The sequence below is a fragment of the Candoia aspera genome, chromosome 6 (genome assembly GCF_035149785.1).
Source record: "Candoia aspera isolate rCanAsp1 chromosome 6, rCanAsp1.hap2, whole genome shotgun sequence".
Lineage (NCBI taxonomy): Eukaryota > Metazoa > Chordata > Lepidosauria > Squamata > Boidae > Candoia > Candoia aspera.
Window position 1 is genome coordinate 61,011,811 of NC_086158.1, and position 288,358 is coordinate 61,300,168.

At 38.2% G+C, this 288,358-nt stretch overlaps 1 protein-coding gene and 1 pseudogene across 18 annotated transcripts; both read right to left on the reverse strand.

Moving 5' to 3' along the window:
- Nucleotides 1-4,010: 4,010 nt before the first annotated feature.
- LOC134500478 (uncharacterized) lies at nucleotides 4,011-7,204 on the reverse strand (annotated as a pseudogene).
- A 68,883-nt stretch (nucleotides 7,205-76,087) lies between these two features.
- Nucleotides 76,088-227,358, reverse strand: FGFR2 (fibroblast growth factor receptor 2). 18 transcript variants are annotated; one of them, XM_063307255.1, is made up of 18 exons: nucleotides 227,265-227,358; nucleotides 181,804-182,063; nucleotides 162,048-162,314; nucleotides 160,380-160,454; nucleotides 152,283-152,452; nucleotides 137,427-137,550; nucleotides 114,327-114,517; nucleotides 113,251-113,404; nucleotides 106,948-107,151; nucleotides 99,798-99,948; nucleotides 98,232-98,353; nucleotides 96,236-96,346; nucleotides 94,723-94,913; nucleotides 88,031-88,153; nucleotides 86,404-86,474; nucleotides 83,914-84,051; nucleotides 80,170-80,275; nucleotides 76,088-77,193 (listed from the first exon to the last, which is right to left on the reverse strand). In XM_063307255.1, the coding sequence occupies exons 2-18, from the start codon at nucleotides 181,976-181,978 to the stop codon at nucleotides 77,029-77,031; spliced, it is 2,538 nt and encodes an 845-aa protein (XP_063163325.1). In that variant the 5' UTR covers nucleotides 181,979-182,063; nucleotides 227,265-227,358; the 3' UTR covers nucleotides 76,088-77,028. The 18 variants fall into 18 exon arrangements, with proteins under 18 accessions (XP_063163325.1, XP_063163338.1, XP_063163339.1 ...); XM_063307268.1 differs by lacking the exons at nucleotides 113,251-113,404; nucleotides 227,265-227,358 and adding exons at nucleotides 111,341-111,485; nucleotides 190,739-191,289 and having other exon boundaries at nucleotides 152,283-152,449; nucleotides 162,048-162,311; XM_063307269.1 differs by lacking the exon at nucleotides 227,265-227,358 and adding an exon at nucleotides 190,739-191,289 and having other exon boundaries at nucleotides 113,260-113,404; nucleotides 152,283-152,449; nucleotides 162,048-162,311.
- Nucleotides 227,359-288,358: the final 61,000 nt, after the last annotated feature.

Below are 288,358 nucleotides of genomic sequence, written 5' to 3' on the forward strand. Positions count from 1 at the left end.
GCCACATAATGAGAAGACAGGACACCCTGGAGAAGATGCTGATGCTAGGGAGAGTGGAAGGCAAAAGGAAGAGGGGCCGACCAAGGGCAAGATGGATGGATGATATTCTAGAGGTGATGGATTTGTCCCTGGGGGAGCTGGTGGTGTTGACTGACAGGAAGCTCTGGCGTGGGCTGGTCCATGAAGTCACAAAGAGTCGAAAGCGACTAAACGAATAAACAACAAAACCTATATATTTACTAAGAGGGAAAACTCATATTGGACTGAAAGGTATTTACTTCTGAATAGGCATATGTATGGTTCTGTCACATTTTCTTTCACCCCCTGCCATGCTGCTATGCAATATCCCAGACTAGGGATACCAGACTAAGGTATCCATCTCCAACCCAGTTCTCAGGTCGAAATTAGATTTCATTCCTGTGCTTATTTTATTTAAACATAACATGTGGAGCAAAGGGGGTTCTTCTGATGCTAAGGAGAGGTTTCAAATAACAAATGAGGCAGGTGTGTGGGGATAATTGGATCAGTACCATACTATGGGAGAAAAGAGGAAGTCTTTTATGTGTAGGGCAATCCCAATCCTGATTTCTATCCTAAACTAACCTTGTTATTTACTTTTTGAAAAAAAAAGTAAGTGAAATGTTTCATCAATTTCTCCTGTGTATATTGTTGCTTCATTGTATCATTTAGAAAAAGCAGTGGAAGGAGGCTGGTGGGTATGGTCTAGATTTTGGCCTTCTGGCAACTGCTATATGCATCTTATCCCTTCCCCAACACCCATGTATGAAGGAGGAAACATCAGGAATGTCTTCTTCTGCGTTCTTTTATCTACATTGTTTGTATCTATATCAAATTGCTTTTCATTCTTCTAAATGCAGTTTAAAATGTATGTGTAACTTTACTGTTACCGTGCATTACAAGTGCAATGTCTGCAAAACATCCACTGATTTTTCCTATTATTGTTATTATTCTCTAGGTTTCGGCACCAGTGTGTCTGTGCTTAATGTTATATCTGTTTGCCAGATTTGAAAATGACTTAAAGTGATTACTGCATTTTGCATTGTGTCTGCAAGAAATTAATTGGTCTTATGGAACTGCTGAAGAAAGTAAGTGCAAATGACTACAGTATATGGATATATATTGTACATACATATGTACATACCCATCAAGATTTTCCCTTTTGGGAAAAGCTTGTATATGTGGAACAGAGGGGCGGGGGAAGGGAATGGCAAGCCAAAGAAATAAAAGGCTTGAGGTAATAGAACGAAAAAAAACCTAATTGACAGCAACATTATCAATTATACTTTTCCATATCTTTCCACCCATACAAACTATTCTTCCTTCTACCACCTCCATCACTTCAGACACTGCCATTTGTTGCTTAAATGTCTTACCTCTATGTCTGAGAATCTCATTAATCCCATGGAATGACCATTTTCTCGGTTATCTCATTCTTTTTAACCTATCCACTCTTCAGATATTTGTTTTGCAGTTTGATCCTCATTCATTCCCTCTGCAAAGCCAAACCATTTCAACAGACTTCTTTCATACTGGTTACTTATTTTTGCATTCAGTCCGCATTCTTTTATCACCCATTTATTCTTGACTCTAACCTTTGTTGTTTTACCATGTATATTTCTTTAGTATCCCAGTCCCACTGCACTATTTCTACGTTTTTCGTCAGTTCTCACTTCCATGTACAAACATGGGAAGTAGTATCTTTTTATACTGTTTATATTTTGTGCTTGATTTTACTGTAAACTGCCCAGAGTCCCTCTTTTGGGGGAGATGGGCGGTGGCTAAATTTGAGCAATAAATAAATACTGATTTATTGTGACAATCATTCACTTCTCACAACAGATCACATACTGCCAAATATCTTTCTACCAAAATTTTCACATTTTCACCTTTATCCATTAATTTCTCAACTTGAGAAAACATTCTGCCAAGGTACAAAAATTAATCTACTATTTCTAGGTTTGTATATCATTTTTTGGCTAGATAGATATTACTTGCAACGATTCACTCCATTTTTCCTTTCAAACACAGCTAGTTTGATCTTTAATGCATTCATTTTCAGATCCTAACATTTGCTGCAATCGTTCAGGTTCTCATGGTATTATATGCATACACAAGTACTGTACATACACATGTACACACACACGTGTGTGTGTGTCACCAGCCAAAAAACAATTTTACCACAAACATTCCTTGTGCATTTAGCCATAAATGCATTAAATAACCAACCATGGCATCACATATTCTTGCCTTTTTCTGTTGTGAGGTGCTGACATACCCCCTGCCCAGTGTCGAACCATTCTCGAAACATTGCATTTATTGTCAAGTGTGTTTTACTTCCAACATATGCCACTGTTACTGCATTCAGAAATCAGTTAGGTCTATCTTTGCACAAAACATTCTATAACCCACTCATTTTATGATATGTTTTCAGTAAACCAACAAATGTACCATTAAAATGCTCATAAATTTCTCAGTGACCAATTAATAGGAAAAAGCTCATCTACATATTCCTTGTATAAAACCACACTGCACTTCTCAACTTTTTCACAGCCAGATCTTGTATCCTTTCAGTCAGAATTTTGTGAACACCTTCTTGGACACATTCAACAAACAAATCTGAATGCTGTAGTTTTTGCATTCAGTATTGCTATCCGTTACTTTGTAAAAGGGAATAGTAACAATGTTCTTCCAATAACAGGCATAGATGCAGTCTTCATAGATGTTAAACCTACTCCATTAGAAAACCATACATCTCTCTCTCTCTCTCTCTCTCCCTGGTCCATGCTATGTGGCATATTGGCCAGTAAGAGTTCTCCAGCTCTTTCGGTCTTGGGCAAGTGTTTCGGCATCCTTCCATGTGATATGCAATGCCTTCAGGTCTTGTATCAGTGTTCTTCGCCATGTTATTCAAGGGTATCCTTGTTGTTATTGAGCATCAGGAGGAATCCAACTCATTGCCACTTTAGGGATCTGGTTGTTCTCCGTGCAGAAGATGTGACCAGCCAGTTGAAGTCTTCTACATGCGATGATGTTATGAAGTTTACATGACACATGTAAGCACCTCCTCATTAGTGATGTGATCAAAATATCAGATCTTTAGAATTCAGCAGAGGCATCTCTGTTGGAAGACGTCAAGCCTCTTGCTGATGCCTTCCAAGTCTCGCTGGCATAAATAGCTGTCGGGATCACAATAGAAGTGAACACATGCAGCTTAATCTTCAGCAATATGGACGGCAAGGACCAGAACCTATTCATCCTCCAAAAAACAGCTGTCGCTTTCCCAGTGTGGCACTTAACATCCACCTCTGCATCTCCATTCTGGGTGATCACACTACCCAGACAAGTGAACCTCTCCACTTCCTCTAACTGCTGCAGTCCGAGTACAATTTCCCATACTGGGGCCGTGGAGCTCCTCTGCATGATCTTCAATTTCTCAGTGCTTATCCTGAGGCCAACTTTATTTGCCTCATCATCCAAGACAGTTGTGGCATGTTATAGTTTCAGCTCATCTTCCTCAAGCAAGATGATATCGTCGGCGAAATCCAAGTCACCAAGGTAACTTTGGTCAGTCCAATGGATGCCTGTCCCAGTGTGCACTTCAACTCGCCACATGACATAATCAAGGGCCACAAGGAAGAGGAGTGGGAACAAGATACCACCTTGTCTGACCCTGGCGGTAATCTCAAAAAAGTCCATACAGCCATTCTCAGTCTTAACACAGCAGCTTGATCGTTGGTACAAGTTCTTAAAGATGGCAACAAAGACTGCTGGCACACCATATAAACACAAGATCTGCCAAAGGGACTCTTGATGGACACTATCAAAAGCCTTTTTAAACTTGACAAAGTTAATGGCTAACAGGTGCCAATACTCGATACACTATTCTACGGTATTTCTTAAGGTAAAGATTTGCTCGTTGCAGGACCTTCCACAATGGAATCCAGCTTGTTCCTCTCTCGGGTGTTGATCAGTGGCATTTCATAGTTATCTTAAGAGGACTGCACAAAGTGCCTTCCTGGGTACTGAGAGAAGGGTGATGCCCCACCAGTTGGTACATTCAGAGATGTTACCTTTCTTGGGGACTTTAACAATAGTGCCTCTTCGCCAGTTTTCTGGAACTGCACCACTGGTACTGCACCACTTTGCCAACACTTATTGAACAGCTTTGTCAGCTCGTTCACCATAGCCTGACCGCCATACTTTAGGATCTCTGCACATATCTTTTCCAAGCCATCTGCCTTGTTGTTTTTAAGGCTTCTGATTGCAATTTTGACTTCAATAGTAATCCCACCAGTGTCCACCTGGATCTCTTGTTGAACATTCTCTTCATTGAAATGATATGTATTGGTCAGATCTGGTTGATTGAGGGTCTCCTGGAAGTATTTGACCCATCGTCTGTTTTGCTCTTCCTGCGTGACCAAAAGCTTCCCTTTCTTATCCTTGATCAGGACACTGATGCTCTTCCTCATTCCAGTCAATTCCTTAATGATGCAATAAAGAGTCTTGGAGTCATTTTGGTTAGCCGCTTCTTGTGCTTCAGCACTTTTCCATTCCAGCTATTCTTTCTTATCTTTCCTGCAGTTTTTCTTCACCAGCCAGTCAAGTTCTATATCTCTCTGGCTCATTTCTTCCACTTCATCCGCATCTTTGGCTTGATCCCATTTTAGCTTTAAGACTTTCCTTTCATTGACCAGCTTCCATGATCTATCTTGGATCCACTGTTTCTTCCATTGGCCATGACGTCTCTCTATGGTGTTTTGGGCACATTCTGTGATGATGTCTCTAAGGTTGTTCCAGAGATTTTCCACACCGGTCATGTCCTCAAGAAGGCCAAAGCAACTGCATAGTTCCTGAGCAAAGGAATCAGCAACTGTAGGATTCTTAAGTTTCTCCGTTGTAAATGGTCTTTTTGGTATGAACTTCCTTGGGTTTTGAAGCTTTAACTTAATTTCTGCCCTGGCTAGGTAATTGTCCAATCCTATATCCACCCTTTTGTAAGCCCTTGCATCACCCAGTGATGACTTCCATTTCTGACTGATGCAAACAAAATCGATCTCATTAAAAGTGTGACCATCTGGTGACCACCAGGTTGCCTTATGTATATGTCAATGTCAAAAGTATGTATTACCAATGCACAATCCGTTGTGTTCACAAAAAGACACTAGTCATTCACCGTTGTTGCTGAGGTGAGCTGACCACACATATATACGGTATTAATAGTTCTCCAGTTACAGCATCTATATTCTTGTGATTGTGGGAAGTTACACAAATACCAGGTTACAATGCAAACATAAAAACCAAAATATAAAATATAAAAAACCCAGTGATAAAGCAGAAATAAGATCCCAAATGAATTCTTCTAAAACATGCCATCACACAATCACTGGGGCTGAAAGCATGCTGAAACAAAACAGCTTTAATTGGTTTCTGAAAGGTTAACAAATTTGAGGTTTTATATATCTCTAGGGAAAGAGAAGGCCTGCCATCTAATCCACCTCCATGTACTTCTCACAGGTATGTCCTTGGCAGACCCTCTCTAGATTATCAGGTTGGATGGGCAGTTCAGTTCTTCTTTTTTAAAAAGACTTTATTAAAGTTTCAAAATACAGATAAAATATGAAGTACAGAAAAGCTTGAAGAAAGAACTAAAAGAAAAAAGACACACTAAAAAAGTGCAGACATACTTTGAAATACAAAGAAAGCACTTTCTGACCTCCTTCAACCGAGATATGAATACAAATATATAATATCTTAATCTCTTACTCTAAATTAAGTCTTAATAAACATTACTTCTATAAACAATAACAGTTTGTACAGCAAAACCCAAAATCAAAACTTCATTTTTTCATATACTTCATGCACTTCTCACCAGCGTATCCTTAGCAGGCTCACTCTAGATGACCAGATCCGATGGGTGGTTCAGTTCTGTAAGGCACTGAATGATATAGTGTAGTGCTGCACTGTAACAGTTGCATAACATGTATAACTTTTCATCAATCTTCACTTGGATATTAACATTTGCAGTATTTCAATTCCACTCATTCACATATCACTATAATTCCCATAGGGGTCTCTAAAATACTTCCAGCACTCCTGCACTTCCATTTCTTCCCTACTTTTTAATTCCACTCACTCTGGCTCAGTCTTTAGTCATTTCTACCCACTTCCAAAACATCTTTTAAAAAAAAAAAATCCATCCAAGAAAACTCCACATTTTCTTGTCCTTTTTTTAATCTTAACCTTTTCTTGCTATTTTTACTACATTCTTTGCAATTATTCTTCTCTCTGTAAACATTATGCAATATCTTTTTCTCATCCTCATTCTTTGCAGCAATAATTTCTCTTACATACATTTTTTTCTCATTCACATAATTGTTGTTATTCTACCAAGAATAATTTTTCATACTCCCCATTAGCGTAACTCTCCACAATTCCATGAAACTTTGTAACATAATCCTTTTTACACTGATCCAAGCAGTTTCTACATCCACTTTCTATTTATGCCATTGAAGATGAATCTGTCTTCTAATATTTTTCTTATACAACTTGCACTTTCTGTTCCTGCTGTCATTCTATTTCACTCTAGTTTCTTTACTTTTTTCCCTTTTCTTCCAAGTCCACTTTTTCACAAGATCCACTGCTGACACTTCCAAGAAATGTATAGTATAGCTTATTATTGATTAGCCAATAGGCCATATCAAAATACAGAATATAAAACATAGAACATTAATAAGATCATATATAAAAACAGAATAAAAAACAATTAGATAAGAAAAGGAATAAAAATGCAATTCATATTTGTGGATCACCCCTACAGTTTACCCCAATCAAGCTCATATATGCAGATCTCAACTGAACTCTTTTATTCAAATAAAGGGCCACATTATATGTAATTTTTGAATTCTGACCATACATGAAATATGCTGTTTTAATATAAGGATTCCAGAGTTGCTTGTTTGTGAGATGGGTGGCTATATAAACATGATAAATAATTTATTTATTTATTTATATGTATATAAAAATGTGATAAATAAGTGCACATATTTCCCCATTAACACATTTCCACATCATTTTCATTTTTTTCAACATCATGCAGCTGTTAAAGAAAGCTGTATCAACAGAAATTATTTGTGCCAGGCTCCCCAATTAAATGCTCACAGAACATCTTCTCACCCGCATCCATCTTCCAGCAACCCTGTCAACTTGCGAGTTGACCGGCAGGGAGGGGGAGCATGGTTGGAGTGGGAATCATCTTGTCTGGGCTAGCTGCTCCCTGCCCCTAGCATCATCTAGCAAGAACTGTTACAGCAAGATGCTGGCACGAGAAGGAGGGGCATATACCTAAGAGGGCAGCTGGGGGGAATTTGAAGTTACTGTGATTTTAAAATGTAGGAACATGTGGGAAATTCCATTCACAACTCTTTCTCTGTACTGAATGCTTTGCTTCATTAAATAGATTTATAAGCAAAAGTTTATGAGTCGTAATTGAGTGATGCTTGAGTGTTCCAGTCATCACAGTTTGCCTCATCTTTGAAAAGCTGACATTTAATCTTTGACAACAAATTACCTCTTAATATTCCCCCCCTCCAAATCACTCAATAAACAGAATAGATTCAGCAGATGCAGTATTTCAAATTCACAACTTATATGCATTTTAAAATGCCTTTAGTGTGTGGCTTCTCTCCAGAGCTAAATTTGTGATTATAACTGAACTGCAGTACGTATGTATTATGTGTGTGTGTGTGTGTGTGCGCAGTATATCCTGCCTATTCTAATGTAGATGAATAGACTATTAGCAGCAATAAAACAGAGATGTACTAATCTCAAAGCTCTAGCAAAGCAATTCATAACTCTGGAAAATCGGGACACCTTAACATTGGTACTTTATCAAGTTGGATTACAATGTCTTCAACAATAGCAAGCACCCTTTTCAGCATTTTTGATCAGGACATGAAGAAAAGGCCATGACTTCTTATTCTATTTAGCTGCATTCATGATTTTGTCTAATGCCTTTCTTTAGCTCTCTTAACTAGCAGCAATTCCCCCTAGTTAATAACATAAACTAGTTAGTCCTTACACATTTCTGACTTCATTTTTTAACAGAGGAGATGAGATACTGGGAGTTCTACAGCCTTCTCCAACCTTCAGCATTCCAAATGTTTAAAATACAGACCCCAGTAAGCATTTGAAAGGCCATGCTGGCTGGAGAAGATAGACATATTTTTCAACGTTCTGTAGCTGAATGGGCTTCTATATATGTAAAGACGCATTTCCATTTTTAGTTTTAACTTTTCTTTGCTTCATCTCTAAACTGACAAACTCTTAAAATATAGTATTGTGTCAAAACACTAACAAAGTATTTCTGGCTGAACTTTCTAACAAAAGCTCACTCCTGACTATTTCTACCCTTGATAATCATTTCAATTCCCATTAATCTTAATGAATATATATGGCATGTAGATCTGGCCACTAAATGTACTTGAGGAAATCCATTTTCATTTAATGTTTACTGAACAGCATTTATTATAAAGTATTACAAAATTAATTCCTCTTCTGAAACCTCTTTTAAACGTTAACCTTCAACTAATTATTAATGGTGGACCATAGAACCTGGGGAAATGAGTTTTATAACAAAACCTTAATGTTGGCTGTGCAGTCAGTGCCACAATATTCAAAAAGGGAATCTAATCTAGAGGGAGGTATTCCATTTTCAGTGATATTTCTGCCTGCTTTCCACTTTCTCCAACTTTTGGATTATGACAGCATTAAAGATGCTGCACTAGATCAGTATAAATTTAGCCTTTGACACAGTTAGCTTCTCTCTGTAGATAGACTAATTAGACACAGGGCATCAACCTAGCTGGCAATTCACTTTACTGTTGTTGAGGATCTGCATCAGGGAAGAATTTTTTGAGGTTGCTCAACCAAGCAGATTTCATTCATCATAAAGAAAAAAGGAAAAGGAAAGGAAAGGAAAAGTAATTGATTGTTCACTCATATTCTTGAGACAACCATATCCTTCTCAAAACAAGAATAGCAGGAAAAACTACTTTAGGAGTCTTTGGAAACTTTTTTTTTAGTTAAAAGGACATTTAATTGGTTGATTGTTCTTTGTTATTAAGATATTATTATGTATTATTTTTCCATGGCCCTCTAGGAAGTTCAGAAAGCAGGAGAACCTGCACAGTAACAGAAAATGGCATGAAAGCAATTTAAATAAAATTAAATAAAGCTTCCTTTACCCTGGGCCACCTTCTGACTTTAATGATTAAGATAATTGCATAATTCCTGCTTCTGAAATTCTCATCTCAAGAAACAAGAAAGCAAGAAACCAGGAGACTGAGAGTTCTAGTCCCGCCTTGGGCATGAAAGCTGGCTGGATGACCTTGAGCCAGTCACTCCCTCTCAGCCCAACCCACCTCACAGGGTTGTTGTTGTGGGGAAAATAGGAGGAAGAAGGAGTATTCGGTATGTTCACCACCTCGAGTTATTTATAAAAAATAAAGGCAGGATAGAAAATAAATACAATACAATACAATACAATAAAAATAAATCAAAGTAGAAACTTTAGAAATTATTCCAGAATTGGAACTGTGCATTTTCCTATTGCATTCAATTCTCAGAAGTGTATTTTGCCTTCCTGCCTTCCAAGTACTTTGCTAATTTGCATTAATGGAACACTACAAGGAAGATGTTAAAGTTGTATAAAGTTATGCATTATGTGGAGAAGGTAGATGGGGACTTCTCCTTCTCTTCTAATGCTAAAGCTCAAATGATGCAACAGAGGGACAAAACACAGAAAGAAAGAAAGAAAGAAAGAAAGAGAAAGAAAGAAAGAAAGAAAGAAAGAAAAGAGAAAGAAGGAAAGAAGCACTTCTTTACATGGTACGTGGCTGAACTGTGAAGCTCACTGTCGGAGGATGAAAAAAAAAACCCAGGAATTATCCACACACAGACACACACAGACACACACACACACTGGCATTGTGATCCTTTTAGGTAGGTAACTTGTATTTCCAATAGATAAAGTGGCCTTGGCTTAACAAACTATACACACAGTACGTAGTCCTACACTGACAATTCCAAAGGGAGTTTTTTAGAGTCTTTTATCTATTTCACTTCCTCCCTCCCTGACTCACACAACTTCTCTCAATCCTTTTATCTCTGGGGTGGCTCACGGCGTGGGTTTGCAGGAATGGAAAGAGGGAAGAATAACCCTTCCCTGGACTTCTTGTATTCCAGCACCTTTGTCAGGTTATCCTCAGTGACATCTCCTGAAAGCTGCAGTTCTGTCCACCAGCTCAGCAGGTCTTTCCCTCGATCTTGCTCATTTCTGCTCGGCCTTCTATTGCAGATTCTTTCTCTACCAATTCCTTGATACCCACAGCATCTCCAGGCCATGTCATAGCATAACAGCTTCAGGAATGCCAGACAGCCTCTCCCTCCACCGCTTAACACTTCTGCCTTTTATACTGTGCATTTTCATCTTTGGTGCAAATGTGCAAATGTGCCTGCATCCAGATGTTTTAATCAGGTACAAAGCTTCTGCTTGTCTAAATGACACTGAGCCTGGTTTTGGCACAGGAAGAAATAATTAACCTTGAGACCATTATATCTTCCCAAATTCCTCAGGCAACTCCCCAGCCCAGGATATCGCGATCATGTACAGCTTCGGTAGTTTCAAAAGGATATTAGACAAACTGAAGGAGAATACTATTAATGGCAAAAGGAACTATGGCTGAAGAAACCTACTAAGTGGCACTGCTGCCTTGTTTGTTCATATCTGAGCCAAACCTAAAATCAAAACCACCTTTACCAACGATGCCTTCCCTAAAACTAGGTCGTCTTCTTTTTAAAAAAATTAAAATGCAGGATGAGCAAACAAGTTACACAAGATATTTGAAAAATAAGCCCACCTTTCCAAACAGTACAATCATAGCCTTGGGCCCCCACATTAATACCTCAATGTTCATTCAAAAGGGTGTTTAAATTAAGAAGTTGCTGGCTTCTTACTAAAAATAAAATAAATTGGTGAGATTTCCCCCTTTCTAGCCAACTAGCACACGCCTTACTCAAGCATCTGCCTGCAGCAGTGAATTTTTATAAAAACTGCCAGGAACATGTTAATGGATATAGTAGAAGAAATAAATGATCTGCCACTGCAGAAGATAAAAAGTGGGGGTGGGGATTGACTTTCTAAAGTCATCACTGAAATGCCTTTTGGAAGGGGGTTTCTCTGTCCGATCCTCAACCTTCCCAGCCCCTTCTTTCTTCTCCTGAGCCCATCCTGTCCTCTAAAACAATTGTACCATTCAAATTAATGCGTACATAAATATGCACATAATTCAGAGAACTCTTGCTCATGAATATGTTCAGCAATGCTTTCTTTCTGTGCCAGCATGTATTCTAGTCAGGTATATTGTTTTTTATTTATTTGGAATAACAACGAACAGAACCAATAATGTGAGTCATTGAAAGAGAATTCTCAGAGAAAAACAAATATCTGCTTCTTAATTACTGTGTTCTAGTCATTTTTTTTTTACGTTTGTATTATTAATTGCATTACTGTTTCATAAACATCTACAAAACATGACCATGCAGGTGGTTTCATTGTTGTGTAACTATGATAAATTTCATTGTTGTGTAACTATGAATGTGCTAATTATTGAACCAATGTACTAATTTCTCAGATAAGCAGTTTTCTTTAAGAACTTACAAAGAAGAATAGAGCCATACATGGAGAAAGAAATGAAGTTTTAGAAAAGGCAGAAAGATATGGGATCAGAAAGTTAACAGAAGATGATGGTGGAGAGCAGGAGAATACTAGAATGAGGGAGGCTATTGCTTTATTGATTACAGGAAGGTCTTGGGTTGTGCAGATCATGTCAGAATGTGGAATATACTGTAAGTAAGTAAAAGGTGTGTCAGAACACCTGATTTTACTTCTGAGGTACCTTTGTAAGAAGTCACTTCAAGACTTGGAACAGTGTGATTCAATCAATGATGCCTGTTGTCCTCATGCCTGTTTAACTTATGTGGTAACAATACAGTATATCAAAGAGATGATAGCTGAACTGAAAAAAATAGGAGGCCGAACTACTAACAACTGAGATACTTAGGTGACACTACTTTGTTAGCTGGTGAGGATAAGCTCATTGTTAAGGTAAAAATATAGTATTGTTGATCTCAAGAATAGAAAAAAGTTGTGCATGCCCAGAGTATATAAATTGAGGATAACTCCACAGGGAACAAGGGTCAATAGTGTATGTGTGAAATGGAGAATCTGTGTGAAGTGTATGTATGAAACAGAGAACTTTTTTTTATCCTGCTCCCTGCAGGATAATATGATTGCAGTTCTTAGCTGAGATCCATCTGGGATGTCCTAGATATGGAATAAGGGTGAGTTTTTAACAGCAACCTGGCAATTCTGATACATAAAATGGAATTTTAAAGAGAAAGTTTCTAGAAATGAACTCTTCTTTTCAACAAGGACACATGTGAGTTTGAAGGCCAAATATTCTTACTCTGTTCATGTCACAGTCCCTGGTGCACCAATTAATTTGAACTGGGATTTGGATCTTTTAAAAAGGTACAGTTCATTTCAGTACTTGTATCAGTAACAAACTGCTGTCTGATCAATCATGACATCTCAGCTTTGATTAATGGCTTAAACTGAAACTGCAGATCAAAACAGAGTCTTTGATTTATTTAGATGAATTTAAATAGAATGTGGATTCTTTCCAGATACTTTTTTTCATTCAGATAACTACTGAACAAAAATATATCAGTGATATATTTAAGATAGTAATATTATCCATTTTTGCTAAGATTTCCTTTTAATTAGCAATTAAAGCTGAAAGATCTATTGGTGAATGCCCAGACAGCTATATGAGATAACAAAGAGTATTTCCTGTTTGAGTAATGTATAAGTAAGCAGGCTTGCTTAGCATACAAAGTGAATTTAGATTAGTAAAATCATATTGAAATTTTCCAGTGTTGAAATACATTAGAACCTACCCATCTGGAGTTTCATAAGAAATGGCCAATTTTAGACAAAGGGAAGCACTAATTAAGGACTTAGATTTATGTACATGAGGCTTCTGGGGAAGAAATGGCGAACTGAAGACAGGTCTGCTAAAAGTGGAGCCAACGACAATGGCAGAATGAAGAGACGGCAAGTAGCTGGCTCTTCATAATTCCTCTCCAGACAAGGAGAGGACTTGAGATCGCCCACAAGTGCTCCAGACAGTTGCTCCTCACAAGGAGACTGCAAAACAGTGGTCTCCAGTGCATTTAGAACTCTGAGAGGTGAGGGAATAGCCATCATGCTCAAACTGCAGTTAGCACCTTTAAAAGGGCACTGGATTTGCATACTTCCTTTTCTTAACACTTTTGGAAATGGCTTGTTAACTGCTTTTCAGCTATTAGGAACTTTTGGATTGACAGATTTTACAGCACTGAGTGAGTTTCCTTCAATCCTTAGCAAAAGAAGTTTTAAATACAAGTTTAAGGATTTTTTTTCTGGAATAAACAGCAAATGGGTGATTAAAACTTTGATTTTAGAGAGTTACAGATGGACCAATGGTCCAAATAAATTTGAAATAAGATTTTGGAATTAATTATAAAGAATCTTTCCCATGCTTTTGTTGTGAATTCTTTAAAAAAACATAATAAGATAAGACTTTAAAAATTGGACACTGGAGGGAACTAGACAGAACTAATGATTACAATTAAAGGAGAAGAACACTCAAACTTGACATGAATACAGAATGAAGCAAAATATTTTAACACTGGACCTACTGAAGGATATTTTTGAACAATGGATCCAGAAGTTAATTTTAAGAGTGCCTGCCTCTATAGATAGACTGTGTTTAAAAGATGTTATGGAAGAGAAACAAGTATTACCTGACATGATTGAGACTGATCTGAAAGTGGATTTAAAAATGACAGGCTACAAGAATGACATGGAAAAAGATGTTACACTGGACATACAAAAAAACCCAGCTGATGTCTTAATAATCAAAAGGGATATACAAATAACAAACCAATAGAGTGACCTGGATAATTTTCCTATATTGGATTTACAAAAGAGGCTTGTTAAAGCTTTGAAGAATTTTGTGAGAAGGTATAAAGAAAAAATGAAAAGAAATCAAGTTCTAGGACATTGTTCAAAGGGATTAAAGATCAAGATTGCTAGAAGTAAAAGGAAGGAATATAAAGTTGGTGTATATGAACAATGTTAACATAGATTAGCTGTTATCTCTGATACCTCTTAATGGACTTTTGCTGACATCAGGACTAAAATGATGAGGTTTTATGGATTTGTTTATAGATAAGAGATGGGATATGGGAAGAAGAGATCATTTGTTGTATTTTAAGAGAAGGTGATAAGTTACTAAAATTGTTTATACTTGCTGTGATGAAGCAGAAGGTCACTTCTTTATATATCTCTTTTCTTTTTCTTTACTATATTCTTATATTTCCTTTTTTATTTTTCTTTCTAAGTTTTTTATTTTTTCCTGCACCTTCTATTTTTTCTTTATATTCTTTTTTTTTTAGTTTGTATTTGTTTTTATTGTTGTAAATTGTAAACTTTAATAAAATTACTATAAAAAAGATTATGCACTTTAAAGAAAGTCATATCTAGCCATAGTGTGGCACAATATGGTAACTCTGGACTACAAAGGTATCTGATTTCATCTTGTTTTTCTAGACGCAATTTATACTCACAGGAAGGAAATTAAGAATATATGAGCTTATCTAATCATTGAGAAACAAAATGCTCTTTTCTTATTTGTTCCTTTCTTGCAATTGCAAAGAACAATACATAGGAAAAGCCCACATCCTCCATTCACACCAGCAGGCAAAATAATATGTTTTTTTCTAATGTTACCTGTTGGGAAAGTAATTGGGTTTTCCATTTTTAAAATGTATGGTCTCTCCTCCCCACAGGAGAGAGAGAGAGAGAAGAGAAGTTTAGGTTGTGGAAATGATAACTGTACTCAGGTATGTTATCCAGCTCCTGTTTTCTCATCTTATATTTGAAAGCATGGCATCTATCCAGCTCCACCTGTACTTCTTCCTCTCCTGGAAGAGACTCAATGTGTACAAGCCATGAATTGGGAATTCTTGCCTGCCTTCCATGTTCTCTCTTGTGTTGGCCTTAAGGGTGAAATCCTCAGTAAGAAAGAATGCACTGCTGGAAGGGGTTAGAATGGGAAAGGCATTTCTTTCTCTCTACATTCAGCTAGCGGAGGAGAAAAAGATGCTGGCTAAAGAGTCAGGACAAGGAGGGAGGAGGCAAGTCATACCTCATCCAAACCCCACCCAGGTTAAGGAGATGACCATGATGCCCTCAGTGCTCACAATGTTAAATCAGACTAAAGGTAGTTCTAAGTCATTTTGAAAATATTAGCCTGGTTCACACATAATGTAGTTTGTTTGTTTGGCTTGGGCCTTAGTATAGTATGAACCCAGCCACTATGTTTGTAAATTATGATTTAATGTGTTGTATGAAGCAAACCAGTTATGGTTAGATGATTATAGCACAGTGTATGAACCAGTCACTCTAATCCAAAAGAAATCCAAAAAGTCATTCTTTTTGTGATTTTGATGTAGCGTAGAAAAATCCAGCCTAATGTCAGCTCAGTTGAGTCATGGCTATTTCAGTTATTTACATCTCAGAAAAAAAATAACTGCTCCAAGCCCCTTATGATTGTTCCACATTTCTAACTTGGAAACTTAAAAAAAGTCTAAATAGCTTCTTTATATCTGCCCTGATGGAACTGTATTTTATTACCTTATTTACTAAGTAACCTTCTTCATGACAGGTTTTGTACCAGAAGAAAAAAAGCAGGGAGCTCTAAAGTTTAAACATATGTTTCGGTAGATATGATGTCTGTTCTAATTTTGTACTTTGCATAGATTTAGAGGTGAGTAGGAATAAACTGATTGCCAGGGCTTGCTCCTTCCTTTCCTTTCCTTTCCTTTCCTTTCCTTTCTCTACTTCCCTCTAATGTACACAATATTCTGCTCCTAACTGATGAAAACAGGAAGCTTGATTCCATGACAAATTCAAAACTTGCAAGACAGGAAAAAAAAGTCCATTTAGCAGGTTAAAGTTTTTTTTGCTGAAAAGGTTTCCCTTCTATTCTCATTGACTTGCTGCAAATATATTCAGCATATCATGTGAAAAATTCTCTATAAATACTAATATCCACCCCCCCCCTTTTTTTTTTTTTTGGCCATTTCAGATAGAGCTGCCTGGCTTCTCTGGAGCATGTGGAGAAATCTGATGAATGTTACAGTTGTTTTGCAGACAGGAAGTGATTGCATTATTAACACTATCCAGAAGTGAGCAGTGATAAACCTTGGCGTGGCTACAGACAGAAAAGCTGGGCAGAATGACACAGTCCTGTAGAATATATTTGCAGCTCAAGAAAACCCACATGAAATTAAAAAGCACCCTGACCAAATAAACTTTATCTTTACAGACTAAGAATACATTTGAGACCACATGTGCATGGACACATATACATACTGTACATATGATATGGCAAAGCAATGAAATGAAATATTTCTGCTGAATACATTTTTACTTGGAGTTTAATCTGTCCTAATAAGATGAGTTGCAGCTACCATCTTGAATTTATCTTAAGAGAATTTCCTGCTGTTATTATCTCAAGATTCTGACAATTTAATTGAATACAACATAAAAGTAAAACAAAAGGGGGTAGCTTTTTATGCGTTCTTTGACTTTCACATGAAATGTGATAGGATACATTATTTTCTATATGTTTCTCCTGGTGCTCAGTGTGTAAAATGAATAATTTGTAAACTGCCCAGAGTCCCCTGACAGGAGGAGATGGGCGGGGATAAATTAGATAAATAAAATATAAATAAATAAATAAATAAATACCAACATCCCATTTTATAATTTAAAGAAGTATTTGGTTGATGAAATTCTCTTGTTTTGCTTCACTGAGGTGACCCACCTATTATCTCCAACTAAATGGATGCAGAGGGAGATAAAACGGTTTAATCTATTTAATCTATTACTAAATACTAAATTAGGAGTTCTGATTTTTGGAAGGAACTTTAGAATAATAAATTTTTGTTTACTGATTTTGTTAATGCATGTAAGAACTTAAATTCTCACTGCCTGAAAAGATATTTTCCCCAAATGGGGTCAGCAGAGTCAGAATATTTGATTTGGCATTTTCAATCTTTTACTTCTTAAATTTAGCCCAGGCTTCGATAATCAACATCAGGAGATGTCATTAACTTTCTTCCATACTCCTCACTCAGCAAGTTTCCTAGCCATAAGCAGCCTTAAGTGATCTTAAGCATTAGCTTAGCTTAGGTAACCCAGACAATTTTAGTAAGAAAACAAGATAATTGTTATAATATGTATGAAATGTGTTACTGGTGGAACCTGTGCACATTTATTTGGAAAAAAGGCTCAGTAGGAACAAGGGGACTCCAATATACAGATTTTTTTTTTAAAAAACCTGCAATTGAAACTTCTTGCTGGTCAACATAAATAGGGTGTGTGTGTGCGTGTCTACAAAACTTGCATTTGTGTGTACTGTACATTTCTTGTTGGCTTACTCATACAAAACAAATATACTTTGTGCAACTTGGGTGCTGACTATATAATATCTCTATACAAGACTGTGACACTTATAGGTCTGTCCCAGGACTGAGGTCTAAATCAGATGAGAAGTGGCAAAAGTAGGACCAACTTGCCATGTTTTCTGTTTACTTGTTATCTTTAACCTTCAGTGTTAATAAAGCACCAGTAGTTGCTCTTTTGTAGTAAGCTCTTGCAAATGTAACATTTGAAGGCAACTCCTTATTGTATTGAGAAACGTGGGTGGGTGGGGGTTGATTTTGGAAAAATATTTCCAATGCACACATTTGGAAAAAAGTTAAAGTTTTCTTAATCAGGCACTTAGCTTTTGGAATTTCAGTTTGAAGAATTTTTGGTTTTTTAACATGTTAATAATTATGGACAGGCTGCAGGGCAAATCCCAAAACTAAGTGGCTATGGAGAAGGAAGATTTGTAAGGCTTCCATGCTTCCAAGGAGTTAAACCAGGAATCATAATGTTATAAAAGAAAGAAAGCAGTACAGTAGCACATAGTTTAATATTTATAAAATCCATACATTTTCATAAAGAGTCCTAATAAGCCTGCTTTCTAGGCCAGTCTAAGTCCCATTGAATACACTGATTCAATGAGAGATTTTGTTCTGAAAGAATATGGATAGAATTTTCTTTCATTAAGTTATGAAACATCAAAATTTAAGAACAGGTCTTTGTAAGACCTTATGCCAAGGAGATGAAATTTCAGGAAAACACACACTAGATTGAAAGTAGGTAAGCCTGAGTTAGCTGTCCAGGAACTAGAAGCAGACAGCACGCAAGTGTTCCCTTATAAGCCTCTTAATCTTACTGAAATCAATCAAATTATATCAACCTCCAAAGAAAGTACACACTAAGAATATTGACATCTGCAAGGAGAAACTTTTGAGGCAAATTATGTTGGATGTACTGTACATGAAACTCCTGGTAACACATTGTCCATCTCAGGTGAAACTAAAAGATAGTTGTACATATAAAAGCTTCCCCCCATCAGGTGTCTATTTTTGTGGACATTCTGTGGAAACCAACATCATTTGAGTAACACCAGTGGAGAATAAAATCTCTTGACATATAACTTGCTGTGAGTTTTCTATGTCACAGAACTGCAGGAGGATAGATGCTAGCAGGAATAAAGTCCAGTTAGTGTTTGTCCTTTCCATTAAAAAAGTCTGAGTAGGAAGTTACCAAAGAGTTCATATTAGGGAATCGTCTTTATGGCCAAACACGCTGTGCTCTTTGGTCATTCCAGATGTGCTGCTGCAGAGGAAAGTCTTGTATTGCTGACAAAGCAAATAGAGAGAGCCCCCAGCTACCTTACACCTTTTCAAAAGCAATCCCATTAAAAAAGCCATTAAACAGACCAGACATAAATCTGCCAAAGCAACAATCCAAAGAGAATTGGAGTCTCACCAATCTGTACATCCTTCACAAAAGAGGAGAATTTGAGTGAAGAGAGAACTTCTATTTCCTGGACACCTAAAAAAAGTTCAAGGCAATTTAAAGAGTTGAATTATTTTTATAAATACTATAGATATTTAGTGGGATTTAGGCTTGTCCACTACTCATTTTAGTAGGTCTGTTCTGAACATGGGTTTATGACTAAGTTTGTAATCAACTACTGCTATCCATTCACTTATTAGTTATTATTTCAATCTACAGTCATCATGCAGGTAATTCTCACTTAATGTCCACTCATTCGCTGACCATTCAAAGTTACAATGATGCCAAATGAGGGGGACTTACAACAGTTCCTCGTAGTTGTGGCCGTTGCAGTGTCCCCATGGTCATATAATTGTGATTTGGGCACTTTGCAACTGGCTCACAATTACGATGGCGCAGTGTCCCTTGGTAACGTGATCATCATTTGAGACCTTCACTGCTGGTTTCCATCAAGCAAAGTCAATGGGGAAGCCGACAGGAGGTCGATTTAAGGGACTGGATTTAGTAGATAGGGTCCCGGAAGAACTATGGACAGAAGTTCACAACATTGTTCAGGAGGCGGCAACAAAATACATCCCAAAGAAAGAGAAAACCAAGAAGGCAAAATGGCTGTCTGCTGAGACACTAGAAGTAGCCCAAGAAAGAAGGAAAGCAAAAGGCAACAGTGATAGGGGGAGATATGCCCAATTCAATGCAAAATTCCAGAGGTTAGCCAGAACAGATAAGGAATTATTTTTAAACAAGCAATGCGCGGAAGTGGAAGAAGACAATAGAATAGGAAGGACAAGAGACCTCTTCCAGAAAATTAGAAACATCAGAGGTAAATTCCAGGCCAAAATGGGTATGATCAAAAACAAAGATGGCAAGGACCTAACAGAAGAAGAAGAGATCAAGAAAAGGTGGCAAGAATATATGGAAGACCTGTATAGGAAGGATAAAAATATCAGGGATAGCTTTGACAGTGTGGTCAGTGAGCTAGGTAGACTTCAGCAATCCATGGAGTGAGAATTGCCAGATGTACAAGCTGGGTTTAGAAAAGGCAGAGGAACTAGGGACCAAATTGCCAATATCCGATGGATAATGGAAAAGGCCAGGGAGTTTCAGAAAAACATCTATTTCTGTTTTATTGACTATTCTAAAGCCTTTGACTGTGTGGACCATAACAAATTGTGGCAAGTTCTTAGTGGTATGGGGATACCAAGTCATCCTGTATGCCTCCTGAAGAATCTGTATAATGACCACGTAGCAACAGTAAGAACAGACCACGGAACAATGAACTGGTTTAAGATTGGGAAAGGAGTATGGCAGGGCTGTATACTCTCACCCTACCTATTCAACTTGTATGCAGAACACATCATGTGACATGCTGGGCTTGAGGAATCCAAGGCTGGAGTTAAAATCGCTGGAAGAAACATTAACAATCTCAGATATGCAGATGATACCACTTTGATGGCTGAATGCGAAGCGGAACTGAGGAGCCTTATGATGAAGGTGAAAGAAGAAAGTGCAAAAGCTGGCTTGCAGCTAAACCTCAAAAAAAAGATTATGGCAATAATCATTATTATTGATTGATAACTGGCAAATAGAGGGAGAAAATGTAGAGGCAGTGAAAGACTTTGTATTTCTAGGTGGAAAGATTACTGCAGATGCTGACTGCAGTCAGGAAATCAGAAGACGCTTAATCCTTGGGAGAAGAGCAATGACAAACCTCGATAAAATAGTTAAGAGCAGAGAAATCACACTGACAACAAAGCTCCGCATAGTGAAAGCAATGGTATTCCCGGTGGTAACATATGGCTGCGAGAGCTGGACCATAAGGAAGGCTGAGAGAGGGAAGATCGATGCTTTTGAACTGTGGTGTTGGAGGAAAATTCTGAGAGTGCCTTGGACTGCAAGAAGATCAAACCAGTCCATCCTCCAGGAAATCAAGCCAGACTGCTCACTTGAGGGAATGATATTAAAGGCAAAACTGAAATACTTTGGCCACATCATGAGAAGACAGGACACCCTGGAGAAGATGCTGATGCTAGGGAGAGTGGAGGGCAAAAGGAAGAGGGGCCGACCAAGGGCAAGGTGGGTGGATGATATTCTAGAGGTGATGGATTCGTCCCTGGGGGAGCTGGGGGTGTTGACAACCGACAGGAAGCTCTGGCGTGGGCTGGTCCATGAAGTCACGAAGAGTCGGAAGCGACTAAACGAACAAACAACAACAACCATTTGAATTAGATAATTAGAAACTTAGAGTTTATTCCATTGGCCCCAAATGTATTGGTTGCCCTGAACTGATATACATTCATGAAGCACAATCATGTTAAGGTGGCTTGGAGATAAATTTCTTAAGTTTTATTCTGCGCTCCAGTCTAAAGTATGGAACAAGCTTTCCTACTGCTGATGTTGGACCATATAGATTTCCTGAACTTATGTTAATTCTCTATTCCTTAATAAATAAGTTGCTATCAGTGATGTAAACTTCCATGACCAATACTCAGAGATGAAGCAATACTTCCCTTGTGAAAGATTACAAATTCAATTTCCAGTATCTCCACATTTGATGTGAAAGACTTTGCCTGTAACATCAAAAGGTAGAAACAACTGGATAGGTGCACAAATACTCTTTTCTAGAGGTTTTCCAAATGGAGTTCATTCCTAGTATTTGGGTGCGTAAGATGCCCCCCCTCCACCCCATGTGTTTTCGTTACGATGTCATTAGAATGAATCCGCTTTTCTTGCAAATATTTGCTCATGTACCATTATGGGCACATTCCACTGCCTTGCACTTCAAAGGTCCATCTTTTTTTAAGTTGGAAACTCTAGATACTATGTCTTCCAATACCTGCAAACTCCAGACACCTGTATTTTCTGTTCCTTTTGTGAAGGGAGATGTTTATTTAGTCACAGACCCAAAGGAATCTGAAGAAGTGGGACAAGACACTCAATTACCGATCACTCTGAAAAATGAAAAGACATGGATTGGATGATAGTTCTTTGCAGTCATGTATTGGGATAGCATCATGGGAAAAGGAGCATGTCCTGATTGGCTGTTGGTTCTCTATAAGCTCCAGATTCTCAAATGTATTGATATGACCATGCCCAGAACATCTTACCATCTGAATAGATTTGCTGTTAGTCCAAAATAGTCCCTATCAGCCTTGGCTGCATTTTAAATTGGTCAGAAAAGGTTTGGGAGATGGGAGAAAGGTGGTAGCGTAACAGTTGGAGAACCAGAAGTTCTTCATCTGTATGTAAGAAAAATTACCTTGCTGGCTGAGATGATAGCAGAAGACGCCTTCCAAATCCAATGCTGTGAAATATATGCAAGATGGCTATTGAGTCTGCCAAGGCCACAGAGGTTTAGAGTGCTGGTATTGTTGCTGTTATTATTTTAAATTTGTACACCACCTTTCAACAACTCTTGATGGTGTACAAATTTAATAAATAACACTGTTATTTAACACCACCAGACAGTTTTAAGTAGAGGTGGTAAATACCTTGCTTTGCCTTCCTTCACAACAACACACAAAGAAATTAATGTCCATATGTTTGCTCTTCATGTTCAATGGCTGGTAGTTCAGAAAGCTAAAACTAGACCTGAGATGGAGTTTCAGAATTTAAAACACTTTTTAGGCTCTGAACAATAAAAGGTCTACAGCATGAGGGTGTTTGCTTCCTTTTGTGTTTGTTGCGTAAGCTAGAAAAACCCAACCTGTCAGGCTAAATGAAGGTCTTCTATTGTCCTGGGGAAACATTCTTTTGCTGCTTTCCGGCTTAAAGAAAGCCTTATATAGATTTCATTAAAGCACGCACTGTAAGAAAAACTGGATTCATAAAACAAATTGGAGGAGCCCTGGTGCAATGACTACAGCATGAAATTAAAGCCTACATTAGATAATATTTTATTTCAAACTACAGTCACCCATTGTGAACATTTGACAGCCCAGCACTTCACATTCTGTGCACCATTACAGCAATAACTGGACTGCAGTTCACTTGGCTGGGACGCTATAGGGAAGGATTTCCAATTTTACCTAACCCCAGCCTGTCCCCAGATCTTGCATTATACTGTTCCATCATAATATTTATCTTGATTTGCATACCTGCTTTATTTCCTTTCTGTGGAGTTCCTCATGCACTAAATTTTATTGTCACAGGAAATGCTTTAGAAAAATGCTCAGCCTGTCTTTTAGAACCAGAATGGTTCCTGTATCAATAAGTCACTACTAGCTCTTTAAAAACAAGGGCATTCATAATACTACCGCTGAAAAAATAAGAGGTTCCAGAGCAGATCAAAGGAGAAAGTAGCTGTCTGTAAAAGGGACTCCTGTGGATGCCTTCTGTCAATTTGCTTCACAGAAATAATTCTCACCAGAGCATTTGTAGAAGGTATCATGCAGAAGCAAGTGAATGAACACATGGCAGGACCTTGAAACAAGGTGAATAACTATACCAGGGATGAAAACCCCAAGTCCACAGGCTACGCTGAACCAGATATTTAGTGATACCCAAAACACAGACACCAGAATCCACATTTCTAAATGGTAACAGTTTTTTTTTTTTCTAAAAGGATGTTTGAAGCATTTCTTTACTCTCTACAGCAGCCTTTTTTCATCTTTTTGACCCTGGAGGAACCCTTGAAATTTTTTTCAGGTCTCGGGGAACCCCTGCACATTCAAGCTCAAATATAGGCCAGAAGTTACAAAACTATTATATTCATTTCATGGGTAGGCCTGTATATATTCATTAACAGTGTTCTTAAACTTATTTCTTTAATGTGAAGTTGCCCAAAGTTGAAATAAATCGAGATCTCCCAGGGAAGCCCTAGTGACATCTCACGGAACCCTAGGGTGCCACAGAACCCTGGTTGAGAAACTCTGGTCTACAGAGAAACCCTGTGCACCTGAGAAGTCAAAATGTGTATGTCTGGAGGCTTGCTCTCACTCCTTCTGAGAAAGAAAACTGCTATAGACTTCACTTGAAGGTTTTTTGGCCACATTTTTTCTTCATTCTCTCTCTCTCTTCTACCTTCATCTTACTTGATGAAAAATTCTTGGAAAATTGAACACTTGCAGCAATTCTGTAAACCATTATTAGTTGGCCTAATAAAAACATTGCCAGTACAGGTACTATTGCTTTGCATTTATTTTGCACATCTGTGTGGAATGCTCTTTCTATAAAAGAAGTAGAATTTCCATGATTCAGCTGTTTGATAATTGGTTCATCTTCTTTGCAAGACCCTTGAGATTTGTTTTTGCTTCTAAAGGAAAAGCAATTTAGAAATATTGAAATAAATAAATAAGCCTATAAGGACTTGGATAGCTGCTTATTTTCAAGCTATAGTGCTGGACTTCATGAGCCTCAAGGTGTAAGCAAATTGAAACCGATTTTATTCAATTGGTTCTGTTGAAGCATCTTGCCTTCTTATGTTAAATGACACACTACATGACAAAGTGCTGCCACTTGAAGCATATATTTTTACAATGAGTGCCCTGACTGCTAAAGAAGAAGGTAAGACAAGATTATATGAATAGTATGGCCTGAATTCACCTAGCACTGCCTTTTGCTTGGCAATTCCCTTCTCAATTTGTATGACCTAAAATAGAATAATCTGTAGGCTGTGATCAGCATATACTGTGCTGCACTGCTAAAAAAGCCTCTGCTATTTCAACAAACTTCGATCAAGACCTTCAGGATGAAACATTTGAAGAGGATATTTCCTTAGTCTGATCTTCTCCAGAAGTATTGTAGCACACTTTCTACCCTGTCCTGGATTCTAGCTAGGATTGAATGGCGCTGCAGTCCACAATACAAGAGCACAAGTTGAGAAAAACTCCTGAAACAGCATAATATGACCTTAAAGGCAACCTGTAAAAAATAATAATCCAGTGAGTTCTTGCTTTTGGAGACTTTGGAAAATTCTGCTCAGTTTCTCTCTCATATCCAGGATTAGCAAAAGCAAAATAATATTTATTTATTTATTTAATTTTATTTCTATAGCCGCCCATCTCAGCGAGTGACTCTGGGCGGCTTACAACGATAAAACCATAAAACAATTAAAACAACTACAATTAAAACAGTTAAAATATAAAATAAATACAAAATAAATATACATGGCTGCCAAGTGAGCAATGCATGGATATTAATACAGTCAAGAGACGGGACCATCCATACGCTCGAGGCCCCAGGCCCGGGCACAAAGCCAGGTCTTCACGGCCTTACAAAAGGCCAACAGGGTTGGGGACATCCTAATTTCTAGAGGGAGGATGTTCCAGAGGGCAGGCACTACGGAGGAGAAGGCACGCCTTCTAGTTCCCGCCAGCCGACCCTCCCTGGCTGACGGGACCCGCAGCATGCCCAACCTACTAGATCAAATTGGACAGGCAGAAACAACTGGGAGAAGGTGGTCCCTTAGGTAACCCGGCCCCAAGCCATGGAGGGCTTTAAAGGTGACAACCAGCACCTTGAATTGCACCTGGAAGCACACTGGCAACCAATGCAGCTCATGTAGCAGTGGTGTTACATGTGTTGAGTACCGAACACCATTTACTATCCATGCAGCTGCATTCTGCTTCCGAATGCTTCTTCAAGGGCAGTTGAAGCTTCCGAATGCTCTTCAAGGGCAGCCCCATGTAGAGTGCATTACAATAGTCTAGACGGGAGGTCACGAGGGCATGAGTGACTGTGAGCAAAGCCTCTCGGTCTAGGAATGGGTGCAGCTGGCGCACAACCCTAAGGTGTACAAAGGCCCTCCTAGCCACGGCTGCCACCTGCTCTTCGAGAAGGAGCCGTGAGTCCATGAGGACCCCCAGATTGTACATCGGGTCCATTGGGGCAGTGCAACCCCATCCAAGACCAGAGGTGTAAAAACCTTAGCACCGGGAGGTCCACAAACCCAAAGCCACTCAGTCTTGCTTGGGTTGAGTCGAAGTCCATTGCATCCCATCCAGGCCCTCACAGCTTCCAGGCACTCGGTCAGGACATCCATGGCATCACTCAGGCAATCTGGGGTAGAGATATAAAGCTGAGTATCATCAGCATATTGATGGTATCTTACCCCAAACCATCGGATCACCTCGCCCAACTGTCTCATGTAGATGTTAAATAGGAGAGGGGAGAGAACCGAGCCCTGAGGCACCCCACAAAGTAGGGGGAGTGGGCTGGACTTCCCCCCCCCATCAACACCAACTGGAACCAACCCCGGAGGAAGGAGGAGAACCAGCACAATACTGTGCCACCCACCCCCAACTCCCGAAGCCAGTCCAGAAGGATACCATGATTGATGGTATCAAAGGCCGCTGAGAGGTCAAGAAGAGCAAGGATGGTCACACTGCCCCCATCCTGCTCCCACCAGAGGTCATCTAAGAGTACAATCAATGCTGTCTCAGTCCCGTCACCTGGCCTGAACCCTGACTGAAAAGGGTCCGACAATCCGCTTCATCCAGCTGCCATGCGACCGCTCTCTCCACAACCTTTCCCAAAAAGGGGAGGTTGGAGACTGGACGAAAACTGTCCAGGCTGGCTGGGTCAAGCGATGGCCCCTTGAGGAGAGGATGCACCACTGCCTCCTTAAGAGCCAGCCAGAGCACCCCCTCTCTCAAGGACGAATTAACCACCGCCCAGACCCAATCACGTGCCTCCTCCCAGGCAGCCTTGACCAACCAGGAAGGGCACGGATCTATCTTGTTGCAGTGCAGCAATAGTGTTTTGTGAATAAACCTTGTTAAACACTGAAGAAATTGGCCATTCCGGTGTTACGGTAAAGTAAGCCATAAAGCATTTTGACATGGTTTAAGGCAAGCAGAATGGTCTGTGTGAATCTGCAGTTGTTCAAAATTAGGGCAGGAGATTAGGAAATGGAAAACTTTGCAGACTGAGAAGTCACTGTCTCCTCTGGCTTCAGTCAATTAGGCTTTCAAAGTTGCTGTTGTCAGGTATCTTACAATCTCTCTGATTTTGATTTTTTTTTTTTAAGAGATAACATACAGATGATCTCTGTTGCTCTCACATGTCTGGAAAGTCCACATTGGTTGCAGCACCTAGAGAGGCCTCTTTGTGGATATGGCATTTACCAAGCTGGAAAATTTGCTTCTCCATGTGGTCAGAAGAGGAAAGGAACCAATCTTTTAAGATTCGCCCAAGTGCTTCCTTTTAAAATGATGTTTCCCTGCAGAAAAGATTTTCAGTGTGGGCAAAAGGCCTCCCAACCACCTCCATCACACATAAGCAATTCCAAACAACCTTGAACTTTATTTTTCAAAAGGGTGCCACAGTGAAAGATCTTTCACTCCTATTCCAGTGACATGAGCTTATGCCTCATGCAAACTCTGGTTTCAGTGTCTCTAAGTATTTGTCTTTAGCTAACCACAAAGACTCATGGAATTCCTGTAGTTTTCCATGTTCCTAGAGTTCAATGTGCTTTCAATTATTTTTCTGGCAGAGTTGAAGAAAGGGGTTTTTGACAGTCTAAGGTCCTTAAGTCAGGAACATATAAATGTGTCTTTTAGAATGATACAAATGCATCCTCGTTCTTACTGACAGCTTGTAGTCATTTTTAAAACAAAGGGCCAGGCCCTTCTTCTGAGAGCAATGCCCCTTATTCTGGTACGCTCACTCAATATTCCTGAGCTCCTGCCTCCATCTCCCATGGAGGGAGTCAAAATGAGTTAAAATGGGACTAAATCTTTATTTGTTCTTGAGCCGTGAGATGTAAGACAAAGAGGTCATACAACAATGAGATAAGTCACAGCATGGGTTAGTGGTATTCTCACGGACTCCAATTAAAATGAACAACAAGCCCATTAAAAACAGTATCAGGAAGAACAATTAAAATGTATGTAAGTTATTATGAGAATTATGATAAAAGATTAAAGGCTGTTTCTTTCAGAACATATTTATTATTTATTTTTCGAATTTCTATCACCACCCATCTCCCCCCAAAAGGGGGACTCTGGTATTGTATAAATAATTGGGAGGGGGGGACTAAGGTACTGTATAAATAATACTTTGTATACTCTACCCTTGGGCTCCTATTAAATTTGGTATTTGAAACTTTTATGTCTAGCTTTTAGCCAGCCTTTATGTCATAGATATCTCCCAATGCACCGACAGATAAATCCAGCATAAAGGCTGTGTATGCACCACCATCTAACCCCAAATCCTTTGATAAACGTGCTGGCCTTGGAACCCTGAGGACAGGCAGGGACTGCCATGAACCAATCAATTCTCCCTCCAGCTGACCGATAAGAGAATTCAAAACTGTCATTCTGAACTTCCATAGCTCCTGGAGTTAAAAATAAATACAGTAAGGAAAAACCTTGCCCTCACTCCATACAAAAGAAAAATGACAATTCAGCCTTCCAAATGCACCCACATAATGGAGACGGGCAAGCCTTGAGCTCCATACATGGTACAAGAGGGCCTGTGAAGGAGGAGATCCAAAGGAGTGCCAGTGTGCTGAGGATGAAGACTTTCTGTATATATCCCCTTTTTTGAGAATAAGGCTGGGAACAGCATCCATACATTATGTGCTTTGGTGACAAGCTACCACAAACTCTCTCTACAACCTTAATTTCTTGGATTCTGACCCAAGTACTGTAGAACAAGCAGCCTTTGTGTGAAACCCGCCTTAGTTCTTTGAGTAATCACATTAAAAAAGAAAAACCCACAACTTCATTAAATAAATCCAATCCTTCTACTAACTCCCATTTTCCCTTTTCAGCCTCTTTCACTTCCCTTCTTATTTTGTCCTGCCCCCTCGAAAAGAGGACTTCAGTATCCACTTTAGTGAGAAAAGCAGGATCTCTATGCAAACACTGAAAGTAAAGAATATCTTAGAAATAAAAGGCACCATGGTTGGTTTGCAATCTTACGCTCAGTGAAGAATCAGAGCAGCTGACGTAAGGGGGTTCCGAGGCTTAATACCAAAAGAAGGAACTGAAAAGTGGATTAAAAAATAATCTAATTGTGTGGATTATTATGCTTCCAAATATAAGGGAAGAGCTTGGGAAATTGCTTTCAGGTATCGTGTTTACTAAAATTACTTTCCTGTATCATGTTTGCTGAAATGCACAGTTATTATCACCTACCAGAGGTAACTGGAGATAGACTGAGGAGGCTGTAACATTAGAATTATTGATGGAACAGTGAGTTAAACGCAGGTTGCCATACAGAGTATAGATGTGTTTTGACTCACAGGTGCATGCAGACACCCATCCTGCAGACTGATTATACTGTTAACTGCAGAATGTTGGATAGGTTTGCCTTAAGTATCAAGATTAAAGTAGTTTATTAAGCATCAAAACAATAAATCAATGCCATATCAATTTTATCTTCCATTTCAGGGGTTTCTAGTCAATTCCCATTTCCATTCCAAAGAAAACTCCAATAGTACCGGTTCAATTTTCTAAGCTGTATTTTACTCCTCTGTAAAGAACAAAAAGTATTTAACTCACACATCTTCTAAGCCAAATTAGGGAGCATTTTAATTATCACTATGATTTTCCTCCAAGAAGAAGAACAAAAAACCATGTAATAATACCGTATCTTGCAGGTATTTTTCATTATGCATTCCTAATGTAACCTCCTTAATCAAAGATGCTGCTCTATGATACAAATACAGAATTTTGGATCAAATGTGTTGAAAAATAATTGGTCCTAAGCCTTACAAACCTTCCCTAATAAAACCAGCAAGTTACTGTACTTCATCGCTACAGCCAAACTAGAAATATCAAAGTGATTTAAAACTATAGTTTAAAGTACTTTTTGAAGCTTATTATAATTTTATATTTTGTGACTTTTTGGCATTACAAAATGCCAAATCCTGTATTACAAGATCAGACAAAATTAACTGAACCCAACACAGCTGCTTTGCCTACTTGGAACTCCCCCCCTCCCTCCCAAAAAAAAAAAAGCATTATTTTCACCATATCCAGACCATTATCACCAATTTAGGCTTAACTATCATTGTACATTTTTTAGTGTTGACATTGTGTGACTCAGTTTGGCCCAACACAGAACTGCTACCACGTTATGGGGATGGCCAGCCACTCAATCTCCAGCCACTGTTGAATACGTTCTGATATTGTGTGTGATTGCAAAAATACAAATTCCTTGATTCCAAGGGATACTTGTGAACATGCTCAGATCTGCCATTTGAACTCTGGAATTGGTTGAGCCAGCCAGCCTACCAACTGGATAATCAAGCTCTCTCTCCTGTACATGATCACAGTTTCTCTTTGCAACAGTAAGGGGATGATTGCAAGGAAGAAAGGGGAATAGCAATGGCGAGGATGGGCTCTGTCTGCAGTTTTCTTTTGCCTAATCAAAATAAAGGTACAAAATTATTTATTTATTGAATTTGTACCCTGCTGCAATATCATGATGCTTGGCAACCTACTTCCAAGCATGTGGCAAGAACTACAGTGTGACCAGACCACAGTTTGGGTTCCTATGGTGAAACATAGGCATTTATCAACAGCAACAAAGGGACAAGCTGTTCCCACCCTTCATCAGCCCACATCATGAAACTTCTGGCCATCCTAACTGGGACAGTCTCCCATTACATGCTCTATGGCTGGGACAAAATGAGCTGCGTCACCCTCTCCTACTTATGCAGACAAACTACAGAGCAGTTTGTAGGTCACAAGCACTCCAGGGCAAGTGGCTAAGAGAGGTAGAAGAGTCTAATTCAATGCTTTAGGAAATAGGAGTTGAAACACAAAGATTATTTGGGCTTCAGCCCCAACTACAGTCCCAGCTATTCCAACACTGCAGCATAATATATGAGATATGAAAAGAAAACAAATCAGCAAGACATTAATGGTAACATTAAAACCACACAACCTAAAGAGGAAATAAAAATAAAAAACAAAGTGACAACCACATACCCCAGACAGTAAAAAATAAAAAGTAAGAGGTGGTAGAGTTAGCAAAAATTGCTGGAATGATCTCCGGAAAAGCTCGGTTTTGAATAACCTACTGAAAACCACAAGGAAGGAGCTAGCCTGATCTCCAGGTGGAGACCATTCCCTGCCACCAGCACTGCCCCGAGAAGCAGTGCTTTCTTTGTTTGGCTCCTGTCATGAGCACTGATGGTGAGCAGGAGGGGGCCTCTATTCAGGGGGGAAAATGCATGGGTAGTACTGAGGAGTTAAGCAGCCATTCAAAGAGACACAGATCAGACCCACCTTGACTTTTGGGGTTTATCTGTCTGGGTTTTTCCCACGCTTCTTCAGTTTGTTAGGATTTTCTGTCTAATGTAGCAGTAATAAAACACTAGAGACCTATTCCTTGTCTCAGCGTGGTTCCTGGCTGTTAGGACAGCTCCCCTGACCTCTGGATGGGTGGGACCATGAGGAATCTCTGCCCCGATGTTCCAGCAGGTCAGGCCCATGCAGGTCAGAGGAGGCAGCCCAGCAGGTATCCAGGTAACAAGCCATAAATGGCTTTATAGGTTAAAGCCAGCACTTAAACCCAGAACTGCAACTGAAACCAGTGCAGGGCCCTCAGTAAGGCTTTTACATGCTCTCACCATCGCAAGCTCATTAACACAGGAGCTATGGCTTTCTGGACCAGTTGCCCAGCCACAGACACTACAATCAATAAAACAGCTGCCACCAGACAAAAAATGACCATAATCATGGAATCCGTCTTAGATTAATTCAGGCCTTAGAAACAGAAATGTAAGAAATAGAAATGTAAGTGCCGGTTACACTGATACTGGTTTACACTGAGGAGGCTCTTTGTTCTGCTGCTAAGTATAACTGGGACAAGAGGACAAGACAGAATATTTGTTATTCATTAGCTGTTACCTCTTTTCTTTTAAAGAAAGGGACAAATAAATTATTTATACCACTATTCTAACCAAAACTTTGCCACATATATTGTACCACTACTAGAAGTAGTACTACTACTACTGCTCCATATCTATCTATCCATTCATCCAATCTATCTACCTATCCATCCATCCATCCTAAGGTGGTGAACATACCGAATCCTTCTGCCTCCTGTTTTCCCCACGACAACAGCAACAGCCACCTTCTGAGGAGGTTTGGGCTGACAGAAAGGGACTGACCAAAAGTGACCCAGCCAGCTTTCATGCCTATGCAAGTAGAATAGTGGAAGGTAAGTTGCAACCCACAGCTGCTTCATTCTAATGGCTGCAAACTACCCAAATAGGTTTTCCGTGATGAGGGAACTTAAAGAAACGGGACAGACTGTTACTGTTTCTCAACTAACTTTGAAAAAGATTGGGCACAAGCCTCTGAAACAAAGGTGGCATCATTGCTTCTGATAAGAAACTGTGCCTCTTCCATGCAATATATTATGTTTCAATTTGCTAGGCAATCATTCCACCCTATCAGTTAATTCAGATACTTTCTTAAAGGAATATTCACTGGCATTTCAAAGTTGAAAGACTGTTTAATCATTCATGTTCCAATTTGGAAGCTGGATCACCTATATCCAATGTACCTAATGGAGCGGTTGAAGCCACTGAAATTATAAATGTGCCTCAGAGAGAAACCTGAGCCAAGCAAAGGATATGATGCTAGTAGATAAGAAATAAAACCATTCTTGATTTCAAGTATATCTTGGGTAAAAATTATGTCTTACTGGCCTTTTACATTTCTTGGAGAGTATTAATATGGATGTGGAAAGAGGTGGTTCATGACAGATTTGATAAAATTTAGATAGCCTTAGACAAAATCTGTCTTCAGGGTTGTTGCAGCAAACTGGACAATGGGGGATAACAGGTAAGGAGGGAAGACTGGTTAAAGAGCAGAAAACAGACCCTTGGAATAAATAGGTGGGGCTTGCACTGGAGAGTTGCACACAGTGGTCCATCCCAAGGAACTGTCCTGAGTTGCGAGTTGGAGACACAAGTTATGCGTGTTAATTAAAACAACAAGCCACAGAAAAGAGCTTTAAAATAATATTTCTAAACTGTGGAAACGTAGGTCAGCATCAACAAATGTAACTGATGCACAGTGAGGTAAACACCTCAGCACCACGTATGTGTTGATGGGGGCTACACAGTTGATGGTCAATCAGGAAAAAGAGAATAAGGGTTGGACTAAAGAAAACATTAACTTTAAAAAAAAATTAAAAGTGCAAAGTTCATTCAACCCTTACATTCGCCACTGAACATCTTTTCTGTTGCTGCACAGGCTGGATGAAGCAAGCTTTCCAACCTTCTCTCTATGTGGCTCAATCCTTCCCTTTCCCTTTCCCATATCTTTAAGTTGCAAGTTAGGCACTTCGCTACTGTGTTTCTACGTAGCTGATGTATCCAGTTCCTCCCTGCTACATAATTCCAAAGAGAGAGAGGAACAAAAGAACAACCTGTCCTGTATTGCTTTGGTGATTGTAGCATCAAAGCCATAATGGAAAAGAAGGAAGGAAGGAAGGAAGGAAGGAAGGAAGGAAGGAAGGAAGGAAGGAAGGAAGGAAGGAAGGAAGGAAGGAAGGAAGGAAGGAAGGATGGAAGGAAGGTCTGCGTTGATGAAAATAATGTAGGAAGGGAGTGTCTGAAGACATCCATGTGTGCAAATATCTGGGAAAGCAAGGGAAAGGCACAGGGACTAGTAAGAAGGAAACATGCCCTAAAAGGCAAAGGCAGGCATTGGGAGACTGATCCAGACAGATCCAGACAGTGAGGCTTGCCTTCCTTGCATGGATAGGAAGGACAAGAAGCAAGGAACATCAGTCAGGTCTTGAGGTGACCATAATCCAGAGGAGACATGATAGAGGTGTACAAAATGTGAATTCTGCAAAGAAATTGGTTCTAAATTCTGATACTAGAACCCAGGTCATCTGATGTGATGACTATATGGGAGGAGATTCAGGATAAATATATATCAACACATAAGGAATTATGCAATAAAAACCATGAACTTGTGTAACTTTCAAAAACTGACTAGATAAATTTATGGAAAATAAAGCTCTGAATATATATTAATTATAACGGCTAAATATTGCAACACTGTAGGCAATGAACCTTCAGCAAAGGATCGTTACCTTGTCGTGGTGCTGGAGCTTGAGCACCTCAATGATGCCATGAGCTAAACCGTGAAGGGCCACCCAAGATGGGAAGGTCATGACAGAGAGGTCAGACTAAATGCGATCCCTGGGGAAGGTAATGGCAACTCACCCCAGTATTCTTGCCGTGAAAACTCAATGGATCAGTACAACCAGAGATATGTCAGTATACCATCGGAAGATGAGACCCCCAGGTCGGAAGATGGTCAAAATGCTACTGGGGAGGAACAGAGGAGGAGTTCAACTAGCTCCAGACGTGATGACGCAGTTAGCTCAAAGCTGAAAGGATGGCTAGTGGCTGACGGTGCTGGTGGTGAACGGCAAATCCGATGTTCTAAGGATCAACACACCATTGGAACCTGGAATGTAAGATCTATGAGCCAGGGCAAATTGGATGTGGTTATTGGTGAGATGTCAAGATTAAAGATAGACATTCTGGGCGTCAGTGAACTGAAATGGACTGGAATGGGCCACTTCACATCAAATGACCACCAGATCTACTACTGTGGACAAGAGGACCACAGAAGAAATGGAATAGCCTTCATAATTAATAGTAAAGTGGCTAAAGCAGTGCTTGGATACAATCCAAAAAACGATAGAATTAACTCAATTTGAATTCAGGGCAAGCCATCTAACATCACAGTGATCCAAATATACGCCCCAACCACAGATGCTCCAGAAGTTGAAGTAGAGCAGTTCTATGAGGATCTGCAGCACCTACTGGACAACACGCCTAAAAGAGATGTTATTTTCATCACGGGAGACTGGAAAGCTAAGGTAGGCAGTCAAATGACACCTGGAATTACAGGTAAGCATGGCCTGGGTGAACAAAATGAAGCAGGACATAGGCTGATAGAATTTTGCCAAGACAACTCAATGTGCATAACAAACGCTCTCTTCCAGCAACCTAAGAGACAGCTTTAAACATGGACTTCCCCAGATGGACAACACCGAAACCAGATTGACTACATCCTTTGCAGCCAAAGGTGGGGGACATCTATACAGTCGGTAAAATCAAGACGTGGAGCTGACTGTAGTTCCGATCACGAACTACTTCTTGCACAATTTAGGATCAGACTAAGGAGATTAGGGAAGACCCACAGATCAGCTAGATATGAGCTCATTAATATTCCTAAGGAATATGCAGTGGAGGTGAAGAATAGATTTAAGGGACTGGACTTAGTAGATAGGGTCCCAGAAGAACTATGGAGAGAAGTCTGCAACATTGTCCAAGAGGCGGCAACAAAATACATCCCAAAGAAAGAGAAAACCAAGAAGGCAAAATGGCTGTCTGCTGAGACACTAGAAGTAGCCCAAGAAAGAAGGAAAGCAAAAGGCAACAGTGATAGGGGGAGATATGCCCAATTAAATGCAAAATTCCAGAGGTTAGCCAGAAGAGATAAGGAATTATTTTTAAACAAGCAATGCACGGAAGTGGAAGAAGACAATAGAATAGGTAGGACAAGAGACCTCTTCCAGAAAATTAGAAACATCGGAGGTAAATTCCAGGAAAAAATGGGTATGATCAAAAATAAAGATGGCAAGGACCTAACAGAAGAAGAAGAGATCAAGAAAAGGTGGCAAGAATATACGGAAGACCTGTATAGGAAGGATAACAATATCAGGGATAGCTTTGACGGTGTGGTCAGTGAGCTAGAGCCAGACATCCTGAAGAGTGAGGTTGAATGGGCCTTAAGAAGCATTGCTAATAACAAGGCAGCAGGAGATGATGGCATCCCAGCTGAACTGTTCAAAATCTTGTGAGATGATGCTGTCAAGGTAATGCATGCTATATGCCAGCAAATTTGGAAAACACAAGAATCGCCATCAGATTGGAAAAAATCAACTTATATCCCCATACCAAAAAAGGGAAACACTAAAGAATGTTCAAACTATCAAACAGTGGCACTCATTTCACATGCCAGTAAGGTAATGCTCAAGATCCTGCAAGGTAGACTTCAGCAATTCATGGAGCGAGAATTGCCAAATGTACAAGCTGGGTTAGAAAAGGCAGAGGAACTAGGGACCAAATTGCCAATATCCGATGGATAATGGAAAAAGCCAGGGAGTTTCAGAAAAACATCTATTTCTGTTTTATTGACTATTCTAAAGCCTTTGACTGTGTGGACCATAACAAATTGTGGCAAGTTCTTAGTGGTATGGGAATATCAAGTCATCTTGTCTGCCTCCTGAAGAATCTGTATAATGACCAAGCAGCAACAGTAAGAACAGACCACGGAACAACGGACTGGTTTAAGATTGGGAAAGGAGTACAGCAGGGCGGTATACTCTCACCCTACCTATTCAACTTGTATGCAGAACACATCATGCGAGGCTGGGCTTGAGGAATCCAAGGCTGGGGTTAAAATCACTGGAAGAAACATTAACAATCTCAGATATGCAGATGATACCACTTTGATGGCTGAAAGCGAAGAGGAACTGAGGAGCCTTATGATGAAGGTGAAAGAAGAAAGTGCAAGAGCTGGCTTGCAGCTAAACCTCAAAAAAACCAAGATTATGGCAACCAGCTTGATTGATAACTGGCAAATAGAGGGAGAAAATGTAGAAGCAGTGAAAGACTTTGTATTTCTAGGTGCGAAGATTACTGCAGATGCTGACTGCAGTCAGGAAATCAGAAGACGCTTAATCCTTGGGAGAAGAGCAATGACAAATCTCGATAAAATAATTAAGAGCAGAGACATCACACTGACAACAAAGGTCTGCATAGTTAAAGCAATGGTATTCCCCATAGTAACATATGGCTGTGAGAGCTGGACCATAAGGAAGGCTGAGAAAACGAAGATCGATGCTTTTGAACTGTGGTGTTGGAGGAAAATTCTGAGTGCCTTGGACTGCAAGAAGATCGAACCAGTCCATCCAGGAAATAAAGCCAGACTGCTCACTTGAGGGAATGATATTAAAGGCAAAACTGAAATACTTTGGGCACACAATGAGAAGACAGGACACCCTGGAGAAGATGCTGATGCTAGGGAGAGTGGAGAGCAAAAGGAAGAGGGCCTGACCAAGGGCAAGGTGGATGGATGGTATTCTAGAGGTGACGGACTCGTCCCTGGGGGAGCTGGGGGAGTTGACGACCGACAGGAAGCTCTGGTGTGGGCTGGTCCATGAGGTCATGAAGAGTCGGAAGCGACTAAACAAATAAACAACAACAAGACAATGAACACCAACTTCTAGGGGACCATAATTGGGACAATGTTATTTTGTTCATGCCCTGCTTATGGGCTTCCCCTAAACAACTGGTTGGCTACTCTGGAAAGAGAATGTTAGACTAGATCTGCCTTTGGGTAATCTAGCAAGTGGAGTCCTTGGTGCTCTCTGGCCTTGGCTGTTTGCTTGCAGACATTTCATTACCAGACTAGGGAACATCATCAGTGCTAGTGAGTGTGGGGTTTGCTCCCTGTTTTTATACAGTAGCTTGCCCTGCCAGTTTTTTTTTGGGGGGGGGGGCTGTTCTCCTTCATAGTTCCCTAATTAAAATATAGTTTTATGCTTGATTGTTTTCCTGGTGTTAATCCCTGTTTATCTGGGTGTTGGCTGCTGGAGAGGATGTGTTCTGGTCTTTTTGTTTCCTTCTTAGCTTTTTTTATTGTCTCTTTTGAATGGTGTATAAATATGGTTTATTTCTATGGGTCTATTGATGGCTGATTTGTCTGAATGCCAGGCTTTCAGGAATTCCCTAGTGTTTTTGGATTTAGCTTTGTCCAGGATGCTCAGTTTCTCAGTTGAAGCTATGGTTGCGTCTGTCCTCGTGTTGTGAGATGAAGGAGTTTTCATTCTGTCTTCTGACTGTTAATTGGTATTCATGGATGTGCTCTGTTAGTCTTCTGCCTGTCTGTCCTACATAGTGGCTGTTACAGTCCTTACACTGTAGAAAACAATACTCTGATCAAGGAACTACCAAGGAGAAAGCCACCACCCCCACACACCAACACTGGCAGGGCAAGCTACTGTATATAAACAGGAAGCAAACCCCACACTCACTCACACTGATGTTTCCTAGTTGGGTAATGAAACATATGCAAGTATACAACCAAGCTCAGAGAGCACCAAAGACTCCACAATTCATCCCTGAACTACAGATATTCTCTTCTATTGGAATCTAGCAAATCTTAACAGCTACTGAGGTTATAGAGCTGTCTGTTAGCCTGGAAGTTGAAAGTTGGAGAAGACACTTCATTGCTGAGTGAAGTTCCATGCTTCACTGGTTACCACTGAGTCTTTTTGTATGATGCACTGAAATTAATTACACTGCCTGTACAGGGAATTAAACTTGAAAAATAATTTAAAAGACATGTTCTGGAACACAGCGAAGAACTAAGCATCCAGAAATAAGAGACAAAGAAAGAGACTGCTTGGGTGGGGAGCTGTGTTGAACAAAACTTCAGAATCCTGGAATATTAACAAAGAATTAAAGATGTGAGACATCAAGCCAGAATGAACTTTTTAAAAGAGAGAATTCTTCAATAGAGCTATGCAGTACTGCACATTCAAAGGCCGGATGGTGCTTCAGAATACAAGGGGTGCTCACATAGCACCTGTAGAAATTCCTCAAAGCAGATCTTTCTTTACTAGGCATCTTTCAGCTGCTCTCTGCAATTGCAGTACGATCCAAGGAAAAGTTGTGTTTCATTTAAGGAAACAGTTCCTTGAACCATGCATGCACCTTATGAAAGGGAATGGCTAGCCACTTTAAGCTAGTAGAAGAAAAAAATATATAATGGGAGCAATGGGCACTCAAACCCGACTGCTTTCTAGACCAAGCAGGATGTCTACCTGGCATTCTCAGATGAAAATGACACTGAGAAAGAAATGATAGGAAAAAAATCACTTGCTAATTTTACCTGTTTTGGATAAAATTAACATGTGAACTTTCTCCATCATTTCTTTCTCAATATAATTCTCCTCTGAGAACACCACTAGACATCTTACTTAGTCAAGAAATAATATTAAAGTCCCTTAAGGTATATTTGTAATTCTGGTATTCGTCAGTTCTGCATGCCAACCTACAAAAGTAGAATCACACCACAGATCAGGAATATCGGATACTATCTTATAACTAGTGAGATTGTTTAGCCATATTGCTCAATACTGTCCGTACTGACTCCTGTGTAGTTATAACTTCCTGTTAGGTGATGAGTTCGTTTGTTGTGTAACAAACCCATTGCTACTACTTGAAATCCAGGTACAACCCAGGTAATCTGGCAATGGAGGACTGTTATTGAGCAAAGAAAATTGAAGTAAATATCTGGTAAAAATGAATCCACAATGATTCAGTGATTTTTTTTTTTAAGTCAGAAAAAGTCCTACTGATTCTTAGAACAGTAGTAGTGAAAAGCCTTTCATAATGAAAACTATTCAAAATGACAACAGCAGAAAGCAGCTCTCCAGCATATGTATAAACATAATAGTTTAGTTTGGGGTTTGGGAATTTTTGCTCCTCCGACCCTGATATTTTCAAACAGCATGCCCCCTGCCAAGATGTTACATTTTTTCCTCTTTTTAAAATAAGCAGTGAGGGCAATGGCATGATGAACAAATTTCATTTCTTCTGCGCAGTTTTTTCCATCTTTAATAGAGCCTCCAGCAGGCCAGATGGCACCAGCACAATTGCTAGTAAGTCAATACATCTGGCCACATTCCTGAAATGACAAATCTGATGGATAGAGCTCCAGCTCCTATACAAAGCCTCTTTTCAGCATGGTCTCCCTGGTACACGCCTGCTCAAAGCAAAACTGAATGTATGAAAAATAAAAGCGAGGCTATTTCATCAGCCAGTGCTAGCATTTCATTTATTCTTGTTGTTATTCTTACTACAGTTCTGTTTTGCGGTACAGATTAGTCGACGCTAAATGCAAAAATCTACAAATTACCCCAAACTGGGCCTTATAATAGGGATTGCTTTCATTCACTAAAAAGGACTTGGAAATCATCTGTGAAAATGCAGGGAGCAGGGAGAAATCCATTTTGCCTTTCAACCTTGATGATTTTCACCACACAGATTATGAATTACACATCCTATGACCATATGGGGACCAATCTTTCAGGCAGTTATAGGATGTTATGCTGGTAAGCATTAGACGAATGCCTGCAGAGGCATGAAGAATCCATTGATTCATAAGCATCATTTGCAATTTTACTGTATGTGACTTGTATTAGTAAAAAGGTTGGCACTAACAGTAATTGTCCTGGATTTTGAGAATTGCCTTCACCCATAAGAATCTTTCTAACCCTTAATACAGGCCTTGGAGGACTTGCTTTTTGACCATTTGCTACAGAAAATATATTGTGGGCAGGCCCTTTTCATTATTAGTGCATCCACAAGGAGGCAAGGGTACACATGAAATCATAATGCAAACTGTGCCCCTTCTGTAAGTGTACCATGACATCACATGGACATCACATGCAGAGCTTGCATTGTGACATCACAAGCACATCACAACCGATTTTAATACATTCCTCTGGCTGGGTCTTCTTTTTAATGGGACTGTGAACTGACTATGAACATCTCATGTTTATCTAGCTTATGGTAAGAGAGAACTGCTTTATGCCGTAATAAAGTTACTATTGGCCTTATGCTGTATTATTATTGTTGCATTTTTATATAAACTTTATAATAAGATTTCATTGTTTAAATAAATGTTTATCTGTTGCAAGTTATTTCGAATGCATCTGATGTAGAAAAGCCGTATCTATACAGACACGCACAGCATGATAACACCCTCACGTTCTTTCCATTTTTAAGATCCTAGAAGAAATGCTTCACATTTTACTCCCCATGATCCCAAGAGAGCATTTGCTACATGGTGAATTCCCTTTACGAATATGCAAATAAAGTTTATTAGAGAGAAGCAGCATTTTGTCATGACAGAGATTTCTCCACTTAATGAAATGTCAATATACAGGTCCACTGAAACCCAAACAGTACATTTCAAGAATAACAGAATTTCCACAAGAATACTTCAAAGCTAAAGAGTAGTGGTCATCCTTCCAAACAAAGCATTTTTTCCACCATGTTTATTACCTAAGAATGTATTTGGGGCTTATATTTCACTTTGCAGCATGCCAATTTCCTCTTTCCCAATTTCCCATTTATTTACTTTTTTATTAGATTTTTAAAAAATCAACTTGGATAAAAAGCATGGCAGATACCAAGGGAAGTATCCAGGAGCCTGTTGATATCCTTGGCTCCAAGCTGCCTAACTCCAATCCAGTCCAAGAAGACACTGCCAATTGTGCTCATTTTGGTTGAACAACAATCCTGCAAACTTACAAATGCTGGCCATTTTAAATAAAATGCAGAGATTGAAACCCACTAACAAAAACACAAGTATACTATCCACCTGTAATTTGGTCTGTTGGTGCTAGACACTCTCCATTTTTTAAATCTTAGGCCAGTAACAAAAAATGTAAGTGGCAATTTACTAACAATTGGTAAGTCACAAAATGGTAAAAGTGCCTTTTCACAATAAGTGAAATAAATAATGTACACATACAATAGTTGTGTACATACCCACACACATACACACAGTTAGGTACTTGAATAGATAATTGTAAGATTTTAAGTAGAAAAAAAATGTGCTCTTGAATTTACAGTAGATCCGAAGAATGGTTTTATTCCAGAATATTTCTCTGGATTGAATTATTGCCAAACTGAGACACAACCCTTGCCACTTTAGTGTTAATCTATCAAATTAATAATCTCTCCGAATACAAACCAATATCCTGCATATGCCTTAAAATAAAGGGAAAAGAGAGTTCTTGAAAATACATAAAAATATTAAGAACCAGCTCTTGAATGCTTTAGTAACATGGTTATCAAGTAACACATCAGGGAGATGAGTAGTGAAAACACAAATGAGTCCAATCTGATTCTTCTCAGTTTCCTGCTTGTCCAGTCTTAAACCTTTGACCTGCTTGCAACTTTTTAATCAATGAAATTTCAGTCTGTGATATAACATTTTTGGGCACTCAGTATGGTCCATACTGAGAATTTTTCTGCTTACCTCTAGCTGTTATCCCACTCACTTCATTACTCTTGGCAACTAAGGGAATACTGTAGTCTGAAAACCCAAACAACTAATGTGGCTCAGTGAGAAGAGGATGGTGCTTAGAAGCAATAGTGACAGTTGCATTGGCTGCTCCATATTATACAGTTAGCTAGGAGTTCAACAATATAGCTGAAAAGCAATGCAGGAAACTCTCTAAATAAATTCAGGAATGCACACAATTCCTGGGTTGGGACCACTTTAATCAGTCCCACACCTTTGCAGAATTTTATAGACATCAGCCTAGGAGTGACCAGGGAGTGATCTATCTGTGATAAGAGAGTCACATAGGACTTCTCCACCTTCAGGTCACCAGTTCTTAGTTTTCTAAGTTCAGCATGTGGTCTGCTGCATTTCTGAGGTCAAAGACTAGCTGAGACAGGTCTGTGGAGGATGCAAAATCCTGAGCTGCTCCTAATAGTGCAACTTCAAAGCTTTTAAATGCTGGAATCATAACAAGGCAGTTGGATGTTTACAACTGATGTTCTTAAGTATCATGAGTGGAGTGTGAGTGAGAAGACTGGAGATCAGATCAGAGATCCAGAGTTGTTTGGAGGATTGGGTACTAATTAAATACCAGTCTTTGCATTTTCCTGTTGGCTCTCTGCAAAGTTCATGATGATCTCTCCATGTTCTCAGTGTTTTAAGTGTGGAGGAAATAACAATGCTTTCAAGTTGTTCTCGGATTGATTTGGAGGGATCAGGGACTGGAAAGAGTGGTGATGTGGGAATGTTCCTGGATATACCTTTCTTGATTTCACAAAAGATAAAGAACATAAATATTTAAAATAATGGCAAAAATAGCAAGAATGGATATATAGAGACCTTGGAGAATAAATCCAGTTCTAAATTTGTATTCCCTAACACAGGAAAAAAGTGAAGGTGATAACAACAAATGTAAGATCAGCAGATCCTTGTTGTACAGGGAGGGGTGGGTCTATAGAGTGAAAGACTGGACGTTTCAGACGTGGTCCTAGAAACCGTCTGTGTTTTAGATCTTAGTCAGTCTTCTGCTGCTGCTGCCATCATTCATCTTCTAGGGAGATGGCTTTACTTGTTGCCCTCCACCTTATATTACCCCAATACTGATTGGTATTGGTAATTCGTAAAATTGGTAATTCCTTTTTTTTTTTTTAATTGTTGGAAATGTAATAAACAGGTTGAGCCATTGTTCCATATCAGTGGCAATGTTGCAAACCCCAGCAATTTTGGGAAAAAAATGATTTATAATGGAATGAAACAACTCCTAAAAATGGATTTTTCTTCCATCCTGCCATCTTTCTATTAATTATCACCAGATCTTACATTTCCACAAAGTACACCAAGTTAGTTTTGTATATGAAAAAAAGCTACATAAACATTTCATTCTCAGATAATCTGTCAAATAAGGGCAAATTTCTTATTGATTAGATAGAAATTACTGGCTTTTTTCCACTTCATGACTCATACTGGTCTGATTACTATCATTGATACTTGTATATTAGTTTGATTTTATCAATGATCTACAGTTCTAAAATGATTTATGATGTTTCACTATGTGAAACTGATGTTGCACTGAATATTTTATTCAGTTTATTCAATTTTATCCAGTATTATGATACTTGTAAATCTCTTGACCATATGGTGTGGATTTATGTTTCTCCTTGTTTTTGTTTGGGTGTGTGTTTCTTTTCTTTTAAAAAAAAGTTTAATTAAAACAAACAGAATTCAAGGGAAAAAATCCAGGATCCAGACAAAGCAGTGTGTATTCTATTTATACATTTTCTCCTAAAGGGCTGTGCATATACTTTTTTCTTTTCTTAAAACCGCTGCACACAGCATTAAAAAAAGGAAGAAAGAAACCAAACCAACTGAAAGCAATACCATTTTGGAAAAGGATCAGCTTCCTCTTATGCCGCCCCCCTTCCCCACAACCCCACTCCCACTTAAAGAAGCATTACTATAAGACTGTGCCAGAAAGCCAAGCAGACAGAATTTGGATCCAGTCAAGCACTTCCCTGGAAAAATCTGTTCAGACCACATGCATTTCAACAGTTAATTGACCTCAACTAAGAACACCAGGGTTTTGTCAGTAAGGAACAGATGCATATTCCTATTTATTTCATTTGCTTGTTTGCTGAATGAGCTATGTGCTGGATTTCCATTCCACTCCTAGAAAAAGATGGGAAGAAGATGGGTGACTCGATATGTCTGTCTGCTCCTTGTTTCTTCCTGTTCATAAAGAAAGTGCCATGTGTGATGACATGTCTACCTACACTGAGAATTATACTAAAAGCTTAGAACCACCCAAGGTCCAATGCCAGTAATATAATAGTGTCTTCATGCAAGGGAAAGCTTGTTTGTCTTTTTCTGTAGCTTTCTTGTAGGAAGATAGAACAGGAGGGAGAAAATGGTGATTCTGTGTGGATTTTTGTCACTTGGTTTTTCTACCAGTTTCTCAAATTCTGGCATGAGATATATCAAGAAATAAGGTCTTTATAGAACTCACTTCCATAAGTCCCCTTTTCGGACACATACAGTGTTTTATAACCACAAAACATGGCTGTCATGACTGTCCTAGTGGATCATTTTCTACAAAATCTAGGAGGTATGATGAAGTTTGGTAACCATCTCCCCCCAACACATAGTTAGAACAAAATTCCATACACCTAGTCATTTTTTAATGTTTGGTGACATTCCATTTCTATTTATAGGAGGGTCATGTCCACGTCACCCCCCAAAATAAAAGGAAATGGATCAACCTACTCAAAGAACAAAAGACCACATGGGTTCACATATGTATTTGCATATACTAAGTTATATAGTTAGATGCATATTTAGACATATTTAGTTTAAGTAAAGATAGAGAAATATTTCAACTTATCATAATGGGGATGTCTATGGCAGATGACCTCTAATTCAATGCAAATGGGGAAATTCAAGGTTCGTTACCTTCCTTTGTTAGAATTCCTTTGTTAAGCCTTAAAGCAGATTTGCAATGAATAATCTTTCACATTAAAAGAACATCCTCTGTAAAGTAGTCCTGGACAGACAAACTGCTGCCCTCCATAAACTATATTGTTTATATTCCAAACCATATTTGCTGAATGGGATCTTTCCAAAGAAATCATTTTATCTGGGGTTCCCATTCAAAATGAATTTGCCCTCTCAAAATTATTTCTGAAATACAGGTAAATACACAAACCCCTATCTTGCCTTCCTTGACACTTTATAAGTCACTGCTGTCACCCAATTCCCTGCACAGAAATACATAAGCAAGTCTAACAGATGTTACACTCCTTGAGGCTGCCCTTGGACAATGTCAGAGTAACAATTTAACATCTGCACAGCTATGACAGGCTGCGGATGGCGTGAAGGCACCATCATGGAGACATGGCCGAAAAACAATATTGCTATGGTATTTGCAGCAACCATAATGATGCCAAAATGACAAAGCCACCCACACTTATCTGCATCTGATGCAAATACACATGTGAAGAGACTTGTGTAATGATATCATCACACAAGTGTCATCACTCACTCTCATCCTACATACCATTTTTGCACCTATGAGCATGTTTATACTTTGATTAAGTGCAAGGGGAGAAAGCCCCGTGTATGAAATTGTATTTCCTGTATACTAAAGAGAATCTTGGTTTCTTCTAAGTGGTTTTAAACCATGAGGCATATTAAAAATAGATATTAGTCATAAAGAAGAAGTTCTTGCTTTCCAGAAAGTATAAATCATAATAATGCATAGGGTGCTTTGTATAACATGGGTGGGCAGAAGGTAGCTATGCATTTATTTGCATTTATTGCTTGATTTGCAATAAATCAACAATAGCAGCAACAAAATCCCACCCTCCCCAATAATATTATGAAAATGAATTTTGCAGAAGAAATTAAGAGTTCCATTTAATCTGCTACTTATACATTATTCTGAGCTGGGAGTTCTTGTATTCCAAATGCATTACTTCTAAACTGGGCTCTAGATTATGAATTTTGGAAGTAAAATAAAGCAAAACAGATCCCACAAAGCTAAAAATCTGTTCACCCTGATCTACTGCACATCGAATAATGTTTGTTTTCTTTCCCCTAAATAGTTTTCATCCTTTCATTCTTTCCTTGGTCCAGTTCTCAGACAAGTGACTTTTTGCACCCCACAGCCAGGGTTCAAAAGAGATATTTGACAGTTGCTTGTTTTTGGTGTGGGGGTGGACAAGCCCCAGTTACACAGATGTAACAGCCAATCCTATGATTTTGAATCGTGGCTACCAGGGTTTCTCATTCACAACTGCAGAGATAAAGCACCGTCTTGCTGATTTTAAAGGCTTTGGTTTATTTGTAATGGGTGTAACTGCCCTTAGAAAGACATTCATCAAATAAAGGCAACACATAACTTTCCCATTACCTAGGTACGGCTTGAAACCAGCACTATGCAGTTTGTAATAACAAAAAAGCTACAACTCCACTTGCAATCTGGCTCTCCTGCCCATTAAAGCTGAATCTGAATATAATGTACGCTGCTACTCCAGCATTTATTATGTACCATTCAGTTTTCCATGTAAGCTGATAAATGGTCTTTGCAGCACATGGCAAGAAAAACCTGAAAAGAGTGAATATGTTGCCTTAAGAGAGTTTTGTGCTTCAAGATAAGCCAAGTAGCAAACAAAGAGCACTTTAGAACTGGCTGGCTTACCTGCTGTCTGAGATTTCCAGCACTTGAATGAGAAAATGACTGTGGATATTTATAACAAATGTCTTTCTTGATTTATCTCAGTAACATGCAGGGCTCTAACTGATTTTGGTCAGACAGCAGGACTAGAAGGCTAGCAAATTCTTTAGAATTTGTGCTGATCAGAATAAAGTTAATGGAAGGCAAAGCCAATAACGCTTAACTACCATTCAGTTAGATTTAGATAGGAAAAAGCATCCTCAGTTAAAGCGCTTGCAATTAAAATGACCATAAGATGGAAAATCTGAATTATCAGATCAAAACTATAGTTCTGTATCTCGTTATATATGAAGCAAAATGTATAGTATACAAGGCTCTAGCAAGCGTGCTGAACAACACCTCTCAGCATCCCTTGTCATTTTGGTTGTGCTTGCAAGATGTTATAATACATTAACATCGAGATGGATGCAGATTCCTTAACCTTCGGTATAGGACTGTAGGAAAACAAATAATCAATTTAAGTATGACAATTACAATCTTTTTCAGTTTCAAGGTACTTAATTTGTCAAAGATAGCAAAACAGTACTCTAATCTGTATGAGTTTAGATGAGTCATTTTGCCTATAACTTTCTCTTCTAGGCCTAGCAGCAATTTTGATGAGACTAGGAGACTGGACGGCAGTTCTGGTCCTAGGGTAAGGAGATAACTTTTATTGTCCATTATGTTTCCACAAGTAAAACCATGGATGGATGAATGGATGGATGGAATCTACTTATGGAGGTGAATGCAATCTCCTTTTTATTTTAATAATCCTGAAAGAAAGCCACTAATCAGATTAATCTGACATGCCTAAGGTTGTCCTGCTTCTCTCTTTGAGTCAAATAATAAACAAACAAACAAACAAATTTGGTTTTGCCCCCAATTCTAGAGGTTACAAAATTCTGTTAAATATCTTAAGAATGTAAGAGAGTAGTTCAACAGTCATGTGATTTTAACACACCAGGAGGTTTTGAATGAGCATTTACTGAGAAATACTCTTTAAAGCACAAATAAGAAAACCTGATGTCCACATATTTGAGAAAAGTCCATCTAGGGTAGGTAATTGCTTGAAGGGAGGGTTGGATTTCAGAGCATGTAAAGAGTCACTTGCATGGAATCTGGTCTGAAATGAAGTATTCTGGGTTTCCTGTTTGGATGCTACTAATAACCTCACATGAAAAGGTATACAAATCTTTTTCAAAGTAAATTAAAATAAAATAAAATAAAATACTGACGTGATGCTTTGCCAATTTATAGAAAACTGTTTAATAAAAGTAGTTTTCTGATAGAAAAATACTGCTCTTTTATCTAATTTATCTTTCAACTGTGAATGGGTCAAACAGTCAATCAAAAATGTATTTGTTCTGATTCAAGCAACTTCATGGAAATCGCTTACCGCTAGGGCATATTAGTGTACAGCATATCATATCAGCATATCATTTCAGTGTAAGATAGGTCCATTAAGTAAACATTAATTGACAAATGCACCTAGATTAATATAATATTGTCTTCTCAAACTTTTAAAGATAGTTTTTAAACCAAAAGCTGTATCTTAAAGGGTTCTTCATAGGCATATATTGAGGATAAGTGCTTTGGGGCTACAGATAGTCTTGAAGCTAAAGAGATTAGTCTACCAGCCAATCTCCAGAAATCTGATCCTTTTAATAAATATTTGGAAAATGTTTAGAGGTAGCTGTAGCACAGGGCACTATTTAGCAACAAGCGCCCCTGTGCAGAGAAGAGATATATGAAAACTGGAAGAATAATTCATTTCAAAAGTGCTGAAGAAGCACACAGGAAAATTAAATTAGTTAGACTTCCATCAGTTATGGGATAAAAATCTATGGAACTATTTTAATAAAATGAAATGAGAGAGACCATGAGGAAAAATTGATTAGATAAAACTAGCAAGACTTCTAAAATGGAATGTCATGCTTCAGAAGGTTAGTGGAATTCATGGATGGGGTCCAGTGCTATGGGAAAGGACCCTAAGTATAGCATTTTGCAGTTCAATACATCAGTTTACCATTAGGTTTCTGAAGTGTATGCAGTATAAAAAATGAGTAGGTGATATGAGACCTCAATTATAAGCCACCTCAAAATATGCTACATTTGAGTCTTCTAATTTTGACTTAATACCAAGGTCAAGATTATGCAAATCCAACCTTGATTCACACTGCTAATTATATAAAGAGAAGCTAAGGCTCTGAAAAGGTTGCATGTGAAAAATCAGCATTGAAAGCAGGTGGCATAGTCTTTCATACAATCTGCCACAATCTGAGTCTGCAACCAGAATCAAGTGGCCTAAACAGTTTGTTAAATAAATATTGTTCAGACCTAAAATCAGATTACCAGTAGTGGCTGTGATCAAATGGATGTTTCTTGGGTGTTTTAGACTGATTCAGGAATCTCTGAAGTTACTTAGAACATTTTTTTAATCCATGAAATCGTGTCCAAGTCTTGGAGACTGCCTGGACAAGTCCCTGCAGTTTTCTTGGCAAGATTTCAGAAGTGGTTTGCCATTGCCTCCTTCCCAGAGCTGATTCTCTATTCATATTTCTGAAGGGAATAACTTGTATAATGACAGTACAGAGTATAGGAAGAAGGACACATAGAGCATTTAGAAAAGCCCAGGTGGAATAGTGCAATTTATAGTCATGTGCTGAAGAGAGAGGGTAGCAAAACCAGAACAGGAAACCAATCATGTTTTAACATGACTGGTACATATAAAAAGCAAGACAAATGTAGTGTAGTGTAGATGTAATAGAGGACAGGATAGGGATTGGCCATTGGTTTCATGCTGAAACTGTTTTCTCCTGGCTCAAGGATGGGTGGATTGGACTTGAATTCAGTAATGGGGAAAGGCTGGTGGTCATCTGAAGTGACATCCGAAACACTGTCAAGAATAGGAAATCTACCAGCATTTATATTACCTTGATTACTTTGTTGACGTTTGTTACATTTGGAACCTCCCACTGTGGTGGTAGTAGATTTTTACATTCATCTTTCCAAGCTGTTGCCCTCCTGATGCCTTCAACTCTAATAATACCTAGCTAACTAACCATAAATGGAGTTGTAGATAGGGGAAGGCTGGTTTACAGTGATTCCAACCTGTTGTATTTATACATTTTCCTTACTCAATCCCACATATTTTCTTTGAAAGAAAACCAAGAAAAAATATAACATACAAAGTACCTAAGCCTCATTTTCCTCCTGCCCGTCCTTCTTTCAACTACAGACTGAGTTGCTAAATGCAGCCACATCCATGCTGGAGCGATGATCATGCCAAATGTCCTGCATCAAAGAAGCAGAAATTTTTACTTTTCAGTCTAGCCAAGAATTTCTATGTATGACAAGTATTGGAATTAGAGCTACAGAGCAAAATAGCTTATTGTCAAACTATCTACCAAGACAAACATAGATTAATACCCTGGAAAGCTGAAAGTATAAACAAGCAGCATTTCAAGTAGTGTTTTACGGATGAAGAAAGTTGTGCTGTGGTCAGTGGAGATTTACTTGCAGTAAGTGTGAAAATAATAAACAAGCAGCCACATCAGCAAAAAGGTCTCTTACTCTATGATAAATATATCTGAGCCTTCAATCAATGGTTCAGCTTAAATACTGACACATTATAATATACTTCTGGCAGATATTGTTTGGTAGCATTAAATATTAGATTAATACTTACTCAGTTGGATACAGACCCCCACAGTCTCTGAATAGCATCCCCATTCCTGGAGTAGGCATGGAATCAAAATGGCCTTTCTCTTGCCAGTGTGAACAAAATTATTTTAAATATACACACATAGAACACCTTATATAACATATGAACTATGTTGATATTTGCATCCACAACATCTTTTAATTCTGGGTACTACTGAAAGTGACATTTCAAACTATTTGACAGCATTGAATTGGAAGGAGAAAGGGGATTTTTACTCTAGAATGACTAGTAGGATAATGAAAACTGTTTGGAAAAGGATATATCTGTTGTGCCAGACTTAATGCTCTCCTGTTGTACAATTCCCAGAATTCCTCCTTTGGTTAGGTTGGTTAGGAATTGTACAGTTGCAGCCCCTTCACATTTTGAAGGTGCTGAAGTGGAAATAAAGCTACTCTAGACACTAGGAAACAAATCAGCAAATGACAAATTAATTAAAGTCATTGGTTTCCATCTTAAATAATTTCTTGGTGGAAATAACATTATATTATGTTAAGACAATTTTGCTTAATATTTATTTATGTATTTATTCATTTATTTAATTTATATTCCACTGGAATCTAATGATTGTCAGCAGCTAATATAGTATATCGGTGTTTCTGAACCTTGGCAGCTTGAAGATGTGTAGACTTCAACTCCCAGAATTCCCCAACCAGCTGGGAGTTGAAGTCCACACATCTTCAAGCTGCCAAGGTTCAGAAACACTGATGTCTAATATAACAAAAATGAAACCATACGCAGTGTGATGAGACTGACAACAAATAACATCAGAAACCCCCCAACTAAAGAAAACACAAACAAGTGAAAAACAAAAATAAAGAAGTAAAAGATGGAACAGCAGTGCTTCAATTTAAGTGAACATCCTCTGTAATAAATCCATTCTAACATTTTCCTGAGAATCAACAGGAAGGACACTAGTTCTACCTCCACTGGGAGGCTATTTCAAAACTTCAGTGTGACCACAAAACAGTACTGCCATCTAGTCTCACCCCCACTTACCTCCCAGAGCTATACTACAAGCAGCTGCTTCCTACAAGATCTAGTGGGATGGGCTGGTTGGAGCAGATATTCCTGCAAGTACCACCAGGTGCTAGCCATGAAGGGGTCAACACCAGCACCTTAAATTGTAACCAGAAACTAATTGGCAACCAGTGCAGGGTCCACAAAAATCAGTGTTATGTGCCTCCATTGCTGGCAGCCAGTAAGTACATGGGCAGCTACATTCTGGGTAAGCTGTACTTTCCAAGTAGACCTTAAGGACAGCTCCCTTGTAAAGCACACTGCTGTTGTCCATTAAGGTGGTAAAGAGATTACTAGTTTTAGGTTCTGCTCCTAAATATATATTCTTCTATGAATCCATCCAACAAAAATGAACCAAAAAATGAGTTTTTCCCCAAAGTCTAAGAGTAAACAAAAAAAAATTTTTTTTTTCATTTTACCATCCTAACTGACACATTCACAGCACAATTCTGCAAGCTTCCCTTGGGTTTAATAAGATGACTATCAGGTAAATAAATATAAGGTTACAGGATTAACTACAAGTAGTCAAAGACAGCCTTTGTATAGGACAAGAAGATACAATTACATCCAGGTTTTTCAAAACTACTCCGACCATCTCCATATATTTTCACTGCAATGTAAGCAGAGCACCTAGGTGGAGATAATTCCTTCTCAACTGCAGCCAGTCAAATTCTAAGCATGAAAATAAACAAGTTCTAGTAATGGGCTGGGGCCTTGCTCTTCATCTCCTCCAAATTATTTGGGCTTTTTCAAGCAATTGAAAATGATGCTTGAAATCTCTCATGCCTGAGACACGTGCTCCCTTTTCCTATCTTCAATTTTTCTTTGATTTGAATTTAAAAAATGGTTGATAGGATAATGGTTAAAAACTTTCTCCCTGTCATTTGTGCTCCAAATAGATTCATAATCGCTTAGAGAAGTATTTCAATTGTTATGCTTCCTCCCAGCTCCCCACCACCCTATGTTTGCAAGACTTCTAGTCTAGACTCCTACTTTGGCCCAAATGTAAGATTTAGACTTGCAGTCACTTTGGTTTTATTTCAGTGTTAGTATTCAGTTATCTTCACATATCAAATGTTTACTCCACTGAACATTTAATCTCAAAGCTCATTAGCTCAGCAATAGTTAAAAGTGAACACTTACATTATTTTTAACAAGAAGGGGATTTATTTCATGCAGTCTCCATGATCCAGTCATAATAAAATATATCTGGACATTCAAAAAGATTCACTCATGCAGCTATTTCATGATATCATTGCCATCATAACATTTTTTTTTTCAATATTTATAGCCTCCTTGCTAGAAGGATCTCAGGGTATATTACAATTTATAAACTACACCAGATAAAACACTAGAATAATATATATATATACATTATTTTAAATATTAAGATGGCGATAACGTAATACAATAACAAACAGATTCTTACAAGGGACAAAACGTTCGCCATGTCAAACTTCACCTTGCACCAACAAGCAAAGAAGTTGGTACCAGTCTGATGTTCCAAAGCTAGGATGCCACAGCAGAGAAGGCACTTTCACAAACCATTGACTGAATGTTCTTTTTCTTTTCAAATCCACTGAATGGATATTTATATGAAAGAAAACATTCAGTACAGGTAGTCTGGACTGAATGACCCTCGTTCAGCAACCATCCAAGGTTCTTATGACTGTTTGAAGACTTATGACCATTCCTCATAGCTGCAGCTGCTGCAACGTCCCTGCGATCCCATGATTGCCATTTGCAACCTTCACTGCTGGTTTCTGACAACCAGAGTCAATGGGGAAACTGGTAGGAGGTCGCAAATGGTAATCGTGGGATGCTGCGACTGTGCGGGATTCACCTAATGACAGCAACTGGGACTTCCACAACTGCCATTGTAAGTTGGCGCAGTCATGTGACATCATGCTTTATGATGTCACATTGCTTAACAATGGCGTTGCCGGTCCCAATTACCATAGTTAAGCGAGAACTACCTGTGCTATCATCATGCAACACTCCTGTGAAGTCAGAAGAGCCTGATATCATCATCATCATCATCATCATCATCATCTAGAACAATCCAACATTTATACTATGCGAAGCTCTGCAGTTTAAGTTTATAAACAGCTACACTACTTTAAATCTACTGAGCGTTCTGCATATGTTACAGACAGACCTTCATTTTTCCACTAAGTTACCTACACAGTGGTTCAATCAGAATAAAATAACTCTATTAGAATCAGCATAACAACACAATTATAACACAACTTCACATGACATTCAATTATTTTAAGCTAAGTATGAGGAATCATGCTTTATTTTTTGTACTGTATTGTTTTAATGGGTAGGAGTTTTGTTTTTGTACGTATTGTTCACTGCCCAGAGTTATGCACTTGAGATGGGCAGCTGTACAAATTTTCTAAATATTATTAATATTAAATACTAATAGATTTCTGGAGTCCAACTCCAGTTGGTTCCAAGTACCATAGTTAATGGACTCAGATTATGGGGATTATAGCAGTTACTATCAAAACATTCAGAGAATCAAAGGCTCATCACTCCTAATTGAAGCCGATGGCTCAATACACATGTTAAACATTCAACCCCAAGAGGAAACCTTAGAAAAAAACATGTTAAGTCTTCCTGAAAGTCAGCATTTTCCAATGGTCTACAAGCAAACTTTGTAGGGACATATGATTAGGTGGAACTGTCCACTTCGCTATAATTGCCATTAACTGGAAGCTAATTCCCCAGGCAATACTGATTCACAGTAAACAATTAGAATGATTGATTTACTGATTGATAATGTGCAATCAAGTCTGTCAATTCCTAAAATCAGCATAGATAGATTTTCTCCAGGGAGTCCATCCACTTTGCTGTTGGTTATCTTCTTCTTCTCTTTCCTTCCACCTTTCCCATCATTAGAGTCTTCTCCAACTGTAGGTCTTCAGATAATGTATCCGAAGTAGGATAATTTATTCAAATAAGAACTCTGGGTTGATAAGTTTGATGATTCCTTTGTTTCTTTTCTTGGTTATCTATGGTATTCTCCGATGTCTTCTTCAAGACCAAAGTTGAAAAGTGTCAATATTCTTCCGATCCAACTTCAAAGACCAACTTTTGCTTCCACAGAGTATTGCAGGGAATACTATTGCTTGCACTATTCTCATCTTTGTAGATATAGACACATCATGGCATCTTAATATCTTTTCCAAAGCATTAATGGCTGTTCTACCAAGTATTTATTGACTTCTTGTTCCTTTATTTTTGATGGTTAATCCTCATCAGAAGATATCCACCATTTCAGTATCTTCATTGTCTGGCTCCTATACATGTTTTCATTAATTTGGTCCTCTTTATCTTTAATTTTGAGAACCAGTTTGGTTAAGGCATCAGGCTAGAAACTGGGAGACCATGAGTTCTAGTCAGGCCTTAGGCACAAAACCAGCTGGGTGACCTTGGGCCAGTCATTTCCTCAGCCCTAGGAAGGAGGCAATGGCAATCCACTTCTAAAAAACCTGCCAAGAAAACTGCAGGGACTTGTCCAGGCAGTCTCCAAGAATTGGGCACAATTGAATGGATTTTTTAAAAAAATCTTTAAATTTAGTCCTAGTTTTTACTGTGCGCTTTGACTTTATTACTAGAGTTTGCAGGTCCTTTGCATTTTCAGCTATCAGAGTAGTGTCATCAGCATGGTGCAGGTTATCTTCCTCTGGTTTTAAAACCATGCTCATCATTTGCCAATCTAGCTTCCCTTAATGTACAGGGTATACCAAAAGTCAGGCCCCTTAAACAATTTATTATATAAATTACATTAGATGTTCAAATTGGTTGCCATTTTCTTCTAAAGACTCCCTTACTCATTTGATGCATGACATTTCAACATTCCTAAGTACAGTAATATTTTATTGGGAAAAAAAACCCATATCGTTATTGGCCTATGGGACTGACCTTTGGTATACCCCGTACATTCAGCATAAAAACTGAATAAATAAGAGGAGAGTATACAGCCTTGTCTAATTCCTTTGCCAACCTGGAGCCCATACTGTGGCTTCCTGTGGCTACATAGGATTCATATGAGAACAATGAGATGTTCTGGGATTCCCATTTTAATAAGCATTTTTCCACAGTTTGACATATCGATACAATCAAAGCCTTTCTACAATCAGTGAAGCATAGACTGACTTCTTTCTAGTATTTTGTGGATTTCTCAATTATCCAGCATGCATCAGCAATGATGTCTCGTGTTCCTCATTCTTTTCTAAAGCCAACTTTAATATCTCGCATCTTCCTTTCCATGTAGGGCTCTAATCTGCATTGGATGAACCTAAGCATTATTTTGCTAGCATGTGAAATTATGGATATTATGCAATCGTTGGCACACACTCTGTTAAATTTCCAACAGAGAGAGGAGAGAGGAGAGAGGAGAGAGAGAGATTGGAATGTAGATTGGCCACTGTGTCATTTTCCAGATTCGCTGGCATAACTTGGTGGGAAACTTCACTGAGTCTTCTTCTGTGGCTTGCCATATTTCTGTGGGTATTCCATCCATTCCTGTAGCCTTCCAACTTGGTAAGAACTGGAATGCTGATCTAACTATTTGGCTATTTGGATCATCTAATCCAACCTCTAGTCTTTCTTTAGTAATTGGTTTTTACTGTCAAATTACTCTGTGAGGTTTATTCTAGTATTAGGAGGCTTTTCCAACCTGTGATTAGTCTCTGCCTTTCTATAATTTAAAACTATTATTCTGAGTCCTGTACTCTGGAACTATGCAGAACACAGTTCTTGTTCTTCTCCTCAGTGACACGCTTTCAGGTAATTGAAGATTACCTATCATATCCTCTTTCAAACAACTTTTCCCATAATTAAAGATGCCTTATTCATTCATTTTCCTCCAGGAGTGTCTGCAGGGTAAGGTCAAGGTGGTGGCCATGATGGTGAAATTGAAGCTTTGCCTGTTTTTACATGCATTGCACATGCAAAGCAAATAAAAAAACAAGCAGATCTTGCCTTTTTTTACTTTTTTTAACCCTGAGGTCACCCCTGGTTTCCCTCATAAGCCATTTTCCAGTATCTGGGTCATGCTTATTGCTGGTCTCTGCACCTCCTCAGTTTCCCTGATTTTGTCTTCAGATAAGAAGCTAACCAATGCAGAATAGAAGAACTGCACAATATAGTAGAAGTATCACTTTGTATGATTTCTAAACTATATTTCTACTGATGCACCTTAAAACTGCATTTGCCTGTGTAATATCCATGTCATACTGCTGACTCATAGAAAAGTTATAACTGAAAATTAATAGCAGTTTCTATGAGAGTTAAACTTCTCAAATTTTTTTGCTTTCCCATCACATTATTTTTCCCTGCTTTTCCCTATATTGTTTTTTGCTCAATCAATGACTGAAATTATTTCCAGTAAGGTAGCTTTGTTGGTCTATTGCAGGAAAAATAATGTAGAACTTTGTGGCATCCTGAAGACAAACAAATTTATTATTGCATAAATGTGTCGGACTACAATCCCTTGATCATATGTCCATAATGTTATCCAGAAAAAATGTATACAAACTTTTTAAATCATCATCAACAAATGAAAACATGCATGTCTTCTAAACTGGGCCAATGTCTTTGATATGTGTCTGTACATTCCTCAAGTGGATTAGAGCTATTCCACATTCCTGAACAGATACTGATATAATTAGGCTGCCATACATATTTACTTTATAAATGCATCTGAATTTGCTATTAGTTTAGATAAAGAAATTGACTACTTCCACTATTCTTAGTAGAACTTAACCACTAAGATCGCAGTCCCACCTCTACTTACTGGTGACTAAGTTTATTGGTTTTAAACAGATATACTTTGACAAGTGTAATTAAAATAAGATAATATCCCTATATTGTGACATGGGAAGGAAGACTGTACAATTTTTTGTTCTCAATTTTAAACTTAGGATTTCCAGGCCCTTTGGCTACCATATCAGCCTCAACATGTCATTAAATAGAAAGGGAACTGAGAAGGAACCAGCTTACCTTTTTCCCCCTAAATTTCTCCTAGAAATGCCACAGAAATCTACTTGAGTCATATCATAAGCAAGCTTTCAAAATACAGGCTTTTTTCTACCTTGCTCACTATCTGGGTCAGAGAAGAATTCATGGCATGCATTCTTCTGCAGCTCCCATAGCACCCTATTTCTTTTTTATGGTATCTGTCAGCTTGGAGACTCAGATATTCTCTGCTGAAGACTGTTTACCAGCTGCCACTGATACAATAGGCACACATCAGAAGAACTGAGAGTAGAGGACCTTAACTTCACCTCTCCAGTGCTATGATTGCTCTACTTCCTGCTGCCATGTCAGAAGGAGGAAATTTTATTGATATAGGCATGTATGTATGCATGCATGAACACATGCAAGCAAGTGTCTGAGAACCACAGGAAGGAGCAATAGAGTAATTTTCAGTCTAGCTTTTCCTTGGGTGGGTGGAGGGGTTATGGGGAGTTACAAATTGCATATGTCAAACTTCCCAGGTTTAATTTATGAATAACCAATTAAATTTGTAAGCTAAACTGAAATCCTTCCAATTCTCCAGAGGCATAAGTGCCAATGAAGCCACTTGGGATTGTGGCTGCATGAAAAGCCAACTTAAAATACTACATGTGGGGTCTCAGCTTTCTCCCAGCTCATAACAGTTTCTTAGTTGCCAAAATAATATTTTATCTGTAAGTTTATATGCTTGCTTAGGAATGTTGAAACATCTCTAGTCATCTAAAAATAAAACCTTTTTCTTCATTGGTATGTGTATGTGTAGTCAAATAATGTTCAACTCCTGGGACACATACTGATGGCATACAATTTTATGTTGGTAATAATTCACTAAGTCTTTAAGGACCAGGAATCTTGATGATGGATTGTAAGCAGATTGCCCAAATTTATAGAACTAGTGTGGTAGCAATAATAATATCTGGCCTTGGTGTGATAAACTGAGCATTCAAAGAATGTCAGATTATTTCCCAGTAATCTTCAAGGTTGCAGAAGGGAAAGGTGGACAATATGCAGCAATAGAAAAGTTGGTACTTTTTTAATTAGTTCAGTTACTGAAGAAATATGGATATATTTTAATTACAGAGACTTTTATATGAAGAGAAACAATTTTCCAAACATCCTCAGAAATGAAGGTGTGGATATCTTAGTGAGGAATGCCAGTCTGGGATTAACGGACATGAGGTTTTGCCAAGTTTATAAAGGGATAATTAGAATCTCTTGACATGTTTGACTCTTTTCAAATGTGACAACTTAATATAGGTTATTAATGGCTCCCAAGTAGTGTTTACAGTGCCTGCAGTTATAGGAGCTGCAACAGAGAAATCATAATTTTTAGGGGCAGGGAACAGGGAACTTGGATGGGAGAAAAACTATGGGTGGTACTCAGAAACAAAACCAGGCTCATTCCCTTCCAAACTCCTACAAAGCCCTTTTGCCTCTGAGTAGTCTGTTTTTATTGACTACTTTAATAGGTATTATATCTACAATGGTGCACCGGGCATAGCTGCCTGGAAATCATTATGTTAAGGAAGCTATCAAGCAAAAATACAGTTGGTAGTGTGAAGAAAAAGCCATGCTTGCTTCTGATATTTGGCTGTTTAAAACTTTCTGTGAAAATCAAATGTCGAATGGAATGCTATATATGCTTCTTTGAAAGTAACTCTCACTTGGTCAGTATGCTTCAGTATCAGTGTGCAATGGACTGCAGTATCAAATTTTCAATTACGTTGTCCATGGTTCACCCAATATTAAGAGCAATGGAGATCTCAGTACTATATGTCTACATAAAATCAAGTCTGCAGAGATTAAAATGAAGAAGCTGGAAGAAGCTGGATGTTATGGTGAAAAATAAGAATGTGGATAAGGAATTGAGATATGGAAATCAATACTCTTGCAAAGAAAATTGGGATGGGACTAGCCAGCTGGTTTGCTACCAATGAAACACTTTTATGAGAAGTAAAAATTATTAGTAAAATTTACAACCAGCCTTGAGCTTAATGGCTGCCCCTTGTTTCCTGATGAAAGCCAACAGTTTAGATAATTTTAAGTGAAGGAGTAGAGGAGTGTTTCTCAACCCTGGCAACTGGCTGGGGAATTCCGAGAGTTGAAGTCCATACATCTTAAAATTGCCAAGGTTGAGAAACACTGGAGTAGAGAATATATGGTGAGATGGATAATAAACTAATGATTATCTATGTTTACTAAACATGATCACTCTGACTAAAATGGGCTTTGGGTTTGACCAGCAAGATTCTGTTTATAATCTGTCAAAAGAGAGAATTAAGCAGGAGGGAAGGAAAGTTGCTTTCTGCAGCCTTCATCTAAATCAAACCTTTTCTTTACAGAAAAGGGAGTGACTGGGAAAAGAGAATCAGTTTCCTTGGGAACCAGAGTCAAAAAGTTTACACTGAGTGACATATTAGATTATTCTTCCTTCCTTTAACAGATACTGTGCTGTGATTAAATAAATGAACATTTTATAGGATTATTTCATTTATATGGTTGCAAACTACTGCAAAACATGTTACTACTAAAAATTATGTAGACTAGAGGTTTAAGGGTCACATGCTGTGAGAGTCAATTACAAGTGTTTAGAATGTTGGTCAGGTCAATTTGTAAACACCTCAGTTCATGGCATATATTACATGTGAACATTTTTAAGCACAAAGATTTTGGTTATGAAACTTCATTTCCTGTTGGGGTGCTGTTCAACATGCATGGCTAATTTTTAGATTTACACAGAAATGTACTATGAAATACAAGACCATGAAATTTGGTCATCATGTAATCTGAATATTTTTTTGCAAATGACAGATCTTAGCAGACAAAAATAAGACTATGAATGTCATAATACACTCTTCTGCTGAAACCCAACAATTGTCCTCTTTTTCTACCAAATGTCACCCAAAATAGGCATTAAGAATATGTCTGAAATAGAGACAGATGCCAAGCACATTGCCACCGGATCAAGATAAGTGATCTTTTCATAGCCCAACCCACAATACTACAACCATCACTTGCTTGTGAATCATTGCAAGTCATTGTAAACTTTTATTGATGCAATAAGATGCTTAATGTCTACTGGCACTATGACAGAGAAGCATAATGAAACATGAATTTTGCATTACTACCCACGCTTTTTCGTATAAAACTTTTGTATACCATTGGGTCTGCCTTTTTCTTTCATCTTGCTTGTAAGAGAGATAATTAATGGCTTTTGATAATTAAATCAACATCTCAGTCAAAAGAAACCAGTTAAATCTGAATTATACTATATCCTTAAAATTTCACTTTATGTTTTCATAGTTCTGTAAAATTAGTTTCTTTCACGTGTTTGCTGAATTTCCATACTTTGTTCTCCAGTGTTTGCAGGAAAAGAAGACCAAGATGTTAATGTTTTTGTTCCAAATATTTTTCTTGTGGAGTATTCAAGATGTCACAGCATTGAAAAGGAATATAGTCTTCTGCATGAACAGGACAATATGGATAAAAGAGAGGTCAAACTGATTGGTAAATCAATATTTTTCTGTCCTGTTAAAATTTCCAATGTCTTATTTTACTTCCTGTCCCATCTTCAGAACCCCACCTCCTTCAACTGCTGACAATTCTGTCTCCGAAAGAAAGTTTATGGCTTCACCATGGACCCAATGGCTTCACCTCAGAACATGGGGCTCCCATACAAAGCTCAGAGCTCTGTTCCAAGATAGGAAAGTCACGGGACTCAGTATAAAGATACTTGCCTTATCCCAAACAACCAGATTTCCAAGCTTGCAGACTCTTGCTTTTATTCTTGTCCAACCTCTGTACTACAGCTTTATGAAGTCTTTAAATCAAATCCACTTCCCAAATTACACTACAGAGTTGTTTATTCGGTGTGTTATCTCAGTCTTCCCCAACTTGGTACACTCCACATATGTTGTTATTGTTGGAAGTTCTGGCAAATCCAGCATGCCTCATTAACATGTAAATTGAGTTTTCCCATAATGCAACTCAGAGGAAGCTGTTTGTTGCCACTCCCACTTCCTCTTTCTCTCTTTTTTTCCCCCTTTCTCCACCGAGGGAGAGGCAGCATGGATGCTGCTCTCGTCATCCGGGCCATGTGCTCGGGCCTTGATGAGGGATTCTGCCCCTTTCTTTCACACACCTCTTGGCAGCTGTAGGGCTGAGAGTTTAGGGCAAACTATGTAATTATTGTAGAAAGAAAAGAAGAACAAAGGAACTTCATCTCTCCCACCAAGATGGATGTTACAGAACAACAAAGAATAAAGTCAATAAGCTTCTTTTTACTTCTTAACTTAATATGTCTAAGCATGTGATTCTTTATGCTTGGGAGGGCTGAGTGTGTAAAAGCCATAATCTGTCTTTCTCTGGCATGCTCATTGAAGCTATCTAAGATAATTTTCTTTTTCTGTGCCAGCTTCTAAGCTGTGTTATAAGCTCTGCTTCATTTCAGTGGTTCTAGCAGGCCACTGAATTGGCTTCAATTATTTACTCAGCCAAGTCTGAAAATAATTGGCAAAAAAAGTTATTTCCCACATTCATTGGCACACCTGAAGGCAGACCAGTTTGTTCATAATTCTGGAAAAAGGAAAACTTTAAAAAAAAATCCTACAGATGTACCTGCATTAAAAAGCCATTGTTCCATGGTTCTCTACAGGACTATGCCAATCCCAATCCTTTTAGAGACAGCTAGATTTAAACCTTAGCTCACCAAAGATTCAGATACTGAATCCTTCCCTGCCAGTTTTGTGTTATGTCAGTTACGGAAAAATTATTCAGAGGCCTAACTGCCCCTCAGTGTCATTGAAACAAGAAATGGCATACCAGCTTCAGTTCCACCTCTCAGCCAATCATCTCCTTGGGTGATGTTTTCATAGGGGTTGATGAGCAATTACAATTAACATACTGCTCTTGTCTGAGGCTAAACCACACTAAAAAGTGACTTTAGCCAAAATATGTGTGGTATGGGTCATCTTCACAGATGGACATTTATTGTGGTCATAAAACAAAGAGGATGAACATCCAGGAAGATGAGCTTCAATTTCATCCATAAATGCTTTAGTTGGAAAAATGCAATTTGTTCATATAATAAATTAAGATGCTTTCAAAACTGAACAGCTGCAAAAAGAATACATTTTCTTTTGATGCTGTTCTTAGGGTTCCTATTTCTACAACTTAGCCATAACTGGAGATAACTTCCCAAGTGTGGGATCTCCCTGCCTGATCCCTGATCATAACTCTTTAATAGAAAATAGAATCATACAAGCTTAGTGGGAGAGAAGGGATGAATCCAGTTCCTTATTATGTTTCCTGATCACCTAGCCAATGCCAGTTGTTTAAAAAGGATTATGTATGCAGCACCCATTCTGAGAACATTAAATTTATCAGGTTTTCTCATTCGGACCGGGAGCACTCATTTTGCTAAGCCCTAATTGGTTTCATTTGGTGCAGTATGTTGCATAAACCCAGGCTCTGTAGCATGTAAATCATGGTTTATGATGTATCTTTTAGGTAAATCCAGCCAAGTGATAAACAAATGCACTAAGTAAAGCCAGCTACAGAGACAATCTGTTTAAACAGTACTATATACACCAGTCTTCATTAACCTGACGCCCTCAAGATGTGAAGGACTGGAAGTTCTGGGATCTGAACTTTAGCAGATAAAAGCTGATATACACTGACTAGTACAGCATCACAGACGATTACCTTTCCCAGCACTGTTTGTGTCTTTGATCTGATTAACTGGAGATACTAGTGGCTGAGTTGAAGACCTTTATTTGCTGCACCACTGAGGTGTTGTTGCACTGTTAGGTTGGGGTGAATCTATGTCTATAATTCTTAAAAGCAGAGATATGCAATGGCTGGAGTACATCTATATTGTATTATAGTACTGTAACAAACTAATGTAAATAAATAGTATGATCTATAATGATATAAATGTTACAAAGTTATTTTTTTACAATATTTGCATGCCTCTGAAGACGTTGCCTAGCCTGGCAATGAAACGTCTGCAAGAAAAAAACAAGGCTCAGAGAGCACCAAGGACTCCTCAGTTCAACCCTGAACTACAAATACTCGTTTCGATTGGTACCGCATGTCTCTATTTCCCAAAGTCTCATTCCTGAAGTTATAAATGATGTGATTTGAAATTTCTTTACTTGAATAGGTTTACATTCTTCTATATCTCTCTCAAGAACACAACACAAATTAAAACCTATGCTTTTAAGGATCAAGAGACATAATGAGTAGAAGTGAACTTGTAAAATGAGAGCCAGTTTGCTGCAGTGGTTAAGGCACAAGGTAGAAACCGGGAGACCATGAGTTCCAGTCCTGCCTTGGGCACAAAGCCGGCTGGGGGACCTTGGGCCAGTCACTTTCTCTCAGCCCTAGGAAGGAGGCAATGGCAAACCACTTCTGAAAAACCTTGCCAAGAAAACCTGTCCAGGCAGTTGCCAGGAGTCAAAAGCTGATTCAAAGTGTGCGCATACACACACACACAAACAACTTGTAAAAGCAATTGTTTTTCTTCTGAGGCAGAGTCATTATTAGGGCTAGATCATTAGGCAAGATTCTATAACCCCAGAGGTGCTTAAATGTAGGTGCTACAAACACACACAGACACACACACTCATATTTAATAGGAATGTGCAGTGCTGCAGATTTGAAAGCAAAAAAGGTGAATTTGGGGAATGTGAGACCATAAATGCTCTGTCTGCAATTTAAACCAAATGCACCCAGCACAGTCTGAAGTATTTTTTGCTTTGAATCCAACCCTGCATAGCCCTAATGTTTAATATTCAGGTCTTCCTGTCTCTCACTGTGAGATTCTCTGTCTGTTTTTGTATGCAGCAGTATCTCTTTTTTTCTTTGTCCTTTAAAAATATTTCTAAGCAGTCAGGCATGCTATGAAGGAAACTGCATCTTCATATCTCTAGTTGATCTCAAAGCAGTCAACAAAGCATCCAAAGATTCTTGGGGAAATTAAGATGCTGGATGCAACTACAATTTTGCCCTACAGCATGCACATCCTTTTCTAAAAGTTTGAAGGGAAAGGAAGAGAAAGGACAGTTTTGCAAGCAAGAATAAGGAAGGGACTGAAAAATGCAAAGAAGATGGAGAGAAAAGAGAATGTAAGAGAAGATCAGAGAAAGAATTTGGAAGAACTAGCACAGGGAGAAAAAGAGACGATTGAAATGGGATGCGGATGGAGAATCCAGGAGTGTGTACAGTATTCTTAATTTTCAGGAGCATTACATTGTGTGAAGGTTTCTTCATTTAAAGTGCTTTTACACCATATATCACAGTTTATTTCTCATGGTGTCATACAACTTGAAAATAAATTTTATAAATTTTAAAATAGACAAAGTATATTGAGTAATTAAAATATTAAAACATATTGGAAAAAGTGAGAACATATTAAAATCAGTTTAATGTGGGTAGTGGAACAGTATGTCAAGATAAATCAACATATTAACATATGGCTAAACAGGTATAAGACTGAAAAGGGCTTTATGTCTAAGATGCTTTATCTTCAGAGGCAGGGTGTTCACAGTAGACACCACCACAGAAAAAGATATATTTCAAGCTGAAGTCAAAAGGTGCTCTCTTGATGACAGAGATTGGCAAAGTTCTATGTGGAAAGTGTCCTCATAGCTATTCTGGTTCCACATTGTTTAAAGAGGATATAAGGTAATACCAAAACCTTAAAGATGACCCAATAACAAATCAACCAATGCAGTTCTTTCAACCATAGTGTTATATGTCAATGGCTAGCCCAGTGTTTTTCAAACTTGGCAACTTTAAAATGTTGCCTAGTATTCTAGGAGTTGAAGTTCACATATCTTAAAGTTGCTAGATTTGAAAAACACTGGGCTAGACAAACAGTGAATTGCAGTAATAGGTACTAAACATGGTTTACCACAAATAAACTACCCTTATCCAGGAATGGCCAAATCTAGCATAATGATGGTTTTTTAAGCATCCCTAGCCAAAGCACAAGTTCTTTCACAATGAAAATAGCAGCATCCAAGACTGATAAACTACTGGTTTTCTACTCCTGGGAACCACCTCTGCCTTGCAATGAACTGCAAATTAAGAGAACCCTAGCAGTTATAAACAGTAGCAGCAATTTTATGGGTAATGCATTTGCCTTTAAAATATTTCTCATGACTCAGAAGATAGAGCTGTGAGCTCAGTCTTTAAAAGAAAAGCTATCACCACTTGGTTTCAGTTTATTCACAGACATACTGAAGAGTGCTTTCTTACAGACATCAACATACTTTCCAAGTCAAATAAGTGTCCCAGTAGGGAACTGTAGTAATGTTTATTGATTGGTGTGGTTAAATAACTTGGCCTAAATTAACAGCTGGTTCATGGACAGAGTTTGCAAGGTCAGAATTGAGGTTGGGTTGGGCTAGATGGGTACAGAAGCAAGACAGATGATGTACAAGAAAAATGATACAATAGAGGCTTGTAGTTTGATCCTGGTCAAAACAAGTAACAAATTAGGGAGCCAAAGCAGCACACACTGTTGGAGTTCAGGTCAAGAAATCAAAATCATGAAGTTGATCTTTTTAGTGGATGAATAATGGGCAGCTGTGCGAGAAAGCAGAATCTGGGTGGAACAGATGATGAACATCCTGGTAAGAGGCAAGGCTGGGGCAGTTGAGATTTACTTGTCCTTGTGGACAATAGAAGATTACCAGATCACTCCAGAGACTACTCACATTTTGACCAAATATAACAGTTCAAAGCAGAAAACGAGTGAACGCTTTTCAGCCTCTGAAAGGAGAGTAGGTTTTACCAAAAAGTGTGACAGTAAAAATCAAAATAAGTTACATACAAATGACTCCCAGGAAGAGGAAAATAAAAAGAATGATATATGTGGAGTCCTTGATGCTCTCTGAGCCTTGTTTTCTTGCAGACGTTTCATTACCAGACTAGGCAACATTTTCAGTGCGAAGAGGGAGTGGGCCTTGCTCTCTGTTCATATACCACAGTTTGTCCAGTTTGTGTTGGTGGGGGTGTTGTTCTCTCCTTGGGAGTTCCTTGATTGGGCTGTTGTTTTCTGCTTGGTTGGTTGACTGAGTTAACAGTTCCTTGATTAAGGTATATTCTGCTTTTTGTTCATCTGGCATTAATCCTGGTGTTAATCTTTTCATATCTGGGTGTTGATGGCTGATGAAGAGGTGTCCTGGTCTTTTGGCTTTTCTATTGTCTCTTCTGAATGGTATGTAAATGTTGTTTACCTCTATGTGTCTGTTGATGGCTGCTTTGTCTGAGTGCCAGGCTTCCAGGAATTCTCTGGCGTTTTTGGATTTGGCTTGGTTTAAGATGCTCATAGTTTCCCAGTTGAAAGTATGGTTAAGTCTGTCCATGTGTGGTGAGATTAAGGAGTTTCATCATGTCTTCTGACTGCCAGTTGGTGTTTGTGGATGCGTTCTGCTAGTCTTCTGCCTGTCTGTCCTACATAGTGGCTGCTACAATCCTTACACTGTATGTTGTAGTTAACTCCTGTTATCTAAGGACTGTCCTAACTTTCTTGCCTTCTGTCTGATATTTCTCCTAGTGCCATATTTGCCTCCTTTAGGAGATTGACTTGGTTAATCCATTTGAAGCAAAAACCTGCAAAAACAGTTTTCCCCAGTTTCACTGAGTCTGGCATGTTTTTAAAAGTCATCGGCATCCAGAGCATGTTAACATCAGTTGTGTCCATCTGTAACTTCTTTCCTGCATTGATCCACCATCTTGATTCATGCTATTGTTTTAGCAGCAAATCTACTTTCAGCATTTTTCACACCCAGAGCTGAGGCAGATGTTTGCTTCAATCTTATTTCATTCCCCAGTTCTTTCAAAAAGACTTGAGCAATGCAAGGACAGGTGTGTTGGGGAGAATAGATCGGAATCAAGATTGGAGTGAAGTATCCACTTGAGTGAAAATAATAATAATAATGGCTTTCCTTTCTGGTACTGAATTTGTCTTTCTAAATTATATTACAACTATGGAGACTTACCTTTTTTTAAGTAAATAAACAAAGAATATTTTTTGCTACCAGGAGTCTCTGGGCCAGTTCTTTGGCAGGCAGATGTTTGATATCCCTCCTTTACTTCAGAAGTCAGACAAAAATAGTTAGCTATTCCTTTGCCAAACACTCACAGTGAGAGAGAGAGAGAGACTTCCACAGATAAAAATAGCTGTTGCAATCACAAGCATAAAAGACATGTTTGGGGGGGGGAAAAGAGAGAGAGGAGATATTGAGAAAGAGCAAAATTATTTACATAGATAATCATGTGGCACTGCAGAACCTGTAAAATATCATCTTAGAATTACTTAAAGGAAATATGTCTATTTCTCAGCAGAATATTTTATTAACTGCTGCTTCATAAAAACAAAACCTTCAGTATCAGATCTACCGCTGAACAGAAGACAATGGAACGTGTCGAGCGACCAATAGCGCCTGGGATCAGGATAGGGCTTATTGGCATTCCAGACTGATATAGGCATGCTCTCTGCCTTCAAGTCTCTGGTCAGCCTGTCTGCTGCCATTCTATTGCCTCCCAAAACAGCTGTGCTGCTTATCTATCAAAATAGCACACTCAAGCTAGAGTGCTCAGCTGAAATGATTATACGAGCTATAACTCTATGGCCCTTATGAGTTTAGTGCAAGTCTTACATATCAAAATGTTGGAATGACGGGGCCAATATTTCCACACATTGCCTACCAAATAGAGCTTGGAGGAACCTGAACATCATCATGTTGCCTGTATAAAGAAAAGAAAGGAGAGAGAGATCCCCAGTTGAAGTGCTGCTTCTGACTCAGCTCCTTTTGAGACTCTGGTCTATGTTTATTTCTGAAATGCTATTCAGCTTGGATTATACTAGTGTGTAGGAAGCAGAGTTCCAGAAGAAGCCAATAGTATTAGAGAGCCCTTCCTCGTGGCTATCTTAATGTGCTGATGTAAATTGTTCTGCCCAATACTCGAATACTAATCTGCCTTAATAACGAGGCCCCTGAATGGTGTCATCCTTCCTGTTTTGATACTGAACAACTTTAGGAGAATAATTGGCAGTTTTCATGGCTTTGTTTCCTGATGGTGGCTGTAGGTGGGTGTCTGGGACAAAGGCTTTAGCCATTTTTCAAGTTGTCTAAGGGGTGGGTTACTAGTGTAGAAATTATTCATGTAAGTAACCTGTCACTTGAGCTACCACTGAACATAGGTCTACTGATACCCTGGAAGACCACTAATCTTGTATCCAAAATTAGTCTGGCTGACAAGTTGGTGAAGCTGACAAGATGGATAAAGTGAGATGAAACACTTCTGGGAAATCAAACAATCTGCCTCTCACTGCATCCTCTGCCTATCTACTGTGTCTATGTCCCTGAGACTTGTCATGTACAACATGTATAACTTAGCCAATTTTACCCCAGCTCCCTTATATCCTAAATTAATAAATGTTCAAGGGAATGTCAATGCTGACAGTAAGTGGCCGTGGCTGGTAACCCCCCAAAGTAGTAGGCAAAATTCTCCTCCCTCCCCCCATCATAGAAACAGTAGAAAGTAGGACTGTATGAAGGCCCTTGTCAGCAGAAGCAAACTTGTAATTCCTCATTTGAGATAGGACCAGCAACAAATAGTTCTTTTTCTGAGTTGAAATTGACTGGACCACCAGTTTTTTATATCTAGATATAAAAGCACCAGTCAGACATTACACAAGCAGATGTCTCTCAGGGAACCAGGTGTCTAGTCTCTTCAGCAGCCCAAGCCAAAATAGCCATGAAAGGTAATGTCAGCAACTGGACAGATGTGTTTGGAAAATAGCTATTAAAAAGATCCTACTCCCTGATTGCACCATCACCAATAAAACATTACAGATCATTCATATGGCAAGGCTTGTGTCAGAAGAAGAGGGAAAGCACTACTTTAAAACTAGAACATCAAAATATGACTTGAAGCTGCCTCTGCAGTGAGCTGGAGGTGAATTGAAGGTGACATCATGAAGATATGTCCTCTGAAAACAGAGTAGCATCTTCATGATGCAGTTAGCAGAATATGAGGATGAATTTAAAATCCCAGAGACAGACTTATCCCATTCTTGCATTAGTGCCAGGGCTGGCAGGTGTTTTTGCCAACAAATGGTGATGTGCAGAAGGTGGGGGGAGGCAGTAAAGCTAGATGAATCAGTCAGTCACTTTGCTTATCATGCATTGCACATGCCAAATCAGGTCAGCACCATTTGGAAGTGAGTTAGAACAGCTACAATGAAGACAGAGTAAACATTTGTGGGGGTGGGGGGGCAAATTTCATGCCACTGTGGTTTTCTACCAATTCAAATATGGTGGATAACACTTTAGCACAGCAGGAAGGGAAGTCCCTTAGCCTAATACTGTAGCCATGTCATCACACCAGCAACTAATACCATTCATGTGTAATTCAAATATGATTATTTAGTAAATATTATAGACTTTTCTTGCACATCATGGATAGCAATTTTTAGTGAGTGCCAATATTGCACAAACAACACCACCCCATGTAAAAACATGTTTATGCCTACTTAAATATATATTCCATGAGTAGACAAACCTTTGGAGCTTGAAAGCACATTTAGAATTTTTAGAGCACAAGGTAGAATAGCTGCCATGTGGGAGACGTGCCTAGTCATAAAATACTTTGCTCTGCAGCATGCCAAACAGATTTGCCTGTTGACAGCAGCCTTCCTGTCCCTAATCTGGTATGAACAATTCCTTATACGATTGTGTTTAGATCCTTGCTCACCAGGTCTGAGTGTGCCTTGGCATACACCAGTATGCAAGGGTTTTGAAGTTCAAAAGAACACAGCCAGTATTCATATAGTGGAAAAATTGGAACTTGGTAGATTCTTCTGGAACTTTTCTTCTTCAGTTTTATTGCACACATTTGGGTCACCCAGAGAAGACTTTTCATGCAATTAGATAGTGGCTCCACCTACCTGAGTCAGAGAAAGGAATTGCCCTTTGAGAATTGCTATGCCAGCAGCTAACAAAAACATTTTGCATTAGAAATTATTTGTATACAATAACACTACAGTACCTGTTGCTTTTCAATAGGATTCTTGTTCATGGTCCAGCAACTAGCATAATGCAAGTTTCAGTGTAGATTTGAAAAGTACATGTTGATAGGTCTGGCCTTATTTTCCTTTTCCAGGATCCCCCATATTACAAAAGAGTCTATATAGTTCTACAAAGATCAAAGTTGCAGGACCATCCCTGCCATCCAGCAGAAAGTTAAACAACTTGGCATGCATGGTAGATTAATAGTAACTAACTACAGACCCTCTCTTCTCACTATTGAGACTTCACAGAAGTTAGTTTCCAAGCAACTAGGCAAATAGCTCCAAAGCCTTGAATTCCAAGTTCACTTCTTAGTTCATCACCAATTCTGAAAAACATTTTCTGAAGACATTACAATCAGCAGGCATGGGAAGAAAGAAGTGGGGCCATGCCTACTCTTCCACTTGCATGTAATTTATGAATTTATTTAAAAGACCTCCACTTGCTTTTCTGTCAAAGGGCATCCAAGAGGATAAGGATTTATAGGCTTAAAGCCACCATGCAACTAAAACACTTATAGTCCAAAAACTGAGCCATCAGATATATCTTGGATTAAACCATCAAAGGCAATAGATTTTTTTTTAAAAAATGCCAATGAGATGAATTTAGGTGGCAAGGAAATTCCAATTTTGTGAGCTCCCATTCCTATTCCCTCATGGATCCCAACCTAATTCCAAAGACATTCCATCATCTCTGAGAGAAATCTACAGTTGGACAAACCAACCCATATGCAATTTGGTCACTAAATGAAATCCTTTTCATAAATAGGGTAAGCATAACAAGGCTGATCTAGGCAAAATAGAGATGGAGGTTGATGTTTTATTCTTTCAAGAGATGTAACCAAAATTTTCCTCTGACTTGCCCTTATAGCTGAATTCTAAGATAATAGCTGTAAATGGTTTTCATTATAGAACCTAATGAATGGACTACACTGTCTACATTCATTACCCTTGAAAGAGAACTTGGTCTCCACCATCTAGAACAGGGTTTCTCAACGTTGGCAGTTTGAAGATGTGTGGACTTCAACTCCCAGAATTCCCTAGCCAGCCATGCTGGCTGGGAAATTCTGGGAGTTGAAATCCACACATCTTCAAACTGCCAATGTTGAGAAACACTGATCAAGAACCTAAATGATACTGCCACACATAGTGTGAAGCTACCTTTCATGGAGAATAAGATGTCTTGCCTGTTTCCAATGGGGATGCCTCACAGAAAGAGTATCTGTTCTTCTAAATTTGGCTTAACTGCATCAGCTTCTTATTTCCTTCTCAAAATGCTAGAATTTATCATTCAGAGTTAAATGCCTTCATACTTTTCTAATCCCACAATAGTTTGGGAGAAATATGATTATTCTCTGATCCATTTCTCATTTATGGTGGGGATATTTGAGTATTGACTTACTATTATTTAGAAGTGAATTAAAATCAAGCCTTTTCAGTAAAGCATCCTGTTGCTGGTTACAAGAAAGTTATTTCTGGATCTCATTTTACTGCTGGAATTTTGTGGAAAACTTCCTAGCTGACCATTAGTATAAATACTTTTATGAAGTGGCTTTTATATTTAGTTATTGGTTTTAAAATGGTTTCATTGTTATTGAAGCTGCTCACCACCTGAAATTCCACTAACTGACAGAAAACTTGCAGTGCATAAATTAGGAAGAAATCCATAAAGAGATGGCTGGTACCAAAATCTGTTTTATGCCAAATATAAAGCCATGTGTACGTTGCTGCTCAAAAAAGGTGGTTGGGTTGCTTTGTTTTGCCCTGGTAAACAACAACATATTCACCCTTTCCCCCAAGACAAATAAATTTGAAGAAAGGGAAGGGAAGGGGAGAAAGAATGCTAGGGTCAGCTCCACAATGAGACAGTGCAATCTGCTTTCCTTGGGCACCGGTTCTGGAATACATTTTTTTTTCTCGATTGCCAAATATTTCATGATTTTTAACCATCATGGGGGAGAAATATTATTTTTTGCCTTAAGGCATTTTTGAGTCTTGGGCCGTTATTGAAAGAAGCTCAAACTTAGAAGAATATTCCAAAGTCCCTTTTAAGAAAATAAATAATAACTCTTCTCTTTGCATTTCAGCTTTTGCAATATCACCCACCATCTCTTCTTTCTTCAGCTTTATCCAAGAGCTGCAGTAATGGTCATAGTTCAGTCATACCAAATTTCTCTGTTGCTTTATATAGCTTTCTAAGAGCTCCACATTCAAAACTTATCAAACCAATGATCAATTGCCCTCCCCTACTTTCTTCAGTTGCAGCACATTTGTGCCAGCTATATAGAGCAGGCCTGGCCAAATCCTGCATTAGAGACATTCTGTGTTTTCTAAAGTAAGCAGAGGTGACTCTGGACATCAATTTTGTGAATGACTTGGCTGGTCACTGAGTAAAGAAACAGGCTGGAAACAAACAAACAAGCTACATGTCCCTGTCTTTGTTTCTCAAGGATATAACTTTTTGAAGTTTTGCCATCAAAGCTAACTGTAAATGTCGTCAGTCCAGACAGTTTATGTGTAATTAAGCACAGAAAAGGGCTAATACAAACAATTATAGACACCACTAATGAAAGATACCTCAGCAAATTTGTTCCTTGGAAGCAATTAAAAAAAAGGCTGTGGGACGAAAAGTTGTTTTTTGCCAGTTACATATTGTTTGTTAAATTTATAGTGGCTTTTCACCAAGATGTCAAAGTGGCATACAGTACCTAATACCCTCTCATCCAATCCCCATCAAATACTGGTAAGATATGAGAGGGAGAGACAGGTCCAAAGTCACCCCAATTTGAGCAGGGATTGAATCTACCAGGCCAGCACCATAGTCACTGCCCCATACTGTCAGGCTTCACCAGATCAATACTGGAAATACTGTAGAAGGCTCAGAGACAGGGATTCAAGGATACAACTCTTGATATGATTGTTTTATTACAGATACCAGAAAACCCATTAGAAAGAAGAAAAATAGTTGAATTGTTTACATGTTTGTTCTTCTTTGTTCCATTTTTCTTCTCCCTTTCTTGCTAGTAAAGGGTTTTTCCCCCCTCTCTCTCCTAAACCCAGAAATAGTGCAGGGTGTTCCCACCATTGCCTTTTCCTTGCTAATTGTGGCTATGTATAAACTACCCTAGTTATAAGGTGGCTTTTGGGGCAGGCAAGTTACCTGGGAAAGCAAGCAGTGCTCTAAAAATACATCTCCCAACCACATCTGTTCTCAAGACAAGATAATGCTAGACCATCTGACAGCTTTGAGTACATTTACTCCAGGATAAGTGCAGTCATCTAAGAGGTTGGCATTGAGCTTACATTCCCAAATGCAATATTTACTTTCTAGTTTATACATCTCTGTGGCAACAGTCTGTGGAAGGAGTACTATACTTACTGAATATAGATCTAAAATATTAAACTATGCCAGAAAGAAATGTCTAGACAAGATAGTCCATCTTGGTCACTGGCTTCTCCAGAACTTAAATGTGGTTCTTGGCAACTTGAAGTCTTTCTGTAAGATTTCGCCCTCCCTTTTAATGCCACTGCATTCTCCAAAAGTAGGGGCATCTGTGAAAAACCCTTCCAGCTCTTTCATGACCTATTAATCTAAAATAATAATAGCCATTTCTGGAGTAACATGGTGTCAAATATCACATCACATAACACTTGAGACAGTGTTGTATTATTTTGATATACTATGCCCAAGAAAGCTTGGGTTTTGCCAGTTCCTTTGCTTACCATTAACATTCTTTTATTGCATTTATTTCCATGACCAATTCATTTCCTCCTTGTGCAAAGGTCACCAAAAAATCTTGCCAACAACCAACATTGTCTAATGTGGCCATTTTTTCACATGCTAATCCTTTACCCAGTAATTATCTTTTAAAAGAAACACAGGTAACAAAATATAGCCTACCTACTGTAACTGTGTTATTTCAGGAGTAGACATATTTTGGAAGAAGCAGATTCCCCCTTTCCCTTAAATTTTCTTTAAACAGCATAAATTCCTGTCATGTAGTCCCAGAATAAATAGTATGTGTGATGGAATTTTAAGATTGTGATGGTGGTTAGTAAGTGTTCTACCCAAGCAAAGGTTTAGAATCATTACAAGAATCCCAAATTTAGCCACTGTGTAGCAAGCCACTGGATCACCTTGGTGATAACTATCATTTGTTAATGATAGTTAACTAGAATTATCTAGATACCACTAGATAATTCTCCCCAGCTTGCTTAATTTTTTGTTTGTTGTTCGTTTCCTAGTACAATAATAGAAATTTAACCAAAACATAAACCACATTCTAATGGTGGATTTCTTTGGAAAAGATTTTGATATAATTGTGCTATGGGAGAAGCTAGAGTTGGAGAGAGATGTTCAGGAAACAAAAGACACGCATGCAGGTGTTCTATGCATCTCAACCAAGTCAGAATGAACACAATGTTCAGTGTGCAGATACTGGAGGGTTACCTATTTGGTTAGAAAGCACTAATCACACATCTTGAGGTTGGAGAACTTTGAAATGCAAGAAAAGATGGTGATGCCCAGTGCAGATATCTACCAGACACCATAAATGGACTTGCTGATACAAACTAATATGGAGTTTATTCATTTTCTGATCATATAAAACAATTCCATTATGTAGAAACTTTGAAATCACTCTGTAAGACACATTTTTTTTTTCAAAAAAAGTAAGGTGAATGAAATTTATCTTGTTAACATTAATATCTGTGGAAAGCTTCTAATTGTCGGTACAAAAGAAAATAACAAAGTTTAATGTTTTTTATCCGCCTCCTTCCCTTGTTAAATAAGTCAATTTGAATTGCATTCATATTGCATGGTTATACCAGTGTGAAAGTGCATCAGTAATATTTCTGGCCAGATACCAGTGTTTAAGACTGGATTAGTGGAATTATTTGTAATGATTTGTAATAAGCAAATATAAAGTAACCCTCCAGAAAGATAGTCCAATGAAGTTCTACAATTGCCATTTGTGACTGTCTCAATTTTGTCACTTTAATGTAACAATATGTGAAGATCTTAAAAAAAAAACAGTGCTACATCAAAATAGCCAGGAAGCACTGCTAGACATGTAGTAGTTCCTAGTCAAATGCATGATTGGGGACATTTAAAAAATTGTAGCACAGTTTAGGCAAGTTCGAATACATGCTTACTTTAGGGACCTCTGAAATTTGTTCAGGGCCTCTGAATTTGAGTTTATCCCACTGAGCAGTTCTATAGAAATAAATTGGGAAAGCGTGAGAAAGATGCTTTTCTAAATGGCTATGCTACTGCCTTGTTGTTTAGGAGTTGTAATGTATAACAACAGAAAGGTAGATAGTAAGAAAAGATACTTGGTTGATAAAGGACACATTTTTTTATTTATGAGAGTTTTGGTTTCAGTTAAAGCAACAGCCTCTCATTCAACTTTTAAAACCCAAGTTAATCAAAACTTTAATTTCCAGAATTAGTTATATACTGTAAATATTTCTCTCTTTTTTTTAAAAAAATTGACAACTAGTAACTTTTGAGCAATATATCTACTAGTTCTTTGTGCTGTCTGCATAGAAATGCCATTTAAATTACAACATAACACAACCTTATAAAAGATTAATTGTTTTGTACATTACCAATTAATTAATAAATTAATGAGATACCATTTTCCCTGAAAGTAAAGTATTTTTCACCTTTGGATTTGGATGATGATTTAAAAAAAGAAGAGGAAGAGGGAAAGAAAAGTCTTATGCATGAAAAGTAGTTACAAATAGCTGTTTCTTTTTCAAAAAATGAAAGACTAATTTCCTTGAAGTGGGAGATCCATTTTTAAATCAATACAAAAAATAGTTCATTGTAAATATATAATATATATTTATACATATTTGATTATATTTACATACATCCAGCACTTATATATTGCATTTGTGCTCTGTAAGTGTGTGTCAACATATATTTTCTCAAAATATTACAAAATAAACAAAGAAGGCTGGTCTGACGTTTGCCTCAAGTCCAACTTGTCCATTGAGTGTGGAAAGCCTGTTTTGGCTTCAGGGCCAGAGACCTAACTTGCTAATTGGTGCCCATCTATGGCCCATAAAAATTCTTCTCTTCATAATATTGACTGATGTTCCAAGCTACTATATTTTCCATAATCGGAACACTTTTTCCAATTTTGGTTTCTCTTTTGGTCCCTATATTTCTTATGTACACGAAAATCTTGCATGTCTGAGGCAAGAGGCTCTTTTTCACATGGCAGGTAGATACCCTGGTTTCATTCCTTTGTGGAATGACAGAAGTTCTTTTCATGTTTTAATGCTTCCATTTATATGTTGATATTTAGGAAGGCAAGGTTCATAAGACATTGGATCAGAAGAAAAAACAGAATCATCCCCTGAAGAACAGGAACTCCTTGTGTCTGGGTAGCTAGGTGAATACTGTTCTAGTGGTCCACTGAGGTCTAGGTATTCCTGAAAGGCAAAGTACACAAGCAAGTCAATCCTCCATTGCTTTAAGATGATCCTATGCTTCATATACATTTAACAGACATACACAGAGTAAAAACAAAACAGATTGAGACCATTCAGATGAATTACTTTTCACAAGGGTCTGTTCTTTACAATGTACGTCTCCTTTATGAAAATTACTAGATGACCTTGAGCTACTTATTATCTCATGGCTTAAACTGGTAGGGACTACCTAAACTTATTCAAAGCTGCTTGAGCCCAAAAGGTCAGCTACATGAGCTCTGCACGAGTGTTCACCATTGAGTTCAACTTATCTGGGAAGAAGAAAAGACAGAGCATTTTCAGAGATCTTTCTGTGCAGAATTCCATCCTACAAAATGTCCAGTAAACTGTCACACTAGTTAATTTTAAATGAGCTTTATTGTTCTGAAATGATTTTCAAGCTATTCTTAGATAGATGGTATATTAGATGGTTTTAATTTTATGTTGATTTTAAAAATATATATAACAGAGAATTGTCTTGTGTGGGCTTTGGCCCTTATAAGCCTTTGATAAATACATTAATAAATAAACAATGCACTGCCCTCACAGGAATAGTGTGAAGGTGACAGAAGGGCAGGAAAGGAAGACCTTCTGCTCTGCTCTCAATCCCTATTGGAAGAATGGGATAAAAATGAAATAACAACTTCTTATAAAACCAAACATTTTCAGGGAGATACGAAAAAGGAAAGCCAAAACAACAACGAAAGGACTTCTGAGGCAGATGTATCAGTTCCAACATCAACTTCAACCACACTACTTGAAACATATACACTAGCCACATCAAAAAGAAACTTTTTGCAATGATAAAAAACAAATTTTCACCCTACAGAGAACTACTTTTGTCCAACACATGGAAATGATTTGCAGAAGGAAAGATCATTTCATTCAACTAAACTGACTGTTTTATAATGCCTTGACATTTCATTGAGGGTAAACTAAAGTGTGCCGTACAATGCACTATTTTTCTTATTTATTTTTTGCTGCATGAATAATTGTGGGACCCAATCAACTGAGCCATTCTTTTAAGCAAGTGTCAATGAAATCAGCCAGAACCATGCAAGGAATTGAGAGTGCCCCTGGGCACTCTCTCTAAAAAACATTCTTTTTAATTGGATCCAAGGTTACCTGCTGCTGAACAGGGCCCACTGCATTTCTATGACAACGAAAAGAGCCACTGGATCAACTGAATTGAAAGACAGGTTAAAACATTTCTAGAAATAACAGTTCTGGCAGGAATATAAAGTTCTTTTTCTCCTTGAATTGCTTCTTCTCTTTCAACTTCTGCAGAACAGCTGTTTTCATTTAAATCCAATCTTTTCATTTGCTAAACCATGTTTCAATTCTAAGATGAGAAAAATCAATTGAATAAAGCTAGGTTTTTAAACACATTTACTGACTACCATTAAAAAAGGGGCAAAATGGTTAAGATGGTAATGATAAATTCACTGTAAAATAAACAGGAGCAAAATATGCAGCAAAAATTAGTTTGTCGTGAACTTCTGATTTAATGTTACTTCCATATCTCATAACCACTTTTTTCATGTCTGGTGTCTGTTATCTCCATGCTATCCAGAGACAATATGAATCTCATCCGAATATGCAGGGTTAAACTGTGGCGCCTCTGCCATCAATGGCAAATCTCTCGTTGACTTCAAAGAAGTAATAATTTCCTCATATAAATTGGAATGACAGCTTTTAGGAATAAGATGGAGCAGGACGCTTTTGGCACAAATGGAAGGAGGAAGCTATTAGAAAGAAGATTGCATCCATGTGATTCAAGCAGATTTAACAGATTCATATGGTCATTACAGGGCTATGACCAATTTATGCAATAACTCTTATGCAGTTCCTACATTTGAAGTAGTCACTGGCATGGGCCCACATATTTAATTTTCCCTGTCACATTCTAGAATATCTCTCCCTTGTTAGTATCCAAGTGTACCCTACTTTCAAAGTAAACAGCAACGAAAGGTTCCTTTGGAAGAAACCATGTTTCAAATTAAATGTAAGTTTCAGAAGTCTATTCTGGCCACAACGCATCCCTCCCTATCTTTTCCCAACTAAAATTCTGGTGCTATATTCAGACTCCTATGTATATTATGTACAAGTACCAAGATTCTAATGTATCATCCTGTGTTAGCATAACTAAAGAAGCAGAGCAGAACTAAGATTAGGTTTTATTCTCGATTATTTGTGTATGTGTGTGTATGTAGATGTGTGCATGCATGTGCATGTGCATACATGTATGGGGAAGTGGTTTAGCGAACACACAGTGATGTGTCAGGTCCTTTCTAGGTGTTGATAATATTCCAATGTTAGGAGATCCAGTTGCAATAGAAGCATAACCAGTCAATTATCATTATTATTACCTGCCCGCAACCCTTTGTATTGCTTAGGGAGGGATTCTGCAAAAGTATTTATCTATTTGACTTCTGCAAAGCTTAAAAGATGCACTACAATATGAAAGTCTTCCTTTAACTCTTCATAAATGCATTATGTGACCAATATAATAGACATTGCAACTAATCTTATTGGGACCATGAAAGATAATGTATTGACACTTTACACAAATCTGTTCTGTCTGTCGTGTTTCCAACCCTGCTGTTTCCCATTTGGGTAATAATCAAATTAAATTAGTAAACTTGGGGAGAAGATACAAATAAGCCTTTAATTATTTATCATTCCACCCCAAAATACATTTCTTGGCCAACTATCTTACACTTTGTTGGTTACTTTATTCTATCAGATCCCAAAGGAATTACATGTGCACAGATTTTCTTTGATTTGTTGTCTATGTCCAAATGTGCCAGAAGGAAAATGCAGCATATAGATTTTCCTTATTACACTGGTTGCCAGTGAACTATTGTATGAGGATTATCTCAACACCTCTTACTGTCGTTTCCTACTTCATGTTTAAGAAGCAATTGGTTTACTTACCTCATTAGTTGTAAGGGTGAGAATCCGATCTAAGTCTTCCACTAGCTGTTTAAAAGTAGGTCTCTGTGAAGGCACTGCATGCCAGCACTCTCTCATCATCATGTAGCTGTGGAAACCAGCATTTTGTTACGTTAATTAATGTATCTATGGCATTCAAGTTACATATTCAGATTATCTCACTGCTGTTCAGCAAAAAATCAGGATGTATTCACATTTTACATATCAGAAGTATTTTGCTGTTTAAGAAAATGTGCCTGTGGTCCAGAGGATTGGAGAAGAATTTGGTACTGGGCAAATAAATTCTGCACTTTTAAATTCTGTTCTTAAGCAATTTGGTGAATTTGCTATAGAAATTCTTTCAACAGAAAATAAATTGTGGACAACTCTCATAGGTGGGATGTGGTGTTTTTGTACTTCAGCACCCTGACTTTTCACCCTTTAAACACAAGGGAAAAGAAGTGTTTACTTCTTTTCACCCTTTAGACACACGGGAAAAGCAGTGAAGTCTTCCCATCAGGCTTATGTTGATTTTAACTGATATGAGGTCATCCTGCCCTTCAGAAAATGTTGCATAATTTGAAAAACTCATCCTCCTAACTTCTCTGCCCATAAATTTGATGGAGAATTTTGAAAAGTCATGTGTGCCCAGCTCCAGGTGGATTATCCTAGTTCTCATTCCATTCCTGTATTTGTCCCTATTGGTGTCATTATTAGACTTTACAAGAGAATCAGAACAACGGTTTATTTGGGAAAGATGGTCGTCCAGATGTTGTTGAATTACAAGTCCCATCATATCTGACTCTTGGCTACAGCAGCTGGAGCTTTGGGAATTGGATCCCACCCAGTTGTCAAAATCCTACTTTGTCTACTTTGCCTAAATAAACATTTTGCAAAAATATCTAAAAGCCTTCAGGCTTGGAAGAAGTGAGCCTTGTTGAACATATTATACAAGTCTTCATTACTTTACTGTACTGTTTAAGGCCTATGTCCTAAAAAGAAAGTATAAAAATAAGTGACACTATCAATACTGTCCCCATCAATTCCACTCCCAAAGCTACGTATTAGCAGAGGGGGACTGGAGCAGTAAATCACCTAACTATGTTCTCTGCTCTCCATGTGTGATCACTACTTCCACTCTCTAGATAAATTAAGGTAAATTAAATGGGCATGGAATATCCCATTAATGGCATTCAGCTGGAGCTAATCCTAATGCTGCTCTAAAAAGAAAAGGCTATTCTAATTGTCTGGAAATCTGTCCAGATTGAACTGTAATTCCATATATGAGTAGAAGATAGAAAGCTTATTGCTGATTATATGAGAAATCTGTGAACCATATGCTATGATTGCAGAGGTTCAAGGAAAGCAATCTGAAGGGGTATAAGGCAGCCATGTGAGTTGGGTAAAAGCTTTAAATGCTTTTAAAATCCTTTCTGGTCCTAAATAATTATTTAAACAAAATAAACTCTTGCCTAATTCAAGCTAGATAATGATTTCTTTTTTTCTAAAAATACATTGCTTTCGTATACTGGGAAATCTCAGTTGAGTAGGCATTAATGCAATGGACCTCAGATGCAACAGATAATGCCTCCAGTGCATTTAAATGTTTTATCTCATTTGAGTAAAGACATCATTTCTACAAATGACTTAAACTAGCACAAATGGTGTCACTGAGGGTGATACATTCTCAAATTGAAAGGCAATTAGAAAGAAAGGATAGCCCTCCTCCCAAATGATGTGTTAAATCAATACTTCACTCTATTAAAAAGCCAGAGAAAGAAAGCCACAAAAGAAAGCAACAAAACCCTACTATATTACATATAGTTAAAATAATTCAGATGTGTTTTTATATCAAAGGGTATTTTGACTTCAATTTCTCTGCTGAACACATGCAGCCAAGTTAAACACATATTCACTCGCTCACATACATGCACACTATAGACACAATTCGAAAGTCATTTTGTGAACCCTCTGATATCTTGGTAGAGGCTTGGCTTCGTTTTCGGCAATGCTGTATTGCATTGCTGGCTGGGGAATTCTGGGAGTTGAAGTTCACACAGCTTAAGTTGCCACAGTTGAGAAACACTGCTCTATTGTATTTCCTGCATTAATGGCTGAAATGCATATTAGGAAGCCATTTGGATGGAAGTACAATTTCTCTGACAGTTTTCTGGTGATGATCAGAGTACGCCAAGACTCCACGCTGTCGCTGCTCCTATTTATATTAGTCATGGATACCACCACAAGAGACCTGCAGCGAAATGCACCCTGGACCATACTCTACGCTGATGATGTCATGCTTGCTTATACCACTAGGAATGAACTGCAGTGGCAAGTACAGGCACGGAATGACCGCCTTAGCCATTTTGGACTCCACCTGAACATAAAGAAAGCTGAGTACCTAGAGACTGTAGCCACCCATGGGACGCTCCAAATAAATGGAGAAAACTTAAAGAAGGTGGATATCTTTCAGTACTTTGGCTCCCATCTCCAAGGTGACGGTGGCATCAGCAGTGATGTGCAAGCGAGACCTGGCTGCACTGGCAAGAACTCACCGGTGTGCTTTGTGACAAACAAATACCAACCCATCTCAAATCTAAGATCTATAAGACAACTGTTCGCCCTGTGGCACTGTATGGAACCGAGTGCTGGGCAGCAACAAAGGGAATAGAGAGCCGCCTCCATGTTATGGAAATGTGTGTGCTCCATTGGATATTGGGCATCGATCACGTCACAAATGATGCTATCCAACAACAACTAGGTGTGTCATTAATTACAGAGAAGATGAGAGAAAGCCGGCTTCGTTGGTATGGACATGTCCTTAGAACAGAAACTTCCACTGTCGCCAAAATAGTTTACCATCTTAAAATTGACGGCCAGCAGCCACGTGGGGGACCAAAACAGAGATGGCAAGACACCATCAATAAGGATATGCAAATTGAGGGTCTGTGCCCTGAGGATGCGGACGATTGGGCAAAGTGGCATTTCAGGATCCGAAAAGCAGACCCCACAATAATGGGAAAATGAGAAGAAGAAGAAGAAGAAGAAGAAGAAGAAGAAGAAGAAGAAGAAGAAGAAGAAGAAGAAGAAGAAGAAGAAGAAGAAGAAGAAGAAGAAGAAGAAGAAGAAGAAGAAGAAGAAGAAGAAGAAGAAGCAGCAGCAGCAGCAGCAGCAGCAGCAGCAGCTGCCACTGCTTGGATGGAAGTACTGTCATGAGTAAGGATGGCGAGCAGGGGGCTCCCGTCCAGACTGTCAAGCGCATGCGTAGCACTGAGGAACTGTTCAGCCATTCAAAGAGACACAGATCGGGACCGCCTTAACCCTTGGGGGTTATATGTCTGGGTTTTTCCCACGCTTCTTCAGTTTGTTAGGATTCTTGTTAAGTACTAGTAATAAATATTAGAGACCAGTTCATTGTCTCAGTGTGTTTCCTGGTAGTTAGGACAAGTACAATTTCAACTGTTTTTCACATGAAGAGCTGACAATCCCAGTTTGAGAATTCTAAATAAATATTTTTAAAGTCATGATGAAGTAGAGTTATTAATACTTTATATCAACTTATGCCAGTTAAGTTTTAAAACTATTGGGGTAATTGCAAAAAAAAATGTGCATTGTGTCCTAATAAGCCGTAATTTGTGTTCATGTGACATATACTTAGGAAATAAACAGGAAAAAAATGAAATAAACAACAAATGCATTCTCTTCATGTTAATACATCCAATCTAGCTATGTCCAAAGAGCTCTTACAGTTCATTGGTGCAATTAGCAGGTTTATCCATTCTGTGTCCTTCTTTAAGCAACTTGAAAAGCTCTTCCACTGGAATTCCTGGGTATGGTGATCCACCTAAAGTGAAGATCTCCCACATTAGGACACCAAATGACCATCTGAAGAATTTAAAAAAGGGAATAGAATGTGTCTGAAACAGATCATTTAGAATCTTATCCTTTAATTACATCTTTACATATTGCAGTACATCCTGAGCAGCAAACCAAATTTAAAAATAAATTGAAGCACAATAAAATGCAGAACACATAAATAGAGTGTTTAAGTTCATAAAATAATACACTAAGTAGTCCAACCTAAGCAATAGATATGTATGCCTAAATCCTATGAAATTCCTTATAGTTGAAAATTGAAGATTTAGGATTAAAAAGCACCACAGGAATGGTCTTATTGAGATTGGTTCAGATATAAATAAACTGTTTAGAATCTAGCCAGAATGTGAGATGTTCTCCTGTCTAAATGAGAAGAGTGTAAGACACAAAAAAGTTTTCTCTTGACCTGGAATCTCTATAATTATAACCCAAATTATAGAATTATAACTCGAATATTCCATTCTTGGGTAAGATTGTTGAGAAAGAAGTGGCCTTCCAGCTCCAGATGCATTTGGATAGAATTGATAATTGGGTTCCATTTCAGCTGGGGCTTCTTCTGTGGTATGGTACTGAAATTATTTTGATCACCTTCATGGATTTCCCTATTCCTTGATGGCATTCAGTATTATCAACTATGGTATCCTTCTGGATAGTCTTGAGTGCACTTTTTATTTCATAGTTTTGGCATGGATGCCATCACTATGTTGATGACACCCAGCTCTATTGCTCCCTACCATCTTATACAATTGGTATCCTTGAACATTATCTAAACTTAGTAACAGGATAGATGTGGGAGAACAAGCTGAAGTTAAATTCAGAAAGAGCAGGTTTGCAGATTGAAAGTGCTCCTTGATTTCTAACTGTCACTGGATTTCAGGTGTCAGCTATGGTGAGGAACGTGTTTACCCAAGTACAGCTAATGTACCAACTACAGCTCTTTCTGAGCTGGTTGGGCCAGAGCATCAGGTAACTATATCTTGATAACAAGCTAATTCAACTACTGCAATGTGCTCTACATGAGGCTACCCCTGAAAAATACCTGGAAATTGCAACTGGTAAAAAATGCTGTGGCCAGAATGCTCTCCAGTGCAAGGATAAGGGTCACATCATGTCTGTACTGGCTGCCAGTTGTCTCCTAGACAGAATTTAAGGCATTGGCGGTGAACATTAAAGTTCAGATGGCCTAGGGGCTTGGTTATCTGCAGGATTACTATGAATTTTCCAAGTTGCTTAATGAGCAGGATAGCCCTTTTGGAAGATGCCCCCACTGCCAGAAGCTCAAACATCTGCAACATGGGAGAAGGCCTTCTCCAGTAGAATTCTAATGCTATGGGACACTCTCCCATATGTTTTGCCTTTTCCTCTTCCAGTATTTAGGAAAAGGGCAAATATATACATATACATATATTTACAAGGCTTTTAATTGTTAACTGATTTTAATAATACTGATTTTAACACCATTGATTTATTGTCATGGTTTAAATTTTGTATGTTTTGTTGTTGTTGTTGTAAGTTGTCATGAATGTTTCTATAAACAGAAAGGTAAGCTATAAACTTAATAATAAGTTTTAAAAATGTAATCATGCTGAAAAAGAATGAGAGGTTATATGGACCAGATACTTATGTTATTGCTTTTTCCTTCCAAAGGGGTTCATATTTCTTTTGACAATCCTTAGAGAAACATAGTGAACAGATTATTTTCTGACAAACGTCCTCTTGGGCTGCTCAGTTCAAGGCATAGGAAGTCCAAAATTACTTGGCTCAGAATATGCTACAAGTCAAGCAACTTAAAACAATGATTGGGCACTGTGTATTTGTAAAAAGTTGTTCAGTAGAAGAAAACTTCTGCACCTATGAGAGGAAGCCAGATCATTCATGTGCTCTGAAGTTAGCCAGATTAGTAACAGAGCACATTTCTACAGCCATTTTCCTCTCTTCTTTTTCTTACTGGGAAATGAAACAGCAGTCAAGAGTTTCAGAAAAGCCAGGAAACAGAAACTTAGTTAGAATAATATTGCTGAAAGAAAGAGTCCACGCATCAGGAATGAAATTGAAAATATTCTTTGTTTTCTTTGGCTTTTCAGTCTAATGCGGTAAGAAAAAAAGCCTTTTCTTATTCATTAAAGGGTAAAAAAAAAAAACCCTCACTAGATTCTCCCCACAGGTTTTTTGCAGAATAAATATGCCCAACTTATTCTACAGTAATTTCCAGGATGGATCAAAGGTTGAAAGGAAAAGTTATATGAGATATATTTAAATCAGTTGAATATGTATTTTATTACATGTAATTCTGTTTCATTGGAGGAAGCTGTAAATTCATTTGAAGAAAATAAAGAAAGGTTACAAGGTAAAATTACTTACACATCACTTTGATGTGTGTAAACTCTATCAAACAGAGCTTCTGGTGCCATCCACTTTACAGGCAGTCGACCCTGGGCATTAAATAAGGAAAGAAGGATTAACAAATGGATTAACAAATACAATGATTCATGGTGAATGTTGACAGTTTGGCAAAGATTAATTTAAACTACACTAGAAAGAAGGCAGTTGTCCAAGCAACTTAATGTGCACAACGTAAGAAAATAAAGTCTCTCTTTGCTGGATCTTTTGGCTCATTCATAGAATTCAGGTATGAAGCAGGCAAAAGAGCTTCATATTCATCATATATAATCCATCAGCAGCTGCAAAGGATCTGCATCTTTCCTGGGTTTGCACTGTATACATGAGTAGGCTCAGGAATATACTCTTTTGAGTTCAGGAGGCGTTATGGAGGTGATGACCAAATGCCAGGAACCAGGACAGCTCCTTTATGCTGCTGATGACAGGTAGAGAGAAAGTGCTTATGCTGGGTCCAAAGAACCTTTGCCAGCTTTGGATCTGAACACTGCACACCTTTAGCTATGATTATTAATTTCTACGGACCTGGAATTTAACACTAAAACATCCAGGGTTGAAAAGAAGGGAAGATAAAAGAATCTTTTATTATCTATTCTCCAAGATACTAATCTCTCCAAAGAATTCATATAATCCAGAAGCATTCTATTTTACCATATATCCAGGAATAAGAAAACTCGTATGTAGGCATTTGCAAATGGAAGAACCTTCCCTAGTCTCAAAGATTCAAAAAATCTTCCAATCCCAGATGACCCCAGTTATAGCCAAGGGCACTCAGTACAGCAGTAGAGCTGAAGACAGTTTGAGGGTGGATAACCACCTGTTCAACTGTGTTTTCAGTGCCCTTATGGAAAAAGATGAGATACAAATATAGTAAAGATAAACAAGTGTTTATATCTTAGCAAGAGGCAAAATGTAATGATTCTGACTATCCATTCAGGGGTTTCTAGAAAAATGCAGTAATATTCTAATGTCATTCATATAGACAGTTTTCATACTGTCAACCTCTTTATCCTTATGAATGTAGCTTTAATCAAACATACCTTAAAAAATCCTATAAGCTGCTGTCTGTGGTAAAGACTTACAACATAAATGAAGGGCTTTTGTACTTCAGGAGATTGACAAGTATGTCACCAAGGTTTCATGAAGCCCAACTAATGTAAAACATTTATAGAACTAAAATCAAATGTCATCAATTACATAAAGTATGTGCCCCACAAAATCACCCCTTGATTACAAAGTGGCATAGGCATATATGCGGGTGTGAGTCCACAACTCCCTCCCTCTCATACAGACCCACAAACTAACCATGAAATAATGTTCTACGTGTTTTCATAGACACCATAAAAAGGAACAACTAAAACTTATCCTTTACAAAGCATCATATCACATGTACTCTCTCAGGCTATGTAAGCAGATAACCTTCCTTTCCTAGTAAAAAGGAGTTAAGAACCCTTACACACTTGCCTATTATTTTCATTCTTTGATTAAAAGTTAGGCTGCTGTACAAAAAGTCCATTAAGAATGCATTTGCCATACTTAAATGCACTGAAAAAAGATAGTGGATCAAGTGATAAGACTGCCATTCACTTACATTAGTAGTCTTTTTATAATAATCTATATTGTTGATGTCTCTAGCTAATCCAAAGTCAGCTATTTTCATGACATTATTTTCTGTAACCAAAACATTCCTTGCTGCTAAATCTCGATGGATGCACTGAAAAAGAAAACAATAAAATAGGATACAAAGAAATGAGAAACCCATTAACGTGATTCTCAGTTAAAAAAAATTGATATTGCTTGAAACAGATACTTACATGAGACATTTACTTCAATGTCAAAAAGCACCTCAGGTAATTAAAATACAATATATTTCCCATGGTCCAAAGGGTTTGAGGACCCACCAATCCACATGCACCAATATTTCCCCTTTGCCCAACCCCACCCATAAAGCATAAGGATTCTCTTGCCCTTGTGATGGAGCAAAATAGAGTACCTAGAAAAATAGATAAACATCAGCTAACTTTAATGAAGAATTTGAAAAGAAAGTTATGCTGGGAAAAGAGGAAGACCCTTAGAAAATTCTGATTTAACAGATTGATAGAAAAATAAAATTAAACCTGGAATAATAAAATTAAAGATATCCTGATGTTTATTACTGGGTTCGCTATAAACATTCAAGAGATAATTTAAAGTGTAGGAACATTCAGAAACTATGTTTACATCTGAGTTACCCATTTTTATTCATTCTTTATATTTTTTCCTTGTGATTATTCTAATTTTATATTTGCAAGAATTGGTTTAAGATTTTGACAATCATGGATCAAAGTTCTCCCAATACTCTGACACATGATTGGAAAGCAAATGGGTAATAAATACTTCATTCTACAAATGTCTGCTGTTTGGCTAACAGAACCACACAATTATGTCTGCTTGGATTCTTTTTAATGTCTAAATGTTAAATCTAAATAAATATAACATGGTGTTTATAATTTCTTATTTGAAAATAGTTATCTGGGTGATGAAAAGCCATTCTTGCCCTAATTTCTTTTTCTCTACTACATGTGGAACTATATCTTATGTAACTTAATACTTATTGGAATGGAAATTAGAGTTTTTTAAATATAAAAATAAGCAAGGAACCAAATGTTAGCCAACTGAAATATGGGGAGACTTTTTTTTTTAAAAAAAAGCAGTATTAATAGGGTATCAAAAACATATGAATTCAGTCTTAATTTTGCCAGGGACCCAGAGTACTCTGTATTATTTAGCTTGCAGTCTTTGGCCTTTTAAAATTAAGCTCTTTAAAAAATTAACTATATTCTAACTTACTATTTTTAAACATTATGTTTTGCATTTTCAAGTTTCCAGACCATGGTGAGCTATTCATCTGCCTCCCTACTCCCTACCCTCCCTAGGGCTAGTGTTGAGCATAAAACAATGAATACTTAATAAAGTATCTTTGGAATAATACAGCAAGAGCTGAATTCAGGATCAAGAAGCAGAAATATATACCCATTTGGCCAAGGGTGGGGAATAATGTAGAGAATGGTCGAATATCTACTACCAGTGATTGTCTGAATTGGGTGTCAGAGGCTGAACACACTTACTCTTACGTCAATAAAGCTGTTGTCAGTTGAAATTCAACTGCAAACCATGCTATTACTGAAATAAGCAGTTAAAAAAAAAGAGTACATAAACTTATCTGATCTAACTGCCAGACTGAGGCAAACCTTTCTATAATTAAACCATATCTTCCAGAGGACAATCATTTTAAAGCTTCCCAATAAAGAATTTATATCCTTAAAAGTACCCAAGTCACGTATGTCAAATGCTCTGAAGACAGTTTTCTTAAAAACCAACCTAAATTCTTTTGCTTCATAAAACCTGTTGATTTTATCTTCTGCCACTGAAACACAGCACTATTTGTACATGGTGATATAAAATAATTAGTTTCTGTTGTTGTAATAGGAGCATTAAAAAAAACCTTAAGGACTCCAATCAAACTCTTCCTTCAGCAGGGAAATCTCCTGGAAAATTAATTTGACATTTGTTGCTCGATTTTGTACTGCAAAAAAGCCATTCCTTCAATTGAATCAAATGTTCAAAATTGTCCATTAAACTGTACCCAAGACATCTACTGAAATAGTTCCCCTCATACTGTCATTGGACAATAGTATGTGCTTGATGCATTAGTTTCTCAGTGATCTTGACTGAGCAAAGTTTCAGTTTTAATCTGATTGATATATAGTTTTTGTAGAAATCTGCAAAAATAAATCAACAACTTTAAATATTTTAAAAATGTAAACCTGTTATAAAATGTTCAAATATAGCTTATTTGTATCTCCCAAAGATACCAGGTATGGTTACTGTACTTATTTACAGACATTTGACGGGGAGGGAGGAAACACAATTTGAAAAAAAGATTTTGCAATCCCACTCTATTATTTTAGTAATCATAATAACAGCATTTCAGAATGGTCACCAACCCCAAACTGTTTTTTCCTTAACACCAGCAACTTTTTGAAAATATCGAATTGGCCTTTGTTGATTTCAAAAGGAAGTTGCGCCTGTGGATAGAAACCACAGTTCAACCTAACCCTAACCCTAATTTCTGTCATAAGAAATAAAACACAAAAGCGGAAAAATACTGACGTTCTCCTGGATTTTTGCCACGATACCCTAATTCTTAAGACATGAATACATGTGCTTATTCATGCCAGCATCTTAAACCATTATTCTTTGTAATCTTATATTATATCCATGTGACTCAGACGTGGCTTTAGTGAGTTTTAAAAAGGAGTAAAATTTAATAAACTGTATTTTCAGAAATAAAGCCCTGTATTAAATTTCCAGTGACAACAAAATTAATATTAGACACTATCTTCATATTATTGAATTCCAGAAAAGTAATTATGTTAATCTGATACAAGACTGTTTTGTTCAAGAGACTGTACCTAGTTACTCAATTATTTTCTGGATTGATATATGCTATACTAAGAAATGCAGGAAATCTGACTGCAAGAGGAGAAACTATATCCAAGCCATCTACCCCTGCCCACTTTATTGAACCAGTTACCTGCACAAAAGAACCTAACGGAGCAGTACATGTGTTGACTGTCTAAGGAAAGATAGTGGAAAATTGTATGGAATGGCAAGTCAAAAGAACCCTAGTCTGAATCTTACTACTGCCATTACCTTTCAGTATCAGTTCTACATAAATACTATGCGAATAGTCATTATATACAATATAGCATAGAGATTTGACAGTGAAGATACTGAAGTGGTGGATAGCTTCTGCCTTTTAGGATCAACCATCAACTTTAAAGGAACAAGCAGTCAAGAAATATGCCACAGATTAGAGCAGCCATGAAGGCCTTGGAAAAAATATTCAAATGCTGTGATCTCTCTATACCTACAAAGATCAGAATCATGCAAGCCATGGTATTCCCTATGGGGATGGAATACTCTATGGAAGCAGAAGTTGGACTCTGAAGAACCAGGATAGGAAGAGTATTGATGCCTTTGAACTTCGGTGTTGGAGAAGAGTCCTGAGAATACCGTGGACAGTCAAGAAAACAAACCAATAGATCATCGAACAAATCAACCCAGAGTCCTCACTCGAGGTACAAATGACCAGGTTCAAATAATCCTACTTCGGACACATTATGCGAAGACCCAGCTCTCTGGAAAAGGTTCTAATGCTGGGAAAGGTGGAAGGAAAGAGAAGAAGAGGATGACCAGCAGCAAGGTGGATGGACTCAGTTATGGTGGCAATGAATGCACCACCGGGAGACATGAAAGAAAGGTTAGGGATAGATCATCATGGAGAAAACCTATGTGGTTGCTAGGAGATGAAAACAACTTGATGGCACATAATCAATCAATCAGTCAATAGCATAGAGATAAGATTTTTTTAGACAATTAAATGGAATGCCTGGAATACTGGAAAGCAAGAGATAAATGTTGATCCTGCTGTTTCTATGATTACTACTTAAAATAATAATGGGATACAACCCCTTTCTGTGCATATGTCTCCAGAACTGAGAGGCAAAATGATGTTCTCAAGACACCCCTACTTCTACTATATTTCTTATACTTTCCTGAATTTTTCATATTCATATTCATATTCACATCTTAGTTCATTTATAGGATAGTAGTCTTTAACCTTTCAAAGGTAGATAATCTAATGCCTCAGAATTGAAATTAATGTTTATATAATATTTATTACATGATAGGTTATAAGTTCCTAGCAAATTCTAAAAGTAAATTAAAATTCTTTTTAAAAGAATGTATTAAGTCTGAAAAACTTTTAATATATAATAATTTTATTAAACACAGCTAAATTAAATATAATTCCATGCTGGAAAGTGACGCAGTCACTCAAATATATTATTTTTCCTGTAAAACTGGACATGTGGGTTGAATTTATTATGAATGCTGACAATGTTTTGCTGAATTTTCTCGAAGTAGATTCCTTCTTGCCATCCTTACTGATCAACTTAGCAAGACTCCTTAACTGGCTATGATTAACTTCACAAAAGTATCTATGTATGTCTACTGGAAACTTGTATTTCTTTACAAGAACTGGATGGGGTCTGTAAATCATTAGAGAAATGGTACAAAATAAAACACTGTCTCATATGATACAGTCTTGTGATACAGTGGTTCCCTTTTAGCTAAAAGTTATTTTATCTATTAATATTGTTTTGTAAGACTCATTAGCTTTTGTAGAGTCTTCTTTTTAATCACATACCAATAATTTTGAAATTAACGGGGAGAGTGGAAATGGGTATAGTTTTATTTCATGATCGCAAAAGAAAAAAATATTCTAAAAGATCTAAGGCAATTATAAAATGTTCTGAAGAAACAATTTCTCTTTCTATATCCAAACAAGCATTTTACCACCAGAAATCTTGAAATGGAGGCCTATTTAAACATCTGGACTCCATATACTAGCTTGTACTTAATTTCCCTTTTTTTTTTTTACGATTCAATAAACTAACTTAAACATTAATAATTTAATTGAATAACTCATGACTATACAGTATATATATGTAAAAATAAATTTGTTTACTACATGACAGATATATGTTTTTGTTCTTTTCTTTTCTTTGTTGCGTACAAATAAATAAATAAATAAATAAATAAATAGAAGTTTTAAAAATGTTCTTTATTGCCAACCAATTATTATCCTTGGCAATTCTCATTCTTCTTCAATTTACATGGCTAACAATTACCAAAACAACAGTTTAGTTCCGTATTACAATATTCTCTTTAAAAACACGTGGCCTCTTATTTTGATCCATTTCTTTAGAAGGAAAATGGACATGTTGTTTGACAAAAAGTATGCTTATTTCCTTTCATCCCCCATATGCAATTTTAACAAACAGATATGATAACAGCTTTTCTGCATCAAGCCGCAGTTCACCTAATTGTGGAGTTCTAACTGTTCACATATCAAATAGATATAATTTGTATCACTACGTAATGTGCTTGAGCCTTAAAACAGAGATGAATGGCATCCTCTTTCATATTACTAATTGGCAGAACATTATGGTCTTAAGTCAATGAGGCAAGTTCCAAAATTAGTTTTTGTTGACTGCCTGGCTAAGCAATTATCCTTAAAATCCCCAAGTTCGTCTGGTGATAACTTTTCCTTTTTCTTGTTCCCAGCTTCAAATAAGCATAACGTACAATTTGTCTACTCACACACATGTATTTGTTATTGAATTAGGAAACACTAATCTTTTTCATTTTCCTTATTGCTCCCCAGATATGCAATCATATACCTTGCAGTTATGAAGGCATTTTTGCTTGCTTTCTGCCACTGTTATTTATAAATTTTATTGTATTGGGCTGATTTATCCTGTGGCCCAGGATGTAAGGACAGTGGCTTGCAAGCTGAGTTCCTCTCCTATAATTTATTTATTTAGTGGATTTATATGGCTGCCCATCTCATGTGCATCTATAAACAGAGTGTCTTGTGCTGACAAGTGGACAAATAAGATTTTCACCAGATTTTGGTACTCTTTGCAGTGAGTTACTTATTCTCTTTTCCCTGTATAAGTAAATACAGAGGAAGAGGTGATTGACCAAAGCTGCATCTTTCATGGCTGATAATGCAAGTATTTAGGCTTCCATTTCTGGGAAAGGAATGTATTAAGGTGTAAGGCTAGAAACTGGGAATGTGAGTTCTAGTCCTGCCTTAGGCACAAAGCCAGCTGGGTGCCCTTGGGCCAGTCACTCTCTCTCAGCCCTAGGAAGGGGGCAATGGCAAACCACTTCTGAAATCTTGCCAAGAAAACTGCAGGGACTTGTCCAGGCAGTGGCCAGGACACAACACTGACTCAAAGGTGGGGTGTGTGTGTGTGTGGATATTCCAGTCTGCCAGAAAAGTAGGCATGCTTTTTAATAGTACTGGATTGCTGAATGTCCAAAAGTAATAGAATGAACAAATACACAGAGATCTTAATGTATGGATTACCTGACCACTCTTTCATTCTCATTTTGGAGATTTATCATGATTACATGCTATGACTATGTTCACACAGACCTATTACAACTGAGTAAATGTAAATAATTATGTAAAAAAACTTTTTTACACAAATACTTATGTAAAAAAGCAGGGATTGTGTAAGACAGAGCTGCGACTCCTTTGTATCATATGCTGATCTCATTCTTTAAATCTGTAAGTGTTCTTTCGCAATGGAAAAAACCATCCTTACGTGACAGTATGAAACTGCAATGAAAAGCTTTTTTTTTTTTTAAACAGCACTGGCTTACCTTTTGTGATGCTAAATATTCCATTCCTCTTGCCAACTGGTATGTACATGAGACTAAATCTTTGAATGTCATCTGTTCTTCAGGGACCCGGTTGATATCGAATGAATATTCCATTCCTGGTGGTCGCCGGGCTCGCAAGTACTCTCGCAAATTCCCTTTGGAAGCGTATTCAACAAGTACATAGAGAGGCCCTTCAAAATAAGCAAACGCATAGCATGAGGAATATTGTTGCAATTCATACTCAGAACATCAATTCAACATAGCTGTAATACAACCGCCCCCAACATACACACAAAAGGTAGGCCAGTTCTATTTAAAAAATGCTTTTCAGTGCACGGCTTCACTGCATAGATCATTATATAGATATACATCGTGAAAGATACACAGGGTGACATCTACTATTCCATTTATCATTAGAATTCAGATCTTACTGAAAAATTATGGGAAAATGTAATCCTTGCATTTTCTTCTCATAGAAACTCAGGAGAGGTTAAGATAATGGAAAAGGAACCTAAAAAAAAAAAAAGCAAAGCTATTCCTTTGCATCTCTCTCTCTTCATTAAAGGGAGCCCTTTTGCAAATATCCACCCTAGTTGTATAGTTTGGTATTTCACATAAGTACTGCACTTACTTTCCTGCAAGTTTCCCACAGTCTCCGGAAAACTAGAATAAGGAAATCCAACAATGGAATGAATGCAATTATTAATCTCCCCAACCTTTGGATTGGAGGGAATTACAGTGTCAAGACAGGGAAAGAGGGGTGGAGACATTTAATAATATGCCCAGTACTGTATTACAATTAGGCACCAGAGTTAATGACATAGAAAGTGACATCTAAGTCCAAGCACATTATTTCCAAGGTTTGTTTTATTTTTTAAGTGAGGTATAGTGTGGCATGGGTCCAGGTTACTTGAGGGACCATCTCATCCCCATTACATAGACCCATCGCACCCAGTCAGGCAGAGAAGGCATGTTATGGATCCCAGCCATGAAAGAATGTCATTTGGTGGGGCCCAGGAAGAGAGCCTTTTTTGCCGTTGACCCCGCCCTATCGAACATTCTCCTCTCAGAGGTGAGACAAGTCCCCACTTCCCTGGCCTTCCGGAAAGGAGTGAAGATCTGGCTCTGCCAGCTGGCGTGGAGTATGAGGAACAGCAACAACCCTGGGGTTGGTTAGCACCCTGAAGATGCTCTCATAAATTAAGGTATTTTTAAACACCTCTGCTTGTATTGTACTTTTATGTAAGAATATTGTTTTATTGTAATTTAATGATTATTTATTCTTGTTTTTATTGTAAACTGCCCAGAGTCACTTCCTGAGTGAGATGGATGGTGACCAAATTCGAAGTATAAATTAAATAAATAAATAAATAAATATTCATCTGACCCTCTCCACTGCCGCTTGCATTGCAATTTTCATTTAGCCTGTGCAGAATGAAAAACTGCTGCATGTTACACTATTAAATTATATTATTTCAGCACCTTTAGATTGCAATGTCAAAATGACACTCACCATCCTGAGTGCATGCCCCAAGAAGATTGATGATATTTTTATGTTTCCCAATCATTTTCATCATCTCCATCTCAGACACCAGGTCAGACAAATCCTTCTCTGTAGCATCGTCTATGCAAGACAGAACAAGTTCCACGCAGTTTTAAACAATGTGCTAGCTCAACTCACTTTTTCATTAATTGATATATTGAACAGATTATCCAACTAGTAAAATGGCGTATCTAGGCCAAATCCTGAAGATGTTTTTTTACTCCCTGCATTAATTAATGCTGGTCATCCTCTTAGATGAGCTAAAAGTACTTTGATCCCTTCCCAAGGAAATCAGAGCATGTCTATGATATATTCTTCCTCCTTTGGTTTCTTTTTGCTACAGAGATCCAGGAGGGAAATCCAAACAATCTTTCTGATCTGTCGTACCATATGAGAGTGACCAAGTATGAATTTAGATTACAAGTATCTGTATGTATGTGTATGCATGTGAGTGCATGTTAATGTATATACATGCATAAGTAGGATAACACTTAAATCAGTTTCTACAAGCTACTGAGTATGGGTTATATTAAATCTGAATAACTTTTTAAAAAGCTTCCTTGACTTTTTAAAACTCTCCTTTACTGTATATCTTATTTATACATCTAATCAGAAGTAAACCCAACTGGGATTGGTGAAACTGTGGGTAAAATTGTAATCTTGGTGTTATAAAAGAAATGTAACAGATGTTATTAGCAATAAATACATTTGATGATCTTCCATTTTTTTCCGTGTTCAAAGATTTGTATAATTATATACTGCACATGCACACAGACACACACACACATACACAACTTTCTAAGACTTGTGCTTTATCACATCAGAATCATCCTAATGTCTTTTTATACAGGCTTTTTTTTTTAATTATCACCCCACTACTCCTCTTATTTGAGCAAAGGCTATGTATGGGATTATCATCCATGCTTGTGTATGAGTGCCACTAATCAGTAAAGATTATCATCATATATTAAGATGAAGGTCTCAGGATCCCTCACCACCACATTTTTATGTATTGCCTTTATAAACTTTTGCTCTTTCTTGGTTTGTTTCAAAAAGTGTTGGATCATGTCCAAAAATGTATTTCCTAATGCATTTATGCTATGGATCCCTTAGATGAACGTTCAATAAACCAGCAACAGCATATATAATCCCCCATAGAGAAAACCAAGGAAAGAGGATTGTTCAGCCATGTAAGTTTTTGCCTTGTTTGTAATTTTTTTGTTTACAAAAATTTTCTAAATTTGTGCCTTCGAGTCAGTCTTAACTCCTGGTGACTGCCTAGACTGGTCCCTGCAGTTTTCTTGGCAGCATTTTTCAGAAGTGGTTTGCCACTGCCTCCTTCTTAGGGCTGATAGAGTGACTAGCCCAACTGGCTTTGTGCTTAAGGAAGGACTAGCTCTCAGGGTCTCCTGGTTTCTAGCCCAGTTCCTTGACTGCTACACCAAACTGGCTCTCTTTGTAAATATCCACTGCTAACGTTAAATACACTGCCAAAAAAGAGCCTTGTGTGGCACAGAATAGTAGGCGGCAGTATTGCAACCAAAACTCTCCCCACGACCCGAGTTCAATCCCAGTGGAAGCTGGATTCTTTCTCAGGTACACGGCTCAGGTGGACTCAGCCTTCCATCCTTCCGAGGTCAGTAAAATGAGTACCCAGCTTGCTGGGGAAGGTGACAACTGGGGAAGGCAATGGCAAACCACGCCGCTATAGTCTGCCAAGAAAACGTCATGAAAGCAGTGTACCTCCAAAGGGTCAGACATGAAAGGTCCTTGGTGCTTGCACAGGGGACTTTTCACCTTTCACACCAAAGTTAAATACACTGCCAAATAAACTGGTTTACAAGGAAAACTGCTGAAGCCCAAGGTGAACTAAATGAACTTTGGCTTTCTACAGTTAGTGAGTTCAGAGGCCACAAAAGAAACATTATTTGCAGAACTTGCCACTTGATTCTTTCCCCCATGTTACCTTTCAACATTTTCACTGCAACAGTAACTGCTTCTTTTGGCTTGTCTTTGTCAATGCCCATTGCTTCTGCCATGACAACTTGACCAAAGCATCCTTCCCCAAGAGGCTTCCCTAGCGTCAACCTGGGGATGTAAATCAGGGATTAGCATAGAGCATCTGATGAACAGTTGAAATTGGTGAAATTCAAGAGCTAAACATAAAAGAACCTTTCAGCAAATCATTTTGACTTGGGCATTTCTTACAAAGAACTAACAAGGGTATTAAAATACATTCAGAAGTTTGGGCACGCTCCTCCATTCAACTTTTGAAGTAGGGATACTGTGTGTAATTAATACTTACTGGCAAAACTTTCTCACATACTTGGAAGAACTGAAACAAGATTTTAAAGCTTGCTTGAATTCTGAGAAATGTCAACATGATTCTGTTATTTTAAAAATGCAGAATGTTTTGTCCCAAGCTCAGGAATATAACTCTGGTTATGGAATGTTTTGCTACAAGTTCAGAATACATTAAATGGCTATTCTGAGCTTGCAAGATATTTAATATTCTCATGGAACAGACAACAATACCTACAATCATTGTTAATGCACAATATTTTCTTTCATATAAAATTAAGTGGCCATGGCATAATGCCACAATTAAATGGTAAATATTCTTTAAAAAGAGACTTTTAACTGAAAAAAGCTTTTAATTTAATCATGTTAACATTAATAAATACTTTAATATATCTGTTATGAAAATGCCTGCTACTCTGACAATAGACAGACTAAAGAGTTGTATGCTTAGCTGAGATCATGCTGTGTTTGCTCTGAAACCAAAATTGAATTTAAGATCTTGGCAGAAAGCAAACATTTGCATTGGAAAATGACTAATTTATGTGTTCTTCTGCTTCTTGCATGAGTTTAAACAATGTTGTCTTTGTGTGCCTACAGCCCCCCAATCTAATAAACTTCTGTTAAAGAGCTTCTTTCATTACAAACCTGGTCCACCCACATTTATGCTGAATGCTGTTTTTAAGTGTTTAATGCTTTAAGATTTTCCGCATTAATGTTTCCCCTCAGGGAAGGGGCTGACAGAGTTATACATACAACCCCCACTGTTGACTAGAATCTTGCAGGTGGCAAGTGAAATGTATGGCACTAGCTTTCATCCACATAATTAAGAATATTTCCATAAATACACATAAAATATTTTAAAAAACTGTTCAGAGATAAAGTTTAAAAACAAGTTGTTTGAAGTTTTCAGAAAATAAGGTAGGTTCTAAAAGATGGATTGCATACATCAAGAAGGTATAACTTCAAGAAGATTGAGGGCCAACCGGGGTTTGGTATAACTTTGAGGTGTTCAAAAGTACCAGGAGCTCAGGACCACATTTTCAGCACCCATAATATACAACAGAAAAAAGGGGGACAGTCCCTGTATACCAAGGCCTGTTTATTGGCCTGCTTTGTTATAGCATCAGTAAATAAAATTCTTCTGAATGAAGGATGTTAAAACTGAAAGACTCCTAAAAGAGTAGTGAAGATCACCTTCTTCCATAATTACTGGTGCCAAGTTTTCACTTACTTATCTCTTGGGAACTCCCATTTTGGGTCTTCTGGTAGTTCATATTCTGAAACTCCTGCCAACATGGGAGCATCAGCATTGGAAGAAAGACGGGTAGTTATTCTCACCAATGGTGTGTTAGAATTCATAGAAGAGCTTGATTCTGCAGATACCTGTTATTTGAATACAAGATGCAAAAAGAAGATGTAATGTGGGCCCAGCTATTGCAAACTGGTACAAGAGAGCAAGACAGCCAGATCATAAGTACCCTTCAGTTTCTCAAATGTCAGTTGATTCACTACTCACGATTGTAATGTTCTGGTAGGAATCTTCTTACTATTAAAACAGTTCTGTTAATTAACTTCATATTAAACTAATCACAGATCCAGACTTTTCATACTGAACTCCCAATAGATATATTATTTACTAACCATAACAATCTTTCTTTCCTACTCTCCCAAAACTTATTTTTTAAAAGGTGCTCTGATTATCCTCCTCCTCCTCCCCTGTTTTTTTTTTAAGAAAATAAAGTACAACAGACTGGCTTTTCTATTCATTCATACAGTTTTAGAATCCTATTCAGACTTATTAAATTTGAACAGGAGACTTGTCAGTACTTTATAACAAAAAGAAAAGTAACACAAAAATTTCTTACAGTGCCAGTATAAGCACTTCTAGAGCACTATTCCACAATAATATGATATGGATCACAGATTAATTTCTCAAACAGGAATGTGCATGTAAGACAATTCCTAGTGTAATATTATTATTTTTCAATAATTGAAAAATGAACACTAACTGTCCTAAAACTATAAAAAGTTACTTTTTCTATTGCTTTCCTATGAATAAAAGCATTATAGTCATCATTATGCCTGAGATCATCATACTATTCTCAATAGACATGAAATGTATGAGATGTTTTCTTGTTCGTTGTTGCAACATAAAAGATTCAGGAACATCCCAGATCTAAAATCAAAGGAAAAAAATGGGTGGTGTGGGGAGGGAAACATTTTATTAAGGTATCTCTGTTAAATTCATTCATTTCCATATTGTAAGGTTTAAGTTGTTAATTATTGCTTCAATTATGTTTGGATGTAACTTCAGTTGAATCATCTATTGCTATTGTGATTATATGCACACGTATCCACTTACTTGTTCAGTCTTTCTCCCATACATATAAAAATAGAGTGGGATACAGTTCAGGAAAAAAAAATACCCTGATTATTCAATACTAAACACTCAACAAAAGCCAAACAAAGGAAGTTGTTTTCATAAACACTGTTGGAATGTGACCAAGCAATGTTGCCATCCAAAATATGGGAATACCATTCCATGCAACATAATCTGAGGAACATTCTGGAATGACAGATGTAAAGTTTCATGCAGTGTTTTTAATTTATCATCTGATAAGAATGTTAGATAAAAAGATTATTATTCCTAATTCAAAGTAAAAATTAGCATTCATTTGCAAGCTGTTTTAACTATTAGTTATAGTTTATAAACATGTAATACAGTTTGAAACCTTTCTCCAAATATTGTAATGATAGATGAAGATGTTAAAAATGTGTTATATATTTTAGTTCTCAGAGCAGAGATAGGCAGTGTATAACCTGGAAGAAACAATGTGCCCACAAATATCTCTTTTGGTGTCCCAGCTTCCTTATTCCAGCTGACATGATACTAAGCAAAACTAGAACAGGCTGCTAAAAAAAGCAGTGGTTTCCAGTATGATCCTTCTTTACAAGAATGCCTCTGGACCTCATAGAAATCCCATAGGACTTCTCAGAATATGAAAAAAGAGTAGCTGTAGGTCAGGGAAACCTCACCTGATGGTTTGTGTTTTAATATCCATAACAAATTGTTACACTATCATCACACAAATTTAAGTGTGTAAATCACTGTGATCACGTCACCATGCATGTATCATGTGTCCCTGCTTGCCTGCTGCAAATGCCATGGTTTCTGGGCTGGTTATGTCCACCATGACAGCCATTTTATTGGGTGGGGGGGAAGCAAGCAGTTCCTCCATGGCAGCTGTTTAGCAAGATTTCTTGGATATCCAAATTTTTAACATTTCTTGCCATTTTTAATTATTCTAGCATTTTACCACGTGCAAAACAAATTTAGCCTAAGGTCGTATGAGAAATGAGAGAAGGGAACTTGACATAAAATACAGTTTTTGTCATTACTAAACAATCAAAATGAGAAAATAAAGATAGAATTCTTTTAATATGAATCCAAACCTGCCAAAAAGTTATGATCACATTAATTTGGCCCAAATTATACCAGTGCTATCCTCAGTGAGAGAACAGTAGTTCAGACTACTATAGAAAAGCATTTAGATTTTAAAAAGTATTTTCCCAAAGCCACTCATTATTTTTAACAACACAGAACTATGATTGTTTCCAAAGTTAGCTTATGTATGTTAGAAAATGATCTGAGGGTTGTCCATTTTATCAAATAGTTAACAATGTACCAATAATACTCAACTCAAAAGTTTTGTTTCTTTTAAGACAAAATGTGATCCGTGGCTTTACACAGAAAAGCATGCTTAAAGCTGCTTAAAACTATATTATACATAATGATGTTCTAGGAAAAGGGGGAGACACTTTGTTAATCACTTTTTATATAAGGGAGTGGGAGATCAAATCCAGTCTGTTTTGTTCATGTAGTATCTGCATAATCAATTAAACTTTTTATTTAAATAAATACACAGGACTTATAAAAAAGATGAATTTCCTCTACAGGAATTATTAATTGTGTGTGAGAGTGTGTGCATGCATGTGATAGATGATAGGTAGATAGATAGATAGATAGATAGATAGATAGATAGATAGATAGATAGATAGATAGATAGATGGATGGATGGATGGATGGATGGATGGATGGATGGATGGATGAAATAAACAAGCTAATCTCACAGATAAATGTATCCTTGATGATTTATGGAGTAAAATAAACTATTATAGAAGCTAAAGGACTATTAAAGCCTACAGTATCTCTACAAGTTGGTCCAGAGTCCAAGGAAGCCTTTCAAGTCTAGTTCATGCTTGGCTTTCAGAAAGAAATGTAGTTTTACTTTTAGACAAATTATTCTTTATTCTGTTAGAGCATTTTGTTTAGAAATAGGGCTTCCTTCTCTTCTTTTCTTATATTTTATGTATGCATCTATTCTGCACATGATTATCTTTTCTCCAAAATGCTGTCAACCATTTTTTTTAATTGTAACTTTCCTGATAATTGCTCCATCTGGTGAATGTAAAAAACATCTGATCCAATGATATGACACATTGTTTTTGGCTTGAAACATGGTTTAGAAAAAGGGATATAGCTTTAATAAAAGATTAGTAAAAGCCATTTTCTATAGCAAAACCTTGGTGAAGGTTATCACCTGCAGTTTGTGTTAGGGTAGAATTGTTATTAGCAAATTGATTTAGATTTGTTGGTTTCCTAATCACTGTCAACCTGGCAATTCTTCTAACCAGCATGAAAGAAATAGCAAATATAATCTTTGAATGTACTCTAATTTATGAACTATTATTAATGGGGGGAAATCATGAACATTCCTGTTCTCCCAGTTTAACTTTATTAGAGCACTTCATTGAAGTGATATAGAAACCTGAAAAAGAAAAGATTTCAAGAAAACGTTTGAAGGTGCCTATGAAATCTTACTTATTTGGATGATTGATTTATTGCATCATATATTCAGCAAGGTAATGTCTCCGAAACCGTATCACAAACAATGGCTGATATACTAATTCTGACGACTTAGCCTGAGAAACCTGTAATGTTAAAAGTGATTTCCTATGTAAGGTACTATTTCACATAAGCCCCAATTTGTCCAGCAGGAATTGTTTTTGACGAAGAACTTAACTCTAAAAATGTGGGAATGTCATCACTGTATCACCAAGACTTCCAAATGTCCTCTAAACCAGCTGATTCCTAAATTCATATTCAAAAGTATGATTCTTTCTACAAATGCTATGAACACCAAGAAGACAGTATACTGCATTTACCTGTTTCAGTTTCTATTTAGCTGAACTAATAAACAAAAGTTTATTACTAAATCTTTTCAAGATTTTTTTAAAATTAAGTTTAAGAATAAAAGTAAGTGGTAGACGGTGATCATCACAGGATATTCTGTGAATAGAAACAATAAAGCCTTATTCAACTAATCCGGTAACATATGATTGTAAAACAAAATATTCTCTGGATTTTTTTTTCCCAAACTACTTTGGATTTAGGGGAAAAAGTAGAAAAACCTAACCTTAAATATATAGAAATTACACAGTAACTTTTAGGACTAGAAGAAACTATTATGTATGTTATCTTGGTGTCCACAAATCATAATTTCTTTGACTTATGCACTTGGGTGGGCAGTTGGGGAAATAATATTAATATAACATTTATTGAACTATGAAAATTAAAAAAAATATTTGCAGTGGATACAGTTTTGAAAATCAGAATATGATTATGGGCCATCAAGTCATTGTCAACTCTACTACAGCTTTAAAAAAATGGTGCAATGTACTAAGTGCTCCAAGAACTCCTAGCTGATACACCAGAAAATTACATACCTATCAGGAGTTATTTTCTTGTATAAATAAAAACTGAAATACCATCTGCTCAGTAAAACAAGCATGTAGAAAATTTATTTCCTAAACTTGCAACACAAACTGTTTTAAATGTCAATTAGACATACTGTGTGGACTCCAATGCACAAGTGTATGAGAAATGATGAAAGCAAAGCATTCTATTGCAAAAGAAAAGGTAACTGATGAAACAGCATTTAACAAATCAATAGTCTGGAATAGCTGCTGTCTGGGAAATATTAACCTTATGATGAACCATGGCCTAACTACTGATTGATGTCTCGTACTCTATACCAATAGTATTTTCTCTGTTACCTAGGTCAGGCCATCGAGATCCTTTTGTTCAAGTCCAGTCTAATGATTTCCTTTCATTCAGGGTCTGATTCAGATCACTGTTCTTAACATAAAGTTAAGGAACGTTCTGTTTAGCTGAGAGCAAGACGTTCAAGTTTTCACATATGTTTTTGCATATATACACAAACATGTAGAGTATAAAGGTAGACACACATACATTTTGGAATACCAAATGTGTATACTAGATATGGGCCTTCCAGTAAGGTGATTAAATAATATTTGACAGATAAGTACAAAGATACAATTCAAGATAATGTTCTTGCTACCCTCTCAATAATTCCACACTTTGTACACTTGTTTCCTCTCTTCTGTTTGCTCCCCTTCTTTTGATGCTTTTTGATGACCTATGCATTTTTTAAATACATCATAACCTAAAGAAAAACTTGCATATGACATTGCAAGTCATAAATCCAACTACTAGATATAACTGTATTTAATTCTGAAGGTTGTATTTTTAACAAACCAATCACATCTTCTACTTCAGGGTGGGAATGGGAGAAGAAATTTGGGGCCAAACACAATGTATGACCAATTCCATCATCATCTGTCAATCATGAAGGAAGAGGTGGCAGTGTGACATATAGGATATTTATTTTTTATTTATTTATTTATTCTTTCTTTATTTTCTTTTATACCCTGTCTTTATTATTTTTATAAATAACTCAAGGTGGGGAACATACCAACTATTCCTTCCTCCTCCTATTTTCCCCACAACAGCAACCCTGTGAAGTGAGTTGGGCTGAGAGAGAGTAACTGGCCCAAGGTTGGCCCACCCAGCTGGACTTCATGCCCAAGGCGGGACTAGAACTCTCAGTCTCCTGGTTTCTAGCCCGTTGCCTTAACCACTAGACCACTCGACCACAGCACCAAGGAAGATACTAATAGTTGCAATTATATTGAATATGTATTCATTTAAAACAATGCATGAATGAAGAGGTCCTGGTTATTAAAAGGCACCATAATCCTTGTGCAGAAATTTTAAAATTTAAAAGTAAGCTCCATGTATACAAAGAGATAACACTTTCAATAAAAATATTTTAAAATATTTGTATTAATTTTTTTTAAATTTCATGTTGTTTCAATGGCATGATGATGGTCATGTAAATGAGAATTTGATGGATAGCACATCGGAAATTGATTTAGGTAATCATAATCTACAGTAACACAGATATTTAGCTTTTATAAAGTTTCTGATCAGCTCTCTAAAACCTTCATATTTCCACGGATGAGTTAATGCTATTTCTGTATGAATAAATTGTAAATGATGCATATCTCCAAAATACCTAACAAACTTATGAAAAGTCTTTGAGTATCATGAACATGACACGATCTGGAGCTTCAAAAATGCCATTTATAGCAATTTAACATAAAATAGCATTAGAAGCTATATCAATTCATGTATCACTGGACTTTCCATTTCTTTTTAAAGATTCTTGTCTATAAGCACACACACACACACTTTCATAACTGCAAATTTCCCAACTCTCTTGACAGTGTTACTCAAACATAAGGGAAAAAAAAACATTTGCAGTGGGCAGAAATCACCTTCTACCACGTGGGACATACTGCTGTACTGATATGCTTTAGCAAAGCACAATTATTGTTGTTCAGATGAAGGCTCTGGCCTCTGTCTGCACTCTAATGCCTATTGAATTCACACCCAAAGAAAGGGATCTAGATTTTTGCTGATTTTCCTCTCCCATTGTGCTAAACCTTTTCCATTTACTGTAGCTCACTAAGTATTTCTTTTTTGCACTAGAAGCTTAATCTCTCTTTCTCAACATCACCCATTTCTATCCTGACATTAAATAATTTACAACACATTGAAAATTAGTTCTCTATTTGAATTTGTGAGCTCAAAATGGGTTTCAGAAAATTGTTCACTTCCTCAGTGTGATCTTTGATCACAGTTTAAACATAGTAACTTTCCTCTACATTTATACCCTGAAAAGTGTCTCAGAACTTATGAAGAGAGTTGTCCTATTACCCTGAATCATGACAGACACACAGACAATCTGTCTGTGTGTCCTAAAACATTTTTTGTGGGTCAAATCTTTGGAGTCAGGGAGCAGTGAATTAAAAAAAAAAAACACTTGAATTTATAGGACTACTGTTTTCAGCCATTAGATACTCCCTGAATCTGACTTGGAAGTGTCCCAAAGGATCAGCTGGCTTGATTTATTAAGGGAAGGGTATTAGGTTTTTTTTAACTCTTTATCTACTTTCTGTTACCTGTCTGCGCAAAGGAATGCGCTTTGTCAATTTGTGCACAGCGGGTTGACTGCTGAAGTCTGACTTCTTGGTTGTAGATCTCAGGCGCCACACGATGACAGCCACCACCATAAAGACAATTATAAAGACTCCTGAGCAGTAAATGCCTATCTCCACGTAGTCTGGGTATGTTGGGTATGGTCTTTCTTCGATTGGAGCTACAGTGCAAGTGTGAAGGGGGAACAGGCAGGACAAAGAATTAGGAGGCAGCAAAAGAACAAGCTGAATAGTAAAGAGCATGTAAATAAATGGACCTTAAGAACTACTGCATCATTTCCACAGTGTGGACCCAACTTAACTGATGGGATATTTCAACATATCAGTGCTTAGCACATCCAATATTTCAGAATGTGGCTGAAGCTGCTTTTTGACTAAATAAGCCTTTCAAGATAACTTCTGAATATGATCAGTGTGGGGTTATTAGACAGCCCTATTTATCTTTGAAATTAAGACTACATATTATTGGAATTGTGCCTGTGATCACCTTTTCTTCTTACTCTATTTTTCCTTTTTTAGCCAAGCTCCTTGAGATAGGAAAACAGGCACATAATTCACTCCAGATGAATCAATATTTATCCCAATCTCCCAGTATTTGGCCTGCAGCAAATGACAGGTTTAGTAAAATAATTTTAAGGAACGTTGTATGTTACCCTGTGGGCCACCTGAACACACAACGAAAGCCAAACAAGGACTGAAAGCTAGCTGAAAAGCAAGGCTTATGAGAGAGCAAAGCATAACAAAGATTAGGCATCAACTAGCTTGGATGAAACATCCCTATACTTCTACTGAGAGTTGACAGGAACTACATTTCAAGTATCTGAATTAAGTATTCTCATTCATTTAGTCACAATACTGCCAGGCTATATTAAATGTCAAACATTCATCAGTTTTATCCATCTACGCATATGGGAGTAAGTCCAGTGAACAAAGTGACTAAATGAATGAATATTTCTAAGAAATAAGCATAGGATCATGGCTTTTAAAGTCAGAAGGAACTGAGCATATAACTTTGAGATCCTTTGAAAACTATAGCTGGTAAAGCATTGCCATGAAAATCCAGTGTCTCATAGCAATGTTAGTACATCTTGATGGCATTTAACTGGATGTTAAGAAACACCTAAAACTCAGTCTTGTATCCAAACATTTTGGCAGAGCAACACATGAAATCTAATGGGGCCAAAGTAGAGGGTCTTTATAGGGCCAAAGTGGAGCAAATTATTATTTTTTAAAAACATACATTTTCACACCATGGCTTCTGCCTTCCATAAGTGTTACAAGGACTATCTATTGCCCTAGCTGAATAATGGTTATAGTCTACCCTGAAAATGGTAGCATAACTATACAGATCCATTTGCTCCAGTAACAAATGCAAGACGTTTTAAAGCTTTTAAATTTGTAATGATTGACAGTTTCAAGAATGATTTCAGCACTTCCCTCCAATTAGCTTACAATCTTTGAATTATGCCTAGATAAAAACTAGTTTCAGCATTAAAACATTCATATACCTAAATATGCAAGTATATAAGTAAACTTAACAATGGGAGAAAAGCACTTAGGGCACTAGCTTTATTTTGCACAGATCAAAAACTTTTAATAAATTATGAGAAAACTAAAGCTTTAGTTTTTGCCCAACACCACTATAAGGTTCACAAATGACAAATAAATGGGACTCCAATTGAACAGGTGTGCACCTATAAATACCTTGGAGTGCAGTTTCATGCTTCCTTATCCTGGAACGCTCATTTCTGTACTGGGCAAGTGTTGCACAGCGTACTGCATCAGTTATTATAAAATTCTACCATTCCAAAGGAGCTCATTATATTCCTGCAGCTTGCAAGGTCTTTCAAGCTAAGGTAGTCCCTCAGCTTCTCTATGGCTCTCAGATCTGCTCCCTTGCTAAGCTCAATTCTATTGAAACTATCCAGAATAAGTTTATTAGAGCCATACTGATGGTACCAAAAAGTATCAAAAATGCCATCCTGCGGGTAGAAATAGGTATAGTTTCATTGGATGCCAGAGCATGGTTCCTTCTTCTTACCTTCTGGCTAAAGTTAATTTTGTTGCCTATAGGTTTAGCCCCATTAATATTTAGAGATCATTTTAAGTCATCTTGGCTAAAAAAAGCCTTAGACAAAATTAAATTGTTGGGCTTCTCCATGGAAAGTCTGGGCTCATTAGGATTTGATAATGCTAGAACCACCCTGAAACAACTAATCTGGGATATAGATCTCCAAACAAATTTAAGTAAGGTGCCACACCCCAATATCTGTCATTTTCTTCCAGAAGGGTTCATTCCAGCTTCTTTTCTATCATCTATCAAAATTTTGAAATTTCATAAAGCTTTCACTTTAGCCAGGCTGGACGCACTGCCCTCAGCAGTCCTTTTTGGATGTTTTAAGGGTACTCCTATGCACCTTTGACTATGTCTATGTGGTGACGGCTCAGTAAAAACCCTAAGCCATATGTTGTTCCCTATATAAGGATTCTCGACAGATCCTTATATATCCATTATTGAAGAAATTTCCAGGCAGGGAGAGTGACTACTGTGTAATGTTACTTCTCTCAGACAAGGACCCAAAAATATCCTCCCAGGTTGCCCAGTTTTGTGCTACCATCTGCACAAATATGCCACACCATCACTTAGATTTTGAATTTATTAACATAGTATTTAATCTCAATTCATTTTAATATTTTCATTCTTAATTAATTTTGGATTGTAGTATATTAATTGCTTTTGTTTATATATGTATGTATGTATGTATGTATTAATGTAAGATTGTTACTATTATATAGTTTTATTGTGTCTGGCCTTAGGGCTGTAATAAATGTGATGAACAGTGGGAGACTGCTTATATCAGATCTTGAACGGTATCTAGTCCATAAATGGCATGAAACAATGGCAATACTAGTTTATCGGTACTCCCTGCCAATGTTTATTTTGTAGATCAGCCTTTTCCAAACAGGTATCCTGAGATATGTTGAATAGCATCTTTCAATATTCCCACTGGCTATACTGTCTGGGGATGACCAATTTTATATCCAATTCATAGGAAAAGTTCTTTGAGGTAGTATAATGATTTGCTATTATTCAGCTTTGCATGTTTAAAATAAATAAATTCCTGACAACCAATATTTCTTAGCCTGCAGTAAAAGTTTCGTTTATAGTTTTTTCTTTTGTTTTACTTGCAACTGTGAGAAAACACTGTTAGAAATATCAGTTTATGTTATATGCACCTAAGTGTTTTATTTCAGTATTAAAATAATAATAATTCTGCAACTATAACTGGTTGGTATGAAAGCAATGCACATTAGAAGCTATTCTTTCATATCATCTTATGTTAATACTCATTCATAAATTGATCAGGAAGTGGTGCTTGAGCAGTTGCAAATATGGAGGTAACTTGGCAAGCAGAAGCAACAGCCACTTTAAACCGTGACCACCTGTTTAGTGATGGATGCACGTTGGAGCCTCAAAAGTTAATAAGTAAATAAGATAGCAATGTGGGCTTCTCTTACATTAAGGGGAAAGAAAGAACCTGGAAACCTTGCAAACAATTGATAGCAATTTACAGCGTAAGTGTAAACTATATGCTTTAGCAATGCAGGCATGCAGGAACCTTTATATAAAACTTTAAACAGACACACACGCACAAACACACAGAGCAGCAAATTATAAACAGTGCAGGTTTCAGCAACTGTAATGTAGGGTTCTGTAATAATAATGTAAGGTAATATGTTAAAGTGTTATGAAGCAAGAAGTTTTCATTAGTCTAGATGTCCATAATTATATTTTCTAACCAACATTTTCAGCTAACAAAGCAAATTAATGTGCATTTCTGTTCAGAACAGAAGCAACATCATTGCAAGCAAGACAAGAGACATTTTGCAAACAAGCAAATTAGTAGCCCATTTGCTTGGAGCATGCAGCATTTAAAGAGTACACCAAGTCAATTGTAAAGTTATGGAAACACCGCTTCTGTATTCACGCTTCCACACAGCAAATTCTGATGGATACAAATCCCAATTTGTTGTGGTTGAGGGCTTTCCAAAAAATGCTCCTTTTAACTCCCCCTCCTACCTGCTTTTAAAATATAAACTTCCCAGGGGAACATAAACTCCTGGAAAAGTTTATGATTGTTTTTAAAGTATTCTGGAAAGTCTTTTTTTTTTAATGGAAACAAGAGTAAAATAGTTAGAAATATTCAAATGAAGTCCAAAACCACCATGGTCCATATTTTAACACTGCAGTGCAGTGTTCACTGTTGAGACAGAAGCTGTGCTAATTTGGTAGCAATCAACAAGGAAGCAGGGAGGGGAAGAAAACCATGGGAAGATAGCAGTATATACCTGGCAGGACGGTCAACCATGCAGAGTGAAAGGATATCCCAATAGAATTACCCGCCAAGCATGTATACTCCCCAGCATCCTCAAAAGTTACATTCCGTATATAGAGAACCTCAATCTCTTTGTCCGTAGTGTTAACACCGGCAGCCTAGGAAAAAAATGGAGGCAAGAGAAAAGCTAGACATTTTAGGAATTCTTGTGGATGGGAAATGGGACCACGGGAACTTGGCACTTCCGAAGAAGCAATTTTGCACCGCCGTGGGGAGGTCCCATCCACAAATCCTCAACCAAAAGGCAATTACCAACAGATCCCAGCGCACCTCAGAGAGGAATAAATCATGGATACCCTTCACCAAACCTACACTCACCGCCTAATATGCATGCAATCAAACAACATGGAAAAATTCGACCACAAATTGTTTGAGTTTTTAAAAATGGTATCACGGCACAGAAACAAAGTGCACAAAAGAATAAAAAAAAAGACTTTTCTTCAAAGTAAGGAGGAATATCAGAAACATAGAGGGAAGAGTTGAAAACTAAGACATAAAACTACCAAAAGGAGGTACTGTATGTTCATTATACTCTGGATATAGGCCAAAGAGCTTTTTTTAAAAAAGCCCTCTGGCAAAAATCATTAAATGCTATGCTAGTAGATAAGAGAACAGACCACCACTGCCTCGAATAATCATGAGAAGCCAATCTAAGACTGATTGTTTGGTGGGACTACACTTCATCTATTATGATGGTAAAAGTGTACAAATCAGCACCCTCTAAGATGATCATACTGGTATGGATAGCAAGTACAGTGAGATACAATGCCATAGTACTTACTAAGGCTACTCTATTGTCAATAGCATAACATGTCTCCATGTTACAGTGTAAACAATAGGATTGTTTAAAGGCCAAAATAAGGAATCCCAAATTAAACAATCTTCTAACATAGTCAGCATAGTAGCTTTACTGTTCTATTGTACACATGGCATAAACAATGAAATTAACAATAGAAGATTCATGCCCAGTGACCATTCGAACAGAATGCTTTTACATAGCTACCATGCCTGTCACTTGATTAACAAGAGCCACATGATATTGTATAGCTTAAGTATTTGCATAGTTCAGGTAGCTAAATAACATGATAATGAAGGATACAGTCAGCAGTGGATTTCCAGGAGAATAACCTATACTGCATTGAATCTACATGGATTCAAATTCAGTCTGATACCTTGGGGAAAAAGTCTAATATATGTTGTCCTCATAATTATTCTTTAGTCCTTAAGTCTATCCCAAGTACTAGTTGTGACTAATAGCATAGGTGACCATAGTTTCTTGGAAAAAATGAAGGATAAACCTCAAAAAGGGAAGTTCATAAGGATAAAAAAAATTGTTTATGTTTATAACTTTGCTTTACAAAGGAAAATTCAAGAGCAAAACTAAGAAAATAGATAAGTAAATTAAATCTAATGGACAGCTTCTTGAAATAGAGGACCACCCTTTATAATAAAGGATGTATGGTCCCTATAAGTATAGGGGTGTGCTAGATACATAGTTGAAGAAGGAAAAGTCAGAGTGGTCAGGTTGGAATCCTTCAGAGTATGCGAAGAACAAACATATATGAACAAATATATATGAATGCTTCAAAGTAAAACACAAAATACAAAAAGGTTCAAAAACAGATGATTAAAAAGACATATCTCCTATCTCCTCCAATGGGAGGAGATGGGTGGGGATAAATTTAATAAATAAATAAATATACTATTTGTGGGAATTTTTCCATGGCTACTGGAGTAAAACCAGTTGCATCTTCAAGACAGGATTATAAATACACCAAGGTCACAGAGTTATCCTACAAGCTGCCTGCAGAATCCCAAAGCACCAATTTTTCCAGCTTCTACATCCAGCTTTCTTTAACTTACATTTTTTACCTTTATCTGGCTGAACCATAAGCCAGGCAGACTGGTTGGCCTCCCCTATATAATTGGAGACCTTACAAATATATTCTCCAGCATCCTCCTCTGTCACATTGTACAGTTTCAGCACTTCAGCATTGGAACTATTTATCCCCGAATGCTAGAACAGACCAATAACACAGGAGAACAATGTAACTGCTACCCCAAATGTAGATACCACCATGGTCCCGCCACCAAAATACCGAAGATGTCTTCCAATTAGCATATTAGTACATAAATATTGTACTTATTTTATTTAAAAAAAGTGGAATGGGAAAGCTCCTGAGTAGACAAAATGAAAAGAAGTAATAGTTCAGTAGTGCCAAGTCCTTAGATTCCTGGCTCTGTTACTTCATAGGAGAACAATACTTTAAAATGAGCTTCTTCTTTGTAAGGAAATCAGTGGCTGCCAGCTTTAAAGTTCATTGCCCACTGGACATTTCACAACAGGGTGGTGAAAAATTGACATCCCAGCATCTCTGATGTTCAGCACTGCCAACATTCTTTGGCAGCAAATATGACCACTTCAGAAGGCCACTTAATGTTCCCCTAGCCCTTAATATTAAAAGCAGAGTATGTTTTCTCTTTATTTACCTTGTACATTTTTTGCAAACTATAAATCACAAGTAATATTAAGATAACGATATGGCAATTCTCTTAATAAGTAATGATTATCTGAAAAATAAACAATTTTGCCGGTGAATAAAGGCATTTCTAGAGGATAAATCACCAAACAAATGTTTTTGTTTCTGTCAAGAATGGACAATATTGTGAGTCACCAGATGACGTCAGATTGTAACTCCCATAAGTCTCAGCTAGCATGACCCAATGGTGAGAAATAATGGGAATTGTATTCCAGCAACATTTGTGGAAGCCATGTGTTGCCCAGACTCAGAATATTGCGGCATATTTATGCACAGGCAAAATAAAAAAGTTCTAGGTCATTAAAATGAATTTGATCCCTTGGCTCCATTTCACAATATTTTTAACATTTGTAAAGTAATTCCTTATTGCCTAAAAGAAATGAGTAATAATAAACTTACCTTTAAAACTTCAAAATATGGTGATCCATCTGGCCCGTATTTACTTCCATTCTTTTCCACGTGTTTTATCCACTGGATATGAGGCTGAGCATCGCTGTAGACTTTGCAGACAAACTCTGCATCACTCCCAACTACTGCAGAAATATTGGCTGGTAGACCAGCTTGCAGGATAGGCCTGTGTGGTGATCGTTCTATCAGGAAGCCAAGATGGGGAGTGGGCGAGAGAGACAAAAGAAAGAAACAAGCATACAAAGATGCAGAACTGATCAGTGTTGCCAAGAAAACTCTTAGTGAACATGAGCCAACTTTGGGCTGACTTAACACCGAAACCAAACTACAGAACAAAAGCTATACTTCCAAGAAGGTACTTGACAATTACAATTGGACTACTATTGAAACACTACCCTTAAAGGAGCAAAGAAAGAAGTTTCACAACACAAGGAACTATGGAACAAAGGTTTACAGAAAAATTCATCAAGTACAACTTCTTTTTAGTGACTGAGACTTGACTTAATATCCTTTACTAAATGATAATGTATCTACCACTTATTAAATAAAAATAGAAGAGTTTTAATCACATTTTAATATGCATTAAGTAGTACTTAACCTATCTAATGTTCTAAATTTGAAATCAGTGCAGACGTTGCTACTGACAAACCCTTTGAGATAAATGCATATTGATACAACATAAAATATATTTACAAAAAGATGTGTAGCTCATGTGGAAGGATGGATGGATGAAAAGAAGGAAGGAGATTCAAAATGACTATTATTAAGAATAATTAAAAAAACATATACATAAGCCAGCAGAAAAATGCTGACTAATGTTAACAAATTTATGGTAAATATGATGGTAATATGGCCATCAAGATTCCTGCTGAATACACAATAAATAAGTATAGCATTGTTTCAAAGCTATCATGGTAAAACAAAATTGTCTTTATAGCCCATGACAGTTTTCCTCAATCTGGGGTATTCCAGGTGGCTATATTTCAGAATTCTGCATGTTTCAGTTCCCAAGATCCAAAAGATGTCAGGTTAGGGAAACTTTTTCTTATTTTCTTTTCTTTTTCATTATATAGTTATATATACAATGATAATAAAAGGAAAAATAGTTAAATGAAGCAAAATTTAACAAGTATTAAAATACCAAAAAGTAGAAATTCATGTTTCAGTTCCCAAGATCTAAAAGATGTCAGGTTAGGGAAACCTTTTCTAAAAATAAATAAATATTCTCCAATTAGATCACTTTCACAAGAAAGCTGGAGCAAAAGAAGCCAATCACATGCTCCTAACTTATTGTACGGTCTTCTAAGTCATGGCTGAATGCTATTATTCCAAGAAGCAATTATTCTTATTATTACTTCTTTGCAGTATTATCAGGCCAACATATGTTTTTGCAAATCTCAAAACACATGACATCATCCTGTGGTTTGGAGCTACAAAGACTTGGTACCCAGTGTAACAGGAATAGATTATTCACACCCATCTTCTAGTGTCACAACATGATATATATTGGTGTTCTTCCAAGATACTTATTTGGGAGAACACCAAACTAGATTTTTGAATCTATACACTTCTTTCTCTCTCTCTCTTTTTTAAATCACGGACTATAATCTCAAATCACACATTATGCATAATTCTACCATACGATTATTGTAATAAATTGGTAATTTACAGTGTTTGTAATTAATCACATACTGCATCATGTCATGTACAATACCCCTTTTCCCAAAACATTGCAAAAATATTTGTGTCTTCTTGTTTGCCTTTTTAAATTTTAATATTTTGTGAGTTTCAATATAAATATCAGTTTACTGCAGTTAGGTGCAAATTAATCATTTCCAAAATATTCTTGAAGTACCTAATTCTTTACGTATCCAAACAAATCAGTCATGTCATATTTTATCTTGTCTTTTTACATATACTTATTAGTATATATTTCTTAAAATGATTTATTCTTCTCCATCAACTTGAAATATTTTATCCTACTTCTACTGTAGTAAAATTTATAATTGTTTTAAAGCTGTTGAAAATGGAAATGCATTCAGAGGTTAAAAGCCAATGTTTCCTATTGGTCATACTAAAGCTAGGATGAATCTCAGATATGATACTAACGTTTATAGCTTATAGTTTTAAGACTGTAGTTACAGTCTCATAAGAAACATATTTATTTATTGAGAGGTCTTTTATACCACCATCTGTTCTGTGAACTTTTCTTTCGCCCCTCGGTAGGACCCTTTTGTCCTCTCTGTAACATTTTTGAGGGGCCTTATGATGGAAGGGGCAGGAAAATCTATTTCTACTCAACTAGTTGCACATGCCTGAATAGAGAACCCTTTCATTGCTTTTACAAACTCTTAAAAATATTTTAGGCAACATCAGACTTGAAAAGAAGCCTATATTTTGTGGTGGTGGTGGTTGTTTTCCTTGGGGATTAGTGGAGCAACTGTATATTGATGTTGAATTGAAGGTAAACTCTTTCACAGCCTCTCTGGTTTCCATTAAGGATTTCATCCTTCATCTACCATCCTGCACTGATTTTCCCTCCACTCACCTCCATGTACTTCCTGGTTTGCAGTAGCTACCTGGCTTTCAGTTAAATAGCACACTAGATTATAGAAACAAGAGAATCATGATGTAACTTTAGAGTGAAAGACCAATTTATTATAATTATACTTTTAACTGTTGTAAAGAAGATTGGAAGCCACTTCCTTATATCTTTTTTCTTTCTTTTCTATTTTTCTGCTACTTTTTTTCTTCTTGCACTTTTATTTTTTCTTTCTTTTTTCCTTTTTGTCTTTTCTTTTTCACTCTATTTTAGTTTGCATTAGTCTTATTCTTATTATTCTATATAATAAAATTATATATAGATACACACACACACACAGACAAACACATAAAACATTAGATTATAGTCAAATAAACATGCCAGAACTTTTATTTGGGACGGAAGGGGTACAGTCATAATAAATATGTCCTTTTAATGGGGAGCCCTTTCTTCATTGGGAAGGAAAATGATTCCACATAGATCGTAATCCTCTAGATACTGGGCAGGCTATAACACATAAGTCTACCAAGGATGTTTTATAATGGAAATAATTATATCTTTTCAACTTTGGATTGAGGGGTGCAGCTCATAAGATAAAGATGAAGTTATAACAGTCACCTTAGTCCTGTTCACAGTCAAAGACCCCTGCTTAGCTTCTCTCAGATTTGATTTATGGGATAGGCTGTCTGTGTGAAAACGTAAAGATTTAATTTTTTAATGGTACACGTATTTAACAGAAAAATTTAAATAGTGTCCAAATGCCAAATGTTATACAATCTCTAAAGAAAAATGCTCAAAAGTAGAATCCAGAGGGCAATAGCAAATTACACTGCTGCCAAACAATGAAATCTTTCATATACTTGGCCCATCACGAATGCCTCCCGGGAATGTATTTGCTGATACATCAATGGCACTGTAGCACAAAGCAGCTGTCTTCTTTAACTTGGGGCATTTGCAGGACTTGTTTTTAAATGATTTCACAGCTATATGTGGAATTGTGTTTATGCCTTAACTCCGTGGAAGCAGAATTTCATGCAAGGCACTGACTACTTTGAGAATCTCCATTACAAATTAAGCTCCGTTCTTGCCCTCAAGGATTCAAAGGCAAATTTTAAAGCCTATAAACAATGAGTGTGAAATTTCAGATGCAACTGGAGAGAAGACAGGAGCAGGGAATGGGAAGACACGAATGGGCTAATCATGCTTTTTCTTATGTAATTTATTAATGCATTTTGTATCTGCTGGCTTTCAGTAGGTATTTGCAGAACACATTGCATTTGTTTAGGGAAAGGAGAAGGAATGTTAAAATATGCAGCACAAAACATTCCATATTTATTTGCAATACTTCTATCTTTCTCATTTTAAACATGTATATCCTGCCTATTAGGATGATGTCTTCACAAGGGAGGTTCAATAATATCCATAGAATCCCATGGGGAAAAAAAGAAACAGATAAAAGCAAAATCACTTAAGTATGAGAGAGATCAAACCAGAGACCAGTCAGGAAAGTCTAATAATAAACAATTACAGGTAGCCTTCATTTAGCAACCACAATTGGGACTGGCAACTTGATCATTAAGTAAACCAGTCACTAAGTGAAACCACAACTGTGCTTATGATCTTACTTCAGCTTTCCTTTGCTTTACAGACCCATGGAGATCATAAATGCAAGGATTGGTCATAAAGTTATTTTTTCATCATTGTCATAACTGTGAACAGTCACTAAATGAGGAAGTCACTAAACGAGGACTATCTGTACATCCAAAACAGGAGTTAAATCCCACAATTCCTCTATGAAATGATGTGTCAGAAGAGCTCCTGGATCTACTTCCACCATCACACGTTTCAAAATCAAGGCTTTGAATAAATACCAGAAATGAAATGGCATCCTTCCAAATTTTGTACATATGATTCATGTTTTACCTTTCTAATGTTCTGCCTCATCAGCTGTTCGAATGGTTGGTATAAAAACAAAGTGCAAATTGTGGGTTAAGGTATATATTACTATTTTTACAGTGGTGGAGATAATGTATAAAATTTCCCACCTTTTACTAAATAAGCTCCAATTTCGTAACTCTTATCCTTCTTTGAGTAGAAAAACAACAAGCCTGGCCTTCCTTTAAAGGGGCCCTTGCACCACCTTCCCAAAAATATTACACAAAATGAAACCTTGGAAAATATTATTTAAACTGTTCTTAGAAAGTCAGTAGGCCTCATGTTTCATTTACCCACATCAGGGTTTGATTTTCTTAGTGACGTATTTCTTGCCCTTAAATGAAGAAGAAAAATAAAGAAAGCGGAGAAAAAAAGAATTCTCTCATATCTTAAGAACACCCTCCCCAGCTTTTCTACTAAGTTTGACACAGTTTTATTGCACTGAAAAGTATTTAATTTGTAGCTAAATATTCTAATGCAACTGAAATATGAGAGCTGATCTGATGCTGAGTTCTTTGAATCTAAAGTGTATCAATCCCAGAACTATTTACATAAATAAAGCACTGGGTGTGCATGGCTAAAAGTAAACACAAAGCTTTGTTGGTTTTAGAAATGTTTTGCATAAAAATAGTTAGGCTTTTCCAAATATTCATCTAATCAGACCAAACAGTAAACCTTAGACTAGATTTAAAGCTCACATGTCACAACAGAAGAAGTGTCAGTCTTTCTACATAATGTTCCCAGAGGTTTACTTAGCTATCATGCAGCAGTGAGAGCATGTGACCAATCTGCACTTATACAGCTTGTCTAAAAAAGTGTATTCAGGATGTCTGGTCCATTCCTCTGCTGTTACCAGAGAGATTCTGACGATTCTCAACACGCCTATGAAAGCATGAAGACCATCACAGAAGTATACATACTGGGGCGGGCCCCTGATGGCATACTTCTTGGCCACATACAACCTAGCAAGGTATTTAGGATAGATTAGAAGAAGACTACACAAAGCGACAGAGAATTTCTCAACATGTAAAGGGACCCTTTCAAGGCAAGGACTCCACACACACAGAAGAACTCTGTCCACATACATCAGTCTGCAGTATGCATACAGCATCTTCTCACACATTCCAAAAAGATAGCAAGGTTCTGTGGTTGTACACTGGTATGCCAGGCAACCCACTTCACACATTCTTTCAATGTGTAAAGATGGTGTCTTAACCTGTCTCCACATAAGTGTCTTTCACTCCTTGGGTTTCCCTGAGTTTTGGAAAGTTTTCACACAAATGCAACACATTCCTGATTTTAGTGCAAAAAAGCCTGCACTGTATACTACTAGTGTGCTATACAACTAGTCTTGCCTATCACTGTAGCACATTTTCTCTTTCATGTGATACACTATAGACTTGACTAGTTACCCGTGGTTAACATTTTTGTCTTTTGTCTGTGTGCATGATCTGTTTTGCATAAAATATGTCAGCATCATCTCTTGTAATAAGGAAAATGGCTGTTTTGTTTTGTTTGAAAAAGGGTAACAGCAAATTCAATCTACAAATTACTTACTGCAAGTACATTAATAAAAGTATTAATAAAAATACCATACCTCTGCTAATTACACTATGGTTAAAATCCAGAATTCAATTATTAATTCCGGGGGTTGTATGTGTATGAGAACTGGTACGCATAAAAAAATCAGTGATATAGTGATAACAGTCAATAGTCTCTGTCCAAGTAAGGGAGATGATAGTTTCTCAGTGCTGGAAAATCTCTATTATATGTCTGGGAATCAAGTTTTACATTTTCTTTTATGAATTACTGGATGTTCCTGACCACCACAACAGCTGCATATGAACATCTTTCTAACATCTCTCAATGCCCCCATCCTAAGATCAGCCATAGGCTTAAACCTTTGTTTTAGCCGGTAGCGGTGCATATTTGCCAATAATCCAAAGTTCTCAGGCTGCTTGTATCCTTGTGTATCATCAACACACAGAAATTATGTGTGTATTATGTTAAAATAAATTCAAACGAACAAATGAAATAGTAACATAATTCATCACAATGTACTTGCTCAATGATATGAAGAGACAATGTTGATTTTCAAGTAGTTTTGGAAGCAAACAAGTGCAAGCAATATGTCCATACTAATTGATGTTTGGGGCTGTTTCATGAAATGAATAAAAAATCAGTAAGACTGGCTTTAATTTTACATAGCATAAATCTGAAATATCTCCAACACAAATATAACTAATGAACTTTGGCTTTATTCTGCACAAAAACAAATAATGCAGTGGGGTAAAACTTAAATAATCATTTTATCAAGATTCTAAGATCCATATCATGAGTTTGAGCATAAGATAAAAGTGGTATATTCGCCATATAATCAGTTTACACCCTTAAAACACATTAGCTGTCCTTCTTATGCAGGAAAGTAGGAGTTACATTCTTACTAGATTGCAAACTAAGGGGCAGTTCCAGTCTTTTTTTTAATGGGTTTTAAGAATCTTGTCAAGATTAGGCATGCCATATCTCGGCTGGGAACATCCGGATATCTTCTAGACGGCAGCAAAGAATTACCAAAGTTACTGCAACCATATCTGGTATGCCTAGTCAAGATACTGTGAAAAGTCTGAGATCTTTTGCTACAGAACTACTTAAGAGAAAATACCAAAGGCAACAACTGTTAGCATTTGAAGTCACATATGTCAATTTACTGTAGGGCCTTCTTATAGCCTAACAGAAAAAGAAGAAATTGAGATACTGTATACAGTATACAGTATACAGACGGACTCTTTGCATTGGTTATTCTCATATTTTGAAGGGAAGAAACACTGGACAAGGATTGACAGAGTAGTTATTTATTTGCAGCAGGAGCTTCCCCCAGAAGAAGGAGAGGCTACTAGCTCCCTACCCTATGACTTCTGGCATATGACTTCTTCAACAAGGGGATAACACTTTGTCTAATCTTTGACAATTAATTGAACTTTCTGTCTACATTACTTTAAAAGTACATTAAATATAGTGAGTAGAGTCAACCATGGCATTAAATCATGGTTTGCTTTAACCATACATAATTAAATAAGTTGCAATGGCATGGTTCAAACAAAAGCCAAAACCATAATGATTTGGTTTATTCAAAGAAAAAAAAAAAATCAGAAAGACTCTGGTAGCACCTTTTTCAACTAACAATTTTTAGTTTAGCTGTAGCTCACTTCATCAGCTGATTTACTCAAAATGCTATGCTAAACAAATTATATTCTGATTTACAGCAATATGTGAATTATTCTGTTAGTTATCTAGTGAAAAAATATGGTTCCCACATAGTAAAGATTAACAGCTTTTATACCAATAAGTACTTGGTATACTTGACAACAGAAGATAATAAAAACAAATTTTCAAGTAATCCCAACAGTCTGGTAATAACAACAATACATTTCTCATGCTCATGGGTAGGAATGGTAATATGTGGCCCTTCAGTTATTATTCTGTTACCTTGGCCAAGCTGATTTGGTAGCTGAATTCAAGAATATCAGGAGGACACAACCTGTTTTAAAGCATAATCTGGTCTTTAATCTGTATTTTTGACTGGCCACCTATTAGGACAATTCCAGCACGAACACTTTCTCTGTCTGGTTTTTCCATGAGGTTAAGAGCTGCACATTTCCTAAAAACGTGGAATTATTTTGGCTAAATAGTTATAGTCAAATATAATTCATTACTCAAGATCCTTTCCAGTTAGCAAATGGGTTCATGAGCAAATAGAATGTACATTATTAGAAAAATAATGGTTATAACACAAAATGAGGTATTACAATCAACTGTAAAATACTTCTTTAGAATAATTAGAAGAACTAAAGGAATCAGAACAATTTAAAACAGTATGTATGCAACAAAACATTTACAATTTCTGTTCCTTCATCTATTCTTCAGCATCAAAGTAACCTCATCTATAACAACAATGTCAGCATTGTTTAATCATTAAAGAAATTAGCTGGCAAGTTCAGCTCATACTTCTGTCTCTGTTTCCATCACTTATCTAATCCTTAGCATTCAGGTATCTGTATCTTTACAAAATTCTCAGGTATGTTAACTATGGCCTTCATTATTATCGTTAAATCTACCAGATTGTTTTTAATGTTTTATTTTCAGCAACCATTGTCCCAGACCCATCCACAATTCAAACTTTATATGTTTGAATCTAGTGGAACATATATCCAGGACTGACAATTCTCATTTTGAAGCACAGAGTAAGGCAATATACCCAAGTCAGGGATGGCCATTTTTAATAAAATAATTCTTGCAGTCCCCTATGATACAATCTTCATGGATGGCCAAACGCTATAGCTTCAGTTTAACATTTATGAAAATTTATTGTGAGGAGCTGATTGACAGCAATCTTGATATATTTCAGAAAGTTCATGAAATAGCACTTCAATCAAATGTACATCAAATATACTACATCAGGACTCACTCTATCTGCAAAGCTTTTAATAATGACGTAATTCCAGGTTGGTAAAACAAGGCAGGAGGGGAGTGTTAGATACAGCTTCCACTTCGCCATTCTAGTCCAAGACCATTATGAAAGAGGGCAAGTGAAAGTAGATGTTTCTACTAAACCTAATTCTGGATTTAAAGTTTGTCCATTTATGATCTCAACATCTTTTATTAAAAGACACAGTGAATTGGCCATTAGATTCAGTTGCTTAGCCTATATGTAATTTTGTCACAGCTGGGGCAGTTTAAGATAGCCATGATGGTTATTTTATAAGGATATTGTTGGGCAAGGCAACCTTTTGGGGCTAGGATCACATTTAGAATTTTAAGAGCAGGTGATGGATGCAGATACAGAATGGCTGCAATGCAAAACTTCTTATTCATAAAAATGGCTTCCAAAGTGGGCATATCCAATGACAAATTGGATGCTTTCTAACATCCCAATGGGATCTTTCTGGGCACAAACACCTGTCACAAATAAACTACAGGGTAGAAAGATGGTGTGGTTTTCAGCATGCCATTTCTAAAATTAAAATTAAAATCAACATTTTAAAAAAGTCAGGCAGATTTCTGCAGGTACTAAATGAGGTATCTGTGGGCATATTGCTATCTGTAGGTACCATGATGCCTGTCCCAATTTTTGACCATCACTGTTCTAGGTGTGCAAGCAAGGAGGTTTTTTGTTCCTGTTCCATATTTCACATGATGCGCAGTAAAATTTATTTTTAAATAAGAAAAGTATAGCATAGGAGGACAGCCCATAACACACGCTGGTCATACAGACAAGCAAGAGCCATGCCAGTACTGTTTAAAGCACCTAAGGTTTTCAGAAATCAAATGTGCTATATGATCTCTTTATGGATACTTTTCACGTATTCATTGTTTTTATCTGGTGATATCTGTCTAGTAATAGTTTTCCACAAATGCAAAATATGCTGCAACTTTTACTCTCCAAATTTTCAGAAACAAGGAGAAAAGTCATATTAGATGGGAGTCATACTAGAAAAGGGACCATGTTTGGGAATACTGACCTACTATGTCACCAAGCCAGAGCAGTATCCAGAAACCAGCAGAAATATATGAAGTATGCATGAGAGTATTCCCACCAAAAGGGTATAACTGGATTTTTAATAACTCAGATTCCTTTAAAGACAAATTATGTAGTAAACAAAACCTAAGATTCCCCACCATTGTTATGCTGCAATGGTATGCATTTCATCAGCTTCCTGGAGAAAAATGTGTCTCTGCTGAAAAGAGGTTGTAATGTCTATACTATTAATCTTCAAGTTAACCAATATGATCCCTAATATGGCACAGGCAAAGCCAAAGCTTTAGAACTTCTGAAGGGAAAAAAACATCTCTTGGGTGAGGAAAATACAAAACAAAACAATGAATGGTGTGACTTAAGGATTTTAAAAAAAAACCTTTGGATTGAAAAAGGATAAAACAGAACTAGTCTGGAATGTAAAATGAAAAACCGAATTTCTCCCAGATGAAGCTGGAGCTTGGGAAGAAAAGTAAGCTTCTCCTGGCAATATCACAACCTGCTTGTTTTGAAGCTCCAAAACAGTTGGGAAAGTCAAGGGATGAACATCATGCAAGTTGGGAAACTGAGCCCAAAGAGAGCCTAGGCTTCGCATGGTATCATTGAACCAGCTTGCTAAAATGCCAGGTCTGTTAGAATTAAAGGAAGAAAGATTGTGCCATGTGTCTAGCACTAACTGAAATCATAGCCTGAAATATATTTTTGGTTTCATATAGCTGGCATATACAGGTAGTCCTCAGTTAATGATGGTAATTGGGACTTGTAATTCTGTTGCTAAGTGACACAGTTGTAAAGTGCAACATCATGTGACTGGCCAATTTATGACAGCAGTTCTAGCAGCTCCAGTTGCAAACATTAGATGAATCCCGTGCAGTCGTTAGGCATGACAACATGTGATCACCATTTGTGACCTCCTGCCAGCTTCCCCATTGACTTTGCTTGTTGGAAGCCGGCAGTGAAGGTTGCAAATGGCAATCACATGACCACGGAGCTCTGCAATCAACATAATTGCGATTGCCAAGCACCTGAGTCATGATCACATGACCAGAGGCACGCTGTGCCAACCATGACTTCGGGGACCAGCTGTAAGTCTCCTCATTCAGCACCATTGTAACTTCGAATGGTCACTGAACAAATAGCCATTAACTGAGGACTACCTGTATTCCAGGCTTGATACATGAACATTTATTCTCTAGAGCTTTAATCTATATTAAAACATCTAAAACAAACTAAATGAGTACAAGGCAATGATATACATGACTTGAAGAGTTCAAGTATCAAAGGATCCACAAAGTAGTATGGTATAGCATTTTGTTATTACTACATAGTTATTACTACAAGAAGAACACAAAAAATTGTTTTACACTAAATTAGTTAGTAAATCCACCTAATTCTTGTTTGCTAGGCATTGTCTGAGTCTGTTCCCCAAGGTTTCAAACAAATCTCAGTCCTACCTAATCACCAAGAGACACTAGAAGTTGAACCTGGATTCAAAGCATGTACTCTCCCACTAAATTTTGTTACTTCTTTGAAGTGTGATGTCAATAAGTTCTAATATCAGTGTATCAGGATATTCTTTTGTTATGTCAACATTTTTACAATAATAAAAAACCTGGAAAATTTGCAGCTTCTCCCCATATGCTTAGCTTTGCACACAACTGTTCTTAATCCCTAAATTAGACATTTTAAAATGTTCTCAGCTTCCAAGAAAAGGTCATAAAGTAACAATACACTGGAAAGGGTAAATGAGTACTGAAGCCCTGTTCAGACCTTTGCATATTCACTTCAGAATGCAAGCAGGGAGCAGCCCTTGCCATTCCAAGATGTGTTGGTGATATTAAGCAAAAAGTTGGCCTTACAGCTGATTGCCAGCTCTGTTCATAGTGGCTGCTGTGTTGGCTAGAACTCTGCAGCAGGTAATTGTGCTGTGATCATCTCTTCGCTTAAGTCATCAGTGCAATCAGATGTGAGAGGCCATTCACCTCTCCTCACATGACAGACTGGGCATGCAAAAGAAATCTGAACAAGGCTACAGGGATCTTTCCTTCTGCGCAAAAAGCAAGGGCATTTCTATGCATGAGGATATGCGCCAATTCAAAAACAGCTCCAGACCTCTGTGATTTCACAATATTGGCTGAGTTTGGCAGGCTGGATAGTTTCTGCTTCAGTTGCAGCGTAACCCAAATTGCACAGATACGTTGTTATTGTTAACAACAAAGCCCTGCAAAGCTTGTCAGGGAATTTTTGCCTCACTTGTGAGTGGAGTAAGGCAGGAAGGAACTCTGGGATGGAAATTGCAGCTGCATGGAAGTGCCCATATAATGAGTTATTTTTCCTAAAAAGTGTGCATTTTGTTTAGAAGAAGAATCTAAAACTCATGGTTTATAGGCTGACAGGCAGGCAGGAAGTATTCCAGGAGAGGAGGAGCAGGATGGCCCAATGCAGCAGGTTCCCTAGCAGTATCCCCGAGGTCTTGCTCTTAGCACCCACAAGCTCCTTGTGCCTAGCAGTGAGAACACCAACCTACTCTGCAGGCAGGAGCAACAGGGAGGCACAGCTTAGGCAGGGAAGATGGGTCAGGAAGTTGAGGCTGCCAGAAGGGAGGGAGGAGCAGCCAGTGAGAATGGTTAGAGACTTTTGTATCAATTTATGAAATGGCATCAGCGTTGTGTTCCTCAGGTTAATGAACAAGTCCTCATGAAGTAATTATGACAATTTGAGTTTCAGAATCCTGATTCAAAGCTTATCTCTCTTTTTCCCCTGTTCAGTCAAAACTACAGCTTACAACCATGGTTGAAAGCTTTGGGGAAAGTACCTGGTTTCAAAACTGATGTCATGAACCTTCAAGGTCTCAGGGGGACTGGAATGATGGCTTGCTGTCAGGTAGCTTTACCCCATTACAAATGCCCAGGTTTTTGTACAGAAAATATGATGAGAATGCTTGCAAATTATATTCATTTTCTTTGTAATCTTTATCTCCAGAGACCTTTGGCTTCCAGGATCAGCAGCGAGTTGGACAGGACACTGAGCAAACAGGCTCTTGTTAGCCATATGATGTGAGAATGACTTGTGTCCTCAGTGTGGTCTCTGTGTTCTGAAGTCAGCACGAGTTAGGACAACCAGCATGACTCTCAAAAAGATTGGAAACAGGGCAGTGTGAAAGTGCCCTAAGTCTTTATATAGTTGGTTACGTATGCAAAATGCATCAATATATATTTTTGGTGAACTCTGGATTTATGGATTTAGAAAAAGAAGGGGTAAGGAGGAGATACTGCACATGTAAGAAATGGGAAGTTAGAAGAACAGAGCAAATATGCAAGACACTAGAGGGCAAGAACTAAATAGGAGACTCTGTGATCCAAAAGTGTAATCTAAACATGTCAAATCAATATTCCTCCACCAAATGACAACACCTGGATTCCCCACATTCATTTTGGATAAACCTTTGATAAAGTATGGCAGGCAGCACAGCCACAGCCTCTACCTTCAAATTATTTGTGTCCATTTTCTCTCTCTCTCTCTCTTTGAGCTTGTTATGTGTGTTGCCAAAAGCCAATGCCAGGTGTGAAACCCTTAGTCAGGCTTTGAAAGAAAGAACATTTCCTTGTCCTCTTTTACCCAAATACCTAGAGGCGAGCGCCAATGTGGATGGATGGATGGATGGATGGATGGATGGATGGATGGATAGATAGATAGAAAGATGCATGGATACCTGCCAGATTGCCAGCCCACCCCCCTGTCTCAGCGTGCCCAACCATCAAGTAAGTTAAGTATGCCAGGCTTATTCTTGTTTCTGTAAAGAGTTAGTCAACAACAGCAAATCACCCTGCCAGAACTCAAGTCTCAACAGGCTAGCCTGTATATAACTCTCACTTTAATTTAACCAAAGCTGCTTTTACATTTTGGATCAACAAAGATACACTTCTATACTACAACCAATATTTCTTTTTAAAATTTAAAACACAAGTCAGATCAAATTACATTAGCATTTTGTGAAAGACAAAAGCCCCAAATTAATATAATGAGTAATAGAAATCTAAACAATAAACAGGATCAGGGGAAGGGTTTACTGTAAAGAAACCAGGCAATTAATACCAGGAAGGGTATTAGAGGAAAAAAGTAGTTTCATTTCAAAAATTCCTAAGTAGAAATGCACATCTAATTATTAAGGCTGCACATGGTTGAACACCAGTTTGGAAGAAATGTTTCGGGCCCACACAAATGCAAACAGAGTTTGTCCCTGGCATTCATTAAATGGAACTCATTTTTTTCTGTGCAAGACTGAAAAAAAGGCTGGTGGAGCTTTAACACTTGTAGCAGCATCTTTCTTTCAGGCTTGCATGGAAACCTTAAAAAACTGAGCAGCTTTAAAAAAAATAGCATGGAAATGTTGTATTTGTACGAAGTTCAAAGCACTTCTTGCAAATTGTTTTTGAAGTATGTGCACTTCTACCGGGTAGGTATCTTAAATTAACATGATCCTGCTCCATTCACTCATTTCCACAGAACAGAAACACTACAGTTTTATTTTAAGGATATATTACATTTCCCCCCCAAATAAGTGTTTCCATCTAAGTTGAAAACCAGCTTGTGTTTTGGAAACTCAATGTTCAGCAGCCAATGCTGCAGGCTTCCTCTTCTGCTCCCCGCTGTTCAATATTCAACTCACCAGAATCTCCTGTTCTACCCTGAGCTGGCTCCAGTTCTTTTTTATCTTCTCTTCACCAGATTCTCTGCTTTTTTCTTGCTAAACTAGGATTACCAGATAGCTGAACAGGCAAAAGGAAGACACAGAGAACTGGAAAGGAGGACAAATGGAAGGAAAAGGAGGATATACTCACTAACTTTCTTTGGAATCCCTGACAAGAATTACAGCAAAAAACTGCAAAACAAAATGTACTTAGGCCTATATGTATACGAAATTACCTTTTCCAGCATCAGAAAGACTGGTTTTTCGATTGCAATATTTTTCTAACAAATCTTTATTTTCAAGAACATATGCTAGCAATAATATAGAATCGATGACAACACATTTCTCAAATTTCACCACAGAAACTTATAATGGGTCGTGTTAGAGACTACTGTGATCACAGACTTGAAGTGGCTGGATTGAAGCCAATTGCTCGAATTAGGAATAAATAATGTAAATCTAAGCTGTTGAGTATGTCGATGGACAGGGAAAGAAAGAAGCAAACAATTTACAAGGTCATAATACACAAAAGTTTGAATGACTACTGTTGTGAAAACAGTCCAAAAAGAAAAACAAAAAACAAAACCCAAGACACTCAAAAAGCCAGACAACGTTTGCTTTTAAGGCTATGCCTGGTAGATGGAGGACAGGTCCTCCTTCTGCCTGAGGTCTGGTAACCCTATGCTAAATCTAGAACAACTGGGCTTGTTCTCAGTAAAGGCAGTCCCACTTGTGTTCAGGGTAAACTTCTGGGAATGGATTTGAGGTGTGTCCTTTACCCTTCTATATTTTTGAGGTTACGTATTTTTCTCCATTCCCTTGATAGCTTTCTGCTGTCTTCATTGTGGCATGCCTATCCCTACTCTCTCTTGTTACTTAATGGACCACATTTACAAGTAGGCCCTATCAATTTCCCATGCTATAGCATTCCTTTAGAAAGAGCTAACAAGCCCAATATTACAGTTAGTCAGTAAGCTCATTTCACAGTTTACAGGGCCCTGTCCGAGTCCTGATTGGTATGTCAAGATTTTACAAAATATTGGAAAAATCAGTAACAGAAGTATTCTTCCTCCCTCCCTCTGGTCCTCCAGATGCTGCTGAGCTAGCATGGCCAAGGATAAAAAATGCTGGACTTGAAGTTTAGCAACACCTACAGGGGGTACAGATTACCCACTTGCTTATTTAGAAAGGACCCTGACTTCTTGTCACTTAAAAGAGCTGGCAATATCATGCAAAGGACATAATTGGAGCAATAGCCCTGAACCCTCATTTGGAATGTCCCTAAGATGTTAAGTTTTGTTAATTCCTGGGAAAAAGGAAATGAAACTCTGAGGCTTTGGAGAAAGAAGTCTGCTGATATATATAAGAAGGCATAGGATAATGTCTCTCACAAGCCATTAAATGATCTGTTTTTAGAGTACACTGGGGTAATTTATCCTTATAATCTCCCCTCTTGTGTGCCAAACTATCCTTCCTTTGTTTCTGGTGAAATTATCTTGCCATATCTTCAAAATGATGTTCATAGTTTTCTCCCACGGTCGAATAAGAACCTAACTTCCAACTTTTGTCCAGCCATTGTAACAAACTATGGTTAGTAAGGAGTGTGGGAAGTAATTAGCTCATAACTGACCTTTTAGGATGTTCCTAACAGATAAACTGTAGACAGTTTATAAAGACTAATCTGAGCTATAGAGTACCTAATCAAAACAAATAACTGAACTATTCTTATAGACTCAATTTCCTGAATTATTTCCACTTCGACAACATTCTGAACCAGGCAATGTTTCATGTGACATACATAAAGTGGGGGTTGGAAGGGAATGTAATGAAGTAAAATGAATGTATGTGTTTACCGGATCTGATAATATGTGCCATAGTCAACAAAGAAACAGTATCATAAGGATAATTCTTTATATCTTTTCGGTAAAGCTCTAGTTGCAATAAATACCATCAAGCAAGTTTGTCATGCAGGTTAGGAACAAGAAGACATTTATATAGTCCAATTTTTTGTTTAGATTTTTTTATCCCACCTTTATTATTTTTATAAATAACTCAAGGTGGGGAACATACCTAATATTTCTTCCTCCTATTTTCACAACAACAACCCTGTAAGGTAAACTGGGTTGAGAGAGAGTGAATGGCCCAAAGTCACCCAGCTGGCTTTCATGCCTAAGGCAGGACTAGAATTCACGGTCTCCTGGTTTCTAGCCTGGTGCCTTAACCACTAGACCAAACTGGCTCTTTGGTCAAAGAGCAAGAAAGAAAGAAAAACTTTCTTTCTTTGGGAGAAAGAATTCTTTCCATAAACCAGGAATCATGTTTTTATTACAATAGTCTTTTCTTTCAAAAATGCATAAATTATTTAACAAATTCCCCAGCTGATTATTTTAGTTTCACCTCTTATGGTACTGCTTTAACAAATGCATTAGAATGTTTGTATCCATATTTAAATATACCATGTAGATCTACACTGATTTTTTTTCAAAATCCCAGGGCAAAGAATTGTTTGGGCCTCTCTCAAGATTGGGCAGCCTTTTTGTCCCCAAAGATAACATTTGTCAGGCCAGGGACCACATAGCTAGTTGATGTTAAATTGACTCACATTAACAAACTCCTTAATGTTTAAATATACATTTCCACATAGCACTCTCTTCAGTCTACATACAGTAATGCAGCAGGAATGTCTATTGCAGAGAAAACCTTAAAATTTTGCATGCAACAAATTGGCCATTGTGGCCTACACGACTCTATAAAAATCAGGCAATGCTGATCTGAATGGGATACAAAAAGGCCAAATGAAAGTGGAAACTGAATCAATTTTTCCAATATGCAAAGCAAGCTGACATGCAAACTTTGGCATGTCATAACTTCCAAACTACAGCCCCATCTTGAAAGTTAAATTGGTGCCAAGAATATTAGCTGAACGACAAATATATGAAACATGAAATGAACTGGTAAAGGTAAATAAGAAGCAAATGTGAGCAATACTCTGGATATCTAATATATCAAACCAAGACAAACTTTTTAAAAAAGCCTTCTTCCAAAAGTAAAGTTTGGTACCTCCAGGTGTTTTGGATCAACTCCCACAATGCTTAGCAAACACTGCAAGCACTGAAGCCCAACACTTAACTTCAGGCTAGTGAAAGCTTTTTTAAACAAAATATTTTTTTCTGACTGGAAATGATGATGACTGTCAACAACACAGTTTTGTTTAGTGAGAACCAGACATTTTCAACAGGGATCAACCTCTACTCTTGAGATAGCCAGAATAGAAAGAATTAACACCTACATATCTCTAAATGTTTTTAAATGCCAGCACAGCTCCAAGTGAAACATACTCCATTACAACCTTGTAGGTACCAAGGCTTATATAGAAAAGGAACCAAGATGCTGGACTACTTTTTTCCCCCTAAATTACATTGCATGCATTAGCTAAAATTTGCTTCATATTTCTCTTTGATCCATAGCCACAATGAGGGATCACCACAAATTTGTTGGATTTTTAATTGCTAAGCAAATTCAGTTGATTTATATCTCTCAAACTAATGTGCACATTGGAATACAGCTCTGTGGAAGAGTTTTTACCACAAGGAATTCTACCTGTTGATCTATACCAGAAATTGCTTTTTAAATATTTGCCTTCTTTTAAAAAGAAATTAAGAGCTATTTTGAGCTCCCAGCAGCACCTGCCACACAAGTTGAAGACCAAGGCCCAAGCCAAAAGTTTGTAACAGGAAATGATGCTATTCCATTACATTGTATCAGATAATGCCCCACATCTGATGGGAAAAAAGGATGGCTGTATCATTTGTTAGTAAACTCACTACTCATAAAGTACATTGATGCCAGTTAGGTTGTTACCTCTGTTCTCAGCAATATTTACTGCAGTTTCAACTTTGTATGGCTTTTCCAAATCACTGACAAACTATTAAATATTAAACGAGGAGGGAGTCATCTTGTATTCAAAATATTTACCTCACTGAACTCTTTTACCGTGTTTCTGCCCCCTTCCCCAAGCTAGGAGCCAAAGAACTCCACCCCAGCCAAATATTCACCCGCTCCACTTGAAAAAACCGACTATCTTCATTTAATCACAAACAGGAAAATGCCCAAAACTAAAAATCATTAAAATTTCCATCTGAAGATTGCTTGTTTCACTAAGAATGTTCTGCTTTTATTCCAATTGTGAGTTTAATCTTTTTTCCCTGCCTCCATGCTTGGAGCAAACAATTATATTATCATGTATTTGCTTCATTTCCAGACCTTAACTGCCAACTGAGAATATTTAATGCATGTACTTCTAATGAAACTTTCTGTTAACTATTGGTACACACATAGGATGAAAGAGTGAGGCTTTCAAAAGTTACTACAGGCAAGTTTTTAAAGTCTACTGGCAACTTAGCATTTGGTCACTCTCTGGCAAGAGAATGTCTGGAAGAATTTCAAGTTCTCTGATATTGTAGGAGATTTCACTGCAGCATGCCAGTGAAGTGAGAAATATTAGGATAATGCATTGCCATATTTGAACACTGTTATTTACTATTAATATCAAAGAGGTTAGTTCTAAAAAGCAGCTAATTCATTGGAAAAAGAGACAAAACAAAGTAAGAAACAGCACTGTTCAGCCGACAAGTTGTTGAATATTTTGAACAGAAACAAAGCCAAAAACGTATGAGAGGCATCAAAAACTGAGTGGGCATCATTTGATGCTCATCTGCCAGTCATTATAAATAAGTAAAAAGGCATGTAGAGGGAAGATGAAAGTGTATCTAAATGATACCAACAGTATAAGCTTTATGCTAAACCACCCAACATAGATCACCAGCCCACAAACTAGTGGGTTACTGAGATAAACTTTTACAGATTTAATTAAGTTTTCTGTTCATTTCGAAATATAAAGTTTTTGAAGATTTTGAAATAGATGCTAGCTACTCTGCTTTCACTGCATTTTGGCATAATGTTCAATAATTTCTCCCTCTTTTTCCTTCCAAAGTTATGCCAAAAACCACCAAATGACCAGTTGTATATCTCTCTCTTCCTGGAAGAGCTTAGGCTACAGTATTGTATATGCAGTATACTGCCAAATAATAATTATGATTTCAACCACACATTGCATGCAGGTCTGTGGTGAATTAGGGTAGAACAATTAGCAGCATGGGCTTTACATTAAGCTAGAATCCTGAGTGAAAAGGAACGCTTTCCCATAGATTATTACAGAGAAGAAGGACACATCTACAGGTATCCAAGTATGGTTTTCATTTCATAATCTTTAAAAGAGTATTTGCAAGGCCAAGGCCAACCCCTAGTATTGGTTAGCCTTTATTGCTGACCGTAGGCCAAATTCTGAGTAATATATAATCACCACACAGCAACCCATAATTACATTGTTGGTTGTGTAGTATGCATGAAGGAAAACTCACACAGCAAACCTCTACACACTTTTTCCTGAATCTATCTCCTAACCACCATCTAAGTATGTACTTACTGTGTTTAGCTAATTTATGTAACAGTAAATCAATCCTATTCTATGCCAATCTGGACTGAATGTAGTTAACAGTAGATACACTGTTGGGATAACAGTAGGAAAGCTATTTTTTAAAAAAATCCCTAGGCCAATGGATGTTTACAGTGGGAAGGAAGAGATCTAGACATTAGAGAATGTGGGGTTTGTTAAGTTATATTTTATCTCTTCTACACTCAGTGTAACTCTATATAGTGAAAACATCTGACTAAAAGATTCTGATTTTAGCATGTTCCAGGTAGTGCTGGATTGCTGGGGCTAAGTGCCATTTTAATTTCTCATAATACTCATGACTATAACATCTTTCCAGAGTGTTATGGTAACATTAAGGATAACTAGATTCACCCAGCTAGCACTGATCATAAGAAAGGTCAGGAAAAATAATAAAGTATGAACAGTGATGTCCTAGGGGAGCCTGGACAGATGCATATTGGTTCCTGGTACTTAAGGTGGCACAGAATTCATATAAGTCAGTGTTTTTTGAACTTGGCCACTTTTTAAGATGTGTGGACTTCAACTCCCAGAATTCCCTGGCCAGTATGCTGACTGGGGAATTCTGGGAGCTGAAGTCCATACATCTTAAAGTGGCCAAGTTTGAAAAACACTGATATAATTGAAGCTAATCAGAAGTGATATGTCTAGTTTTGCAAGCTAGAAATTGTAGGGTAGACTGCCCACATTATGATGGCTATCGCTGTTCTCTCTTAATCTGTTCCTGATTTCAAATGCTGTGACATTTCTAGAAATAAAGCACATCATAATTTCAGTTTGTTCCAATATGTATTCAGATCAAACTTCTAACATTTGATTGCCACCATGAAATAAATAAAGGACAAAAATAACACTGTAGCCTTCAAAAAACATCCAAGGTTTGCAGATGAAATTTTATATTAAGTGCATTTCTGGATGAGGTGAAGAAGGGAAGGGGAAAGAGCAACAACACAGGCTCCATGATGCCAGCTTCACACACAGCGACCACTAATCGTGATGGAAAATATTGGTCTTGCTGTTTACTTTTATGATTTTCTATTAAAGTAGCAGACATAGCAATAAATGACATCACTCTCATTACCATTCCATTCATTCACTCAATTCACTAATATTTTCTGCCAGGAAAAATAAATGGCAAAATATTCTTGAATGCTAGGCATTGAAAAACCTCAAAGAGCGAGAAGAGGCAAGGGGCTTCACATAAATATTTGCCCAGCTTACACTAAATAAGTGAAAAGTTTTAGAAAGTAAAAGAGGACAGTCTGTAATAGAGGTGCTTTCATAGCATTAAAAGTAGTGTTATTCTTCCCTCCCCCCCTCTCTCATCTATCTATCTATCTATCTATCTATCTATCTATCTATCTATCTATCTATCTATCTATCTATCTATCTCCACTTCTTTCTTTGCAGTCTTTTAAAGCCTTCCCACAAAAGGGGAAAATTATTGTTTGGAAACAGTTGTATGTACTCCATGTGTTTCCTTCTTCACTAGCTATTGGGGACACACCTACCCCCTGGCAAGTGAACATAATTCAGCTGTACTTTTTCAACAGCTGGTCTGTACAGGGCAGAGTCACGTGGAATGCCATTTACTATAATTCCTGGCAGCCGTTGGAACTGCACCTTCAATAAACATTGTTAAACAAGTGTTCAAACAAAAATGATTTAGTCATCAACTTATCTGAATTAAAAAAAACTTAGGGGAAAAGTATCTAAATCTTTACAAAATCCTAGACTTCCTTATGATGCTTAAAGACATGGCCCTCCCTCCATATTAAGCAAAGTGATTAAAATGAACTTTGCATTCTGGCAGGGAAATATGCTTAAAGAATCCACCATATACAAAAGTAATACTACTTGTCTTTCATAGCCATAGTTTGGGAATCAAAGTAGGAATATGTCAAGGAAAGCAGATTGGCAAATTAGAATTTTACAGAGTACATTTAGAATAAAACCAAGAAAAGGACAGAGGACAGAACAACTTAACCCATATCTGTGACCATTCAATGGCATAAAACGTTCAGTAACTAAGAAGAAAAATCTGGCAACTGATGGAAAGCGATTGGGCTGGAACAGGAGGAAAGCTATACATTAAGTCTATACAGTGTATAGTTGTATAGTTTTTTTTCAATACCAAAGTGTATAAAAAATAGATATAACAAAATTCAGAAAAATATAGACAAGGTTTAGAAACAATCATGACCAGGATTTAATATTCTGGTTCACATTATGAAGTAATTTCTAAATATCCCAGGGAGAGCTGTAAAATTTCCACATAGAAATTAATGGTCAATTTCAAAATGTTATTATAGGCTGGGATTCAGAGACCATGGTGCCTACTGCTAGGCTGAAATAATCAGGCCAGGGTGCCATATGGAGATGCTGTTGCAAGATGCAGCCAGCCTGGAAGGACAAGGTACCTGTGGCACACAGCCTGAGAGGAGAGGTCACTACCAAAGGAAAGCACTGCTGAAGTCTGCAAAAAGAGAAGTTACAAAGGGGACAGAGTGGAAAACAACTGGCTCAGTTGTACTCATATGTATGAAGGGACATGAAGGCAACAAGGTTCAAAGTAAGTCCAAAACAGGAAAAGGGCCTTCAGTCCCAGGGTGTGGGCTGCAGGGCTGCATATAAAAGAACCAGGAAGGAACTGAGAAACATGGAGATCTGGATCTGGACCTGGACCTGGACCTGACTTCTTGCAAAACTAGACTCTTTCTGCCCAGCAGTAGGCATAGGGGGCATGGTGATTAGGGTGTGTGTGTGTGCATGTGCATGTCTGTGAGTGCGTCTGAGGACTTAATTTTGCTAAGTAACTAAGTAAATTATCCTAAGACATTACTTTTTAAAAAATGTTCCAGCCACTGTACATTACTTACCAACAACATCAAGGTGGTATGTGTGATTGATGGATCCATGGATATTCTCCACAATACAGGTATAATTTCCTTTGTCTGATGGGACGACACTCTCCATTATAAGGCTCCAATGCTGATTTCGTACCTAACAGAATTACAAACAAACAAAAAAATCATTTTAAAGAGCATCAATTTTCACTGTCTGCTTACTAAGGAGAAGGCTATAGCTCTTGACATCCTTTTAGCCAAAGTTTTTCTACCAATGTCTGAGAGATATCTGAAGTACCCAGTTAACTAAATGTTCACACTCATGAAGAAAAAAAAATGTATCACTGTATTGTCAGAGCAGATGTAAGACCCTGATCTAAACTGTTATTTCGCTGTTTCATCTTTTCTCTAGTCTTAAATTTGTTCCCTCCCAGTGAACACATGAATGTAACTCTCTAGTAAAAAAAGTAAAAATGTATGTTGAATGCACTATTTGCAATTTCAAGTTAGAAGAATGAGAGGGAATATAAGCAATGACAGAGTGGTATTGAGCATAGAAGACTTACTTCCAGATGGTACTGTTGCAGCCCAAAGCTTAGCAGAGCTCCTGAGAACCCACAGGAGGTGCAAAGAGGAGGAAATGATGAAATATATGAGATGTCAACTTCATGCAAATGCTACATTAGGATATGGTATTTACAATCAATAGCATTTAATGATTACATCACCACATACTGTATGTGTAATTTTGGCATCACTGCAGTTTCCAGCAAACACCAGTGCTCCAGTATATACAGGGAGTTTGCCATAACCATGGGTTAGAGAGTACTGGGGCATGGTTAGTGTTGCATTCATCTGAAAACATCTGAAGTGTTTTCTAGCACAAACACTTCAGAATAATATATAAGCCAAGTAGTATACTTGAAGATCGTATTTGTAAAACAGCAAACTAAACTGAGTAACTTCATGTTATATATGTAGTCTTCTCAAATAGCCGTGTGGTGAGTAAAAATGTTTTTGGGTCACACCTGTAGTATAATCTTGATTTATCAGAGCCCCATTTAGTGAACTCTGGATACAATGAACAAAATTTCCATCTGGATAGCTGACATAACTGTTATTTGACGGACCACCTCTTCCCAGTTACATCTACCTGCCCCATCAGGTCAAGCAGCACGGGTATGCTGTGAGTCCTGTCTATTAAGGAGTTTCATCTGGCGGGACCCAGACAACGTGCCTTTTCTGCTGTAGTCCTCACCCTCTGGAACACCATTCCCCCTGAGGTGAGATTGGCCCCATCCCTGCTTGCTTTCCAGAAAGCCTTCAAAATATGGTTTTTCCATCAACCCTGGGGGTCCCTTGTGGAGCTGCCAAGGTGGTTGTATGATGTCAGGTGACGGTTGTTCTCTTGCTATCTTGGGTTTTTCTGTTTTTTATTTATATTTGAGTGTTCTATAGTTTTTATTGTTCTTATGTATTATATGCCACCCAGAGTCACGTTTTGTGAGATGGGCAGCTACATAGATTTGCTAAATAAATAAACAAATATATAACCAGGTCCATTGCATCTGAAGCAGTCCAGTCAAGGAACTTAGCTTTGCTAAAATACATTATATTTATCTCATCTATGTAATTACAAATTTATGCAGTTGACAAAAATTATGTACATTGTGGAATGGCATTATAGAAATGACATACTTTCAGATTTAATCAACGTTCAGCAATAACAGACACCCCTTCCTAGCAATTAGTCCATAAAGTCAGCATTTACTGCAATAACTGCAGTATTAGCTCTTCCTCTATACAAAAACAAACAAAGCTGCATATACAAATCTCGCATTTCTGGAAAACAGCTGATCCAGAATCCAGTTCCTCGACATCTAGTTTTCTCTGGAGCAAGCCTTGGGGGTTTTGTTTTGTTTTGAATAAAACAGCAATCCGTCAAGTGATCTCCAACTCAGAAACAGTTTGTCCTTCCCAGTGGTCTTCATGAAATGTCATGGATCATCCTCCACCATGCTCTGACTGCAGTGTAAGGCCAAGATTCAAAGCAAACACACAAGAGAACTAGGCAAAACAGAATTTCTGCTTCTGTCTCCACCGCAGTAATTTCTGTTAGCTACTAAAGATGATACCAGATCTCTCTGTCTTTCAGCAAAATTTCTTTTGTGTAGGACATTTATCTCTTGTCCTATAAATATAATGCACATGTATGCCCTTATTTATAATTTGCCTATAATATAATTTTTACATATGATCTCTTTTACATACAGTATGTGCTGCTGGAACTGGGCTATAAACTATGCATGCAGGTGTTGAAGTTTTCAGGCATTGGACAGAGATATTCTTTTTTTCTTTTCACCTCTTTTTCACATTTATGAATATAATAAGGGACCTACTGGTCAGACACTGAATAAAAGATAATGATTGGTTTCATAACAAAATCTTGGGTTTACTTTATACATTTTAGCTTCTTATTAAGGACCAGGAAATAGTGAGCAAAAGTTTGGTGTTTAATAAGCACTGTTTCTACAATACTTCCATTTTTCCCTCTTTGACTCAGATTGTACAAAAGTAAGATAAATAGTTAAAAGACTTGACCTGCAGTCAAGTAAGAAAGATGTAGATATAGGGAGCTCATATAGCATGCATATATTCTTTCTCTGTGAAACTGAAACCAAATCAGTAGCAATTATTCAGGGGAATTCTCATGACTGAATCAATATGCAATGAATCTGGATGGAGTGGATGGATTGGATACATGCAGCATTCCACACAGGATGAAACAGTAGACTGATGAACTTGACACACTCAACTCCCTGCAGGGGCAACTCAGAATAATGAAAGAATAGGCGAGGCCATGATTTAAAAAAACAAGACTCTTACTATATGCACTAAATCCAAATATCCTGTGACAAAAGTTATAAGTACATATGTATACTGGAAAATAGTTCAGGTGAGGGCCCACCATTTCTCACTACCCCTTCGAGGTGTTGCTAGTTTATATATACTGTGCTACCATTCGTTATACTTCCATGACCAGTGTACAGCTTGCATAGTCTAAGATGCAGGTTTGATACAATCTGACACCATTATTACAGTTTCCATGAATACTGTATACTCCAAAGAGCCACAATTTACTAGAAGCTGATTTGATCATGAGACTTAACTGACACAGCTAATGCAGCTGTACACCTTAACTTCATTGTTCTCGTCGTTTATCCAACAGGAGCAGGTTCAGTGAATTTATCTGAACTGTATCTGTTAAAAATCTTACTTTCCATAAATATTTTTAAAACCTCTCTGCTACTTCACCAGAATATTAAGCTTTATACTTAAGAATTCAGAAGCTCTAACTACAGGAAACGCCAAAATTATATTAGTCATTTATGCAAGTGAATAATGCAGGATATCTAATTTTTTTCTAAAGCTTTATTTCTAAAGCTTATACGTGTATTCATCTCATATTCTACTGTAATATTCTTTGCATTGCAGCTTAAGCATATGCTGCCCTACATAATTTAACAGACACACCATTTATACTTACCATAATAATTTCTTTCTTAATAACATTTATTAATTCTACAGTTTTGACCACATGTGTACATGTATGCCCACATCACTGCATGCTGTATAAACCAAATGCAAACTAATTTAAGTTTCACAGACCTAATACTTTCATAATGCTTGTTGCTCAAGATCTATAAATCTTCTTTCAATTGAGTAACAATTAATTTGATTTATGAAGCATTTCTAACTGGTCCTCTTCCCATGATACGCTTAGCCATTATGGTTACTCCAAAAAAGAGTCTGATTGTATGAAATTCATCCTGAGTGGGTTGAATCTATCCCTATACTAATTCAGCATGTCATGGGAGTTGCTGACTGCAATGTTAACTAACTCTTACTTCTCCCAATATCAAGATGAAGCTTGAGATCAGTATTTCTCAACCTTTGCAGCTTTTTGATGTGTGGACTTCAACTCCCAGAGTTCCCCAGCCAGCTAATGCAGCTAATGTTGAAAATAAGAAAGCAGGCTCTTTCCTGAGAAAGAGACTATTCCAAGTACTGATTTGGAAAGATAATGTCATCAGTTGCCTTGTGTATAACATGGATGTGTGACTGCTGCCAGGTTGAGGGAGAAAAAAATTGCTAAACTGATAGTGCTCAATGAGACTGATACTCTATCTTTACTTCAGACCACAACTTAAATTCACTTCCAGCATGCCTAATACTCAGTTTAGCTGCAAAGTGTGTTTATGCTGCCAGTCAAGAAATTACATTTATAACTGCTCAAGTTAGTCATCTTGTTGACAAGACAAAAACCTAAGAAGATATATCTCTTTCTTCACTGACAGGAATGTTAGCTACAGAGCCAAGCTGTTAACCAGCTAATCAATCCTCATATATAACAAACTCAGCATTTCACCAAGACCAAGCAGCATTAATCCTACTTTTTAACCTCCTGCATTTCTTTCTTCTGAAAACTTCAGTTTCTTAAATGTGCTGCAATATTATGGAAGTCACATAGCCTGGCTCTCATAGAAAACATGGGTATCATTGACCATTGACACTCAACTTCCCATTAAATCCAACTCATAAGCAATTATTTAGAATTCTCGTTAATGGTGTGTAGCATTCAGTTTAAAGGAAAAGGTTGTGAACGGAAAAGCCCGCGCTTTCCCCCCATTAAACATCTTCAGTGAATTCAAACTCCCCCCACTCCCCATCTCAGGTATGCACCCTTCCCTCTCGTGCCAGTTAGTGTAAGCATCTGCAACTGTCTTCAGCGGCTCCTCACAAACAACCTTGGCATTACAAAATAGTCCAAACAACATGATTTCACACTCCAATGATGTTCCCCCTCCCGTGCTTTCAACTCACAAGAAGAATACATGTGTTGACTGAAACATGCATGCGAGTCCAATCAATTGTTCTGAGAACGTTTGATCTGGGAGCATGACAAGGTCATCCCTTCTTCCCAGCACCTACAAACATGTGTACAACTCTCATCACCCCCAGTGAGCATAATGCTAGTTGTGGATGGTGCAAATTGCAATCTCATACAATTTTGAAGGCAATAGATTCAGAAGTACATAGTACAGCCACTCCTTGCTTAGCAGCTACCTCGTTTAATGACCGTTTGCAAATGCAACAATAATAATAATTTTTGAAGTTCTTTTTCCAACCAATGTGCACATTTACAACCAAATTTTGTGCGCCTGACAACAAAAGCCTTCAGTGTGAAACTGATTAAGGTCTGGTCAGTTTCAGGCAGCAACACCAGCTGACAGAGACTTCTAATCAAATAATTGAGGTCAGAGCTGAGCTTGTTAACTTAGGGTTAGCACTTTTTAGGGACTCACTGGGCTGCAGAGAAAAGCAGCTCTGGAGGAGATAGCTTGTTTGTTTATTTATTTTTCAAATTTAATTACCGCCCATCTCCCCCAAGATTTAGGCAATCTCTCTGCCCTGCCAAAAAGAAAAGGGAGGGGGGGAAATGGGTCAGGCACAGGACATGTATGAAAGACCTTTATCTGAATGAGATGGCAGTCACCAGTGATCTTTGCAGCAGCTCTCTCTCCATCAGTCAAGTGTTCACTTAGCAACCATTTCACTTTTGATTTAAGGTACAGATTGCGATTGCTAAACAGAGAGATGGTGTAAATGCTTTTTAAAGACAGGCAGTTAATCCAAAAGGTGGGGACCAACTGATCCACTATTTATATCACAAAGGTTACACATCAGCATGTTTAAAAAGGAGAAGGCTCCTGTTTTCAAATTCAAACAAATCCAAAGATACTTTCTGCATTTGGTCACTGCTGCTCCAGATGTTGAGGAAATGCTTCAGGAGATGCTTCAGCCAAAAATGAAGAGCCTGACCAAATCATAACACTCATAGAACACCAGCAGCATACCAGGTACAGTATGTATGTAGGAGAGAGAAAAGTAAGTTAGGTAGTCCTCAGCTTATGATCACAATTGGGACTGGAACCTCCATTGCTAAGTGAGACAGTCATTAAGTGAGTCCAATTTTATGACCTTTTTGCCGTGGTCATTAAGCAAATCACTGAGGTTGTAAAGCGATGGCTTCCCCCATTGACTTTGCTTGTCTGAAGCTGGCTGGCAAGGTCACAAATGGCAATCACATGACCCTGGGATGCTGCAATCATTGTAAATACATGCCGGCTGCAAAGTGCCTAAATTCTGATCATGTGACTGCAGGATACTATGACAGCCGTGAGAGGACTAGTCGCAAGTCATTTTTTTTCAGCACCGTTGTAACTTTGAGCAGTTGCTAAACAAATGGTAGTAAGTCAAAGACCACCTGTAAGGTAGAAAGCTGCACATACACTGCTCATGCTAGGGTCTTCATAAATTCAGGCTGCAGGTTTAAAGAATGCTAACGGACTGTCCTGTTTTGATATTTATATATACCTCATTTCAACACTCTGTTCCTGGGATCTAGCATTGATATTGTCCTCTTGATTGTGATTTTGTAATACCCTGACATATGCCTATTAAATTCAAAAACTATATTATGCATAGAACTAAGAATACTTATCAGAAAAATAAGAATGAAATGTTTAAGGCTGAGAGAGGTATCTGAATCAACTGGAGAAAAGACCATGAGCAGTAACAGGACAATTAGCCTATTTACAAAGCCAACAATATTGTATCACGCTGTGACATTTGCCCTCTGCCTGCCAGACTGGAAGAACAGACAAATGTTTTAATTAAAAGGGGAAAGGCAGGGAGGGTGGGGGAGGAAGATACCCTTATCCCTTTATCTGATTTTGCCAAGTCCTGAGCTCAGTTCATCTCAGTACACTGAGCAAGATGATTTTAGAATAACTAGAAAATCAGATAATAAAACTTGTTCAGCTAGCTAACACTATACATTTGCCAAATATCATGACAGATCCTAAGATTGAAATGGAACCTCTCAGCATCTCCTCTTTATCACTTGCCTTTATCTGAATCCAAGATATACCATAGCTTAATAATTAGAATAAAATAAACCCAGCTTTCCTAGAATAGTGCATGTTAGGGCTGCACAAAGCATTCCAAAAGATGATTTGCAAAGTTGATTTTAACGAGGATTTCTAAAAAATCCTCAGTCTAATTTCAACCCCTATTTTCAAATTCTGACTTAAACCTAAGCTTGAAAAACAACAACATTGGGTAAATACAATGCTACGTCATGGTAAAATGGAGCATTCATCTCCTGTCTCTTAACCGTGATTAAGATCAGACTAGGTTATATACTATTGTCATGAGGACCAATGAAAGCACGCAAAGATAAAATTTTACTCCTGGTAAAATGATGACTGATAATATTGTGAGCACAGGCAAATGTGTATATGTCTAGTAATGAAACCTCAGAATAAGATTTTTTTTACACAGAGAAATGGTTGAATAAAAGGGTGTTACTGGTAAACTGTGGATAGGATAAAAAAGACCTTACATTAGACACACTGCCCCCAAGTAAATCCAACTGAATTTAAGGGGACTTAGTGACAATACATAGATTATGCTAATTGTCACATATTTTGTATACACATTTTTGATCATGCTTAATCTCTTTTACCTTGGATTTAATAAGTAACTTTCTGCCCAGAAATGAAAATGAAAGATCATTAGAATCACAGTTAAGCAGCCCAGAATAGATAAAAAGAGTCTTCTTAAAAGGCTGTGGGCATTTATTCATTTCTACAAGGTAATATCAATTACTATGTGGTTCTTACACATTTTTATCTACAGATTGAAAACTATCACATATTTATCCAAGCTAAAGTTTAGTGGGCAAAAAGGGTTGTGGTAATGTAACTTATCAAAACACAGCTGTGGAAACAAACACCCTTTTTAATGCTTACAACACTAAAAACTGATAGACCAAATTTACTTTCTGGGAGGTGAAAAAGTAAAGAGACGGGTTCACTTTTAGCCCTGTACGTTATCTTGCTAAGGTCCACACTGGGTGGGGCGGGGGACAGGACGTGCATGGAAATTCTCCAAAAGGCATGCAGTCTTATGTGTAAGGAGATGGCCTGGACAGAACTGCAAACGTCAACTTGGAAAAATAAAAGCAACCCTCCTTTGAAATATGATCTCGGCATGTATCTTGGTAAACCTAAGGGTTTCCACATGTTTAAAAAATAAGCAGAGTCACTCTCTGCAGAGAAAGTAATACTTCCCTGTAGCAGTCATTTGCACTTTTCATGCTGAAATGGGGCAGAAATCAAACAAAAACAGCAAACAAATAAATCTATCACTGTGAGGCCACCATGTTTTAAAGGATGTTGCCTTTTAGAGGGACAGGCACAACTAAAATAAATCAGTGAATTATAAGGAAGTTTTCTTGTAGTTTTTTTCTGTCAAAACAAAAGACTGGATGTGCAAGAGAAGAATAGGAAAAAAATGCCGCAAACACAAGAATTGCAATGTCAATAAGCCACTGTAACTTCAGATGCCCTGTATCTTTTAATAGGCATCTGGTTTATAAATATTTCTCTAGAAATGTTACATATCTATAAAAACATATGGGGGGATTCACTACTTCTTTCCAAAATTCACTGTTTTGTGGACTACGCCCCACAAAATTGTTTATTCTTTCCATGCTTATACATATGGAAATGTATGTATGTATGTATTTCCAAGTATCTGTGTTAACACCTAGCTCCCAAGACTTGAAGCAGTTTACAAGTTAAAAATAAAATACATATGGTCAAAACACAGCGTGATGTTTCCACCATTGCTCAGGAGAATGTGGTTCTCCAAAGTTTAGGGACTTTCATATACCATTTGAAAGCACCATGTTTAATCGATGCCTACTGTATATTTTTTCATATTTAAGAGCCATAGCACAACCAAGTTGATTTTGGTAGCCTTTCCATACATGTCAATATGATGTAATTTATCCCTGTATGCCATCTTGCCTTTGTGACTCTGCATAAGCGATTTCCATAAATGTTCATGCACTATTTTGTTTATTGCCACATTTAACGGAAATCTCTATAAGTCTGCTATATGATCTAAAGGGCCTTTACACACGTTTTCCCCTTACAGCTCAAAAACACTCTGCAGTGATTTCCTTTAGCTATTGGCTATTATCACATTTGCTCCTTAAGGGTAGATTTAATTAATTTAACTAATTTAATTAATTAAGGACATAACATTTTATTAATATCTAAGGCACAATATTTTGTTGCTAGGAATAGAGGTCTTTAATTCAGGCATGACTTTCAGTTCCTTTAAGGCTACAGCATAGCATATGAGTGTGTGAGCATTACATGCCACTCTTAGATATTAGATACAGACAGACAGACAGACAGGCACACTTTCCTTCTTCCATTTTTTTTAAAATATCACATACCTTTTTTAAAAAAAAATACAGCTGATAAATTTTCAGAGCAAAATATGCAGAAACCACTTGTTCAGTTTCACCTCTATGGAAGGCCAGTTTGGTCTAGCGCTTAAGGTGCTGGGCTAGAAACCAGGAGACTGAGAGTTCTAGTCCCGCCTTGGGCATGAAAGCCAGCTGGGTGAACTTGGGCCAGTCACTCTCTCTCAGCCCAACTCGGTGCAATGTAGACTAGCCTCCTTATGGTGCACTCACGGCTAAATAGTCTACACATCTGGCTGCTGGACCTCACAAGGATTTCCCAGCAAGAAAAAAAGCAGCATGAACACCAAACTGCTATGCCATACGATCCTACTAAAGACTCAAAAGTAAAGTCTAAAAAATTGCTAGTGCCTAATATCAGCTGTTTTATGGCAAGCCTTTCCTTCAACAAGGATGCTTCCTCACTTTTTTGGTTCCTACATTTCTCCTGACTCTCCAACAGCTGAACACCAGTCCAGCCATCAACATTTTAAAAATATGAATAATGCTTAGAAGTGGATAATCTTTTCTGCTCCAAGGTATCAACAGGTCAGTTGGGAACACAACACACAAACGCTTTCACGTTCAAATGTACATGAATATACGTGTGCACACAACACACTACTTCTTCCCAGAAACCCTTCCCTGAAGCCTAGATGGCTAGTGAACATGTTAAATCTCATTAAATTGGCATCACCCCATTTCTTTATCATAATTTCTTGTATCAAAGCTCTAGTCACTGTTGATTCTTTTAATGGTGCTATGTGTGCCAGGCACAATTACTACAGAATCCAGTCTTGATTCTGCCTGAGCCTTGCAGGAAAATTCTTGAAAAGGCCTTGTTTCTCAAAAAAAACAAGGTTTTAAAGGAACTGCCAATGACTGCAAATTATGGATAACTATGAAGGCTATACCAAAAAGTCTAAAAATGACAGTTGTCTTCATCAACCTGCAAGAAACCTGGTTAGTCCTGACTATTCACCTTATCCTCAGGTTTCATGGAATATGATGAGATAATTGGACATGCAGGTCCAATTTTGGAGAAGCCCAAAGCTATTTGAAAAGATGAACTACAACCATGTGCAATCACATGGACAAAACAGAAGAATTAGTGCTCTTATAGGAGTCCAGTTTTTGCTTAAGGCAGAAAGAAGTCTAAAAGCACACAGAACTGATTAACAGAAAGGATGGAGAAGTTTCAAACTCTTGCCTATCCTGAAAAGAAAGTTGTAACACATGCAAATGTTTTCCACTTACTTAGAAAATCAAAAGTGGCCAGGCATACATTTTCACATTACTTTACAATGGCATGTTCACATTTTTCAGGCTTTGGGGACAATTTCTCAGCATTCATATCCTCTCCACCCCCTGCATAAGTCCAGAGAGAAATCTGACTACTAGTCTTGAAAGAAACTAATAGAAAAGCTCTTTTGGAAAGCAGCTACCTTTCTCCTTCTCAAGTCATAACTGAAAAAATAAATTCTTTTCCACTGAGAAAAAAAGATCTGTAATAATTTCAAAGTGTAGACTAAATGATGGGAATCAATGAACAAGCATTTGCTGACAAGTATCAGTCAAGGGACATATTCAATATATATTGTATATAATTGCATCCCTCTTCTTTAAGTGAAACACCTGCTCAACATTCTCTCTTAAAAATGGAACACTTCACTAAAAGTAAATACCAGTAAGTCTGACTCCCTTAACTGGTTTGGATTTACTCTGTTATCCCTAAGACCAATGGGTAACATTGAATGGTAGCCAGTTCATTTATGCTTTTCAGAACTTGGAAAGACAGAATCTGTTGCTTTTATGATGTAAGCAAATGTAGATAGAAATGTCTACTTCATTGATTAACATTCATCTGGAACATTTGCATGCCTTTTTCCTTAAAAAAACTGTAGAAAATCTGGCCACAGAAGAGGGAAGAAAAACAAAGATTGTAAAGCTTGTCTCCTCTTACATTTGCAGCAGGAATTTTTGAGAGCTCATTCCTATATTGTGGTAGGAGCCTACACTTCCATATTTTAGTATGGAAACCATGGAGGTCAGTAAACTGCTGAAACAACTGGCTGTTGTAGGTTTACCAACTGACATTAGATATTTGTGTACTTGTACAAATATATATTGGCATATAATGAGAATTTAACCAAATTGGGGAGTATTATTACAGCTCTGACCATCCATCTTTAAGGGCAGTTGGCATTCCTAGGGATCGTTTGAGTTGTTTTAGTTAAATTCTGGCCTGTGTTGTTGTTATACTTAAGTCTCAGCACACACTTGGCTATTTCTGTCTCACCCAATCTGTCAAGATTGGTCACATTCCTTTATTATTCATACTTAGTTCTGCTCAACTTGCCAGAGCTTGAGTTTTTGAGTTTCAAAAAAAATGCCTTACCAGATCTATGGACCAATGTGTATTATCATAATTCATCCTTGTATTAATACCTGCACATGAAACGGTAAGGAAATCATTGTATCCTGACAATGCAGAAAAAAAGAAGTAGAGATGATTTCTGGAAGTGAAAAGAATCGATGACAGTGTGTAGCTCAGTAGTTTAGTAGGTTGAACAAGTAGAGCAACAGAATCAAGCAAAAAGCTGATATGTGTATCTTGGGAAGCAAGCTAAGACTGAAATTAGGTGACTCATCTTGGTATAGTCAGGTAAAAAGCTGCCTTATAGGGTGCATATCATTAATGACATTTGTTTGCTTGCTTGCTTTGGCCAGAGACCAAGAGTAGAATTTGTCCAATCTCCTTTCAAGCTTCTGTCACAGTCTTGCTGTCCCTACCCCAGCACTTAAAGAACTTGTATGTGATCCAGAATTAGCTTGCTTCCTCTCTTCACTATCCCAAACAACATCTCCTGTGACCCCCCAGTCTCAAGTACCATTCCAAGTGCCACAGACCCAGGCAGAGGGGCAACCTCAGCTAGCTATCCTTCCATATCTACAAGTTCTACTTGTTCCTCAACTCCAACCCCAATCTGAGCTCAGGGACAGACCCAGTTATAACCCTAGATTATGAGCCTTCTGAGATACAGCATACCTCAACCCCTTTCCAAGTACAGTTCCCTGCCCAAGACTCTATCAAGCCTCTCACACCAACCCAGACATTTCTTCTGATATCAGAAGAACAGAAGAGCTTCCAGAGGGTTCCAAATCAGTTCTAGGCTCTCTTCACTATTCCATCTCCTGTTCCTCAGCAGAAGAAGCTGATGGACTGATTTCAGCAGGCACCACATTGAATTATCCTGCAAACACACAGCCAAAGTCCACTAGCCAAGCCCCATTGTACTGAGTCAGTTTGGTAGTCAGTTCTCTTCAGTGTTGGTTAGCAACCAAGGACAGCAGGTCACAGGGAAAACAATGGTATTTATGAGAAAAACAAAGGCTCTATAGGTGTTCATGATGCTGCTTTCACGATTTGAGTACTGTGCCATCACAGTGCAAGCTCTACCCCTTTCATATGTGTCACAGTGCTTATACAAGAGGATTGGGCTCGAGTTGCAATGGTACAATGCTGTTTTCATCCTTTGCCTCCCCCTTGACCCCTTGCACAGACTGTGTAACTGAAAAGGATTTCTAGGGGACATTCTTTGTTTTTTCTTTATGCAGGCAACATGAAAGTACTGGAAGAAAAGCAACTTAATTAAATACCGTTTTTTATCCTGACCCCAGTTTAACCTTACATTTTCTTGACAGTCTAGCTAATTTTTCTAATCAGTAACTCAGAAATTAAAGAGAGACTACTAATCTGATGCTACGAAAAATTCAAGCAAGCGTCTTATGTAATTGCAATTATTTGCCCTCAAAACTTTGTTTCCCACATCTATTTCACAGACCATAAAATTCATTAAAATAGTTTTCCTGCTCTTTTATTGTGTGTTATAATCACTAAGCTATAAGGTTTTGCTCTACTGTACCTCTCCAAATTGGAATATTCCTGGTCGCCATAGCTCAAAAGCACAAACGATTAAGAACACTTTGAAGAATGCTATTGCAAAGTTCTATTTTCTTTCCTTTTTGCTTTATCACTAAGCACTTAAAACCAGAAAGTCTGTAGTTACAAAATGGATTTGGACATTTGATAATTTGGCTTTACAAACTTTGTAAACAGAAAACAAGTAAAAACCTCCAAAAGAAGGCACACAACATTTACTACATAAATTACAACTCCCCAGAATGTAACTACAGATGAGACCATTACCATCTTACCCACAAAGAGAGACACATGAACAATGAAATGTGAGATCTGAGCTCAGTTACAGGGACAGAAAAAAAAGGTACATTGAATGAGTTCAGCCATATACTGAATCAAATTATTGGTCCATCTAGTTTTCTGCACTGATTGCAACAACTCTTTAGGATTTTAAATTTGGTCTTTCTTGTTCCTGCTACCAAGATGATGATGATGATGATGATGATGACAATGATGATTTAAATTTATATGCCACCCAACTGCCTGACTCCCAGTGACTCTGGGCAGTTTACAATTGTTAAAAACATTTAACAACATAAATCAATACAAAACACACACACACACACACAACTGGCACAATAGAGAACAGATCCTCTATGAAGAACACAGGGGAGATGATATACCTGCCAACACATTCCTTGGTTTCTGCCAGACTCTGCCCTATTTGCAGATAACATTCTGCAACGCAAATTATCAACCTCAAGCATAACATGCATTTCCAGCAAATTCATCCGAGCCTCACACAGACAGTCTTTGAAAGAAAAATGGTTGCTGGCTATAGCCAGTACATTGCTTGGCTCCTCATATATGGTTCTATGATTGGCGAGAAGTACTATAGCAACCATTTCGTGAGTACCCATAATAGGCCTTCAGTATTCCAACAAGCTCAAAAAGAGTGGAGACCCCATCTACTAGGACATAACAGAGACTTTGTGCATGCAAAGTATGTGTGTGATCACTAGACAGTGCCCTTCTTTCAAGGGTAGCTAAATACCAACGGATGTACCATAGAAATTATTTCTATTGGGACACATAGAGACATACTGCCAAATAGGTGTGCAAAACATAAAATAGTGACATTTTATCAGCTTACATTGTATGGAATCATGAGTTTCCATCAAACCACAATGTTTTTATGTATGCAACTTTCATCACATAACATGGCAAGATTTTCATGACACAGAAAAAGCTGTGAAACATTTTGTATCGATAGACACAGACACAGACACATCTGTACTAAAGCTAGCAATCCCCTTTGAGGACATCCAAAGTTGACATGGCTTCATCAGATTTAGATTTTAAAATTTTGGAACATGGTCAGTCAGGATGCCTGGCTGTGTTGTAAAATTTACTTTTGATGAGCCAGTTCAGTCCTGACTTATCCAAGTCACACATTAGCTCAGAAGGATGCAAACACGAGAGGAAACCATGAAAGTTTCCTGAAGCTCTTCGTAGTCTCACAGATCTTTTCTGCATCTATAAAGACTGTCTTAAAACACACTGTCATTAGCAAACCTCTTACCTTATATCCACCAATGCGATGCTCTTGCTTAAATTCTTTCCCATTTTTTAACCATCTCATGGTTGGTTGGGGATTTCCTGTAGCTGGACAACGGAACTTGACTGTGTTAGCTGCTGGAACAGCATGCAAGCGCTTTTCCATTTTATCAGTGTGTGTCCATTTAGGTCCTTCTGTTTCCAAAGATTAAGACAAGACGGAAGGGGGGGGGGAAATTACTCAATTGCTGTAAGAATATAAACTCCAGCCCAGACACTTGCCACTTGGGTGACATTCCAATGAGACACAACATAGTTTAAGAGGCCACATAGATGTTTTACACTGTTGATTTATGTTATCTCTGGCAACTCACATAAGTTATTGAATATCTGAAAAAATTCATTATGTACCTAGACAAAAATCTGGCCTATGTCAGGTGAATTATTACTTAAGTTTCATGCCTTAAGGCGCTTAAGACACATTTCAAGAACAAAACTTTTTAAAAAAATCTATCATCTTTAAACTTAGGGTAAGCAAAAGTTGCCTTAAAACCTGGATGCTATTTTAAAATAGAGTATAAAACATTTCATTTGAAATGTTGGCCTTAATTTTGTTGATTATATCATCTTCTGAATAACTAAAATGGGGGCTGTTTTAGCAAAACTATTATATAATCAGCTAGTTTTGATCTCCAAAAATCTGTATGACTTGATACCCAGATACATGTGGAACTGTCTACTTTAAACTGATCCTACTGACCTCAGGCACTCATCCTGAATGAACATACAGTACTGTGGGTTTCTCCTCTGCAAGAGATTCAGGAGACAACAACAGAGAAGTGTTTTTCTTTGACCACACCCACCCTTTGGAACACCTTTCTAATGGAGATCTGGTTGGCACCATCACGTCTAAATTTTAGGAAGGCCTTGAAAACAAAAATATTTAGAAGGGCATCTGGGGATTGACATATGTTCACTGGATTTAATTATATTCATTTACATTTACATTTATATGTACTTTAGTTGTATGTTTATTCATTTCAATTCTTTGATATAGGACTTACATAATTTTAATGGTTTTACACAATCTGTTATTCATTGTTACTGGATTTATGATTTTACTTATACACTACAATGAGTCCTTGTAAAGTAAGATGGTATAGAACTACAGTAAATAATAAATACATATATACAATCTTTCTTCAGACAATATATTTTAAAAAGTGCCATAGTAAAAAGCTTTGTATGAATAAAGCCCTTCAAATTCTTTTAGTGATCTGAGCCTTTTTTCAGTCCAACTAAATTCAAAGCAACCCAACCCAACTGCTAAGTTAGGTATAGCATCACGGTGTACAGTGGTGGTCTTTCCACCTCTTACACAATATTGTCAGAACAAATTCTGAGCCAGAATTTGTGGCTGGAGAGAAGAAAACAAATATTTCCTATTATAGTTCTTAAAATACCACAACTTAATCCTAGGAAAAATAATAATTACAGTAGCCATTCCAGCATAGACAATGTCTACTCCATAGTAGTCCCCAAACTAAAGAATGTTCTCCTAGCACCTTCTTTGATGTCACTTTGGTTCCAGGTGAAGCTTCTGTAAAATCCCTTTTTGTTTTTCAATTTCTTAATTTGACCTTTGTAACTTTATATTGCTATTTTTGATTCTGCCACTTTAGTATGTAGTTCATATGTTACAAATGTTATTTGATACTCCAAAAATCATTCTGAGAATGTCACTGAAAGTCTGAATAATCTAGGGAGGATGGGAGAAAGGGAGAGGAAGGAAAAAACTTGTTTTCCATTTGATACAGGATTTCCTTCAACATTTCAGCAATGAACCTTAATAAGTTTCATTTAGCATTCCTGTTTTTACACAACAAATTCCATTATCTCAGATAAATAATAGGATGTACCCAAAGGCTACAGTCATGCCTGGTAAAAATAGCTTTTGGCCTATATTTCCCTCTATTCTGTCTTATACATACACTGGAAATATATATATGAATTCAGTTAATACAGGGAAAGTTAACATATGCAGTTAGAAGGTCTTGTCCTAGATTTTGGGGGCCTGAGTATTTATCCACCTGCATATCAATTTTCCCTTGTGCTTACTTATTTTTCAGTACCATGCACAATGTTGCTAGGAGAAATTAAGAGCATTATTTGAATAGATGGAAAAAATCTCGTTCCCTCTCTCTGTCTCTCTCTGTCTCTCTCACTGAAACTGTGAAGACCCATGCGAAGTCAGCACTGTTTGATTGTTTTAAAGAGCAATTCTGAGTTGTTCAAAGGAATCACATTATTCCAAATGACAAAGGCCTGAGATATCTGATGAATCACATTTTGCCACATCTCACTACTTATTCTCCACATCAGAAACAAAAGCCCTTCTCTCTGTCTTAGAGTACAAATATGTTCTTTTTTATAAAGAATTTTATTAAGTTTGAAACAAGGATAAAAACAACTACAAAAAAACAAAAAAACTTTAAAAAACTTAAAAAGTGTGAAACAGAAGAAAAAAGAGTTTCGAAGATTACATAGACTTCCAAGTTTCAACAAGAATATACAGTGATTTCCATTATCAATCCCTATCAAACCAAGATCACATTATTTCTATAAATCCTTCCATTAGCACATATACAAATCACTAATGTAATTGCTCCTTCCCCTTATATAAAAAAGAAAATGTATACGTATATGTATATGTATATAAAAATTCTAAATCAACTTCCCTCCCCCCAAAAACATTTATTTAATTATGTCCTTCCTATTCTATACACTTCTGTCCACTATAATAAAAATCAAATTATAAAAACATATAAATTGTCTACTTTTATAATTAATAATACTACAACAATCTTAACCCTATTAAACCTAAAAACCAAGCAATTTATTATTATACCTTATAGATACCTTATAAATCTTGCAAATCAAACAAACCTTAAGAGAAGTCCAGTAAATCTTAATCCAAATCATTAAAGAGAAATGAAATCATAATAACCTCATTATCAATCCAATTACACATTCTTAATTTTTTACCCCACTTCAAAGTATATCAAGGCGTTTACATATCTCCCTATTACACATAAGGCATTTTTCATACAAAGATCAAACAGCCCAACTGCCCCCCTTAAAACCTCAGACTTCTCAGCAAAAATACTCCCACAAAACAAATTCTCTTCTTTCCCATAACTGTTTGTGATTCTCTGGCTACAAAATGGCATTCAGGAGAGCAGCTGGGGTGATTCCGAGCTTTTTCGTGATTCATGAAAAAGCTCTGGGATCCAGGAAAAAGCCTGCCTGAGTCCCCCCCCCCAAAGCATGCATTGTCAGTTCTGCCCATGGAGCCCACGGACACAGCTGCTCAGTTGGCCATGTTCCCCCCAGAAGTCCACAGTAGAAATATGTTTGGTGATGTCAAAGCCTCTCAAGATCCCTTCAGTGGTATAGTAAAGGTAAAGGTTTCCCTTGACATTAAGTCCAGTCGTGTCTGACTCTAGATGTCAAGATACCAGTGGTGGACTGCAAAGGCATATAGCCTCAAAATTAGATTAAATTGATTAAATTAGAGTTTGAAAGGAATGCCATAAATGTGTGAAGGAGGGAGGTACAGAGATGAGCAAGATCATTATTAAACAGCACAGGTTAATAATAATAATAATTTAGTTCATTCAAAATTTCTACTGATTTTCATTATCTGTCCCAGGCTGCTATTATTATATCAGTCTTTTCCTGGAGACAGTAGAAATCTGATTAGCTATGAATTAATGTCATGATCATATTTAATTCTATTAACTCATTTAGCTATTTCAAAATTTAAACTAAAATTTGTTTAACAGCAGGACCATTTAATTATTTTACAATAGATCCTTCCTGAAATAAATCAGTTTACTATGGAATTTCTTAAGACTAGAGGGGCTTGGAAGCATAACCATTCTTCTTTCAACCCCACTTCATTTCCTTTATTAGCATAAAAGAACATAACAACTAAATCTTTCCATGCATCATTTATAGCTGTTTTTGAATCCACTAACACACATGCAGGAATCTTGCCTTCTACTTTTAGCCACAAAGCAAAATAAAAACACAGCTGGGGAAGTGTTCAACTACAGACTCTGTAACAAGCTGCCCAATCAAAGAAAGCATCTAAAAAATTAAGCACTCTAAATGTTGTACATGATTGCTTTTGTTTCAGGGTGGAGCCTTTAGAACTAAAGGTGGAGCCTTTAGTTAGAAAAATCATTGGGTATTTGATTGTGCTGTACATGCTTTTCCATACTTAAAGTGAAAGACCACAGCCATAATAAAATGTTTAATTATTTTAAAAGGCATGTAAAAGAAGGAACCCTTAAAAATAGTTATTACAAACAAAATTACAATATTGCTGCAAAACCAAAATAAAGCAGTTTGTATCATAAAAAACAAACAAACAACCTCACTCATCCAGCAAGAATGTTACTAAATACCTATCCATAATGAATACATATTTTGACTCTGAAACTAGCATGTTCCACAAAGTAATTCAAACAAATAACATTGTTGGAAGAAAGTCCAAAGTCTGGACAAAGGCAATCCAAATTGTTCACGCATAGAATTAGCATTAGGCACAGGAACCTGTATGGCTGCTACAATCACATTGGGCTTTGAAATGGGCATGGTCCATTCAGTGCTGATACAATATTAGCAATCTATATTTTACCAACAGCAAATATGGCATGCTCTTGTCTCCCACGTTCTAGTTAGACTTCAAACACATTGTCATCATGGTTTCTAGACTTATTTCATAACCATAATAAACCTGAGTATTTGTCTAGTATAGGTAGCTAGGTGAATTGGGTAGCATTAGATGACCTTGGAAAAATGACCATTACTAAAACTAATTTCTTCTATCTACAACAGGATCGCCAGTTTTCAAGGTTAAGATATGAAACTCTTGACATTATGTATTATAAATCTCCACTGTTACAATAATTAGTAGCATCATATCATATCATCATCATCTATCACAACTACCCTCAACCTGGTCCCTTCTAGTTGAGTTCAAACTACTAACAATGCTGGTGGAATTTTCAAAACTGTACTCTCAGTGCATCTGGAAGGCTCCAGACTGAACTGTATTCCACAGCCTGCTGTGTATGTAACTCTACTCCAACATTAATTTAAGAGTCACTGCTACTTTAGTTTTGTTCAGATGTTTTGATTTTATGACTGTTATTTATTTTCTCCAATTGTTAAACCTGTATACACCATTCGGAAGCTTCAACTGGTGCAGAATGTGGCTGCATGATTAGTAAATGGAGTCGGATATTCGACGCACGTAACACCACTGCTACATGAGTTGCATTGGTTGCCGATGTGCTTCCGGGTACAATTCAAGGTGCTGGTTGTCACCTTTAAAGTCCTTCATGGTGTGGGACCAGGTTACCTAAAGGACCGTCTTCTCCCGTTGTTTCTGCCCATCCAATTCAATCTGGTAGGTTGGGTATGCTGCAGGTCCCATCAGCCAAGGAACGTTGGTTGGTGGGGACTAGAAGGCGTCCCCTCTCTGCTGTAGCACCTGCCCTCTGGAATATTCTCCCTGCAAAGATCAGAATGTCCCCGACCCTGTTGGCCTTTCGTAAGACTGTGAAGACCTGGTTATATGCCTGGGTCTGGGGCCCTGAGCATGTGAATGGTTCCATTTCTTGGTTATATTAACATCCATGCATTGCTTACTTGGTGGCCATGTATATTTATTTTGTATTTTAATTGTTTTAATTGAAATTGTTTTAATTGTTTTATAGTTTTAATTGTAAGCTGCTCAGAGTCACTTGCTGAGATGGGCGGCTATAGGAATCGAATGAATGAATGAATGAATGAATAAATAAATAAATAAATAAATAAAAATAAAATAAAAAAAAGTTTTGAGCACTGTAATACAAACCATTGTGACAACGAGGGCTCCCTGATCACTTTGGAAATAGAAAGATGGCTTCTGGGTGTATTTATCACATTTATCTAACTTAATTGTATCTTACATAAAATGCTGATCAAAACATATACAGCATAAAATCCAATAACATGCATATTGGCATTCAAAATCATTTTTGAGAGGGATTCAAAAGAATAGCAGATGTACTTACTAACTACACCGAATAGCCAAGATTTGCTTTTGCCTTGACATTTCTTAGTAAAAAGCATTTTGACAAAAGATGAAAGATGAAAAGATGAAAGTTTAAAAAATCATATGCGTACGTTTGGATCAACCAACCTATTCCTTACCAGCTCATATATGCAAGCACACAGAGGGACTGACATTCTGTATACATGGCTACCTGTGACACTGACATTCAGTGTAACAAATATTTTCAAAACCTATATTTGAAATGATTCATATGTAAAATGTATACACAAATACATGTTTAAATATACCTTATGCATGTTTGCATTTACACATAACTGCAGTACTGTCTCAGTTTAAAGTAACAGAACAAATGTTATATATGATTTAGTGCAATGGTGTGTAACTTTTTTCCCCAGGAAAAAGACCATACTAAACCTTGGACTGAGTTCCCTTGGCCATTTTCCGAAAAGTAATGGCTGGAACTAAACTAAAGCTAAATTGGATTCACTCCTTTTAAATTTACATTTAATTACAAATAAATATAGTAGATACAATTATGATTATTACATACTTCCTCTTCCGAGATATTAAAAATACAATCTGATAGCAATATTCAGTTTCAAATTCTTTTGATCCTGTTCTGTGTTGGCTGATGGTAATCACTCACTGCCTGAACTGCCAACCTTGCACCCTGTAGTTTTTGGCATTCAAAATAGGTTCATTAGAGCCATATTGATGGTACCGAAAAGTATCAAAAATACCATCCTATGGGTAGAAATAGGTATAGTTTCACTGGGTGCCAGAGCATGGTTTCTTCTTCTTACCTTCTGGCTAAAGTTAATTCTATTTACTATAGATTTAGCCCCACTAGTATTTAGAGATCATTTTAAATCATCGTAGCTAAAAGAAACCTTAGATAAAATTCAGTTGCTGGGCTTCTCTATGGAAAGTCTGTGCTTATTAGGATTTCATAATGCTAGAACCGCCCTTAAACAACGAATCTGGGATATACATCTCCAATCAAATTTAAGTATGGTGCTACACCCCAATATTTATCACTTTCACCCAAAATGGTTTGTTCCAGCCTCCTTTTTATCATTCATTACAATTTTGAAATTTTGTAATGCTTTCACCTTAGCCAGGCTGGATGCTCTCTCTCAGCAGTCTCTTTTTTTGACTTTTTAAGGGTACTCCTATGCACCTTTGGTTATGTCCATGAGGTGATGGCTCAACAGAAACCCTAAGCCATATGTTACTATACTGTTCCCTATATAAGGACTCAAGACAGACCCTTACATACCTAATTTTGAAGAAATTTCCAGTGTGATTTGCATTTAATGCTACTTCTTTCATACCAGGACTCAAAAATATCCTCCCAAGTTGTCCAGTTTTGTGCACAATACACCACACCATTACTTAGGTTTAGAATTTCTTAAAATAGTATTTTATTTTGATTTATTTTAGTATTTTTATTCTTAATTCATTTTAGATCCTATTATATTTATTGTTTTTCTGATATCAACTATCTATCTATCTATCTACTATCTATCTATCTATTAATACTAGGCATCTTGAGTGTATTTGGCTTTAGGGCTGCAATAAACTTGATTTGATTGATTTGGCATTAGGCTATACAATCATTTGGAAAGATATATCTCCTTGTAAGATCATTACATTCTCTCCTAAAAGGGTTTGTTTGTTTTTACCACAAGTCACTCTCACATTATCAGAAATGAAGAAAGGGGAGATTGGTACATATTGGAATAAATGAACAGGGACGAATATACTAGCTTATATCCATGCCAGAAGACTAGAAATATTTTAAAATATAAGGGATAAACTATTGCTAATTAAAGTTCATGCATTTTACAGCCAAGGAATAACCTACAACAATACCTTATTTTCACAGAATTCCAATCAGTGGGCTTTGGTTACAAAAGTAAAAACATCAGCAAGAACAAAATATTTCTACATGGATCTTCCAAACAGCTTTAACTACTGAATTTTACTTACTGATTGGGTTGCTGTCATTCACAAAATCCTCAGAGGCATCGTTGTCATCTTCATCATCTCCAGATGAAAGAACATCTGAGGTTTAAAAATTATTTTAAAAATCATTCATGTGCTAGATATTGTAAGCAAACATGTGCAGCATTTTTCTGCAGTCTGGATATTAAGAACAGTACATATGGGAGAGATGTTTTTACTGAAAAGTGCCTAAAGCAAATAATAATAATAATAATAATAATAATAATAATAATAATAATAATAATAATAATAATAATAATAATACAGTAAAGCTATGTTTGTATGCAGAAAAGCCTTATGTCCTAATGTTTCTGCTGCTTCAGAACATCCACCAGTATATACTACTGTCTTCTCCATGTACATACTTAGAGCATGGATCAAAATCTTAAATAAAATATTATCTTGTTTATTCTTTTTTAATAACAAACAAAATAAAAATGCATTTGTGACTTAAGAGACACATGTTTGTCTGAAGGCGTAGATAATAGCTTTATGTATTGCGTGTAAAATAGCGTAAAGTAGATTTACTGTTACTGAAAAAGCAAAAGAATAATTTCAAATCGTTTGTGTTATTAGAGTACTATAATACACAAATACCTACATTATTTGTTAAAGGAACATTAAACAATTTAAACATCCAACTTTCTTCTGCTGTGAGCTTATGACCCCCCTCCCCCCGGAGTAAGCTCCACTGAATATAATTCTGAGTAGAATTATATAGGGTAGCTCTATTAATCACAGTTTCCCAGTTTCTAATTTATATACCAGATCTATAGAAATCCTTTTGAAAAAAAGGTGCCTCAGAACACACAGGAATGCATATAAAGCACTTCCCTGTGAATCATCAAGGCTTCTATGTCATTTTTTAGGCTTCAGAATGTGCTGCTGGCTATTTCTGCATGCAAAGAGAAACATTTGGGCGTGCACGCACATGAGAAGACAGCAGAAACAGTGTGCATCTGGAATGAGTCATGCTTGCTCTGCAAAGTGATGCTGTGTACACACTAACACACAGTTTTAAGCACCACTTTTGAAGGATTTCATAGTTTTAATATATACAAGCACGCTGCTAAGTAATGAACACATACATGCAGCCTGCTTCTATTTCCCAGGGTAGTCAGTGATTTTATACTTTGTGTGAGAAGCAACCCAGAACTCAATAAAACATCCTTCAATTTACTCCTATACTAAAGAAATATCTTTTCCATTTTATTTATTTAAAAAATGTTATGCTGCCATCCTTCATCAAAACAGATGTTAGGCCAGGTTGATTTAATGAGTTAAAAATTACATAAAACCACACCCACACCCAGCAGATAACAAAGCTTAAAAAATTGAGGGGGGAGATTTTTTGCCTGGCAGATAAGAAAAACATCATTGGCAGCAGATGAACATCTTGGGAGAGGACAGTTGTGTCCCCTCTCTTGTGTTACTACCTATCTGATTTTTACATTGAAGGTGTTCAGAAAAGAGCATCAAGCAAATGACTGAAAAAGCTTGGTCAGGTTGGTAAATGAAAGAATAATACAGATGACCACAATGTACTTGGCATATTTTCTTTTACTCTTGTACAGAGTAAAGTTGTATCTTCATAGGTAATTAATTTAGACTAGCTGTTTGCATATATTAGAAGTCGTCTCTTAGCAAACTTACCTGTGACATTTACAATAAAGTATTGGGTTTCACTGTCTGCGATCCTAACAGTGCAAGCATAAAGGCCAGAATCTCGGGGTGTAGCCTCTTTAATCCACAGGGTTTCCCCAGTAATGACTGTTCGATTATTGGATGCCAAACGTTTTCCATCTTTAGTCCAAGTGATCGTGGTGGCATCTTTCACTTGACAGGCCAACATCAATGTTTTTCCCGGAAGTATAAAACGTACATCAGGCTGAGAGATTTGATATTTGGTGGGTGGCTCTGCTAAAGTGGAATATAGGTGGGCACAGAAGAAAAGGAAAACAACAGAAGTGGGAAACAAAATGTCCAACAATTGTCAGTGAAGGAACTTGATTCATTGAAGTATGTGCAGATTTTAAAATCATCATCATCATCATCATTTCAGCCAGCTGCCACTTTAATACTATTGAGAAAAGCTAGACACACTATAAAACCTGCTTTCTCCCTGAAATGATGACTTGTTGCTCTTCTTGTCAGCTCAGAGGACTGAGATAAAATTAGATTCCAAAGATTAGTGGATACACTTCTCAGTGCTGTGTACGACAATAAAAGGGCAGGGAAGGAGGCTATGCTGAGAAGAGGAAGTGTCTTCCTCACTTGAGACTCCTGGTAACAGGACATTCAGAATGTAATTTAAGGTGCCAAAGGACACTGTGTCTTTGCCACTCAATTAAAGGTACAGCTTGATGCTGAGCGCAGGCACAGCCGCTTTCTTGGTTCTATGCCTAACTGGTTATAAGATCTATTTCTATAGATCTGTATGCTGTACTGTACCTCAGTGTTTCTCAACCTTAGCAACTTTAAGATGTGTGGGCTTCAACTCCCAGAATTCCCCAGCCAGGAATTCTGGGAGTTGAATTCCGCATGTCTTAAAGTTGCCAAGGTTGAGAAACACTGCTGTACCTAATTGGTTACGAGATCTGTAGCATGATACGGCAACGTGAAACATCACAAGTTCTTTTGAAGCAGATGCGGATAACATGCAAGCCTAAAGCCAAGGGATAAGTTGTTTCTAGCTCTTACATTGCAACCTGCAGATTTCATCTATAGAATCTCACAGGTATGTGTGTCTGCAGGGGAGACAGGAGGGTGGGGTGGGGTGGGGTGGGATAAGCAATGACATGCACATCATGACATCATCACACAAATGATGCAAATTCTGCAAAGTGCACAAATAACATCATCTGCATAATGACATCGTGACACATGCACACAATGGCACTGTGGCTTCTACCAGATCCTTAGGGTCACAGGTATGAGCCATATTGTTGCGCTTGTTATATATGTATTATTTGGCTTATTTTAGGTGGAAACTATAGCACTGCAATATTAATGCTGTGAGAATTTTGAGAACAGGCAGCATACAAATGATGGTAAACAAATAAATATTGCCTTTTAAATTATTAAATTCTATATATTTATTTTGTTCCATTGTCTAATGAGCACTCCCAGCCTACATAGCGACATATTCAGTTAGCCAAAGAACACAATGTGGGAAAGCAGGAGTAGGTCTGTTGGCTCACTAACTTCATCATGAATTGAAGACAAATACTCATAATGGGGAGCCTTCTCTATTCAAGGGGCATGAAATCAGTTCTCTAAATCACTGGATGCCTCCCTAACTTGTGATGAGGACTATCGCTGTTCACTGAGATGAGCAGAACCAATTCATTCATCATTATTCTCCTTCATGGCATAACTGATCTGAATGGCTGAGTAGCAGTCATCGGCTTTCTACCAATCACTAATAAAACGTAAGACAGCATAAACTGTCTGCAGGTGTAAACGTGATGTGTAAGAACATAATAAATGTCCAATCCCATAAGAATAGTAGCTAACCCTGACCCACAATCTCCATAAATTAGCACAGTGAAAACAATGATTATTTTTCTACAGTAAAAAACTCCCTCTTTTAGCTTTTCATTCCATTTGCCTCATTAAGGAAATGCAATTCTTCACTTTCACGTCATAAGATGGTAGTTCATATTGCTAAGTACTCAAATAGACTTGTTGCTCTATAATCTTTCTATACAAAGATTAACAGTTCCCACATATGTTTTTTTTTAAAAAAAACGAGTCTCAGAATTTTCAACAACTCAAAATTCTTTGGCTAGAAAGTCCTCAATGAACGCTAATACGCTGTATTAACAAATATGCAGAGGCAATTATAGATTCCACTAATCTATTATATAGGGATGCCGTTTTGCATTAACAGAGTTAAATGGGAAGGAAGGAAGGAAGGAAGGAAGGAAGGAAGGAAGGAAGGAAGGAAGGAAGGAAGGAAGGAAGGAAGGAAGGAAGGAAGGAAGGAAACACTGGATGGGAAATGGGCTGCTTTCTATTGTATACTTTATATCAGTAAAAAATTAAAAAGGGTTTTAAAAAATTGCCCAGAGCCCATGACTGGTGTTAGGTTTGCTGATATTTCAAAATAAGCAAGACTAGTTTACTTTAACGAACAGTTGATACTATTCTTTACACAGGCATTCATTCCAAACAGCAATAATGTCACAATAACAAAATATCTATTGCAACATTGCAACACAAGTTTTTTCCTTTTGTACTTGCATTGTGACATCGTCGGAGAATCCATAGGGAGTGGAGGTTATATCACAATGCAAATTTCTCCACTCCCCCCCCCCCGCTTCCCTTCAACCCACTCTGGACATCAATGATTCTTTATAACCTTTGGAACAGTACATTTGTTTATTGGCTTTAGCTTTTATCAACAATTTACAGAGCTTTGTAAATTAACTAGATCTAAGATTTCTTTAAAACATAGTTCTGTGTGACATTTAAGTATCAACTGTGATTTCATGCCAATGAAGGATTTTCAATCAGAATCTAACTGTGCTTTGAGAACCTGGTTAGTAAACCAGGGAGATGTACGGTACTTCAAAGAGATTATATTTGTATATCAAAATGGTAGCATGAAAGATGGCAATGAGGCATGAAGTAAGAGTATTTTGGCAGCAGTGGTCAATGATGACAAAATTTGAAGGTATAACTGGGAGATCAAAGCCCTATGCCCATTACATGCAAAAAAGGCGTGAGGCTGTGACTCTGTTGACCAGGGATGTCCCTAGTTTCAAAAATGAATTGTCTCCACTGAATACTTTTAAGAGATGTCAAAAGTCAATGTTATCATAAATGAGAGGAAATGCTAATAAATTTTTAAAAAGGAAAGGTCTTCTTTTCACAGTAGAAGGCACAGGAGAACTTGCAGAAAGAGTTACAGTGCAAAATGTTTTTGTTCTCTATTTCATCCAGCCAGAACATCCTCAAGGATATTCAATTTCATTGCCTCCCAATATTCATTGGACTATTTCCCATCCACCCCTTTGTTTTGTTTTGAATTACTTATTTTTAGTGTTATTCTCATTTTTTGACTTCTGCAAGACATGTTTCTGCAAAGCTTCCTGATTCCTTCTTCCCGTGCATGAATGATGATGTCATGTTGGCTATATAAGCATCAACCCTTACACTTAAACATGAGAACATTAGAAATAGTAAGAATAATTGTTTTAGCATGAGAAACATAAAATATTAAGAAAAGTCATGACGTAACTGTTTGTTTTGCCAAATTCCAACCTAGAAGCAGCTAAAGACTGTCACTTTTTATAAGCCTTGCCTATAAAACTTCTCTCAGCACCGCTTTTGACTGTGTGCCCAAAGCAAAAAGAAAGCAGGTGAGATACTGCAGCATTATCCTGCCCATTTCTTTCATGCAAAATCCTACAGGCTGTAGTGCTTATGAGTTCCAGGCAACCTGGAAATCATATTGCTCTACAGATTAACCCATCTCCCTCTGTGATGCTTTGAGCCAAACTAGTACGTACCTTTTTATACTAATATGAAATTTAGCACAAAAACAATGAACTCAGGTCTGTAGTGCCTGGCTGCCTTATATTTCCAAGCAGTACATTATCCAGCAACAACCATAAGGTCTTTGAGCCAGAACTCAAAGACCTTATGGTTGTTGCTGGATAATGTACTGGGACCATTTCAATCCATGTGACATGCATGGTTTCCAAGAGGCGCTTCTCATGAGCTACATTTTGCATTAAGCAAATAAGTCACTTTGGACTTGATCTTTTTCTTTTTTCCCTTAAGCAACAAAGCGCAGATTGACTTTTCAACCTGCCATGCCTCCAGTTACTGGTTAAAATACTGCAAAGAAGCAGAGGCAGACCTACAACGAGCCACCAGTTCTCTACCACAGAGCCACTTGTAAGCCATCAGCAACACGTTGCCAGTGACATGAAGAATACAAACATTCCATTGTCTCTCCAGATTTCTGACCAGATCCTGGCATGCAACAATAGTTTTCCTCACCTCTTGATAGTACACCGAAAACAGCTAATTTTCCAAAGAGTTAGAGTCACACCGTAGTAAGCTGCTGCATGATTACTATCATCTGAATGCTCTCCCATTTCTCATTTCTCATTATGCAAGTGGATAGGCAAAAATGGAGATCACATCTGCTTTACCGGTTCCTTAGCAAATATAGGAAGGTCTCACAAGCAGCAAAGACCTGCCTCTTACAGCTGCCTGAACTCGTTTCTTCCCTGCTGTGGGAACAGAGCAATGAAATGGGGCTTCCACCCCACCACAATCCAGATTTGATCCTTATGGACTACGTTTCAAAATTTAGATTTAAAAAAATTGTAGGCCTGCTTTCTGGCTCAAAATCTTAATTCAGATTCAAGGACAGTTCTTTATTTTTTTTAAGCCATCATTATTGATCTCTTATTTAATGCATTCACAGCTTACATAAATTCCCCTACAGCTTGTATTATATTTTTGTAGAAGGAAACCAAAGGGAAAAGCACCGTCTTCAGGCTTACAGTGGAAAAGATCCAAATTGCAAGAAAAACCACACAAGAATCCTTTGGTACTAGTTCATAATGTTACAGCAAGCAGAATGCTTGTTCAGTGCTATTTTTGGGGTTTCTGTCAGTTTGGGGTCCATCAGAACCATTAGAAATTTAAAATGGGAAGCTGGTATGGGCTAGATGGGCAACATGAATATTTCACACATCAGTGCCATTCTGGGGAAGTGCAGCATTGCCATGGAAATCAGTACATCACTAGCTCATCTTACGAAGTTGTGTAACTTATTTCTCATGCTCATCAGTTCAAGGTGGGACACACTATGCCAATTTCAGAACATTATTAGAGAATTAGCCTTGCTCTTCTAGCATCAGTGAGATCGCTCAGCCAATCTGCAGTCTACCTCACATAAAATTAAAAACGGATATAGAAAGCAATTACTATATGTAGGGAGAAAATCTGGTATTTATTTACTTAACCTTCATTTACTTAACCTTTGTGGTTTGTGTGCAATTGTTTTGTTGTATTCCATGGATGGATGGTAACAATACAAATGTAAGCAGAAAGCCTGTTTGATTTTGTGAAATAGAGCAGCTGGTACAAGATAGTTCTTGAGGATAGGATTTTGTAAGATATGCAGCAACGCACCCATTTTTCCTTTCTAGATTTTCAATAAGATAAACATTTTTGGTCCCTATTTTATTCAACATCCAGTTTCAAGCTGTAATTCTATACATGGTTCTGGGCATAAGTACAATTGAACTTGGAAGACAAACATGGGTTTGCAGTGCAAAACTCAGTAGCTGCTTCGTTTTCTTTTAAAAATCCCTGGCAAGAAATACATCCTTCAACCACAGCCTTTGAAAGATGTAGACACAACAGCACAGTTCTTGGTCCATCAGAATTCTGGCTGCTGTTGCTTTACTTTTAGGATGGCTATTAAAAATAAAAAATCTGAGTATTTCTTTCTTCAAATATTAACACTGCAAGGCTAACAAGACACAGAGCAAAATAATGTGCTTGCTTTGAATCTTGCTTTGAATATTATTAATCATTGTTGTAAAGTTAATAATAATACTTCAAAACTTATTATCCATACGTGGGACTTTCTGTGCAATTAACTTTTCCAGCTCTGCTGATGATACTTCGTAAATCTATCATAACGTTCTTCTGTTAGCCAAGAGACTTTCATCCACTTTTTGTTTTTGAGGGTAAAAAAAAAATTAAGGTTTTAAACTCATCAATAACATACAAAATGTATATCCTATGGAATGTTACAGATAAAAAACAAACAAGAGAATGTAATAAATTCAAGAAATCATACAGAGGGATGAAGATTTTGGAAACAAAGGCTACTTCATTAACTGTGATTCTGGTTATGTTATATCTAAAACAGTGAGCTAAATCTCCAGCATCTGATAGGAGACCTCCTAAATCTAGAAACACAAATATGAAAAATAAAAGCCAGCAGTTAGTAATTTTTTAAAAAAAAATACTCTTGGTATCCTTATTCCAGGTGTTCAAGGTTTTATTTATAGTAAAAAGAAAAAGATGTAAATGTGAACCAAGCAGCAGATAAAGCTGGTTCAAGTTAAAATATGCCTTAAAATCCATGTTCTACTGAACCTGAAAGCAAGGCTTGGTGGACATGCCATCTGCCAAACATGCTGCACTACTCTGAATAGAGATTTCTACCCTATGGATTTCACTGCATAGTTCAGCACAGCCAAGTCATATATTAGTCAGAAGGAAAGGCTACAATAAAAACATGTCACTGTATATTGTGATGTGACTGCACAGGTTGCCTGTGAGTGCCTTGCTATCTAATCTGGGCAAGAGTACAAATAAAATAGGCCCAGACACAGGGCCCCATATATATTGGCAAGGAAGAAATGTCTGAGGTGAATGAAACTCTGCATGATCAGGACAAATTTTAGTCCCAATGCCGGAATGCATGATTATCCAATGAAACCTCTTGGCAGGAGAATCCAGACAAACAAAAGGAAGGATTTAATTATCCACCATGTCATTAATTTATGGAATCTGTTGCCAGAGGGAACATTTCCACACTAGAGGTAGTGTGATGATGTCCCTGAGTCAAGCACAACTTGTGGTGACTACCTAATATATCCACACAATTTTTTGGCAACAGTACGGAAGTAGTTGCAGGCATGCTGGACTACCCCGAATAGAGATTTCTACCCTATGGTTGAGCTACATGGTTCAGCATGGCCAAGTTACATAACAGAGAGAGGGAAAGGCTGTGTTATAGGGTGCAGTTCAGGCTTCCATCTTGGGACTTCCTGGGAGTTTGTTTGTTGATTTATTGCATTTATATGGCCACTCAATACAAAGAACATGAAATCAAGTTTCTTTTCAACTACTAATCAGGCCTGTCCCTGCTTAGTTCTGAATCTGGATAAGATTTCCAGCTGCTGCCACTTGCTATTTGCATATTTGTTTGATTGAATGATTTACATATCTCCTTTCCTCCAAGAGTTGAAAAGAGCAATCCTAGCAACCCCCTCGTTTCATAATTTTCTGTAACTGTAAGCCTGTGAAGCAGGTTGAGCAGGTAGACAGAATAACTTGCCCAGTGTGCCCCAGTAAATTTTCATTGGTAGAAGTGAACTTGACAGTGCCTCTCACTGGACGTAGTCCACCGTGTTAACTACCATACCATGTTGGCTCTCACATGCTGAGTTTCTCTATAGTGCTAATAGAACAGATTTTATATCACCACAGTGATGTCTGGATTAACTGTACATTGCCAATGCAGAAATTACACAATTAGGGATAGCATGAACAGGTTCCAGCATAACCATTCCAGCTGAGGTCAGGGCTTATGGTTTGAGATGTTAAAAAAAATGAGATATAACCGTTGGTGTATTGGTCATCTCAGTTTTGAATAAGAAGGCTGCAACTGTTAGTATACAATTCTTCTCTGTCATGAACCCTTAGACAGACAGGCAAGCTATAGCTGTCTTCCAACTTGACTCCCCAGCTACACTTTGAAAGGCCTACTTAGCCCATCCAGCGTTATGAGTATTCACAAATGCTATATAAAGGGGTGACTATTAAATTATATGTTAGTGCTGAGAGATATCCTTCCCATTCATCCTCATTCTGTCCTCTAGCCCACTGACCTGTCTTTCAGAAAACTAGTAGACAGGTTTACCCATCTTTCTGTCACCTAAAGTAGAAGGGGAAACCAGGATAATTCTTGCCAATTTAACCTAAGCTGCCAAACCTCACAAATCAGTAAACACTGAAGAAAACATTTAATACATTAATTTGGGACAGAACCAGCAGTATGTCACACTTCTTCCCCTACAGTTGAACCATGGAACAAGCTCTGATGAACAGTATATATCAGAATACAAAACAACACAGAAATTCCAGCAATTCCTCTACTTCAAAAGAGTCACCTAGAGAGCTTTAAGATGGCAAAACTTGTCTGTTTCCTCCTGATCTTTTAATGAAGAGAGCTAGATACCCCCCCCACCGTCAAGCAGGGGACCCTCCATCTGTTCTCAGTTTTGATAACTGACACCACTTTTATCAACATGAGAAGAAGCTCTCACTTGCTAATCTTTTCCCAGTTCAAATTGACTAGCACTACCCCCCTTTTTTTTTTAACAGACAAGTCTACAGGCCTTTTGAAAGACCTCTGAACACATGTTTCAAAACAGAAGTAGGGGTCTTCCAGAAGACCAGCATACCAGAGCTCACTTAGTGAGCAAAAGACACTTTGCAGAACACAGGGTCAGGCATTACGTGCCTCTGCAATCCAATCTCTCCAGCAGCCTAAGCCAAAATGGCCACGGCGCATAGGGCCTAGCGACCAGAGGGGAGAGGCATGCCCACAGTAAACTTAACCAGCCAATAGAAGCCGGGCAGGTGCCAGCCTCTGAAGATTGTGAAGGAGGCATTGTAGATCATTTGTTCGCCAAGACTGGAGTCAGGAGAAAACAGAAAACATTGCTTGGAAAAATTGGAACAGTTAAGGACAGATTTAGGCTGCCTCCATAGGGGACTGTGGATGAGACAAAAATGTATTATTAGACATGTCCTGTAAAAATAGTTAGTAGGGCATCTCCAAGCCATGGTTAGCAGAAGAGCCCTCAGAGCAAAGGCTGAAAACCTAAGCAACAGGATAGGGCAGGTGCTGGTAGTTACAAAACAGATATTATTTAACATAAATGAAAATATTTTTCCAGTAGTCTGACTCACTGCAGCTAGTTCCAGTATGAATACATTAAAATTGCTCAGGCTTGTTCCTTAGTCACAGTATCAAATTAGGGAATTTTCACAAGGTTAAAAGCAGCCTTCATTCAACTTATCTAAAGCCCTGCAAGTTATTACAAGAAAAGAAATTGGCTGGTTATAGTTAGATGAAGATAGTTTTAGCTCCAAAACTGTGCCGATTCAGTATGCCACACTGAATCTATTAATAATTTATTTGATTGCTAGGTATGAAAATAATCAATTTATCTTATAATAATAATAATTATTATTATTATTATACAAATAATAAATGAGACATGCCCATCCTTCTGCACTAAGGAAACGTAACCTGTATTTGTCTGTGTCTGTGTCTGTGTGTGCATTCTTGTATAGTGAAGTTCAGTGCTAATTTACTCAGATAGAAGTCCCTTTAAGTTTAATGTTTTTACTCCCAAGTATGTGTACGTAGAACTGTGGTATTTATTATACTATTATACTATTCTGAAATGTTCATTACATCAATGTAAGTTCAGGGAAGCATTTTAATTAATTGGCTTTGGGACAAGCTGGATGCCTTTCTATGGTCACATAAACAGTGTCATGGCATCATGTCAAGATCAGAAAGAAACATTGCCTACAATCTTTAACTTTTTCAAAACGGCAGTTTCCCAGATAGTTTATTCTATTAGCAATACATAAATTACCCAAGTATTTTCTTTGCAAAAAGCACTTCCAAATAAAATATTTATTTTAAGGAAAGATTTAACATTTTTGAAGTTAAATAAAATATTAAAAATGGAAAGAGATTAAAATGTTCTAGTGAAGTTGGAAAACCAGGGTCTAAATATTGTTATACTGCACTTATTACTGGAGTATTTTAACTGTCTGTTGCCTATTTTTATATAGCTACAGCTTCTCTAAAAGCAACAGTCTTGCTAGAATTTTCATGGTAATCTGTATTTTCCAATATCTGTAGCTTAAATTTGCCTGGAAATCATTACTGGACTGAAATCTAATGCCAAGTTTCCAAGCAACAAGAAGCAGTTTTGTTTCTCATATGTATGTATGTATGTATGTATGTAGTATATAGTATATATATTCATTTTCATGATAAATCTATAGGAAATCATAAAGACTCACAGCAATCCTAGGGGATCAAGGAGGCAAATGGTGACATGTGTAATGACATGATCATATAAATGCCATAGTGTATGTACTTGCATCTGATGTCAAGACACAAGTATGTAATTACAGCATTTGTGCAATGATGCCACCACGCAAATGCCATCATTTTGGCATCATCACAGTTTGTTACCGACTCTGCTGTGAAGAATGAAGGATTATAAATTATACAGACCCACACAGAATAAAGTGCACTTTTGTACAGTTAGACATATCTGTTGTCTCCACAAGCAGCATTTAAATACCTATGCAGCTAATCTTCAGTTTGGCTACACATCTGTTTTGTACTCATTTTTATTTGTGGCTGCATGAAAACACAGATCATATTAGGAAACATAGAAATCATGCTTTCTTATTAGGAATATCTTCCCCTAACAAAAGAACATAGGAAACTACCTTATACTGAATCATACCATTGGTTTACCATTTGGTACCAGATACAATGATACTGGGAATTAAGAGCCCTATAGTTTTACATATCTGAAATGTCCAAAGGTTGAGAAGAATGGTCTAACAATTCAAACAAGCAAGCCCTGTCCTGCAAGCTATATTTTTCAGACTCATATTTTCAACCCCTAGAACTACTAATGTTGTATCACTGATGCTAAGTCGGTAGGTGGGTAGGTAGGTGCGTGGGAGGGAGGGACGAAGTCAAAAATAGAAGTGTGACATCTCCACTAGGTTAAACACATTTGATTTGCCATTAACCCCCAACTCCCAAAATATAAAGGAGTCCCAAATTCAGTGATCTCACTGCAATAGCTTCTACCACCATCCAAAACTGAGAAAATTGGGAGAAAACCAGGGTTCCACCCACTGAAATCTACCAACTAGTCATGCTATTAGATTTCAGCCAGGTTCTATTTTTGGCATGCCTAGAGATGTGGGAACTTAGGGCCTTCAGAGTGCCCCACATACTTCTATCACTGAACTATAAATAAAAAAATCAAAGAAAACTTTATCCAGATTTTTTTTTTAATTATATTTGTCTGCTGCTTCACAACATTAGATTCATTGGCTAGCCTATGATAAACAGCTTTGAAAAGCAGTATTGATTAAGAAACAGCCTGACAACATAAAACTTAAAAAATATATAAAAAGAAAAGAAAAAGAAAACTCACAGTGGTTCTAATTTTTTTAAAAAAAACTAATGTTAAAACTGTGAGATACAGATAGCGAGAATTATTTAAAAGACCTAAATGAAGAAAAAGTTGGTTAGGCAATGCTGGAAAAAATGGGTAGAATCAGCAAGCTTCAATGGGAAAGCTACCACTCAGTAGGTTTCCCTCTAGCAAAACTCTCCCTGACAGTCACCTATCTTATTTCTAGTATCTGGATATTAAGAGTCAATGAAGTTATTGTCCTGTAATCATCATTAAATCTCTGCAGCTAAAAAATAAAGTGAAAATGGACAGAGGGACAAATGCTCATATTGTAAGTGTCTGACTACTGTAGTACACAACTGGTCCCCCAAATCCTGAAATGTAGTGAAGAATCTCCAATCTCTGCAGAAACAAGATCTTTCAAAATATTTACTTTGAAGCCTATCCCCTTTAAGTATTATATTATATGGCTAATTGGTTTCAGTTCCTCAATACAGTATAACAATTCAAAACCACTCTTGGCCAATGTGCACTTCTATAGCCATCATCATAAAACAAGACATGCTAGATTATGGCCAATTAGCTTTAGATGCGTTAGTTCAGAGTACATAAACCTATTACTCTTTAAAAATAGTCAGTACTCAGTTTAAGTCTAAATGCTTAAGGTGTCCCTGGGGAGAGGATTTTAAATGACATTTCCATAAAATGAAAGAATTTAAAATAGTGTTCGTATTATTTAAAAACGTAGGGGTAGTTTGTCTGAACATCTGCTATAAAGAGAAAAGGAAGCTAAATGCCAAGAGAGACCAAATTAACTAGCTCAGCAGGTTTCCTTACAGACAACATGGGCAAGAGAAGGTCATTAGTGAGCTTGCTATTTATCAAATATATGTATAAACTAATTATTCAGTTCAACTCAGCTGCCTTTGAACCTGTGTGCTCGGTAAAACCTCCTATCATTAAGGTTTAACTTCATTAAGATTCTCTCTATGGTAAGAATGTGGATCAAATTTAAAAAGCTCTTCTTGAGTTACAAGGCATCCCATCTATACCATATAATACTGCTAGAGAATAGTGATTAAAGAATTAACAAAAAATAATAGAAGGCAACTGTAGCTCAGATTTCTTCTAAGAAAAAAGTAAGTCATTATGAGGTGATTTTCCTAATCATAAACCTGCCAAAAATTAAAATTTAACCTGTGATTTGATTACACTGATCACATCTATACAGAAATCCATAAATTCAAAAATGTAGGTTCAGAAAGAACAATGCTTCATACAAGAGAGAAACAAGGAAATGGAATCTCTTGGCCTCTATTCTATCCCCAGATAGCAATATCAGGCCTAAGTTCAATGGCTATGCTAGCCAACTTTCTATTTAAAATATGTCTGTATATGTCAAAAGTGTACAATAGAAGAAAAATATACATGATGAAGCAACAGGGAAGGGCATGATAAGCTACAATAGTGGAAGGGTGGGTAGAGGAGAGAACTCTGACTGGATTTTATTAAGAATCCCTTGCTTTTTCCTGCAATTGAAATCAGCAAAAAAGGACCATATTTGTTTGCTAGTTTGTTGAATTTACGCCTCCCCTCCATTTTTTTTTTATGTACTTGGAGGTCCCTCCACATGTTATCCTCCAGAACACTATGAGTGCTTGGTTTGAGAATAGTGATTGACACCCAATTGAGTGGAAATTTGATCCTGAGTCTTTCAGGTTCCTGTCCAAATCCTTCTAATTGTTTTAGAAAATACTGGAACTCAGAAGTGAGTAGGAAAAGTTGTAGAAATTACTAATATTGTAGTCTGAACTAAAAAACTAGAACATACTGTGATTTATAGCTGTGGAAAGAATCAATACTAGGGTCTTGCCATTTACACCTTGAGCTGAGAAAAAATACCGCTTACAACAATGTACTTGCCACATTCTTCTCCATTATCAGACTTCTACCGTTCAACTACAGGTTGCTTGTTAAACATCCTAGTATAGCATAGCATCAAATGAATTAGTGACCTAAAAACTATTTTCACCTATTTGCCAATCCACAAAATATGAATATAAGATTCATTTAATCACAACATCTGGGCAAATTCTAACAAGATACTGCATAACCTGCTGTGGTGCATCATCTGCATGAAGTTCTCTCCTGCTGCTGGTACCAGACAATTTACTATTGGGAAAAGTAGATTACAATGTTAAGCATGTAATTTGAAAGAAAAATATGATTCTTGGGATACTAATAAAAACAACAGGAAATAAAATAAAACCTGCAACAGGGAATTTGAAAACAACATGTAACCTGGTTCGGCCATTATTTGCGCTACCAACGGAACGCTCTTGAACAACGAGTTAATAATCTGTGATGATACCACTAAGGATATGTGGGCTACACACTGGAAACACACTCAACTCCACACAATGCACTAGCGTGCTCCCAACAAACATAAGCCAGAGTGCAAATATGATTGATCATGTACAGTACATGTTAGCAGTACCCGAGGGGTGCTCTTGGAAAAAGGTCTCATCAAAGTCTATGCCAGTTTTTCTCAACCTTGGTGACTTCAAGATGCGTGGACTCCAACTCCCAATTCCCCAGCCAGCCCTCCCCATCACTCATTAGCCCAGGAACACAATTAAGTTACATGTTGTATAAAGAGTTATATATTAACATGCTTTTTTTTTAATATGGGTTTTGTTGAGTTTGTTTTGATTTTGTTTATTGAATGGTATAAAAATATATGTAATAAATAATAAGGTTTTTTTTAATCCATTCAATTGTGTCTGATTCTCAGAGACTTCCTGGACAAGTCCTTGTGGTTTTCTTGGCAGGTTTTTCAGAAGTGATTTGCTTTGCCTCCTTCTTAGGGCTGAGAGAAAGTGACTGGCTCAAGGTCACCCAGCTGGCTTTGTGCCTTAGGCAGGACTAGAACTCACGGTGTCCCAGTTTTTAGCCTGATGCCTTAACCACTACACCAAACTGGATTTCAAATAATAAGTAAGAAAGATATAATGAAACTAAATGGGTATAACTTTTTATTAGATAAAACAGTGCATGCAATTTGCATTTACAATATAATATTACAAGAATTGCAATACCGGGACTGTTCAAATTAAATCTTACATAAAAGTCTATTTATCTGGCACTGACCCTATACATACTTTACTTGGACTAAGCACCAGATTCCACCATTAATTCATTTAATGAACTGGCTGCTTTACAATGATACTGAAACTGCAATCTTATAAAAAGATAAGGTTTAAGAAGTGCTGAAAGATTTCCCCAGCAAACAAACATATTTCTCATCAGGTTATAACATTAAAATCCAAAAATGGCAATAATAAAAGAGCAGCATTCATGTACGTATACAATACAGTATACATACATATACTGTATTAATTAATAAAACATATTGTGATTGGCCTATGGGGCCTGGTTACACCTGTGTGTATGTGTCTGTGCATGTATGTGTGTGTGTGTGTGAATAAAATAAAAGAAGCCCTCTTCTACCAAATGTCATTATCACTGCCCCTCCCCCAATAATTTCATCCCTTCTGCCTCATGAATATTCTTATTATCCCATTAGACACAGCCACTGTTTTTCTCATCTAGTGATTCTTCAATGTCCCAATCTGAAATGGTTTTCTATATGCAAATATCATTTCTGTCCCAGGAAAAGAAACAGATGTTTTTTCAGTAACACCATATGTTTGTAAGATCTCAATTCTGCATAGTGAATATCTACTCTAGAGGCAATGTACTTTTAAAGCACACTCTCTGAACAGAAGATAAATCTTCCCTAAAAAGACATTAATACTATAATCCTACTGTGATGCCGACAAATGTTTTTCCCCCCTTATACTAAAATAGTTTGTTCCGTTCTGTAATATCATCCATTCTGCTTTAATGGCGGGAGGATGCATAGGAACAATTCATGAATAAATCATACGATACAATCAAGAATATGAAGAACCATATACCTTCTCTGCAAAAAAGGACACACAAACATTTAGAGATTTATTTGTAGATGTGGAGCTAGAGTTAAGAGATAGAGACAATGCTGGTTGGCTGGATTGATGGCTGGCTGGATGCTAGTCCTCACAGTTGCAGAAAGAATCCAGAACACTTTATTGACTTATGCTCAACTAGATGAGGAACGGGTGGTTTCTCCAGCTGTTCTCCTCTGATACCCTTTCCAAAGGTAGGTAGGTAAACCTTTATTACAGTCTTTGACCAACATGTGTACATATATGTATACACACACACATGTGCGCACACACGTACAATACATAAAATGTACATTAAAGATGGCAAGTAAAATAAGTTATATGAATTAAAGAGGAAGAAAGGAAGAGAAGGGGAAAGAATCTTAAAGGTATCAAAGAAATGCAGTTTTCTTGGACAATATTTGTTGCCTCGCTCTTGTTGCAGCGAGGCAAAATTTGGCAACATTATGGGTGATAGTGATTTTATGGTCTGCTAAAAGATAGGAGATGTACCATTGGTCGTCTTTCTCTGGGAATTCCTTTATGAGTGGCTGGATTAATACCTCATGCAGGTTCAGGTAGAAATAGGACATGCTGAATATCCTTTATGGCACGGGAGTCACAGGGGCAATGTCGTTTGTGGAAGGAAATTTTTGGATATTTACCATCAATAATTGCTGAAGGGTGTGCACTGAATCTAGCCACAGCAAGCTCTCTGTGATGTCTATTGTTTATTAAAGATTGACAATAATCAGCTGGCTTGATAGTAAAAGACAGTGTCCATGTAGCCTTGATGCTAAACTAATGTCATGTTGCCATCCTGTATCAAAGATCCTCTCCTTCATTGATCTTTTTGCTTGTTCGTATCCCATCCTATGTATTGCCTCATTAGAGAAGCCATAGGCTGCCAGTTTTTCTTTGATACCTTTAATGGATATCTTCCAAGTAGATTGGAAGTTATCTCTATTAATGAGGTATATCAGTCTGCTGGGTCAAAGAGTAGTTTTAGCCAGTAATTAAAAGTAATGATACAGATCCTGGTTTCTATCCTTGTAATTCCTAGTTCTAGTCTTAAAGCTACATTAGACACGAATCTAGGGACTTGCATGATTGATCTTAAGAACTTGGACTGTACCCTCCTGACTGCAGTTAGATTATGTAGGGCCCCACTTGAATCCCATATAATAGTTGTGCCATAGCTTTTGCCTCAAAAAGTTTTAGAGCAGCTGGAATATAATGGTGACCTTTAGAGAGATGAAAGGGCAGTATATCTGTGGCACTCCTCTGGGTAACCTGCGATATGTGGGTGTGGGTCCCTGCATCCTGAGGAGTAAAAAATAATTCCCAGGTAATTAAAGCATCTGACTTGCTCAATATTAGGGTTATACAACTATGAATTTTAAAGGTCAGAATTTGTGTGACCTAAGGGCTCTTTGCATCCCTACCACAGATAATGACAGAATAGCCATGTCATCCACATACAGGAGAACTGAAAGGTGTCTATCAGCTAACTTTGGTGGATGAAAATTACCTTTATTGAGGTGTTGGGTAACTGAGTTTATGTAAAAATTAAAAAGTAATGGAGTAAGGATACAGCCTTGCTTTACTCCTTGTGCTGTTACAATTGAGTTGGTTAGCTGCCCTTGGGGATCACATCTTACCCTCAAGTTGGTATTGCTATAAAGTTAATATATTAGTAAAAGTAATTGTTTATCTATGTTGGTAGATAGCAGCTTCTTCCACAATAGTTCTCTCAATATGGAGTCAAATGCAGATTTGCGATCTACAAAAGCTGCATAAAGAGAACCTTTGGATCGTGTTGTAGGATTATCACTTAGTCCATGGTAGATCTTCCTGGTCTAAAGCTAGCCTGTTCTTCAGCTAGAATATTGTTGTCTTCAATCCAATAATAAAACTTCTCAAAGAGGTATTTGGCATAGATTTTGTCCCTTTCCAAAGGACATCAGAATAATCCTACATACTTTTTGCTACACTAATGCCATGTGAGTTCCACTCTTCTTTCTTCTGTGTGTCACTCTAGGCTGACACTCATATGGAAATACAGCTATATTACATGCTAGGTACAGTAAATGTGAAGAAATGAATGAGGACTCTGAAGCCTGCCGGATTCCAGTGAGGAAAAGCTGTGGCTGAGTGGAACAGCACAGGCTTTGAACACAAAAGTACCAAGTCCAAACCTTCATTGGAGAAATTTATTTATTTATTTATCTGTCTATCTAATTTATCCCCGCCCATCTCCTCCCATCGGAAATTGTTCTATCTCAAAATGTGGAGATCTGCTGTAATCTCAAAGCAGACAATAATGAGTTTCATCTAATGGCACCTTCTTATGTTTGTAAGCCACCAGAAGGCAAATGACATAAAACATGGGAAACTCCTTTTAATTGCATATCCAAAATGAAACCACCACCTTTTTCTAATTGGTTTATCTGGGGGGAAACTACACAATTCCTATGCTACATTAATACTTTTTTCTAGAAAAGTATAGTTCAATAAACGTATTTAAATGACTCTGAGAATTAATTCTAAATCTCTGGAAAGCCTAATTTTATATATGAGAAGGAAAAACTCCAATCATACTTGCATTCTAATAAACTGAGCAGAAAGGAAAGGGAAAAAAAGCCAAGGCATGTTGTAATATGCAGAGGCCTCATCTCCTGAATAAAGCATCTGGAAGGGGACACATTTCACAAACAGGACCCTGACAAAATTATTTGACAGGTCAGTTAATAGCTCACTGTACTACAAGATAATAACAACTATATTAAGAATGCACTGATACCCTTACTTAGAGGCTCAGAAGGTAGGAGGAGAGCAGGGGGATTGGCTTGATTATATGCAGCATAATAAAAACATATGTATATTCAGTAAATACACTGTAATCAAAAACATCGTCTTAAAATTCCATAAATACCACAGTTTGGGAAACTCAGGGAAACAGAGCAATTGTCAAAATGTGAGCTCAGAATAATTATGGCCATAAAAATCTTCATTCGTACAAAATATTATAGCAATATCAAGTATTGTCAGACATCCATATTTTTTTTGGCATGCACAAGCATGGAGATTTTGTTTAGATTTCAGCACAACTCTGTGGCATGTGCACCACAGGCTTTTTTTGGGGCTTTGAAGGAATAAGAGAAACTTTCTGGAAAGCCAGCAGAAAGATCATTTTCCATGGGCCAAGTGTGGCCCCATCAATCTGATTTTGTTTTCAACCAGGGACTGTGCAACATAGCAGCTATGTTATGTCCAAGGGAAACAAGTAACAGTAGTCAACAGAATTTTCAAATGAAAACCTCAGTAGTTATAAACCATTCTTCATGAGAATCTTTGAATGGCTTCTTCTTGAGGTATATAGTTTCCTGACCACAAAGTTCCTCACACTGCATTTTCTGGGCCTTAAACCAATAGAATAAGGCTTAAAAGAAGGGTAAGTCAACAAAGAAACCCTTAAGGATTTTGAAGATGGTGCGGATATAATACCTACATGAAGAAACTCCTCTTTAGCATCTGTAACATTCAGCATTAACAGTAGTAAAATGGCCTTTATACTCTTTTTGAGTTACGAGTTCCTTTTCATTAAACTAAACACATTAATTCAGAGAAGAAACCAAAATCTAGACATAAACAGGACTTCCCTCTCTTCCAAACAAGAAAAAGCATTTTAATATGCAAAATTTAATATTTTTGTTATAAAATAATATACCAAGCTAAGCATATTGTAAAATACTGGATAGAGTCCACACATATTCGGTATAACAGCTGAGAAATCCTTCTTGCTTTTTGAAAAAAATGACAAATGCTTTGTTTTAGAATGAATACCTTAGCAAAAAAAAATCCATGGCCTTTATAAGCGTGATTGATCACACAACTTAAAATTAAGCATCAGTAGGACGACTTACTTAGGCTAGAGAAAGCGAATGATGGTATATGTAGATCAAAGTAATAATTAACCCTTCAAATCTCCTTAACCAAAAAGTTACCAAGCTTTCTTACAGTAGGAATAGTATCTGCAGGTTTGAAAGTGACAACATGTAGAATTGTCACAGATACTAGTCCTAGGAGTTGCATCTATAGTCAAATTTTATTTGAAATTATTCTTCTGTATTATATCTCCTATCCTGGATCTATAACCATACTGCTGAAACTTAGATGTGTGTGTGTGTGTGTGTGTGTGTAGACAAAGTTCTTTTTCCCAAAGCTGACCAATATCAATGATGACGTATATCTCAGCAAAAATATTTTACTTATGGAAAACTTGATGAGGTCTCTATAGGTGAACATCTTTGAAGATGCTGGAGACATATAGTTGCTTCTGTAGGACCTGAATGTCCTATGCCTGATTATGTTCAGAACAAAACAGAAAGTAGAACTCACCTCCAGGTTCTGAAGTGGTGTCTTCGCCAACTAGACTATCTGATGGCCGAGCCAATGAATATCCAGCCATGGTGATCATCACCAGGCAGATAAGGCAATATGAATCCCAAATGAACATCTTCTCAGTGCCAGTCTGTGGTTGTCTTCCATAACTCCATGTGGACTTTAATCCCATCTGAGCTCTTCTAAACAAACATGGACTGAAAGCAGCACTTAAGCCTTGGTAAGTATCTTCTTATTCCCAGCTTCTACAAATTGTCCTGAAGAAAAAGGGGGAAAATATGAGTTAAGGTAGTCACCAAAATGATAACATTACATTCTTCTGAAACACCCCCAAATATGTATCCTTAATCATCATCAGCCCAAGCAAATGCTGTCCTGCTCCCACTTCCGTTAAAACTCACAGATAAAATCATGAAATGGGATGGAATTGTAAGTAGTGAGAGCAAACCAGCTAGAGAAACAAATACAGAAGCTCCAAGAAGGATTAACTTGGTATTGGCTGAGATAATCTTCTCTTCTTTAAGGAATGCCTCAGTCCATCAGAAATTTCAGCAGATTACACATAATAAAATTTCTGCCTCATTTTGAAATTGGTATTAGCCTGAAGAAAGATAGCTGCAATTGTTGAATACCATCTTATATTAATAAAGGCAATATAAGTACCAACCTGAAGCACTTGAATTTAAATTCTACCTTCCATAATGAATCACTGGGCAAATTTTAAGCTGCCAAAATAACATCTAGTACAGTACTGAACTTTAACATTTTATTGAAATATTAAATTCCACAAACATTGAGGGGGGGGGAACTGTCCTACACACAGAAAGCAAACATGTCATTGAAAAAAAGTTTAGCCTGGCCTTTTTTCTGATGTGCTAGCTTTCTATCTATAGGAAAATTATGGATGTTGGTTTAAACAAACTGAACACTGTTAACCATCTTCAGCCTAAAGTGATACAGTTTTGGAAGACCTGTAATCTACTAAAGTTACTTTTATGCTCTCTGTTTCTGTAAAGTGGAAATATGGGTAATCTTCCTCCAGACTGAAACAATGTAAACATCATAAATAGTACTTAGCACTTCCAATTTTCAACTGGAAATTGAATGTATGTGAAAATATTTGTTCTATAGGAACAAAGCAATCCTATATCCTATATGCAAGTTTCCTTGGAACCAAGGATCTTTATTTTCAGTGGTGTCAAATTACTAAATTAGTGAGACACAAATATATTATAGCCACATTCACTTCATGCACTTCACATTTCTAAATTCTTATCAGTTTATTCAGTTTTCTCAGGTCTTTTAATGGAAACGTTTGTAACCGTCTTCTCTGAATATCCTGGAAGTATGCTAGACCTGGTAATAAGGAAGGAAAATGTGTTCACCCACGGTGTTTAGGAAGGCACTGAAAAGTATTCAACATCTCATTGGGATTATTGTGCACCATTTTTAGCAATCTTACATTTGAATAGTGAGTGAATGATGTACTGATACTGTGGGATGCATCCTTGGTTAATGTTTTACTCCACACAGCCAGAATCTTTTGATTGGGAGATACTAACATGGCTGTAAATAGCTAAACATAAATAAATAATATAAAGCACTGGCAGTGATTACTAGACTAGAAGATGGTCTCTGGGGAAGAAAGCTGGCATGTGTGGCTCCGTGACATTTTAAAGGTTCTGCACATTCTTAGATAACCAATCAGATGGCAACACTTAGTTGACCTTATTGATCTAAAAAGGCAAACCACAGTTAGACTTGTTTAACGTCACACTGGGAGATCAATAACAAATACTAGGCCTATAGGCTAGATTGGGTAGATGAAGAAGACAGTGGCAAGCAATTATGTATTTTGCTAAGAAAACTCTATATATATACCCATGAAAAAGCCAGTCTGGTGTAGTGGTTAAGGCACCAGGCTAGAGACCAGAAGACCTGAATTCCTGCCTTAGGCACAAAGCCAGCTGGGTGACCTTGGGCCAGTCACTCTATCTCAGCCCTAGGAAGGAGGCAATGGCAAACCACTTCTAAAAAACCTTGTCAAGAAAACTGCAGGGACTTGTCCAGGTAGTCACCAGGAATCAACACTGACTTGAAGGATTAATAATAATAATAATAATAATAATAATTTGAGAGCCAATTTGGTGTAGTGGTTAAGGCATCAGGCTAGAAACCAGGAGACCTGAATTCCTGCCTTAGGCACAAAGTCAGCTGGGTGACCTTGGGCCAGTCACTCTATCTCAGCCCTAGGAAGGAGGCAATGGCAAACCACTTCTAAAAAACCTTGTCAAGAAAACTGCAGGGACTTGTCCAGGTAGTCACCAGGAATCAACACTGACTTGAAGGAATAATAATAATAATAATAATAATAATAATAATAATAATAATAATAATAATAATTTGAGAGCCAATTTGGTGTAGTGGTTAAGGCATCAGGCTAGAAACCAGGAGACTGTGAGTTCTAGTCCCACCCACAGGTGAGTTCAAGTCACCTCAGCTGGGTGATCTTGGGCCAGTCACTCTCTCTCAGTCCTAGGAAAGAGGCAATGGCAAACCACTTCTGAAAACTTGCCAAGGAAACTGCAGGAGCTTATCCAGGTAGTTGCCAGGAGTCAAGACTGACCCAAAGGCATGTGTATGTATATGTATGTGTGTGTGTGTGTGTGTATGTATATATTCCATTAAATTATCAGAAGTCAAGCTCAACTTGAAGGAGACTTGATTCTACTAGTTTTTTAAGCACAGCCATTTTTAAATATCTGGTTGTTGCTTAAAGTTTGTTTTTTTTAAAAAATTAGTTTGTTTTAAGCAAATAATGTAATTGTAGACATGAACAGGCCTATCATGTGTCATTTTGCAAAATTACTGCATTCTATTTTTGCACTGTGCAGCCCTTCTGTGAATTTGCATGGCTGGAGGCCAAGAATCAATTAGAGCAGACTCTCTCTATCAAGGTGCATGCCTTCAGACACTGCAAGATAAAAGATAGAGCAACTCCATGCTCAATTCAGGGACGGGTGGCCTTACTTGGTTGGAAGCGTATAATGAAGTGTCCTCTCAGGCAATTATGGCTGCAACATTATCTGAGCATTCTGCTCTGGAGCAAGTTATTACATGACAGAATATTTCTTGAGTACATGATTTGTGGGCAGGAATGTCCATTTGTATATACAAGGAGTAGTCCTGAAATCAGGATCTCAGGATTAGCCTCAATGACGTCTATAACTATTCTTGTACAACAAGGTAGATGCTGCCCAGACCATACAAGGGATGAAGTCCCTGACTAGCAGTTTTATATTTCCATTTAAGCATGGCAAGTCAGGCTGAATGGAAAAGTATAGAGGGATTGTCCTGCACCATGCCAGCAGAATAAAGAAAGACCAGATGGCAGAAAAGCTGGTAAAATCAATCCCTTTATTCTCAATTTAATTTCACTTGTAGCCCTTCATCCTTGAACTCAGTGTTTGATTTTAGATACTTCTTTCAACCTCAGCCCCAGCCTGTAAAATGGAGACCAAAATATTGGCCTAAGTTACAAGACAGTCATAAAAAGTATTTGAGGTGATCCATATAAAGGGCTGAGGGAATAGGAAATCAGACTGAAGCAATGCTTCAAAACTTTGCTTAGCCATTAAATTACTTGGGCATAGCACTCTCAGGATAATCTTCCTCACAGTTATATTGCAACTAACATGTTATGTTTTATAGGTACAATTATCAGCCACAGCATCCCATAAATATATAATGCTACCAGGAAGATTAAAGTTTATTGGTTTCCTTTGTTCTCTCCACAGTCACCTGAATCTGTAACTAGTATGGAAAAATAACAATGTTTGGATATAACACAGCAACGAATATACAACTTTTGTAATTATCCTGAAAGTTTTGTTGTTTCAGATGAGATCTGTAAAGCAATAATTAAAACAAAACACTTCTGTTATTTTTCTTTTAAAGTACTCAAAACTCAGCAGATTCAGAGTTTATGTTCATCAGTACAAGACAGATCTCCAGAAACAAACAAAAATTATGAAAAAAAGATTCAACCAATCTTGTTTTGGTTTTTGCTCTCACTTCTACACAACCCTCTTTCAATACATCTACAATTCAAGGCTGTCTCCATTCCATTTTGTATATGTTTGGAATTTTAGTTTACAGGTTCATTCATTCATTCACTAAATGCTATTTCGTCTTGCCTCTTTTTCTATTTCAATACTTTAAATACTACAAATGAGACACAATTGTAAAATAATTCTGTGCACAAAAGGGACTAGATTATCCTGCAGCTTTCGTTAATAACGTACAAGGGAAAAGGAAAGAGAGACAAAATATTTTTGAGGTCTGTCACAAATTTGTCAAAACTGCATTAACAGCTTTCATTTCACACCAGATTTTCCCCAACCTGGTGCCTCCACCAGATGCCTCCAGATGTATTGAATGATGGTTCCTATAACTCCCATTCAATAAGTTGGCTAGAGGTGATGAGATGCATCATCTGGAGAGCACCTGATTGGGGGAAAGCTGTGTTATACTCTCAAAGGAAGAAATACATTTTGATTGTCTGATGTAGTACTTTAAACCTAAATGCTGTAAGTGGAATTTCATGATTGAGAAGCAGTATCAGCATTCCATTTTTTTTGTACTTAGCATCTTTTCCAATAACATGCTTGGGTAAACAGAAACAAGACAGAGCCTTTTTTTTTTTTTAATATGAACTCTTCTTAAATTCAGTACTTATTGTTGGAACTGAGACTTAATCAACCTCTCAAGGCATACTAAAGAAACTCATGAAATATATACTGTACCAGAAAAAGACAAGGGAAGTATAAGGGGAAGCAATTTAACCTCTGTAGTTGTATATCGGTTACAGCCAAAAACTGACATGCCGAATGATGTTCTGCATAAAACTCTCCTTCTAAACCCTTCTAGCACCTCCAGTCTTTAGCATGGCCTTGCTAAGAGGAAACAAAGTATTGATCTCAGTGGAAATCAGTAGTGTGGGCCACTGCAAAACTGAGGGTTCTAGATTATATTTTCTGTTCTGTAGAATGTGAGAGATGGGTGAGTTTATTCTTCATAGGTCAGACCTTACCTTAAGTACTTTATCCAGTTCTCAGCACCACACTTTAAGAAGGCCTAAGATGAACTGGAACAAGTTCAGGGAATGCAATGAGGAATAAACAAGGCAATAGTCAAGGAACCTATACCCTATGAAGAGAAAGTCTGAAGGAATTGGGGATGTTTAGCTTTGAGAACAGGAAGAGGGGGTTGTATAGGGTACCTGCCTTAAGTACTTGTCAAAACAGAAAGGTGGAGCCTAGCATAAAGTGAAGAAATAAATATAAATACAATAGCATTCTTCAAGTTCCTGGAAATATAGAAGAAAGTCAACACCTTTGCTCTAACAACCCCCCACCCCCCAGTGCAGGACACAGAATAATGGATTTAAATTACAGGTAGGCAGATTCTGTTTGCATGCTAGAAAAAAACTCCCTATCAGTTTGTTGAAACAAAGGTTAGAGGGCCATCCGTCAGGGATGCTTTGATTTGGATTCCCGTCCAGAGCAGGGGGTGAGACTTGATGGTCTAAACTAGCGTTTCTCAACCTTGGCAACTTTAAGCTGGGTGGACTTCAACTCCCAGAATTCTGGTCTAAACATCCCTTTCCGACTCTGGATTCAGTGATTCTACAAACATCCCTTAATAGACCTGATCTCAACTCAAGTGGGGACAAGTGCTGGTAAGCCTAATTTCAATTTTCCTTTTTCTCTTGACAACAAAAGCCTCTCTTCGCCTACCAGGCACTGGAAGCAATTATACCTCCTTAAATTCACACCAAAATCAGATTTTAACTACATCATTCTTTTCCCAACACACATTAGTACCATCCCCCGCCCCACAATTTATGGAACCCCATCCTCATCTTCCCAAAGCAGATGGGCCTATCTTGAAGAAGGCGCAGGTGAACAAACAAAATCAAACTCCTTCTCCAATTCACTTGCTGGACCTGCTGCTAAATGATCTTATAGTGAGATTGCCTATCCTGCGTAATTATGGACTTCCATCTCAATGTTTGGAACACAGCCTCAGCATGCTCTTTTGGCCCTCACAATTCTGGCTTCCTGACTACAATAGCGTAATCCCTTTCAGAGTCTCAGGCTCAGCAAAAGTCTCACATGGTGTTTATTCTTCCCCTTGAAAGGGAACTCTGTCTCTCCTCTCTGCCTTATACTGGGGCGGAGTTGTCAGCCTCCCATGATTGATGGCTCACCTTGCCACCCCACTCATCAAGTCAATTTTCACCTCCTCACGTACCTGCCCAAAAGTCTTTGCCAAAATGACAAGCACTGGGGGGAAAAACAGCCTGGGGTTGGAAGCCATACCAAATGTCTTCAAGCAGTAGCTCTGCATTTTTTTTTCTTTTTCTAAAAAAACACAAGCAAACAAGTAGTACTTGTTCTAGATTGGCAGTAATTAAATTCAAGCCAAAGTATTCATTTTAATCTCGTCCCATTGTTATGTGTGTGATGTTTATCAGTCCCCAGGGTGGTTTTAATTTGTAGTCAGTATGTTGTCTAAATCAATATGCCAGCCTGTCTTTCCTCCTTGGGCATTAAGTGTAGAGTAAAATATGTGTATTGATGTATAAATGCCCCAGAACCAATTAGCTGGGTAGCAATTAAGTGATGGCACATTGGAACTGATTGCCAAGGGAGAGCAGGGCCCCTCTCCCTTTCTGTCCTATAATCTTCGAAGTGATCAACTATTAAACATTAATTCTGGAAGGTTATTTGGGATAACAGCCCATCAGCCTCAGTAGTTTTGCATTGTCCATATTCCTTTCAGTCACTTTCCCACCTCCACCCGCAGGACTAGCTTGTGTGTCTCCCAAGACTTCTATGGATCAGAGAGAGAAATCTGCATTTTAATTGACATTCCAAAAGAGTACTGAGGCTGCTTATTGCAGCCTATTCAAACCAAACAGGCTTTTCAGATGAAAATGAGTAAAGGCAAGTAGAAGATTTACAGGGATTTGTACAAGGAAGACAATGAGGTTTGAAATGGTGGTTCATACCTACCAAATAATGGGCCATTATTTGAAAGGGCATTTTTATATATTAAAATATCAGCAATTGGGTGTGAGAAATGATCTCCCTCCCTCCCTAGGTCCTTAAATTCTGAATCACTAACCAAGGGGAAGAAAAGGGGGAGCCCTGAAATAGTAAAGATCCACAAGAAGAAATTCTTGAACTTTTGGTTTGCATTACTACTACATCACATTTCTACTAAGTTCCATGTAAACCTTTGCTCTTTACACACATACTGTTTGCAGAATTCACTATAGGATTCCATGTGTTACCATTTTTCCTAGCTAGGTCTTTGTTTGGCACAATAGGTGAAAGAATTTACAAACAAGCAGGTATGACATATGCAGAGCTCATGTAACATGATGTTCCTGCAACTGCATAAGCTACAGCCACTTCTTCATCTGAAATCCCTTCTCTTCAAATCAAAGTCCTTTAATATTATGCCAAGCAAATTGGAGCTCTACAATTCAGATCCTGTTTCAACCATAATAATTGGCAAAGTATTATTATTTTTTACTAGAACATGCTGTGCATATTTCATTATCTGGAACGTTATGGGAGGGATCACAATGGGTGTTCAGCATTTTTAAAAACACGGCGCTGGAGCTCAAACCTCAGTGTAAAATTCTTCCAGGGAGAACCCAAGATCCTCTCCCTTGATGCCACTCAAAAACTGGGGGCAGGGAAGAACTTGGCATAGGCTAAAATGTTTACTTGTACTTCAAATGTTCCCTGTTAAACCTCAATGATGGAAAGAGTTTAAGGAGTTCAATTAAGCCACAGTTTAAACACAGGAGGTATTACAACAGGTTTTGGGATATACTTGGGAGACGGAAATTATCTATCTATCTATCTATCTATCTATCTATCTATCTAATCTATCTATCAATTTTTTAACACCGCCCATCTCCCCCCACAAGGAGGGACTCTAGGCAGTTTAAATTAAACATACCTCTAACACTATGAAGATTAGGAATTCATATAATGTGGCTTTTCAAATTCAAGAGCTACTGAGGCAAAGGCAGAAAGACGTGACTGAGAACTTTTGTCTCCATCCTAAAAAGCCAGAGAGGGAGATGGAGAGATTCCAGTTCGATCCACTATAGGACCCCGGGTGGCCGCGAAGAACACGCACCTAGACGTACATTCCCCGCCGCATTGATTCCCGTCGAACTCCGGGCGCTAGAGCGAAAGATCGGCGGGCACTTTCTTTAGCTTCGTCGGCAACTCTTCAACGTAAATCACATAATCGTGAAATCTCTCTTATGACAAGCGCCGTTTAGGAGGGGATTAAAATAGGTTTGCTAGGCTGGGGAGGGGGAGGGAGGAAGTTAGGAACCTGTCAGAAATCGAAGGCGGCTCCTCCAAAGAGGCAGCGCCTGACTCCGTCACGTCAGACTGACCAAAACTGGGGGCGCCAGCTCAACCCACCGAAGGCCCCTTGGTAGGGCTGCACCTGGTTTAACCAATTTCACCCAAGCCGACTGAGCGGCTACTTCAAAAAATAAAACATGACAAAACTGCCAAACTTCGGAACCACACCGCTCCGGAGAGAATACGGGATGCCCCCTCCTCGCGCCTCCGAGAAGAAAAAGCAGAGATACGTGTTGTCTAGCAAATTTTGACCAGCAACACACGTTGCTACCCCCGCTCCCTAAGCACAAAGTGATTGTTGGGAGGCGGGTGGGGGGACTTTAGCCAGAAAGGGCTCGTGGAATCCTGTTCTTGCCGATCCTTGAAAGCGGGGGATTACGCCGTCTTCCCCAGTCGCCCCCCTCTTCTCCGCCTCCCCTCCCCCGGCCGCTTTGCGCCTCTCATCTACAAGCCAAGCCTGGTCCAATTACCTTATATGAAAAGGCTCCGAGTAAACGATCTGCTATTCCCTTGTACAGGCGTGTGTACTGAATGGACGTAGCGACGAAGACAGGCTCTCAGGAGGAGGCGCGGGAGACAGAAACAACCTTTGCAAAAACACAATCGTCTCCGACTTTATTCCATGTTCGGGCTCTCAGAGACGACGGTCCGAAGTCCCAAACCCGGGCGGGGGCAATCGGCGGTCGCCACCTCCATCCCCGCTCCTCAACCTCTCCCCTCTCTCCCCCACCCCAAGGCTCTGTGGGGCAGACGGCGGAGGGGAGTAGGAGTGTTCAGTTAAAAAAAAAAAAAGACAAAGACAAAAAGTAAAAAAGAAAGAAAAAATTAAATTTAAAACAGTAACAAGAGAGAGACGAAAACCAGAGTATCAAAAAAACTTTTTTTTTTGTCTCCGCGTTGCACTAAGGATCCAGATGAAGAAGAATAGAGCCGATCCCAAAGTTTTCTCTTTCAGAAGCAGGGCATCATAGAGATGTTTCGAGTCTCGATCCGTCGGGTTCCATTCAGAATCCTCTCGCCACCAAACTCTAAAGCTTTATCAACTCTACAACCCCCTTTTCTCCCTCTCCTCCCCCTCCTTCGCGTGGTCACGCCCCCGAAGTTGAAACCTGAGCCATTTCCTGGACAGCTCCTCTGCCAATCACAAGCGGCTCAGCAATTCCCCTCGCGCTTCATCTACGTTCAAGAGAACTCGGCTTCGCGCTCGCTTTTCCCCGCAACTTTGAAGAAAGACGCGCTCAGTGGGGAAAACGCCTCCAAGCGGCGCCACAGAAACGGCTGTGGGAGAGGAAAAATACCTTCGATTTTTTTTTTTTTACGCACGCTGGCACACACAAAAAGTTTTCCCGATTTTTATTGCCTAAACTGTGGTGGGGTGGAACGTTAAAAGTCAATATTCCAACCTATTTGGAATAGCACGGAATAATTTCGATGATTAGGCTTCCATTTTTGGCCGGTTTAAGAAGTTCCCCAGTGATACCAACGGATGTTTCCAAGAGGTACTCAGCCTGGAGAATGTTTTCTGATTCCCCTGTCAGTCTGCCATCGGTAAGACTGGAACTTTAACAGCCAAATATTAGACAATATTCTATATGCCAGTAATACACAACTGATCAGGGAAGGGACTAGTCCAATCGTTCTCAATCTTCCCTTTGCTGGCTGGGGAATTCTGGGAGTTAAAGTCCACACATCTCCAGTGAGAAACACTGGACCAGACTGTCATAGAAACTGAAAAAAAGTTGAAATCAGACTTGCTTTTTGTCATCTTTGGGTTATACCAGGATAAATTATTTTTATTCTATAAATTACCTACAAAGACCAGAATTATGCAAAACATGGTATTCTCTGTGACAACTCTATGGAAGTGAACTTGGAGTTTGAAGAAGCAGGGTAAGGAAGAGTATTGATGCCTTTGAACTCTGGTGTTGGAGAAGACTCCTGAGAATACCGTGGATAGCCAAAAAAAAATGGATCATTGAACAAATCAACCCAGAGTTCTCATGCGAGGCACAAATGATCAGGTTCAATTTATCCTACTTTGGGCACATTTGGCAAAGATCTAGCTCTCTAGAGAAGGCTTTAATGCTGGAAAAAGTGAAAAGAAAGAGAACAAGAGGATGATAAGCTGGATGGACTTATTAGCAGTGGCAATAAGTGTCCTGCCCCATTGGAAGACCTGAAAGACTGGATTAGGGACAAACTGTCATGGAGAAAATCTGTGTGGTCACTAAGAGTCAAGAATGACTTGATGGTACATAATCAATAGCAATTCTATAAATATTTACATAAAGCAAACTAATCAGTCCTTGTGCCCCTAGCAGGATTCTGAGCTATTTACTCTCCCATATTAGTTCTACAGTTTTCTAGTGGCCTATACAAAGACATATATGCAAGAGGAAACAAAATTCTTATGCAAATAGTTCTGGTTGTAAGCCACAATCCTGTATTGTTTTCTCAGTGAAATCCTATGAAGCTCAGTAGAATTTGCTTCTGAGTACATGTATACAGGACATGCAAGTTTGGCATGGAACTTGTATATTCCCACAATGCTATGGACTTCTAGTGGTCTTTGCAAGCTGGGTCAATTAACTCCAGAAGTTGGTGGGCTACACTGCTGTTTGAGAGGTAACACAACAAAGATCATGATAGCCCTTCAAGTAGCCCAGGCAAGAAGCACAATCCTGAATACTAATTCTACCTTTATTGTAAGGTTACATCAACAGAATCTTGCAAGTCTGAAAGTACCCCTCCCCTCCTTTACTTTTACTCTTCCAAAAACTAGGGGGGGGGGTCCCTTCTGAGATGCTTTCTCCACTCCCCACTCCATTCCTTCAAGCTCAGATTTCATTTATCAGACCATGCCTAGGCTGCGGCTCTTCCTCCTGTCCCCCAAGGTCATTATCACATACCACTGCAGATCATTTTGTTGCTTTTCCTCTAGAATGATGGGGCTATCAGTTCCCCAGTGGCTCCCAACTCATCTTGACGCTCCCTGAGGTTTCCTCTCCTTTTCTAAAGTAAAGGGCAAAGGTACCTTGTCAGTTCCCCCACTGCTTTCCAGCCATGTTGAAGGTGGCTTTGTGTACTCCCACACAGAGGCTGGTTTTGTGAAGGGTATCTATTTTCCTTGCTGCAAAAAAACACTATCTTTTTTTTTTTAGTGCTCCCCATAGTTGGTGAGACTACTGGCTGGCTTATTTATTTATTTTGTGTCCAGATCAAACTTTGCTCTGCCAAAATGTAGCTACCGCCACAGCTTTGTCATTAGCTTGCTGTAGGTCATTGACAGTACAAGGCCCCGCAATAATCGGCACACCATCAGATGCGCCGGATCTTGGATTTCTCCACATTCACATAATATATTGCTGTCAGCCAGCAACCCCCACTTAAATAGATTCATCTTACACTTTGGTACCCCCACCCTCATCCTATTCATTGTCCTCCAAACTGTATATGGGAGAGTGCTTCCTGCAGCCATTTCTTCCTTCGGTAGAATTCTTAAGTCGGTGAGCTCATTCCTCCATTTACTTATTCGATTCTGTTCTTTGGGCCCCTCTTGGGTTTTAGTTCTTGCCATAAAGCTTTTTCTAGCTTGAAGTCAACGAATTGGAGGAGCATATCCATTTAAAGGGTGACAAGAATCAGTTTCTTGCTTGGTTCTTTCAGCATCTGCTTCTACCTCCCTTCTAATCTTAGGTGGGGCAATGCCTACAAGGGGATATAATTTATTAACAGGCGTAGGTTTGAGGCATCCCGTCACTATGTGCATTGCCTCATTCACAGCAATATCTACTTGCTTCACATGTGCCTATGTGTTCCATATGGGTGCTGTATATTCGGTAGTAGAGACACTCAGGGCCAGAGCTGATACTCGTAGTATAGCTGGCTGGGTTCCCCATGCATAGTTTGTCAATTGTCGAATGATGTTATTCCTAGCACATATTTAGCCTTGGTATTTAAGCAGTGTTGCTTAAAAGAAAGCGTTCTGTCCAATATAACACCCAAATATTTAGGTGTTGGGCAGTGCTATAATCTGTTCTCTTTCCATGCTCTGGCTGGCTTATGGGAGAAAGGAAAGGGCACTCAGTGAATGCTGCCCCATAGCTTGCACCTGCTTCTGACTATTTGGGGGGCAAAGCTAGTGGCCCTATGGAAGGGGCCTCAATTTCATGTTTTGGGAAGACAAACTATTCTGAATCCTTTTTAAAAGTGGCAATAGCAACCAGAAAGGTCATCGAAGACATGCTGGAGAAGTTTTTTCTAAGTTTTCCTTTCTATGACACTGCATGCAGCAAAGTGAGGTAAGAGAAAGGAACAGAAATAACATTTGGAAAGCAAAAGTTCTCTTTTCTCTCTCCAGATTGCTAAAATATTGGCACACAAAAAAATGAATGCACAAAGGGCATACAGTAATGTTTACATAAAGGTAGCCAAAAGTGGAAGCATCAAAAAGATTCTTTTCCATTGTATGTTCAAAAACTACATGGGCTACCAATAGAACCAACGGAAGTGTTCTGAATGCTCTCCTGCATCTGATGGCAGCATAGGAGTATTACATAACAGACTGCTTGGCATTGATAGTGCTATCTTTCTCAAATAGGGAGGAACAGCCGGGGTTGGGCGGGCTCAGGAGACATTGCCACGGTGCTGCCCCTTCAGTAATTGTTGCCTCTGTGCCTGATTCACTCTATCCTGTGGTAGGACCGGTCCCAACATTAGTGACTATCTGTTCATTTCTATTCTGCTTAGGGAACAACAACAACAACAACTTTGGGATAGATGTACACAACATTAAAAAAACTTCACAAGAAAGGCATTGGGGCAGCAGGGAATTCATGTGGAAAGTATGTTCAAAAGCTCAGGAGTACCTGTATAAAAGAAATCAGATTTTTATTATGAAAAGCCAGAAGGAATTTTGTTCAGATATATTATTATCAAACAGAAATAGGATGCAAACATCACATAAATCAATGCAACATTTCACTGATACATAATATGCACTGTAAAAAAAAAAGAGACAATTAAGATTTTATTTTACCAGATGTTGATGATTTATTGTATTTCTAGATTGTGTTGAAATGCTTTTAGCTAAATATAAATAGTGAATGTATTATTGAGATTGTGTTTATACTTCCACTTCATCTTAGGCAACGAATAAAGGCTAATTGTTTGCATTTGTGAATTAATAGAAAAACCATGTTTTTTTAAACAGCTTAAAAAAACGTGTAGCAACTTTTGCGGGTGAAGGGCCTGCTGGCCCATGAGTGGCATTGGGTAAGGCAAGATTTAATATTACATTAATATTAAATTCTGGGGACCCAAAGCCCACTGAGAGGGCCTTTCTGAATGAGAAGTGGGGAGATGCTAGTCACACCTCCTGGGAGCATGTTCTAGAATGTAGGGGGTATTTCTGAGAAAGTCGGTTTATAGGTAATAACCAACACTTTGAATTAGGCCCTGAAGCCTACTGGCAAACAGTGCAACAACTACAACATTGATACACACTATGGGCCTTCCCAACACATGGTCTAGCTACTGCAGTTTGTTCCAGCTATAGCGTCTGAATCATTCTCAAAGGCAGCCCTACTTAGGGTGCATTATGGTAATCTAAGGAGATCTGTGAGTGAGTCACTGAAATTGGGGCATTCCAGTCCAGTTAGGTCTCAACAGGCCCACCAGCTGAAGTTCTGCAAAGATCTTCCTGACCCTTGCCTCCATCTGCTGTTCAAGCAGGAGAGCCCCCAAACTGCAATCCAATTCCTCCTGTGGGAACATGACCCCATCAAGAGCTACCACCAGAGAAAGTATAAACAGATGAACCTGATACTTACAAATGTACAGTAAGTCCATCTTCCTAGGGTTTATTCTCACTTTGTTTCTACCCATCCAGATTTTAATAGTCTCCAGACATCCACAAAATCTCCACCTCAGCCAACTACAGCGTACTATAGTGTCTCCAGCTCCCAAACCTTGCCAGCAGTCCAGAAGAATACCATGGTCAATGGTCTTTAAAGCTATTGAGAGGTCCTAGACAACCAGGAGAAGCATGCCCCCTGCCCCAATTCAAGCCCCAAGACCATCATCTACTACAGTGATGTTACTGTCCTGTGGCCATGCCTGAACACTGACTGAATCCTCCCTAAAAGACAAAGTGGGACGTTCAAAAACAGGATCAAGAGATGGCTTTTTCAGGACAGGATGCACTACCACCTCTTTCAAGAAAGTATTTACCTCCCTCAAAGAATCATCTATCACCTCGCAAATGCAGTCACAAATACACCTTACCCTGCTGCCTAAAGGGGCCAAGAGGGACGTGGACCTGACCCACAGACAGAGAACCCCATTCTGATGAGGATTCCCACCATCCTATTCCTAGTGTGTAATCCCAGCCTCTGCTCCTACACCCACACTCAGCCTTCACTATTCCTCCCTTCCATGAGTACTGATCACCATAAGCAAGGCATCAACAAGTCCGGAAAACATGTTTCACAATCACTCACTCATACCAGCTATCACCTCCCACCCATTCTTATGAACCATAAATCAACAAAATTGTGTGACTCATTTGTTTCAAAATGTAATAAGGACAATTCTCAGAAGAATTTAAATATTCTTAAGAGCAAAGAAAGAAAAAGATTGGGGAAGAAGTAGCTAGGGTTAGAACCAGAGAGGCTGCATTTAGTCTCAGTCTTAACATAAAATATGGACTGGGGCTAACAATAGTTTCAAGTTGGGCTATAGGCTTTTCCTCAGAAGGTTGGGATGAAGTAACAAATGACAGCTGATCCTCAGTCTTTGAAAATACAAAATTCAGCTATTATTCAGAATAATCTCTATTTATAGGCAAAGCGCCCAAGTTCCTTGCATGGCCATTCACAGGGAGACATCAAAATGGTGGGTGTGGCTAGGTAATGAATACATTCTTTAATGTATGTCACATACTTCGTAGATATGTAAAATGGGCGTGGCTTTGATTGCCCAGTCACACCCACCATTTTGATGTTGATCCTCCCTTGCAGATGTCCCTCATAGGTGGAAAACATGATCAGACAATTTTTCAGAAAACAGTAATAATATGCCATTCCACATTGGGCAAGCATGAATAGGAAAAGCCTTGTTTATACATTCAGCCTAAGGCATGGAGAACTTAAGCTAGAATTGGGTGCCCTTCCTACACTTGGCTCTTTGTCTTTCTGAACTTCACCCATTCTCTCTTCAGATTGCACTGCTGATATTAATATGATTTTATTTCTTCATGAATTTAAATAGAATTGAAATAAAAAGAGCAAAGCAGAATTTGTGGATATTGTTCAAACAATTTGCACTAAACCATATATTTAAAAAAGCTAAGTAATACAAGCTAACATTTAAAATAGATGCGAAAAAAGAAATGGGATAAAGGAAGACAACTTAAAAGTGTTGGAAGTCCTGGTAAATCCAGCATGCATATGGATGGTTGCTCAAGGCTGCAAACTCTCTGTGCTATTGAGGAAGCTATTTGTTGCCACTTCCACTTCCTCTCTCTCTTCCTCCTTCTACCAGAAGCTAAGTACATGGCTGTGTGCTGCTCCATATCTCTGGGCACCATGTGGTGGGTCTGAAATTCCCACTTTTCTTCCACACAGCTCTTGGCAGCTATAGGCCTGAAAGTTTAGGGTGAATTAAGTTTAGAAAGAACAGAAGATACAAGGAACTTCATTTTCCACTGAAGATGGATGTAACAACCAAGAATAAAGTCAGTAAGACTCTGTTTACTTTACTCTTGAACCTACTATGTCTAAGCATGTAATTCTTTATGCTTGGGAGGGCTGAGTGTGTAAGATCAGTAACCTGTGTTTCTCTGACGTGCTCATTAAAGCTATCTAAGATAATATTCCTTTTCGGTGCACAGGTCCTCCGCTGTGTTAAACTCTGCTCCAGTTCTGTGGTCCTAGCAGGCTGTTTAACATTTGGGGAAAGTAGGAGGCAGAATGGACATGCAGCTCTGTTCTTTACACATCTGAACCCCGAGCACATTCATCTGAATACGAAAACTTCTGACAACAATCCCGAAGAATGAAGAAAGGCAGTCCTCCTGCAGTGGATAATATGAAGCCAATTCATATCCCGGGGTGGTGATATGGGAGGCATTAAGTCCTGACGACTTCCCATCCTGATCTGAAATGTTTGCACGTTAACAGTCCTATGAGCTGAGCTAACGATGATTCCTGCTCACATAAACATTGCTGTTCCAAACGGGAGCTGTTTTCCATTAGGAACAATTACATCATTTGCCTTGCTGATATGGTTCATCTATTAGAACAATATTAAAACACAGGTTAGTGGCTCTCTTGCTGCTGTAATCTTGTAATGCATTGGCATTGCTTATTATCTTGACCGGGAAAAAATATCTATCCAGCAGCAGAGTTGAATGGATGGGAAATCATAAAATACACCCAGGGTGGGGAGATTACTAATGCAGCACATATATACCCTGGATGGCTTGACTCTCCAGAAAAGAGTTCTTTGTTCGAGAGATTTAAAAGTAATATTAAAAAAAGAAAACCTTCATCATGATCTTGTCACTACCAACTTAAATTCTAAACTTGTTTAGAAGGTACTCTTTGATTAAAATACCTGCAATACACTATAAATTATACTACAGCCATAACAAGTCTAGAATAAATACATACTGCAACAGAAATGATAAAAATGTGAATATTGGGAATAAAGAGCATGGATCAAGTAGATTAAAATAAACTAATCCTGTTAAAAATGTACATTTTCTATCACACATTCAGAAAGGTAAAACCTTGGTTCTCTCTTGGTTTTAGTTCATTTATGAGGAATATGCATATACTTTAAAATAATTAGTATTAAAACACATTTACTTTCCTCATAAATGAACTAAAACCAAGATCCTTTGTTCTTTGTTTTCTATTCTTGCAGCTCAGATTTTTTAAAAATATATATATTTACTTTTATGATTTACAACTTCACTATCCTATTCATAGACATTATTTAGTCTTCAGCAGTTTTATAACTGCATCTTTGTACTTGTAAGTATAAAATCTGAATTTTCTAATTTAGAAATCAACTTGCAAGAAACAAGATACCAGTTTCACCTTCAAGCATCTCCTTCTCTTACTCCTTAAAAACACTGTTAAAACTTTCTCACCTAGTTTACAGATAAATGCAAGAAGAACCAGTAACTTTTCTCAGTTCAATAATTTTGCCTCCTCCCAAAAAGAAATATTCCACAAAAGATGACAAACTATAACCTTTTTCTTTCATGACATCTAGAAGCAATTTTCTGTAGTTATTCATTGGGAGGCTGTTGATCAATAGCACCTATTCACTGAAATGAGCCAATTTTCAGGTTGGGTCACCACGAGCCTCTCAGTTGAAGAAAAGCAGAAACAGGTTTGGTGTTGTTTTTTTTAACTGTCATCATATTTAAGCTTCCAGTGATCTCAGAAAACCTTTCGTGCCAGTTACATTGCTGAATGAAAGAATAACCTCTTTACATTTCCTTAATCATCATCATCATCATTCTCATCTTTTTCTGAAAAGTGGCCACAATCCTTTTTTGTCAGTTCTGCTGCACATGAATGGTGTGGCTAATAAGCCTATTAATGAGGTTCCACAGTAGAGTGTGAATAGGTAAATAAGCCCCAATCTGTTGAGGTTCAGCAGCAAGGGCAGTAAAGCCATCAAGAGCTAAAAGGGACAGTTTGAACTGAAACACGGACAACAGCTCCTGCTTTCCAGCAAAAGAAAGGACAGACAAGGCGTGTATTCAGAAACTTTCCACCCCCAGCTGAGCAGTATTATCCTTCTGTTTCTTCCCCCCTTCTAAAATGTCTTGAGTAGCTACTTAGGCAGCCCCTGAGACATATATTTTTTTTCCTATTCTGGTAATGATACATCAATACAGAATAAGGGAAATTAGGATCTCAATACCTCTTTGTACCATAACTTTGAAAAGGAAAAATCACATTGCTTCTCAGCATGAGGATGAAAATAGGGAAAGAGACAGGGATTGGAAAAAAAAACTCATCCTCTTTCCCCAAGAGTTTCTAAAACCATGGATTTACTTTGTTTGTGGATCTGCCTCCTTCCTTCCTTCCTTCCTTCCTTCCTTCCTTCCTTCCTTCCTTCCTTCCTTCCTTCCTTCCTTCCTTCCTTCCCAAAATAGAAGATCATGCCAGATCAGGATCAAATATTAACTACTATGTATATGTATATGTATGTACAGTATGTGTGTGTACACAATTTCCCAACATGAAACCAATAGCCTATGGTTCTCAAACTTTGCACCAAATTGGTGCCAATTCATATTTTTCAAAGTACTGAAGCCTTCATTGTGGGCTTATTTTAAACCTTTATCCTGGAATTGGTGAGTAGACCCACCACAATGATAATTTGGAAGAATATATTGTCATTGCAATGTATGTATGTATGTATGTATGTAGTGCTGATAATCTAGCTCTAAGAATGAAATTCTTGCAGGCAAAAGTAGTATTGTGACTATGATGAAGATCCCATTTGTCAGCTGATGCATTCAAGTAACTAAAGGACATACTTATTTAAAGCACTTATAAGAGTTTCTAATGATGCAATCAACTTATCCACCTACCTCCTTATAGATATACAGATACACATACAAATGCAAATATACACCACCCAATAGAAATCCAGTTTTAAAAGCTGTCACTCCAGAACATTAGGGCAACCACATAAGAGGCTACAATACTTTAAGAAACAGTGTTTTCATTTTGCACATGATAAAACTGCTGGGTAGAGATAAAACTGTCTTCCTTTGTTTGTAAATGGCATGAAGACTGACTAAAAAAAGGATATCTGCAATACATGTGTAAATCATAGACCATCAGCACTATGGTTTGGTTAACTATGATTGGTTGAATAAGTTCAAATCGCCTGGGATCATGGAATACACTTAGCCTTAATTCATAGTTTACAAACCACACTGGATAATTCACACCCCACACTAAGACAAAATGAAATGAACAACATTATGGCTTAGCATGGCATATGGATCCAGTCTAAAAGTGAAGGGCTGGTACTCAGAACAGGGTTCACATGACATCTGACAACTATTTTAGATTCCACAAAATTCATTGGGGGCAGGTTTACACCACCAGCTCTTAAGGTCATCACAGCTCACTAAGATCAGAGACTGACACTTTGTAAAATTAATCTATAAAAAAGCCTTTGTATTGTAAGTGTTCCCTCTTGAAATGAATGTAGTTAATATGTTTGTTTTTCCTCTCTCCTAGAGAGTTTTGGACAACTATAAGGAATTCTTAGCAGCAAATTTTTGGCATATCATAAGAAAGAGTCATGCCCTGATTGTACAATAGATCTGTGAGCTGTGCAGAATGTTTACATCAGCTTACATTAATTGTTCTTCTTTCCAGTAGCTACAAATGGCAATGCGCCCAGCACAGAATCCAGCAACAGTAGTCCACTGATAAGATCAATACAATCAAGATAACAGAAGAAGTTTGGGTCCAAGCCATTGCCTGATACTAAAAGGTTCTCAGACCTGGCGTCTTTCAATTCAGGAGGGGACTATGGCCAAGTGGACTTAATTTTCAAGTCTGGTAGAGTGGATAAAGAGAAGATTGGGATATTGACGGTAAATCAAATAAACACTTATCAGTTCACACAGCATTCAAGTTCTGGTCAAACGTATTTTTCTGCCACCTAAATATTAAATTGCTAATATTCTCCTATATGACAAAAAACAGCAGGAAAACCACTGTACCTTACAAAAACCTTAGACCCTGAAGACTACATAGACGCAATGTTTTCTGTTCCTTTTAGGTCTAAAATGTGTTTTATTGATTCATTAAGCCTACTGGAGGCTTTACACACCTTTTAAAATTTCATCTCCCACCAAAACAATGGGAGGAAATCACATCACTTTTATTTAGGATCTTACCTCCATCTATGTTTCAGCAGTGTAACTAAGAGAGGTCTGTGGTCAGAAAGCAGGAGGCTGGAAAACTATGCGTGATTCTTTAAGTTGTCAACTCCTTTATAAGTCTGAATGTGTTCTGTTAATTTCTTATTTAGCATAATGTGAAAACGCATGACTCATAATCTGTAATTTTAGTTTTTCAAGGAATGGGCTTTATACCATATGGTACGAGAACGTAACAACAAGTAACCATTTCCAGAAGTTCTGGTAAATACATTTGTAAAGAAAGATCCAGTAGTAGGAACTGAAAGTGTGATCAATCTGCAAAAAGAAACCTTTAGAGACTGAATATTGGCATTCGTTGATCACCATTCACAATCCAAAAATAAAAGTAAAATATACTGTCACCATTTTTTCTGTTAAAAGTTAGTTGAACCTATACTTCATGCATGTTAAATTTAAGGGAAGTCTAAGGTGTATTCCCATTTGCAAATCCTTACTATGCTGGAATATTAATACAGCCATGGGGCCCCTAGATTCATCACATTATACTTCCACTATAAAAACAACAACAACAACCTGAATGCAAAATAAAAATTTAAAAAAAGCTACATGCATAATTTATCATGTGTGACAATTGTACATTTCTGTTCTGTTTGAGGACAGCAGCATCCACAGGGAGGGGTCAAAGAAATCAAGATAGTTGACACAACTGAAGCCCCTGCCTATTTTTGCATGAGGGGATAACATACTTTTAAAAAGAGAGGGCTTTAATCATGTGAGTGCACTCAACCTTAATGTTTTTGTTCCCCTACAGACAACCCTGTTTGCAGATCTGATGTCCCCCCCCCTTTTTTTTTTGGTCCCTTCGAGTCAGTGTTGACTCCTGGACAAATCCCTTGGCAAAGTTTTTCAGAAGTGGTTTGCCACTGCCTCCTTCCTAGGGCTGAGAGAGGGAGACTGGCCCAAGGTCACCCAGCTGGCTTTGTGCCTCAGGTGGAACTAGAACTCACAGTCTCCCAGTTTCTAGCCTGGTGCCTTAAGCACTACACCCAAATGGCTCTGCCATTATGGAACCCCTTCATCCTTATCTTTTGTAGCACCCAAACAATGGGAAGCTTGCTACCCAGAACAGTAATTTCAAGCTAGATTCCTGCTCCCCAAATACTTTGCTATGAAGTCAATAGGGAAGGATAACAATTTTGCCAGAAGCAAATATTGCATGTATTTCTAATTTTTAATTGTTTCTAAGTATCAAGCACATTTATAAAGATTCTGAACATTTCACAAAAAAATATAAATCCATTTTCTTTAATAAAAATGCCACAAGAATTTTAAACAATTTTAAAGTTTTTATTATGATTCCAAGGGCAGAAAGAAGTAAATTAAGCTAGTCATAATAATGTTTTTAAAATTGGGATTTAAAAAAACCCATAAATATATGCTTCATATATTGTTATTCTTTACCAATTGCTGTACTCTTCAGAGACAAGAATAATAGTAAAGGGCACACTAATCATTTAGTTTTCCATTTGAGAAGCTATTGCCAAGAAAAGGACAATTTCTTGCTTGTGAATTACATTCCCTGAAGCTTCACCTTCAGCAATCCACTTTCCCACCTACTCAGCATGTAGAAACAAGCTGCCAATTACATTTTCAAAAAGAGAAGCTGACATATCTTTTTTTTTTTAAAAAAAATGCTTACATTCCACAAGGGACTGAGAAAGAATAGAGATGATAAGTTCCTTAAAAGGGGACAGCACACTTGGAAAAGGAAAACTAGAAGAGGAAAGCAAAGATACAAAGCAAAATAAAATTAAGTTTTCTCTTTGGTTCTTTTTTTCATTTCTAGGATTTCCACAAGCAACAGAAACTGCAAGCAGATGAAGAATGTCGTCTCTCAGTTGCAAAGGACAGGGTTTACACAGAAAGGGTCTCACATTCAATTTCTGGCAAATCTATGTCAGCTTGGCAAATTGCATCTGAAGATTCTAGAAAGCTTTTCAACCAGCTTAGATGTGCTGTAGGTCTGAACTATTTGTGTCTGTGGCCTGACAGAGTTATCAAGGCAGGCCAGAGTTATGTACAGAGTTATGTATTTTCTTTTGCTTGTAAAGCAAAAGAAAATAATTTGCAAGTGATAAATTGGGTTATCAAGTTTTACAGAGTTCAGCCATTGTAATGGATGGAAGGAATAACCTTGAGGAATAGGAGGAAGAGCTGCAGCCAAGATAAGCAAAATCTCAGATAAGCAAAATCTGAGTCCAAGGCAGAAATGTAATTTGAGAATGTGTCTCAGACCTGTCCCCCTCTAGTTCTCACAAAGGTAAAGGGAGAGAGGGGGGAAGCACATTCAGACTTGCAAGATTCTTTTACTATAGCCATATACTAAAAGTAGTATTAGCCTGCATGTCATTGGTTTCAATGTTTGGTCTACCTTTGAAGCCTGGCATTAATAGAGCATCAAAGGTCTGATGGTTGAGAGTAAATAGTAGTCCTACCATATCTGCCCTGCAAAAACGCCAGGTGACCATTATCACTATAAATCAGGGGTTCTTAATTTGGGGACCATGGACCCTTGGGGCTCTGTAGATCGATTTCACAGAGTCAGTGAACTTGGCTGGAAAAATGAACAAATTTATTTTCAATAATTTCTAATTGAAAATTACCTTTTCATTCAATAATGGATGTAGGCCACAAAGTAATTTATGGCCTCTAGACTCAAAAATGTTTGTTAGCTTCAATAAATCTCGCTCTCAAAAATTATTTGAATTTTTTAAAATATATTTGGATAATTGTATGTGAGTATAATTTTCTTTGAAATACAGTTCACGTCTACTGTATGTATTTTATTTTATGTATTTAAATATATTTTTCTGGGAAGGGTTCTATAGGTTTCACCATAAGACTCTGTAGGCTTTACCAGATCTCAAAGGGGTCCAAGGCACAAAAAGGTTAAGAACCCCTGCTATAAATGGTATTAATTTGTAGTATCTTCATAACATCACCAACCATTGCTAAAGTGATTTAAAGCCTGACCTTATCTTTATTTTGGCACAATGAACATTGGATTTCTCTAGAAGATGCTGGTGCTCACTAGTGGAGAAGTGACCACAAAATATACAAAACTATCTCCAGTGGTTGTTCAATTTTGCAACCAGATATTTTTATTTATCATATTTTTATCACTGCCCATCTCCCCCACATGGGGGACCCTGGGCGGTTATAGATATAGTAAACCATAGTTAACAGAACCCTAATAGATAACTTGCACTTACCCTAATAGATAACTTGCACTTGGTAGCAACTCCTTCTCCAAAAAGAAATAGGAAAGCACAGCACATGTCCTACATCCGCAGCATGGTGCTCATAGATGCAACTGTCCTTACAGATACTGTACCTCCTTTGAGACTCACCATGCTCTATGTTTCATCTGACTTTTTTCTTGTTTGAGATCCCTTTGTTTGTTTTTATTAAATAGGAAGCTAAAAGCTGTCAGACAAAGGACCAAGAAGGCTTCTAGGCTCCATGGAAGCCACAGATAAACTCTTAAAAAATAAAAACAATAAGCTTCAGTCCACTGTTCTACTTGCATGTGAGCCCATCTACCCAAAAAGAAAAGGTGGAAACTTGAAGTAGTAGGTAGGATTCTGGTGGACACAGGGAAGAGCTAGAGAGGATGGTTGGGAACATCCTTATTGGTTTGCCTTCTGATAAATGAGTTTGTTGCAATTGTCCATTCTCTCCACTTTGCAAATTTACCAGCTCCTTGGTGGTAGCTATTTTATGAGAGTGCTCCTACCATGCCCCCTGTATTTAGATGAGATTTCTGGCATAAGTCCCTCTTCTGGGTGGTGGCAAAATTTGATAGATAGATAGATAGATAGATAGATAGATAGATAGATAGATAGATAGATAGGCAAGCAAGCAAGCAAGCAAGCAAGCAAGCAAGCAAGCAAGCAAGCCATCTAGTACTCTATCCTAAACTGGTTCCCTTTAGAGTAGTGTTTCTCAACTTTGGCAACTTCCAGATGTGTGGACTTCAACTTTCAGATTTCCCAAGGCCAGCATGGAGAAGTCCACACATCTGAAAGTTGCCAAGGTTGAGAAATACTGCTCTAGATGCATTAGGAAGTTGCAATTGCCCCATAAGAGGAAGAACCAATGCCTTCTACATTCAGATAAATAACCTCACATACAGGTAAGATCCCTTTTGGCACTGTTGATGCAGTTTCTTCTAGCCATTTCTACTGCTGAATAAAACCTCATAATCACTTGCACCTTGCAATTATCACTCTTTAGCAATATGGAAATAATAAAACAACTGTACATACTATGACGGAGTCAATATAATACACTAAGGCTTTCTGCTACTTTTGGGATGGTTATATTGTGCCTTCCTGCCACTATCATTCATAAATAATTGTTTACAACTTAGTAGGTTGTTTGATCCCAGCCAATGGTAGTTGTTCAAACAAATAATGATTAGAGACTAACCATGGCTTAGTCAATGTATAGGCTTTGTCAATGTTTCACCACTTTCACCAAAGAGGAATATGATTACAATCAATGTACATTGTCTTCACCTGTAAAAATAGCTGCTTTGACTCCTTCCCTGCAGCTATCAATATCCTCTCTAGTCTTGCTATACAACAAGCCACCAATGAGATAATCATATGATCTGGAAGATTAGGATGATGCCACTGATGGGCACACCCCTTTCCCATATTTTACCTCCCTTCAGCCAGCCTTCCCATCTCTTCTCTCCTTCCTCTTCCCTACCCTAAAGACCAACTAAACCATTTGACCATCATCTCCCAATCACATCTGCTTGTTTTCTACCATAGGCCAGCTAGGTTCCTCTTGCTGTCTTTTTGTGATGCAGTGCATTCACTACATAAAAGACTTTGTAAAAGCAGATATATTTACATTAGCAATGCCATAAGAACTGCACTTCTTTCATATGTGATGTAATTACCCATATGCACAAGGGCGACCATGTATTTAAAGTATGTATATCATGTATAAATGCACTGCAAAGCAACTCAGTGTTTATAGTTAGTCTAACTCTGGTTCTAAATATTCTAGCAATCCTACTTCCAACTCTAACAATTCAATCCTACCAGAGGCCCAGGCTACTTATTACTGCAACCAATTTTATACAGCATTCAATAGTGATAGCATAGGCTTGCTAATTTCTGACCCCATGCCTGAGCAGTTGGCAGTTACAAATTCAGAAATCCTTAAATCAATCTCCAACTGAAGAGTTAGTAGGGGACCTAATTTTGTTGATTTTTTTAAAAAAAATACCAATAGTTGCCCTATTTACAACCATCAACAACTGTCTTTCACTTTCTAAAGATTAGAGCTATTACTTCCAATTTTAGAAAGGTGACAAGAATAATCCAGCTAATATTCCAAGTTGGCCTCCATAGGTGGTTAGGAGTAGTAGCATCCTTCTGTGCCAGGAAAAACCTAGAAATTAACTAAACCAAGTTTTCACTCAAAAGCTTTTCAACCTTTCTTATAATTGGCAAATCAATGATAAACAAATTGAGCAAGTTAAGGACTTTGACTGTTGGTGTTCACTTCCAACCATCTACTTCTTGGAGTCACCAAACAAGTGAGTTCTTGTCAAGAACAGAAAGAGTCTCCAACAAGATTATTAAATTTGCAAGCTACAAAGATAATAATTATGAGCCCACAGCAATCTAATTATTCAAAGCAAATATCTTAAGTTTGCTGCTATATCTTGTTCAAATCTGTGTGTACAAGGACACTCCTACTTTGAAAATAATTCAGTCTTTTTGAAGGCCATTCTCTGTGTCTCTTGATTAATTGTGAGTGCACTTTGACTATGTGTCTCTTGAGGCCTGCTGGAGACTTTGGTGTCTTAAATTCTAGATAAAATAAACATTCTGGATGAGTCCTTGGAGCAGCTTACACTCATGGATAGTTACACTTCATCCTTGAAAAAGCAAATATTCTTGGATGAGTCTTAGTGCAAGCTATCCCCCCTATCTATATACTCCCTGGGTCCAGATAAAGTTCTGGCAGAGCTTAAGTGGGGAGTTTTGGACCTTGATGTCCAAAAAATATACTGTAAATAAAAAATCCATATCTCTGCTACTATGAGCTCATATGTGCTCCATTTACACAACTAGATATTTTTATCATATCTTTCATGTCCTACATAGAAGGGCATTCAGATTCACATGATTTGATATCCTACACTCAGTAATCACTATAAATAGATATTACAGTATACCTTATCAGGATTATCTTTGCGTGTGCTCAGACAATAAGGCTTGTGTTGTTACGCTGTCCCTTATGTCAAACCTGGCACTGTGATCTCATTGATCCACTTACTAGCAAGTCTTCCAACCTTTCACAATAAGCAGTTACAGATATCTTCTCCAAGATCACTCCACTGAAACATTAAAGAAGGTCACAAAATGCCTAGCTGTAGCTATGGCCATTAGGAACTGGTGGATTTGTTCTATAATTAGCTAAGCCCAGATTTTTTCCTCTTCATTTCTCTCTTCTACAACTGTTCACTGCCTGGTTCCAGGACCTCCCACCAATCTGTATATAGAATCCTGATATCTGTCATAACACCTTACTCTTTGCCAGGTTTGATTCATTGATTATGTTGACCTTTGTTGTGCTTTAAATACTGCTGCTTCTATGTTTTTTACTTCTTTAAATTACAGTAAATGTTACTTTTTTTTCTCTTCTCATATGGTCCATGTCCAATCAATCGTATATATTCTAACATGACCAGAAAGTCTGATAGGAACCAATCAACTTCCTTCTGAATAATCACATGTGGGGCTGCAATATAAGATTAAAGGTAGAGGAGACTCACTTTGATGTAGTGGTTAAGGTTATGCGAGAAGCCAGAAAACCATGAGTTCTAGTCCTGCCTTAGGTACAAAGCCAGATGGGTGACCTTGGGCCAGTCATTCTCCCTCAGCTCTAGGAAGAAGGCAATGGCAAACCACTTCTGAAATCTTGCAAAGAAAACTACAAGGACTAGTCCATGCAGTTGCCAAGAATCAAGACTGACTCAAAGGCACCAAAAGAGACAGAAAGAGAGAGAGAACTATTAACAGCAGCAGTTTGTGTGTGTGTGTGTATATATATATATATATGCGCATGCATGCATGCCAAGAAGAATCAGAATACAACTGAATTGTCTTGTCAAATCCTGGCCACGAAAAGAAAAGAGAGAAGAAAGGAAGGCAGTTAAAAAAGTAGAAATGGAACCTCCTTAAATAAAGTGAGAAGATGGATATAACTGTTAAGAAGGCACCTCTTAAAGGGCTGAGATTATTTCCCAGATCCAAAACATGAGATTAAAGGGTTAGCTTCTATCTTGATTTTCAATCATCTGAGCTGTCAAGAAATTGCTTGAAATTTTAATTGCAAAATAACCAAATGAATAAATGCTTAAATTCAACAAAGATGTAACCTTAGTTCCAGATTTTTTTTGGTCAATAAAAATCCCTTAATTACTTTGTGTATTGTAATTAGAATTAAGATCATGTAAAGTTGGAGAAACTTCTTGTTCCAAAAGTTGTAGTCAAAGCTGCTCCTGTTAATAATTTCTACTCCACTCAATAAGGAAAGTTCTCTGGATGAATTAATACCTTGGTAATCTCTGTATAATAAATGGTTCTGAACTTTTTGTTCATGGTTTCTGTATTGGCAAAGTGTTTGATAAAATAATACCCTTGTCTATAAAATGTAGAACTCATTTATATTGGGTGTGTGAGAGAGAGACAGAGAGAAAGTAAAAGAATTAAACACATTTAGGTATCTCCAGAGGATGTGGGAGAGGTTTCTGTGGTGAAGCTGTGGCCAATTTAGTTGTCTAAATTATTGGTTCTTGCCCTCTGATCTATAAACCACAGATGGTAACTTCCTGATGGTACTGGCTCTCACTTTCTCACTCCTGCTCCACTTTCAGGAATATTTTTGAACACTTTCCCAGCATCTTCCTCCTCTTCATTTGAAGCCTTGAGGTTTCCACTGCTATGGTTTTAAAAGGCAATGAAGCTAAACTTTCAAAGGCAGGTGTGCCAGAAATGCAAGGCCTATTCATAAAGTAACTCTACCGTTCTTCATGGTAGCTAAAAACATTTTACATTATTATTGTACAGTCTAGATTTGCACCGCTGAAACATGAGTACAGAAATTTTCCTATAATCTTTCTGAGTTAGCTTTTCAAAAAATGAAGTTTCAAAACAAATATTTTGTTACCTGGAATTTTTGGCTTCTTTACTGGCTTTTTAATCAAGGTGATACTGGCATTTTGGCAGGGCAGTCTAGGCCTCTTTTCTAACTTTGGGAAGACATGTTTTTCTTCTGAGCCAAGGCCATTTCTTTTGGTATGCGAAAACTAACTTTTCAGCAACTAAACATTAGGGAGCGTATTCTGAAAGTTTTGGGATATACTTGCAAGTTTTAAGTAAGATACAAACTCAGCTGGGAAAGGGGGTAATGTAACCCATACATTTGCCACTTGTGGAATGCTATCTGTAATCAATGTTTTCTATTGTTCAATTCTCACGTGTAATCAATGTCTCTTATTGTTTGATTTGTTGCTTTCTGATGCATCACGTATACAAAATGTATGTATCATTTGTTTCTGTATCCTATAGAAAGACTTCACACACACACCCAATAAACGCTTTTTGTTTTGCCTGAATTACTTGGTGACTCATATTTTCAGATGGGTGAAAAAGCCACTTGGCAAAGTTAGCGTCTCCCTCTGTTCTTGTGAGGATTATTAATTATTTAAATATTTTTAATAACTCTCTTCTATTGTGTACTAATTATTTCATGGTGATTAGCAAGTTTTTACTTACTGTAACTTTTCTTTCTCCTTGGAGATAAAAAAAATCAGATTACACTGTAAAGTAATAGACAGCTTTATGCTTTCTGCTAACTCTAGAAATAAACAGAAAAACGGTACTTAAACTTTTGTTTCCCACCACCACATCAAACACAAAATGAAGAGAATGGAATGGGTACATGTGTAGGCTGCATATTTCTGAACCTCTCAACAATGTTAATTCCTATACTTTTAGCTTGTTCTCTATCTTGGCCATTTTTGTTGTGAAGTAAAGCTCTGATTCACCCCCACAATTCATTACAGGGGGAAAAGTTTTGCCCACTTTTCCCACTGGATGGCTCAGATGAAACAGCTACCTAGTAAGAAAGGAATCAGTGGTTTTCCACTGCCCGCCTCTCCCTCATAGCTGACTGGTGGAAAGCAGATCTTTGTTTTCCAACTATTAATGGCAGCAGGAAATGAGTATTTGTAATATATTACTGGAAGAAAATGGAATAAATTGTATACATAAGCCTGGCCTAGCAATCTGCATAACTCTCAGAGCTAAAAATGTTGCTAGCTATGCAAAAAATTATTTAGCCATAATCACAAATCATTTAACTGCTCTGGCACAGGTATAAACTATGGCTTATTTACATCTTTATAATTTTCATTGCCTCCCCCCACCCTTCTCCTTCAGTCCTTGGGCCTTCCCTCCTTTCCACTCTTATTCCCACTCCAACCACAAGAAGAAAATTCAAAGCTTTTATTTCTAATTTCAATTACTCAAGTTTAGCATTATGCTGAAAGCCTAAATTGTAATTAATTATGTCTAGATGCAATCCATGACTTGTCTTATTTCACTGCACACTTAAGACTGGTCATGTTTTAAGGGGGCTTAGTTTTAAGAGCAAGCTGGCTTTTGTTTAAAATGATAGCAACAGCTTCTGGGCCATACAAAAGAGAAGTTAAATTGTTGAGAACTGTGATTTACTAGAATAAGCAGCATATAAATGTATCTTACTCATGCCTACTTGGCTTCTGTGCTAGCAAGAAAGGCTAAAGAAACTATTAAAGCTTTTTTCTGTTGTAGTTTGTAAACTGTACAATTTAAGAACTCTTTCTCTTCTTCTTGAAGAAGTCTTATGCAAAGTCATGCTTTGTTATAATACACGAACCAGTTGAAGGGGCTTACTTATCAGGAGATATTTCAAAAATCTCAGGATAGCCCCTCTGAATTTCTTCCAAAACTCAGGAGTGTCCATAAGATAGGAAGTCAGTGGATTAGCCTTAGACAGGTTGTGTAGCTTGTATCACTAGGCCCTAAAATAACATGGAAAGCTATACCATGGAATGTAAGAGATTCTTTCTTTCCAGGTAATGGGAAATCCATTGCTTCAGAGCCAGCTCAACAATATTGTTTGCTTTACTGCTTTTGGGAATCACACATGACTGGTTCATCCTGATCTATTCCCAAACCAGGAAATGTTCCTGCATGTTACAGCTGAACCAGAGAATGAATTATCATTAGATCAGTGCTACTAGGAACTGCAGCATAAGAGACCAGATGGACCTGTGCAGTGATTAGACATCCTTATATGGAATCCAGCATGTTGATTGCTCGTTGAGCAATCCACATAGTTGCCTTCTGAGCCTTGTGTCTGTTCAGGTAGCTAAGATAGAAGAGACAGTGAAGATCAACAGATCTACAAGATAAGATCAAGTGTGCAATTCATGTTTACAAGGAAGTTTGGCAGTGTGCAATCCTATCACTCAGGAGTTGCAGCCACTGTAGTTCTCCAGGAAATATGTTTCACACTGAAGCTGAAGAACACTTATTCCTAATGGTGCTGCTGTTGTCGTAAAGTTAGCCATTTCTCATCCTCTGCACATTAAAGCTTTTGGATACTTATCCAGTTATTCTCTTTGTTGACACCCAAACCAAGTACAAAGGCAATCATGGCCTCTGGGATAAATTCCACTGTAATTCAACTGTGCTGTCACACACCCTTCATCACTGGGGCACACCCTGTGTTTGCTAGTGAGAACATAGATAACCTCTTCCAATGCTTCAAAGGGATTGCTAAATCAGACAGAACAAACATACAAGCGTGTGGGGGCAGATCTGATGCAGGCAATTTAGATAACCATTAGATGAATGGCCTTGCCTTATGGAGCCCAAGGCTCTGGGAATGAGGAATATGCAATAAAGCATTTTGATAAGTGTTATATTTAATTCATCTTATCTACCAAGAAAGAGGACCTGTCTGGATGCTAAATGATATTTTTTCCCAGTTTCATGTTAGAGGGGTCTATGACAGAAAAACTCTTCTCCTGGAACACAGTCTAAATTTAGATTAGATGCACAGTCCATGGTGCATATAGTGTGCTGGTCCCCTATCTATTCCTCATATAAGTTAATTCTCTGTGTTGATGTTGAGAGTCTTAGGGGGCTCAGAAAGCATCTACTGAGGAAGGAGGCTGAAGTTAGGGAATTGGAAGCAGCTACCTTGACATTATCCATAGACAGTTGACTCTTACAGCTGGAACTTCATAAGACCGCACACATTGCTTGTTTCTAGGGTACTTTGCTACAGCTGCAGAAGTGGGGTTATACCCTCAGCCCTACCCTTCTCATTTACTCTATGACAGAGTTCCACCCTTGACCTCCCATGCCGAACAGATTTCTGAATCAAAAATTTTGCTTGCAAGTACCAGCTTGTATGCAAGGCCTCCATGCAATCCAGATGCTGGCAATATTATACGTTGCCAATATTATATGAGACCCCAACGCATGATCAGTAGGGGAGATTGGGAGATGTGGTTTTGCAAGAGTGTGATCCTGCTTCTGCAAATATATGTGTGACTATTTTAATGTGAGTTGTTAAGCTTAGGGATTGAGGTAAACAATAACAATAACAAGATCACTGTTCACAAGTACACTTACATCATCATCTTATTTTGCCATGAAACTTAGTCAGCTTGCACTAATCTAATCTCAGTATGAACCAGCAGATGGGAAAACTGTGATGCTCCAGGTGATGTTGGTCTCCAGTTCCCATGAACCAACAAGGCCCATTATAAGGGCTGATGGGAGTTGTTGTCCCATAAAACCTAGAAGCCCACAGATTCCTAATCCATGGCTTCACCGAGCTTCTTAAGCTCTCTTGCTCTCATTTCTATGCCACCAGAATCAAGAGTCCTGATGATTTACAAGAATAGAAGTGTAAAATAAAGTGCAGATAAAAACCACTATGAAAATTTAAACAAATAAAAACAGCCATCACCGTATAGTGCCAGCCCACATAAGCAATCTCAGCTTTCAAAGCCCTTCGTAGCAACTCTATCATTATTTCCTTCTTAAATGAAGCCAGAGTTGATGCTGATCTGACCTCAAATGGGAGGCGGGAGGGTATTCCATGGGTTGGGAGCACCACCAAAAATTACCTTTCCTGATCCCCACTGCCCTCACCTCACATGGAGTGAGAACCTGCAACATTCCCCCTCAGGATGGGCATACAACATAGGTTGATTCAACCTAGAGAAAATGATCCTGAAAGTAACTAGGAGCCAAGCATCTTAAAGCCAAGCAGGCTTTAAAGGTCAAAAACAATGTTTTGAATTGTAGCCAGAAGCCTAAAGTATTGTTGCTGCTTATTTTTAGCATCCCATTGCTGTATCAAGTACCTTCAGACCATGCCTTGAAACACTTGAACAAATGGGAATTAATGTGTGTCAACCTTCACCATGGAAGGTGACTTTGGTTCAGTCACTCTCTTTCAGCCCAACATATCTCAGAGTAGTGTGAGGAAAATAGGAGGCAACAATATGCATTGCCTCGAGTTCTTGAACGAAAGAAGAAAAATGCTAGCTATACCTGGCACTGATAAATGAAACCTCATTTTATATTTCAGATTAATTCTACACAACATGCTGTGATCTAGCTTTATACTTTCAACTCAACATTCTGTTTGTTATTTCAATTTTACACCTACACATGCAGGTTTGCACAAAATCATTAAGTGTATTTTATTATTCTTTGCTTTATTTATTTTAAAAGTTCACATGTAAAAAATTAATGAGGTGATTCTATACATAATAAACATCTGTGAGGTCAATAATGGTGAACATGAATGTGGGGCAATACTTTTTTCACTATTGATTGGGTTCACACATTATGCTAGTTTGCAAGCCAAAATGGCTGGGGTCTCACATTAAGCCAAAACCATACAAGCCATATTATAGCTAAGCATGATGTTCAAACTCAGTCAGTGAAAACAAGCTATTCTTATACATACCGTTGTCCCTAAAAATGTGCCATATTTTCACCCACACTGGCAACATCTAGATAATTCTTACTTGTGAAAACCTCTGTATCTTGATAGGCATTGAAAATCCATCCTTCCTTCCTTCCTTCCTTCCTTCCTTCCTTCCTTCCTTCCATCCATCCATCCATCCATCCATCACAATCAAAACAGGCAACAAATTTTTGGAGCTCTGGATATGCAAGAACAATGGGACAAAAGAAAATGCCTTCCTTGGATCACCATGCAGTTTGGAACCAGGATGTGCTCATTTCTAATAAATCTCAGTATTTCCTTTGTCTATTTTCCATAATTAAGAAAGCATCAAGTATCCATAGCATGGCATGTTCTCTGTGTATAACTCAGATTGTCCTTTTATACTATTTATGCTAACACCCTAAAAAGGATAGTAACAGCATAAGGTTGGATAAATCTTGCTCAGTCCTAACTTACATGAAAATATTATGAGACTGAAGCCAGACTAAATAGGCAATTTATTACTATTTCCTGAACTTTCCTAACAGTGCACACCATCATAAAGCCAAATAAGACATGATATTGGAGATCCATGATAGATACAATATGTGGAATTTGCAAGGGGCTGTTGAAGGATATAGCTCAATGTTCATGGTGTGCATGTCTCTCTCTTTCTCTGTGTACATGTGTGTGGGGGGTAAATTAAAAACAACTGCATGAGCCTCAACATTACTTGAGGTTGTTGCTCTAATGGAAGGAGTTAAACCCTTTTCTCAATGCCATTTCCCCAACTTGGATTTTGCAAAGCTCTCATGTGCCCCATAGGGAAAATTACTTAAAAGAACCAGTATATTTTTTTTCTCCATGTGACCAACAATAGCTTGGAGAGGCTCTTCCTTTCGACTGAAAATTGCATGAGGAAGAGAATTTTTAAAATCCTGACCCTATCCTTCCCCACAACTGCTTTAAGGTTTATAAATTCATCATGTATCTTGATCATATTTCTGTGGTTCTCACCTAATTGCACCATCAATCTTCAAAACATCTATCATACCACAAGGTCTTTTTTTTCCCCTGTGTTCTTAAAACTGGTAAGGTGATGGGGGCTGAGCAAGTATATGAAAATTATAACAAAATTATACATCATGTAATCAATGCACATCCATCTTTTATTACTGTCTTTCCATCTTCATCTGAGATTACGAAGCATTCTTCATTATTCCTTATCACACCAAAAGTATATGAAGAGCTTGAGCAGAGTACATAACGGATATACAAAATATATCATTAATGTGCTTTAGAGTACAGTAGAGATACTGAGTTTTGAATTTTCCTCACCCCTTTGAAAAAGCTAGTAAAATAGTTGGAAAGGTCAAAATGTTAAGGTAGAGGGAGTGTTCTGCAGGGTGTCAAATTGTCAAGAGGGCAGCTATAGTAAGTGATCAAAGCTTTGCCCCTTTCTATATGTGTTGCATGTAAAAAAGGACAGGGCCGTGATCATGCTGTTGCAGCCTCTGTCTTGACTTTTTTTTGCCCCCGTATTGTACCGAGAGGCCTGGGGCTTAAACTGTTACAATTATTTGAAACGCTGAATTATGTTCTCAATGTGAATACCACATTTGATTCAAATATCTCCACAATAATGGAATTTCATGATGCAAACTGAAGAACAAGTTTACATATGGGACACTGAAGGACTTACTTTAATTAAATGTCTCACATTCTTTAGCCAACTAAATAAGGCAGATCCTGGCTCAAACCAACCCCTCTCCCCACACCCCCAAAATCCCACAGTGTAGTCTATATCACCAGAAGAGATGAAAAGGGAGGAATGCTCACTAGCCTGTCTTGTCCTGATGCTACTTTAAGTTTTCAAATGGAAGAAGAATAAGAAAGCATGGAAATTAATTATACGTGGTCTAGAAGTTTATTTGCAAGATGTGCCTTGGAAAATTATGGTTAGCATAGAAGACTGGTACACTAATATGCTGTCCAATCAAGTGACAGCATGTGGAAAAAAGATTTTTCAAAAGAGGAAAATGGCATATCTCTATAACTACTACTTTTTTAAATCCATTCAATCATGTCTAATTCTCAGAGACTGCCTGGACAAGTCCCTGCAGTTTTCTTGGCAAGGTTTTTCAGAGGTGGTTTGCCATTGCCTCCTTCCTAGGGCTGAGAGAAAGTGACTGGCCCAAGGTCACCCAGCTGGCTCCGTGCCTCAGGTGGGACTAGAACTCAGAGTCTCCCAGTTTCTAGGCTGGTGTCTTAACCACTACACCAAACTGGCTCTCCCATAACGTCTACAACTGCACAAAATCTTCTACTTGAAGTGCAGGCGTGTCTGCCTAAACATTGCAATATTGAAGAGGAAAGCCATACCAGATTTGCATGGCATTTAAAAAAGTGCACTCCAAAATGCAACCAGGGCTGTATTTTAGTGGGTTCAGCTGTTTTAATAAGTGAAATGGGTGCCCTAAGTTTTGCCAAGGTTTAAGGCATCCATTTTGCCTCTTAAAAAACTTAAACTACAAGACCCTACCCCGTTTTCCCCCACCAGCCAATTAGAAAGGTGACTACAAAAAAGATGCTGGTGGGCTACAACTTTTGCACTTTTTCATTGGGGGTGGGACTCTCATTTCTTTTTGGCCACCACTAGCATTAAAATTTCATCTCCAAAACATTTTTGTCCACCGCAGATGTAATCATTTGGCACAATATCCTTTTTACGATGACAGCAATGGGACATAAATTCACAGAGGTAACTGTCAACCAGTGATTGATAACCCTAACCATTTTGGTGGGGAGAAAAAATGCAAAACAACCCAAATAAAAGGACATAATTTATTGGTGTGCAAAACGCATTGGTGGACAAAAACTTTTTATTGGGCAAAAAGGAACAAGAGCCAGATGTGGCAGCAGCTGTCTGATCTTTCTGGGTTCTGAAGCTACATGGGTTTGGACATAATTAGCAGTTGGGTAGAAGCCTGCAAGGAAAGCCCAATGCTGTAGGCTGGACTGAAAAATCAAAAAGCACCTTCAAAAAATGCAGTGTTTAACCACTTCCATGGTGTTGTCAAGAAAACTACAATCAGGAGTTCCTGTAATCAGGAATTGAGCTTGTCTTGAGGACATCCTTTCCTTTCCTGTCATTTTTCTAGTTGGGACAGTGGTCCTTTCTTATCCTTTGTCAGGTGGAGAAAGAGAAGAGACAGTATGAGGCTGCCAACGTATTCAAGCCTACTGTCTAATGGCAAGAATCTGACATCAAGAAATAAGTCTTCCTCCAAGCTACAGCAGCGGCCCATTACGCAGCATTCTGGAACCATCGCTTTCTTTCTCTTCCAACCAAGACAACTGATAGCTAACCTAGCTACATCGCTGGGAAATTCAGAGAAAAGCTACATCTTAAGTATGGTATAGTTAATTGGTTGATAACTGATCAGGATGATTTACAGATTTCCTTTTCATGAAGGCCTTTTAATCACATAACACAACCATGAAAAAAATTGTGTGGAGCAGTGGATTGTGAAGAATGGCTGCTAAACACCTTTTGTTGCTAACTAATCTCCAAATTACACCTCTTTCCAATTGCTTTTTTCCCTTAAGACCTAGTCTCAAATGCTGGTCAGTTCGCTCAGCAGTTTGTACAGAAATGTTAAATAAGGAAAACAAAATGGAACCCTAAAGAACAGCCAAGGGGAAATCACCTATCTTCTGAGTCCTATCTGTCAGGAATGAACAGAACTGGCTCAGACAGTTCTGCCAATCCTCATTCCATCAAAACAATACACTATGATGCCAAGGCTTGATAACACCTGCCACTAAAGGATTCATGAGATTCCAATCAACTGATCCTTAAAGTGACTAAAACAGTTTCCATTTCAAAACTGGCCACAAGGTTCTAGACAGTCATTTTCTTTCTTTAAGTTTTGGAGTCTCAACTGCTGCTCCAGAGACTGATCCCATCAGTTTAGGCAGATTGGACAGTACATCCATGGACTCCCTGTCTTGTCTTAGATTCACAACTTGAAATGCAAGCACTCAAATTAGTAAATGGTTGGTCAGGCCTACTAGAAGGCTGAGAAACTAATGATAGGCAACTGAAACTCTCTGCTGCTCCATCAATGCATAACTTGGAAGACACACTTGTGTTAAACTGCATCATGTTCACCAGCACAAGTTTCAGAAATACATGCTAAGTCAGAATGTTTCTCCAAAACTAAGTCATGAATTAAAGCAAATTTCTCTTCCACTGACCTGTTGCATGAAGGAGATAAAACTCAGTGATAAACCAGTATAGCAACTTGGAAGAACTTTCCAGTAAAAAGTTTCACCAGTGCAGTCTTACAGTTGCATTCCAAATTCAGGCTCATGAGGCCACATTATATTTAGCTATGCCTTGATTTAGCCAAGTGGCTCAATTGTTGAGTGATCTACAATAGCTGGGTTCACACCACATGCTAATCCAAAGGAGTAACCGAAGCAGCTAAGACTGTATTATTCTCTCTATTCAAAATATGCTAGAGTTTTCCAGTCCTTTCTTCATCCCCTATGTTTAGGCTGAACTGAAATTATGGTGCCTCCAGATCCCACCACGGAAATTCAGATAGTATATTTCATAAACAAACACTAGCAAATGATAACATAAAATAGAAATCCAAATCCATTCTAAACAGTAGATGCTCAGTTAAAAGACTTATAAAACCCACATCCTGCTTGTTTTTGGAATAAAGCCAATCCTACTGTGGAATTAAACTACCCCATATTTTCTGCAAGTAAAATAAATAATTTCTCAGGGATTCTTCTTTATAAGAAAGCCAGAAGGAGCTACTCATCAGCACATTTTCACACACACACACAGACACACACACAGAGCTCTTTTTAATCTAATAAAGGCTATTCTAACCAACTTGTAGAACCTCTCCACTTCGTTTTCACTTGCTAAAATGTCCCTCTTTATAAACAGAGGTAGGTTTATGGTGATAAAACCAAGCTGCAATTCAGTCTGCAGCTGAACAGTACATAAACTTTACTTATTTTTTTTTCTATATATTCTACCACTTTAACATTTTGCAGTATGCACAATGCATTGAAAACCAAAGACAGGAGCCCTCCCCCCCATCCTGGGAATACTGATGTGTTTGTGGGAAAATCTTATACAAGTTCATTTCTAGTCTAAGTAAATAAGTTCATTTTAGATCTCAAAACATTATCTTTTAAAAACAGTAAGGTGGTCTAGCTGCAGTGATGTAGAAAAGCATGTGGACCCACATAGTTTGAAAGACTGACAAATCCTTTGCCTTCTGCTACAGTTCAGGCAATCCCATTAGAAAAACATATTGCTAATTCTTTGGAGATACAAGCCCACACCAAAATATTTTGTCCTGTTTTAGGTTCAAAATAGAATTATGTTTTCTCTAGCACTCAGAATGGTGAGACCCTCTTAATGTGCAACATCTAAGAATTTGCAGTACAGTCCCTGGAAGCTACTTAAAGTTTTATGACATTTGTGCTTCTTAACAGATTGAAAGATTGAGCATAGAAATAGGTACATCTTAAACCATTGTTTCTCAACCTTGGCAACTCTAAGATGTGTGGACTTCAACTCCCAGAATTCTCCATCTAGCATGGCTGGCTGGGAAATTCTGGGAGTTGAAGTCCACTCATCTTTAAGTTGCCAAGGTTGAGAAACACTGTCTTAAACACTCCAGCAGATAAACAAGGCCCACATTTCCCATGGCAGATATCAAGGGATTTATGCAACACCTTAAGATACATACAGTGTCCAAATCATTTCTCTCTCTCTCTTCTCTGTGTCTTATTCAGGCTATAATCTCTCTTCTTTTAGAGCTATCTAGGAGAAGAAAAAGATCTGCCCCCCTTTTTCATCAGTCTTCCCCATTTGGAGCATTTGGATCTTAAATGAAAAGACCTACTATTTAGTTCTCCAGGCAGCACATCACCTGTAGTTTTATGTAACATAAAAAAAAATCATCCAGCAATATTTTTTTTGTCTTATTTTATGCAGGCTTTCTAGCTCATTAATCTCTCCTGTTCATCTGCCAATTTGTATACTTCTGGAATATTCCAGAAGCAGATCATAGTTGGCTGTCCTTTGAATAATCTGTATTATTTAATGAAAAAATACACTTAGTATTTTATTAAATCATATCAATAATGAGAATTAACTGTTATATTAAGAGGAAACAACTCTAAGAAATCTAACAAACTGATGGGGAGGAAGAAACCTGTATTCTATAATGATACCAAAAATGCAAAAGGAGATGTATTTTAAAAAGCCATTACCTTAGGGTAAAGAATTCATGTAAGGTTCTCACAGAGACAAAGTCCAATTAAATTTGACAATTTATAGCTTAGGTAGGTTCTCAGGCACCATTGCCATTAATACACTTACAAAGCATAGCATACACTAGTATTTCTTAGAAAATCTGTATGATTGTGAATAGAGTCACAACCACAGGAAAGCTTTCCCAAAACATCATACCAGCTGTGGATATGAAAATAATACAGTAAATAAAGCTGTCAAAAATTGTAAACCTGCGTTTATTACATATGGCTTTTGGAAAGGGATTTCATGTGTTTCCGAAGCCATCACTACTAGCCTTTTTGGAATGTAAGTGCAGTTCCACAGAATTTATATGAGCACAAAAATCTATAGGCAGTGGTCATGTTTCTAGCAGACAAAGAATCTTCTTCACTGCAGAGTGTATAAGATGCAAGATTTGTCTCTCCAACATTAATTCCTGTGATAAGTAATCACAAGCAGGACTCTTCCCATTCCTTAGCCTCCATTTTCTAAGGCTGCCTCATCTGCCTAATGGTAAGATCAGCTTTGGTTACAGCCCATAGTTCAGGACAATGGAATCTGCATCGTCCAGTTGTTAATGCTGATACCTCAGGCAAGCATTGTCTCCACCAGACCATCAGACTCTGGAAGTAAAACTGAAGTTACCTTCAAGCTGAGCTTAACTGCTGGCAATTTTGTGGACATGTCTAGGTAGCTGTCTGGCAGCCACACAGAAGCATTTTGCCACTGCCTTCTTCCAGAATGTTTCTGATTTCCCAGTCTAACCTCTAGCCCTGGGATTCTCTGGTGGTTTCCCAGAAATGGATCATATGCACGTGCCTTATGACATACTAATTTGTAAATAATATTATTATGGTGCTCATCAAATGCTTAAATACATTATCTTTTCCCAGTAGGAAAATGTGATCACAATAAAATAAATCCCTTTGCCTTTCAGGGCTACAAATTCCACTTTAAAGAAGCAATCAAGGCTCAGGGAGTCCCTGAGGAAAAAAATACATTACAAGTTTTCACTAAATAGTCAAAAGATGGAAGCCTGCAATTTTTTGCTCAGATGTGAGTTCTCAGTCACTGAGCAGCCAAGATGCTGTTTCCACATAAGAAATGCTAAGAGTCTGAGGAGGCTGGCAGGCTGGCATATGAGGGGCCAGGGACCAGAAAGGACTATTTTATAAAAGACAAGCTGGAAATCATCCACAGGCCCTTGTGAAAAATGGGTGGCAAGTAGTCCATTGCAACAAAAGGGTGGGAGAAAGATTTAAACATTGGATCTTACATAGATAGAAAACTAGATTATTAGACTAGTTGATCTGCCCTGTAATTGAAAGATGATCTTCATTGTAATTCAGATTCTTTGGCCCCTGCAATAAAATTAGTCATCTAGCCAGGGCTCAGGCCTAAGTCTTGTGCTAATCTTATATCTGTGTTCGTAAAGACACATTTATTGTTATGCCCAGGAAGCAGCTCCTGACACAGACAGTTCTCTCTGGCACATTCACTGCAGAAAGCTTAGTTTATAACCATCCAGCACAACTTGTGACCTACTTAGCACATCCATACACAACTTGCATGCTTCTTCACCTGCCCTGAATTGCAAACATATTGAAAAGGGTGATCACATGTCAGATCACATAATTTACATCAAGGTGTGGATATATGAGTGTGTTTCAGCTCCAAAATGAAATGTTTCACACTGCTCATGTTATACATTTAAAAGTAAATCAGGCAATCTAAACATATTTAAATACCACAGAAGACACTAGGGGCGTCAACAGGATTGAACGCTTTAGTCAAAATGACAAAATTAGCATCATGCTGTTGTGATATAGGCTCTACCCCGCTTGCATATCTGTGTGACATGAGTGCACATAAAAAAGTGGTGGAGTTTGCATTATAATGGCATGACACTGCTTTCATTGTTTGTAGCCCTTTGCCCCACACTGCCAGATATCTCTGGAAGATACATTAGCAAAGTTGTTCTTAAACATATATTCCTAGAGTAGGATAACAGAAGTTCCAGGTGAAGGCCTGTCAAAACAAAATGAAGTGTAATAATGTGAAGAGTAAAATGGAAGGAAGAATAGCTCATTGGAATCTCAGTCTATGAGTGGAGAGATTCAGGTTCAGATTCTACCTCACCATAAAGTCAACTTGATAGCTGTGTGGAACAGCCACTAGCTTTCACCTTAGGGGTCATGCTCATACCTTCTTGTCTTGGTACTGAGATGGTGTGTTTTTTATTTGTTAAGGACACGTCCTCACAATGGAGCCTCCATCTCAGTACCAGACTGCTCCTGATCAAAGGGACCTGTCAGGAAACTGGAAGGAAGAGACTGAAGGAGGTGGTGACCTAAAGGACTCCAACTGACCTGCTTCAATTGCCCTGCTGCAGGACTGCTCTCTCATCTAGCCATGAGGCTCTGTGCCTCTGTGCTTATTTCTTCTTTGGTTTCCAGAGAGACCAGAACCTTCTATGAACCAACAGTCTTTGTTTTGTTTTGTTGTTTTTCTTAAGATCAGGGGAATATCAATCTTGTAGAACATCCTCCAGGATGATGTTATTCCTCCATCCCCACTAATAAATCATGTGCATTGCTCCCACCACCACAATCTTCCTACAGGTAACCACCCTTGGCATCCGTGCCTCATTCCTGTCTTATCTGCTTCCTTCATTCACACCATCACCAAGCATGGACACCTCACCTTCACTATTCCTTCATTGCTCCTTCCCTGACTTCTGGACTTGCTGCCACTCCCATCAGCAGCTGCTGCAGCTAACCTGTTCTTGGAAGGCTCTATGCTTGCCATGTTTGGCAGCGATTTGCTGCCGCAATCAGAACCACTAGCAATGCTCTCTGGCAAGTGCAAAGGTAAGAGAAGAGGCAGAAAAATAGGGGCAGTGGGGAAATTATAGGATCCATTCTTGGTAGGGAACAGAGAAGGCAGAAAAGGCAGCAGAAAAGAAGAATCTATTTCCTTTTTCTTGCTTCTCATTTCCCTGTCAGCAGCAGCAGCAGCAGCAAATTACTGCTCTTTTGCTGGCTTCATTCCTCATTTCATACGGTGGTAGGAAGAGAAGTTTCCCAAGAAATGTATATTCTCCCATTTCAAGGGATGAAGGGAGATGGGAGGAAAACACCTACCCCAGCCATTAAAAAACAAAAGCCCTTCCATGGACATAAAGGATCTGATGGTAGACAGACTATGGCAGGAGATTGTACTTTAAAAACAGTAATAGCAACATCATACATTGCTAATAGGGTATATTTGGTTTAGTGGGCCATAAGTTGTGAGCATTTTTTAAAGTGGCAATATTCCCATAAACAAACAACCTTTGCTTTCCTAAGCTCTCTCGACAGATGGTTTCAAAGCTCTTGTGTCAAGGATAGACAATCTCAAGTCCACAGACCACATACAGCCTGCCCTGCCCATCCAGCATGGAGGATCTCAAGTAAAGGTTTTCTCTTTTCTTGGATATCCTGTATTTTTTTATTTTTTTATTTTATTTATTTTGTATTGTGAACTCCCTAAAGTCACAAGGTTGAGATGGGCAGCTATATAATTCAACAGATAAATAAATCAATCCCTACCATGTATGGCCTCAGTTTGCTCATTCCATTCTCCTTGGGTGAAACTGATCTATGAGACCTTCTCTGAAACCAAGCATTTGCTTCTTCTTGTCCATACATGGAAAGTCACACCAAACCTGATGGCCTCCTCAGTAACTTGTCTGAAATTGTATTAGACAGGATGCCTGTGAAAATCAGATGGGAAATTCCTGAGGGGGAGGAATGCACTGAAGAAGTACATAGTGAAGATAGGTTTGCCTATTATTTATTAATTATAAATATGTAATTCTTCCATTTATAACCCACTCTTCAGTTCCAATTATATATTATCCTTCATAAGATATCTCAGGGCAGGAACTGCACATTTCCAGTACTGTGCTGCAGTGACAAAAACAAAGATATGCTTCCTGCAAGCAGAAATTTAGCACAACAGCCTTAGCAAGTACCTTTCTTTGTTCAGGTTGCAGGTGGCTGGGGCTAGTAGGCAGAGCACACAACAGAAGTTCTGCCCCAGCTGCATTAACTATTTGTGCATTTCCAGTTTCAGTTTAAAGAACTGGCTTAACTGTACAATCCTGAATAAATCTGAGGCTAACAAGATAGAGCATTACGTAAACTAGCTTAGGAGGATAAAAATGTGTTTGCCTAGTGTTGAAAGAATCTTGGTGCCAATGATGTCTGTGGTCAGGATTCTGCAGATGAACAGCTTGTCTTTCTCTAGGCAGTATGTGGGTTTTATATCAAATTGCAACAATACCTGGAGGAGAGTCTCTGAAAAAAATAGGCAGGCAGGTAGGTATGGAAGCATGCATTCCTTCAAGGGCTGACCTTGGGTCCTGCTAATCCACCATTTAATTTTTTTTTTCAGCATGGGCTAATGAAGACATCTTGGTGTCTTCACTAGGGTGTCAGGTTTGATCTAACTACAGTTGACCTGTCAACTGTATTTCCCAATCCCACTCACTGCGTGATCAGCCCTAGAGTAAACCAGAGTATGGATTATATAGATTATATTCACACTGCTTCACCTTTATTATAGTCATCTTAAATATGTAGCAAATTTCAGAAACTTCAGGTAAAGATGTTTCCAAGCTCTGCTACCAGAGATGCTAAGAACTGAACCAGGCAAATCTTAAAAACATACAATATATTTGAACCCCTGTGTAGTATAAGCACACATAAAGCCCAGCTAAAGAGCTCTGTGAGAACTTGTATGCCAGGAAAGTCATCGTCATAAAATCATGCATGGATGCTTATCCTTCTCATCCAAGAGAGTCACCAAAGCAATTTAGTGATACCACAGTTAATGCTGACATTCCCAATTCAATGGGGAACAGTAGAACTGAAACAAATTTGATGTGCTTGGCATAGATGTGTTTAGAAGTGGAAGCACATACATCTGCTTGTTGTTTCATGCACACAGAAGTTATTTTCCTTATTATTATAAAACTAGCCCATGACTTTGCTTCTAACTGGACAGAGAGTAAATGTTTGCCACCACCTGTGCCTTGTTTCACTTTACAGACCTTTGCAGCTGGATTTGATTTCCTTCTGGTGGTGCCCGTCACTGTTCGTTCACTTTATGCATTTTACAAAAATGCATTTTACAGAAGTGATTTTTTTAAATCCAAACACAAAGCAAACTAGGATGAGAATTAGGCAATGCCTCGTTCACAGTGTCACATCTAAAGTGCTCTGTCAAGCTCAAACAATTTTTTCCTCTGTATCTTACCCAACCAGCAGCTTACTAAGAAATTCACATGATCCTTGCACTGCCCACATCCTTGTAAATGAAACTAAGCACAAAGCAAAATGTAGTTGTATTTTGCCTTGAAAACAACTAGGTCCAAACAGAGAGGCATCAACCAGCCCAACACTTGCTGGCAGCCATGTTGTTCGTAATAAACACATGAGCCCTTTTCCCACCAAATGCCATTAAAAGAACACAGAGAGAAATCATTAATTAAAAAGCCCTGCCAGTATTCCTATAGATCCAGTAGTAAAAAGCCCATGTAAGTACAATTTGAAAAAGAATGAAGCTTCAATAGTACCTGGCCTGTATTTGTTCATTCAATTCATGCAGAGACTTCGGGAACATGAGACTTTGCTAGAGTAGGCAAAGCAGCGATTGCATAGGTGTGTCTAAGTACCTCCTGCATGTTGCAGCTTGACATCGTTCCCCTTTTGTGTGGGTGGCATTCATACAAAGAGGCAGAGGCACAGACTTGTAACTCAGAAAGTGATATCACAATGCAAAGTTAACTCACTGCATGCCTTGAAGATCCAGAGAGCCAAACCACATCATAAATAAGACAGAGGCTTCTCTTTTCTACAAGTGCTTAACAACTGCTACCATTTTATTTTCAGAGATCCAGGATCCTTCCCCAAAGGGAGTCCTTTTGATGGCAGAAGTATAGGACATCTTTTAAGCGGTCAGCAAGCAGGGGCTTTTTCTTCAATAATATTTGGACTGTAATGTGGTTAAATGGATATTACAAGCATTTAATGGTTTAAGTCAGTGGTTCTTAAGCTGTTGGACACAATTACCCATTTTTCTGTCTCAAATAATGCCATTACCAGACAAAACCCCCAGACTCTGTTGTTTTACCCAAGCATCTCAGCACGAGCAGTCCCAAACTTAGGCTGACCATATTTCCTTGAGACAAAAACGGGACATTGGGATGGCAAAACGGGGCTGGGTGATGGGCTGGATTGGCAGGCAGGAACTTCTCTGGTTTTCTCAGGCTGGGAATCTTCGGATTCCTTCATTTGCGAGAGGCTGGGCTGGAGAGTCTAGTGAATGGATGTCCCTGACAAGCTGTTCCTCCTCTGGCTGTGCTTTTACATTCTTTTTTTCCCCCGCTGTTTCAAGGCAGGAGCCAATCAGCTCACCCTTTGATCACCACCTATCAGCTGATCCTGTTTTTCTCTTTTTAGGTTTCCTGCCCGGTTGAGCTCTGTGGCTTTTTTCCCTCTGTTTCTGCTGAGCTCCTCCTCCTTCCACTCAAAGTCAGATTGCATTCTGACAGGTTCTCAGGAACTTTCAAACTTTTAAGTAAGGTTTTTAAGAAAACGGGACAAAGTGGACATTTATATTAAACCGATGGGACAGTCTGGAAATGTTAAAAAAACAGGACTGTCCCATTCAAAACAGGACATATGGTCAGCCTACCCAAACTGGATCCTTGACTCACGAACAAGCCATTACAAATTACTTTATAATTACTCCCAGGATATGCCCAAATTACCCCCTGGGGTAATTATGCCCAGTTATGAACCATTGCTTTAAGTGAAGATGGACTCAATGTCTTACCATCACTAGCTGTGGTAACTATAACATTATGTACTGTATAGGAGGAGAAAGAGGAAGAGTAAAAGGTTACATGCTCCTTGGCTGATCCAAACCTGTACAGGAACCTTCATTAAGCATTTATTAATCAATAATAGCAACTCTATTTCCCATTTCTGCAATACAGAACTAACTTTCCTTCTTTCTTTCCTTCTTTCATGGCTCAAGGGAGAAGATTGCTAATAAAACAATACAAACTACAGAAAACTGTACATGGCTGGTGGGGAATTCTGGGAGTTTAAGTCCTCACATCATAAAGTTGCCCAGGTTGAGAAACACTGCCATATACAGTAGGTGACCAGCTGGAGTATACATGATCTGTACCTATTTCAAAAACCACTCGATAAACTCCAATCTTATTGCCTAATAAAATAGATGTGGTATGAAAAGCCCAAGGCCTGGATCTTGGGCATACTAACATAATGATGAGGTTACCCTGTCTGAAGCCCTCAGGTTTTCATGGCTTAAGTGGCAATCATAAATCTGTCTTTTAAATCACAGCTAGTCTCACACATATTCATTTAATTATTTGTTATAAAAATACACATTCATTTAATAATTTAAACTAACACATTCTGATCTTTCCTGGATTAGGAGGGGGAAAATATCTCTGGGTAAGCAAGTCAGAAAAAAACTATTTTCATGGGCAGATCATTCCTTGATTCAACTTTCTCTTGTGACTGTGAATAAACCTTATAGGCTACTTGTTCAGATGGCTTCTTCTTTCCTCCGCCCACAATCTAGGGTCATGATTCCTCCAGCCTCTCTGTTCCAAAATTTTGCCAGACAATTATAACCATTCTAGTAAAACAGATCCTATTGTGTGCTCCCTTTATCCCTCCAGCAATTTGTTTGAGGGCCACCTGTGGTTGAAAACCAATTCTGTCCCATCTTTGACAAAGCTTTAATGATAAGCTGAACCCCAAAGAGAGGCAGTGCCCATCAGGAAATCACTCATAGTGCTTGTAACCTTGTTGTCATGAGTGCCGTTGAGCTGAAGACATCAGCGCAATGGCACACATGACAATAACGAGGAAACAGGGGAAGGGGCTCAAGATAAGCAGCCATCAACTCACAAAGAAGAAAGAAGAAGATACAATGGCTAAGCGGATCGCGAGGCACACCCAAGCTGTTAGCGCTACCGCAACGGAGATCGCCCAGCTGACAGCAATCACCGGATGAATAAGGAAACCGATGATGGGCGATCCCGGAGCGCCAGCGGGGCCTCACAACCCCTCACCTACCGGCAAGACAGCATGTTGGACAAAGGGGGGGTGACGTAACCCTGAGTGAGGGGGCGCTGACCGGCGCGGGGTATTTAAACCCCGCACTGGCGCGCTCCTGTCACTCTCAGCTTTTTTCTACTACTGGCACTACCCGATGAATAAACCAGAGCCTGCTTCAACTGAACCAGTGTCTGTGCATTACTCGGCGGTAGGCAGTGCATGACATAAAGCTGAGAGTCACAAACTCAGCCTCACCGAGCCCCACCGGACGACAACGAGCCGCGGGAGGAGTAGACGGCGAGAAGACCAGGAACGATGAGGCCGGCGCGACGCGGACAAGGGGGGCGAGCCGTACGGCAAGAAGCAGAGGAGGACCGATCGAGGCCAGAGGCACCGCGGACTCCCGGAGCCATGGACACCCACCCGGCCCAACCCGAGCCTCAGCTCCAACCCCAAGGGGAGATGGCGACGGAGGCAACCCGGCCACGGGAGGGAGCAACATACCTCCCGAGACCAGCGGAGAACCCCGCGCCCCACATCGCACCCCAGCCACGGGCGTGGAGCGGCAGCCCAACGGCGGTAAGCACGGGGGAGGACGAAGAAGCAACCCAGCCGACGGCGGAGGAAGCGGGCCAACGGACGGGAGTGCCTGAACCCCACCGGCGACCCACCCCCGCCGACACACCGATGGAACCGGACCCAGCGGCGGCGCGGATCGCGGACGGGGACGCACAAGCTAGACTCGCGGCCATGGAGACCCAACTGAAGGAACTCCGGACCATGCTTCAATCGTTGATGTCCCCTGCGCCGCCCAACAACGTCCCCGCACAGGTCCACACCCCGAGCGAGGCGCCGCCCTCCCACGGGCCAGATGATGGTCAACAAACGGCCCAGGCGGACGATGCCACAGGCCGGGAAGTGAGAGGAGGGGGCTCACAAAACGCCCGGGCCCCAAAGGACTTCCCCATCTTCTTTGATGGGAACCCCGCGAAACTGTCGTTCTTCATTACGAACGCCAGGGAGTTCATGGGGAGGCACGGACACTCCTATGACTCCGAAGCGGACAAGATCGCAGCCGTGGCGATCAAACTACAAGACCGGGCGGCGGACTGGTACGTCCAACTGTACGAGTCCAGCTCCCCCACCCTCGCCAACTTCCACGCCTTCATCACCGAGATGAAGAGCTACTTTGAGGACCCACTAGCCAAAGTGAGGGCGAAAAGCACACTCCAAAGACTCAAACAGGGCGCACGCACTGTCCCGGACTACGCCCTCGAGTTCAAAGCCCTCGCAGGGAAGATCAACGACTGGTCTGAGACCACCCTGCTGGAAATGTTCAAAAGGGGGCTCAACCGCGACGTACTCCAATGGGCCCTCTACCGGGACGACCCGGAGACTCTACACGGTTGGATCCACCTCACGGGGAAAGCAGAACACGCACACCGCACCTTCCTCATGGCAATGACGGAAGACACGACCAACACCTGCCCAAAGGTACCCGCGCCACACGTGGGGACGGCCGGTCCCACATACCCAAGGAAGAAATTTAATCGCGGGCCCTGTGGGAGGTGTGGAAAACTGGGGCACAAGACGGCAGATTGCTTCGCCAACCGACCGCCGGCTAGTGTGCCCAAACCCGCCCCGAAAACTAGCCTCAAACCACCTAACCCGCCGCCGCCCCCTCACCGCCGAATGACCGGAGCCACAGCGACACCAGACGAAGGTTGGGACGCCTACTGGGGGGGAGAGGACGCCGTAGACCCAGACCAGCCAGCGGGAAATGCTCCCCGCCTGCCCTGAAACGCGTTGCGAGGCAGGCGGTGGGACAGCAGCGCGGACCACCTCGACAGAACGGCGAAAGCTCCGTTATAATGGCGGCAATCAAACTCTCTGCCGGCAACGGAGTCACCACGGCCGCGGCACTAGTGGACTCGGGGTGCTCGAAAAACCTCATCCACCCCGACTTAGTCGCCAAACTCGACCTCCGCTGCTCCCCCCTCCCCACGCCGCTGGCATTCCACCAGCTGGACGGCTCAACAGCGGGAGGGAAACCAGCCACGATGCAGACCGAGCCGGTCACCCTGCAAATGGGCACTCACACCGAACGCACATCGTTCGTAGTCACCCACATCGGACGACCCATTGCAGTCTTGGGAATGCCATGGCTCGCGACAAACAACCCGTGCATCGACTGGGAGACCCGCACCTTCATATTCAGCGACGGCGAGTACCGGGCGCCAGTTCCGGCGGGCAGAACCAACCCCACTGTGGGACGAGCAGAGGCGGCTACACAGGACAACGCAGCTACCACAGCAGACCTTCCAGAACAATACGCTGACTTCTCCGAGGTCTTCGGAGAGGCAGAAGCTGATCAACTACCCCCCCACCGCAAGACGGACTGTCGGATCGACCTGCTGCCCGACGTCCCCTTACCTAGACCGAAGATCTACTCGATGACCCCGAAGGAGATGGCAACCCTCCGGGAGTTCATCGATAAAAACCTAGAGAGGGGATTCATAGAGCCAGCATGCTCACCAGTCGGAGCCCCCGTCTTATTCCGGGAGAAGAAAGACGGCACCCTACGGCTCTGCACCGACTACCGGGGCCTAAACGCGGCTTCCCTGTCCAATAAATACCCCTTACCCCTGGTAAAAGATATGCTCGCCCACCTGTCCACGGGCAAGGTCTTCTCCAAGCTGGACCTTCGCGAGGCGTACTACCGCATCCGAATCAGGGAGGGGGACGAATGGAAAACTGCGTTCAACTGCCCCCTAGGCGCCTTCCAGTACAAAGTGCTGCCGTTCGGACTCGCGGGGGCCCCGGGGGTGTTTATGCAGCTCATCAATGAGGTCCTGCATGAACACCTGTTCAAAGGGGTCGTTGTCTACATAGACGACGTCCTTATCTACACCAAAACGCACGAGGAACATGTGACCCTAGTCAGACAAGTCCTCGATAAGCTCAGAAGGGCGCAGCTCTATGCCAAACCCGCAAAGTGCGAATTCCATAAAGCGCGCCTAGACTACCTGGGGTACTGAATCTCCGGAGACAGCATAGAAATGGACCCCGCAAAAGTCGAGGCGGTGGTGAACTGGGAACACCCCCACAACAGACGCCAACTCCAGAGCTTCCTTGGCTTCGCGAATTTTTACAGGTCATTCGCCCGGGGGTTCGCGGAGATAGCCCTCCCCCTAACGGAACTCCTCAAAACCAAAGGGGTGGGGGACACCCGACGCGCCAAGAACCCGGGCACAGTATTGAATTGGACTCCCGCGTGCCAGACCGCATTCAATAAGTTGAAAGCGCTGTTCACCACAGAGCCAATCCTCACGCACCCGGACCCAGAACGGCCGTTCGTGGTCCAAGCCGACGCCTCAGACTTCTCCCTGGGGGCCATCCTACTCCAAAAGGACCCCACAGGACTCCTGAAACCATGCACCTACCTGTCGAAATTCTCCGAGACAGAAAGGCGATGGCACGTCTGGGAGAAGGAAGCCTTCGCGGTAAAATCGGCGCTGGAAACATGGAGACACCTACTCGAAGGAGCCGCCCAACCATTCGAGGTCTGGACCGACCACCGGAACCTCGAGGCCCTCCGAACGCCCAGACGCCTCAGCCCAAAACAGGTCCGATGGGCCCAATTCTTCAGCCGCTTCAACTTCCAGCTGAAGTTCATGCCGGGTAAAAAGAACTTCCTGGCTGACGCCCTTTCCCGACTGCCCCAAGACGAAGAGCCCGCCCCAGACACGATTGGGACGGTCCTATCCACTTCCCAACTGGGGATGGCTGTGACCACCCGGAGCGGCGCTCGGAGGCAGCACGACTCTACGGCGCAACCGACGGCGGGACAACCAGTGACCAGATGACGCCAACCGCAACTACCAGGGGGGATACGCATGGACCTCCCCCCCCCGGGACTCACCCCCCCCGCCCCGGGCCCACGAGGGAGTGACAAGCGGTCGCCAGCACCCTCCCCCCGCCCCGGGCCCACGGGGGAGTGGAAATCAAGTAAACAGTGCATACCTGGGGGCAACGCCGAGGAGCACACATAACAAAGGCGACGCACTTAGAATAAAAATAAGGGCCCTACCTGGAGCTGATAAGCACCCGACCAGCCACGCCTCTCTCCTCGCCGAACTGAGCCAAACAAGCAGGGTGTGGCCGGAGCATGCGCACACCCAGGGTGTGACCGGGGCATGCGCACTGGGAACACACCCTAGATGGACACGTGGTAGAGGGCGGAACAAAGGGAGGGGCAAAAACACTCCGGCGGGAAATTCAAAAAAAAAAAAAAAAAAAACCATTTTGACAGCTCTCCTGGTAAAAAACCGGAAAGCCGGGGGGGGGGCACTATTCGGACAGGGGGCAGTATGTCATGAGTGCCGTTGAGCTGAAGACATCAGCGCAATGGCACACATGACAATAACGAGGAAACAGGGGAAGGGGCTCAAGATAAGCAGCCATCAACTCACAAAGAAGAAAGAAGAAGATACAATGGCTAAGCGGATCGCGAGGCACACCCAAGCTGTTAGCGCTACCGCAACGGAGATCGCCCAGCTGACAGCAATCACCGGATGAATAAGGAAACCGATGATGGGCGATCCCGGAGCGCCAGCGGGGCCTCACAACCCCTCACCTACCGGCAAGACAGCATGTTGGACAAAGGGGGGGTGACGTAACCCTGAGTGAGGGGGCGCTGACCGGCGCGGGGTATTTAAACCCCGCACCGGCGCGCTCCTGTCACTCTCAGCTTTTTTCTACTACTGGCACTACCCGATGAATAAACCAGAGCCTGCTTCAACTGAACCAGTGTCTGTGCATTACTCGGCGGTAGGCAGTGCATGACACTTGTAATGCAACTAGCCTTCCAGAGAACAACAGAAATATTTTAAAACCTCTGCCATTGGAGATACATAAAATTGCTAGTCGTAAAAAGAAGTATCAGTGAATACATTATTCCTCTCATATCTGGCAAAATGCTTGCAGCAAAAAGCATATGAGAAGATAAGGCTCATGTTCTCATCCTATTTTCTTTCCCCCTCTTTTAAACTGTTGCTGTTTCCATCCCAATAGGTCTGATCTGAGAGGCAAAAAAATATTAAAAATGCTGCCAGAAAACTAAATGAAAACAGCATTCCATTAAATCCCCACATTTGCATTGCGCATAGTACCACAGGAATTTTTATTTTTTAAGGAGGCCTTCACATGCACCGATCCTTAGTTAACAAGGCAGGAGAATTGCTGGAACTTTCACATGCTATGTGATTTCTCCTTAGCTCTTACTGACTGAAGGTTAAGTCTCTACCCCCATCCAAGAGAAATGGCCAAGAAAAAGAGCCACCCACTGCCGTCACTGCTGCTACCTCCTTTTCTCAAAATGTGATTTATGGAACAAGCTCTTGGCATATCTGCCACAGGCTGTCACAACATGTGTCAGAACTCCAAGGCTGAAATATGATCCAATTGCCTTCCAAAATGCATTGTGGCTTTGAACAAATTTTTTTTAGCAAAAATTGTAGGCAGCCCTTTTTTGTGGGGGTCTTTATTCTTCCTTCCTGCAGCCACATGAAAAGAATGTTAATCAGATGTCCTTCTCCAATAGCAACCTGGGATGTCTTTATTATTCTTGGTTTGTTCATGCATACACTGTATGTACACAGGAAAAGGAAGGAAGGAAGGAAGGAAGGAAGGAAGGAAGGAAGGAAGGAAGGAAGGAAGGAAGGAAGGAAGGAAGGAAGGAAGGGAGGGAGGGAGGGAGGGAGGGAGGGAGGGAGGGAGACAGGTTTTCAGTGTAGCAGAAACAGCTTTACTAAGTAACCATTCTGTATTTCCCTCTCTCCATTCCCTCTCTCTATTACCAACAGCACTAATAAAACACAGGTAATACACATCCAGATAATGGTGCCTCAGGAGCTGAATGGCCAACTAGACAACCTGAGACATGCATTTGAAAAATTGGCAGATAGAATGCAATAAAGTAGGCCTTCCAATATTACCTGTAATGTTTTACAGAGATCCTTAGAGTAACCGGCAAGAGACATCTGCTTCTATAAAGTGTCAGACACTTTATGTAATATCGTCTTTAAATCTCTCACTTACTTTCCTCTCCTTACTTTTCCATTTTTTTTCCAACTCTGTCTCTCTTTCCATTCTTTCAGCATTATCATGATGTAACAACTCACTTTTGTTCTTTTTCTTACTTAATTGGTGGTTAACTTTGGAGAGTTCCCAGGACTACTTTTAGGTTTGAAAATAGTTTGAGGAACCCTTTGCAAAATGAACTCTAGTAGGTCTCTTTATCTCTTGTGACAGGTTTAGAGATGCCTCACATCGACAGAAAATAATATTCTGAGCAGGGCTACAAGAAAGTCTGCATAACTGGACCTCACCAAATTCTAATGATCCACAGAAGTGTAGGAAATTAAAATGGCAACTACACCTAGCCACTCAGAGCTTCTTGGAACACTAGGCTAACAACAACAACAACCCTTTATTTTATTTTATTTTATGTATTTGTTTTATTTATTTATCCAATTTGTCCTTGCCCATCTCCTCCCTTCGGGGGACTCTGGGCAGTTTACAGTAATCAATTAAAACAACGATCATAAAATCCACAATATAAAATTACAATAATAAATAATTATTGGGTAAAAAATAAAAAAAGTCCAAGTGGCACAAGAATCTAAAGCAGTCCAAGTGTGGGAGGAGTGGTCTATAGCAGCCATCCCCATGTAGCTCCATTCCTCTCTCCGCCCCAAGCGAGGCAGCAGAACCAGGTCTTCAGACTCCTCCGAAAGGCCAGGAGCAATGAGGCCAATCTTACCTCTGGGGGCAGCATGTTCCACAGGGCGGGCACCACTGCAGAGAAGGCCCGCTTCCTGGACCCCGCCAAACGAAGTTGTCTTAGAGACGGGGTCCGCAGCATGCCCTGTCTGCACAATCGGGTGGGATGGGCTGATGTAATGGGGAAGAGGCAGTCCCTCAGGAAACCTGGCCCCATGCCATGTAGGGCTTCAAAGGTGATAACCAACACCTTGAATTGGACCCGGAAGCAAACTGGCACCCAGTGCAGCTCACGCAGCAGCAGTGTTACATGAGCCCTTCTGGGGGCACCAAAAACAGCTCGCGCGGTTGCATTCTGGACCAGCTGAAGCTTCCGGATATTTTTCAAGGGTAGCCCCATGTAGAGTGCATTGCAATAGTCGATATGAGAGATAACAAGGGTGTGAGCGACTGTTCAAAGGGCCTCCTGATCTAGGAAAGGGTGTAACTGGTGCACAGCACATAGCTGCGCAAAGGCTCTCCTGGCCATGGCTGCCACCTGCTCTTTGAGCAGGAGCCTTGAGTCCAGGAGGACCCCCAGATTATGCACCGGGTCTGTCTGGGGCAGTGCGACCCCATCCAGAACCAGAGATGATAATGTCCCAGATACAGAAGAACCATTAACCCACCACCACTCCGTCTTACCAGGGTTCAGTTGAAGCCTGTTGTTCCTCATCCAGACTCCTACAGCCCCCAGACACCATGGGAGGGCAGTCACAGCATCACTTACCTCACCCAGGATGGAGATGTACAATTGAGTATCATCAGCATATTGATGATACCTCACCCCATGGTGACAGATGATCTCACCCAGTGGTTTCATGTAGATGTTGAAAAGGAGCGGAGAAAGTACTGAACCCTGCGGCACCCCACAAAGAAGGGGCTGAGGGTCGGACCTCTTGCTTCCTATCACCACCAACTGGGACCAGCCCTGGAGGAAGGAGGTGAACCAGCGCAAGACCACACTGCCCACCCCCAACTCCCTGAGCCTCCCCAAAAGGATACCATGGTCGATGGTATCGAAAGCCACTGAGAGATCAAGGAGAGCAAGGATGGATGCACTGCCACCATCCTGCTCCCACCAGAGATCATCCATAAGTGCGACCAATGCCATTTCTGTCCCATAACTGGGCCTGAAAGGGGGGTCAGATAATCCATTTCCTCCAGGACCTTCTGGAGCTGCAAAGCCACCACTTTCTCAACCACCTTTCCCACAAAGGGAAGGTGGGAGACTGGACAAAAATTGTCCAGAACAGTAGGGTCCAGCGATGGCTTCTTGAGGAGGGGGTGCACCAGCACCTCTTTAAAAGTAGCCGGGAACACCCCCTCTCCCAAGGATGTATTAACCATTGCATGGACCCAACCACATGTCATCTCCTGGGCTGCTTTTACCAGCCAGGAGGGGCATGGGTCTAGATGACACATGGTGGCATTTACTCTCCGTAGGATCCTGTCCACTTCCTCAGGTCCAACAGGATCAAACTGCTCCCAGATAATTGGGTAAGCCCATTCCCCTGGTATCTCTCCAGACCAAGCCTCACACCTGGAGTCTAACTTGGAGCGGATCCGAGCGATTTTGTCCTGCAGATGCTCAGCAAATTCCTCTGCACTGCCCTGTAGGTGGGTCACTGAGCCCACCTTCCCCCAAAGGGATCAAGTGATCTTATTATATCCTTTAGGCCAGAAACATTACACAGAAACACATACATTTAAAATTATAGATATGAGTGCAACAATAGTGTTGTTGTTGAACACTAGGTTAGGCACTGGAAGTGGGTTTTCTGGGGCCTGGGGTGCTGTGCAAAGTTGCCAAGTGTACTATTGCTCCTTTTTTTCCCCCTGTAATTTTATTGTTAGTGTTCAAATGTTATCTTACAATAGATTTTTCTCAGGCCATCAAATTATTTATGTTTGTTTATATTACTGGCTGCTTAGCTTATTAATCCTCCAATTTACTTTCTCTGAATCCTGTAGATTGTAGACCTTTAGGTAAGATCTTTTGGATTTTTCCTATTTCAAAATGCTTAGTTGCAGACATCATAGGTAAGTAGTACAACAGTCTATGCAGCCCATGTATGAATGGCTTCACATCACTGTCCTGATCAACGACAACAGTATATAGTTTACTAAACTAAATTATTTTAAAGACTTATATGGCCACCTATCTTGCAAAACACAGCTCTGGGTGGCTCACAACAATGATAAAATCAAAAACAAGAAAACTAAGCTCCTGATCCAGGGCTACCTGCAGAGGCTTCTCCCTTGTATATCCTATTAGATCAGCTCACATATGTAATTGCCAATGCTTTTTAAATACAGAATGAAAGAAGACTTCTCTACGTTTTAATAGAGAAATGATTCATTATTAGAAGATCTTCATAATTTTACAATTTCTGTTTCTACTCCTACCAATCTTCTTGAAGTTCCCTCACTGGCCAGGAATTATCCTAGGATATAGCAGCTGATTCAGCCTATATTGCTTAACATTCATTTCCATAGTTTAATAATCCCACTGATTCTGTGAGGCCACATTCTGTTTCCTGCACTGAAGAACAGACAAAGGTGGAGATGCTCTGAATTACAGATAAATCATGATTGCTTTTCCACACCTTCCAGATCATTAGCTATGTGGCTGCCACTCAAGAGTCCCATTTCTGACAACTAGAGCACAGAGATCAAGGTATATCAATTTCTTAGGTATTGGGCCAGTCTAGCATTGTAGCAGTATTAAAAGTATATGCACAGCTAAGGTTCTTAGTGAAATACCTTTGTACTAAACCTCAGTAAGGAAGGAAGGGCTGGTTTCTTAAGAGATGTAGTATACTGAAACAGTTGTGAAATTCTTTCTTCATGTATGTCTGTGTGTGCACATGTCTGCATGCATAGACGTATTGAATCATTCTTCAGAAGCATGATCCCATAGGGCTAGCATCCCACCCAAGGATGCTCTCCAGATAACCATGCTGACTGAAAGGGATAACACAGCAGAAAGCTACCAAGTAGAGGAACTTCAGGTTTCATCGTACAATAATTAATACACATCAAAATGGTACAGAAAGCTAGGTTTGAATTTAAGAGTGTTTTGAAGATCCCTCTAAGTTGTCTACACCTCAACCTTGTCAATTTCATGTTGCAGAAGAATACCAGAGGAAAGCAATGAATGTCTGCCTTATTAGTTAACATGAAGAGAAACAGAGCCTGTTGTGGTGCATAAATGAAAAGGGCTCTTAAGTGTATGAAATATACAGAAACAAGCAGCATAACCCAGGGGGAATGTGCTAAAACAGTATCAGAAATACATCTTTTTTTTTCTTCCTAGCATTTTTCCCACAGGTGCAAGGTCCACTTTGTTTTTTTCAGATCCACCAAATGTTGATCTGTTGTTTCTGACAGGAATTGACAGACCAGCTTGTTGCCCGAGCCTGACATCATGGACTGAGAGAGAGTGACTGGCTCAAAGTCACCCAGACAGTTTTCATGCCTAAGGCAGGACTAGAACTCACAGTCTCCTGGTTTCTAGCCTGGAGCCTTGACCACTACAGCAAACTGGCTCTTCAGAAAAGACATCTTTGTAAGTATTAAATTGAAATAATAAAGATAGTAATAATATTTTAAAAAACCTAACCGAGTTATTTTTTAAAAAAATCATCAAAATGAATGCTAAATTAAAATTTGCTATAAATTCTTTTCAAAGTGGTTTAGGAAGTGTTATTAAAGCTTTCAGAATGTCAGCTTTAACTTAAATTATTCTAGTAGCAAGGACAATACAGCATTTTATTTATTTTTTCCTGTTAATTAAAATGGTATTAACAAGTTTCATGCATCTGGTGAGTCCAAGCAGGCAGGAAAAGAGTAGATACTTTCCATATGATTCCTCTAATTCCAATACTATAGGATTTTTTTTTTTAAAAGCTATGGTTCCCTAGGTATCATCCTGTTCTTTGTGCTGCAACTCAAAAGCAGAACAAAGCAATTATTGATGATAAAATAGTGAGTCCACAGAATTTGCACAAACTTTCAGAATGAATCATATAAATTATCCTGCTCACGGAATGGCCAGCTCACACAATGAGCATGCTTGAGAGGTGCATGCAAGCTTCTCTACTGTGTGAAGATCAGTTATATAAGAAGAAAAAGGGCATGAAGGAGAGCAATCAGGGAAGGCAAAGGGGCCATTAGGGGATGTTAAAACCCAGATTTTATGGTCTTATACAACAAGTCCTTTGGGTGGCTCTAGCTGTGTTTGCATATAGTTATTTGCATATGCATAGTTAATTCAACCATAGTTTATGCAATGAACCTAATGGGGGGGGGGAGGATTCACCCAACATACTGAACCCATAAACTAACCAGATAGGCTGGTTCATACAGCACACAAACCTAAAATACGGCAGGGTAATTTGTTCTTCCATCTTGGCTCCTGGTGGCAAGACCATGCAGTTTTCTTGGCAACATATTTCAGAAGTGGCTTGCCATTGCCTTTGCTTTCTTCCTAGGGCTGAGAGAGAGTGACTGGCTCAAGGTCACCCAGATGCTTCATGCCTAAAACAGGACTAGAACTCATAGTCTCCCAGTTTCTAGCCTGATGCCTTTAACCACTACACCAATCTGGCACTCTCTCCCTCACTCATTCACTCTCAAATAAATTTTAGTCTACTTTTCATTACACCATGTTGCAAGGAAAATAAACAAACAAACAAACAAATAAATAGCAACATAAAATTCAGCCATTAATATATTCAGGCAGTTGCCCAAGCTATATATATATACATACATACATACTACTAAAAAGGAAAAGTTCCTATAACTAAGCATTTCTTTTTCATCTCTTAGTTGTCTTCAGCAAGCCTAGGCTATTGGATGATAATGTTGAACCTGTTTGCTGCTATCCCCGTCACTCTCACTGGTCATTCCTTCCCCCACCCCCTCCCATAATTTCATCCCTGAAGTTAAGTCTTAATTCCACTTCTGCAAATTCGTTTAACAGAGAGAAATGTCAATAGCTTCTCTCATCCATCAAGCTGAAAAATGATGGGAAGGTATTGTTACAGTACTTTTACCTCAAGTCAAACTAAAATGCACAAGGTGGGAAGGAATGAGGTTCTCTCAGCAACCTTGCTTGCTGGTGACCCTGATAGAAAGTGGCCATGTAAAATGGAAAATGAAGTACTCAGTATTTTTTACCTTTTTTTTGCATCTAGGAGTTAGTCTTTTGCAAATGAAGCATATGAATCCATGTCCTTTTATTTACATTACTACTGTTGATCATGACCATACCAAACTGATTTCACTAGCTTCCTATAAATGAATCTGAGCTGGCATTGCTTTACAGATTTTACTTTGGAAGAAATGTTAAGTATGCATTTGTCTCCCTGACCACAATTCAGTTCAAACAAACCAGACTAGACATCTAATAATAAGTGTTGTTCATTCAAAAATGGCTCCACAGTACAAAAAGATATATTAGGGTATGGGGAAACTTCCCTTCTCTTTTAAAGATGCTATGCATTTTATCATGTAAAAATCTTCGAGTACAGCATTTTCCAGTTCTTCATATTGCCTTTCATTTTCTTGCTCTTATTCTTTAGACTGACAGGATTTTCTTGTTATTGGAAGCAGGAGGCTACATACGATCCAACGTTACAAAGCCTGAAAGTCAATTAGAACTAATTGTTTTGGGTTAGTCTATGAAAACAGTATGGTATGCGTATGTACAGCTCTTTGCCAAAGTAAAGAACAAAAGGTGGCTTGCATAGTTTTGTTTCTCATAGGAAAATGTGTTCTTAAAGTTTAATTTCTAGCAGACATGGTGAAAAGATGGCCTAGAAGCATGATGTTGGTAGTCATGCTTCCTCTTTTTGTTATATGTCAGAGAAGGAGCTTCTAATTATTTTACGGTCCCAGGTTCAAGGCTTAGGGGCAATTTATTTCAGGTCTAGTGTAAAGCCCCACCCTAGGCTCATTCTTGATTCCACCCAGTCTGAAAACTTTTGTACTTCAAACTGTTTCTTTCTGTGACATATTAATGACAACCCATCAACACCCTTTCCAATAAGCAGCACTTGGCATGAGAGGAGACTTTGTATAATGTACTAAACCAAGGATAATGGTGACTCTGAAGTCAGAATGATTTTCTGCCTTCCTTTAGAAGCCAATAACTGGGAGCATATTTCTTCAGTATAGGATTCTCTAGCACTTGAACCCTCTGGCCATTGATCTTTACTAATGGATCACAACTTGACTTAAGAGCAGTTTTAAAGTTAGTATCTTCTGACTTGAGATTGACTCCTGATAACTTTATGGCCATGTAGCATTTTTGGCCTGGAATAGATAGATGATAAAGGCTTTAGATCAGATTGCTCCTATGAAGCCTTACATGGTGCATCAGTCCTGAGGGCGGGAGAGGGCTTCTTGGTTTTCCAAGGCACTCCACTCCAGAAGATGAATTGTCATAAGTGATGCCTAGAATGCCATCAAAGGAAAGCAGTGAACCCACTGACCAACTGTGGTGATAAGAGAAGGAAAACATAGTTAGTTCTCTGCTTTTAGCATGTCAACAGATAGCTATCCAGAAGCCCTCTTTCAGGTAACCCATTTCTTGTTAGGGAAGGATGGCTCCCAGAATCATCTATTTGGCCTCTGTGAAGAATATTCTAGGCATCTGTAATATAAAATAGCTTGGATTGTCTTGGAATTGGACTCTGATTAGCTAGTCCGGTAAAGATGAAAGGGGGATAGCCTCGGTTAGCTGGGAAAAGTTTGATCCTGTTATTCCCAAAGAAGTGAATATATGAGGGAATTCTTTTAGAGTACCAGTTCTAATATTGCATGAGAGTGTGCCTAAATCTTATAACCAGTATAAGTAACAATACTTTTTTTAAAAAGTAGCATTAATCATTCCTTGCCATGTTCTGATGAAACATTAAAAGCCCTGTACTCAGTTGACAATCAAACCATAGCTTTAATTAAATATTCCCTTGTAAAAGATTTAGGCTGGGTTCATAACTTTTGCTAAGCCCGATTATAAAACTTGGTTTATTGAACAAGCCATAATGCTTTGGTACATATGCCTTGCTGAAACAGAAACAAACACATATTTTGTCATATTTAATACTTAATACTGCCAAAGATCTTGTTCTGCAGTTTCCTCAAAGTTGTCTTTCCTTTGGAAAGATGCTCCTATTTTTCTACTTCATTCTCAGTGTGTTTTCATTTTTTTCTTTGGGAGTTTTGGAGGCCTATTTTATTTTGCAAAATGGAGAAGAGTGCCACACTGTCCTGATATATAGATTTCCACTGCTACTAAATCTCATTGCCTGCACCAATTTTCATATCCAAAAAAAAACCTTCACTGATAGAAAGAACATGTTCAATCAATCATAATTTATTGCTGACTTAGACCAGTACAAGGATAATGTTCTGTGAGGTGTACATTGTCTATCTTAAAATGATAACATAGGATAAAATAGAAGGTTAAAAATGAAAATAAAATTTAAATACCTTTGTAGACTATCTGACTAAACTCTATAAGTGCAACCAGAAGGAACATGTTCATTATATTTCCTTTGAAATGTAATTTGAATATGGGGAGCCAGAGAGGCTGAAAACCAGTGGAAAAATTATTGAATAATATCAGAAAGAACACTCAAACACACCTCTAGGCCACTGCATAACCAAGGTAAATATATGACCCTGCACCCCACCTATTATGTTTTCACCAAAGTTCTGCATTCTTTTTAAAAAATACAAGGCATTTTCTTTACCATAAAAATTGAATTCCAATGACTGCATAAAAATGCAGAGATAATTTTTAGCACAGCACCTCTTTGATCTCTCTTCCAGAGATCTCATCACCTGGTAAAGAATGAAACAGCTTCATGTTCATCTTGACTGTCATTAGTTGCAGCCTGAAGAAAAAGAGCAATTAAAAAAACCCTGTATGTAAGAGTTAAAGCTAATGGGGCTGGAACTAATGATTCTCAGGCCAGAAAGAATAGTTATATAAACTTGGAACAGGTGTCTCTGATAGAGTTGAGGAGGCAAAAGAACATTAACTCAAAATGGTAGAAGAAAGAGGCATAGGATTTAAACCCTAGGACAGAGAGAGTGTGTGCTGATTCTTGTGTTTGCAGTATACATATCTTCTGTGTATATATGACTTTTTTCTTGTTTGCAATGAAGCAACATAACTAGCTGCATCAAATCTGTGAGGTTCTGTCTTTTACTAAACGTAGGCTGAGTTTTTGGACAGTCAATATTTATTCCTGTGCCTAGTAAAGTCAGACACTGTCAGTAAAATATACTGCACAAAACAGTGATCTTATTAAAATGTTTTCAGATAGATCAGTGAAAATTGACCCAGCCAGAACCAGTCTTTTTTGTTTCCTGGAGAATCCCCCAGCTCAAACAGCCAACACAAACTTATAAAACACAAATGCTTTCACCTGAACTGAAGCACAGGATTCTTTTATAAGGAGGTATGTGGATCAGATAACCTGCCAGTTTGACTTGTGGAAAGAAATGGGACTATAAACAGAGCTGTGGATGCCTAGTAGAGTAAGATACATTTTGGCACAAATTGTATGAACAAAAGCTTAATAGTTTTAGAATGGTATGTGCATCTCTCACATAGAATTCATGCTGCCAGACCTAGTTATGCAACTTAGATTATGCAACTTAAACTGAGATTTTTTTAAAAAAAAGTCTTCAAGGTTATCAGACATTTTGACATGGAGGTAAAAAATAAGACAAACTACAACTTTGTGCCTTCTTTCCACATGGAAACATTTTCTTGGGGTCAAGTTAATTGATTGTATGAAACTAACATCCATAAGCTCTGCAGCAACAATATATGCTTGCTAGTTAGGTTAAGCTATTGGGCAATGGAGGGGAGGAATAGATTTTAGTTACTGTTATTAAATGTGTACTTTGTTTTAACATTCTAAAGCTAAAATAAAATGTGGATTAGGGCAGCATCCTGAAGTATGAGAACAGGTACTACAGTTTAGAAGAAAAGCAATCGATAGTATCATAAAGTCTGAGTTTTTGTTTCATTAAAACTCAGCACGATTTTTTTTCCAGTTTGCTGAATGGTATCCTCTTGCCCACCACCGTCCCCACAACTCTTTATAGCCGTGCTTAAACTGTGGATATATGTGCCAAATCTAAAGAATTGTATTTGACTTTCCTCAAGATTCTAGTAGACAATTACAGGTATTAGAGCCTAAGAAACTCTCATGCAGAACCCAATTAATGTATCCAAATCTCTCATGGGAAGCTAAGCCATATTACTTATTTAAAAATAAATTATAGCTAACAAAGCTTTCCCTAAACTGGTACTCTCGAAATCCCTGCTGTAGGTAAGTATCTTTACCACCCCGGTCATCTAGAACTGGCAGAGAACTACAATATGACTTTGTTCATGTCTCTTTAAAGGAAAATGGCTGCAAATCTTTCTCAGTGATTCAGACAGCAGCCAGTGTTGAGTTTAAGCAAGTGCTTTCCAAGTATTGGCACACACATGCTGTATACTCAGAGGAGTCAGGCATGAGGCCTATTGCCACCTTCCTTTGCAGAAGCTTTGTGTCGCATTAACTTGCTATATTCTGAAGGTCATATAAACAGCTAATAGCATTTCAAAGTTAGAAGAGGAATATTGTAATGGTTGCCTAATCCCAAATACTCAGTCTCACAAGCCCGGGCTTAAGGATAACTGATTTATTAAAGGAATAGTATGCAAATACAGAGAAAGCTGAGAATGAGCAAAAGCACGCCAAATACAAACTTAAAAGCCTTGCTTCCAACCCAGTCCCGCCCCGAGCGCTCGTTAGCAACCACCCCCTCCCAGGTGCTAGCAACCGTTACATCTGCCTGGGAAAGTAACCTTGAACAGAGTTGCAAACCCAAACACGCATTCCAAAGTAGCAAAATAAGGAGCACAGCAATAATGGAAAATACCAGCAAACGTTCAAGCATGTAAGACACGGAAGAACGGTTTGACATGTGAAATGTTACAATGTTAACACCACATTGAAATGGTGAACATGACAAATATGCAGACAAAGCTGTTATGACTTTCCAAGATAAACTCAAATGGCTGATTAGCAAAGGGATAGCAGTGGGCTACAGGAGTCTTCTTAAATGGAAATAGAACATCTTGGTGTAGCAAAAGCAAATGACTCTCTGCCTAACCAAAATAGCTGCCACTTTCAACCAATGTGCTACAATTAAGTGGCCACATAGGAAATCACACTTTGTGTCGCTCCACTCTTCAGTTCAGATCCATTCTGCTACTAATTGTAACTTTATTCTGGTACTATTAGTCCAAATATTTAATTAATTAATTAATTTTTATCCTGCCCTTATCATCTTTATAAATAACTCAAGGTGGCGAACATGCTTAATACTCCTTCCTCCTATTTTCCCCACAACAACCTGGTGAGGTGAGTTGGGCTGTGAGAGAGTGACTGGTCCAAGGTCACCCAGACAGCTTTCATGCCTAAGGCAGGACTAGAATTCATAAACTCCTGGTATCTGGCCCAGCACCTTAACCACTAGACCAAACTGGCTCTATCAACAGAAAAGATTGTATTTATGTACCACATATACTATATGTGTCATAGGACAAGAAATTATGGGTTCTCCATATGTTGCTAAACTACAGTTCTCAGCAAACATCTCCATTGCCCATATTAGCTAGAGCTCCTGGGAATTGTGAGTTAGCAACATCCGAGATCTCATGAATTACCAGCTTCTGACACAGATGGATTCCAAAGTATCATTTTTCACAGCATCATTTTAGGACAAAAAAGGGAAATAAATAGTATAGTGAAATCTTTATTTTGCAGGTACAGTTTTAAGAGGCATATAGATTAGAGCTGATGGATTGATGACTCTGCTATGTTTGTGTCATTATGTTCAAATTAAGAAATGTCAACAGTCCTATCATCTAAACATGGATCTGCTCCATCAGATAAAGGGAAGAGAGTTTTTAGAGCTAAAGGGATCAAATCCATTGACATGCATCAAATCCTTTCCTAAGTTACCCTTTCCGACTCCTCTCCAGGAGTATTTCTCTGCTGGAGTCTTTTCCAATATCAAAAAATGCTTGAAAGAAAAATGGTCATGGGAACAGACCGTAGAAAACTAAAACACAGGAAATTGCAAGGTTTGTTGCCATCCATCTCTGTAATCTGTCTGCAGATACTCCTTTTAAATGTGTTTATTCTTATCACATCTAATTTGGTCCTGGCAGAGATCTGCTGAATGGATCTGCTGCAGAAAAACCCAGAGCAAAAGGCTTGCATGCCCTCTGTTTTTCTATTCAACTTCCAGTCCTGCTAGTTTTTCATTGTCTTGCCTTTGTCAGCTATTTTCAAATGTCATCCAAATGATCTCAATTGCTCCTTTGTTTCAGCAGGTACAACTAGCCCTGGTACAAAGGCACTCCGTCTTCAGATCGCCATTGTCTTGTTTTGTTTATTGTGAGCAGTACTAGAGCCTGCTGCTTCTGGTGACTAACACAGCTATGCATCACTATAACACTTTCCACTCTCAGTAAAGGAATGGAACAAAATAAGATCTTCATGCTTCTTTGTGCAAACACCAACTGAAACCAAAATGGCCAAGTGAACAAGTAGATTTACTTTCTTAGGGTCTGTCCTCTCGTTTCCTTCCAGTCCCAAGCTTATAGGCAAGGCTTATAAATCGTTCTCCATCAAAGGGATCATATGTTCCAACCATCCCTATTTACCAGAACAATTTAGTACCCTGTCACAGAGAAAATGGGAAAAATAAAAAATATGGGAACACGTGATCCCTTGCAAACCATGCAGATGAGGGATCTCTTAGACCTTCCATGAACAAATTGAGGCCCTCATCTGCATGGTTTTGCCCATGTGAAAGAATGCTGTACATCAGACTAAGAAGATAATACCATTGGCTGACTGCCCCACTGCCAGAATCCCTGGCTAACAAGTTGCTGGCTTTCTCTTGGGCTGAATCATGGTAGCCACTACCCAGCCATGGCTTTAAAATCCATTTTCAAATTAGTCTGCTCACTTTATCTACAGATTTTTTTTTTAAAAAAAGGGCCATTTTGATTGTCGCATATCATTTGTGTGTGTCCGTGTGTGTGTTTTGTAGTTTATATTGTGGACTTTTGCTGACCCCAGTACACAACTGCATTGTTATATAAGGAAAGGAGGCTCTAATAGAAGCAGGAAGTAGGACAGTTTCTTCCCAATGACAGCATGGTTAGTAACTTCCAAGCAGTATATTATCTGTGTGACTTAGATACATTTGACCCCAATATCAAATTAACACAGACATGTCTTAATCTTCCAAAGGTTGTGATTTTTTTTTAAAACTCTTTCCTGCTGCCATAATCTGCAAGACTGTATTTCTGTGCATCACCAATTTTTCACTATTATCGCTGCCATAAAGAAATCTACTGAACTCTTAAGACAGAATGAGTAACTGTTACAGAAATTTCAAATATAAGAAAGCTACCTCCATTCCGATTCCAGTGGCTGCTCTTACAGTCTCCTTTAGAAGGTTACTCAAATCGAATAATACTTATCTTCAAGTGAGTTTTCGGTGCAGAGAACTTTGAGGTAATGAAAAAGATCATAAAAGCATCCACTTTCTGCCTGGAAAGCCTAAGAGGTACTTACCAGTTTCAGCCTCTCAAAAGTGCACTGGACTCTTTGTTGAAAGAGAATTTACAACCTAAATTAAACATGATACATTAAAAGATAAGGTCAACATTATACTTAATGTCTAGAAGACAGGAAAGAAAGCCTTTTGTAGTAGTATATCATTATGTTACTCATTAAGGAAGTATACTCAGGACTTGATGATTCTTTGAGAACAATTATTTCTTTGTGGTTCTAGGTCATATGGATGACAATAAGGAGATTGCTGGTTTAGGGCAGGTTTTTCTTAAAAAGAGTCAGCATGATAGGTAAATAGACACAATATCAAGTATTCTGTAAACTTGCCAGTAATAGTGCATGCGTAAGTCCAAATATCACTTCAGGCAGTAATTCAGCAAAGTGAGCCACTGATCTTATATGCCAGGGGCTTTGGGAGGGCAGCCATGTCAGCATTCCTTTTTGAACCCCCACCATATTCTGATGATTACCCTCTCCTAGAAGACAGAGCTGTCTAAGGCACACAGCAAATACTCCACCTGGTAAACTTGCCTGCTGTCCACAGGTATGGTGGAGGGACACATTAGCAATTGAACTGCAGGCCCATTGGCTTCTATATCTGGAATGAAGGATGCCATCTTGCTCAGGCATCAAATCCTTTGCGTCAACTCTGCAACCCTGCATGTGACTGAGGAGACTAGTCTTCATTTGTTTAGTGAATGATTGTACATGTGATTTTGTTTTTACTATTTATTCCATATACAACTTCTCCTTTTTCTTTGTCTTCTTTTTTCTTTTTCTCATTTTCCCTGTTTTGATCTCTGTCAGTTTTCCTGTTCAAATTTCCACCTATCTCATTAGGGCAAAAGAAAATACTCATTGTGTTGACCTTTTTCATGAGCTACCCCTCTCATAACAAGTTGGAAACCAAGATGCTTAGAACCCAGGGATGCACTTACAAAACTTTGGCATACGAATTGGTGAAGTGGAATGCTAGGTAGTAGCACTGTAACACTTACCTCCATCTCAAGTGAATGTGCCAAGAGGGACAGACTTGGGTGTGTGAATAAGACACACCCAGAGTCACTGCTTATAACTGAGTAACAGAACATTGTGAAGAAGAGACCACAATGGAATGAGTTTCTGTTAAAACAAATAGTTATGGCAGCCCAAGGGCAAACTGCATGACACATTGCTAGCATCAGTTTAACTGAGTCTCCTAAAACACCATTGTAGTTATTTGTGTCAATAGTTCTCAGTAATCATACTCTCAGAAACCATGGACATTTACCACTTTTTTCTCCTCTTAGCCATGGACTCCAAAATATACCAGATAAAAATGCAGTTAAACTCTCCATATCTTCCAGCTTTCACACAGTGAGCTAGAAATCCACTGCATCATGAATTCATACAATATTAAATTATGCCAAGGACTTCCAATAATAAGGACATTGTGAACTGCTTGTAGAGCACTATTTATATCCTTTACCCACTGAAACATCACCAATCTCTTAACACACTACAGGGTATAATAACCAATGAGCAAGCAAGATGGGATAATCCAACTCGGTCAGCGTAACCAGACAAAATGTGATTAAGCTTGTCTTCAGAAGAGGAAAACCAACGGGTTTCTTGGAAAAATGCCTGATGAAGGTGGTTCAGATCTCAATATACATCTGAAATCACAGTATATATCCCAAGCAAAATAATGGGTAGATCCCTGGAACTGATTTTTTTTTTTTTTAAAGATCGGTTTGAACCTGTTGCTTAAGTCCAACATTTGTTTTCCTTGTTGGCTTCTTACTTTCCTCTGTTTATCCTGAAATTGCAGTTAAGTTATTAGTTTGGGTTCGATGTTGAATGGAATGAGATCAGAGCAAAACACTTCCCAAATAAATAAATAAATAAATAAATAAATAAAAACTTCATCCTTCTTCTTAAAGTTCCATGCAAATCATGTTGGCTGAGGATTCTAGGAACTGTACCTCAACACATCTGGAGGGCACCCGCGTATGGGAAGGCTACAGTAACAAGCAGCCTCCTTGATCAATTACATCCTCTTGGCCTATTCCAGATGGTACTCTCAGAAGCAAAGAAAGGATGAGATCTTCTATGTTCCCATGACAAACAAGATTGTCCGGGAAAAGCAAGAATGATCTGCTGACTACAACATGTATGTTTTGCAGAATATTTTTTCTTATCAGAAACTGAAACAAATAACTTGAGTACAGCATATCTATGCCAAAACAAAAGCAGGGACTAGCTTCATATGCAAGTTTTAGGCTGAAGAAAAAAAACAAAACAAAAACAGTGGAGGCTGTTCTTAAATTATACATGTGTATCTTATTTCTTAAAATCACTGATCACCTTGAATGAATCATTACTAGCTAGGTTATTATGTTTGTATGTTGTAGATATTATGTTTGTATGTTGTAGATATTTTACTCTACATGCTTTGCATGCTGAAGGCCCCATTTGGCTTCTCTAAATTGGTTTATATTTTTAATCAAGTAGCTGTTGGAATTATCAGGGATCAACTCAGCATTGTCTCATAAGCATAAGCGGGTTGCTCCAGCAAATTGCATCTCTATTGTGCTTGTGGGGTGTCACATGGGTCACCTGACTTCCTCTTCCTCCTCCTCCTTGGGCTTGGGGATTAACAATCTCCATTACCTCATGGGCAGACATGCAAGCAGGGGGGCTACAGAATGCAGCTCTCCCCTTTTCATCATCCAGTGATGATTAAGTGCTTTTTACTATGAACCCACCTGTATCCAGATCTACTGAATAAAAGTAAGCTATCTCTATTTTCTTCATCTAAGTACAGTGTGAAGACTGAATTTATTTCTGAACATAATTAAACTTAATGTGCAAGTTCCTTTTTTTGGTTCACGCTTCTACTCTACAAGATTGCTGTTTGCTGCTTGGAGTTCTTTTATTAACCTTTAAAAACTCCATCAGTAGCATGTTCCTGAGATTGTGAGGGCACCTTCTAATAAACAGGAACAATATTGGAGCATATAATCATGTAGTCTGGCCATGTCATCTTAACATTCTTTCCTACTGATATATGCAAATCTCTGCATGGCCTAATTCAGATTCAACCTAAACCCCTTCCTTGGTAAAATTTACTAAAATATGAAGTTAGTAAACTTCATTCCCAGCCTTATTCTTCATGTCTGCTCTGCATTCTCTTGCATTAGATTTCAGCAGGAGATCTAGGAAGAGACAAGGGTTTTCCTGAGTTCTCTGTTTTGGGTCTTAATTAACAGGTCTAAAAGCTGGTGAGTTTAACCAGGGTTCTTCAACCTTGGCAACTCTAAGCTGTGTGGACTTCAACTCCCAGAATGGACTTCAACTCCAAAGTTGGCTGGGGAATTCTGGGAGTTGAAGTCCGCACAGCTTAGAATTGCCAAGGTTGAGGAACCCTGAGTTTAACAATGTTCTGTGATGTTTAAGATATAGATTACAGATTTTAAAATTAGGGGAGAAAAAAGGACAGTCATTTTCAGACATGGGGAATTTAGCTGTGGACATTTCTTTGGAAATATAAAATGAAGCATCTTTGGCTCAAGGTTCCTGCTTTTGCTTGGTTTCCTACTATTCCCTAAATTAGGATTATAGATTTGGTTCCTTTTCAAAAATCTTAATCCTACTGTTTAGCAGAAGCAAATCACTTTAATGAGAGCAGAATACTTTCCAGTAAATTTTCAGATGTTTATAAATTTGTGACTTTTAAAACAATATTTTTTAAAAAAGAAAAAGTAGTCTAGAATATTATTTCCAGGCTTTGAGAAATATCAAATTGTATTTATATTTGCCACACAAATAACCAAAGATTTCTTCCCATTATATTATCATATATTTTTATATTTCAGTCACCTATACATAAAAATTAAACTTAAAACTAGGAAGGAAAGGGATACTCTGTGCATATTAACTGATAATTAACAAAGATTACATGCAATATAATATTTGGTATAGTTTAAGCAAAGGTTTTAAATCAGTACAAGTGAGCAGACAGCTATATATAGGTATATGTGATTAACAATATCTTGATTTTAGTTGCTCTTGCAAAACTGTAGGTATAGAATGAAAAACTAGATTCTATTTGGTGGCTTGTGCAGATTGATCATACACTGCTTCACCCAGGTGTATCATTTTATGGAAGTAAAATGTTCTGACTTGAGGGGGGGTTAATCTGCCTTTTTGGCCACCAATTGAATAGCAAGGGATCTGGGTATCAGATAGCTGCTCCATTCCAACACCTAGAAGCAGGGTCCCCTTTCACTGAAATGCTTCTCTGAAGATCTCCCCAATCCTACTATTTGATTTACTATTTTGTTTTCAGAATCTATTGGTGGCTCTTTGGAAATTATTTGGTTTAATAAAGATTGGGAAGTGGCAAAGGGCTGCTATTTGGTACAGTTTAGGCAAAGGTTTGGTATAGTTTAACCGCCCAGAGGCCTCCGACGGGAGGAGATGGGCGGGGATAAATTAGATAGATAGATAGATAGATAGATAGATAGATAGATAGATAGATAGATAGATAGATAGATAGATAGATAGATAGATAGATAGATAGATAGATGGTTTAGGCAGCAGGTCATAACTCAACAAGAGAATAAACTACTTCATTAGACAGTGCCAACATCTATCCTGCCAAATAAATATTGGTGATGTTCTTGCATCTATTGATGCATTGTGCTGCCAGCTGAATTTCCTTCAACATCACTATTCCACCCAGTTGTGTAATAGTTCCATGTCTGAAAGCTTTGACCCACCCAGCAAACAAATATTGTTTTTTCTGGGTTAAGAGCTTTGATTTTCCCAGCAATGGCAGCATCTCTATATCAAGAATGGTAATCCCATGTTGTAGCTGCTTCTGGTATCTACTGAAGACTGTGATTATATCAGCCAGAAAGCACATGTGCAAGGGCTTATCTTTATCAAGGGAGAATACAAGAAACCCAAGTTATGCTTTCTTTACAGAGTTCTTCATGAAGATGACTACAGAATACTAGGACATTAGGACTTAATGCACAATGAGAAGGAAAATTCTGCCCACCTGATCTTGAAAAGCTTTGGAAATAAATGGATACAGCAAGTGTTAGCTTCTGCAATGTTCTGGCCTTCTCAGCCCTACAAATAGCTAGAATATGCATTCGGCTTCACTGACTATTTTGTTTGCAGATTGCCATACAAAATGACTGGTGGACTCCAGACCTCTTCACCAAAGGGATGGAAGATTCAAGGTTCACTGCCCCTAGAAAGTACTACTTTTCTTCACTAGATTTTGTAACATAATTTTACCATTGCACATATTTTATCAACTCTGGTTTGGTCCACTGTGTCAGCATACTTCAGGGGCAGTGCCACTGGATCTTCATTTAATTTCTTAATGAGACACCCTCTGTGGCTTTGTACACTATAAAGCAGAAATTCTTTGTGGACATTTCCAGACAAATGCTGAAGTCCATCTCAGTCCTATGTGCACTTCTGCCTTATAATCGGGGAAAAAAAGGGTGCTAACTAACTCCTCTTACAGAAAACATATACACATTTACAATCAATCTTCATATGTGTCCAGAAGAAAGACACCAATTTGTCTGCTGGTTTTTCCTTGACATTGGACATTGCTTTTTCCATAGAGGTAACGTGCTGATTCCACATGTGTAAAAGCTGATAGTTGGAGTGCTTTAATGCTTTAACTATGATAAGATTGTTGCAAGTGCTTCCAAATCACTCCATTCCTGTGTACTGTTGTCCCACATTCTTTTGCAATGGGTGACATTTGAGAACTCATGGTAAGCAATTTTACTAACTCAGGAAATTCGAAATATGCTTAAAATAGCATCAGCAATTATAGTGAATATGCTCAGACTTGCCATCTTTCAGACTGTATTTGATTAATTTAGAGGATGGTTTCAGAAAACACTTATGACTTAATATTCCAACAAATGCAGCTAGTTTCCATTTAGTAGTTTCAGCATCTCCATTTGCTGTCTGAGCTTCCCCAGTTTCCTGTTTGGGATTGTTGGCAAATTCATATGAAGGCATTGCTACTACTGCAAAAGTTACTGTATTAGTATAAGCAGACATAAGTAAGAGCTTAACTGTTGCAGTGCATGATGTTTCAAAAGGTAGTATATGAGGTATCAGCTAGCAAAGCTCAGTGCATTGTTGGATGGTACAATATATACTGCAGAAGGCCTAGTTTTGAAATTGCAAGTTGCACTAGATTTTTTTTAAATTTGATTTAAACTAATATAAATATGTATACTTGCATAGCTCACAGCACAGATCTTGACTTTGCCTTCTTCTGGGCCAAAAGACCATGCAGTATAGTTAAAGCTGGTCGTCTTTAGCAAGCTACTGTTGATTTCAGCAGTTACAGGTCTCCATAGCAATAGAACAGGCCATTTAACAATTATTTCTTCTTTCAGCCCTTCAAATCTTTCAGCATATGGCTTAAGACACAGGATAGGCCAGTTTCAGCTCTGTGTGTTGATTTCTCCTCTTCTACCTAATCTTCTATCTTCTCTCAACTAAAACAACAACTATGCTGCAAGATACAAACCTCTATTGTGTCATATTGCAGCTCCAGTGTTCTTTGAGAGCCTTGCTATTAGGCCTTCCTTTATCTTTCCTAAGAAATGTACGATTTGTGAGAACACTTAACTGAGAGTCTAGAAATGTCAGTTCAACACAGGCTCTTCAGACTGAAGATCTTTTAGAAAGAGCATAAAACTAACAGACCTAACATGAACAGAGTACCAGGTTTGAGAGACTGGACAACTCAGTTTCAATGAAGGTTCAGTGTGAATGTTTGATGTAGATATGTTTGGGCATTGTCAGAAAGCACTGCCTGTATTATTTATTACACTGCAGGAGATACGTCTCACTCTGTCTGGGGCCTCTGATAACATCTCTTAAGTTGTCTGTATTCCCCTACAGTTTTCTTCTGCTTTTTCAGTTCAGAAACATTTCAAAGGTGCTCTTGGTTTGCATTGGGGATGGGGGAGGAGCTATATCACTTCTTGCACCTTTAAGGGGAAAAAAGGTTCAGAGTGAAGTTGTTTCCTTGAGATGAACAGCTACCATTAGTCACCACTGGACTGAGCAGCCAAACCTAGCAATGGAACAGACTTATCCAAAAATGAAAAGAATAAAACTTATGCAGCAAGTAAGAGTATCTGCAAAAATTAGCCAAGTCTTTTAAACATTCCTAACAAATTGTTTTATGAGGAACACAACACAATTTCTCCAAGTCCTGGTTCCTTCTATACCAACAGTTTATTTTTAGGCCATTTGGAGCCAATGTGACGAATTAAAAGTTTCATTACACTAACAGTTTCAGTATCAGATTAAGATCCAGATGCAAATCCCCACTAAACCAGTAGACTCACTGGGTGTTCTTGAGCCAACAACAAATTTTTAGCCCAGCCTATATCAAAAGACTGTTGGAAAGATGAAATAGAAGTTGGCCAATAAATATTGTTTTGAATTCCTGAAAGAAAAGTTTGGCAGCATCTGCCATGACCTTAACAGCATTTTTTTTAGCACCCAAGTAAGAAAGAGGGTGGGCAGGTATGGGCTTGGGTGTGTGTATCCAGAATGACGGTCCTCCCACGAATGATGACAAATCAGTATGGAATTCTGAAAAAACAAGACAAACTAGACAAGTAGGTATGATGAGAGAGGATACCTGAAAGTTTAATTTCTCTCAGAGGTAACTTTCACATTGTTTTCTACAGCATATTTCCTTTCTTGTGAACAGTATGTTTACATGAGCATGTAGACTATAATATCAGATAGTCCTTATAGATTTTAGCTGCAGTAGCTCCCATATACCTTGTCCAAAAAAAAAAAAACGGCTTTGACTATAATGTATTGAGATTTGTAGTAAAATGGAAGTGGGAAATATTACAGTGAAGTAAAGCTAAGGAAAGCTAAGTAGGAGAGAATTTTCAATAACAGCTGCTTTATTTCATTAGATTAGTTTTAGGTCAACAAGAATTGAGAATAAACACTGGACAGACTGGAAGTCCTTGCCTATGGCAAAAATAATAAGTTGCAGAAGTCTTTACCAGACAAGCTATTCCTATACTAGTTTGAAAGAGCACAGATATGTTGGCAGATTGCTGGGAAAGCCTTTAGCCCAGGAGAGATCAGAAAAGTCACACACACCAGGCATATCTATAAAAATAATTTATTTACAGAAAGCAAAACAAAAGCAAAACATATTTAAAGGACTTGGCTCTCATTGAGAGCTACCTGGCTTGCTACATGCCGGCACAGAAGAGAAAGAGGAACTGAACCAAGTCCGGGCAGGTTCCTCCCCCCAGGTGCAATAATTAACATTAATGATTAGATACAATAGCACCTTAATCTGTTAGTAGGAAAAACCATTAACAAGATATACTTTCTAGAATGATGTATATTATCCTTGAAAATCAGTGGTATGTGGAGTGGTCTAGGTACAAGAGGACTTCTGTTCACTAATCCCAAAATCTCCCTACTTTCATTCACTGGAGGTCTCTTGCCCTGATTTTCATCAGATAAGCCTTCCTTAAACAGGTTGACTAAAGCTAGTTCATTCTAGCCCACATCCAGAGGAAACAATAGCATGTCAATCACATTCATACAGAGATATATTTCCCTTGTCATAAGCATAGGATCTTGTGGTTGGCTGTTACCTATTTGGCAGAGTCAGCAACCTATCTATGGAGTTAGTAATATTGTCTGTGTCCAAGTGGTTTTCTTCTGTCACCGATTTCAAAAGTCTTCTGATAAAAAGGCCAATTATGAATTCTACTTGAATGAAAACTGAAAATTTTTCCTGCTATGAAGGAGATAAACCAGTTGTATTGAGTGATGAAGGTCATAAATGGGCTTTCATCACATTTGTCAGGCAAAGTGCTGAAGGATTAATGCTGTGATAACTGCCATTACTGCAGCATCAGGATCTTGATCAGGAAAAGTCACTGAGTGGCAGGTAGAAGTCTGTTTGAGCCGATCTGCTGAACTAGTTCATTGTCTGGGTGAGTTGGTCCACCTGGCCACTATTTGGTTTTGATGCAACATCACCTGATACTGGACCAAGCGTTTAGTGACCTGGTCCACAGGCAATCAAATTATAAGAGGGTCAGTCACCACGATCTGGGTCATTTTTAATTCCATAACAATGGGAGTAGGAGTTGTTAGGTTTGTTGTCAGGCTCCTCTCAAACTGATACTGTAAATTTAAGTCTTACAGGCAGAGAGAAATTGTTGGTTTCCAGATGATAAAGGCTCAGAAGACCATTATGTAAACATTAAGCCTCAAACTTTCCTTTATCACTGAAAAAAACTGCCTCTTCACTGGATCACATGTTAGAAAGAGAATTAGAATATCCCCATATTAATGTATTGAATACAGACATATCTTGGATATAAATGGAAAATATTTCAGTTTCTAGAATTCTTGTAACCTCATCCCATTCATCTGATCTTGGTACAGAGAGAGAGAGAGATCAGAAACGAGTTTCAAATTTTATGTCTCTTCCTTCCATGTGGTGTAATGGCTGAGAGCTCCTTGCTTTTGGGCTGGTGGAACAATCGACACAAGGGTATTGTTATTCTCTTGGATGAGTTTGATCTCAGGCTTTTTGCTTCTGACCTTGTCTGATCTAGCCTCAAAATTATTTACAGAAAGAGATTCAGATATTCTAGTTGTCCTATGTTCAGACAGAAGTGCAATTCCTAAAATCATTTAGAAATTCAGAAAGTGACATACAAACCAAATTCATGAACCTTAACTTGTCTCATAAATCAGTGTTCCTGCTTCCATTTTCTTTAGGCTGCAGCAGAAGCAGATGGGAAGGAGTGTCCTTCTGTACACTCTACAAAACAATTGTTCCAGTGGGCTCCATTGTTTCTTGAACAATCTCCAGCTGCTCCTTGTATGAACTAACATTTGACTCTACTAATAAAGTGGCTATTTTTTTGACCTTTTCTCTCCCCATCACTGTTAAAACTAAGTACTTTAAATTGTAAGCTCTTGTTTTTATTGATCATATAGAAAATATTCCCAGTCATTTCAGTTGGAACAGTAGAGTAAACATGCTTTAAACAATTAAATAATAGCTAAGACATAAGGGCAGATTGGCATATGAATATGCATATTGAATTTTCATCACTAATGTATCCAAATGCATGACAGGAATTGCCTGCACTGAAAAGATGTACCAGGTCTAACATCATGTAAAATCAAAGTTAGGATCTTTTCTGACTTTTTAAATTGTGATAGCCATTCTACACATTCACATCATACTTAAAACCATACCATCAGTGAGAAACAGGTATATATAAACTTGCCAGGGAAATCCTAAAGGAACTAGCCCATGATCCAGAGCAAATAACTTGTTAATCTGTCACATTTAGATATAAAAAATAGATTTGTACCAGGTTTCATGGCCATGTCTGGTGAACAGATGATAATCATGTCCAATTATCATACTGTAGCTTTGGAATAGCCAAGGTAGAACTTTTTTTTATCGAAGAGGTGTTTCCCTAAAGCAAGCAGATTTCTTTCATAGACCAGCCACATAGGATCCATTGGACTTCTAAAGAGATTAATCACAGAGATATGGATCCCATACTAAGCCATGTTTGCAGATGATAAATTGAAATCAGTGAACAATAGAATCATACCAAACATAGCTCCCCCTTTATTATTCAGGGCAGCTTTTCTATTCTTATGGTCTAAACTCAGGGATCTCCCATGCCAGAAAATGAACACCACTGAAAGTAAAAATGGCAACCTGTTGAATGCTATAGGAAGATCTTTTTTCAGTGGTTTTCAACCCCTCCCAGGGTTTAGGAGAATTAGTCCATAGAGAATGGCAATGGAATTTGAACTTTAGTTCAATAGAATTTTGAACTCTACCTGAAAGAAAGACTGGATTATAATTATTATAGACTTCAATAAACCCAAGATTTCCTCATTCAAGCAATATATTGCTTGCTGATTTGTGGAGGACATGATGTCAGATAAGGAGTATATTATTCTGGATATTGAAGAAGTTAGGGGCTGGTATTTTCAACAATAGAGTTAGTGCATCTTATTATTTGGGCCTGATAATCTTTATAGCAGCTTTAAAGAAGAAGAATGGGTGGATGGACACATAGATGTCAGGTGTTTCAATACCATCCAGTTGAAGCTGATTCCAGGTGGTTTACAAGCTCTAAGCAGTTTTTAACAGGCAAGACATGGTACCAATATTTCTTTCATAAAAATCTGGTTACATCAGTGTGTGTGGGAGGTAAAGTATGCAAGGTAATATTGCTGGATTAGCCATTGTTATTGAGCTGATTGCTTAATTATTGTTTTGGTTAATTTGCACACAAGTAATTTTAATTTTTCAATAGTTGATTCAATCTCTCTGTCTCTGTGAGATTATAATACGTTCTCACTGAAATATTTTCATCAATGCACATTTCAAAGAATGATACTAAATAATTGATTTCACACAGGAAAAAGTCTTTAGGGAGGATATTAAACCATTCATGGGGGAAAAAACACAATAACTTAAATGTACAAGTTTAATCATTTAAATAAAATAGATTTATATATTGACTAAGCAAATAATGTTAAAGAAATTCTGTGAATTTTTAAAACCTACTGTAATCTCTTTTATTTTCCCATTTGAAAAGAATTTATCTAATTGACATGTATTATATTAAGCAGAATATAATTAGCATACCATTGTGCCAAGGGCATTATTGTTTATGATCTATCATGGAAGGTGCTAAAAGCTTGCACATTTCTAACCCTTGAAGTTTTGTTGCTCAACTGCATGGGAGCATGCCCAATAACAATTTATTTTGTAATTATCTTACAACAGTTTCTTTTTACCTCCCAGAATTCCCAGTCATCATAGACAAATGGATATTATAGTCCCAACACCCTAAAGTTGGAGAACGCCAGCAGTTTTCAGGTAGTCCTCGCTTACCAACCATTCATTCAGCGAGGTTCAAAGTTATGATGGCACTGAAAAAGGAGACTTATGACCAGTCCTTGAAGTTGTGGCTGTCGCAGTATTCCCACAGTCACATGATCATGAATCGGCTGCTTGGCAACCAGCACACATTTATGACAGTAACAGCATCCCGTGGTCACATGATCGCCATTTGCGACCTTCAGAACTGGCTTCCAACAAACAGAGTCAATGGGGAAGCTGGCAGGAAGTTGTAATTTGCAGTCACGTTATTTTGCACTTAACGACTCATGGTGATTCTCTTAATGGCTGCAGCCAGAACTGATGAACTGGCATAAGTTGAGTGCAGTCACGTGACATTTCACTTAACTACTGCATCACTTAATGATGGAATTGCCGGTCCCAGTTGCAGTCAGTAAGTGAGGACTACCTGTATAAGCAAACCAGGTGACTTTTTAAGGCAATCTATACAAAATTGCAAAAGAATAGTTCTCCAAGGATTTTAAATAAAGAATGCATAAACAGACAGTAAAAAAAAAGTCACTTTGCCTGCTTGATCAGAAAATGTATTTTTTTAATTAAATTTCAGAGTTACCCTCCATCATGTACACTTTTCTTAGAACAACCTTTTCTTTTCTTTTCTTTTCTTTTCTTTTCTTTTCTTTTCTGACCAAAGTTACATGAAAAGAAACATATAAAACGTTCTAAACTATTCATGTCATAGAATCCTTTGTCCTGAAAGGTTTAATCTTAAGAGCCAGAGTGGTATGTGAAACATTAACTCTAACTGAGATACTAATATTGAATTGTTTGTTCAATTATCAAATAGCAAATATATATTTGAATAGGAAATATATATATTATTCAAAAAAGGAAAGTGACAATGGCAAACTTTCTCCAATTGCTTTCTTCATGATGTGTTCATTAAAAAGGTAAAGGTAAAGGTTTCCCTTGACGTAAAGTCCAGTCGTGTCCGACTCTAGGGGGCGGTGCTCATCTCTGTTTCTAAGCCTTAGAGCCGGCGTTGTCCCTAGGGACACTTCCGGGTCATGTGGCCAGCATGACTCACGGAACGCCGTTACCTTCCCGCCGAAGCGGTACCAATTAATCTACTCACATTTGCATGCTTTCGAACTGCTTGGTGTGCAGGAGCTGGGACGAGCAACGGGAGCTCACCCCGCCGCGCGGTTTCGAACCGCCGACCTTCCAATCGACAGCTCAGCGGTTTAACCCGCAGCGCCACCGCGTCCCTGATGTGTTCATTAGAATCTGTTTTAATTTCACCTGTTGGCTATCGTGGCTTGTTGAAGCATCACTTTGCACCATTCTATTTTTTTTTTTAAATGCCTAGCAAAAAATCAAGGAACTGCCATGGTATGTTCATTTTTGAAACTGCACAAATTAATGAAATGAGGAAAATGCTCATCTGAAATAAATAGGCATAACCTAGGTCAGCCTTTCTCAGCTTTTTGACCCTGGAGGAACCTTTGCAATACTTCTCAGGCCTTGGGGAACCCCTGCACATTCAGGCTCAATTATAGGCCAGAAGTTACAAAATTACTATATTTGTTTCATGTGTAGGCCTGTATATATGCATTAACAGCATTCTTAAACTAAAAGTAAGAATTAAACGTACCTCTTTAATGTGAAGTTGCCCATTGAAATAATTTTTGAATTATTTCAAAATCTGAAATAATTTTTTAAGTAAATTGTGATCTCCCAGGGAACTCCTAATGACCTGTCACAGAACTCGAGGGTTCCAGAGAACCCTGGTTGAGAAACCCTGACCTAGGTGCTCACAGCCTGTAGACACTATTAAGTAGCTGCCTGCAGATGTGTGAACAGCTAGTCCAGAATCATATCAGTGACTTAACAGTTTTAGAATGGACAGCCATGTCTTTTCCTGAATGATAGCAATAGAAAGATACTATTATCTTAAATAAGTGCTAATAGAGCTGTCAGCTGCTTCAGGTCTTGGATTCAAATCCTAAAATGCTTAACAAGGCAGGTTCACCCTGTTCCTTTGATGCATTCCACGTGGTGCTTATCGGCAGCATTTTTCTTCAAAGGGTTGAAACTGAACTGGCATCTCTTACAACTGCTGCCTCACTTCTATCAGAGTAAAGATGGTAAGTCAGCTCTGATGCTGGACAGCACTGTCTTTCATAGTGAATGAATTAACCTCATTCTTGCTCCAGAATCAACAGATTGTTTAAATGTGGGTATCTGCTTTACAGAGGGATAGGCAGTCTGGAGAAGTTTGAATGGATGTACAAATGCCAGGGAATCTTTGTTATCTTATCAGTTTGGTGAAGCCTCTAAAACAAAATGCTAGCATACTTAGCAGCTGTTCAAATAACAGTAATTAATTGTCCCTTGAGGTCAGCCAGCAGTATCATGACATTCTTTTCACAAATTTTTTAAAGATATACTGATACAGTGCAAATACGTATATTTTCACAAAGGCTTCCTTGTTGTGCCCAACAAACTGGTTAAATCACGCTGAAGAACGTTCAATTTGTTTTTCTTTTGTTTGGCTAAGTAGATCACAGGAGGAGAGAAAGATGGCTTTGGCAGTTGTTTTATTTTCCAGAGCTGAAGACGCACACGTCAGAGAGCAGGAGAAATAACCTGCATATCACAGTTCACACTGAAGTTCAAAAGAAACGGACAACTTCTTCATGTTCTGCATGGTGCTACAGGAAGAAGTCTAAAGCTCTGGAGATGCCTTAAGCTTTTCTTTTTTTTTCTTTTTGAAAATTAGATTTATTAGCCCAACATTTCATTGAACACATGATTCAGACATTAAGATTTCCTTTCTTCCAAGTTTCATGCTCAGCACACTGTCCTGTTGCTACTGAAGATGAAGAAAGAGAATGGTAACAACATACAATTCAGTCTTCCAGGCCTTCATGTGAGCCACAGAGAATCATCAAAAGAGTCTGTATAACTCTCATTATATCTAATTTTTGCAAGAGCATTTGGATGAACACATTAAATGGGCAGGGGGGAGATAGAATCAGTTCCAACACATGAGCAACACACACACACACACTTCCACCACAATTGACAACAGCAAACAATCTGAATCACCCAGGGTTAAGTACAGGCTTCACATTCAGCAAGATGTTTATAAATTAGATATACTGGAGGATTTGAAGAAGGCACACTATTTGCTGAAAGGGAAGCTATAAATCTTCCCACAGATCAGAGTTCAGCAGAGCAAAATTTCTCATAGATGTTTCTTATATTTACTGCTGTATTGAACAATGCTGCATAAACATTCTGAGATCTTATACTTTACTCTCTCCCATTTCACTCCCTCAACTTCATTTGCACAGGAACCTAAGAGACAGCGCTATTAAAACTCATGTTCTTTCTTTTCCCTTTACATTATTTTCATTGGGTGAATTTGTGTAGGACACTAAGCCATAATGTGGTATGTCTGGTTTTGGCTTAATACAATGAGTATACACAGCCAAGTGTGGCTTATTTAGGAAGCTGTGGTTAAGTAAATGATAGCTCTGTGTCATGTGCAAACCCTTCATTGATATTAGCAGTGTCAATAGTTGATATGGTTCACTTTGGCTCACATTGTAGCTTAACATGGGCATCCAGAGGAAGGGCAAGTGGAGGGGGGACAAGTGACAAAACATGCATTATGATGTGACCATGCAAATTCTACCCCTTATGTATTAAAGTACAACACAACAGGTAAGTATGAAATGACGGAACTTGCATGGTGATGTCAGAGTGCAAGATTTTTCATTGTAGCATCATCATAGCATAATAGCATCATCATGGCAGATGCCTATGTAGCTCAAATAAAGTCCTTCCTGAATAACAGTGGGGAAAGTATCAGAGTACATATGTATATACATTTATTTGCAACCATAGATTTTATCAAAATTCATATAAAATTGCAACAATCCATATCAGTTAAATATATCCCCTCTAATATTAACAGCGATAGGGACGCGGTGGCGCTGCGGGTTAAACCGCTGAGCTGTCGATCGGAAGGTCGGCGGTTCGAAACCGCGCGGCGGGGTGAGCTCCCGTTGCTTGTCCCAGCTCCTGCTCACCTAGCAGTTCGAAAACATGCAAATGTGAGTAGATCAATAGGTACCGCTTCGGCGGGAAGGTAATGGCGTTCCGTGAGTCATGCTGGCCACATGACCCAGAAGTGTCCTATGGACAACGCTGGCTCTAAAGGCTTAGAAACGGAGATGAGCACCGCCCCCTAGAGTCGGACACGACTGGACTTTACGTCAAGGGAAACCTTTACCTAATATTAACAGCACTATTTGTCATCATCTGCTTTCATATCTTCCTTCCAGCCATTGCAAACAATGCAACTTGTTTAGTTACATGTTCATCAACATCACTCAACAGAAAGTAGATTTTTTCTCCTAAACAAGAATGATTGGCAAAGGTATGATGAATCTAGCTCTCGGTTCCTGATATAATTTGCAAAATAGTAAGTAATGGCTCAGATCTTCTACCTGTGAGTTATTACAGATGCATAATCAGTATGTAGTTGATAATCCTTTATATCTTCCATCCAAATAAGCTGTTGGCATTGTTCAAAAACAAAGTTATGTAAAAGCTTGTCTCAGGGAATGGGATGTAAGAGACTGTAAATCATATGACATTCCTTGTCCATCTTTAAAGATCAGTACCATTTGGCCAACTTAAGCTTACATACCCGCTCTCTATCTTGTCTAAAATCTTTAAAAAATAAATAGTCCCTCAATAGTGTATGGTAATTTATGTCATTCAGCAGTTCCTGATCTAGCGATAATTGTGAAAATAGTTTTAGACACAAATTCATCCATCTATTACTGTTAAATTGTTCGTGGAGGAATTGTTTTGCCAAATAAGTATTGGGCATGAGGACTAGTTTCCTATATATAAGATTATGCCCCATCAATTGGAAGTAGAAAGGTCTCTATATTATTATAGGCAGATGACATGGTACTCATGTCAACAACATTAATTGGAATGAGAAGAAACCTGACAGAATTTGGCAAATACTCTAGGAAAGTAGCAGAGTAAAATCTTCCTTTCCCTCTTAAATATTTCTCCAACATTAAGTTGCCAGCCAACATATAAAAGTGCTCAAAGATCTGCTATAGATAATTTTATTACTGGTATCGCTAAAAAGTGACATTTTTCCACAGTGGTTATGTAAAATGCTTCAGTAGGGAACTTGGACTTTTGGTATATTCAGATTTCAAGTAGCTGTACATAGTGAGTAATACTAGTTTTCTGGCTATTTGAGCCTCTGTCACCAGCTTGCTTGAATCAGAAATGTTTTTCCAGAAGGCAAAATGAAGCAAAAAGAATAAGAAAACAACAGCAATAATTCCAGCAAATAGCTTCAAAAACGGAACCAGTGCCAAAATATGAACTGTTAATAGAACCCAACTAGGAGAACACTAAAATCAGATTTGATCCACATTTATTAAGAATGTTTAAAATAGCCTGCTGAAAGAAAGAGGTGATGTACAGAAATAGATGTTATTTATTTATTTGTTTGTTTGTCACGTTTACACTCTGCAACAATTATACAGAGACTCTCGGTTGCTGACAACATAAAGAAAAAACAATATAAACAAATATTGTATAAAACAGAAAACATTGCACAAATTTCCCTAGGTTTACTGAGGTTTTCTAGGTTCTTTATTATTGCCTTTTGAAGGACCAGCTGGCCTTCAGAAGAACTCAGAAACCTTCTGTATGTCAGTGACATAGCAGCTGTTTTTGCATGAGCTCCAGCCAATATCTGCCACAGTGATCTATTCAAGGTTCTGATGGATTGTATAGTTGCTTGCCATTTACAGTTTCATTACTGGGTATGACCCTGTCCTTCCACTGCTTTTGATCAGCCTTCCTTGAACCCTACAAGCAACCTAGAATAGCACCCAGCATGGAAGAACAGAATAGCAATATACAATCTCATCAATAAGAAACGTTCTTATTCTTCAAAAACATCAGGCAGATTGTCAAACAAGTACTGAAAGTAACACATAGGCAATCATTTAATTTAGCATTCCAAATGATCTGTATGCCAAGGACCACTCTACTATTCAACTGAAAATGCACATATCTATTATTTACATTTGACTTTTCTGAATATTGGTTTAAAATTACAGCATTCCTTCTAAGGACGATTGAAACGCTTTCACCTCTTAGAAAAAAAAATGCATGTAATAAAATGCCATTAGAATCAAAACCGCTCCAAGAAACATTACAAATTTTAAAAAGAAGCACGTTGAATTTATTAAGCACAACTTTCTTTCCTAATAATGGCCTTAAGTCATAAAGCACAACAATATTATACAACATATAGTATACTAATGAGAGGATGCCTGCACTAATGGTGTGTGATGATCTAACTGATCCCACATTTTTTAAAGCATAAAAATCTCTCATGCATACATAACAAACATGCATATATACATACATACATCATGCTATTTTCTTTTAGGGCAAACAACATTGTGTAATGTGCAGAAAGGGAATAACAAATATTAAGCCAAAGGCAAGTAAAGATAAGCAAGCTTGGTGCAGTGGTTAAGGCATCAGGCTAGAAACCAGGAGACCATGAGTTTTAGTCTCACCTTAGGCACAAAGCCAGCTGGGTGACCTTGGGCCAGTCACTCTCAGCCCTAGGAAGAAGCTAATGGCAAACCACTTCAGAAAAATCTTGCCAAAAAAATTACAGGGACTTATCCAGGCAGTTACCAGGAGTCAAGACTGACTCAAAGGGACCAAAGCAAAAAAGAGAAAAGGAGAACTGTAGCTCAGATGTACACTATTCACTATATTTCTCCAAACCTTTCTAACTTTGCAAACTATTTTTGCTTCTACCATATCCATACTATGCTTCATATATTGCCCTTTTTCTTGTATTTACTTCTCTCCCTCCCTCCCTTTTTTAAAAAAAATTCATCAGTTCCATCTAACCACAACTTATTTGGACCTCTGCTTTTTCTTGATCCATTCTGTCTTTCTTCACATACTGTATTTGTTTTGCTATTCATTTTCTCTGGTCAAAACACACTGATACTTCTTTAAAAATTTCCACCTCCCCCCCATCTTTAGATAGCCTTCTACCTAAACAAACAAGGTAAACAAATTAATCTACTTATTCCACTTTTTTGCCACTTATGTATAATTTGTAATTGTTTGCTCCATTTTTTCTGTCAACACATCTTGGTCTTTAAGGCATCCATTTTCAGATCCATATATCTTGTAGCATCATGGTTTCTATCTCTACCATCTATTACAATCTATGCAAATCATTCAAGTCCTCAGCCAACAATATGACTTCAGTGTACACCTATTTTCCCATCCCAATCAACATCACTGCAAGCATTCCTTATACAGTTATCTTTACATAAACAGCCAGTGGGACCTCACAAATAATAAGGCTATTTCTGGACATGGGTTTTGCACTCTTTCAGGAGTGGTAGAGATAGAAATAGCTGTTTTGACAGGTTTCCAACACTGCAACCTGTCACTCAGGAAACTTTAAAGGTGGCTAAAGCCTCTGTCTCAAGCACCTGCTTATAGTTACCCAGCCCAATCCATCACATGTTAAGGACAGTAATTGGTGGTTCTTTTCTTCCAGTAGCTAAAACAGAATGGGAAGAGGAATACAGCCAGGGAAATCCCTAATTGCTGCCCTTAAACTGTTAGCCTTGTTACTGAGATAGAATAGGACCCAGCCATGTGGCAGTGCAAAATATATCAGCATAATGTTGATATTAATTCAGGAGTTTTAGATGCTGCTAATGCATGTGAACCAAATTGTGAAATCAAAATATGTTTTAAATGGATCCATTGTTATTCCAGTTTTAGGCAACCCAAACTCCTTTTGCAATAACTCAAGGATTTAAAAACTAATTGGCAATAAGCTAATATCAAGTATTAGTGCCCCAATTCACCCAATACTTCAAAGAGCAAGCAAGCAAGGTTATTTGCTATTTTCAAACTGGGTTTATCCTAAAGTGTGGGATGATGATGTAAATAAAGATCTACCTTTCTTCATTCATTTCAATGTAGACATGCCACAGTTAGTTTTATTACAATACATAACAAAACTATCACAGAAATTGAATTATTATTCATGGTGGTTGGCCTTATCTCATTTGATACTTGGATGATTTTAGCTGGATAAAATTGCAGAAGCTGTTTATATAGCTTTGTTTTTTATTGCCCTTGAATGGAACTGTCCAAAATGCTTTGGATTTCTATAGTATAAATTATTTATTTCTTACTGGCACTTGAGATACCCAAATTTAAGAAAGGTCTATTGCTCAGAGGTCAGGTAGTAAGTGAACAACAAAGAACTTTGGCTGAGACCTCAGAGACAAACAGTCCAGCTGTTACAATGCAGCTTTCTATGACCTGAAATCATGAATGGTATGGGAAATATAAACTTTTTGTCCTACTCATACAGTGTTTCATCCATTTAGATTAAATGCAGAGAGATTAAGAACTGAACAAAGGAAGTTAAATTATAAAATATGCTGCTGACCACCAGTTCAGATTATTTTAAAAAGGAACTAGACAAATTCATAAAAGATTGAATTAGCAATGGTTACAAATCTTGAAGACTGTTTGCTATTTCTGGTATTATAGGTTCATGCCTTGAATTTCACCTTATATTGATCAACAGTAGAAGAAGACTATCAGCCTCATGTCCATGCTTGCAACTTCCTGAATGGTCACTCTCAGCAATGAAGCTGGTGTTACAGAACCAGTGTTCCCAGCTTCAAGAGAATCATGATGACAGCACATTCCAACTGCCACCCATGGCCTTCAAGAGAACGGTGACTCAGTGGTAGTAGGGTTTAGGATTTAATACTGATCAGATCATGGTAAAGGATTTTGCCTGATGCAGATCTTGGTCCATGGTTCTGTTTGGAGGAAGATTTTTGGATTATTATTTTTTTTTTGTGCATGTGTGCAAAATGGTAGACAGGCATGTATAAAGTATAGGTTTTTTAGGTTTTGCTGTCCCTGGTTTTGTTACTCAGAATTGCTAGGTTGGAACATACACCCACAAATAATGAGAGCTACCTACAGATAGTTCCTGAATAAGGGGTCAATGTTTGGTAGGCCAAAATCTCCAGACATGCCTAGGGGAGGACTAACAGTCACTGAATGATACTAAATGGATTTTTTTTTAATACATTAGGATTCTTTTTTGTTGTTGTTCTTATTAAATTTTGTATTCAGAACTCTTTGATTGCACTTTTTCCTCTTGAATAAAAATCTTCAAGCATATCCTGTATATCAAATATGGATGCTATTCTGTCTCAAAGCTCAACAAATGTCTGTTGTGTGGCCTTAGGCTTCTATCTGGGGGGAAAGGTCCTTGGACATAGAACTTTGGCTCCTGACCAATACTTATTGGGCTACTGGACTTACAGTTTCAGCCATACTACTTAAAATTAGTTTCTTCCATGCTACTTAAAATGAGTTTTATTTGCACACAAGTGTGCTTCACCAAAGTCAAAGTAAACCATAAAAGAACTACCTTCTGATTTAAGTCAATAGCTGCAGAACTACAAGAGTTGTTAATGAAACACAGCCCAGATAAAATTGAGAAATAAAATAGATGAAGTGGGGAGAAACCTCTTCAGAACAATTGTATTTCAAAGTCTCTTTGAATCAAAGCATTTTAGGAGTTTCATATATCACTTTTAAAAGAGTTTAATAATATTTGGCAGTCTTATGTATTTCTGAAGAGTATTTGAAGAAAAAATCTGAAGAACACTTGATTCAGTCCAACTTCTCAAAAAGGCTACTTCTTTATCAAAGCCTAAACAAATCAAGAGTCTGAGATCATTCACATCAAAAAAAACCCTGGCACTCAATTACTTTTTTCAGTCAGCCTTAATACACACTTCTGGCTATGGTGCAAAAAGAGAAACTAATTTAACAAAACTACATTTTCCCAGGAACCTTCTCAAGCAAAGTTTGAAAATAGCAGTTTACTCCAATATACCACAAATAACTGTAACCTTCTACCTTCAATATCATACAATTCCATGGGAAGTTATTAAACCAGAACTATAAAGTTATTTTTCTTTTGTGATTAAAATTTTGTAACTTCATTAGATAAAATTTTCTCTCTTCACAAATAGAAAGGTACTACTGGTAGTGAATATGGAGATTCAAAGTGTAGTTTGTAACACACACACACACACACAGATCATTTTCCCATGATAATAACCAGCATAGATTTTACTTAAGTCAATATTCTTCATTTATTCTTAGTTCATGGAATGTCATAAAAGGAGTTGCTTGTCATATCAACACCTATTAGATGGTACTCTTACCAGCCCTGTATTTTTAATAATATTACCACATTTCCAGTATGCAGTGAGGGGTTTCTCAAACTTCACTTACTTCAAATGAAATCTATTTTTTCATCTGTTCAGAGACAGTCATATATCCTATCCCACATATATCTACTGGACAACTTTCTATCAACCTTTTATGCATAATCTACTTTGTTGTGGACAATGGCACTCCTACTTCAGAACAAATTCATATGAGGCAATCACTTCCATCTGTTGTCCCTAAATACTTTTTTTCTGAGTTACAGAAAACAAAATAGACCAAGCTCTTCTATGGAATAGGAGTGGTACTTAAGATTCTGGAATAATTCATTAATCCATTGAATGCCTTTGGATAACTTCAGGATGCCATTCTGGATCTGTGATTAAACCTTAAAAGATGGTACATTGCAAAAGCATGAAAGGATCTCATAAAGCAAAATGAATAGCTCCAGCCACCAATGCTAATGAACCGATGCATAATTGTCTGAGTCTGAAGGAAGCATTTTATCATAAATACAGATTTCAAAATGGGGAAGGAATCATGATATACTGGGATTCAATTCCATGTTAAAAAAGTAACACGTGTAGAAGGCACTTTTAAACTTATACAAGAATTTTAAGTTTGGAGTTCTATGCCTCCAATATTATTGAGGCATCTAGTACAAAATTGTTTCATTATGTGGATTTTAGCTGAGTTACTCTATTGACATTTTATATGTGATTTGGGGATGGAAGAAATAAATTTTGAATCTCGTCCTCTCTTTACTATACTATTTTGGAAAAGAAAACAAATTTATACTTCTTCAGACTTATGAGCAGACAGTGCACCCTTTCTCATGATCAGGTCACCAGAAGGCTGAGACAATTATTCCCTGATAATAAGAGAAGGGCAGGAAAAAAGTGGAAAATGCTATCTCTAGCTGAACCCAGCCAATATGCTGCTTACGTTTACTTAGTTTTTCTTTCAAATAATTTCTAAACGTAGAATATTAGTTTATATAAAGCTTTGCTTCTCAGTTTCACAAATGGAGGGATCCACAGCATCATTGCATCAAAACCTTAGCTGTTACAGTATGTCATGCATGATTTTCTTTTTTCTTTTTTAAAAATAATATAGATATTTTTGTGAATTTTCTATGATGTAATACCTATTATTTGGATTTCATCTATAAGGAATGAAACTTATTTTATTCATTTCCATTTGTCAGCTCTAAGGAGAAGCTAAGATGCATTGGGATTGTTTTTAAATGTTCTAAAACAATCATTTAAAAGTACTGCAGTTACTCTATGCCTGCCTTTAAGATAAAACCCGGCTTCATCTGTTAATCTACTCCAATAGGGTAGAAGATGGTGCAGTTCTTTGGTGGGGGCAAATTAAGTTTGATTTAGCTATTATATTGTGGTTTTGTCCTATTCTCCTATCTTTACTAAACCATCACAAAGAATCAGGCGATGAAGACACTGGAAATTCTAAGACCCTTTTTGAAGAGATTAAACAGACTCCACTTGGATTAGATGCCTGACATTTTAGTTTCCGTTACATTTCTTATACCCCTCATTCCACAAACCTGTTCCAAATAATGTATTCTAATGCAGATTTCCTTGCCTCACTCTAGAATACCAATGTATGTAAGCCCCTGCACAGCAGGGCATTGTATTATTAAGCTATCTTCACATCTTAGGGTCAGTGTGATATCCCAAACAGCCATCTGAGTAGAGTGAGGTAAGAGGGCTGAAGTGGGCAGAGCTTAAGGTTGAATGAAAAGGCCAACTTTTATCTCAGCATCCCAATAAAAGGACCCCTTGAAAAGTGTTTGAGCATTCCAAAGCTTCTCCCAATTGTAGTTAAGCACACTTGTGTAGAAGAAAGGAGAAAGAGGAGAATCTCACACTAGACCACATATGCTTGTTAAGTGGGAAAGAAAAAAAATGTGCTATTTGAGTTCAAGTTTAGCAAAGACAAATAATATATGCCCTGCAGTAAAATAAGCCTACAAAAATATTCCATTCCTCAGTGAAACTTTTTTTTCCTAATGTAGAAAAAAGGAGGCTCAACTAGATTTCCAACAAAAATATGTATTTTCCAACCTCTTCATTATATCTCATGGGAAAGAACAGAGAAAAGAAACGTGCACTCATAAGAAATCATTCAAACACATGAAAGTGTATTAAAAAGGCTACATAGGAAAATTGCAATCAAGAGAAATTCAGTATCTCCTGTATACTAAAAAGGAATATGAAAAACAAAAATCTGCTTTTAGCTCTGTAACCAAAAGAGGTATTTTGAGGGAAGTTTGCTATTAGTGTCCCCCCCCCCTCTTTTTTTGTGCAGGGGGGGGGCAATAGCAAAAGGCTTACAAAGAGAAAGAGACAGATTGCTTGTCAGGCTGCTAGCTTTCCAAAAGTGGCTAGTTGCAGAAGTGAAAAGTCTGGGGTAAATGTATTTATTTATTTAAATTTACCCTGATTTTAATGATCCCACTGATTTTGTTTTATTTTCCTTTTGCTTCTGCAAAAAGGTATCGTGAATTTCTATATACCAGCCTTTGCTGACAGATGCTTTTACTGATGTGTTGGAACTCCAGTTCATAGAATTCCTAGCCAGTATGCTGGGATTTGTAGTCACAGCCTCAGTGGAGGATACCAGGTCAAAGAAAGCTGCTATACACCTTAATAAAGCCTGTCCCATTCACTCTGAGAGCAATTGTATCAATCTATGTTATACATACTATTTGAGGAAGTGATCACGTAATTGCTAACATGCTTTCAGAACACCAAGCAGCTGAATTCCAAAAGATTGATGAGAGGAAGGCATAATTTATAATTTAGGGTTACCTACCATGTATTGAGGCCAACTCAAACTGACCTTAGCCTGGCAAATGAACTGGTTATGTGACTCAGGAGAAATGCGCAAACAGACAGCCTATCCTTCCTCTGAATTGTAACTTCCTAAAGACATACCAGTACTTACTTCAAATTATAGGTTTCATTACAATCACACCTATTCACTGTCCACCCCACAGTATATATTTCTGTCAGTTCTGTTATTCATGTTTCCTTTCTCCCAGCTGCTACCCAAATTTATTCAGCAATTTAAATCCCACTTTTCTATGATGACTTACATGCTGACAAATACAAAATGCATAACAAAACATAGAATACATTCATGAAGATTTCCCAAGCAGAGCTGTTAGCCCTCAAGAGATGCATGATGGAAAGAAAGCTGGATTCACTATATCCACCTTGTTTGATTCTTTCAAGGTAACTGGTCTCTTATTCTTCTGGGCGTACTAGTTGTGGATGGTGACATCTGTGGTCAATACATTCAAAAGGCACCAGGTTGAGAAAGGCCTCTATACATAATTTGTGTTTGTGAAGATATAGATAGATAAGTAATTGGTCTAGCCTGTTGTTGTTGTTGTTGTTGTTATCATTAGATGTATATCCTGCCTCAAGGCAGGATACATTATGCTCCTCTCTCAATTTTCCCCACAACAACAACCTTGTGAGGTGAGTTGGGCTGAGAGAGCCTGACTGGCCTAAAGTCACACAGCTGGCTTTCATAACTAAGGGTGGACTAGAACTGACAGTCTCCCAGTTTTTAGTCCAGCATCTTAGAGAACCAAACTGGCTCTCTTAATTTATACAGATTAAGTGATTGAAAACCTATCACAGTTTCATATGGTATATATTCACACAATAATTCTCCACAACCATCACTAACCATGTCTTTAAGTTCCAAGAACATTACTTGGACAAAACTGATGTTAGGCTGGCCAAACTTCTCTGACTCTATAAACTACTGACTTTTGAAGAAACAGTGGTATGAGGAAGTATTTAGCTGACCTGGGTCAGTTATATCCCTGAGATCCTACTGATTTCCTGTTTCTAGTTTGACTGAGCAAGCTGAAATGCAGGGTTTTTTTTTTCCAGTCTACTTGATTAATAATGCACACAGCAAAGCAACTGCCTTTAAAAGAACATGAACAGAACTTTTGTAACCTTTTCCATCTCCTCCACATGATATCCTGTGCTGTAAAAACACCAGCCTTATGGCATCCTCTCATTTGTTCAATCTAGTGTGAGCCAATAAAAACAAATGCAGTGCAAACTTGTCAGCCCCTATACATACAAGAATAGAAATTCTAAGGTGCTAAGGTGCTACAGATGTTGCTAGATGATTCATATGCAGTTTGGGGAGAAAAGGGGATACTCAGAATCATGAGTCGGAAGCCTTTGAAAAGCTATAAAAAAGGTGGAGGAATTTTTCAGGCTCCTTTCTTCCCCATTGAGTAACAGAAACACTATTAGCATCTGAAATCATCTCCAGCCATATTAGAAGGTAGGTTTTGTCTGCTCTTCTAAAACAGGTATTATCTTTTGTACCACATTGATAAAAATTGGTTTCATCAATGACCCCAAAGGGGATACAGTTGGAAGGGCAGAGACAGAACATACAGCAGAAGAGGAGATGAATGGACAGGCAATTCAAATATAACAATGCTGTGTCCAGCACAGTTACCTGGAGCTCAGTAACACAGCTCAGACTGTAATTCCTTTGCGTTGAGCCCCCAAAGCAAAACGATATACCCCAGGCTACTTCCCACCCAAACAAGTTGAAAACGTTACACATTCCATGTGTCAGTAGGGGAAGCCAGCTCTCCGCCGCACTTATCCTTGAGGGCACTAAGCAGCACGCAAGCACAAAGAGAGCTTTAGTTGAGATGGAGATCCTGACTTGCTCAGATTTACAGTGTAGGCCATATGCACACTTTCTATTTCAGTTTTTAAAAATAAATAGCCCCCTGGGAAAAGCTGGCTGCAGGTCAATTTAATTTTAACTCTCCTCACTGCAGTTCTTAACAAAGCTCCTTTTCTTGAAGGAGGCCTACTGTTCCTGACTGTTTTAATCAGCTCTGAACACGTACATTCCTTGGATAATAGTCTGGCAAACTGTACTTGAAAAGCCACTATCCTGAAAGGCAAAATCACTCCGGCTTATAAAGTAGCAAAAAAATGTAGCAAGAGGAAAAAGTGATGTGTGTGTGTGTATGTGTGTGTAAGAGAAAGAGAGGGAGAGATGAATTAGGAATGCCAAATATTTTTATTATAATTTGAGATGAAGATGGACCAGACAGAGCTCCAGGAAGACAGCCCCTTCAGGACAGCCCCAGAAGACAATTTGCCTGAAAAAAAGCAAATGAACAAATAACAACGTATTCTTCCACCCCTTCCAAATCAAACTGTATACTTCCTAGAGCCAATCAAGTTACCTGGGCACTCAAGACAGCAAATTCGCAAGTGCTTCCCCCACTCTAGTATCCAACCACCACCACCATTCATTCATTCATTCATCATTCATTCATTCATTCATTCCAAAGTGACAGAGGTGGCTGCGTTCCCCTGCTTAATGGGAAGGCTGGAGCTGCTTAGCTTTGTTCTGAAACTTTGCCTCGCACAAACAAGCAGCATGAGAGCTCTTTTCCATGTGATATTCAGGGGCTTATCTCACCCTTTGAAACCATATGGGCTCCCAAGTGCCTGCCCAGCCGCCAGATTGTGCTGCTAGTTTCATAAGCATCTGTTTTATGAGCACTTTGGTTTTTGAACACAACCACACTAAGCTTCTCAGACAACATTATTAAAATGTTATTGACATATATAAAGGCACATATCCTAAGATGTATGTATCAAATGATGCTAAGCTGAAAGGAATATTTGGGAGGAAAAAATAACCTATGAAAATGCTCTTATTTTCTCAAGTACGTGACAGCTTGGGATAACCTCTGACTCTTCTCAGATGTAGCTTTAGAAAATTCCATGACTCGTAACATAACATTATATCATTGAAGTAGGCTGCCCATTTTTCCATGTATACAATAATCTCACATCAAATTTCACTTAGGGTTGAATTTCAGAGTAGACAAATGGACCAAAACAAATACAATGCAGAAGATCTGTAACTAGGTTTCCATTTCTTAATGATTGCTTTTAATATTTTGTTTCATGTATACTTGTGTCTAAGCATGGTACAAGACTTATTTTTCCTGTTCTGTTTCAAACTAAGCACACACATGTCAGCTTGATTTACAAGGGGTTTACTAGTGAGTCCAATACTACTGCAAGCAGAGAGCTGGCTGTACAAAAGCACGCATGTCCTGGAAAACATACAGGAGAGTGAAGCCTTGCCTAAGAGTTCAGTCAAAGTCACACAGAGCACAGATTCAGAGAAGCAGACATAGTCCACAGTTATCCAAGAGTCAATGGTCAAAAAGTTTGGTCAGCTGGTCTGAGTTAAAGAGCCAAGAGTAAGGAAGCAGAGCTGGAAGCAAGACACAGGAATGCAGTTGAGAGGCTGGCAAGTTGTTGCCAGTGGTGCTAGCTCTTATACATATAGGCCAGGTGAAGGTGTGGTTCATTTACCATTGTTGGGCCCCTTGCTTCTTGAAGAGCAGAACAAACCATCTCTGCTTAACTCTCCAAAGCTGACATCACATCTAGACTAGATGCTCTGCCAGGATCAGGCCCCTCACTACCTGACTCCTTCCACACTTGCTCCTATTTATTTTGTGCTGAACAGCCCCACATGGTGGATTGTCTGTCAACTCCTGAGGCTGATGCCTAAACAGATGAGTCCTTAGGGTCAGTCTCTGAATCCAAGGAGTCTGAGCTCATAATATTTCCCCATAACAGCAACCCTGTGAGGTAAATGGCTGAGAGGAAGTGATTGGCCCAAGGTCACCTAGTGAGCTTCTGTGGCTGAGGGTTTCCCTCCTTTTAGTCCAACCACATAACTACTATATCACACTGTTTTTCTTACTTCAAGACTCAAAAGCAGTACCACGGGAATAGTGGGTAGATGTGTACAGTATTTCTCCAGTCAAAACACTGGAGCTGCTATTAACCCTGTCACAGGGGAAAATAACAAGAATGAATCCTGTCTATATTTTTAATACAGCGTGATTAACTTTTTTTTTTAACTTGGAGAGCAGGATGGTTATCTTAGGCCTCCCATATTATGTGTGTTTTGGCCTTTAATGTCACTTGTTTCTTAACAAAAGTGTTTGTGTACTATTCACACAGTTGATTTTAACATGGAAATGATGATGGTGGTGAAACTGAGTATTCTACTATCAGCCCAGTGTAAGAGGTTTTTGTGCTACAAGAAATACTGAGATGTGCTAATTTAAAATGCCAGGTTTTAGAATACTCAGATTCTTTTGCCATGTCTGTAGGCAACCACAGCTAACAAATAAACAGAAAAATGTGAATATGTCAATCAAGCATTGCCAAATGTCAAGTTTGGTTCAGAATCTGAAGACATATGTTACGTATGCTTTTAACAGAAGTTTAAGCTAACTAGGAGAAAGGAAAGGAAAGGAAAGGAACATGCACTCACACTGTCTTCATTAATAATAGCCTTTATCATTTTATTCTTATTGGTATATTCTCTTAATAAAGTATTATTAGTGATGCAGGCTTCAGTTCAGAAATTAAAAATATCCTATTAAAAATCAAGGGAGTTAGTGTTATGACACAAAACAATGAATCAAGATTTTACAACAGGAAACAGCTCCTGAAAATGTTCTGCTAACATGTCAAGGAAATAAGGAGATCTATGGGGAATTTTAAACTATGCAATTTATTCCTCGCTCTCTCTCTCTTTCAATATTAATATGGCCACCAGATCAGGAATATAAAATCTGGGTTGCCTTTACAAACTAAAGACATAATTTTCTGTATCTTTCTGCTGCCACCTAGTGGACTTCTGGGTTTTTGCCATCCACATCTGCTAGACCTGATGTTAAAAGGTAGTCAGTACAGGTCTTCCAACTCTAGGACTAGTTCATTATGAAAATTGGGACTAGTAGACAAAAGGAAGCTGAGGACAAACACTGGTTTTCTAAAGTGGCCCTATTATTCTCTCAATATGAAAACAATGCAATTTTATGTATCTTACCACTTCAAACAAATTAATATCTAAGCAGGGACAGTTAAGTCAAATCTTTAGGGCCATGCCAAAACCACAGAAATATATTGGATATTTCAGAATTTAGTAATCTGAAAAAGAGTTGGGCAGTGCATGCTTCAAAAATGATTTGAAAGAAATGCTGTAGTTAACATGCAACCATAAGTTCAAGCAGCTCTACTCTTTTCAGTCTTCTGTGTGAGCCTAAAACAATGCTACTCTTTTTAGGAATCTACTCCTTAAACTTAATGTGACACTTAAAACTGGGTACCTTATTTCAATCTTGGGAAGAAGTCTGAAAAAAATTGGGTTGCTTTAATAGCAGAGAAGTGCCGTATTCATGCAGGGTGGTCTTCTGAATGATTTTCAAGTGTGAAACCTATTGAAAACTACCTAATTCATTTTATATTGTTTTGAAGCCCCACTTCCACATTCTTCTGGGCCCCAAATCAACTTTCATATTGACTATAAATAGAAAAATCAACAATTGCAACATTTAAATGTTTGATCAGTTGCATAAAATTATCTATGGTAAAAATGCCATATGAAAGGATATAATTTTTAAACATATTTTAAAATCATTTAGTAAGACTTTTTGTTTCTCTTAAGAATAAGCCCAAACATTTTTATATAGTTCTTTTAAGTACACTTATAAAATAAGAACATGTAAAAAGGTTGTTCCCAATATTGTCAAAAGAACCATTTTAATCAAATATTTTCATGATATTATTTTTGTATATTTATTATGTGTAATATAAACTTCCTGAATATACACATGATCAGGCAGTGGCATCATTTTTTGAGATTATCAAACTTCCCATTATAAAGTTTGTAATACTTCCATCCAGCTAAATCCAGCTAAGCCAAAAACTCTCATAGCTTTATCCAATGTCATAGTTACAGCCAAGTATCATCCATCCATTATGTCTTCACCTAGAATAGTATTACTTCAGTTTGCTCATAAGACAGGCATTTAAAAAAAAAAGACAAAAGCTTGATAGAAGCATGCGCAGATATACCTACCATTAGTGGATGCCTTATTGTACATAAAACACAGCCAAGGCAACTGAACTTTTTCCAGAGAGTATTCCACATGACTAAGCAGTGGCTCTCCTTTACAGCTGTATTGACCCTAAGAAGATGGCTGACAGCATGAGATAATAAATGTGGTATCTTAAAGCTCTCCCAGAGACTCTTCCATTGACCCTGTCAGGGTGAATGATTTCATATTTTTTTAAGAGGTGAGAAAAAATAAATAAGCCCAAAGGTAATTTAACTGACTTTGATGGTTACATTTATGGACTCCATCCTTCAGATCAGCCTGTCTATTCATGTAGAGTCTAATGAGGTGATGTCTCCCTTACTATTCACTTGTTTCTAATCCAAGTCTGAATTCCTTTTATTTTCTTGTTAAGTGACACAAAAAATAGAATGTTTACATGAGTAGGAAATTAATGCATGGACTTCAAATTCAGAGAAGTCCATAATTTCTACATTGGCTGCTTAGCATTACTGAAGGAGCTGAGAGCCAGTTTGGTCTAGTGGCTAAGGTTCTGGGCTAGAAACCAGGAGTCTGTGAGTTCTAGTCCCACCTTAGGCATGAAAGCCAGCTGGGTGACCTTGGGCCAGTCACTTTCTCTCAGCCCAACTTAGTGCAATGTGGTGCACCCCGGGCAACATGACTTGTCATGGCTAAATAGTCTACACATCTGGCTGCTGGACCTCACAAGGATTTCCCAGCTAGAAAAAGCAGCATGAACACCGAACTGCTATGCCATATGATTAAAAAAAAATTACTGAAGGACAACTTTTCTTATTAAGGATCTGGAATGAAAACACCTATATCCATCTAAGCAATATTTCTAAGTGACAACAACTGTTTACTTGTCTGGAATTGGAAAGTGTGTGTTAGGCACTGGTCTTGTCTAGACAAGATTATCGTAATTCTCTGATAAATGACATTTTGTCCAGCTGCTTAAACAGTCTTTACAAAAGAGTAATTGCCTAATGCTTTTCTGTATTCTAGACAAGGTTGAATTCTGAATGTATAACCTGCTATGTTTCTGAACCTCCAACAACAACAACCCTATTTAACAAGATAAATACGTTCTTCATTTTAATTATATATAGATACATACAGTATATACTCCCTTTCCATAATAGTTCTAAAAACAGATTAATGCACTCTAACCCAATTTCCAGACATGGTTATGTTGGATTTCCAGTGATTCTAAACATGCAACTACAGTTATGTCAAGACACAAGTGACATAAGATTATGTCAAGATTTACTGGCATCCACTGTAACTAAGGCAGAGGACATACAGTTAAGCATTTTCTTGAACAACTCTCACAGGCATTGAAATCCTGAAAGGATGTTAAACACTGGAAAGAAACATTTCACCTTTGTTCCCCAATTTGTATTTGATTCTGTTATTTATTGATTGATCTTTGTTCATTTGTTTTCATATTTAACCCAGTATATTAGCATCAGAATATAAATGTCTTAAATTATATCTTACTAGCACTAACCCTATTTCTCAGACCTTAGATTCTATGAAGAACCTTAGCTCAACATTCTGTCATATATATATACATGTGTCACATAAGCTATAAGTTCTTTTGTATATTATTCATTTACTTAGGGCTTGAGAAAAATAAATTCTTGAAATTGTATACCTAATGTGCCTCATAGCTGTTTCACATCAGTACCCAAGAGAGAGGACATAAAGTTATGAATATCAGTTTAAGTTTATATTTTACAAATACATTACAATGGTCCAAGAATTAAAATATATGTGCTAATGCTATTTTTATATGAATATTATATTTGGTTTACTATATTATGTGTTTTTAACTGGACTTTGCCTCTTAAGGTAATATTTCTAGGCAAGAAGATTGCATGTTGATTCATGGAACAAATGACTGTGAGTATTTTACATTGTCACAACAAGATTACTGATTTTAAGGATAGAAATTTATATTATATGTAGTTCTATATTTCTTTCCCTTTTTTCCAAATTCAGCTGAGTTATTAGCTTTAGCCTAGAAACATAGTTCTGCTTAAAATCACAGCTCCCCATAAGCAAGTTTATCCCCAAAGAAGAAAGTATGCACTTGTGAATATCATTCCCCAATAGGGCTTTCATGAAATAAGAAGGAGCATTTTACCAGAATTACTGTACAGATGGATGCCATTCTTTCATTTAAATTGAAGCTTCACTTTTTGTATCATATAAACATCCTAGTTTGGGATGGTTATTTAATTATTAAAGTTATAATATTATCAATTGTTTAATCATTTACACTAGAATGTAAAATCCAAATTAAAGGAAATATTAAAAACAATTTAAAACAATAATTTAAAAAATAAAATAAATAAGTCTATTTAAATGTATGTGAGGGGTTTTTTTTTTGCCTTTTCAAAAGTCAACAAAGAGTCTTTCAACTACAGCTACAGAGAAGGCTCGTCTACTCATTGGCCATGAGATCAGCTGATGGTAACTATAAACAAATATCCTCAGATGATCTCAAAGAATGAGGGTGGAAAGGTTCTCTCAAGTAACTTGGACCAAACTATAGGGCTTTAAAAGTTACACAGTGTTCCATATTTTACCTGGAAGAAGACTGTCAGGCCCACTAGGTAGACCAGACCAATAAATCAACTCCACAGAAGGCTGAAATTACTGTTACTGATATTGGCTATAATAACAGAATATTGCAAGTCAGATTGTACTGTACCTCCCTCCACCCCTCCTTATACTCCAGTGAATCTGGGAGATATCTGCCTGAGCCACTTCTGAATATTATCTCATTTCTCAGGACTTAAAAGTGTTTTAGGCCCTTTTGCCTAGGTAATGGTTCTTGCATATTTCCATCAAGGTGATCTTCCTTACTCTCACAGATTGGCATCCATGCAATGGCTTTAATACAGATGTTTTTGCAGACTTCTTTCAGGGGTGATTTTGCTGCTGTAATTTCTGTACCAACAGAAATTTCCAAACTAAATGCAAGGCAGGCCCCCATGTAAAAAGTTACAGCACCCAACCCAAACTTACCACACTGGTTTCTTGTGAAGATGAAATAGGCCATGTTAATCACTATGAGCTCCATGGCATCATCATCATCATTATCACAGCAATGTACTCAGATACTGCATGCTAACAGGGCTAACAGGACTAAAGCAAAATTTGCCAGCTACTACAAAAGAAACAAACCAAAATTATGCATAATTACTTTTTTTTTAAAAAAAGAAGTTGATAACCCAAATGAAGAATGAACATATTTAATGGACTCCAGGAGCTTTAGATTTTTGACCTTTAGAATATAAGTAAAACAAATGAAGGGAGGAGAGCAGAATCAACCCTGGCAATCAGTGGGGTGACGGATGCCACAGCCAGTTCACATTCACATTTCGGGAGGGTAGGATGAAATAAATAATTGAATAATACGCTTCTCTCTCCTTAACTCACTGGCAACCCTCCACAAAAGAAAGCAGAGTCTATAAATTGCATCAGAACTGGAAAAGACCATATAGCCAATATTGGCCACTCTATCCAATCTTTTTCTCCTTTTGGTCTATTGATTGTGGTTTGTGCCGGCTGAATAGGTAGTTGCAGAGCACTTACTTCATTGAAGTATGAAGAAAAACAGACTAATGGTAACCACCTTGTTCTGCTGTATTCTATTTGCAATGAGCAATGATACTGAAGTAGCATATTCAAAGATTACACAAAAGTCCATGACAACACAAATTGATTTGCAGTGATGTTACCTGGAAACAATGTTCAAAGATGGATGAGGAAGATGGATATTTTAAAATGTTGACGTCTCTCAGAGGATGTATTTCTAGATGTTTATGACACTTATGATACTTTTTAGGCAGACTTCAGTATTATTTTTTGCTGAACTTGCATATGAATCTATTCATCACAAAAAGCTTGAAAAGTGCTCTTTGGAAAAAATTATGACTCCTTTTCCTTGGCAATATTTTAGAGGAAAATTTTAGACACTGAGTTGTCAATTAGAGATTAAGTCATGAGGCCATAACAATTTCTCTTCTGAAGTTTTCAGAAATAGAATGATGAGTAAAGTAGTATGCAGCATAGCAGTTCAATTTGGTAGTAATTGGCATCTGTTGTTTCCTGGCCACTGATTAACGTTTGTCTATCATGCTCATAAAGAAATGTGTCTATAGCAAATGTGGTTTTAGTCTGCTGCAGGAATGGAGTGTATAGATGTCTGTAATTCCTCTACTTTCAAAACAATAATTTACAACATGAAATTCAATTACCATCATTTTGAGCACCTAAATTGTAGTATCATATCTTAAAAAGAAAATCTATTTCTTTTTTTCATCCCATGATATAGTTTCCAAAGAGTATGGTAAAATGTGACCACTCTGCAGCATTCTCTCACATGGCCAAACTGTGTTTTAAAAATGCAGAAATTCTTGTCATTTTTCCATAGCCATGTAAAATAAAATTTGGCTGGAGATGCGTGTCGCATATAGTTTTTACATTTAGTCTGTTTTTCATCTTCTCTCCAAATCCCATTACCTTAAATCTGGAATGTCACAACAGCTATTCACTTCAATAGGATTTGACACTGCCAGGTTATTTGATGAACAACTTCTTAGACATAGAAAATGTGGTCTTAGGAACTCTATTAATGATTAAATCAGTAAAAGGAAAAATACTCTGCTTATTCACTACTATAGACTGCCATATACTCTGAACTAATTAATAATATAAATTTTCATTACAATGCAGTAAGCACATTACTGTTGTAAATACTGCTAATTCTCTCAAAATTTTGAACTCAGGATCCCTATAGCAAGGGCAATGCCTATAAAACAATTTTTTTCCTCTGGGAGGACATATTGATAGCATAACTTATATTTATTCTTGGGGTCTTAATGTCAAACCTTTCTGTAAATTTCCTGGTGTGACAGTGGGAGGTAAAGGCTTCCCTGGTTGTTAACTTTCTATTTTTCAAGTCCAGACCTCACTGAATGGATGAAATGACTTAATGAGTTAGAAGAGGCTGGGATTTTGACGGGTCATTCCACTGCCTTTCTTCAATAGAAGAGTGAAGAGTTTTATCAGTGAGAGGTACAAGCCCCGGGGCAGGACCGGAGCCAGGAAAGCTTTGAGGCACGTCTGCTGACAACTCAGTCTCTAAATGGTTTGGTTCAGCAAGCCATGTCATCGTTCTCCCTCCCTCTCTTCATGATAGGCAGGTTCAAAAATCCGCAGTCTAAGAAAAGCATGAAATGCTGAGCTGTGTGCAGGATTATTCTACAGATGCTGTTTAAACAAACAGCGTGTAAAAGCCAAACCAAGCCAGGAGGGAGATAGTCAGAAATCTGGGGAATGAGATGAGATGAAATCAGCAAAACTTGGAGTAATTAAAGAGAGAGTGGGAAAAAGAGGATGAGACAACTTTCCTCCAGCAAGGTGGCCACAAGTAGAAACTTGTTTCTCTGGGGGTTGTGTGCAAGCAGGCATGAAAATCTTCTTGCTGCTTTGTCAGTTGTCAAGAAGATCACTTAATGAGGCCTTAGTATCCCTCCCAGGTTTTTTACTTGGTTTTTGTTTTCTTTTCTTCTTCCTCACCCACCTACCCTGTTAAGTAAAGGGTAGTGCTGCTGAGGAAAAAACAATAGGCAGAGTCTTTCATTTATAGCTTGTGTGTTCTCACAACACACACTCAGTGCTCACCAAAAGCCATTTTCTTTTACTTTTTTCCCCCTACTCCATTCTTTTGCCAGTGGAAGCACTGATAGAGGAGTAAGAGAGATAAACATAGCCCACAAATGTTTTCCCACAAACTTTAGCCTCTTCAGGATGCTAATCCTATTGAGAATATTCATGCCAGCAAAACAATGAAGGGGGAATCTCAAACACAACCCCATAGAGCCAAATAGTCATGTTGGCTGCCCCCCTGGCATCACACAGGGACTTTTAACAGACCAGCTGCCCGTTGCCATGGTGAAATCTCTACAGTAAGGCAGTTCTGGGAACCACTCTTAAAATACTTGAGATGGGCTACATGTTTAACCAAAGAAAGGCCAGGAGTTTCCTTTGATCACTTTGGAATCCTGCTTAAACTAGATAAATTTCATCATTTGGGTTTCAATCAAATGCTCCAGCACAGGATGGAGACTTCTCTTTTGCTGGTTTGGTGTGATGCACATACCTTTGCTGTACTTATTACCAAATATATTTGATAGGTAGCAATAGAGAATATTTTCATATTGTTGTATGAAAAGCAAGAATTGTTACAAATAGCACTGCTTTATTTCAAAAAGATATTTTAAAATATTTTAAAAATTTGCTGCCATTTTTTCACATCAGAAAAGAACATTTCAGGGTTCTTGCACTTAACCTTAGTCACAAAGGAGTCAAGGGGTTCTGCAGTCTCCCTAATCCAACACATTTCAATTACATCCCAAGGACTGATTTAACAAGTGAATTCCCCCTGCAGAGTTTTTTTAGGTCAGTGGAATTAAAAATACTCCAATAATTACTCATGTTCTACTTAGCAGCAACAGTAGCACTACCATGGAAGACAATCTCTCTCTCTCCTTCTCTTGGGATTTAACTGAAACAAGGGTAGCCAGGGTGCCGCAGACTACAGCACATGACTGCACATTCACATATATCCTTTTATCTAATTTTATCTCGTTTACATAATGCAGGTATCCCATACTCCTCCCATGAAAATTTCTCTGAAATTCACCTCTCTTTTGAATAATTTCTAAAATAAATTCTCTTTCAAAAACATTGGGCATTAATTATGTTTTCTGAATGCAGGATGCAAGCTATTCTGGCTGGAAAAACTGGAGAACATAACCATAAACCAAGCCAAAACAAGTCAATCTGTATTTTCTACGAGTGGTTATAGCCAGTGTCCTATATTCAGACAATGCGGTTAATCCTAAACAAACTAGCATAACTCAGATAGTAACTACTGATTGCAAGTAGACAGATTCAAAGCTAACCCAGCCTTAAGATGTAAAATCATGTGTAAAATGGTTTATAGGACATAAGGAAAGCATTACTGTAGGTTTAGAGAATTATGCTCTGGCTTTGGAACTGGCGTCTCTTCCTTATTTATAGTTTTTACCTTTGCATTTCCCAAACTTGCAAAAGAACAGATGTCAGGCACAAGGTATTTAGTGCAAGAAACCTGGGACTGTTGAAGGAAGAAGTGGGGTGGCAGCGGGGGTAGAGAGAGAGCATTGGATAGGGAGAATAAGGACATGATTTTAAGAAAAGCCTGCTGGGTGAGAATGAAGATGAGAGACAAAAAATAAATTAATCTTATAATTTTTGGCTTCAAAACCTAAGGTGTAAAACCATTGCAATGTATTCTCCTATTGTCCCCCCTCCCTTAATTTATAGTCTCAATTTCAAACACAATAAATATTGATACAATGCCATCAGTGGATCCCATGTTTTCTTCACAAACATAGGAATTTATTGGACCTCTTTTTGGACAGTGCTTTGAATTGGGCTTGGTTATTTTGGCAGAGGGACATGCTGCAAACCTTTCATATTGTGCTTTCGCTTACTCTTTGGCTTGGTAGAAATAGGTACACTCCTTGCCCTTGGGCCTAATGTTTCATTTGTATCTAATCCAAGGATGTTCCTGAGTTTTCCTCTATCATAGTCAAAACTGGAGTTAGAGAGAAAGAAGTTAGACAATAGAGAATCAATCTCTATCAAGTGACAGCCCATAGAGCTCTGCACATGAAAGCAAAAATGCACTTACCCCAATGAGAT

Excerpts from the sequence above, each read along its gene's own strand:
- FGFR2 (XM_063307255.1), bottom strand. The coding sequence starts at position 181,978 with ATGGGATTAAAGTCCACATGGAGTTATGGAAGACAACCACAGACTGGC. Across the intron at positions 113,405-114,326 it reads CATATTTTGAAGTTTTAAAG|CATTCGGGGATAAATAGTTC; the intron begins GTAAGTTTATTA and ends GGTCTGTTCTAG. Across the intron at positions 96,347-98,231 it reads TGCAGTGAAAATGTTGAAAG|ACGATGCTACAGAGAAGGAT; the intron begins GTAACATGGGGG and ends TGTCTTGCATAG.